The 282,139-nt window shown below is 51.2% G+C and overlaps 5 protein-coding genes and 2 long non-coding RNA genes across 17 annotated transcripts in view; 3 read left to right on the top strand and 4 right to left on the bottom strand.

Annotated features, from left to right (window-relative positions):
* LOC306664815 overlaps positions 1-2,498 on the bottom strand; it is a 4,482-nt gene extending 1,984 nt beyond the window's left edge. Inside the window, exons 1-2 of the long non-coding RNA XR_013764806.1 lie at positions 1,768-2,498; positions 1-1,697 (exon numbers count right to left, since the gene is read on the bottom strand). The exon at positions 1-1,697 is cut by the window's left edge and continues 1,984 nt beyond it. This is a non-coding gene — a long non-coding RNA (uncharacterized lncRNA). The remainder of the gene's footprint in view (positions 1,698-1,767) is intronic.
* Positions 2,499-7,263: 4,765 nt separating this feature from the next.
* CREBRF (CREB3 regulatory factor) lies at positions 7,264-57,910 on the top strand. 5 transcript variants are annotated; one of them, XM_079145602.1, is made up of 10 exons: positions 7,296-7,415; positions 18,357-18,460; positions 28,317-28,505; positions 30,324-30,449; positions 31,945-33,031; positions 46,148-46,342; positions 48,153-48,342; positions 49,503-49,576; positions 50,679-50,801; positions 56,027-57,910. In XM_079145602.1, the coding sequence occupies exons 3-10, from the start codon at positions 28,497-28,499 to the stop codon at positions 56,140-56,142; spliced, it is 1,920 nt and encodes a 639-aa protein (XP_079001728.1). In that variant the 5' UTR covers positions 7,296-7,415; positions 18,357-18,460; positions 28,317-28,496; the 3' UTR covers positions 56,143-57,910. The 5 variants fall into 5 exon arrangements, with proteins under 5 accessions (XP_079001726.1, XP_079001728.1, XP_079001727.1 ...); XM_079145601.1 differs by lacking the exon at positions 7,296-7,415 and adding an exon at positions 8,265-8,599; XM_079145600.1 differs by lacking the exon at positions 18,357-18,460 and having other exon boundaries at positions 7,264-7,415.
* Positions 40,520-41,882, bottom strand: LOC306663950 (nuclear cap-binding protein subunit 2-like). Its single transcript, XM_079144597.1, has one exon. It carries the CDS (start codon positions 41,780-41,782, stop codon positions 41,522-41,524), a length of 261 nt encoding a protein of 86 aa, XP_079000723.1. The 5' UTR covers positions 41,783-41,882; the 3' UTR covers positions 40,520-41,521.
* A 7,713-nt stretch (positions 57,911-65,623) lies between the features above and the next one.
* BNIP1 (BCL2 interacting protein 1) lies at positions 65,624-76,645 on the top strand. Of its 5 annotated transcripts, XR_013764720.1 has the most exons (7): positions 65,624-65,756; positions 67,336-67,428; positions 70,506-70,597; positions 72,871-72,972; positions 73,670-73,788; positions 75,887-76,230; positions 76,535-76,645. XR_013764720.1 is itself a non-coding variant. In XM_079145426.1 (6 exons), exons 1-6 carry the CDS (start codon positions 65,673-65,675, stop codon positions 76,081-76,083), a joined length of 687 nt encoding a protein of 228 aa, XP_079001552.1. In that variant the 5' UTR covers positions 65,624-65,672; the 3' UTR covers positions 76,084-76,480. The 5 variants fall into 5 exon arrangements, 4 of the variants coding, with proteins under 4 accessions (XP_079001552.1, XP_079001555.1, XP_079001553.1 ...); XM_079145426.1 differs by lacking the exon at positions 76,535-76,645 and having other exon boundaries at positions 75,887-76,480; XM_079145429.1 differs by lacking the exons at positions 75,887-76,230; positions 76,535-76,645 and adding an exon at positions 74,189-74,328.
* Positions 76,646-103,977: 27,332 nt separating this feature from the next.
* Positions 103,978-106,989, bottom strand: NKX2-5 (NK2 homeobox 5). The gene is given in 8 exon segments (XM_079146053.1): positions 103,978-104,568; positions 104,570-104,653; positions 104,656-105,050; positions 106,435-106,467; positions 106,470-106,515; positions 106,517-106,546; positions 106,548-106,730; positions 106,732-106,989. Coding segments are annotated over 8 exon segments (963 nt in total). The 5' UTR covers positions 106,765-106,989; the 3' UTR covers positions 103,978-104,409.
* A 5,867-nt stretch (positions 106,990-112,856) lies between these two features.
* On the top strand, positions 112,857-263,155 carry LOC306664497. Of its 3 annotated transcripts, none has more exons than XR_013764723.1 (4): positions 112,857-116,781; positions 249,135-249,491; positions 249,636-249,807; positions 260,608-263,155. It is a non-coding gene; the product is annotated as an uncharacterized lncRNA (long non-coding RNA). The 3 variants fall into 3 exon arrangements; XR_013764724.1 differs by lacking the exons at positions 249,135-249,491; positions 249,636-249,807; positions 260,608-263,155 and adding exons at positions 121,144-121,370; positions 122,510-122,621; positions 131,670-133,413 and having other exon boundaries at positions 112,859-116,781; XR_013764725.1 differs by lacking the exons at positions 249,135-249,491; positions 249,636-249,807; positions 260,608-263,155 and adding exons at positions 121,144-121,427; positions 121,531-121,667 and having other exon boundaries at positions 112,859-116,781.
* Positions 177,622-189,533, bottom strand: STC2 (stanniocalcin 2). The gene is made up of 4 exons (XM_079145415.1): positions 187,939-189,533; positions 185,794-185,936; positions 183,337-183,548; positions 177,622-178,722 (listed from the first exon to the last, which is right to left on the bottom strand). The coding sequence occupies exons 1-4, from the start codon at positions 188,087-188,089 to the stop codon at positions 178,320-178,322; spliced, it is 909 nt and encodes a 302-aa protein (XP_079001541.1). The 5' UTR covers positions 188,090-189,533; the 3' UTR covers positions 177,622-178,319.
* Positions 263,156-282,139: the final 18,984 nt, after the last annotated feature.

The following is a 282,139-nucleotide window of genomic DNA, read 5'->3' as shown; positions in this document are numbered from 1 at the left end:
AGAGGACGTGTTTAAGTGGAGATGGGGCCGGAGCAGAAGCTGTCCATCGCCTCCCTGTCCCTTTAGCTGAGCTCGCTAGTCAAGTGGCTGCAGTTGTAGAAAATTCATAATTTTCAAAGGAAGTACAAGGTGAAATGCCACTGTGAAGGCTTTGTCACAGTAGTCAAGGCAGCATGAGATGTTTCCCAGTCCTGTTGCTGCATCCAAATGAAAGAATCTCAAAGAATATGCCCAGAAAAGAAATCAAAAAGACAGAGACAACAAATCTCGCCTCTGGACAATAATCATAAATGATCTTAATTTCCCTTTTCCTCTTCAGCATATTCTCCAATGAAAATGTAATAAGTAAAAAGAAACAATGAAAGTTACTTTAATAACAAAAGATAATAGAATATTACATTAAGATGTTGGATGTAATTATTTCTTTAATAATTTTGTGTTTTCCACAAAAAGCATGTGTGACTTTGTTTCACAGGAGGAGAAGGTGTGTGTTCTTGGGACCACGGGGAGAATGCTGTTGGTTTCTCCTCCAAACATCTGATTCACAGCCGTCCCCCACCCGAGTGGAGTCGTTGAGGGTAGGGAGCGAAGTTGGATTTCTAAACACTGGAGCGATGCTGAACCGTGCAAAGCAGCGTCTGCAGAGGCCAGGAAGTGCCGGCGCTTCTGCTGTGCGGAGAGGGCGGCTGCCCGCTGTGTGGGAGCCTGCAGCCACAGCCTGGGGCCCTGAAAGGACCACTGATGGGAGCCAGTGCCCTGGGAGAGGGCCGCCTGGGTCTGAGCGTGCTGGGTCCCTCCTGGGTTGGAGAAAGCCCCACTGTTCCCCCGCCAACTGCTCAGAGTAAGTCCTTCATTCAGCGATGTTGCTGCTTCAGTTGCAGCCTGGCCCTTGTTAGGCGTGGCCCTGGGCCCCAGCTCCCACCCGGCCCCTGGTGCCTCCCGCATGGAGTCTTCCAGTAGCTCAGCGCTGACACCCCCGGTGAGGCCAATGGGAGTCTGTCTAGGGAGTCTGTCCAGAGCGCCACCGGGGTTTTGTGCTGTCCGCAGTCTGGACTGTCCAGCATGGCGTGCTGCCCTGTGGGCTGCCACCCTGAAACAGAAACAATGTGCAGAGCAGGCGTCCTCAAAGCAGGGCTGCCTTAGAGGAAGCCTTTGAGGACTGAAGCCACTGAGCCTTGCTAGTTCTGGTGGTGAGGCCCGTCAGCGACACTCAGCAGGGGGCGCAGCCTCTGTTTGTGTGGGTCACCTGCTTGAACAAGGGGGACCGGTGGAGCCTGGCCCGGACCAGGCAGAGCAGGAAACAGTAATGACCAAGGGCTGCTGTGGGGCCAGGTGTGGCACAGGGCAGCTCACTGGCCACCTGGAGGTGGGGCTGGTGCTGACCAGCAGGGGGCCAGGAGGTGGGGTGTGTGATACCAGAGATTCTGATGGACTTGAGGAGCAGTGATTTGCATTCCAGGGACCTGACTGGGCCCCATCGTTGGGCTCTGCATCTTAAATACAGGTTGCTAGGTGGGAGCACCAAGTTCACTGGGAGGAACGGCTTTGAAGGCATGGCCTTTAAAAGGAAACCTGCTGCACCAGGAAGCTGGGCGGAGGGCGTGGCTGAGGTACTGGAGGCAGACCAGGAGGAAGTTTCAGAGTCCGGGAGAGGCAAGTGTCCTCGACTGTGTCCTGAACCGGGGCAACAGAAGTAGCTACCTTGTGGCCATCTTTATTAGCTCACACAAACTTTCATGACCTTGATGCCGGTGAGGGGCAAGGGACAGGGAGGCACAAAAAAATTACAGCCAGTTTCCCTGCAGGGTAGACATGGGGAAGTTTTGGGTTGTGGACAGCGCCCACAGGGGAATAGCAGTGGGCAGCTGTTCTGAGGGTCTGGAGGTTAGGAAGGACCTGGCTGGAGAGGGGAGTGGGGGACACTAACACAGCTGAAGCTGTGTGTGGCTAAGGGGGCCAGGAAGAGAGGGAGCAGAGAGAGAAGAGGGACCAGCCTGGCCAGAGACCTGAGGAGCACCCACTCAGGAAGAGGAGGAGCCCGAGAGACAGTGACCCCAATAACCATGGCTTGGGTGGCTGTGGGCACCACCCTCACCTTGCGCTTACCAAGTGTCTTTACTTACATTTCCTAGGAAGTAAGTAGGACACGCTCCATTTTATAGTTAGAAAAGTGGGTCAACAATACATCAATTTCCCTCTTATTCCAAAGGTTTTACTGCCCTTTCACTAGGTATAATAGTCCATTTTTCATGACTGCAACAACATACCAGAAGCAGTCTACTTTATAAAGAAAAGACATCCATTTTGGCTCACAGTTGTGGAAGTACAAGAGGTCGGGCACGCATCTGATGCCTAAACACCAGAGAGCAAGTCTCCCCATTTCGTACTGCTTTTGTTTCTGTGGTACTGGTATTGAACCCAGGGATACTCTACCGCTGAACTGCGTCCTCAGCCCTTCTTATTGTTTTGAGACAGGGTCTAACTCAATTGCTGAGGTCAGCCTCACACTTCAGATCCTCCTGCCTCAGCCTCCTGAGTGACTGGGATCACAGGCTTGTGCCACTGTACCCAGCTTCTATCCACTTACAATGGATCAGTCCACAGATGAGATCAAAATCCTCATGACCCCATCACTTCCCAAAAGCCCCACCTCTGAACCTGCCGCAGCGAGGACCAAGCCTTCGCCAGCCCTTGGAGGATGTTCCAGATCCAAATACATCAGGGCTGCATATTTGTGTTCTGTCTGGGGGGCAAGCCTATGGCTTTCCTCCTCCACAGAAAAGTTCAGAGCCTCTTAAGAATAACAGCAGCTAGCTACCCAGCCCTTACCTGGGCCCGGCCCGTGGCATGTGCTGCCACTGGTGCTGCCGGACGTCAGCTGGGTTGAGGCAGGAGAAAGAGTGGCCCTGTGCACCACCGCCTGCTGCTGGTTCCAACTCCCCTGTCCTCCACCAGGAAGGGAAGAGCATGCACTGGTGCCACCCCATGGCCTTCACAGGAGCCTGACCCTGTGGTCACCTCCTTGGTCAGGAGGAAGAAATCGGGCTTACTTTTCCTGATCCCCACCGCAGTCCCCTTCACTGCCTCCCAGTTTTCCAGTCTCTTTTGGGACGAGGTTATTAGGCAGGTGGGCAAGAGTCCCCTCGCGCAGGGCTGACTGGCGGCTGTAGCCAGCTCCCCAGGCTCCTGTGGAGTGGTCTGAGTGACAGGAGCCCAGGACATGGCACAGTGATAAGGGGCCCGGCCCCCAGGTACTGCTGCTCAGCGCAGGACGAATCTGCGCCGGCACTCACGGCTTCTGGGGGCCCTCGGCTCGCTGCTGCGACTCCGGAGTGTTCCACCGTCCATGTCACACGTCTCACCCTGAAGCCTGGGCTTTGTGAAAACAAGATGAAAACTACAACGTAAAGAAATAAGCCGCTAGCAATGGGAGTCTTCCTGTACCATGAGGGCAATCTGTGACCTTGTGTTTGTGAATCGCAGGTTAGAAAACAGCTTTGCCTCCACAGGCCCCTCTCTCCCCCTCCTTCAGCAGCCCCTCTGTGACTTGCTTCCGCCCCCAGGATGGGCCCCAACTCAACACGCTGGCCCGTATGGGGGCTGCAGGTCTTGGTCCCGCTTGTCACTCCCTCCACTTTCTCTGTTTATCCCCTACCTCTGGCCCCACCATGCGTCTGACTACCTGCCCTCCAGGACCCTTCCCTACAACAAAGCTGGACTGTGCCAGCTTCCTGGTCGGAGCAGTTCTAGCCACAGACACACACAGCCTAGGTTCAGCCAGGCTGGCAGAAACAGACCACTGGTCACCCTGCAGAGAACAAGCGACTTGGAGGGAATCGCCAGCGGCCTTCTGATGCCTGGCATGCTCAGTCCCTTCTCTGCTGTGTCTCTTTTAAGAAGCTTCCAGTCACATTCCTCCCTGGAAGGCAGAGCTGGGGGCACCTGCGCCTTGCATTAATCTTGAAAAGCAACCTGCGAGGCACGCTAGATCCGAAGTTAAGGCTATGGCAGACTCCATGTGCTCAGGCTAGCGTGGAAGTGGCGCTGGCACCAGGGGCCCTTCCCACTAACTCCGAGTGTGGCTGGCTTCTTGGCTCCTCCAGGATGAGGACAGTCCTAACTGTACACTTTAGGAACTGCACCCCACTGACCCCAGCAACACTGGAGGCTGAGGCAGGAGGACTGCAAGTTTGAGGCTAGCCTGGCAATTCAGTGAGACCCCATCTGGAAAAAAAAAAAATAAAAAAGGGCTGGAGATGTGGCTATAGAGTACCACCGGGTCCACTCCCCAGTACCCCCACCCAGCACCCCACCAAAGAAGCAAGCAACAGACGCGGTGGAAATAGATTCTAGGAAACAGAGGGATCTCCTTACCGCTGCACCACCAGCCTGCTCCTATCCCTTGGCAGGCTTGATGCTGGGGGTTGGGGTGGAGTGTTGACAGATTTTTAATAAGTGATACACTATGGAAGGGTCCTTGGGCCTGAACCTGGTGCTTTCTGGAAGAAGAAAGAAACTGAAGCTTGCCAGGCATGGTGGCACATGCCTGTTATCCCGGCAACTTGGAAGCCTGAGGCAGGAGGGTCACAATGTAGTAAGACCCTAGCTCAAAAAATAAAAAGGGCTGGGATGTAGCTCAGTGATAAAAGTGCCCCAGTACTCAATCCCCGGTACAAAAAATAAAAACCCCAGAATCTGAGGCTCAGAGCTGTCACACAGAGAAGCCTGTTCTACCGAGCAGTGATCAGGCAGTGAGAAGAACTTCTTCTTCTTCCCCCAGAGAACGCTTTTTAGGCAAGATGAATGAGGGCTGGGTGCCAGTGGGCGATGGTCAATGAGTCCCTCTTTCATATCCACCCTCGGCAATGGGCCCTTCTCAGGAAGAAGCACGCTTAGTGTCAGAGGGACACGGCTCTTCCTGGAGAGCTTCCAGCTTCCAGTTCATCGATCTCACTTCTGAAGCTGTGAACTCTCAACATATCACACAGGTCCAGAGGGTCTGAAAGAAAACAGCCTCAGAGGGTCGCCGCTCACTCAGGAGGCAGGCTCCAGGGTGGGAGCTGGGCTTGCACACGTGGGACTTAAGTCACGGGCTGAGCACCTGCAGCTTTTTTTTTTTTTTAAGATTTAATTTTTTGCAATGCCCGAGTTCTGGACTCATCTTGACTGCACGCCTAGCAACTGTTTCAGTTCTGTGAAGATGTGGGCTCACTGATAAAGCTAGAAGGATCCTCAAGAACATCGAGTTCTAGTCCAGATTGCTCCTGGGGAGGAGGGCATCTTACAGTGGCAGAGCTCAAACCAGGTCGTGGCTCCAAGATTAGCCTTAAAACTCATCACGGTTTACTTTATTTCATTTTGTCTTTGAGAGGAGGTCTTGCTATGTTGCCCAGGCTGGCCTTGAACCCCAGGGCACAAGTGATCCTCACACCTCCATCTCTGGCACATCAAAGTTTAAAGTGGATGGAATTTTCCACATTCAGAGAATACCTGGAAAGATTCCCAGGGGGTGAGTAACTGGCCTCTGAGAAGGGAAAGTGAGTGGCAAGGAAGCATGGGTAGGAGGGAGACTTAAGAGTCACTTAATACATTTTGGACCATAAATGTGTTACCTGATCAAAAATAAATGTATTTTTTAAAGAATTCAGTGGAATCCTAAGTCTCTATTGCTTTGTTTTCCCCATCATCTCATATTGGTCTAAAGCATGTTTTTCTGACTTAGGTTATTCCAGTGTGCAGATTAATCCCCAGGAGCAAGGTTAAGCACCCTGTAAGTGGCCATGCCAGTTGGTTACAACTTTGTGGCTAAAACAAGACGAGCCTCAAGCCAATACCATTCCAGTCCGAACGTCCTGCCAACTTCAACTGTGACAGAATCTGGCTGGATAACACGCGGTGATGGTCGTTAGCAAACCTTGATGGAAAGGTCCCCACTAGCCAGAGCTGTCCTTCCCAAGGCAACACAAAGGCGGGAATCCAGCGTCATAGCCTTGTGCTGGGAGGTGAACCTGCCTCATTGCTCCCTGACCCAAGGAACAGTTGGCAGATGAGAAGATGAAAATACCGGTGTCTAGAGGGCAGTGTAGCAGAAGAGTGAGCCATCTGCTGAAGCCTTTCCAGCTATAGTAAGAGAGAAGACAGTCAGTGATGTGGTCCATAGAGAGAAAGATTTTTTTTTTTTTTTCAGAATTGAGTATTTAACCTAGGGCTTCACACTTAATAAGAAAGTGCTTTTAGATGAGATGAATCTCCAGCCCTCCATGGAAGTTTAATGCAAGAATTATGTGAACAAGTCAGAGAACCTAGCTCAACCTTCCCAAGCTAGTTCTTCAATTCGGGTTTTGATTTTAAATTCCAGTTGCTGTTGAAAATTAGAATGTGGTATGTGTTAGACTTAACAATTAAACTAATTATAATTCTGCCAACTCGGTCGTTGTGTTTCTAGCATGGTTGAGGCCCTGGTTCAATCCCCAGTACAGGGGTGGCGAGGGCGGTTATAAAGTGCACTCTGGAAGCGTAAGCCGTCCTAACAGACCTGGGTTCTGGTCCTAGCTAGGTCACTGACCAGCTATCTGACCTTGGGTAAATAATCCCTCTGAGTCCTACTTTCCTGTCTGAGAAACGGGTTACTACTATTGCATGTGCTCATTGAGATGAGTCTGATTAAAAGCACCAAAAATTAAAAAACCAAAAAAGCCCCCAGGAACACATGTTATGCAGGCCCATTTAGCTAGCATTGTTTGTACAGGTGTGTATGGTTCTCTCATTAAAGTGCACTCAGCACGACTGATCCCTGTGTCTGGGATTCGTGCTCAATAACTGAGGCCAATCATTGAATCAATGAACGAACGAAGGCCAGCTCAGTATTTGGGTGAATGCAGAGACCACTCATAAAACAACATCGATGTTCCCTTAACCCCTTCAAGTTTCCGGCAACTTAAACCGTAAAATGGGCTGACGGACACTTCAGGCCCCGCTGCGTAGTTCTGCAATTAGATAAAACGCTGGATACGAAAGCTTCTGAAAAAGGCACATCCTCTACGAAAGAGAGAACGTGACTCACACCGGCTACGACCCACGCCCACGCTGCAGCTACAGCATCAGCCCCCGCTACGCCCGCTCTTCCTGGTTTTCCCCAGCAACCCGCCCCTCCGGCGTCACGTGACAGGGGTGCTTGGCCGGGCTGCGCCCCTGATTGGCCGAGCTTCAGAGCGCCTCGCGATTGGCCCGAGGCCGGCGGGCCCCCGCCTCCCTCCTCCTCCTCGCCGCGGCCCACGTGAGGGGGGCGAGTCACGCGATTTCCGGGAACCCGTCAGGAAGGACATAAACAAAACAAACCCGGGGCAGCATGGAGAGGGGCCGCGGCCCCTGCAGCGGAACCGGACCCAGCCCCTGAGCCGCCCCCTCACCCACAGGTAAGCGCCGCTGCCCGCCGCCCGGGGCTCGCAGGGGTCTGGGCTGGGGGACCGACCGGGGGGCGGAGGAAGGCTGCTGGCCTAAGAGGCAGTAGCGCCGGGGCTCTGGGCCGGGCCGGCGCGGGGCGGGGACCCTGGCCGGGGCCGGGGCCGGGGCCGAGGGCGCGCGGAGCGCGGGCGGCCGCCTGCTGGTCACGGGGGCTCCCTCCCCTCCCCCACTCCGGCCCGGGACGGTTACATAAAAGCGCGGGGCGGCGGTAGATAGGACCCGCGGGCGGGCGCCAGGCTAGGCCGGGGGTGGGCAACGCCGGGGGTTTCGCCGGGCCCTTCTCCGCTGTTTCGGAGCCCCGGGCCGCGGCTGCCGGCAACCGGCCTGTCAGAGCAACGAGCGGGTGGGAGGGGCCGGCAGGGGAGGGAGGCGACGCTGGCGGGGGAGGAGGAGAGGGGCGTGTGGGGAAGGGCCGAGCCGCGGAGGTTGGACCCCGGCTGCCAGGAGACGGAGAGGCGCGGGCTGGGGTGGGGGGTCCTGGCAGGGGTGTCTCGGGGGTGGCCGCTCCCCCTTCCGTCCCCGCCCCAGAGGCGATGGGCGAGCAGGGCCTCCCTCTCGGGATTTGTTTATATGTCCTCTCAAAGCAGCTTGAAGCGGCTCGGAGGCGGAGCCCGCAGAGCTGAATGGCAAACGATGTCGCCCAATGGGGAAGGCGGGAGGAGGCGGCTGTACCAATGAGAACAGGGGAGGCGGTGCCACGGACTTCCCAATTGGTTAGGCTGTGCTGGGGGTGGGCCGGGTGTGGCGGCCATGTTAGATGGGAGGGGACCCGTGGTGGTGGGTCACTGGGAGGGGAGGAGACAGGGCAAAGGGCGAGCGAGCCGGGCCGGGGGCGTCTCGGGTGTCCCGAGGCGAGTCCGCTCGGTCCAGGAAGTAGCTCAGGGGAGCCTGACCCCGACCTACCGCTCTCCTCCCGCGAGCGGAGGAGGCAGGGAAGTACCGAGGGCAGTCAAGCCTCCCCTGGGGGTGGATCCTGGGACTCGATGGAGCTCAGCCTCTGGGTGCTCACTCTCGCTCGGCCCTGCGCTTCCTGACAAACCCGGCCGCCAAACCCTGTAGTCGCCCGCCTTTAACCCAGGAAAGCAAACCGTCCTGCTGTGTGAGCGGGCGTGAGCCTTAAGACTACCTTAAGGAGGTACTCGGATAGCTAGCGGTCTGAATTTCTGCACAGGCCTCGGATGGAGGCAGGCAGCGAGGGGGAAGTCCTGCTGCTCGGGTTTTACCGAGAGAAAACCGGGACTGGAAGAGCCGAGAAAGTTGAGGACTGGGCGGGGTTTTTGTTTTCTTCGGGATGCCTTCTGAAGATCAGGCCCAGTGCTGTCCTGGTCCTGGTACTGTTTTGCCCCTCTTGCTCACGTGAATTGGTAGTTCACGTAAATGAACTTCATGAGAAAACTGAGCCTTGAGAATATGATTTAGGTTCAGTAGTTCTTTAGGACTTTCTTTTGCTAATATTCTGCAGTTGAGGAAGAGGATCAAAGTCTGACAGTTTTTTTTTTAAAAGCAGAAGACAACTTTTATGTAAATCTGGTGATCTGTGGTAAACTGGATGTCACTTTATCGTACTCTAAAATATTTTTCCCGTTTTCTTTTAATTCAGAATAGCTAAGAGATCACAAGGGGGAAATGGTTTGAGTACGCAGTTAGAAAATCACTTATTTAATTGCACCGTGATTATTTCAGCATCCTGTTGGCCTTGCTAAATGCTTAATTTAAATTTAACATGGTAGTTTACAACCTGTAACTACATCGGTATTGTCAAGGGTACCAGGCTGTTGCTACATCTTTGGTTAAGCACTTAGGGGTGGGAGCATGCTTTAGATATATCATGCTGGGACTTTCCGATTGTATTTATTTAGGAATTTGCATTATCTCCTTTATCGACTGAAGAAAAGTAATTGGTAAATAAATGATTTAAAGGCTTTTTTTGTATTAGTTTTGTATGATTAACTCACAGCTCGGTTAAAAATGATACGGGAAGGACTAGGGATATAGCTCTGGTAGAGTGCTTGCCTAGCATGCACGAGGCCCTGGGTTTCATCCTCCGCACCACACACACACACGAAAAATTAATAAAAATAAAAATATAATCCCGGATAATTTGGTATACTTTTTACTTAAGTGTAACTTACAGTTAATAAAAATATTAGGGTATGTTAAATATGGGCATGGTGGCACGTACTTGTAATCCCACCTATTTGGAGGCTGAGGCAGGAGAATTCCCAGTTCTAGGCCAGCTTGGGCAAATTGACTAGTTGTCTCAAAATAAAAGGGACTGGGAATGTAGCTCAGTGATAGAGTTCTTGCCTAGCATGCCCAAGAGCCCAGCCCATACCACTACCAAAAAAATTAATGCATATTAGTTCTTATCAGTAATGTTTTGCTTTCTAAACCCTAGTCCGTTACAGTGTCACCATCAATTACAAGAGTATAGCTAAAATTAAAACCAAACAGATGCCTAGGAGACTTGCTCAAGGCAGTTTCCATCGTTGCATTGGTTGATAAAGTCGTGTTGCTTATTTAATATTCTCATTCTAAGAATGGCAAATACATCCAATAACTTACTTGGGTAGAATTCTTTTATATGATTCATATAAAAGCAGCTTTGGAATTTTTATTTTTTATTTTAATGTATTTATTCATTTAGAGAGGATTTCTCTGTGTTGTCCAAGCTACATTGCCAACATTTGGACTCAGGCAGTCTCTGGGACTATAGGTGTACTCCACCCATCTGAGCTCTGGAATTTTTCTGTGCTCTTCTAGTAATCTCAGAAAAGGCTAAATACATACATCAAGAAGAGAGTTTGAATACTCCACTTACTACCATTCAGTCATGGCAGGTGCATGTAAATTTTTATGAAGATGCTGGCTGGGTGTGTGTGCTTCTAGGGTGGCAGTGTGAGGAGTAAAGGAGTAACTAGCATGGTTCACGGTGATGGTTAACTAAATTAAATTGGCGACAGTGGAAGCACAGGGAATTTGCACGTTGACTGTCAGTGTACTAACAGTTTTTGAGAGATTAAGAGAACTAAGTTCACTATTTGCTTTTAAAGTTTAATTTTTATTCAAGATTGGCAGTAATGTGATTTTGAAATGAATTAGCAGAGGCTTACTTCTGTTTGGTCTTGTACTTGGATATTTGGGGAAAGAATTCATTGACTTTTGCACTATATTCAGCATCTCATTCCAGGCTAGATACATTTGTCAGATTGTTGTGATTGTTTTAAGATGGGGATTGACAAGATGTTTTTCTGTACAGAACCAAATAGTAAGCATGTCGGCTTTGTGGGTCATATAATCTCTGTTCACAACTACTCAACTCTGTAATTTTCAGCATGATAACTGGTTAAAAAGAGCCATAGAAAATATGTTGGGCCTGTATTGCAATAAAACTTCATTTCTAAGAACAGGCTGTGATTTGACTCACAGCCATTGTTTGTCAACCCCTTTTGTCAACTCCTGTTGGAAGACACTATTTACCGATTTTTAAGTACTCAGAAGTTGAGGTGTTGCAAAGTGTGTAAATATACACTTCAGGTAATATTTGATTATTAGCTGACTGTATATACCTCCTGCCTTGAAAAATATTTAGTCCAAGAACGTTATGGCAACATTATATTCTATATTTTTATTTCATTTCGATACAGATGTTTTCCTGAGAAGTTGTTTAAATATTGGTATAAGTCCTGTTTATTTTAGAGATGCATTCTAATTGGGAAAATTTTGACTCTCAAGATAGGGTATCTAAGAATCATATGTTCTGGATATGGTCCTTATAAAGTTGAAAAGTGCAATTAATGCTACATGTGGTGGTGCATGCCTGTAATACCAGCAGCTCAGGAGGAGCACAAATTCAGGGTTAGCCTCAGTAACTTAGTGAGAACCTGTCTCAAAATAAAAAAATAAAAAGGGCTGGGATGCAGATCGGTGGTAAGGCACCCCTGTGTTAATCCGCAATTTTTTTTTTTAAGAAATTGGTATATTATTCCTAACAAAACTGTGTGCAGCTATTTCAAGAAATGTTAATCACGTGACTAGGTAACACCCATAGTTCTTATATTCAGATATACATTAATTTAGAAGCCACATTTATTGTGCCATTGACTATTTGTAGAATTATTATTTTTAAAACATCAAAAGATGCAGGTTGCCTTCTCTCCTCCTTCAAAAAATGTCAAGTGGTGCTAAGTGTCCAGCGAAGCAGAGACATCATAATCTAAAAGTATTATGCAGGCAAATACCTAATTTTTTCATCTGCAGTTTTTGCTTTGTTTTAATGTAATTCTTCATTTTTGTTGACTTAAATTGGATTTTAGATGAAAGCGTAAAAGTTTTGAAAGGAGAATATATTTGTCTTGATGCTATGGGAAACTTCAGCTAATTGGAAATGGTGGGAATTAATGATGTTTCCATCTCAGGGAGGGATTTTGGGTAATTTTTAGTTATTGTGTTCTCAACCTCTTGTGCTTTAAACATGCTAGAGGCTGCTTAGAACCACCTCTCAAATCTGGGCTTGAGTTTAATTGACCTTTCACTTATCTTTATTAGCACTTATTAGTACAGTATTTATCTTCTGATTAAACTGTGAGCTCCTTCAGGTCAGAGACTGCCTTTTATTTCTGTATACTCACTGCTTCACATTGTACCTAACACCTTTTAGTGCTCTTGAACTGTTTAAATAAATGCATGCATTGCTAAGAATTGCTTGCCTGGAAGATAATAAAATCTATTAGAGATGTTGGGCTTTTCTTAGTTGGAAGGGAAGAATTAACCACTATTGGTTCAAACAGAAGCCTTTATTCTAAAATTGAACCCTAAAAGAAATTAAGAAAGCTATTTTGATGATACTAAAAGTCCATTTAATTCTTTTGTTGAAATTTGTTTTCAGATAAACTCCATTAGTTAAACTTACCTCCCAGGTATGTGTGTGTGTGTGTGTGTGTGTGTGTGCGCGCGTGTGTGTGCGCGCGCACGCGCGTGTGTAAAGTTGTGCTTTGTTCTTTGGATTTGTCATTAGCTTCCTTGGTTCTGAGTGTTTGAGAAGTATGATGGAACCTCTTCTTATAGGTCTGGGATAATTATTCACCTATATAGTAGAGTCTCTTTTGGGAGAGGGAACACGGTTTAATCACTCTTGTGTGTGTATGGCGCTGGGGATGGAACCCAGGGCCTCAGTCATGCTGGTCATAGCACTCTACCACTGAGCCACATCCCCAGCTCCGTAAAACCATTCTGGTTAAGCAACTTTCTAAACTGCTGCTGATCTCCCTGCTAATTCCCAGCAGTTCTGGTCTTCCCATCATTCCATCTCAACACCAGAACCACTTTTCACTTGTGTATCAGTGGGTGTTTCTATCTCCTGTGAAAATGAAAGCCTCATGAGCTTGTTCATTTCTTTTTCTTCACGTTCTTCTTGTACGCTTTCTTCAGTATAATGCTTTGTCTTCGAGGTTTAAAGTTCCTTCTTTAGCTGCTACACACCTGATAGAATTGCCACCTTTTCTATTAAAGGATTGCCATTCACCAAGAAATTTAAGACATTAACAAAAATAGAACTTAAAAAGGTCCTTGATTGTGGGGAGGAGTTCAGGTAGAATAGATATTCTTCTGTTCAAAAGGTCCATTTTAAAATTCTTTAAAATAGCAAGGCTCTTAGCATCCTACTTGTGTCATGTACAGTGAAATGGACACTTGGAATTCCAGTGACTGGATAGACTGAGGCAGGAGGATTGCAAGTTCAAAGCCAGTCTGTGCAATTTAGGAAGATCCAGTCTTAAATAAAAAAGGATAAAGCCTGGGGTTATATAGCTCAGTGGTAGGGCACCCCTGGGTTCAATTCCCAGTGCCACAAATAAAGAATAAAGTAAGGGAGTTGTACAGGTTTTTTTCCAACTGCTTTTGGGGAACATTTTCATCTTTGCTGTTGAATCCTCTACTAGAGTTGCCCAAAGACCAGGAGGGAAGCCTGCCTTTGCGGTCCATTGTTATGATAGTATTTTGGGAAAAAAATGTTCTGAGCATGTAAAATGGGGACTTCTGCCTTTGCCTTGAAAAGTTGGAGAAGCCACACTGAAAAGTGGCATTCAAACTGAGTTTTGAAGAATAGTGAAGGACGCCTTCTGGAACAGTTGAGGAGTAAGGCTACAACACGTATAGGGTGGGGCTGGTTATAGGGAGGCTTGAGCTCAGGCAGAGGCGGGGAAGGATGGAGGAGGAAACTGATGCTGGGATGTAGGAGGAAAACTTTTACTTTGCCCTCTCATTCTCTTGGGCCTGCTCGACACTGTCAGGTTGCTGGGTCTTTTATTTATTTATTTTTTCTCTTTTCTGTAGCCCTGACGTTGGTTGGTTTCTCCTAGTTTTTAGATTTTCCTTTTCATCTCTAGTCAGGGTCTAACCCACCTCCTTTCTCTCTTCTAATCTGCAGGTACTAAGTACCATTCGCTTTGATCCTGTGTGTCTCTTGTCTTTGACTCTGGCCTCGTTCTCATCCTTTGTTTCCTTAGATTTTCATTTCGACCTGTATGTACCTTTCCTTCCCTTTGCTTTATTTAAAATCAAAACAGATAAACAGATGTTTTCACAGTCCTTTTTCTGTGATTTCCTCCTGGAAAATCTTATAAAATGAACTAGTCTTTTTAAAAAATTTTAAATTTATGTGCTGGGGTTTGAACCCAGAGGTGCTGCACCACTGATCCATATCCCCAGTCTCCCCCCCTTTTTTATTTGAGATAGGGTTTGGCTGCGTTGCAGAGGCTGGCCTCCAATTTGAGATCTTCCTGCCTCAGTTACCCTAGTAGCTGGGATTACAGGTATGCATCAGCATATCAACTGTGTTTGATACCCATTGAAGTACTACTTATCTATCTCTGAATTTCCTTTTACAAAACATTTTTCTGTGTATTCAAAGATGTCACTTCTCATAGGCTACAGTGCAGAATGTGACTACTTTCTCCTTCCTATTCACTTTAAAATTGTTTTATAGTGAGATGTAGTTGGGTACAGTGACTCCACCTTTAATTCTAGTGACCTTGGAGACAAGCAGGAGAACCGCAATTTTGAGGCCAGCCTCAGCAATTTAGACCCTGTCTTAAAAAAACAAAAACAAAAACAAAAACAAAAAAAACCCTGTGGTGTAGCGTAGCTTATTCATAAAGTACCCTGGATTCAGTCCCCAGCACCCAAAAAGTTGTTTGTTATGAGAATTCAATTCAAATTACTTCTCCCCCGTTAAGCTTTCCACACGGTCCCAGGTAGAATTGTAGAATTGGTAGTATTCTTCTCTGGTTTTCTTTTTCTTTTCTTTTCTTTTTTTTTTCACTCCTGGTGAGTTGAGTGCAGAGCCCTGTGCATGATAGACGTGCTCTATGACTGAGCTATATCCCCAATAATTTTTTTTTTTTTTTTTTTTAGCCTGGTCTCACTAACTTGCCCAGGCTGGCCTTGAACTTGCCATCCTCCTGCCTCAGCCTCTGAGTGGCTGGGATTACAGGTGTGCACCACCACACCCAGCAGTTTTCTGTTTTCTAAGCACCTCTTTTTAAAAATCAGCTTTATTAAAGTATAACTTACATGGAAATTTCTTTTGATTCCCAGCACTCCTCCCAAAGAATTTATGTTTGAGAGTCTACAAGTACCCGCTGTCATCTGACCACTACTAGCTGTGTCTGAACCATCTCCCTCACTGCGGAAAGGTCCATCCTGACCCCTTTACAGTTAGTTCTCCTCCCCCACCCCTAGCCCCAATCACTGACTCACTTTGTATCACTGTGGTTTTGTGTTTTTGGAACTTCATATAAATGCAATCATAGAATGTGTTGTCTTTTGAGTCTGACTTGACTTAACAATGATTTTGAGATACTCATGTTTTGCTTTTCAGTTGCACTCTTGTTATTAATGTATTGGATATACCACAGTTTGATGATCCTGTCCTTTACCAGTCGCATATTTGGGTTGCTTCCAGATTTCAGGCTATTGAGAATAAAGCTGTTGCAAACACTCATGTACTGGTCTCTTAGATACCTGTCCTAACATTAACTACCTTTTATTTTGAGGTCAAGTTGCAGCACTGTCTAGAGTGAACATCCTGGAGTTGGCTGCCTTCACAGACAGACCTTGTACTAGCTCTGTGGCTCTGAGCATTTCTCAGCTTAGATTCCACATCTGAAAACAGGGCAAAGTGGACCCTAATGCAAGCTGGGGAGCACACTTTGATTTAAGTCATCATCTTACCAGGAGTCTGTACCCAGTGTTGTCAGATCTCATTTTTTAACTCTCACCAGAGAGTGATATTTGATATCAGGAGTCAGAAATTTTCCTCGAAATTTTCCAGTTAAGCATTAGCAGTTAAAATTAAAAAGTTTAAAAACCTGTGTGTGGGCTGAACAAAACCAATCTGTGGGCTTTGATTTCGGGCTGCAGTCCAGTTTGAGACCGCTGCTGTAAATCTTCAGTTAACTTTGTCTTCTGTTTCTAAATATACTGCTACCAGTAGGGTGCATTTATTAGGTCTCTGTTATTTTGTTTTATAGTTTAACGTAATAGTTTGCTGGTTGTCCCTCCTCCTAAATTAAGGCAAATGAATTGCTGAGGATGATGTTATTCCTTCCTCTGATTGGAGGGATGTTAGGAATACTGAGAGGTGGGGCACGGTGGCACATGCCTGTAATCCCAGTAGCTCAGGGGGCTGAGGCAGGAGGATCACGAGTTCAAAGCCAGCCTCAGCAACTTAGCAAGGCCCTAAGCAGGGTCAGTGAGACCCTGTCTCTAAATTTAAAAAAGGAAAAAAAAAAAAAGGTGGGGTGCCTCAGGCTGTGGCTCAGTGGTTGAGAGGTGCGGGGTTCAATCCTGATGCTAGAAATGAAGGAAAAGAAAAGAAAACGCTGAGAGTCGGACGGAGGCCGCGACTGGGTTCTGGTCACTCCTCACACTTCTTCTCAGAGAGCTGCTGATTCAGTGCTGCTTTCTCAGAAATTGAGATACTCTGCCTGCCTTGTTTGGCTAAAAGGATTTGTTTAGAATCCTTTTGAGACAAGTGTGGTGCAGATCAAACACTATTAGAAACTGAAGTATTATGGGTATACACAGATTTTTATTTACGTTCTTTCAAGTTTCCCAGAATCTATGGAGAAGCCACTGAAACTATAAAGTGATGAATCGTGTGTGATTTTAACAGTAAGAGCAGTAATCTCTGAAGAGGCTCTTTTCTCTTGTGATTTTTCAAGTAATTCTTTATATAAAGATGACTAGTTTGCAAGTTTATGAATTGCTTTGTGACTACAAAGATTATTTTGCTGATTAAACCAGCATAATTGACAATTACCCTCATAAACTGGGGACAAGGGTGTTAAATGACCTGTGTTGCCTGGGCATCCCTTTCACCCTAATTTCAGGCAGCTGGGTTTTTGCAGTAATTAAGTGGGGAATTTAGACAGTCAGATTCTGAGTTGAATTGGGTTTATAACTTCATAACCACATTATCTCAGGAACTTCATTGTATACCAAGGAAGGAATCTGAGAGTAAAACTAACCACCATTTACTGAGTGTTTCGTGCTCCAGCTGTGTGTCACAATATCCCTGCAAAGTAAGACCTGGAATTCTTAAGAGAAGGCATCTGGAATGAAATTCCAAATGTTGGCTTGTAAGGAAGAAAGAACCTTAGGAGTTTGCCTCCTGTAGAAGAGGATGTTAGAGTCGAGGCACACAGCCTCCTGCTTGTTGAGGCTCGACTGTGGAGCTCCATGCAGAATGCCTGTAACCCCATGTCCCCTGGGTCCACAACTGTCGTGCAGTCTCGTGTGGTGGGTAGCCCATTCCACACAGCAGGAAGGAGTTTGAAGATCGCCTCCAGTATGTGTACATGCCTCTTTTGAAAGTGTTGGATCTGAGAAAGAAGGGAGCAGTCAGCCTGATGGTGGGGCCTGGACCCCAGTGGGAGGAGCCCTGTGAGGGCTGTTTGGTTCTCGCTGTGTGCTCCAGCTTGTTCTCAACACTGTGTTTGTGCTGCTGCCTTTTGTTATACTCTTCCTTTTTTGCATTGTGTAGATTTCTGCAGAACAACCCAGAAAACCAGTTGATTCTTTAAAACTAAAAAAATTTTTTTTTTCAGTACTGTGCATTGAACCCAGGGCCTCGTGCACACTACTCAAGTGTTCTACCACTGAGCTACATCCCCAGTCCTTTTTTATTTTGAAACAGGTTCTGCTTGAATTGCCTTGGTTGGTTTCGAATTTGGGATCCTCCTGCCTCAGCCTCCTGAGTCACTGGGATTACAGCCATGCACCACTGTTAAAAATTCAAATCTTTAAATCTGGGCATGGTGGCATATGCCTGTGATCCCAGCAACTCAGGAGGCTGAGGCAGGAGGATCGCAAGTTTGAGGCTAGCCTTAGTGAGGCCTTATCTCAAAAAAAAAAAAAAAAAAAGGACTGGGGATGTGGCTCAGTGGCTAAGTACCTCTGAGTTCAAGCCCCAATACCAAAAAGCAAAAAACAAACAAGATTAAATCTTTTAACATAAAATGGTGTGTATGGGGGAGGGGGGATGAGAATATGAGAATGCTGTAACATGTATCAGTTCAGTGCCTGGATTTAATTTCTTTAAATAATTTTTAATCCTACTCCTTCCTCTATCCTCTCCTCACTAGACAAGAATTATCTCAAATCTTTAAAATCAATGCCAAACAGAACACTTAACTAGGAATTTTGAAAATTCAGGAGTTCAGTTTTGAATATTTTTATTGTATGATGCCACAGCGGTTCAAGGCTCATTTGTAAGCTACTAAGATACTTTGGGGCATGTCAAAGATGCTCAATAAATAGATATTGAATGACCACCTTTTCATAATGTCCTCATTTTGTATGCAGAGTGTCTTACCTGCTTCCTTTTCCAGAAGGACCTGTGGTCTGAGGGCCTTTGCGTTCATTCCCAGCCAACTTGTCTGAGTCCTGTTTGGGAAAGGCTCTGCTTTGGACACTGTGGTGAAATAGACAAGAGGTAATGATCAGCCTGGAAGATTTTACAGTCTGATAGTGGAAGCAATGAGTTGGTAAGGCCGAAGGGGAAAAATGTGAGCAAAGATCATGAAAGCCAGAATCTCACTGTTTGGGGATCCTTTATGAAGAGAAATGGGTTTGTTTAGTACCTCAAGAATTTGGGGCAATGGGAAGATCAATCTAATATTACTGTTTATTTATGGTAAAGTAGTGGAGGATGGAGTTGAGAAGAATCTTCATTTGTATCTGAGTATCTTGGACATCCAAGAGATGATTGGGAGTTGCTGAAGGCAGAAGGGAGGTGCTAATGATTTGAAGTGGCTGAGAACTGGAGGGAGGGAAAGGCTGGAGGCAGCAAGACTGCATGTGGTCAGTTTAAGTTGATGAGAACCACATAGAGGTTGAGAAAGTGGGAAGGGTGGAGTTGGATGGATACGTTTGTGCTCAGCGCAAGGTAAACAACTAGTGCATCCTTATTAAAGAGAATCTATGATTTAATAATTTAATCTATGATTTGGGGATGGAGAGTCAAAGCTGAGATCAGCCCTCCGTCTGTCAGGACAGCAGACTGTTGGGGTTGGGGCATGTTGTGTGTGAGCGAACACAGGCGTCCTGATCTCACGACCTTGTGCATTGAGGTTGAATGCGGATGATCGGGAGACCAGTAGACATCATCTTGGAGGGATGAGAATAGAGAGAGTTTCTGTGCCTATAGGTTTGCTCAGAGGCATCTGTTTATGCATCTCTCTTCCTTGCTGAACTTTTTTTTTATTAGTCTAAAAAAGGGTTGGGAAGAGGGAACAGTACTTATCCTGACTACTTCACTGAGATACTTTATCAAAATGCTGGATCTTGTTACTTCACCAAGTTTTAGCAGTGTGCTTTGTAATCTGTAAATGGCTACACAGATATGAACTCTGAATATGTTGTCCTTAGGGATAACCAGCAGTAGCTGAGGTTAGAATGCATTCTCTGCTACTGCCTAGAACCGTCCATGCTCTGGTGCTCTGAACAGCTTAATTACCAGAGGCCTAGGCTGCAGAAGGTCTCCAGTATCTTCTAATTGATCATTTTCAAAATAAAAAGTAGGTCTTCCATAAAACTTGAATTGATCCGGAGTGTTGCCTTAATGGTCTTTCTTATTGGTTCCCAAAGAGCTTTTAAGTTGCCATGTTATCTGGCAGAAGCTTTTGGAAAAGAATTGAGTAAAATTCTGAGGCCTTATGTCTTAAGACCAAGTTCCAAGTAGAGAGCACTTTTGAGATTTGATTATCTTCTTAGTTTCTTAGGATTTTTAGTAAAATGTGACTTTAATTATTTAATTAAATTTTTATGGCAAATTTAATAAGCTCTGCATTTTTGAATTCTGGGTATGAGGATAAAAGGAGTCCTTTGAATTGACCCTGGTTTCATGGTGATGTGGCAGAGGATCACAACTTCTCTGTTTTGGCTGGGAAAATCACCTTTTTTACTTAACCTGAGGGGAAGGATATGTCTTTTCTCTCCTTATTCTGATCTTTACTCTTAGATCTTTAAAAAATAGCAATAGCAGGATTTGGAAAATAACGAGGGTCTTTGGCTGATAATTCCTGATCTAAGTTATAACCATTTAGTTTGGAATTTATTTGCATGTGTCCAGATTTTGAAGCCTATAGAGAACTGCTGTCTAGCAGTTTTCTGGGGGAGCTTTTTGGATCCTCTAAATGTAGAATCATGTCATCAGCAAATAGTGACAGCTTAAGTTCCTCTTTTCCTATTTGTGTCCCTTTAATTTCTTTAGTCTGTCTAATTGCTCTGGCTAGAGTTTTGAGGACAATGTTGAATAGAAGTGGTGAAAGAGGACATTTCCCCGTCTTGTTCCCATTTTTAAGGGGAATGCTTTCAGTTTTTCTCCATTATGAATGATGTTGGCCATGGGCTTAGCATAAATAGCCTTTACAATGTTCAGGTATGTTCTTGCTATCCCTATTTTTTCTAGTGTTTTGAGCATGAAGGGGTGTTGTATTTTGTCAAACGCTTTTTCTGCGTCAATTGAAATAACCATATGATTCTTATCCTTAAGTCTGTTGACATGATGAATTTCGTTTATTGATTTACAGATGTTAAACCATCCTTGCATTCCAGGGATGAACCCCTCTTGATTGTGGTGCACGATTTTCTTAATCTGTTTTTGGATACGGTTTGCCAATATTTTCTTAAGGATCTTTGCATCTATATTCATCAAGGATATTGGTCTAAAGTTTTCTTTCCTTGATGTGTCTTTTCCTGGTTTGGGTATGAGGGTGATATTAGCTTCATAGAATGAGTTTGGTAGGGTACCCTCCTTTCTATTTCCTGGAATACTTTGAGAAGTACTGGAATGAGTTCTTCTTTGAAGGTCTTGTAGAACTCGGCTGAGAATCCATCTGGTCCTGGGCTTTTCTTGGATGCTAGGTTTTTAATGGATTCTTCTATTTCATTGCTTGATATTGATCTGTTTAAATTGAGTATGTCCTGGTTCAGTTTGGGAGGAGCATATGTCTCTAGAAGTTTGTCAATGTCTTTGGTAGTTTCTATTTTGTTGGAATACAGATTTTCAAAGTAGCTTTTCATTATGTTATGTATCTCAGTGGTGTCTGTCGTGATATTTCCTTTTTCATCACGAATTTTAGTAATTTGAGTTTTCTCTCTCTTTGTTAGTGTGGCTAAGGGTTTATCTGTTTTGTTTACTTTTTGTTTTGTCAACTTTTTGAATTTTCTTTTGTTTCAATTTCATTGATTTCAGCTCTGATTTTAATTATATCCTATCTTCTACTACTTTTGCTGTTATTCTGTTCTTTTTCTAGGGCTTTGAGCTGTAATGTTAGGTCATTTAGTTGACTTTTAATTCTTTTCTGGAATGCACTCCATGCAATGAATTTTCCTCTTAGTACCACTTTCATAGTGTCCCAGAGATTTTGATATATCGTCATTCTCATGGACCTCTAAGAATTTTTTTATCTCCTCCCTGATGTTTTCTGTTATCCATGTTTCATTCAATAGCATATTATTTAGTCTCTAGGTGTTGGAGTAATTTCTGTTTTTTATTTTGTCATTGATTTCTACTCTCAGTCCATTATGATCTGATAGAACACAAGGCAGTATCTCTATTTTTTTGCATTTCCTAAGGGCTGCTTTGTGGCACAACGTATGGTCTATTTTTGAGAAGGTTCCATGTGCTGCTGAGAAGAAAGTGAATTCGCTCATTGATGGATGGAATATTCTATATATGTCTATTAAGTCTAGGTTATTGATTGTGTTACTGAGTTCTATGGTTTCTTTGGTTGGTTTTTGTTTGAAAGATCTATCTAGTGTTGACAACGGTGTGTTAAAGTCACCCAGAATTATTGTGTTGTGGTCTATGTGATTCCTGAAATTGAGAAGTATTTGTTTGATGTACAGGGATGCACCATTGTTTGGGGCATAAATATTTACTATCATTATGTCTTCCTGATTTATGGTTCCCTTAAACAGTATGAAATGTCCTTTTTTATCCCTTCTGACTAACTTTGGCTGGAAGTCCACTTTATCTGAAATAAGGATGGAAACCCCCGCTTTTTTACGGAGTCTGTGTGCGTGGTAGGTTTTTCCCCTTCCTTTCACCTTTAGTCTGTGGATGTCTTTTTCCATGAGATGAGTCTCTTGCAGGCAGCATATTGTTGGGTCTTTCTTTTTAATCCATTCTGCCAGTCTATGTCTTTTGATTGATGAGTTTAGGCCATTAACTTTCAGGGTTATTATTGAGATATGATTTGTATTCCCAGTCATTTGGCTTATTTTTGGTTTTTTAACTTGGCTTGGTTTCTCCTTTGAGTGGTTTTTCTCTAAGGTAGTTCCTCCCTTTGCTGACCTCCATTGTTGTTTTTCATTTTCTCCTCATGGAATATTTTGTCGAGAACATTCTGTAGCACAGGCTATTTGTAAATTCTTTTAACTTTTGTTTATCATGGAAGGATTTTAATTTATCTTCAAATCTGAAGTTTAGTTTTGCTGGGTATAGGATTCTTGGTTGGCAACCATGTTCTTTCAGAGCTTGAAATATGTTGTTCCAGGCCCTTCTAGCTTTTAGAGTCTGGGTTGAGAAGTCGGCTGCTATCTGAATTGGTCTCCCCCTATATGTAATCTGATGCTTCTCTCTTGCAGCCCCTATTTTATTTTTTGAGACAAGGTCTCACTGCATTGCTAAAGCTGTCCTTGAACTTAGGTGCTCTCACCTCAGCCTCTCAACTCTGTGGGATTACAGGCATACCACTGCGTTGCCTCTAGAGTAGTTTTCAAAAGGAAAAGAATTGTTATGTGGGACCTGTAAAGCACAGCAGGTGGATTGATGATGGGGCAGATGGGTCCTGGTTTGCTCAAGTGCTTGGACAAAGTCAAATGCTTTCTTTCTTACCATGGGGAAGTTCCATACGGGTATACCTTTCAATTAGCAGATCAGTGAGCGACTTGGTCTTCTGCCTCTGTCCTCTTCCTCTCTTCCCCTTTCTGTCTCCCTTCCCTTCCCTTTATTCCTTCAATCTCTTCCTTTCCTTCTTTAAGCCTCAAGAGAAATGGTTTAAATTAGGGCTTGGGACAGTTCCCCACCTCTTAGAATTGTGGATCTGGTACAGTTTATAAGCAGTGAAGAGAAGACCAGGATCTCTGACAACACAAAAAAAATGTTGAGCATGTCTAGCAAAGCTTAGGAAAGATCAAAATGAACCATGGTATATGAATTATATAACAGTGTATATATAATGGTAGTTCTTAACCTTAAAAAATTGGAAAAACATTTCATTGTGATAAAATATAAATTTATAATTTTAACCATTTCAGTGATATTTAACTACATTGACAATAGCATGTCACTATCCTCATACCTGTTTCCAGAACATTTTTATCATCCCAAACAGAAGCTCTGGACCCATTAAATAACAACTCTTTTAGCCCTTGGTAATCTACTTTCTATCTTTATGAATTTGCCTTTTCTAGATACTTCCTGGAAATGGAATCATTCAGTATTTGTCCTTTTGTGTCACTTAACATAATGTTTTCAAGGTTCATTCCTGTTGTAGGATGTATCAGAAGTTCATTCCTGGGGCTGGGGATATAGCTCAGTGGTAGAGTGCTTCCCCAGTGTGCATAAGGTTCTGGGTTTGATCCCCAGTGCCACACAAAAATAAAGTTACATATGATTTCAGTGTGTTTAGTGAGGTTGAACTAGCTCAGCCCTAATACATTCATCTAAAAAAAGAATTTTATTCCTTTTTATGGCTGAGTAATTCATTGTTTCTATATACTATGGTTGGTTTGTCCCTCATCTGTTGGGCCCTTGAGTTTGTCCATATCTTTTACTTGTGAATGGTGTTGCTGTGACCTCGAGTTGTGCACATATCTGCCGGGTGCCTGCTTTCACTTCTAGGCATGTACAATTCTGTGTTTGACTTTTTGAGGAACTACTGAACTATTTCCCACCAAGCTGCACCACTTTCATTCCCACTGGCCATTCTGATTTCTCTAGATCCTTAACAACATGCGTTACTTTCATGGTTAATAGCCATCCTAATGGGTGTGTCAAAAAATTTTTAACATCTACTCTGATCAGTTTTGGATGACTCAGTAGGGCAACTTTCCATCATGATGGGCCATTTCCTTCAAGGTATTAAAAGGTGTCAGTGGCCTAAGCTAGTGCCATATAAAAGGGGAGGTGTGGGATTCTGGCCATTTATACAGTATCTGCTTATTCAAAAGATGTTTCATTAATAAAGAGGTTTGTGTTTCTTGATGTTACCTTTTTAAAAATATATGGGTTCAGGGATCAGCTGAGACCCTCACATTGAGAAGGGGCACAGTTTAGGAGTTGCCGGATACATATCACCTTTTGTATTTGGCTTTTAGAATTGCAAGTCCTTAGGGATAAGTCCTTTGACTACCTGTTGTTTTACTCTACTGTTGCCTCACCTGACAGACACTAAGCCTCAGGAACCAAAAAACCCAGTGCAAAACCTGGTAGAAAGGGCTGTGGAAGAAATTGAGATGATCGTTGTCTTTAAGTGGTACCATTGCTGCTCAAGATTTAATCATTTTCTTCTCCTCATTGGTTCAAAGAGGTAGTTCTCTGTTTCAGAATTGTTTTCCTGTGCTTAGAAGATAGCGTTGAATATTTTTGAATGGTAAATATTATTTCTGATGAACCACAGTTCTCTCTTCCTTGAGAAACCCACAAAACTGGTGAGCCAGTGCTGTGATAAAAGGAAGTGGCACCTGGGAGAATTAAGCTCCTCCCTTGTTTGCTAGTTTGTGTTTCTGCAAGAAGCACTCCTCTTCAGGGAGGGCGGGAATCACGGTCAAGTCTGCTCTCGCCCCCTGTTGTGATGTGCCATTCCTGTCCAAGAAGTCCTGCAGGAGAGGTAGCCAGTCATTTAACCTTCCTTGGGACAGATAGTCCTTAGTCACACTTTGGGAAATTAGACCATTGCTTTCAGTGTATTTTAATATCAAAGCTCTGAGTGAAATATGGATATCCTTGAGAGTAACAGAGTGTGACGCCATCCTGAAAAGCAAGTGTCCACCTTCCTCCTCAGTGTTACTCTGCCATCTGAGCATTACTGCCCCCTGTGCGTGTCTCCCTGGTATAGGATACAGTTTTGGAGCAACGTTTCATTATGGAGGATGGTATGTAATGGTAGTTGCTGTAGAATCCTTTCTTTATTTTTGCTTCCACTTCCAGGTGGGGAATTTTGTTCTTCACAGTCGTTTCACAGTTCACGTTTAGAACAGTACTCGGAATTTCTGGGAAACACGTCCAAAAGGTTGAACGTAGGATAGTTTGTTGTGAACAACCACCCAGAGCTGGACTTACTATCCACAAGGGGCTGCACTGCTTGGAGTAGAGCTGGCACTTCCCCCATCCTGTTTCCTGCTGTTTGATATTTATTTATTTACTTTTGGGGGAGTACTGGGGGCTAAATCCAGGGGCACTTAACCACTGGGCCACATCCCCAGCCCTTTTTATTTTGAGACAGGTTCTCTCTAAGTTACTTAGGGCCTTGGTAAGTTGTTGATGCTGGCTTTGAATTTGGGATCCTCCTGACCTCAGCTTCCTGAGCTGCGGGATTACAGGTGGGATTCACAGGTGTGCCCCACCTGCTCTGTTTCCTGCTATTTGAGAGACTGGGAGAAGCAACTATCAGGACCTTCAACAACCAGCTGAATGAGCTTAACCCTTCACTTGATGGATACCTGCTCTTTGGAAACCATGCCTTTAAAGCACTCACTGTTGTTGCCAACATTTGTCACAAATATTGAGTTTCTGAGCTGGACTTCACAGGACAAAGAAAGCATTGACAAAATATACCTATTGGTGATAATCATCTTTCCAAATTTATATTATTGTTACTTCCTAATCTAATAATCTCATTAATTATTACATCCCTGTTAATAATTATAGCATCCCTGTTACATAAAGGAGAATAACTTAGATTTGTGAGCTAAGGCATAAATAACACATTTTAATTCATATGACTGGTTTTAATCATGAGATCACAAGTGGAACCAGGAGCCTGACGTGGCAATGCATGCCTGTAATTCCCATGAGGTGAGAGACTGAAGTAGGAGAATCGTAAGTTTGACACCAGCCTCAGTGATTTAGGAAAGCCCTGTCTAAAAATAAAAATATAAAAAAGGCTGCGGAGTAAGAGTGGTTGCCTAGCGAGTGCAAATTCCTGGTTTCAATCACTAGTATTGGGGGGGGGAATAAAGAAAGAAAGAAAAAAAGAAAAACTATTTGGAGGTGGGGACAGGATGAGCACAAGTTCAAGGTCAGCCTCAGCAACTCAGTGAGACCTTGTCTCAAAATAACAAAACAATGCTGGGGGTGTAGCTCAGTGGTAGAGTCCCCTGGATTCAGTCTCTGGTACTGGAGAGTTGGGGATGAACCAGATTTCTTATTGGCCAAACACATGCTCCTTTTTTGCTAACTACATTAAGCAAAATTTGGTTTTGATGTTTTAAAGTAAAATTTCAAAGAAATTCTTGCATTTGCATGGAAGTTTCATGGCTTAGAAAACCTAGTAGCCAGGAGAGGATTGTAGTGTGTTGTTTTGTTTTGTTTATTTATTTATGTCTAGAAATGAGAAAATTAAGCCTTAAAAAACTTCTCACCTGGTGTTGTGTAGCTCGTAAGTGGGACCTGTGACTGACACTTAGCTCTCTTCTATCCAGTGCTTCTGATACACCAGGCTCTTGGCAAGTGGATCTTTAGTAGAAGCCAGTAAGTATGGGTTGACTAGGCCTCAACCGCTGCCTGAGTCTGTTACTAGTAAGGGTGAGTTTTCAGGTTTCAGAGGATACCAGACTTTTCTTCCAGATCCAGACTTGAGACCAGGATTATACTAGCTCATTTTGATGAATGCATGACTTGAATTCACTGCCTTCCTGGGTCCTTCGTAATAGGTCTAGAACAGATGACTAACCTTGTTTCTCACAGGAATCAGGGGAAGAGTTTTGACTATGACTACATACTAGTAATAAGACCAAGGCATGAAGTCATTTGACCAAGAACTTGTCCTTGGCAGGAGCAGGGTTCATTCTGTGGACTATTTCACTGAACTGGAAAGCACAGCTTAACTCTATAGTTCCAGGCTGAGTATTTGACAGTGCTTCCTAGGTTAGACCAGTGAACTGGAATGACATCCATGAGAGGAGAGCCCAACAGAGATACAAGGAATTGTAGCCAATTTATTAACCTGATTAAATAGACTAGTTATTTAGTCCTTTCTCAACTTATTTGTTCAGTAAGAGGCCTTTGAAATTGAAATAATGTACCACCTTAGCTCAGAGAATGTATGAATTATAGAGGGCATATCAGTTTAAATTGGCTCTTTATGTCAATTTAAGAAATGACACTGCATCTAGAGTGAGTGAGAGCAAGGGTAAGCAGCAGTTCTCCAATCTTGGGGGGTCTGAGTCTTCTGGGAGACTTATTGATAAAGTGCTCCTAAGCCCCACTCCAAGGCTTCTGTTTTAGTGGTGGGGCTTGGGTCCAAGATTTTGCATTTCTGACAAATTTACAGGTAGATTATGGTATTCCTGTGATTGCACTTATGAGAACCATTGATTTAGGACAAGAAGATGAAGTATAGGTATAGTTGTTTTACTTTTTCCTGATTGAGGTCTTCACAAGTAGGCACAGGGAACTGACCTATTAGTCTCCACCTTTAAGACCCTGTGCCAGATGATTTGCAATCATTGTTTAACTTAACTCTTGGAACCACTGGGCAGAGTCCCCATTCCCATCCTGCCTCAACTTAACCGTTTTAAAAAAACCTGCCAGAGTAGTTCTTTTTCTCAAGCCCATTTTTACTTGTGACTCAAAGAATAATGTTGGTGTATACCATCACACATGTGATTTTATTTATTTAATGTAGCACATATGTTAAATTTCATTGCTATTGTGGACTCATTACTCTCCTTGTAGATTTATGAGAGATACAAGACAGAATTTAGTAGTGATGATTATACAATAGATGAAATTAAATGAGGTATGTTTCCTCTCAAGTGAATGAGAGCTTGATATACCTTTAAGCATATTTCTTCTAATCGCAGGAAAGATGAGGATACATTCATTTTTATCACAGTGGGTTATTTTTAAATGTTACCAGTAGGTTATTGATCAACCCTATTTTTACAAACAAGGGAAGGAATGGTGAATTTCAGGATAGTTGGTACAAAGACATGACTGAATTTTTGATGATAAGGAGAAGACTTCCTCATTTAAAGTATTCTTTGTTAATATTGTTTTTGAAAGGTCAACTTGTTTTCAATGGAGCTCAGTGAAGTTACTTTGTGTTGTTTGACAGAATCGCACAGAATTATTAAAACAGTGATCCAAGCAATTGAGTTGAAGGCATTCTGAGAAAACCCGCTATTTATTGTGAAAATCATCTTTGATTTTGGAATAAAAAGTAAAGCTGGAAAGGAATTTACAGACGAGAAAAAAAAGAAGTTTGGAATTGGACTCTCAGGATCTGGGCTTGGAAATGCCTCAGGTAAATCACATGGAATAGGTGCCACGTTCTATGTTTCCTTCCTGTAGAAAGTCAGTACCTGGATTTTGTAAGTTGAGTCTTAACACAGTTTGACCTGTTGCTGTTAGTGCTGATTTCCGCTTGTCGGGAACCCTGTCCTCTTTCTGTTGCCTTTTGTTTTCTCCCAGCCATAGCTTTGAACTTCAGAGGGCTTGTCACAGGAAGCATGGAGAATACGTAGGTGGGAAGTGGGATCTGAAAATTTTATGGGGGGGCTAAACCATGTCCCTGAGAACGAATCTGCTACAGCAGTCCCTTTGCTATCTCCTTGGTTTCTTCTGATTCCCAACTCCTATATTCATTTATGACGGTTGAGAAGCAGTTAAGAGCAAAGAGTGAGTGATCTCAACCTTTTCCCACCCCTTCTGTGTCTCACATGTGTGCATGCACACACACACCTCTTGAAAAATGTGCCTAAGAATGATTTAGATTATGGCAACTACTTTATATTTGTCAGTTCAGATTTAAGGCAATCGCTGAAAAAATAAGTGGAGTCCTGTTAGTCTCAATTCTTTTCCAAAATCCTTCCCTTTTAGTAGTTTGCTCCTGCACTCCCTGTTTGTTTTAGTGCTGGGGAGAAACCAAGGACTAATGAGTGGGCAGAGAGTCTTAGGTAGCTTTCTGTAGGTCTGTACAGAAGTATTCCGTAAACAAAGGGAATCAGTGACTTCCAGCCAGGGCAAAGGAGAGAACTTGCTAGATGATATTAAAAAGGCCGGAGGGCCACCTCCCCACCAGCCCTGTGCCATACAGACTGCATGTTGGTTTTAGGATTTTTGCCCAGACAAGATTTAGTTTGCTGTTATTGACTTCTTGAATTTAGGACTATACAACTTTTACCCAAGGTAGATTTTTTGAGGAAGTAAGTTCCTACAGGTCTGGAAGGGCTCGGGAAAGTGAGGGAAAGAAAGAATGGGATGGGGAGCATCAAGGAAGAAAAACGGAGAGAGTATGTGAATGGCCAGTTGTGGTAGGCAGAGGGTATTGGATGGAAGCCTAAGCCAGTAGACTAAAAGCATTTTAAAAACTTTTGCAGAAATTTGCAGAAGAAAAACAAAAAAGGTAAAGAGAAACATTTTCATTTTCTTCTTCATCAGAATTAGATTTCAGAATGAGTCCTTTTTGTTATTTGAGCTGCTTTACAAGTGTGAGCTTTGGCTTTGAAGTAATTTTGGATAGATGTTGAAAGGTAAAAAGGTAATAGAGAGAAAACCAGAAGGGGTATTAACTTTGAGTGCTGAGTCTTTTTTTCCCTTGTTTATTATAGAATGAAGTGTACTTTTCAGGGATCAAGATGAAAGCTACAGAGGTCATGCCCAAGTTTCTGGTCACAGCCAGGAGATTTGGGGGCTATTTTATTGTTCCTGTTTGTTGGACTAAAGATGTCCAATTGTCTTTCAGTTCGTTCTGGGAAATAAGACACTAAACTCACTCAGGAGTGTAGAGTAGGGCTGCTAGGAGTCTCTAGTTTAGAGAAGGATTTGAAGAAATGTTATATAGCTAAATAAAAGTGTTCATTAAGTGCTGTGCACTGACTCTGGTGGCTAAATAAACTTTAATTTTTATGGGTTAGATATTAGCAATTGCTACTCTTTTTTAAGTATTTTCCTCACGTAATGCCACAGTTAAATGCTAGTTAAAGTTCTTAAATGTTTCTACATAGTAGAAAAAAATACAGAATTATTTTCTGAAAATAAATTACTTGGAGTGGGGCTCATGTGTAATAAATTGGTCTTGAAGTACTGTTTAGCTTTCTAAAACTAAATCACTGTGTTGTAGCCTAGTGTCAGCGGAATGGACCCACCTTTTGGGGATGCCTTTCGAAGCCACGCCTTTTCAGAGCAGACTCTGATGAGCACAGATCTCTTAGCAAACAGTTCTGATCCAGATTTCATGTATGAACTGGTAAGCAATATTTTCTTGATTTCAGCTTTGGTATTTGTGGTAAAAGTCGTAGTAGAGTTTTCTTAATCTATAAATGCCTGAGAAGAAAAAAAGATTGTGATGTTTGACTCTTATGATATTTGATTCAATGGGTTATAGGAACCCATTGAAAATAGTAAAAGAAAAGGTTATCTAAGTATCTTCAAGTTCAGTTTTTCATAAGGAGAATAAGAATCTGGCTTGTTCATTGTCTGTTTCGAGGTGCTGGGGATCAACCCCGGGCCCCGTGTATGCAGACAAGCGCTACCACCGAGCTACATCCCTCGTCTAGAAGCTGTCTTCATTTTTGTCTTTATTTTTAGAAATATACCTATTTAGGGTTTTTTGTTTTGTTTTTTTTAGAAAATTAAAGGATGACGCATTGAGCAAGTTGTGTAGTAAAAGAGAGAAAGTGAGGCAGAAGTGGCAATTCTAAGTAAGACCTGAATATTCCTTTATGAGGTAGTTAGAATTCTTAAGAACATCTTTTAAAAAATAATTTTAATACATATGATATAAGTAACCATGAAAGTATATAAAACTGGAAAACTGAGTGCACAAAATGTAAATTTACTGAAAAATCATTGAATCATACAACTTAATAAAGTTGAGTTTTATGGTGTCTAAACTATACTTCTATGAAGCTGTTAAAACACAGATACACAGGCTAAAACAGAACAACCCAGATGACCAAATAAATTAAAAACTTAGAACACAGTAGAAACTGAAAACTTCCTCATTTCTTTACTGAGCCTCTAACTCCAGACCTTTTCTCAAAACATAACTACTGCTAACCGAGTTTTTCCTGTGCACATATAAATATACAGGTGTGTTTCTTAACTGGATGACATATTTATAGATGCAGCGTTCTCTTACTTGCTTTTTTAATAGAAATATATGGTGGAATGTCTTCTGTAGGGCTAACCTTCATTCTTTTCAATGGCTACAAAGTGTTACTTTTAAAATCACATCTCTAAAATGCTTTAGGAATATTTTACTTCCCTATCCAGAAATTGTTACACTGTCTTGCAAAAGATTTTACATTCTGTGTCTGAGTTCCGGCTTTCTCTGGCGTGCTGTTTGCCTCTATATTTAAATTCCTACTTAGGAACACATATTCTTCTGTAATGAAGGTAAGGTCTTCATTATTTGCTTTTTAATTGAAGCTAAAGAGACCCTCCAAATCCCAAGATCAGGAAATGTAAACTCATTTCAGGAAGAGTTCATAGTAAAGCTCCAGAGCCCTTGGTGTTTGGACCATGCCTAAATCTCCTGAGGAACATGTTTTCCCTCTTTTTTTTCCTTGCCCAGTGAAATGATGATGTATGTGGAGTGGTTCAGTGTCCTGTTAATAGCCATCTTAAAACAGACCAGAGGTAGAGTGGTCATCCATTAATGAGATATGCAAGTGGGAGTGGAAGTGATTATTTTCTTCTGAAAATATGGTGTGTGACTTCTTTTTTTAAACCTTTCTTAGGATAGAGAGATGAATTATCAACAGAATCCTAGAGACAACTTACTTTCTTTGGAGGACTGCAAGGACATTGAAAATCTGGAGTCCTTCACAGATGTTCTGGATAATGAGGGTGCTTTAACCTCGAACTGGGAGCAGTGGGATACATACTGTGAAGACTTAACCAAGTACACCAAACTAACCAGCTGCGACATCTGGGGAACAAAAGAAGTGGATTACTTGGGTCTTGATGACTTCTCTAGCCCATACCAAGATGAAGAGGTCATAAGTAAAACTCCAACTCTGGCCCAGCTTAATAGTGAGGACTCTCAGTCTGTTTCTGATTCCCTTTATTATCCTGATTCACTTTTCAGTGTCAAACAAAATCCCTTACCCTCTTCATTCCCTGGTAAAAAGATCACAAGCAGAGCAGCTGCCCCTGTGTGTTCTTCAAAGACTCTTCAGGCTGAGGTTCCTTTGTCAGACTGTGTCCAAAAAGCAAGTAAACCCACTTCAAGCACACAAATCATGGTGAAGACCAACATGTGTCATAACGAAAAGGTGAACTTTCATGTTGAATGCAAAGACTATGTAAAAAAGGCCAAGGTAAAGATCAGTCCTGTGCAACAGGGCCGGCCCTTGCTCAGCCAGGCGCACACGGATGCCGCCAAAGAGAACACGTGCTACTGTGGGGCCGTGGCAAAGAGACCGGAGAAGAAGGGGGTGGAACCTCTCCAGGGCCATGCCACTCCCACCTTGCCCTTCAGAGAGACCCAGGAACTACTACTCAGTCCCCTGCCCCAGGAAGGTCCTGGGTCAGTTGCCACAGGAGAGAGTAGTAGCCTTTCTGCCAGCACGTCGGTCTCAGATTCATCCCAGAAAAAAGAGGAGCACAATTACTCTCTTTTTGTCTCTGACAACTTGGGAGAACAGCCCACCAAATGCAGTCCTGAAGAAGAGGAGGATGATGAGGAGGACGTCGACGATGAGGACCATGACGAAGGGTTCGGCAGTGAGCACGAACTCTCTGAAAATGAGGAGGAGGAAGAGGAGGAAGAGGACTACGAAGATGACAAAGATGATGATATTAGTGACACTTTCTCTGAACCAGGTATTAAATGTTTGGAGGCGTCCGAAACTGACCCTCCTACCTCTGTTTTGAAGTGGGAAGATTTTGTTTGGATGGTTTATTTAGTTTGGGGATTAAGTGACTATACTGACCTGGATATATAATTGCTTTTATCTTAATCTTTTTTTTGGTACTGAGGATTGAGGGATTGAACCCAGGCAGGCTTACCACTGACCTGTATCCTCAGCCCTTTTCAGTTTTTCATTTTGAAACAAGAGCCTCACTAAGTTGCCCAGGCTGGTCTTGAACTTGTGATCTTCCTGCCTTAGGCTTCCAAGTAGCTGGGATCACGCGTGCACTGCCATGTCCAGCTTGTAATTCCTTTTTTCTATTCAAACAGCTCTAAAATGATTCCTTTTGCTCTATAGTAGTTCATATACTGATTACTTTCTTATGTATGGTATGTTAAGTGACCTAATTTATCGCTCTCTTGAGCAGTTGTACAAAGATGCCAAGAATCTTTTGGTCTAAAATATATTACTATCCCTCTAATAGTTGGGGTAAATTAGAAGATATTGAACCAGGGATGATAGTTCGTGTGACTCAGGCGTATAACCCAGCACATCTATTTAAGAATGTAGCGGTGGGCTTTTTCTGTCTGTTGTGTTTTCATTTCCACAGTGTTTTCTTATTTAAGAAAAATAATGTTATAATTTGATGAGCACTGGGGAGACCCTACTTCATTTTGTACAGTGCATGTGAATAAATGGGAGAAAGAAATTGAAACCTGCAGGGAACTGGTTGACTTCAGCATTTCCAGTTTGGGCCATTATCTTTGTTGGCTAGTGCAGTTTGTTTACTGCCAGGTGTCACACAGTTAAAAATGCACAAGGAGGTGAAGATCTTTGAGCGGGGGCACAGTGGCACAACCTGTAATCCCAGTGACTTGGGAGGCTGAGGCAGGAGAATCACTGAGTTTTAGGCAGCCTTAGCAAATTAGTGAGGCCCTCAGCAACTTTATTTTTGAGAACCTGTCTCAAAAATAAATAAATAAATAAAAAGACTAGGAATTTAGATGTTAAATCCCTAGTCCAAGGGGTGGGGGGGAAGAATGAAGATTTTCAAACTTAAACAAAAATTATTTGCTTCAAAAATAGTATTGAACATTTAAGATCCGCCCATAATAAATCTTGAGTCCGCATTACAGTGTTACTAACTATAGTCACCAAACTGTACATCACATCTCTAGAACTCATTCATCCTGTGAAACTAAAATTATCTTTAATCAACTCTCCCCAACCCCCTGCCAGCCTGTGGAAACCATTCTGCATTCTAGATTCCATGAGTGCTGTAGGAGTCGTCTTTCGATGCCTGGTGTATTCACTAAGCTTACTATCCTCCAGGATCAGCCTTTTTAAAAACTTGAGTAATATTCTTCTCTGAGTATGTGTACACGTTTTCTTTCTGTATGCGTCCACTGATGTCCCTAAAGGTAATTCTGTATTTGGATATTGTGAATAGTATTACAGTAAACATAGTAGTGCAGATATTTTCTAGAGACTGATTTCTATTCCTCTGGCTGTGTTCCTGGAAGTAGGATTGTTGAAGCACATAGTAGGTCTGTTTTAATTTTTTCTTTTTTAGTACTAGAGATTGAACCTAGGGGTGCTTTACCACAGTGTGTGATCCCAATCCTTGTTATTCTGTTTTACTTATTTTGTTGTGGTGCTGGGGATTGAACCCAGGGCCTCACACATGGTAGGTAAGTGCTCTGCCACTGAGTCACATTCCCAGCCTGTTTTATTTTTTGGGACAGTCTTGTTGAGTTGCTCAGTGCCTTACTAAGTTGCTAAGGCTGATCTTTGAACTTGAGATCCTCCTGCCTCAACCTCCCATGTCACTGGGATTATAGGCATGCAGTATACCAGTGTATGCAGTGTTTTAGGATTGGGATTTTTTTCAGATTTTGAAATATTTGCATAGACTTAATTGGTTTAGTATCCTTAAACCATAACTCCTATATCAAAAATGCTCCAAAATATAGAACTTTTTGGTCACTTAGCACTCAACAAATTTTGGATTTTGGAACATGTCAGATTTTTGATTAGGGATGCTTACCCAGCATTTTGTTGAGAACTTTTTGTGTCTGTATTTATCAGAAATATTGACTTGTAATATTTCTTCTTGTCCTCTAGCCTGGCCTTGATATCATTGTAATGCAAGTCTTGGAAAATGAGGTTGGATGTGTTCCCTCCTCTTCTGTGTTTTGAAGGAATTTGAGGATCTGTGTTAATTTGTCCTTAAATATTTAGTAGAATTCACCACTGAAGCCCATCATGCCCTGGGATTTTCTGTTTTGAGAAATTTTGATTACTGATTCATTCTTCTTACTTGGTACTGGTCTTTTAGAGTTTCCATTTCTTCCTTCCTTCTTTTTGAGATACAGTCTTGCTCTTTTGCCCAGGCTGGCCTTGAACTCTGAATCTTCCTGCCTCAGCCTCCTAAATAGCTGGGATGGCAGGCATGCACCATTGTGCCTGGCAGAGTTTGTTTCTTTGTGATTCAGTCTTGGTAGGTTGTGTGTTCCGGAATTCATGCATTCCAGGTTATCTAATTTGTTGGAGAATAAAATTATTCATAGTGGTCTCTTTTGATCCTTTGTATTTCTGTGTTATTTTGTTTTCTCTTTCATTTATAACTTTTGAGTCTTCTCTTTTTTTTCTTTAATCTATAATGGTTTGTTAATTTTACTTCTTAAAAAAAAAAAAACAAAAAACAAAAAACCCAAGTCTTCACTGATCTATTGTATCGTTTTCTAGCCCGTATTTCATTTACTTATCTGATCATTATTTCCTTCCTTGGGCTAACTTTTGGTTGATTTCTTCTTTTTTCTGGTTCTTGAGGTGTAAAGTTTACGTGTTCACTTGAGATCTTTCTTTTTTCTTAGTAGACATTTATCACTGTAAAATTCCTTCTTGAAACTGTTTTTGCTACATCTCTTAAGTAAAATGGATATGTTGTTTCCATTTTCTCTCAAGATTTCTTTTGTTTCTTTTGTTTTTTGACTCATTGGTTTTTCAGGAGTTTAATTTGTGGATATTTGTGAATTTTCCAATTTTCTTCTTGTTATTGCTTTCTAGTTTCACACCATCATGGTCAGAAGTAAATTTTTAAAATAATTGGTATGAATTTCAGCCTTTTAAACTTATTAAGACTAGTTTTGTAACTAATTTATGATCTATTCTGGAGAATATTCTCTTTATGCTTGACAAGAATGTGTATTCTATTGCTGTAGATTGGATTTTCTATGTGTGTTTTTTAGGACCATTTAGTTTTTAGTGTTACTCAAGTCTGTGGTTTCCTTATTGATACTCCATCTGGACCATCTAGCCATTTTTGCAAGTGGGTGTTTAAGTCTTCTACTGTTGTATTACATCTGTTTCTCCTTTCAGTTTGCTTTATTTTAGGTGCTTTGATGTGGGTGCTATATATTTACAATTGTTATATCCTTTAGCATTTGACTCAAAGCCTATGTTGTCCAAGTGTAATTCCCCTACTCCTGTTCTTTTTGGTTACAGTTTGTATGAACTATCTTTTTCCATGTCTTTTAATTTAGTTAGTTTGTCATTTATTTATTTATAAAGGTATTTAGGTACTTATTTAGGTATTGGGAATTGAACCTAGAGCCCTGTACATGCTAGGCAAATGCTGTATCACTGAGCTACAATTCCAGTCTTTGACTTATGTGACTCAGTGGAATGTAGGGGTGCCAGGCTAGCTCAGGCGCACGTAAAAGCCCGTGGACTCAGGACCTAGACTCTGGGAGCTGGGTAGGAGCAGGCTTGTGGTGAGCAGCCTGCAAACCTGTTTATTGCAGGAAAAACCATACATTTTATAAACTTTTAGCCCAATCACAATGTGCCACGGGGGATCAGACCACTAGGCCCCTGTACAGGTTCTCTTGGTAACACAGGTCCATTTGGGGCAGTTGTTTACTTTCTTAAGCGTTCAGAGCAGAATGCTCCTCTCTGCAAGTCTACGCACTTGAGACTTAACTGCTGCGAGCCAAGAACTGGGATTTCTCCCAACAGTGGTGCCCCTCGGAACAATTCCAAGTACTCCCATAAAACAAACTAAAGTCAGTCTGTTATAGGCAGCATATAGTTTGTGTTTGGTTTTATTCATTTATCTACTCTATATCTTTTTGTTGTTGTTCTTTTTTTATTTAAAAAATTTTTTTTCATGCATGTATGTAGGGTGATAATGTCTGTCTCATTCTAATGTCCTTCCCGTTCCCACCCGCTACCCTTCCCCTCACTCCCCTCTGCTTACTCCAAAGTTCCTCATTCTTCCTTACTTACCCCTTACTATGGATCTGCATCTGCGTATCAGAGAAAACATTTGGGATTGGCTTATTTCACTTAGGATGATGTTCTCTAGTTCTATCCATTTACTTGCAAATGTCATGATTTCATTCTTCTTTCAGGCTGAGTAATAGTCCATTGTATATATGTACCACATTTTCCTTATCTATTTGGTTGAAGGGCATCTAGATTGGTTCCCTAGTTTTAGCTACTCTATCATTTGATTGATGTTGATAGGTAAGATAAAGACTTACTATTGCCATTTTACTAATTGTTCTTATTTTGTTACATTCTTCTAGCCCTCTTCCTTTGTGATTTGTTGATTTTTTTTTCTAGTATACTTTGATTCCTGTATCTTCTACAAATCCACTACAGGTTTTTTCCTTTGTGGTTATTATGGGGTTTACATAAAACAGACTTAGCTTTGTTTTAAGCTGATAAAAATTTAACTTCAACTGTACACAATAACTCCATTTTAACCTTTTTCCTGATATTTTGATGTCATAGTTTACATCTTTTATGTTGTGAATTCATTGACATATAGTTGTTTTTTGGAGTGCTGGGGATTTAACCCAGGGCCTTGTGCTTGCAAGGCAAGCACTCTACCAGCCGTGCTATATCCCCAGCCCTTCATTGTCATATAGTTGCTTTATAAGCTTTGCTTGTTGACTTTCATGCTAGAGATAAAAGTGTGATTTACACTCTGCTATTTTAGTAGTAGAGCATTCCACATTTGACTATATTCCTACTTTTACACAGTGAGTTTTATACTCTCATACACCTGTTACTTAGCATCCTTTCAATTCAAAGAACTCATGTTATTGTTTCTCGGAACATGTTTAGTAGTGGTGAATTCCCTCTGCTTTTGTTTGGGAAAGTCTAGTCTTCATTTCTGCAGGACAACTTTTCTGGGCATAGTGTTCTTGGTTGGCAGGGATTTTTCTTTTAGCACTTTAAGTATACCATCTTCCTCTCTTTTGCAAGGTCACTGCTGAGAAAACCATTGGTAGTTTTTCATAGTTCCCTTGTATATACTATGCAGCTACTTGTCCCTTTCCACTTTCAAAATTCTTCACTTTCACTTTTTAGAATTTGATCGAAATGTATCTTTATTTATTTATTTTGAGTGTGTGTTTCTTTGATTGCAGTTTATCTCCATGGGAATCTTTTATTTTTAGTCTATTAAGGTTCTTTAAGCTTTACTGATCTAGATGTTCATTTTCCTTTCTAGTATGTTTCTTTTTCTTTTTTTCTTTTTGATACCAGAGGTTGAACTTAGGGGCACTTAACCACTGAGCTACATCCCCAGCCCTTTTTGTTTTATTTTGAGACAGGGTCTTGCTTAAGTTGCTTAGGGCCTGACCAAGTTGGACCAAACTTGAGTTCCTCCTGCCTCAGCCTCCTGAGTCACTAGGATCACAGTTGTGTGCTACTGTGCCTGGCTAAGTCAGTCGTCATTCCTTTAAATGAGCTTGGCTGCCCTGCCCTTTTCTCTCTTATCCTTATCCTTTCTGTAATATGCATATTGTTTCACTTGATGGTATTACATAAGTCCTGTTATGCTTTCTTATACTCTTTTTCATTCTTACTCCTCCTTATTCCTCCAACAGGGTAATTTCAAATCACCTTTGAGTTCACTGATTTCTTTCTTCTGCTTGATCAAGTCTGCTATAGAAGCTCACTGTGAAATTTTTTAAATTTAATTCTTGAAGTCCAGAATCTCTGCTTATTTTTTATAGTCTCTCTAGAATCTCTCATTCTGCTGGTTTATTTTCTTGATTCATTTAGTTGTCTGTCCATGCTCTCTTTTATCTTGCCAGGTTTCTTTAAGGTGATATTCTGAGTGCCTCACCAGGCAGTTCTTAGATTCCCATTTATTTTGGGGCAGTTACTGTGCTCTCTTTTTGTTCCTTTGGTGGTGTCATGTTTTTCTGATAGTGATCCTTGTGGCCTTGCACCGTGTACGTGCAGTTAAAGATGCAAATACCACCTCAGGCTTTGCAGACTGGCTTTGTCATGAAAGCCCTTCACTGGTCAGTCGATCCAAAGATTGAGGCTAGCTGGAGAGTCCACACGTGCCTTGCTGCTGGAGTCACAGTGGGCAGATACGCATGATGGCAGGGTCCACGGGGATCAGCCTAAAACCTGGCTGACCTGGAACAGGGATAGGCTTGGACCCTGGGTCGCCAGAGGCCATCCCAGCACCTGGAGCCTAGGGCTGTGGGGACTACCTTCCTCAGTCTCCCAAGTAGCTGGGATGACAGGCATGTGCTACCACATCTACCTCCTTTCTTTGTTTTTTCACTTTTACTTGTGTTTATTTTATTTTTGAAACACGTCTTCACTAAATTGCCCAGGCTGGTCATGCTCTTGTGACCCTCCCCTTAGCCTCCTGAGTGGCTGGGATTACAGGTGTGTGCCATCATGCCTGGCTCTCCTTTCATTGACTTTTAACTCCACTGTCAATCTTTTCCCTTGGTTCCATCTGGAAAAATGTGTTGAGAGTTGAGGTCCATGTAAAGAGGTCACATTGCAAATTGATCCCCATTTCCATTTTGTCAGCCTTTTTGACTCACATAGAGGGAGCCCGCTTTTTTTTTTTTTTTTTTCTTTTTGGTAAGTTGGTCCAGCTTTATTGAAATCTGTTATAGAAGACACAATTCAAATAAGAATCACAGTCTTTGGTTTTAAGGCCTGTAGAATCTGAGTTTTTTCACCACACAAGAATACAAAATATATTAGTTCAAACTACATTGTAAAAACAAATTCTAAAAATGAATAATGTGTCCTGATTGTTTGCAAATGGTTTCTTCCTAAGCACTTAACAACTGTTATAGCTCTTTAAAAAATTAAAACAGTTTAGAATTTAATGAGAAAACCCACGTTTATTGTAACGTGAAAGCTGTTCACATTCAGCCCCAACTTTCACAAACTACTGGAAGATACTCTGAAAAAAAATTTACATTTTTTACATACCATGGAAAATTGTACTCACATATAATATTAGAAATCACCTCTTGCCTTACAAATGCAAAACAAATTCTCTAGACTCCCCTGGCTTGAACCGTAGTAAGCACAATTTGGGAAAAATAAAAAAGACTTCAGTTTGAGAAGTAGCTGAAATAGACACTTTCTTTAGGAAACCTTTCTCTGTTTTTGTGAAGCATTCTCTGTCATCAAGCTCTTTTAAAAAAGAACCCATTCTATTCCCGGGACTACATTTAAAACGGAAAGAATAAATCTGATGGCCTTTACAGCAAACTTCATCATGTCAAGGCAATCCTTTAACACATGTCTCCTGATATTTCATTCCATTTCCTACTAATAGTGTCTTCCCCCACCCACTAGAATATGTGAGGTTTTCTGTATTGCAAACCCTTGCTTTGTTGTTGTTGTTGGCTTCAGGTAAAACATCTTTTGAAAAATGTATATAATTCTTCAAACCCTGCACCTACTTTTGTGCTGTGTAAGGAATGAAAGTGGGACATGTCCCTGGGACCATCTCAGGTTTACTTACTTCTATATCAACTAGTTAGGAAGCTCCCTTGACCCTTTAAAGATTAGAATTCAACATAAAAAACATATTCAGTTGTCAAACACCTGTTCTAATTTAAAACAAAGCTATACCACATAGCAGAATTCCATTTATTAAACTTTATCTTGTGCAAACTTAAATTTTAAAAAATATTCATTCCAGGCCCCAGTGTAGATCATGAACCTACTTAAGATACAAACATGGTAAAACAAATTATTACATTTTTCCATTTCCTTTAAAAAGTGTGGCATTTTTGGCTGACGGAATAATCAACATTATAGATCAAACCTGTTGCTAAGGAACACTTTGTGTTGTTTGGGAGGGTTCTGGGGATCTAACCAGGGCTTTGAACATGTGAAGCAGGCGCTGTACCACTGAGCCACATCCCCAGCCCCAGAGAACACAATTTTAGACCTGGTAACTGAAAATCATCTGGTAACTTGACACATGGCCAGTATTCTAAGATTAGAATTAAAGGCATTCTTTTGTATTCTGTCTGTCCTTTAATAATTGTCAGGAGAAACCATGTAAAGGCTTGCAGCTCAGTAGACACTGATCAGACTGTGGGTAATGTTCTTCAGCAAACTCAACAGGCCAGTGGAGGGAGTTTTGCACTGATGGGTCTCTCTCCTCTCACTGCTTTTGTGCCAGTTTTCCATAGCCACCTCTCCCAGCATCATAGTCTTGTCGATACTCATCTTGAACCTGGCCCCCTGATCGCCCACGTCCATACTGCTTGCCCTCCTTAAAGCCTGCATCCCAGTCTGTGCAAATGATCCGGTCATCCAGATGTGTTCCATTTATATACTGCATGGCATTTTCTGCATCTGCTCTAGAATAATATTCCTCAAAACAGAATCCACATGCTGTTTTTTTTACTTTATCCAGACCCATAATGATCTTCTTTATGTCACCACTTTTGCTGAAAAGTTCATAAATTTGTTCTTCAGTTGTGTAAAAGGAAAGATTTCCAACATGTACAGCTTTTCTTCAGTAATTTTTCTTATTCTTCATTATCACCCATTCCTCAGCATTCTGGCCCAGAGCCTGCCCGCCTCATGGCCCGGTTTTCCTCACCTGGAAGTGCTGGTCCTGGTACTGGCTCAGCTCCACCAGGAGCCCACTTTTGTAGTTGGTGTCCTATCATGTCATATTCTTTTCCCTGTCCCTCATAGAATAACCCTTGATTTTGAGCTTGTTGTTCTTTAGAAACCAGGCAGTGACTGCATTAGCTGGCACTTAGCAGGGTCAAGTTCTTTCCTTGGACCTACTTAATCATGCTTCTGAGTGTGTGGAAGGTGTTGAAATTCATTCACTTCCAGCTGACTTGAAGTAAAATCCTTTTGGTTAGTATTACTTGGTCAGCTCTCACAAATGTTAATGAATGACATGCTTTAATCATAAAATTAACACAATTTTGTGATTTTATTTGGGTATTATTCACATTTGCTAATGAAAATTTCCCCTTTTCTTGAAATAAAGAGCTAAACAAGCAACTTTAGGGATATGAAAGTGAATTATTGGTGAGGAGGAGAAATAAATTCTTTGAATCTGAAAAGTAAGGATAAAGTTCCTTCCCAGTGCTAGTATTAGGGTGGGCTGATGGTTGAATGTGCAGCAGATGGTTCACAAAGGCCCTTTTGTGGTGACCTGCTCTCTGGATGCTGTTTCTTGGCAAATGGTTGCATCAGCTCATGAGCCTGCACAGTTCCAGGAAAGGTGCAAAATGGAGTTTCAGTGCCTATTCTGGACTGACTGCCAAGTTTTAATAGAGCCTATTCTGTGGACAGGCTACAACTGTTAGGAGTCATGAAATTACATGGTTTTAAGACTAAGAGTTGGGGCCCTAGAAGCAGAGCTTGTTTTGTGATCCCCACTAAGCATTTTCACAGTTGACTTTACCAGCTTAATGGCAGTAGTCTGTGCTAACCACAGATGTGTGATTAGAATTTAAATGGTCTTCTTCCTTTTGATAATCATATCAAGAAGGAATGAGGTCTTTACAGTGATATAGCAAATGGAAATAAAAGGAAAAGGGCTTCACAAGAGATTTTGCATTAAAAAATTTTTTATTAAATAAAGTTTTTTTTTTTTTTTTTTTTTTTTTTTTTTTTTTAGCTGGGATTATAGGCCACGCCTCTAAACCCCAAGTGCTAGGGAGGCTGAGGCAGGAAGATCACAAGTTTGAGCCAGGCTGGGCAATTTAGCAAAACCCTGTCTTAAAATGAAATTTAAAAAGGGACTGGGGATGTAGTTCTGTGCTAGAGCTCTTTCTAGCATGGGTGAGGTTCTGGGTTCAACCCCCAGTACTGGAAAAAAAATGTTTTCTTTTTGAGTATATACTTTGGGTCAGGTACTGTGTGTATTAGGGATTGGCTGTACAGTGATGAACGAAATGGACATGACCATTGTCTTCATGAAACTTCAGGTTGATCTGGGGAAAGGTAATTTTTCTATTTTCTACTTGGTCACTATAGTTTCTGTATTGAAAAATGTATGGTTTGAAGGCAACAAATTCAGTGTATGTTGGGGGAGCAAGGAGATAGAGAGGGAGGAAGAGAGAATAGGAGAGAGAGAGAAATGGTGAATTTTTGGTGTATGCTACTAGATATACTAACATACAGGGCTGGAGAAAACTGATGACTCTTAACTGCCTTTTGGAAAAAAGCTGGATGTGTGTGAGTGAATAAAACTAATAACTAATTTGGGTGAGACAGAAGAAATGAAAAATCTTTCTGACTCTGACCTTGACATGGAAAGTGAATAAATCCATTCAGATTATTCAATAACTAGACACAGGGCAAGTAAGAAGTCCACTTGGAGGTAGACTCCTTCAGTCATCGCCCAATTTGGTCCTAGCTCTGCTGGATCATGTTACTCCTCTGTGAGTGTGTTAGTTTGTTCAAACAGGGTCAATGACCTCTTCCTCACCGCATTCTTAGAAGCTTCAAATGAAATACATGGGTGCATTAAATGAGGAAGACATTCTTTTGCCATCTGAGGACAGGCAAAGGCAGATGGTAGCTAAGGAACATCTAGAATCTATAGGAACCAGGCCTGGTGGCCACACCTATAGTCCCAGTGACTCAGGAGGCAGAGGCAAGAGGATCAACAATTTCAGAATTAAATGAAAAAGCTCTGGAGATGCAGCTCAGTGGTAGAGTGCCCCTGAGCACTCAATCTCCAGTGCCAAAAAGTAACGTCTCCAGCATAATGGACTGTCTGAGGGAGCTGTATGAGAAGTGCCATGCTTTGGGTGCGTGGATCTGTGGGTTAGCGGTTGTGGCATCGGTAGGAGGGTGGAACTCTTGGATTTGTGTCTGTCTGCGCTGAGGGGTTCCTAGTGCAGCAAGTTTTGTTTAACTTAGGTCTGGTAATACATTGTGCCCCTTGTGCCTTTTCTAAAGCTGGGTTGGTATCTGAAACAAGATAAAATCCTTTAATTTGAAATGAAACATAAGCATAAGTAAATAGTTCAGAGGCATTGATTTATGTATCTAACACACATTTTTAAAAACCAACTTCTGGACTGGGAATGTAGCTCAGGTAGAGGGGCCTGCCTTGCATGCATGAGGCCCTGGGTTTTTGGTCTCCAGTCCTGGGAAAACAAATCAGACTTCTGAAAATGGTTACTTCACACAACTTGTGCATCATTTTTAAAGAAGAACCTAGGTTCACTGTCACACTGCTTACCATGTTGCTTTAAAGTACCAAGTGTGCACCAACCTAATGCAGTCATGTGTGCACCAGTATGTCATATTCCCAGGTTGGTGTCAGAATCTCTGAGGTGTTCAAACACCAACAAGCCACTTAATGACATATTTCTCAGACATTTCTTCCTGTTGTTAAGTAATACATAATTGTACTGTAAATGCCAGGATTGCTACAAAAATCTTGTCTTGACCATTATTCAGGAAAATCACTCTGTTCTCTAAATTTATCCCTTTTTTAAAGGCATGGTGACTGAGGTATGATTTTCAGTCAGATTCACTCCTCCCAGTGTACCCTTCTGTGAATGTTGGTTTTCTGCAGTGCTGGGTGTAGGTTTTGACAAATGCACGTCATTGCATAGCCACCTCCACAGTCATAATACAGGATGGTTCTGCTATCCCCCATATTCCCTCACGTTCCTTTATGGTTGTCCCCTCTGCCACACCTAGCTCCTGGCAGCCACTGTGTCTCTGGTTTTGCCTTTTCCAGGATGTCATATAAATGGACTCATACTCCTGATTGATTCTTACTCTAAAAAAAACTTGATAAAATTCTGAAATTTAGACTTTTCCCCCCAAACAGACAAATGCTATCAATTTCTTAGTGATGGTCCAGAGAAATCTTGCTTTTAGCAGGAAAATGGTCATTTTGCTTGGCTAGGAAAAGAGTTAATGGTAGGAATCAGAGACATTTTCATTGGCTGCTTTGGATTTGAACTGTGTGCATCCTGTGCATAGTCCCCCCTCGGGCACCATGTACTTAGCACCTCCTTCTCTGGGGAATTTTAGGTTTTAGGTCATCCTTTATTGGTCTGATCAACAGAGATAGTAGCTTACAATTCAATCTTTGCTGAAGTTTCTCATTAATAAACAAAGTAGCCCCTTAAAAAATGAAGTATCTGGGTGATGGTGGCACGCACAGGTGGTCCCAGCTACTTGTGAGGCCTGAGCAGCAGAAGCACTAAGCTTGGAGGAGAAGACCAGCCTGGCCAACAGCAAGGTCCCCATCTCAAAAAGAGGAAAAAAAAAAAAAAAAAAAAGTGAAGGAGATATATATTGCTTCATCAGAAATTTTAGCTGGAAATTTTTATTTGATAGTCTGGGTGAGAAAAACAGAAGTACACACAGCTTTCTGTTGAAGGTGTTTCAGATACGTAAATGCTAAAATGAGAACATTGAAAAAAATCACACTATAATAAGTACATGATCCATTTGGTGCTTTTGACATTCCTGTAGCTGTTTGTTCTCTCAATCCCTTGTGAAAATGCTAAAAGAAGTGTCATACACTAACTTAAAAAAACCAAAGAGAAACCCAAGGGAGATAAACAGTGTAGCTGTCTGTGTGTCTTAATCTTTGAGCATTTTATAAATTAGAGATTTACCTGTTGAGTCACTTTGTAAACCTGGTGTATAATCTTGGCATGCCAGTGGTGTTTTCAGATGAAAGGAAATGTCTCACGTTACAAGTAGAAGGGTCCTTCTGTTTGTTCTGGTTAGGTTATTGAAATTTAAGGATCTTAACAAGTTGGGGGGGCTTTTTTTTTTTAAGGCTATGAAAATGATTCCGTAGAAGACTTGAAGGAGATGACTTCAATATCTTCTCGGAAGAGAGGCAAAAGGAGGTACTTCTGGGAGTATAGTGAACAGCTCACACCATCACAGCAAGAGAGGATTCTGAGGCCATCGGAATGGAGCCGAGATACCTTGCCAAGTAATATGTATCAGAAAAATGGCTTACATCATGGTAAGAGGGGATCGCAGTGAAATATTTAGTGTTGCTAAAAATGAAGGTACTGAACCACGAGGCTGGTGTACTCTGGTGTTCAGCAACCGAGCCACTAGAGAGGGGGATGGTGGAGTTGTTGGTGCCAGTTCTGTGTGCGCACAGATAGCTTTCACTAGTGTCTGGAGCCATCGCCAGGCTGACGTGTGTCTCAGTAGTAGAACATGCCTGGCATGTGTGAGGCCTCAGGTTCCGTGGGTTCCCAGCACTGAAACAAAGGAAGAGGAAGAGGAACCATCACCCAAAGAGAGGGGACAGTGGTGTGAACAGTTGTTTCTAGTCCCACCTTTTTCTACTTAGGCATCCAGGAGGCTGCTGACTTCTGGCCTGTCACAGTTACTATAACCAGAAGCATGGGTGAGAAACAAATGGGCTTTAGCATCTCCCTCTTCTGTTCTTGTCCAGTCCCCAGACTTGAATGTAATCTGAGAGACTGAAATATCAAGGTGGTGGGGAGAAGAGAAGGAAAGAAGAGAAAGTGTGGCAAAGGGTGGCAGGGAAGAGCTGAATGGTAGGAATCAAAGACAGTTATAGTCTTAGGTCAGATTTTGAACTGTGAACTAAAAAAGCTGTGATTAAGTAGAATTGCTTCTGCAGAAATATTTTTACATTAATTCAAAGGTTTTTTTTGTTTTTTGTTTTTTGTTTTAATTGGGGATTGAACTCAGGGGCACTTAACCACTGAAACACATCCCTAGCCCTTTTTTGTATTTTATTTAGAGATAGGGTCTCTGCTGAGTTGCTTAGGGCCTTGCTAAATTGCTGAGGCTGGCTTTGAACTCAAAATACTCCTGCCTCATCCTCCCGAGCCACTGGGATTATAGACACGTGCCACCATGCCCAGCTTAATTCAAAGTTTTTACCCAAAAAAGGCAGAGAGGGAAATACTAGGAAGCTTGGGGTTCAACAGTTTAGTGTTTACTCAGGCTGCAGATTTTGAGGACAGGAATTTTATCTTAAATGTATTTGTGCCTCATTTCCCCTACCATTGGCACCTGAATATTCTTCTCTCAGTGAATAATTGTGAAATTTTTATGTTCAGATTGATTTTCTTTAAGAAATGAAAAGGTAAGTCCAATAGATAACTCTAGGTCTCCTGTGATGAGCTCTAGAAAAGTCGTTGAGAATATCATAGGAGTTTAGAGGACAGAGCCGTCCTTTCTGCCTCGAGCGATGGGGCTAGACCCCTGGAGTCTCCTGTATGGCTGTGTTCCAAAGCAGCTGAAGAGCTTCCAGACATACTCTTTATTTCCTGTTGGATTTTTAGTCTGTAACACAAAATGTACATGTCTGACAAAAATTTCAGTACTAGCCTCAAAATGTCTTGGTTTGGATAAACTCTTCAAATTCTCCTCTGACCATATCCTAGCCTTGATTTTTGTCAGTAATTGAACTTGAACTTCAGTCCTGAGATTTGAGATATTTAGTACTGCCATCAAAGAATTATGAATCTGTTTATCCTGAGGCTAAAAACCCATTTCTGTGTGCACGCACGTGTGTGTGTTTGTGTGTGTGTGTGTGTGTGTGTGTGTTTTGCTGGAGATGGAACCCGGGTCCTGGTGGATGCCAGGTCAGTACACTGCCACTGAGCCATGCCCGCAGCTCCCCACTCATTTCTTACAGCCACTGGTGGGAAGGAGCTGAGGCTCACCCTCTCCTGGTTAGGTTTTAGATAAACCAGGACTTCCAAGATGAAAAGGTGATGGTGGTAGAACTGTGGAAAGTATGCACTAAAATAATCTAACTTAAATTTCTTTTACACTGTCTATAGGGAAATACGCAGTAAAGAAGTCAAGGAGAACTGATGTAGAAGACCTAACTCCAAATCCTAAAAAACTACTCCAGATAGGCAATGAGCTCCGGAAACTGAATAAGGTGATTAGTGACCTGACTCCAGTCAGTGAGCTGCCCTTAACAGCCCGGCCAAGGTCAAGGAAAGAAAAAAATAAGCTGGCTTCCAGGTACATGCTAACAGTGTTCATTCATGTGAAAAGTCTAGGAGCGAGACTAGACCCTGAGCTTAGGAGGGGTGACCTTCAAACTCTATTCTGAAATGTTTTTCTTCTATAAATATTATAGTAAGAGTATTATAGTTTTTCCTGTGAAAGTAAAAGACGACATTTATGCTTTCTGGAAAAGATTTTAAGGTGGAGAGGTGAATGGACTCAAGTGCATTATAATATAATAATGGGAGATTTTTGTAACTATTTTTTGTTTGCCTTTTTTTCTTTAAGTAAATCAGGTTTATTGAGACATAATGTACTTACAGTAAAATTCACACATTTTAATGTATAATAGTACAGGTTTTGACAAACATATCCAGTCATATCACTACCACCACAATCATGATGTCGAACATTTCATCACCTTAAAAATTACAAAATTCTCTCACCCTTAGCCTCTCATCACCACTGCTCTGTTTTCTGTCCTAACAGTGTTGCTTTTTCTGGAATACCTTAAAAATGGAAGGTTCTGTATGTAGCTTAGAGTGTGGCTTCTTTCACTTAGCACGATGCATTTGAGGTCCGTCTGTGTGGTCTCATGGAGTAATTGTTCTTTTTTATTACTGAGTAGTATTCCTTTGCAGGGTTATACTACAGCTTCCTCTGTTTACCAGTTGAAGGATCTTTGGGTTGCTTCCAGTTTTCAGCAAGTGTGAATAAAGCCACCACAAACATTGACTTACTGGTAGTTTGAGTGAACATGAGTTTTCATTTCTTTTGGATAGATGCCCAGGTGTACATGTTTAATTTTTTAAGAAACTACTGAACTGTTTTTCAGAGGAACTTTTATGTTCTGTTTCACGTTCCCACCAGAGCACATGGGGGACTGCTTGCTTCATGTGCTGTACAATACTTTGTATTATTAGGTTTTGTTTTGTTTTGGCAACACTTAATAGTTGTGTATTGGTCATAGCTTTATTTTTGAATGAGTGCTAAATTTTTTTAAAAAGTCAGTTTGGATAAATGATTATAAATGTGTGTGTTTTATAATTCAGGTCCTTGATAGACAATTATAGCAGTAATTTTTGGTTGCTATTAGAAAATGTCTGACAACAGCAAAAAAAGTATATCCCAAATATTCTCTTAAAAACTGAACTAATAGTTCCTTCCTTTTGCAGAGCTTGTCGGTTAAAGAAAAAAGCCCAGTATGAAGCTAATAAAGTGAAATTATGGGGCCTCAACACTGAATATGGTAAACCTGAACATTGAAGAATTTGCTTAACCTTCTGTGAACTTTGCCGAACACCTTTTCCCTTTGGTTTTCTTGTTGACTTTCCCTATGTTCTGCCTAGTGTTTGGCTGGCTGTCTTGGTGTTCATCCAGTTAGTGAGCTACATGCATGCTTCATTCATTCTTCCTCCTAGCAGGAGGTCTGTATCGTGGCTCTGAGCCAGATCTCATTTCTGGGCTGGTAGCTGATCCACTTGGGACCACAATCCTTTCTGCTATTATAATGATGCTGGGTTAGCCAGTTTTGTTGTCTGGTGTTAACACTTTCCTTTAATTGATTAATTATATTTTAACCTTTATGTGGATAGTTTAGATCTGTGTTTCCAAATTATATTGCTCATTGGAATGTCTGTGTACTTGTTAAAATTCAGATTTCTAGGCTTCTCCCCAGATCTTCTCAATTGAAGTAGAACCCAGGAATCTATATATATGTATATGTATATATGTATATATGTATGTATATTATTTTGTATCAGGGATTGAACCCAGGAGTGCTTTACCACTGAGCCACATCCCCAGCGTGTTTTATTTTTTAATTTGAGCAGTGTCTTAGGGCCTTGCTAAGTTGCTGAGGCTGACTTTGAACTTGTGATCCTCCTGCCTCAGCCTATAATTAATTCTTTTTGGTACTGGGGATTGAACTCAGGGGCACTTGACTACTGAGCCACATCCCCAGCCCTATTTTATTTTATTTAAAGACAGGGTATCAGTGAGTTGCTTAGTACCTAGCCATTGCTGAGGCTGGCTTTGAACTCAAGGTCCTCCTGTCTCAGCCTCCCAAGCCGCTGGGATTACAGGTGTGCACCACCGCTCCTGGTGAAATCTGTATTTTTGACACTCCCCAGAGGACTCCTCCTCCTCCTACTCCTCCTCCTCCTCTTTTTTTTTTTTTTTTTTTTTTTTTTTTTTTTTTTTTTTTTTTTTTGCAGTGCTGGGGTTCAAACCCAGGGCTAGGCAAATGTTCTACCACTGAACTATGCCCCTACATCTGTTTTTATTACATCATTAAAAGCAGTTTCTTCCATGTCAGTGACATATTTAAAGTATTTTGTTCTGTCTTACAGACAATTTATTGTTTGTAATCAACTCCATCAAGCAAGAGATTGTAAACCGGGTACAGAATCCAAGAGAGGAGAGAGGACCCAACATGGGGCAGAAGCTTGAAATCCTCATTAAAGAAACTCTTGGTAAGAATAATATTAGATAAATTCACAACCAGTAATAACATGTAGATAACAGGATTCAAGGAGCTATTAAAAGTTCTTTAAGAACAACTCAAGTGCTGTCACCGTGTTCACTCTTCTCTTTTCTCTCCTTTCCGTGCCGGAGCTCGCACTTGAGCCTCACACTTGCTTGCAAGGCACGTGTTCCACCATGAGCAGCACCCCATCCGTCATCACTCTCCTTTATGAGTGATTGTGTCTTTCAAGAATTAGTATTCATAAGCATGTACTGCTGTCTGCCACAATTTGTAATCTAAACACTAAACTGTTTTAATGCCTAAGAAAGACAAACTGTAGCAACTTGAACCTTCCTGGGGAGAAGGACGCCCTCAACTGCAGGCCTGAAGTTCACGGTAGTGGACATTCTTCCTCACTTTTTACACTCGGTAATAGATGTCACAGGCTTCTAATCAACTTGGTTATCTGGTTCCTTTCCCTGAACTGCTGTGCAGTGTGAGGAGGAGCAGAGAGGCAGACACCCAGAAGTCAGGCTGGTGGGTAGCCAGTAGAGAGGAGAGCAAGCCAGCGTAGACAGAGGAAAACCAGAGGCTCAGGAGCTCAGCTGCCGTAGGAGCAAATCTCCCATGGATCAAGACATCCTAAGGTCTCACAATATAATACAGTCCATGAAAATCCAAACAATGAAACTCATTCAACAAAAGGTCAAATATTTATCCCTTCCTTCCCTTCTCTTTCTTTTGTTTTCTCAGTACTGGAGATTGAACCTAGTGGCTCTTTTCTCAGCTCTATTTATTTTGAGGTAAAGTCTCACTAAGCTGCCCAGGATGGCCTTGTGCTACGATCCTCCTGCCTCAGCCTCCCAAGTAGTTGGGGATACAGGCTATGCTTTGTTCCCTCCTGCCTTGTGTTTCTCTTAAAGCATTATGTTTTGTTGTTCTTGTGTCCTGCTGGGGATGGAACCTGGGGACTTCACATACTCAGCAAGTACTTTTCTGCTGAGCTTTTCCTAACCCATTGTGTTCCTTTTAATTTGGTTTTAATTCTAGGAATTAGTTTTTCCTTTCATTTTAAATTTATTTTATTTGTTCTGTTATCTTCTGAATTTTTTTGTTTCTGGTTTGTGTTCTTTCCTGTCTTGTGATATTTTCTTTACTGTCTTTTAATTCATTTTGAAATACTAATAGATTGTGTATTATTTTCATCCATTTTGAGGTCTTATGTAGAGGCATACATTCATTGTTTGTAGAAATATTCTTAGACTCTTTTTCTTAGAATACCTTCATGGGATCCTAACCTTGATTATTTTTCCATTGCTCATTTATATGCAAGATTAGCTTTCCTGAACTTTTAAAAAGAAGACTTGGTTCAGAATACTTTTTCTAGCTTCAAAGAATCACCTCCTTATTTTGGTCAAATGTTTAAAACCAGGGCAACTTGCTTTCTGAGATTTCTTATTCTGTGCCTGCCACCCCCATTTTATTGGGACCATCTCTTTCATATCTTTTCTTCCACCTTCAGAGATTTCTTATCAGTGCAGGCTTTTGTCCTGAAAAAGTCCTGGAGGATAGACTGAGGCCCCCCACATCTTGCCCTGGGCCCCAGTCACTTACCTTGGACTCACTGTTGGCTTGGCCAGAATCTCTCACAGCTCTATTTAGCTGCAGTTTTCAAGCTGGCCTTCTGTGCTGTCCAGTGAGTTAGATTGGCTACTCTAGACTTTGCTCTCAGGGACATGGCTTCCTTTTGACTCAGCCCACACAGAGGTCTTACAGCTTTTGGTAGTTTTTTCCCACCCTCTTGGATGTTGGGGCGTATGGGGTACCTTGAAATTTGTCAGTGTTTTCCATGGATTTATTTAGGAAACAGGGTTTCAGTGCCCAAGCTGGCTTCGATCTTTTGGACTCGAGTGATCCTTCTGCCTCGCCCTGCCGAGTAACTGACAGGCACCCACCAGCTTGGCCAACTTTTCATGGGGTTGGTGGTTCTGTTCCTAAATGAGTAGATGGAGATTAAAAATCTCTGCTGCCATGCAGCTACCTTCCTACCAGAAATTTTCTCTGCACTAACTTTAAATACATTGCAGTTTTTGAAAAATTTTCGGTGCTGGGAAGGGGCCTTGTGCTTGTGAGGTTAATTTTTTAAAAAAGATTTGGTAGAATGTTTTTTGAAATGACCTGGCCTAATGGGTTTTGTGATTAACTCTGAAAACTTTTCTCTATCTTTTATGATTGTTTGTCAGATCATAGCCTCTTTTGGAGTTGAGTTTTGATCACGAGTTATATAGTCCTACAAAATTATTCACTTTCTCTAGGCCCTCAAGTATTTTAAAATTGAGCCAGGTAGATCTCAACTTTTGATTTCCTCCATATTCACAGTTAGTGCTTCATTTTCATTCCTTATTTTGTATGTTGTGTCCTTCCATATTTCTTGAATGAATTAGTTAAGTTACTCTACTTTTCCCTCCAAAGAACCAACTCTTGAATTTACCAATTCCTAAAATTTTTTGTTATTACATTCTTAATTCATTATCAGAAATTCTTATTTGTTCATTAATATAAATAAAGCCCCTGAAAATTTCTTTTGATACCTGCTTTAGCTCTTCCTCCTAAATTTGTTTAATATTTTTTAGTTGTTGATAGACCTTTATTTTATTTATTTATAAGCAGTGCTGAGACTTGAACCCAGTGCCTCACACGTGCTAGACAAGTGCTGCACCACAAGTGCTCCACCACTGAGTCACAACCCCAGCCCGTCCTCCTAAATTTGATATGGCATATTTGCATCATTTTTTGAGTATTTTGAAATTTTAGGTTTGATTTACTTTTTTACCAAGAATTTTTAAAGAGATTTAAAATTTCCCAGAAGGTCGGGATTATTACTTTCTTAGTTTTATTGCTATCTTTCATTTTTTATTTATGGAGTTTTTCTGATCTAATATGATTGTTCTAAATGTTCTGTGGGCATTTGAAAAAGAAGATAATATTCTCTGTTTTATAATGAGTCTTGTGCTTCTCCCTTTTTTCTTGTGGGGAGTCCATTCTACATGGAACCGAAGAGCTGAGTAGAGGCTCTCACAAATGGTTCAGTTTGATCTCACATTTTCTGTGTTTTGATTTTGAATGCTGAGATGCTTGGATAGGATTTATTACTAGTAGATCTTCATTATGGATTATAATCTTTATCATTTTAAAGTATACTTCTGCATAGTTCTGTCATCAAAAGATCTGTTAGGATTTGTTTATATGTCCTTTTTGCCTTTTAAAAACATACTTCTTTTATTTGTTTGTTTGTTTATTTATTTATTTTTATGTGGTGCTGAGGATCAAACCCAGTGCCTCCGTGCTAGGCAATTGCTGTACCACTGAGATACAACCCCTGTCCCCTTTTTTAAAATTGTTCAGTATATAACCCATTATTATGGTTTCACTTTTGTTTGTGCATACTGATAATTTATGAACTTTATTTTTTGTCCTGTGGGTTGCTTTTTAAATAGAACATAAAATGTATGCTCATTTTCTCTACTTTCCATTTAAGATTTCAGCCCTACAGAAAAATAGAATAGTACAGTTAACATCTTTATTTCATTCAACTCAGTCCATCAGTTATTAATATTTTTACTATTTTTTTCTGCTCCTGCCTCTCTATATTTTGGGGAGAAGGTATTTGAAGGTACCTTGTAAATAAGATTTTTTATTCCTGTTGCTGCATGTATCTTTTGAAAACAAGAGTACTCTTCTACTCACCCCCAATACCAATATTATATCCAAGTACTTGAACATTAATAAGGAGTCCATATTTGCATTCCCCAGTTGTGTCAATAATATCCTTTGAGTCAGTCACAGTGGTACATGCCTGTAATCCCAGCAATTTAGGAGGTAAGGAAGGAGGATTGCAAATATGAGGTCAACCTGGCAACTGGGCAAGACCCTGTCTCAAAATCAAAAGAACTGGGGATGTAGCTCAGTGGGAAAGCATCCCAGGGTTTAATCCCAAGTACCCCCCACAATAAAAATAATGTCCTTTGTAGTCTTTGTGTTTGTGAGTCATTCAAGGATCATGCATTGCATTTAGTTATCTTTTGTCTCCTTTAACCTACTTTAGTCTTCTAGTCTTTTTTTGTTTTGTTTTGTTTTTAAATGAAAAATTCAGGTGGTTGTTTTTTTTAAAAAAATACAGCATTTGAGTTTATCTGCTTCCTCATGGAAAGATACAGGTTTTTTTTTTTTTTTTTTTTTAAGGATCCATCACTTGTTGTTCTGACTTTTTATCAAGAAGCACATGCTATCAGTTAAAACCTGTTACTGGTCATGCTAAGTGGGGTCACAGGGTTAGAAGACATAGTCTTGATACTTTTTACCATATCTTTTGACTTCTGCCTATGAGCTGTGACTAAATATATTATCCTCCTACTCTTTCATTTTTCTTAATACTCTTAATGACTCTTTTACTCTTTTTAAAAAATACTTTTTAGTTGTAGATGGATACAGTACCTTTTATTTCTTTGTTTATTTATGTGTGGTGCTGAGGATTGAACCCAGTGCCTCACACATGCCAGGCAAGCACTCCACCACTGAGCCACAACCCCAGCCCCAACCCTCTTATTGACTCAATACTCTTATTGACTTTAAATATTTTATAGCTTTGCTGTAGAAGATGCAGAAGATAAAAGTCACCTTCTTACGCTGCTCTCATCTTTTCTCCCTCATCTCTTCCACTTTTTCTTATTCACTTTTGTAAAATAAAGAAAAAAGAGGTTATAAATTGTAATCTAATTTTTAAATGAGTAAGCATATCCTTCAGTTTTGTCACGTCAGTTGCATGGGTGAAACCCACCTGAGGAGTAGGGTGAGGCTAGAGCAGATGGGGTGGGGTGGGGTAGGGGGTGGCTAGGAGAACAGCGAAAGCAAGGGCAGTGGGCATAGGAGGCATTGTTCCCTGACAGGCTTTGAGTCTGGCTGTGTACCCTTACAACTTGTTATCTGCCCCACCTTGAGATGTTGATTAATCATTCTTCCTGGCTGTTCTGGTTTGACTCTTCTAGTCTTAAAATTGTAGACTCAAATCTGAGGGTACTCGCTTTCTGGGCTGGAGTAGAAGCAGCAGAGCACCTACTGGGGGATCAGTGTCAAGCCTAGGGCCACACCAACTCAGGTGTCCCATTCCTTCCCTTCCCTTTCCTTTACATTCTCCCCATTTCTGGCTCTAAGCGTGCCTTGTCTCTTCTTCAGGTCTCCCTGTCGCTGGGCAAACCTCAGAATTTGTTAACCAAGTGTTAGAGAAGACTGCAGAAGGCAATCCCACCGGAGGCCTTGTAGGACTAAGGATACCAGCATCAAAAGTGTAATCGGCTTCATTGGACCACTGGTCAGAAATGTCTGTGTGTGTCACATTATCCATTGTAAATTTTCATTCTGTTTTGCATGTCAGTTAGCATTATGTAAACATTTATAATTAGGTTACATTGTTTTAAGAACTTGTAGCATAAGTGAAGCATGATCCAAAATACTTGATTATTGCATTTTCAGAGCGTAAACCATGGTTAATCTGCTACTGGCATTAGAATTGAAACACACGTACAGAACGAAAACATCCGTCAGAGCAGATTGTTTGGAGGCATGAGCGTGTTCCTCTGATGCCAAGCGTGGTGGCAGGCTGTGCTCTGAACCACATAAAAATATCGAGGAAGCATTTTTTTTTTTTAAGCAGTCAGATTGTTTTTAGAATTCTGCTTTTTGTTCTAATTTTCCACAACCATAAATCTCACGTGTACGTGGTACACCCAGCACTCACACCTGTGTGCCGTGTTAGATGTTCATTTCCAGAGCTCAACATGATATACATAGATATATATATATATATACGTAAATATATACGTGTCTGTGCAAGTAAGAAAAAAAGCATATTCTTTGTGCCTTGTATTTTGGGGAAACTATAAAACTGGTAATATTTTGTATGATGAAAACCCTAATGAGGAAAAATAAGATATATAGATGGAAAAATTATGGGGTTTAAATGTTTTTTTGTTCCAACTCTTTTTCAGATTTTTTGAATGTATATAGGACTATGTTGAAATGTAGATATATGCCACAGAGTCTGTGTATTGTATAAAAAACAAAACAAAAAATAACAAAAAAAAGATGGCTCTAGAAAACTCATATTTCGGTACTTGACCGGAAGAAGACAAATACTTGCACATTATTGCGATTGTTTTATTTTTTGTACCAAAGACAAATGCAACTGATATGGCAAACTGCCAGTCTAAGTAAAGTTTTGCACAGCTTACATGATACTGTATGAATGTATGAAAAAAAGGAGAAAAAAAAAGAAAAAATTAAAAGGTCAGGGTTAGGGATCTTATTGAACTGTGAATTTTATTTCTGTTTGGGTCCAATTATCTACAGAAGGAGCATCCATACATACAAATGTTATTTTGCTGTTCCTCTAGTTCGCTTCCATAGTAGATAAGTTGGTGGCCATTTAGGTGTCTGTAAGTCTTTTATTTCTGCACTTAATGTAGGAAATTTTAATATATTTCATTTTAGTAAGCTATTGATAAAATAGTTTTTGACTTTGAGAATTAAAGTTTATTTAGCTTATTGTAGTATACTTCCACCAAGAACCAAAATACAGATTATTTTTATTGTATTATGTATATATATATGTAAAGAAAGAAAAAAGCTAAAAATATCTAATTCTTTAGTTGCCACTTTTCCAATTGATGTATTATTGTGCATGTAATATTTTCAAAGATCAACACAAGCTTAAAACAAAAAATTTATAGATTTTTATATTTTTGTACAGGTATTTTCAAACTAGCTTCTTCAGACTTACATGTGACTTATTCTTCTATCGTTTCTAGAATTGAGAAACATTAACACATTTAGTTTTTAGGTGCTCTTTTTTGCTCACATAAAATGGCTTCACTAGTCAGTGTTTTAACTGTTCAAGCTTTACCTCTTGAAAAATCTCTTATATCAAGGCAGCATTACACCCTTCCCCACAGATCTTTCCCTCCTGTCTCTCAGACTGTTCTTTTTTCAAATCTTGTATTTGGAATATTTGGAACTCTGAAAACTGGTGGGTTAAACATTATATTTAAAAGAAAAAACAAATATTTAGCAAAAAAAAACAAAAACAAAAAAAAAAAAACAAAAAAACCCAAAATTTTAAAAACGTGAGAATTTCAGATCTACCTACTGAGAAAGTATCTTTTTCTCTGTTCCCCGTTACAGAATATGTTCCTTAATTATAGTCGTCTCCCTGGTCCATTCCCTTTCTTTCACTTTCCTGCCCTCCTCGTTTGTAAGCCATGGCACATGAGGGTTCCATCTGCAACACACAGGAACAGCCAGCTCTGTTGCTTGCTCGCTCCTCTGACACTGCGAAACGTGTGGGGCTGAGAAGGACTGCTAACACACACCTTAGCTGCACTGGTGACAAGATCTACCATGCTGGTGAAAATGTACCTGTAGTGCATTCAGGAGAAGCGGATGATGAGCTCAGGTCTGATAGAAGGCGAGTTCATCATGTTGGGTTTTCCTTTATAGGTGAGAGAAGGCAAAGCACAGGTTTGCACCTGGGAGGTATATGAAGTCCTGACAGGGTGTCTGGTAAATGGACCAGATATATTTTGTTCCAGAACACGGCAGTTTTGCAGTCAGGTGAAAATCGCTTCATGATGCGATTCAGCTGACGAGGTTGATAAAATCACCCCTTTCTAGCTGCTGTCTTAGGAATTCTGGTTTTTGATACTTTTTTCCTGTCTACAAACCAGAATTTGATTTTTAGGTCTTGCATTTCAAAAAAAAAAAAAAAAAAAAAAAAAAAAAAAAAACTTTGAATCTGTTTAGTAGATTCCATACCCTTGCATTTCAGTGTTTTATATGTACTACTTAAGTTAAATAGTTAAAAGCTTTTAAATAGTTGAGCTTTTTAATGTTGACACTTTATTTTGTATCTATTTATATTTGTATGTATATCTTAGAAAAGCACTTTGTTAAAAAAAAAAAATTGCATTTTATATGATTCCTGCCATTTGCTGCTAAATCTGGGCTGGTCAGAATGCTGCAGCGATACTTGATCTAAATAAAAACCTGGCAGTAAAATGTAGAGTGAAAGTTAAATCTTCTTGCTGTTTTAACTTTATCATAAAGATGACATAGGCAAGCTGTGCAGCTTTACATTTTAACCAGGGGACTCTGTGGCATTTAAACCGTCTAGAAATGGTTGTACTTTAATGCCAGTAATAATCTGCTTCCTCTATTGTCATTAAAATATGTATGTTTAGTGTATCACACAAACCAATCTTATAAGGTAATGTAAAAACCCCAACAGTTGTACATGTTCTGTTTTTGAAAATTGTGGCGTGTATTTTTGGGTGAAGATCATTAGAGAAGATCTCTCTAAAGGTTTTCTGTGTTCATACATGGTATACAGATTGCTCATAATGAAGTCCAGAATCTTACTTTAAGTGAAGGCATTGTGAATTCACCTCAAATAAACCCATTGTTCCAAAAGCAATGATAAACTTTGACTCTAGTACTATTATGACTTTCAGAAGACAACAGCAACTTTCTTCCTAGTTTCAGACACACTGGATTCTTCGCCGTTTGTCTCCCTGTGAAAGCATGCTGTCGCGTTGCTCTCCTTACGATCTTGTCAGAGTGTCGAGTTGGGTGCCACACCTCCTCAGTCAGTACGATTGCTTGTGTTACTGTACCATGTATGATTCTTGTCCTTTCCTCTACCCTCCATGACAGATTATGATGTGGCTTTATATTGTGCCTTACTTGTACATTTACAACTCAATGTCTCCATTCCCTTCCACTTTCTAGACCTTTGACCTTTTTTGGTAAGAGAATCCGAGCTATTACAAAAGCATCATGAAGGATTTTCAGATGGGTATGGTTTCATATTCCCGCTCTTTATAGTTATTTTATATTTGTATGAAAGACCAATTTTAAATGGTCTTTGCATATGAGGGGGAAAGAGTAGCGTAACTTCACTCATCCCTTTTCTCTGACTTTCATGGATTTGTCATACATCTTCCTTCTGATGCTTGACTAGATTTGCGTCTCAGCAATAGTCTGCATTTAGAGAAAGGTGTGTTCACTTCATCCACTTTCATTTTCCAGAACTTTTTAGGAGAAGAGTTCCCATTTTGTTTGTTTTATACAACAGATGACAAGTCTCTTTAAAAGAAACAGAAGAACAGTACTTTTGAAATACAATGCTGTTAGTTTGGATTTCTTTTTTTATATATATATAATATTCATACAGTTATATGATGTTTGCCTTCATTAATAAAGCTGTTAGTTTATTCACCAAAATGTCAAGAATGGATGTGCTTTTCTTTATTCCATACATTTAAAATATTTTAGCTGCTAAGATTTAGTTAACTTTGTAAGAAATGAATTCAAGTTGCCTTCAGCAGGAATTAACAAAAACTTATGTTCCCTGTCTTTATATAGTCTTCCTAAAATTCTGTTCAAGTATTTTCTAGTTAATTATGTAACAGAATGTTAGCATCTCTCCAAATCTTGAAACTTGAATTTTTGAGAATGCATTGAATTATGCTTTCAGTGTTACAGTGAAAGGTTTCAGTTATCCTTCTAGTGAAGTCTATTGTGGAATACCATTTCCCATGGAACTGAGGCCATTTCCACAACTTTGCACAGAACTGCAGTCTTGTTCTTCCCTTGGATCATGAGAAATAAGTCTCACACAGTGCCGTAATACTTGTGGATTCTTTTGTAACCTTTGTAATCTTAATAAGGGCATTATGAGAAGATGACTCCATGTTTTTTAATATTTCAAACACATTGGGATGTAACTGAATGTCAACTGTAGGAGTGGCTGTTTCGTTTTACGGAATAAGCGCGCTGGGGAAAGACGAAGATGTACTACTGAGAGAAGCACTTCCACGGCAGGCGGCGCTATGTGTTGAAGCATAGTCCCCGTGCTGATCAGTACGCCGACGGAAATTGTAGAAAATACACCTAGGGACTGAACTATGCCAAATTGCCATTTTTGTTTAGAAAAGAGATTTGAAGTGGTCATGAGGGAACAGAGCCTCATGATGTCCTCCAAATAGTGTTTTGGAGTTGAAGACTTGGTGACAAACGAGCCCCGGAGTTGGGTATCTCAGTGCCAAGTTCGGGTGGACCAGGCTGCCTGTTTCCTAGCGATGTGAACAGTGGTGTCGTGAGCTGTTCGGTGACGGGAGCGAGGCTGGTTCCTGTGTCTCGCCCTCCACCCTTTGTTTTTTTCTTTCAGAACCAAATAACCAAAATGTGTACGTGTGCACTGCATCTGCCTCTCCACCCACTGTTACGACACTGTAACCCGCCGCCTGCTTCTGACCTTCTCTCCCCAGGGTTTGTCCTGTAGCCTAGCGTTTGTGGTCGACAGTGACTCTAGGGCTGCCAGCACAGAAGTCACAGGAGAAGAGCCAGCGGAAGGGCAAGAATGCAAAGCATTCATGTCTACACTGTGGCAGCCTCTTGCATAGCTGCTTAGGATCCTGTTTGTAACCTATCATGAATATTCTGTAGTTTTGTTTATTTTTCTGTCCCCTCCACCCCACCGCCAACCGGAGCTGTGACACCTTTTATTGGGTTTAGTCTTGTCTCTTGTCTAGAAAGAATTTTGTCTCACGCATGAGCTGTTTAAAAATTATTCTCTTCAATGTTGGTTAATAGTTGTGCAGTCTTTCATTTCAGAAGAGAAGGCCCTGCCACGGCTGCCTTTGCTTTCTGTCCCCTTCCCATCCCTGGCACTTCAGTCAGACACAGATTCATCAGTGTATGCAACACCCTTTGTAATTTAAAATAAAAAAAGATGAAAAGGTTTTGCATTGTTTGCCTTGTGTTTTTGCCCTTCCTCTCTCCTGCCTTTCCATTGCCTCCCAAGAGGACCATCCGCTCCTCCAGACAGCCTGTCCCCAAATGGTTCCCAAATGCAGAGAGCAGTGAGCTGCTGGCTACCTCTCCAGGTGGTGTACAAGGAGCTAGGTGTTTTGTTGACACTTTAAGCTGAGTTTTCAACATTTCAGTGATATTCAGCTATGACATAGATTTATTGATATAAACTTCTGTGTTCTTATATTTTAGGGCATAGTTTATACTTCATTCTCTTCAATTTTGGGGGGGCAAGTGATTTCTCCAAATTATCCTAGGTCTCTCCTGGTTTAAACGTTGGTGTTGGAGTATTTAATCGTTGAGTCTTTAGGCTAGGCCAGGCATGTGCAGAGAGCCTGAAGCCACCAGCCAGCGTGTTACCACTGTGGGAGCATGAAGTCCTGCGGCTGACAGACCCTGGTGGCACTTAGCTCTGCTGGGACTTGAGCAAGGTATCAGGCTGTAGAGGGACTGAAGGTACCTTCCAGAACGCAGCCAGCCGAGGGGGAGGGCACGAGCACAGGCCACAGGGCTTTACAAGAGACTTCACCCCAGACGACTTGACAGGCTGGTATATTTGACAGCCCAGACCCTTCTTGCTTATTTGAGTGACTTTGGCATCATCAGGAAGTCAAGTAGGCATGGCCTCCCATGAACTTCTGCAGGACTTTTCTCTCAAGACCACTAAGCACAGGAACCTCCTCATGGTCCTGGGAACATGAACAGAGTGAGCAGGTCAGTGCAGGCCTTAGAAAACTAAATTTTCTGTGGGTCAAATCCACTTAGATAAGTCCTTTGGTTGTCCCTCCTCACTGAAGGTGAATTTGGAAGGAGGTGAATTCTTCAGCAGTGAATAATTTGAAAGAACAGGAGTTCGCTCACATCCCACCCGGAAAGTGGAACATAGGAAGGTACTACGTGTCCTGAGGGGTGGGCTGGAATCCCAACCTCTGGTAGGGAGCTCTGCTACTGCTCTCAGGGCCGGTGGGGCTGGGGCTCATGCCCACTTACAGAGGAACGAGCCCCGGCCCACCAGTCCTGCTCACTCCAGGCACGATTCATACGGCTCTCCGTTGGGCCAGGCCAAGTCACAGGCAATATTTGGAAAGATGTCTGTGTAGGAAGGAAGTAATGGGCTTAGCATCTGAAAGCCAAAAGGAACTAAAGCGCCAACCTAGCAGATGTAGTCACCAAAAACCAGTCTTGGGATCAGGGTGTAAAGGTAAGAGGCAGAGCAAAGAGAGTTGCAATAATCAGTGACAGTGTTTGCAGGTCGCCAGATCATGCACCCGTCCCTCAGCGATGACCTCCAGCTCAAGGGCATAGAATTGGGTCCCTGGGCAAGGAGGAAGTGTGCTGGAGTGGAGGAAAGGGGCACTGTTCTGGCCAGCTGCTGCGGGGAGGGGCAGCGTGGCTGCTGGCTGCAGGATGTTCTAGTAGGGAGCGCCATGGAAGAGACTGCGCTCCCAGCCCAGCCGCCGGGGCTGGCTTGGCTTCTATGTTCTCAAAGGGGAGCTGACTTTTTTTTTTTTTCTTTTAGTTAAAAAATTTTATTAAGGCATTATAATTATATAAACTTGTGGGATTCACCGTCACATTCATGCGTGCACACAATGCAGAAACAGCTGGGTCTGTGTCCTTCCCCAACACCTCCCTTCCCTCCTCCTCCACTCTGTTGGTCTTCCTTCTATTGTCATGAGATTGCTCCCCCCCCCCCCCTTTTTTTTTGCCTAAACAGGGAGCTTCTGTTCAAGGATCCAAAACACTAGGGTGACTCAAAGAATCTCAAAGTGTTCCTTGAGAAGTTTTTAATCATAAAATATTACGAGGAATAAACAGAAAACATACAAAGTCTAAATAAAAAAACATTACTAAGGATACAGAAGAAAATTTGAACAAATGGAAAGGTATACCAAATTCTTGAACAGGAGCAGGCAGAGCTACCAGTCTAAATTACATTAAAAATGTAATGCCTCCCTAGTAAAACATACAGAGGGTTAAAAACCCATGGAAGTTCATGTGAGGGGAAAATAAGAACTGGAAGGCACTGGAGGAAAGGGATAAATGGGTTGTTTTATGCTAGTCAGATACTAAAACTCATGAATGGACAGGCCAGTAAAGCAGAAAGGCAAGTCTGGAAATAAACACAACTATATACAACAATTTAGTATGGTCAGTGCAGCAGGCAGAACTGCTGAGAAGAAAGAGGGGCTCGGCTCTAAGTGGCTGGACCACCGAGGGCTCGACACCTGGGTCCACGGGTTGAGTTGCATCTTCTGATGCATGTTTCAAAATGGGTAAAGAGCTAAATGTAAAATAATGCAACCATAAAAGCACTGGAGGGAAATGTGGGGAAGGCCTTTCTAACCTGGACCCCAAATCCAGGAGTATAAATGAAGACCAATCAAATTCTATGTAAAACAACCTTCTTTAAGAACAGTGGTGACAAGCCAATTTGAAATTCTAGAGACCACCCCCCCTAAATAAAAGATTTCCAACTTATTTCTAAAGACTAATATATAAAAAGCTGCCAGATTCTAACATGAAAGACCCAGGATCCAATATAAAACTGAGCACAGTAAATACAGATAGCTTTGAAACAGGAAAAGTTTTTCTACTTTGTTCATGGTAAGAGAAATGCAAAATAAATGAAGGCTCTTTTTTGGGGGGGGAAGGGGAATGCCTAATCTGATGGGTAAAAAATTTGTGTTTGTTAACAGCTTGTTGGCAAGACCATGGGAGACAGGCATTTGTGCCACTTCTCGGGTGGGAGTGTAAGTCAACATAACCCTAGTGAAGAGCAATTTGACAGGATGTCAGAATTTTGGAATGCACATGTACTTGCACCTAGCAACTCATGTACTCTGGACAAGTCCCTGTTCCTCTCTGTCCTGTTTTTCTAACCTTGTAGAGTTATGGAAGTTAAGAGATGATGGGAATGAAGCCCTTAGGATAAGGGCCCAGCACAAAGGACAGGGTTCCAAAGTGTTGGTTAGTGAAAGGGCAGCTGCAACTAGCTGGTATTGAGTTCCTAGCACTGCCACGTTAGCCTGTGTATGCTTTCTGTGGATTCTCACTTAATGAAACATGTCTACTGCTTCTCTTTGAGGTGGGATGAAGTAAACACTTTAAAGGGAGGGTACGCTGAGTCCCCTAGGAACGCGGGTGGGTCAGCACATAGCCCTGCTTGTACCATACTACCTAAGGGGTGATTTCTTTTTTTGGTCGTGCTGTGGAAGGAACCCAGAGCCCAGGGCCTTGCACAAATGTGCTGCACCAAAGAGCAACTCCTACCCCAGCCCTCACAGGGCCATATTGGTTTTTGAAGGGACAAGTGGCTGTCAGTCAAGGATCTGCCATTTTCAAGCTGGGTGATCTTAGGGTGGGATTGTATGTTTTGTTTTAATCCACTTTTGAGTCCATCTCCTGATGCATACAACGGGGGTAGTACCAATTTCAAGGGTGGCTGGGAGGATTAAGAGAGATGAACACAACTAGACCCTCAGGTCCTCAGGATCTGTGGTTGCTGAGGGGACGTGAAGAGCAAATGGGACAGGGTATGTGGCTCAGCTGGCCCCAGCTAGCCGGGTAAGCATTCCAAGGCCTGGGAATCAAAAAGGGCCTGAGGAATCCAGGAATGGGGTGGGGCGAGTGGGTGGCTGAGGGACTTGAGGCCAGCTAAGAAGCATGGATTATTTAAGGATCAAATGCAAGAGCGACTACTTGTTCAAGCTTTGCTCTGACATTATTTCCATCCAAACTGTCAAGCGTTCTTGAAATTCTCTCTCTTCCCCTCCGTTTTTTTAGGGCCAAACGGAGAGGACAGGCGACCGCCCCCGACGGGCCAGCCCGTCGTTCGCCGCTCGCGGCGCTCTCTAGGGAGCGCTGCCCCGAGCCGGGCAGGAAGGAAAAGAAGGCGGCGCGAAAACGCGTTGGAACTTGGGCCCCGCCGCGGCCCGTAGCCGGCGTCTCCAACATGGCGGCCCCCCAAGATGTCCACGTCCGGATCTGCAACCAGGAGATCGTCAAGTTCGACCTGGAGGTGAAAGCGCTTATCCAGGTACCGGCCTCGGGCGCTGCGGCCTCGCCCTCCCGCGGTGCCGGGCGCGGCTCCTCGGGACTCCCTCGCGCCCTCCCCAGCGCGCCCGGCGCCTGCTCGCCACCCCCGCGCCGGTGGCGTCCCCGCGGGCGGCCGCCCCTCGTTGTTTTGTGAATGGAGAAATCGAGTAGCGAGCCCGAGGGGGACCGTGGCAAGCCCACGGAAGGGCCGGGGGGAGGGCCGGCAGGGGCACCCGGGGCTTCGCCGAGCCGTTCGAGGGTCCCGGGCTGGGGAGCGCGAGCAGCCGACGTCTGGCGAGAGTGGAGCAGGAAGAAACCAAGAGCCCAGGCTGTCTCCCTTTGCGACAGGTGCCAGCAGACATCGGAGGTAGACTCAGGGGCCGGCGGCCCGCGGTGGCCGAGAGGGGAGGGGTCTGCCCACCACCGCACGCAGCGTGGTGCGGGGACGCGCGATTGAGTGAACCCCAGAACCAGAGGCGTGAGCAAGCGTTGAGGTGTCTCGAACTTCTGTTCTCCACGTGTGATCCACAGAAGGCCGGGCCAATTTAGAGGAAGAAATTTAGGGTTGGATTAACACAAGTGAATCACCAGGGACTAGGCTCAGTGGTGGAGTGTGTGCTCAGCATGTGCAAGGCCCTCCGTTTGATCTGCAGCACCAAAAAAGAAAGAAAGAAAAAGTGACCTTTTCACGCTATCTGAATTGTGTGCACCCCTCTTAGACCCCTTCTAGCATTTGGGTTCTTGTGGGTGCCAAGGAGAAAGAGTGGTTATAACTAGGTGCATTGCCCTCTTACCATGTTCCAGCTGCTCCATGAAGTGCTTTACACTGATATATGACCTCAAGGTGGGCACTGCGATGATACTGAGGCACAGAGAACTTAAGCAACTTCCTAAGATTGCACGACCAATAAGTTCCCACAGCCAGAATTTGCACGTAATCTGGATCTAGAGCCTTCTCTAAAACCTGGCCCCAGTGATTCTGAATTTATTTTCAGAAACGAATTCTAAATCTACCCTTAAACATGTCTGTAAACACTGTGTCTTATAACAGATGGTTTGTAAAATCAGATCAAGTTAATCTTGTTGTACTTTGCAGGAATTTAAGCATTCTGGTTTTCAAATTGGAAGGATCTCAAGTTACAGTATCACTTTCAGATGTCCATTCTTATTGGGCATGCAAGCTGCTTTAAGTGTTCATACTGATTGGGCAATGCTTTGTTTTAAACTTAAGGGACTAATAATTAGGTCAGGGCATAGTTACGATTCTCTCTTCTTGATTTTTTTTTTTTTTTTTTTGGTGCTGGGGATCAAATTCGGGGCATTTGCTAGGCAAATGCTTCACTACTGAGCTATACACCTAACCTGCTCTCACATTATTTGTTCAACATTAATCTAAAGAGAGATGAGGAAAATGTGAGAGAGAATGGTTTTGTGTTTGTCACAGAGGGGAACAGCAGAGATGAGGATGAATTATAGTCAGGCCAATCTTAGTGGTCTGAGTCAGCTTTCTCACTGTACAGATGGTATGATTTCATTTCATTGCCACAGGAAAGGCCCCTCATCTCTTCCATGTCTCCTAGGATATCCGAGACTGTTCTGGACCCTTAAGTGCACTCACCAAACTGAACACTGAAGTGAAAGAGAAGTTTCAGCAGCTGCGCCACAGAATACAGGTGAGGGCGGCTGCAGAACTGGGACGTGGAGAATGGGTCACAACAAGGGAGCTGTGTTCCCTGTAGCCTCTGCTTGAAAGCCATCCAGGCCTTCAGACACCAGCTGGAGGGAGTGGTAAACATCTGGCCAGCTAGGTGACTGCTAAGCTGCTCCCCAGCGAGGGAGCAGTGAGTAACTTGAATGCAAATTGGAATTTTTCAACTTGAAAACCCTGAAGTCACTTCAACTATCTTCTCTTGTTTACTGCTCTCTCCATCCCACTTGTTCTCCACCTCAGTCTGTCACCAGCATCTCTTGCATGTGTCTTCCTGTTCCTGGAGTCCTGGGTCACATGTGCACATTAGGATGCCTGCATTCAGGGCGTAAGAAGGAGCAGTTGGAGTAGCGTAGGCTTTCCACTGCCTGCCCCAGTGAGTGCCAGGGGAGTGGCAGGGTCTGCCCATCCCTGGTGACTCTATAGGACATGGTCTCGATGCCAGTGGTGAAGACTTGTGCTTTGTGTATGACGTCACCCAGAAGCCAGCCAGCAGCTTTGTTGATGCTCAGCAGATGAAGACAGTCTGTTCCGAAGCTGGTTCGCAGAGCAACAGGGTGTTGTGTCCAATGTAGCCTTCCTGTGGGGTCTCAAGAAGTTCAGTCCGAAATGCGTTGTTTTCTCCATAGAGTTACCTTTAGAATTTTAGCAGTCACCTAGCTCATCTCTCTGTCTCCATCTCCAGCACTCATAATAACCATCTTAATTTTTGAAATATTGTTACTTTCACATGTTTTACATATGTGTGCATATGTGCATATGAGCTTACATAAAAAGTTTCTCAGTTACGGCCCACAGGTTACTATTTCCATTTGTCACTTATATATCTTTCCAGAATTTCTCTACTCAGATATTTAAAAAGACAAATGTATTTTCTTATTTCTTTTCCATTTCTCATTTAAAAGTTGGACTAACTATAACACCACTTTTCTAAATTTACAATGTATATCTGAAGCCTTTCCACATCAGGAACTAGAGAGCTTCCTCAGTCTTTGTATAGCTGTGATTTTTTTTTTTAGCCTTTTCTCTATCAAGGAGGATTGATTTGGATTGCTTCTACTTTTTTTTTTCTTTCTAAGCTAATTTTTTCTTAAAAGGCCTTTCTTCAGCTCATCCACTATACCCACTACCTTCAACATGAGTATTTCCTTGTCTACATAAGTATTTGCAGGCTTACCTAGTGTTTATTTCCTTCACTAATTTATATAGATTACCTGACTAATATATTTACGTATTTACTATGCTCCCTGCCCCCATTAGCTCCTCAGCACAGGTGTGTCTGCATCTGTCGAAGTGTTAGGCACATAGCCAGTGAATGAATAACCCCACCCCAGTTCTGATCTGCATTCCTAAGCATGTACATGTTCTCTTCTTCATACCTGGAATTATACAAGAGATTTCTGTTTGTTTGATGTTTTTAGCTCTTGTGTCAATGTCTTTTTTGTGCATTTGCAACAAAATTGTGATACTAGAAGAGAAATGGTCATATATTCTCAAAATACACTGTTCTACACATAGTCGGTGTTGACTATGTGTCAATAAATGTCTGTGTGTTTGTCTTCAGATATATGGTTCTCAACCTGGAATTTGAGAATTACTCTACCCTCTTACTTTTCTCCAGAACTGATGCTGGTTCTCTATGACCAACTTCATGAGGAAATCATACTTTGCTCCCTCCCGTCCTCTCTGTCTCTCCTCTCTTCCTGTGCCTGCATTCTTCCATTCAGTAATTGAGTGCCTACTATATGCCAGGCTTAAGGGATAAAGGTAATGAACAGTACCAGACACAGTTTTGCTTTCAGTTTACATTCTACTAGGGAAATTTAAACAAATAATCATGCAAATAACTGATAACACTTACAAAAGTTTTCGAATTCATAATTGATTATTTCTCCTTTTCTCTGCTTTAGCAGTATATGGGGAAATCAATTGGAAGGAATTTCTGAGCTACTGAAATCGTGAATACATACTTGTTCCAAATTAGCATGTGCAAATAAGTATGTAAATAAATTAGTATACAAAGGAGCTTACAAAGAGGTTTTAGATCGATAGCTTGATTGAAACTGGAACTAGTTTCAATTTGTAAAGAAAACAGTGTGACTTGACATTTGAGGTATTGGGACATCTTTAATTACTGCGTTCTGCTCTCTGAAGTTGGGGGGTCTGATACCGCTGGTTATGCCTGCTGCTCCCACTCAGGCTGCAGTGTGTGCTGGTGGTGGTGCTTTGGGCTGTGAGCCTCGCCTTCTGCGGAGCTTACCTGGGAGGCTGCAGCCTGGTCCAGGGCAAGTCCCTCCAGGGGCTTTCTGCTTCTGCCCGTCTCTGGGGATTAGCAAACCTGGGGGTGCTTTCTTTATTAAGTTCTCTAAATTTGAACCCCAGATCAATGTGAGAGCAGCTCTCTGATTGTAAATGCTCAGGGGAGTCTTGTTTTTGGCTTTTACATCTCTATATAGAACCCCTAGTGCCCCCACCAAAAAGAAAAAAAGCAAGCGCCGTGATTTCATCTGATAGGCAGACGTTTTCCTAGACATTCTGCCAGGGGTGTAGCCTTTCACGGCTCCTGGATCTGTGACGTTTCCAGTTCCACGTCTCAGTCTCAGATGGCCTGAATCTTCATTTTTCTGTCCAACTCTTTGTAACTCGTCTCTCGTGAACTAGGGCCAGCAGTTGAGACAGCATTTGGAAATGTGGCCATTTGAATTTCCCGTGCTGTGTGTGGGTCCGTGGCTCATCTTCTGTGCATTCTCCCTTCCATCCCGGCCTGCCCTGGCTCCTAGGAGCGGGGCTCTCTCGGGCAGCGAGCCCTCTGGCTTGAGTTCACTACTCACTTTGGCCCTAGGGATTTTCCTTATTTCTTGCAGCTTGGCTGTAAACTTAAAAAGATATGTTATTATATGTTCCCCATCCTCTCTAGGTATTCTGTTTTGAAGGGGGGCTTCCAGTGCCCTTTCGTGCCCTGCTAGGAAGAGAAGTCAGTGCTCTTCTGTTTTCATGTTGACGTTGAAAATCATTTAACACAGAGCTGTTTTCTCCTTGAAGGAACTTGAGCAGTCGGCTAAGGAGCAAGACAAGGAGTCGGAGAAGCAGCTTCTACTGCAGGAAGTGGAGAATCACAAAAAGCAGATGCTGAGGTAGCAGGACCTGGCCTCACACCAGCTGCCTCTGGGTCTCTTGCTCTCATGAAGCTTATGCGAGTATTTGCCTCGTAAACCCAGGCCACAGTGACTCAGCTGTGTGGTCTACACGGGGCCAAGTGTGCTCCTGGACCGGGACTCTCCAGAGGGAAGGGGAGAGAACAGTGAGCGGAGCTGTGCATGGTTCACAGAAGCACATTTAATGTCATGCTGTTTTTTATGTTTTTGAAACAAAATAAAACCCACGATTAATTGTGTAATATAGGGTCAATTTTATCCAAGAGGAATTGGTACTAGAAAAACCCCACTGGAAGTGAACCTACTTAAGGGAACAAAATGTGGAAGGTTTGAAGGGGATGCTATCTGAAAACACTGACATGCAAAGATGTAAATGAGCTTGTTATGTTCAACAGAACTGAATCTCAGTCCGGTTCTGTGCCAATCCTTGATTACAGAACCGCAACTGTGTGCTATTTTTTAAAATCATAACCTTTGTTCCTGTGTTTATTTATTTACGAGGTGCTGGGGTGACCCAGGGCCTCGTGTGCTAGGCAAGCGCTCTGCCCCTGACTACACCCCAGCCCTGAGCTATGTCTTGAGGTGAATGGAGGAGGAATAACTTCTGACCAGATGGTCTGAAGCAGCACCTCTCTGTTCACATTTGACTTCTGTGCAGTAATCACAGGGTCTGTTCCTGCAGAGACCTGAGGGCTCCTCAGCTTTCCCAGGCCACTGGTCTTCGGGGCCTTCTCCCTGGAAGCCCTGCTGTGTCAGCGTTCCCGCAGGTTTCTCTGGGGCCCTGCTCCTTGGTATTGCTTCTGAGTATTACCCAGCAGCATCCAGCTACGTGCCCACGGGAAGGCGCTGGCTGGTGGGCATGGGCCCGGGGAGGCTGACGTGAGCGCACAGTGTTCTGGTGCTTGGCGCGTAGTGACTGCTTTGTGTCCCATTACTTTTGCTTTCCTGTTCCACCAAGTAAACACAGCTCGTGAGCCCGGAATAGAGAGGCGCCTGTGTGAAGTTCAGCAAGCTACGCCAAACACTGTCAGCTTAGGACAGGCCCAGGCAGCGAGTGGCCACGCAGACTCGGAGGCCAGAAGGCTGCACCTGAGTGCGTGCTGTTGGCCGCTGTGGTTGGACAGTGCCTGGGCTGGCTTGTCACCCTGTGCAGTGAGTGTCTGCTCGCGTGTCTTCACCTGGAAGGGCAGGCACACCAGGGCCCTGCAGAACTCCTGCAAATGCTTTGAAGACACAGTTGATGCAGGCGTGAAATGGCATGGCAGGTGCTGTATGGGCATCCGAGAGCCCTCAGCAGATCTTGGGCACGGAGGTGTTACTGGAAGCCACCCTGAGTTCACGTGCTCTGCTGCGGTTTTGGATATTTCCAGGGGTTAGTACAGTTGACTTGAGCTGGTGTGTGAGTCCAGAGCACGGGTGTCATTCCCACAGGGGTACAGTTGAGATGCTAGGCAGGCGCTCTACCGTTGAGCTGTGTGCCCACCTGGCCCCACAGCTGGCTTTCCTGTGGTCTGTCAGTGAAGGCTGTCTTTCTGACCTCAGGGAGCTGTTCACTGGGTGTGAGTTGTAGCTCACACAGTAGGTTAGGTGAGATGTAACTAAATCATGTCACTGAGGCCCCTGTGGATACAGTACGTCTGTATTGTTCTTGACGGGTCTGTCGTCATGAAGAAGCACAGTCTTGGAGACACACGGATGAAGCTGGGTCCTTGGACTCTGCCTCCTGTGACAACATGCATTCACTGAGAGCCGAGGGGCAGAGACGGTCCTTCTAGGCTGGGCTGGGAAGATGTGTAGTAGGGGGCTGGGGCTGGGGCTCTGTGGCAGAGTTTGATGCTCAGCATCACATAAAAAAATAAAATAAAGGTATTGTGTTCATCTACAACTAAAAATATTTAAAAAAACAAACAAACAAAAACGAAGTGTCGTAGGTTGGGGTTCTCAAGGAATGGCCGCACCAGGAACAGCAGAGCAGTAGTGCCTTAGGTCACTTGATGGAGCGGGGCCTTGCGTGCCCAGCTGTCTGAGGCGTCGTGGGGCTGTAGACAGTGCCTGCAGAGAGAGACGATGACACCGTCCTGGGGATGGCCTCTGGGTCCAGAGGCCCTGAGCTACATCAGTTCCCAGGGCAGCTGAGAGGCCGCAGTGGCAGGAGGTAGGGACAGACACCACGCACCGCGCTTGGAAGGATGGACCGCCGTCCTAACAGCCTGTGGGGTCCAGAGCATCTCACACAGGCCCTTCTCTTCCAGCAATCAGGCCTCATGGAGGAAAGCCAATCTCACTTGCAAAATCGCCATCGACAACCTAGAGAAGGCAGAGCTTCTCCAGGGGGGAGACCCCCTGAGGCAAAGGTAACCCGCCTCTTGTCTTTCTGGGCTGGGGTAACAGTTGGCATGCTGTCTGACCCTTTGTGGGACAATGTTTGCGCTTAATGTATTATTAATATAAGTAATTTTTAAAGTATGAAAGAAGTATATGGTTATTTGCCATAAAGAAGTAAAATAAAGGAAACTCACTTGCTGACGAGCATAGCTGTGGTCTTGCGGCTCATAAACACTTGGTATACTGCCTCCCCTGTTATTTTTTCTTTCATATTTTTTACAAAGTCAGAATTGTACTATGGATAAAATTTAGCATCCTACACATCTTCCTTTTGTATTATAGCACAAAGACTTGGTTCTTTTTTAAAAATAATGCCTAAACAGTGCCCGGTGTTCCATCGTTCACCAACCCGCTGTGTCTGAGCGTCTGGATTTTGAGTGTTGTATGCACTGCAACGTGGCATCCTGGAGTGAGAGGCTTTGTCCACATTTGGGTGGTTCTTTGGAGGGGCTCCCAGGGATGAGATGACCGTCCAGGCCCCTGTATGAACTGCAGGCTTCCTGCAGACGGCAGCGCCGACTGTTGCTGTCAGCATGAGCTGTCTGCACACGCTGCCGGCACCCAGGGATCATCTGCGACACCAGCTGATGTGATAGGCCAAGAACTGGGAGCTCCCTCTTGAGGGTGGCTCAGTTGACATTCCTCCTCCCTCCTCTGGGCTTTTAGGAAAACCACCAAAGAGAGCCTGGCCCAGACAGCGAGTGCCATCACGGAGAGCCTCATGGGGATCAGCAGGATGATGTCGCAGCAGGTGCAGCAGAGTGAGGAGGCCATGCAGACTCTAGGTAAGCCCAGCCCGGAGTGGGAGCTTCTCCAGGCTGCCTGCCCCACCGCGTGTCCAGGGCTCCTCCACCTCAGCCCCCTGAAGCTTCCTGGCTTATGTGGCACCTTGCTCGTGAGGGGAGGTGACGTCTCGGCCCTGCCCCGGGGGGGGGGGGGAGTGCGCTGCCCTGGGCCCTCCAGGTTGCAGGTGCTGGGGACTGGCCCCAGGCACCGGCGCCTCCAGTGGAGGCATTCCCAGGGGCGTGGCACCCAGGCAGCACTGGGCAAGAGGCCTGGCATCGGCTTTTAGTGAGGGCTCCGTCCCGTGTGACCGGGCAGGCTTGGGAGTCATGACTGCTGTCAGGACGCTCAGCCCCGTCTACAGCTGCGCTCCTCAGAGTTTCTGACTGAGTTCCTTTGCAGAGGTGCCAGTCAGAGGCTGCGGAACTCGGAAGGGGCACAGTAGACAAGGACAGCTAGCATGGTGGTGTGGAGCCCTGGCCCCTCGCCTCGCTGCAGCCTGCCTTGTCACGTCCTGCTTGCTTTGAAGCAACCCAGGTGTCATCCGCAAGTCTCTCAGCTCTCCTCTCCAAAAATAATACACAACAGTCCCTGGGGAAAACAAACCCAGAGCCACCGTGCCATCACTACCCAATATCATCTGTAAATCCCAGCCATTTTATGTTTCCTGTCCACCTTCCAAACAGGAGCAAAGAGAAAGCAAGCCAGTGTCCCAGAGCTCGCCTGGGGTGCTGGGCGCTGCCTGAGCACTGAGACCCAGGATCAGCCAGGCCCTTGCCCTGTGGCACACCATGGCATGGGAGGGCTGGGAGCAAAGAACAGGGCGCAGGGGAGCCGGGCCCAGCAGTGCTTCTACGCCTGGGCGTTGCTGCTCTGATGTGGACGGGGCAGGCGCCGCTGAGGGCCTCTGGTGTACAGAGGGGTACCCTCGTGTGCAAGTGGTTCTTGGGCACATTTTATAGGAGAAATATCTAGTGAAGATGCTTCCTGCCCCTTCTCATGACCTGAAGGCCTGTTAGGACCAGAGGTCTAAAACAGAAGGCACACTGGAGTTGGGGTCTGCAGCGGGATCGCAGCAGCGGGGAGCTGAGTTGGGGGCAGGTGGGTCCTAGGTGAAGGCAGGACAGCACTCCAGGATGCTATTCATCTGCTTCGGTGATACGTCAAAATCTCAGTTGGGATCAGCCACATTTGCCTGGTCGGGCACCTGAGGGTGCTGCAGCTGCTGTGTGGTAGGAGCAGAAGGTGCCATCTGAGTAGACAGACAGAAACTGCAGCGCGTTCTCCTGAGGGGCCGGAGACCCCTGGCCTTCCTCCTCCGGGCCCTCCCCAGAGCCCACCTGGCTTCTGGTTTCTTGTGTCCCTGGCGCTGGCTCTTGCCCAGGCGCAGCGGCTCACGGCCCTGTGTGCCCTTGTGGCACTCATCAGTGGATGTTCCAAGGATGCCTTGCCAGGCTTTGCAGGAGAGACTGGCCAGGCAGACCTTCTCCCCAGGTGTGGGGCCCAGAGCCTGCACTCGGGACTCCTGGCTCAGTGAGCCCTGGTTATCCCCCAGGCTGGGGCACAAGTACAAGTGTTCGTTCCGTCTTGAGAGCTGTGGCCAGTGGCCAGCACTGAAGGGCTGGTACAGGGGGTGCTCTCGCCAGCACCCAGGCCATCCTTGCCTTTGTGTGACCTGCAAAGAGCGGGTCTGACCTCAGGTGTCCTGGGGGCCACAGCTCACCGGTGGAAGGTACCGATGCCCCCGCCCACCGGCTGAGCAGCCTCACAGCACCTGTCCGTGATCACCTGGTTGGTTTGGTGGCTGGTGGGTCTTGGCAGAGCCTGTCTGCTTTAGAGAGCTGAGTTTGGTGCTTAGCCAGCCCCTTGTTGCCCTTCTCCCTGCCTGTGTCCACCTTCTAGACCCCCGAGCAAACGCCATCAGCTGACTGGGGCCTGGGAGGAGCCTTCCCTGCCAGGGCCTTGTTCCCTGCTCGCTGAGGGCCCGTGGTGGCCTGCTCTGGCTCAGCGCAGTATGTCATATTGGTAGACAGCCAGCAGCAAGCCCCTGGTCACTTGCGCTGTACAGTCTGAGTCAGGTCCCTGCCTCTTGTGTTTCAGTCAACTCCTCCCGAACCATCCTGGACGCAAATGAAGAGTTTAAGTCCATGTCGGGCACCATCCAGCTGGGCCGGAAACTCATCACGAAGTACAACCGCCGGGAACTGACCGACAAGCTCCTCATCTTCCTCGCGCTGGCCCTCTTTCTTGCAACGGTCCTGTACATCGTGAAAAAGCGCCTCTTTCCATTTTTGTAATGTCTGAGGGGCCGGTTTAGGCTCCTGTTTCAGAACCTTCCAGGCCAGGCTGCCCGACTGAGCCAATCCCACCTGCTTCCGTGCTCAGTGGGTCAAGGAGACTCGGCTCCAGCTGCCTGCGAGACACAGGGACTCAGGGCACTGCGGGTGGTCACCCTGGGAGCACTTGGGCCACTCCAATGCCCCTCACTCATTGAGGCTTGATGCGCAGTCTGGTGGGGGACGAGCGAAGAGATGGGAAGAAGGTGACGAAAACTCCTGTCATTCCTTGAATAAACCTGACTTCTCAGCAGAATGCAGTGTCTGGTTTCAAGGGTCCCCTGGGAGGTTTATGCGCCTCCTCTGTGTCCTGCTTCTCAGACATGGAGTCACATCATCTGGTCATCTGCTCAGCAGACGTGGGTGGGCAGCTGCAGCACGCGGTGACCCGACACTGCTGGTCCTTACACAGGTTGGTGAGAGGCGTGGCTGCCCCCTGGAAGGGCACGAGCGTCTGTCGGAGGGATGCCAGCCTCCAGCGAGGCGGCTCCTGCAGACACCTGAAGAGGTGGAGGTGAGGCTGGGCTGGGCAGTGACTGCGACCGGCTGGCCCCTTTCTCTGAGATCCAGACCAGTGTGAGCAAGGAGAGAAGCCACTTGGACCTGCGTTCTGCCGTGGCCGGGGGCAGAGCCCGGGCCTGGCCAGCCCTGGAGGGCCAGGTCTTCTCGTGCGGGCAGCCTGGTCGGGCAGCCTGGTGGGCCTCACTCTCGAAGTCGCCCTCCCCACACGCACAGCCCAGAGGGCCTGGAAGCGGCGCGGAGGAAGGAGGGTCAGGGAAGAGGACGTGGATTTTGGACCTTGGTTGAAGCTCTTCTGTTGAGTTTGGGGCTCTATTATTGATGTCAATACAGGACCATGAGCGAGTGGCCTTATGTAACAGCCTCAGTTTCCCCATTTTAAAGTGGGGGGTGATCGTTCATATAAACCTTCGTAGAGTCAATTGAGAATCAACAGATAACGTCAGGAAGCGGGTGTAGACCCCTTTATGACTGGGCTTCCTGAATGCTGCCGCCCAGGGCTCTGGGCCCTCAGTGTCCTACAGCACACAGCCCATGGGCTTCAGAAAAGCTGGCCAGGCAGAGGCGGTTCAGATCTGTCGGGCAGCGGGTGTTGAGTTAAGGCCTGTGCTACCGAGGGCGAGGCGGATTGCCTGCAGGCCTTGTCCTGGCCTCACGAGTAGGTTCCGAGTTAGTGTGTTGCGTGTTTCCGAGTTGCAGTTACCTGTGGTCAACCATGATCTGGAAATACTCAATGGAAAGTTCTGGAAATGAATTCGTAAGCTTTAAATTGCAGCTGCTCTGAGTGACACGATGGACTCTGCCATTCTGCTCAGTCCTTCCCAGGATATGAGTGTCCCTTTGTCCAGCAGGTCCACCCCCTGCATGTTGCCCTCCCACTGTCCCTTAACAACCTTCTCAGTTGGCAGATGACTGCTGGGGAGTCACAGTGCTGGCACATGGGGCCTGTGCTGCTCAGCATCTCAGTGTCCACTAGGGCAAGAGCTCTCCGAGGAGGGGCTCCTGTGTTGACCACTGGGATGGAAATGCACACTTTACATAGATCATCCTTAACTCCTGGCCCCAAAAGACATCCAGCACAAACCATAGACATGTGTCCCTGTGGGCCCTGTCTCCTGGAAGGAGGCCTATGTGGCCAAACAGGCCACTTGGGGACTAGGGCCCTGCCCTGTCCCCTGGAGGAGGCCAAGATGGCGCGTGGGGCCTGGGCCCCTCGTCCTCTCCTGTTCTGTGAGCAGGATGCTCTGGGGTAAGACGGTTCTCCTGTGTCTCGAAACTCACCTTGTGTGTCGCAGGGCCGTTCTCACCGTTGCCAGCTTGTAGTCTGCCAATCAGGCTAGTAACTGCCCACGCTAGGCTCCACCTTTAAGGTGCCCGGCCGCGCCACCTGCCAGCACATGAAGGACAGCGTTACACGCAGTGGGGACGGAGCAGCTTCCCCGTGACAGGTGCTCTATCTCCTGAGTGAAGCTCTTCTCCTCGGACCTCGGTGCACAGAGTCCAGCCCTTTCCCACCGCTCGCCGATGCTGACCTCCAGTCGGCACTGGGTTCGGGAGCGCAGCGCGTCTTATTTTTGGTCAAATCAAAGCAGAGGATAAAGCGCAGTGGGAAGTGCCCGCTCATTCCCGCCGGAGTGCAGCGACGGGCGGCGGGTGGGGACCCCTGGTCCAGCGCCTCTCTTCCCGGCTTCCGCTAGTCATCAGGGTCCTCCCGACATCGCTCCCTGTGACCTGTTACTCCTCCTTTACTTGTGGCCTGAAAGTAGAGTCAGACTTGACCCTTTTGAAACGTCCTGTCCCCGCAGCTGGGCCAGGCTGGCTGTGCAGGAAGCCGCCCTCCCGCCACCAACCGTGAGGGGGCAGTGTCCGCATTCGCACTGTCCCGGAGCAGGTGCTCGGCTCTCCCTCGGCCTTTTGAAACGCGCTTGGGGTTTTCTCTCTCCAGGTCTGGAGCTTACCCAGGGGGTTCTGGAGCAGCTTTCCCCAGAGGCTCCCGGCCTCCCGGTTGAGCAGGAAGGTGAGCTCGTCAAGGAATCAAAACAGCCCTCCGGGCAGCGGCCATTCGGGAGGTGTTTTCTGAGCGCCTGCTGTTCGCCAGGCACCTGTCAGGGATCCCGTGAACACAGCAGAGTCCCTCTGTCTTCCCTTTTGTCTTACGAGATGTCGGGAGGGTAAGCGGATAATGCACACAGGAAGCCATGCATTGGGTTGGGAAATGCAGTTGGTGCTCGGCATCCCTTGGGTTCAGCCAGTCCTGGAGTGAAGACGTGTCTGACTTCATTCCTGCCACCATCCCCCAGACGATACGGCCTCACCATTTACACGTCCACGCTGCCTTCGGTGCTGCAGGTCCTCTAGAGACCATTGGACGTGTACAGGAGGGCCTGGGCTCTACGCAGACACCATACCGCTGTCTCAGGAACCTGAGCATCACGGGGTTGGTGTCCTCAGGGGTCCAGGAACTGACCCCTTTGAACACAGCGGACAACTAGTGCCTTCAGGGCAGGGGGAAGGCTAATGGGATATTTGGGACATGGGAATGGGGGTGGGTATGCAGTAAATAGGAAGAAGAGCAGTCAGGGATGGCTTTTTTTTTTTTAAACAAGAAAAGATTATTTAATTAAATTTCAGGTCTATGATCTCAATAATTATAAATGTGATAAATAAAAACTTGAATACACACATTGATAGCAACACCCTTCCCAATCTCCAGAGGCCCACCAACTGCCAAGTGGAAGAACAAAATGGTGTATCTGCACCCAGTGGACGCCTCCCAGCTCCAGGGACTCACGCCCAGTCCCTCGAAAACACTAGGTGCACAGAAGCCAGCTATCAAAGGCCGCCTGTCCCGTGGTGCCATTTATGTGGAATATCCATAGAGACAGCTGGTTGTTGGTGGCCAGGGCCAGGCTGAGGGAGGAAACTGGAGTGACTTGAAGTGTGGGATTTTCTTTGGGGCTCATGAAAATGTTCTGGAAGCAGTGACGGCTGCGTGGTGTTGTGAATGCACGAAGCATCGCTAATGGCAAATTTTATGTGTATTTTGCCACAAAAGTCATCGTAACTGTCTTGTTTACGGGAGGGCCTTTAAGAGGATTTGAATGGGATCTGAGTGAAGCTTGGGGCAACATGCTCCGCTCAACGCCAGCCACAAAGGGCTGGATGGTTCCTCTGCTGTGTCTGCAGCAGCCGAATTCACAGAGCCAGGCAGAAAGTGGGGGCTTCCAGGGGTCGGGAGGAGGGAGATCGGGGTTGCTGGCCGCTCGGCATCGGGCGACGCTCACGTTGCTGGAGGTCTGTTGAATAACATACTTAGAACCACTGAACTATAAGCTTAAAAATGGTTTAGATGGCCAGTTTTATGTGACTGACCACAATTAAAACGTCACCGCCACCGTCCATACACCAGGGTGGCTCCATCAGGTGAGGTGGAGTGAGCACTGAAGGCAGGGGAGGTGGGCCGCGAGAGGGTCCTGCCGAGGCGGGCAGGGCCAGCAGAGGCCGAGGAGGTGTCACGGGCACCCCTGGGAACGGCAGGGAGGCCAGCGTGGCCAGAGCAGAGTGCAAGGGCTCTGTGACCCCAGGCTGCCATCCTGAGGACACCGCCCCCCCCCAGAAGTGCTGACCCTGTGGACACTGGGTCTTCCAAAAGCCGCCCGCCCTGAGGCTCCAGGTCTCCGGGTTTCCTCCTGCTTCCAGGGACACTCCACTTGCGTTCATCTTTTCAGCCTCAAATGCCGACTCAGCTCTGGTCCCCTCCCAAAAGCAAGGCGGTGAGCCCCCCTGCAGGGGAACTACGAGGGTTCCCAAGCGGAGGCTCCTCAGACCTCCTGGCATCCCTGAGGCCTGCCCTGGGGGTCCCGTGGGGCTCAGCATACACCATCCCAAAACCCGACTGGCAGCCAGAACACGTGGCCCCACAGCACGCTGCTGGGGTATTGGGCTGTTACGCCGAGGAACCTGGGGCCCAGGAGCAGCCCTGCAGAGCACAGGGCCATCCACGCAGGACGTGTCGGCACAGAAGAGGCCCTCCTGACAGCGCAACCACCTGCGACCTCACCCCCAGGGCTGTCACTCGCCCGTGCCCCTCCCCTCCCATGGCCCGCCCACCCCAGAGCCCAGGCCCCAACTCTCTGGAGCTCAGGATGCTGAACAGGGTCAGTCACCTTCTCCAGTCTCATAATCAAACATGGTTTCTCTCCTGGTCGTCTGTTTTATGTGTGTTTAAATCACAGCCCAAAGAACCTAGAGGGGGAGGGCAGCCATGCTTCCCCCCCCACCACCTCTTCCCTTCCCCAGGCCCGTCTCCTCGAAGCCTCATCCCCACCGAACGGGACCCAAGACTGCGCTGTGAGGCCCCGCGGCCTTGCCCTCGTCAAAGGCAGGCCAGGAACCCCCGGGGGAGGCGCTTCCGCAGGGGCTGGCCGAGGAGATGGGTCTAAGGAAAAACGGTAGCTTTTTAAAACGAGAATTTTCAAAAAAGAGAGACGAACAAGCCCTGTTTCTCGCTGGCTGGCGGTGGTCTTCCCAGGCTGCCGGTTGCCCAGGCCGCTTGTCTTCCCTAAGCAAGGGCAGAATAAAAATAGCCGCGGGCTAATCTAAGAGATAGCGCGGGAGTCGCGGTCGCGTTGTCAGGAATGAAGGCTGCAGCCGGGTTGCGGGGACGTTATCACCCCGGTGTCCCAGCAGCAGGCCCGGCTCCACGCCGGAGGCCCCAGAGCCCACGGCATCCGGCATGGTATCGGTCAACGGCATCTTGATGGGTCTTTTAAAAGCGTGCCCTTCGGTGGCAGAGGGATCTGGGTTCCAATCACACTCTTCCTGGCCACAGGTCCCTGGGCAAGGGGTCACCCTCTCTGTGTGGGTTCCTCATCTGCAACACAGGGACGGGGGACAGCTCTGACCGCAGAAGTGCTGGGGGATTCTGGCTTGAACCTCCTCCCCAAGAGCTCACATGGGGCCTCTCAGTGTCCCCCACAGGTGACACATTCGTCATCAAACAGAAGCCAAGCAACCTGATTTTGGACTTGATTTTGGGAGCGTCAGGGCAGGGCTGGCAACAGCTCCTGAGAAATGGTCTTCCTTTAAAAACTCTTGTACATCTTTGTTTTCCTTTCTGTTGTGTGGATGGAGGGCTGGCAGGCACCCCACAGCCCTCCACAAGCTGGGTTCCAGCCCAGGTGTTCCTGGTTGGCAGGAAATGGCTCTCCTGGGGTCCTCCACCTCCATGTGGACAGGCTGCCCCCAGGACCTCCCCTCCCCATTCCACTAAGGTGCTGGTGTGCAACTGGGCCACACTGCGGATTCCTGAGGACTGCATAGACGAGTCCACTGCTCCGCAGAGCCAGCCGCCTGCGGAGGCTGACCTGAGGCCAGATGGGTGCTCTGGAGAGTGTAAGTACCAAGAAGAGGCCCCAGGGGTCCCAGGGGAGCCCAAAGTGACATTCCTTTGAACCACTTAGAAACAGAAAACGGTGGTCAAAATAAAATTAGTGATCACCTGTTATACATGGCACCAGGGGCAATATTTGACGAGGCATTTCAATTCAATATGTGACGCTGTTACCTTTCCTATTTGTATTTTTTTGAGATGAGGTTTTGCTGTGTTGCCCAGGCTGGTCCTGAACTGCTGGGTTCAAGGGCTGCTTCTGCCTCCCCTCCCCAGGGCTGGGACTAAAGGTCCAGGCCACTGCGCCCGCTCCACAGTAACAGACTTGCCGAGAGCTTACTGTGTGCGAACCTGTGCGGCATGTCGCCTAATCCAGGAACTCTACGGGGGAGGCAGGCTTGGGGCAGCTGGGACAGCTGGGCCAGGAAAGTCAAGGAAGCCACCGAGGCAACGGCCAGGAGCTGGTGGATCTGGGCTTCCATTCAAGTCCAGGCAGGTGGGCCCGGGGTCCCGAACGCTCTCACAGCGGACGAGCACCACCGGACGAGCACCACCGAGGGCGCTGCGGTCCAGCGGGGCCGGCCTTCCCGAGGCCCTGCCCACGGCCCCAGTGCACTGGGCGGTGGGAGCGGGCGGATGTCCCGGGCCAGAGGGAACTCGCTGGCTCCCGTGATGCACTCCAGGGGCAGCCGCGCGGCCGCCCAGTGCCCGGGCCGGGAGCGTCATCTCTGCCCCGCTCCGCTCCACGCTGGCGCCACGCGCTCTCCGGGGCGGGTCTCCGCGTCCTCGGCGCGCCAGCCCAACGCCCACGCACTCGGTTCGAGGCCCCACCAGAGGAAGCGTGCCTTCCCCGTGGGCTGCCCGAAAGGCCTCCCGCTCCCGGCCAGACCGGTTGGCCAGGCCTGTGTCACGTGGCCAGCAAAGGGGTGGAGCTGTCCCCGTACGCCCAGCGCAGGGCGGGAGCCGCGTGCTGCGAGCGAGGGCGCCCCGCGCGTCCGGCAGTCCTCCTCGGGGTCCGCGGGCGGGCAGCGGGCGCCGCCCGGTCCTAGGGCGCTGGGGGCGGGGCGTCCGCTGTCTGGGGTCCCTTTCCACCGACCCCGTCTGCGGGACTGACCGCCGAGGCCCAGGGCGGCCTTGGGTCAGGGCGGGGAGAGCCGGGGAGCCGCGGCAGGACCCCGGCGCATGTCCTCAGGCCAAGCAGGGAGCGCCTGCCTGCGGAGCCCCGTTTCATGTTTCTCTGGAAAACCCAGATAATTGAATTTGAGGGGGTAACTTGATTTTTAAGCGTTTGGTCCTAATTAACAAAAGACAAGGAAAAAAAAGGACCCGCACAACTGCAGGCACCGCCACCTCCGGCAGGAGGCCCGCGGAGGCCGGTTTGGCGGGGTTCAGGGACAGCAGGGTGCCCGGCCTTTTCGGTCTTGGGGTCGTTTATTTTCTTAAGAATTATTGAGAATTTCAAGGCATGTTTGATGATAGACTATTAACATTTACTCTTTTAAAGTTAAAACAAAAAAATTTCAGATTTATTAACATTGATAATGAACCAATTGCAATTTAACATAGATACCATGTTTTTAGTGAAATATGATCATTTTTTCAAAAGAAAAAAATAATGAAAACAAGGCATTGTTTTATGTTTTTTAACCATTTCTTTAATGTCTGAGTGAATAGAAGCATCTTGGATTCCCCATCTGCTCATGCGTTTGACCTGTTACTATGGAAACCCAGGGTTTCTCTGGCCACACTTTGAGAACTGCTGTCTAGTATCTCCTGGACAGGTTCCTCGGTGTGTGTGCAGATGTCCGTGTAGACAGATAAACATACACGAGTTGCTAAATGGTGACTGAAATAGCAATACTGGAAACAGTCCATCTATGGGGCGAATTCACTGGGGTGTACTTTCTCAATGGACTATTACGTGGAGGAACTGCAGGTGCCCACAGGTCCCAGTCCTGATCCAACGTAGTCTACTGTGTTCTATTTTAAACTCAGGATGATCTAATCTGAAGACGTGAAATTCTCACTGAGCCCAGTGGGGCATTCCTGGGATCCTCCGTTTGCAGCCGTCTTCCAGGCGTATGTCGCCGTTTCCTTCCCTTTTTCCTGCCTTCCTTCCTCTGTCCTTCCTGCCTCCCTTTGTGGTGTGGGACCAGGTGCTGCACCAGGGGGCTGCTCCCGCCCCTGGCCCCTGTGTTATGGTTTCAGTGGTAAAACTGCTCCACACCCCGTGGTGCATCCGCAGTGCTCATTACGAAGTGTGAAGATGGGGAACCCAGGCAGGCTGGCTTCTGGACCTTGTCATGGTGCCCGATCATCTGATCCAAGGCCACTGTGCCAGGTGCCTGCTGTCTGGGGTCCCTCTTGGTGTCCTGCTGGGAGCCCACGGTTGCGCAGGCGTGGCAGAATCAAAAACAACACAATAGCCACTGATCCCAGCGTCACCGGACTGAAGTGGCATTGTGTCCTCTGCTTTTCAAATTGGTTATGAGAGTAACTAGACTGTCCCTTCCATAAAATCGACACAAATATTCTGCCACATACAAAGGAAGAGGAAGTCCCATTTATAAAACCGTATTAGACCAGATGATCACTCATTGGAAGAGCGCCCGAGTAGCTGGTGCCTAAAATCACAGAATGGACCGTCTTCGCAAATAGTAACTTCTTGGCAGGGGAGTGTCGGGTAACAAAGACGCTCACAATTCAACACTGACCTGGGCATTTATCCCAGGGAAATGAACCTTCATGTCCCCACAAATACCTGCACACAAACGTTCACGGTAGCTATAGCAGCCAAAACCCAGAAACAGCTCACGTCCTTCAAGGCTGAACAGGGGAACGCGCTCTGGGCATCCAGGGATACGACTCGGCCGCACAAAGCACCAAGCTCTTGATCTGGGCAGCACCTCGGGTGGGTCTCGAGCAGACAGTGCTGAGCAAAGGCCTTCTCAAGAGGTCGAGGACCACGAGAGTCCATTTTCAGAGCATTCTCGAGAGGATGAAACTTCTGACACAGGGAAGAGATGAGTGCTGGCCAGGGCCGGGGTGGGGACGTGAATGGAAAGGGGCGCAGGAGGGAGCTCGCTTGCGAATGGGGCAGCGTCCTGGTTCCGGTGGCCACACAGACTTGTCCACAGGAAGAACTTACAGACGGACCCCCTCAGGACTCAGTGTGTGAGGGAGGAAGTGGGGGAGGTTGCTGGCGTGCACAGGGTCACACCCACGTCGAGTTCCGTGGCCCGTGCCAGTCAGCAAGGATCCATCCTGAAGGCCGGTCGGGTGTGAAGGCCATGGAGCCCCTACACAACCAAGCTGGCCACAGACTCATTCGGAGAGGTGGTCTCCTGGGACCACCACTGTGTGGCCCATCGTTGACAGACACGTGTGGGGTGTGCCACTACGTGTAAGAGCACTGGGGGAAGGGAGGGAGGGTACATGGATGGCCATGTGCTAACTTTGCAACTTCCTGCGAGACTATAATTATTTCCAGAAAAAACCTATTTTTTTAAAAATCCCTACACATTAGGAGTTACTGCAGTGACTAGCAATTTAAAAAGAAGGTTTCTCGCCAGGATACTGGCTCTGCAGCACCCGAGCTCGATCCACTGGGTACGGCCAGGGGACACACAGAGTGCAGACCAGGGCTACTTACCTGGTGCTCATGAGCCAGGTTTGTCTGATCCCCACAGATTACATTCTCCCCCTTTCAGATTTTTGTTCCTTCTAGACATGCGTGACAGTAGAGTGTGCTTTGGCGTCTTACACATACATGGAGTATAGCGTTTTCTAATTAGAATGCCATCCTTGTGGTTGAACATGATGTGGAGTTTCACTGGTGTGTATTCGAATCTGAGCGTAGGAGTGACGTCCGACGCATCCTACGGTCTTTCCTCTTCCCATCTCCTCGCTTCCCTTCATTCCTCTGTTGAATCCAGTGAACTTCTATTCTCCCCTCCCCCTTATCGTGTTAGCATCTGCATATCAGAGAGAATATTTCGCCTTTGGATTTTTGGGATTGGCTTATTCCACTTAGCATGGTAGTCTCCAGCTCCATCCATTTACCAGCAAATGCTATAACCTCATTCTTCTTTACGACTGAGTAACATTCCATTGTGTATATATGCATTGAATCCATTCCTGTTCCACAACCCAGAAACATTCCAAAAATACCCACGGGTTGCAGGTGAGTAAAGGGTGGTGGGCATCATGAAGAGCCCCCTTCAAAATCTCTCGCCAGCAGCAGTATCTGATCTGTGTCTTCCCATTTCAGAACCCCACTTAGACATTTGCTGGAGAGCAACAGCCCCTTCGGATCAAAAGCATGGCCAGCGTTTCCTGAGCCCCTGCTACACCCTGGGTCAGGCCCAGGGAGCCTCCTCACACTCTGGCTTCGTCCCCCCAACAGCTCTGTGGAGTGGGCTGTCTGCACTTCACACCATGGGAAGGTGAGGATGCTGGTCCAGGGTCTTAGTCTGCTGTGACCAATGACCACAAAGTGGATAGCTTAAAGGACACCCAGGTGTGTCCCCCCACGGCCCTGGAGACCAGGAGTCGGAGTGGAGGTGAGGGCAGGGCTGTGCGCCCCAGACACACAGGAAGGCCGAGAATCCTTCCTGCCTCATCCGGCTTTCCTGGTGGTTCCAGGAGGCCGTGGCCGAGGCTGCACCACGCAAAGTTCACGTGTCTCCACGTGTCTCAGGTCTCCCTCTGTGCATCCCTTGTAAGGACACCTGAGCTGGACTTAGGGTCCATCTGGATCATCCAGGGTGAGCCCATCTCAGAACCTTTAACTTAATTATGTCTGCAAGGACCCTCTTTCCAAATAAGGTCACACTCAGGTTCTGGGGAGCTGCTGTGAACAGCAGAGTGGCTAATCAGCGGCAGGGCCAGGACGTGAGGTCAGCAGACCCGGTGTCTGGAGGATGGGGTGGGCACTGGGGGGTGTGGTCCTGGCTAGCTGGCCACCTCCAGAGCCCCATCCAGCAACGCACTGTGGGCTCTGGGACAGTTTCCGCCGGTGGAAGCACAGTGCAGAGGGAGGGAGCTGCAGGAGCTCAGACCTGAACAGAGAAGGGACTGTGTTCCTGGACCCCAGGTCCCTCTGCACCCATCGCCATCCAAGTCGGGGATCAGAGTTTCCTGCCAGCAGAAGCGTGGCCTCTGCCTGCTCCTGCTTTCCGGGTGGTGGCCGTGGATCCTCTTGGCAGAGTGGCCCTTGCAGGCTCCCCTTCCCCAGAGCCCCCCACATCTGGCCTCAAAGGTGACCTTTCAAGGTGGACAGTGCCGGCTGTCTGTGCTCCAGGTGGTCACAAATCCGAGCAGGAGCCCAGATCTCAGCAGCCAGATTCCTGTGCTTAGGGCTGCTCAGTCCACCCTACGAAGCCCCGGCTGAGGTGTGCGCAGCAGAGCGCGGGGAAGGGAGACAGGAGGCAGGGTGGCTGGCGGGGACAGGGGAGGCGTCCTCCAGCTGTAAGTCCAGAGCTCCAGATGGTGTTCAGCATCGCCCTGGGGAACCTGGAGCTTCCAGAAGGAGCTCGCTGCCAGCCTCAGCGGTACCTTTGGTGGGTAGGAAAGGCTGTCCCTCGGAGGGCGTTTTAGTCGCTTTTTTTGCTGCTGTGACTCAAAGGCCCGAGCAGCACCGCTGGAGAGGAGGAAAGGTTTCTGTGGGGCTCAGAGTTTCAGAGGTCTAAGTCCAGACAGCTGGCTCCACTCCTCGAGGCTCGAAGTGAGGCAGGACATCGTGGCGGGAGAGTGTGGCAGAGGGAAGCCGCTCACAGGGTGATCGGGAAGCAGAGAGACCCCACTCTCCAGATGCAAAATACGTACCCCAAAGCCATGCCCAGTGCCCAGCTCCCCGCCACAGTCGGCGGTCAGGAACCACTTCACTGACGGGTCGAGGCCCTCACGACCCCGTCATTTCTCCTCTGAACCTTCTGGCACTGTCGCGCCTGTGAGCTCTTGGGGGACACCTCACATCCACACCATAACAGAGGGCCATTCGTCCTCAGGCTCATGACATGACCAGTGACCAGTGTGGCACCTTGGGTGACAGGATTTGGCCAGTTTGGGAGGAAAGTACAGATGGCCTTTGGCGAAGGCCGGAGCAGGCTGGGACCAGGCCACGTCAGTCAGGTACCTGTGAACCAGCCCGGAGGCCGCTGCTCCCTGCTGCTGCAGGTACTTAGCTGTGCTGGCTTCAGACACGGCTGCTGTTCTCTGCGTCCTTCCCCTGGAGCCTTGGAGGGCTCGGACTGTTTCAGCCAAAGGGTCCCACAGAGGTGGCGCTGGCTGACTTCCGAGGTCAGGTCACGTCAGGCCGCACAGCCGCGCGGCTTGGCTGGAGCGCCTGCTGCTTGAGGAGGCCGGCTCCCCGAGGCCGCCATGCTGGGAGGAAGCCCAAGCCACGGGCGCGGCCACAGGACGGCGCCGGCTCACGCTCCAAGAGTCCCGCCTCCAGTCGTCCCAGCCCTGACGCCAGGCCGTGGACAGGCCTCTGGATAATCCCACCCTGGGCACTCGGGTCTCCGGGAGGCTGCAGCAGACTGTGGAGGGGGAAGGAGCACCGCGCTGCCCCGTCTGAGTCGCCGACCTAGGGCAGGTGGAACAGCTGGCCGTCTCTGCGGCCCAGTTTGGGCGGCTGGCGTAAGTGGAGAAGGGGAGCGGCTCCTGAGAGCCCGGCCTGGGTGCCTTCTCCTGGCCCAGGTGCACAAACGCCGAGGGGGAAGGGGCCTGAAGAAGGAGAGGAGGCCGGCGCCAGGCTCGGCACCAGCCTGGACCAAACGGCAACGTTGGCCAAGGCGAGGGAAGAGTTTGGGGCCGCCCTGCGGTCAGGCCGCTGCCATCGGGCGATAGGAGGCACGGCTGTCGGGTGGGACTGGAGGGTCTGAAGCCGAAGCCTCCTTCCCTGTGTCGTGCCAACTGGGAACCGGCTGTGGCTGGGTTCCGCTGGGACGCAGGGAAGGATGCCCCAGAGGCCCCTGATGGTGCCCCGCCTCGGGCCCCCAGGGAGGACTTCCTCGTGCCCACACGAGCTGCTCCAGGACCACACGGGGCTCTGGTCCTCCCCCTCTGGCTGGCGCCTCCTGCCAGCCTAGCTCCTGGGCTCCAGGTGTGCCCCAGCGCCAGCACCAGCACCCAGCTGGCACGTAGGAGCTGCTCGCTCAGCGCTCGGCCCCCGAATGAGCTGTGTGAATCGGTTTCCCACGGGGCTTGTGTTCCGGAGAACTGATCCGGTGCCAAGGGATTTTGCTCAGTTTGCTGCGTTTCTTTCTTTTACGGCTACACACTTAACTGACATCAGCCTTTGAGCACGATCGTCAGCTGCTGGGGTTCGTGCAACCAAGTAGCACAGGCGAGGTGTTTTAAGCAGGAACCTGCGCCTGCTGCTGCTGAGGCCTGAGGGCTGCAGTCATGGTGCCCAGGCCCCTGCCCCCGGGCTCCAAGGAGAAGCCCCCAGCCTCCTCCAGCCTCCTCCAGCCTCCCGGATGTTGGCCATCCCTGCTGCTCCGGGGCTGGCGGCTGCCCCCAGCCCATGCCCCACACTCAGGTGGTCATCTTCTCCCTGTGACCTCACACAAACCCCCCTCTGTGCTGCAGTCTGTGACCAACTTACCTTTCTATCAGGACACTGGTCATTTTGGATCAGGGCTCACCCAGTGACCTCATCCTAACTTAAGGTCACTTTCCGAGGACTTCACTGTATCATCATGGGGTCTCAGTCCAACCCAGAAGAGCCGCCGTCACCTAGGTTCACCTGGAGACAAGGGTCTTTCCCTGCTGCTGCCCAAGGTCTTCTGAGTCAGGGAGGGGGTGCTAGGCGTGCCCTGCACCAGGCTGGGGGCCTCTGAGGGGCCCTGTGTGCCCCCTGCCCTGGGGCCACTGCCACCTCTAAAGGCGTCCTTGCTTTCCAGGTCCTGCTGCACCTCCCACGGGGCACACCCACCTTGACCAGGTGTCTGGCCCACCCGAGGCAGGAAGGGCAGCTTCCTGGGTGCAGCACCTGCACCCCCAGCCGGCCGCGCTGCTGTCCTAGGGGCCACACCCTGGGACGCAACGGGATGGCTGGGGGGGCGCCCGGAGGGAGCGAGGTTCTGAGAAAGCGTCGGAGGGCAGGGACGGCAGCCAGGGCGGTGACGTGGAAAGTACTGGAAGGCCCACTTCCCAGAGACTTAACCGCCAGCGAGATGCTGCCTGAGCTGGCGGGAGACAGGCGCTGGGCGGCCGCAGAGCCGGGGAACAGAAGGCCCGACAGGCCTCTGCTGCCCAGGTGCCCCTTTCCTTTCCGGGGCTCAAGGTGCCTAGGGACAGTGACAGGGGCAAGGCCGCGTGCACCGGCAAGCCTGCAAGACGCGGAGCGGCTCCAAGTCCCACGGCAGCTGCCCTGTGGGCACCTCGGCCTCGGCGGTCACAGTGGCCTTCAGGTGTGGCTGCGGCCTTCAGGTGTGGCTCTGGCCGTCCCAGAGTTTCGGGAGGGTGCAGTGGCTTCCCTCAGGGTCACGGCTGGTCAGTCCCCAGCCTGCGCCTGCCTATGGCACGGCACCACCCGCCCTCTGCCTGCCAGGGAGTGTCCCTGGGAGGCCAGGGAGGAATTGGCCTTTGTCCGCGCCTCCCTGATCCTGCTCTGTGTGTCCCAGAGGGCCTGGTGGGGGCCAGTGGCCAGGGAAGCAGCGGGCAGAGGACGTGAGGGCGGAGCTGGGAGCGGCCGAGGCCAGCGAGGCCGGAGGCAGGGCCCTTTCCTGCACCCCGTGGTCTCTTCTGGGGAAGGCGCCTGCTCCCGGGCTCCCAAGACACAGGTCCCTCCTTACACCAGGGTCTCCTGTCAGCCCCAGGCTGCCTGCTCACCGCTGCAGGTGTGACTGGCCATCCCCATCCCTTTGGAGACAGGAGGGTGGGCACTGCTGGGCCAGACTGGGTGCCATTTAGGGGCGGGAGTACCCTCAGGTGGGCCAGGCTCTGGCTGGAGAGAGACCCAGGTGACCCTGGCCCTTGCGGGTCAGCTGGGATCTGAGAAAACTCTGTGGAAAACCAACGAAGGGCCCAAGGATAAAACACCCTAGAAGATGAGCTCGGCCTCTCGTGGGAAAATAGTGGGCACGGATCCTGAAGTGAGGCTGCTTGGTTCACGTTCTGGCTCCTACGATGGCCATCACGGCCAGGGAAGCATGGCCGTGTCACCCCACTCACCCATTTATAAGCCTTTCCACATCAGTCCGCAGTGGCCACGACAATGCGCGTAACAAAGCGCACCACAGACCCTCAGCGGCACACCCAGTTAACATGGGGCCAGCTGGGGATCGGTAGGGACGGGCTGATCTGGGCTGGTGGGCCTCGCTCCCGGCCGGTGCCCACCTCCTGAGCCGGTAGGCCAGACGTGCAGGAGCACAGGCCACTGCGAATGCCACTCCAGCCTCTACCGCCACCTTATTTGCTCTTTTCCGCCCGTGAGATTGGAGAAAAGAGAATCTGTAATAATAAATATGCTGTAATAAAACGTGAGTCTACCACGTACCACACCACAGGCTCCCTGGGCCCCTGCTGACGCTGGACTCCTGCCACTTGGCAGGGGGCTGCCCTGACCAGGTCCCCACAGACGCCGCATCCGTAGTATCTCCTGAGCACCTGTCACGTGCAGGTGCTGGGCAGAGCCCGAGCTCGGCCTTCTCACGTGTCTTAGCCCCGTGGTGTCCGTCCTAACGTTCCCACTTTGCAGATGAGAAGGCCGAGGTGCACAGAAGTTAAGTCACGTGTCCCAGGGACTCGGCTGCAGAGGGAGTCAGAACGCAGCCTGGGTGGTCTGCAGTCTGAGCCCCAGGTGTCACGTGAGTCACGGAGAAAGCCTGGCGCAGCGGGGATGGGGGCAGGAGACCCGGGTGGAGGAAGCTCCCCTGAGCCCTGAGACTGGAGGCTGAGGCGGGTCCTGCCGGCGTCCACCTGGGGAGCGTGCGACGCGGAGGGGGCGGCGTGTGCAAGGCCCCGGGGACGTGGCTGCTGGGGAGGCGAGGAACCGAGCACTACTGGAGAGCTGCTTCCAAGGCCGATGGCTGAGGGTGAGCAGGGCCGTCCCCGGCCAAGGTGGCCACCCTCCTCCTCTGGACCTCACGTCAGGGGCATCGCCCTGGCGGGAGTGTGACCCGGTCGCGTGTGGGAGCTTGGTCCTTATTGTGGCCACGGTGGCAGCTGGCGGACCTTGGAGAGGCGGGTCGGGGGAGAGGTGCCTGCTGACCCTCCTGTCCCTGGCTGTCCTAACCCCTCGGTCCACAGAGTCCTTTCCACATAACCAGCACCATGGCCAACTGAGAGCACAGGACTCGGGGGTGGAGGTGGATGAACGGCAGGGGTATCGGAGGTCTCTGGCCTCGGCTGTCCTCGGGTCCCCATGTCACTGCTGCGGTGTCTCCAGCCCCGTGAGCGCCGTGGAACTCATGGGGGCAGTGGCCAGCGGCGCCAGCCCTGAGCCCAACGCAGGCCTCCTCCGCCGGTGCCCCCAAGGTCCACACTGTGTCCTGGCCTGTCCCCCCAGCCACGCAAGACCTGCAGATGCAGGGTAATGACGCCCTCTGGGCAGCCCCCCAAAGGGCCGCCGGCACCTCAGCTCCGCTGCCCACAAGCCAGACCCGGCGGCACTGGGGAAGGGCAAACAATGGTGTGGAGTTGCTGCCTCAAGATCAGAGCAGGGACTTCCCCAGCGAGGCCCCTGTTCTCCACAGGGGAGGCAAGTCACCGAGGGGCGAGGCAGGCTTGTGAGCAGACGCTACTGTTCCAAACCCAGCTTAGAAACCCCTTCCTGTGCACCCACGGGATGTGGCTGAACCTCTCTGTGCCCTGACTTCCCCACGCAGAAAATGGGATGTTAGAAATGAGTTGAAGAGTTTAGAGGATTGCCTGGTATGACCAAGGGGGTATTAATAAGCACCGTACAGGATGACAGAAACAATCTTATGTCAAAGAACAAACCCTTAAGCATGATTCGGAAATCCTTAGAAATACTAAAAGCGTTTGACAAATTTTAGTAGGCTTCAGTAAAATCTAGCAAGGGACTGGAGTTGGGGCTCAGCGGTAGAGCACTTGCCTAGCATGTGTGAGGCACTGGGTTCAATCCTCAGCACCGCATAAAAATAAATAAATAAAATGAAGGTATTGTAGCCATCTGTAACTAAAACTTTTTAAAAATCTAGCAGAGTTTTATCTAACAAAGTAGGCAAAATACACAACAGTGGAGTCATATAATTAACAAGCTAAAATCAACATTCCATGCTTCTAATCGAGGTGATAAAAAATAAACTGAAGGCACAAAAGAAGAAGTGGTTTATACAGAAAAACGTCTAAGTTAACCAAGGCCAGAGTAGGTCACTGACAGTGTTAAAGAGGGAACTGATAGGAAAACATGCTGTGCCGGTTAGCGATTGCTGCGTAACAAATAATGCCAAGCATGGCTTAAACAACAGGCACTTGCTGCTGCTTTTGAGTTCCAGGTACCTGGGCCTTTTTCTGGTGGGGCAGGGTCTGCGTGCCTGTGAGCTTCCCGCCAGCTCTGCTGATCTTGGCTGGTGTCTGCCGTGTCGAGGGATGAGCTTGCTGGGGACTGGACTGAATGTCTCCCTTCCCCTCTGTCAGGGCACCTCTGTCATGTCCTTAATGACAGTGACAGGTTCCAAGACAGAGAGCAGAATCACCGAGGCCTCTTGAATGCTAGGCTCAAAACCGACACACTCATCCCAGGATCCTGTGCCAGAGGGAGAAAGTCACAAGGCCAGCCCAGACTCCAGGGGAAGAAAGGCTATCCCCACAGCTCTCCTCCTTGCTCGGTCACATCGTAAAGGGTGTGGGTCCAGGAGCAGGGGTCAGGGAGGCCATTACGTCATCGATCAAGCACAGATAGCAGGAGTTGGACTTTGCAGAGTGTCGTGAACTTCAGTGTGTCGATTCCTTACCAAATGCATGAGCTTATCAGATGAAGAGAAGCAGGAAGTCAGGGTGAGCCTGTGGTTGGGTTGCTGGGTGGACAGTTCTATTTTTTTTAAATTGTTGTGAAATACACAAACCATGGAGTTTTCCATTTCAGCCACTTTTAGGCACACAGCTCAGTGGCAGTGAGTACATTCACTTCCCACAGTCATCACCTCCACCCCCCTTTTCATTTTCTCAGCCTGAAACTCTGTACCCAGTAAACAGTAACTGCCCCCCTCCAACCCTGGGAACCACCACCCTACAGGAACTTTACTGCTGTAGGCACCCCACATAAATGGAACCATGTAATATTCGTCCTTTGGCATTTCACTTACTACACTTAGCATAGTGTCTCTAAGATTTGGCCATGTTGCAGCATGGTCAAAGGTTCCTTCCTTTTTTGTGGCTGAATAATATTCCATTGTTTGCACACACTGTTTTTGTTTATTCTCTCTTCTATTAATGGACACTGAGTTGCTCCTGCCATTCGGCTATTGTAAGTAATGCTGCTATGGTTCTGGGTGTACAGTAGCTATACTTTTGCTTCTTTTAGTTATGTACCCAGAAATGGGATTGCCAGGTCATATAGTTATTCTTTTTCTTTTTTGAACATTGCCATCCTGGTTACCACAGCAAATGCACCATTTCACATTCCCCGCTCCATGGCTTTGATTTGCATGTCCATGACTAGTGACATGAAGCATAGTTGCTACTGGCCACCTGTAAATCCTCCCTGGAGAAATGTCTATTCAAGTCCTTTGCCCAGTTTGAAATCAGGTTGTTGGGTTTGGTGGTTGTTGTTGACTTGTGGGAGTTCTTTACATATTCTGGACACCAATTTGTTCTCAGATATATGAGCTGCAAATGTTTCCTGCCTTCTGTGTACTGCCTTTCATTCTGCTGACATGTTCTTTATGAGTCTGATTTCGATGAAGTCCATCTTTTCCTTGGTTGCAACAGTTCCTTCTTAACTTGTCCCCTTTGTGTGCCCTGCTGTCATTTTCTCTGCTAGCCTCAATGTTTTTCTGGAATGGTTTCTGCAGAGTGGGGCCACTGTCCCGAGGGACCTAGCTGTTGAAAACACCTGGCTTCCAATGGCCCCTGCGAGGGCGCTGCTGTCCCTAGCTCAGCTCAGGACCAGTCTGTGATGTTTCTGGTTAAAACATCAGCGTGTCTGGGCACGGGGTCTAATTGCTGGAGAGGCCTCACCTGCCGCCGCCCGGGGGGCTCGACCGGCACTTGACTCTGGACCACAGGCCCCAGAGGCTGCCAGATGAAAGAGCAGAGAGGATCAATTCCAGAATCTTGACCTCGGCCTGTGTGGGGACAGCTGGAGGACAGCCCCTGTGCCACCAGAGAAAGGCGGCCAGCCATCTGGTGGGGGCGCCGGGGGCACGGTTAGCTTCTCTTCTAAATGCGGTGCTTAAGCCAGACCCGCGGGCTTTGAAGATGATTCTGCAGGAGTGACGTGCCGGGCAGCACTGTCAGGTTTGAAAGCACGCTTGCTCCAGGTGGCCTGGCCTCCTCTGTGAACACCACCGAGGAGGGGCCTGCGTCCACCCTGCAAAGTAACCCCTCCGGTGAGCTCTGCGCTTACTGAGAACAGGGCGGCACAGGGAGCAGATGGGCGGTTGGGCCTTCAAAGGTATCGTTATCTTTTGATTTTCACGAGTGCGTCTTGTTTAATCTGAGGTCCTTCTTCCTGTCAGAGGACACGTAGTTCTCCGCCCTGCCGCGGCATTACCTGCTAGTCCATTTTCCATTACTGTAACTAAGTGCTGGAGGCTGGGTAACTTGTAAAGAAAAGAGGTTTATTTAGCTCATAGTTTTGGAGGCCGAAAGTCCACACAGCATGGTGCAGGTTCTGGTGAGGTGCCCCCTGGCCCCGTCACTTCAGGACAGACGGCACTGCAATGGCAAGAATGCAAACGAGAGTGACCACATGGTGAGACCAGAGGCCAGTGGGCAACAGGAGTACCAGGAGAACGGTGTTCATTCCCTTCAGGGATCAGCCTCAAAGACCGAGGTCCACCCTTACGCATTACCACCTGGGACCAAGCATGCAGCACTCTATCCAAATCGTAGCCTGCTTCTAGCTTACATCCATCCGTTCGCTACACATTTATTGAGCAACTACTGTGTGCCAGGCGATGGTGAACCAGAGTCAGCAGAGCCCTGTGGATGCAGGTGCGGGCTCTGGGGGCAGCTTTGCTGGGTGGTCCTGGCTCTGCTCCTTGCCCTCTGGGTCCTGTCCGTGGCAGTGTCCTGTGGTGGCAGCGTCTTAGGCTCCTTGCGAGGGCTGTGTATCCCGTGGTGTGGTGAGTGCCGCTGCTGAGCAAGACGAGCGGAGGGGACACGTTCCTGCCGTCGTGTGCGTGACCTCTAGGAGGGAGGACAGAGTCACTGTGGCACACGCCTGTGATCCCATCTCCCCCGGAGTCTGAAGCAGGAGGGTCACAAGTTCAAGGCCAGCCTCAGCAACTTAGTGAAACCCCACCTAGAAAGGGAGAGGGCTGGGGGCACGGCTCAGGGGTGGAGTGCCCTGGTTTAACCAGCGCCACGAAAACATGAATCAATCCCAAAGAGCGAGCAACACGCAAACGTGCAGCCATGGCCTATCACAGGGTGCGGGAGGCTTGGCTGGAACAGGCCTTGCGAGGTCCTCTCTCAGAAAGGGGCATTTAGGCCGAGTCCGGAGGGCAGCAGGGACAGGCCGAGGGAGAGACGGCACCCTGTGGCGGAAGGGAGATCTGCAGTGTGTCTGGGGAGGGTGACCAGTGGGCACCATGGCCAGTGCCCCTGCCCCCGAAGAACGTCCACACCTGAGCCCAGGGGCCACTTCGCAGGGTCTTCCCGCTCCGCTGCTAGACAGGAACCTGCAGACGGGATGGCGTCGGGGCTGTGTCCTGCCCTGGGCACTAGTGCGGCAGTGGAGGTTGGCTCTGGTCGGGTGCTGCCTGTGACCCGGCCGTGGGCTGTGTGTGTGGCTGCGGCCTTGCTGTACGAGACAAGTTGGTGACCAGAGCACGCAGGACCCACTTCACAGTGGAGAAAAGAGGCCAGGCCACGTGCCACCAGGAGGACTTGTGGGTGCTCGTGGCTGATCCCCTGCCTGCCATGTGGCCATGGAGACAGGTGGCCAGGGCCACGAAGGCGGACCCCACAGCAGGCTTCCTCCTGGCTCTTACCAGGGCCTCCCTTCGCACAGAGAGCAGCGCTGGCCAAACCCAGGGTCAGCGGCCTGCCCTGGAAGACCCGCTGTGCGGGAGCCCCCGGGGAGCCCAGGAATCGGGTCGGTGGGAACCTGGGTGGTGGCCAAGGTCAGGGGACGAAGAGCAAATACAGAGCCCTGAGCAGCCAGTGCTGAGTCCACGTTTTGCCAGGAACTGTTCCAGGCGCTGCGAGTCCAAGCCTCATCCTCCCAGAGCTTCCTCGGCAGCTTAGGGACAAGGACCAGGAGCACCGTGATTCCTGGGGGGGACTGGTGACTTCCCGCCCCATCGCCCTGACCTCCTCCTGCTCACAGTTCTGGACACCCCCACCCACCCACCACCCACCGCCCACTGTTGTGTTTAGCTATTTGCCTTTTTAAACTCTGGTCTCGTTGGTCACTAGAGAAGCCAGGCTGGAGAAGTCCGGGTTTGCACTTCACGTCGTCTAAAATCTGATCGCTCGAGGACTCAGAAGCAGGTCCCATGCGAACCTTTCCAGCCAGGGGACTCTTATCAAAAACTGCACTGGAGGAAGGACGGCCTGTGCAGCACGCGGGGCTGGGAAGGGGACATCCCGTGCAAGGCTGAGACTCGCCCTCTCTCTCTCCACGCACACGGATCACATAGAGATGGATCGAAGACCCAGCGAGAAACCGGGAACCATGGAAGTATCTGTAGAAAATGGGAAACATTCGGGCATGGTAGAGACAGCGACTTCCTGCCTGGGGCGCCCAAAGCCAGAACCCATAAAGGGGATCAGAGCCAACTCCAAGGCTGCATGGCAGAGGAGGCCGCCAGCAGTGTGAGGACAGCAGAACGGGGAGAAACGTGTGGCCGTTCACCCAGCGGAGGACTCACCCAGAACACGTGAAGAGCTCAAAACCCAAACGCAAAAGGCAGTCCAATCAAAAGTGAGCAAGGTGTCTGATAGACACACCTTGAAAGAAGTGCAAGTGACCAGCAGATACAGGGCAGGCGCTCCAACTCTGCAGCCAGCAGGGAGACGCATCAGACCTCCGTGAGAGTCCATTCACCTGGCGTGGATGGCCCTCATCTAAAAAGGAGGAACTGGGTGTGACGGCTGGTGCCTGTAATCCCAGCCACTTGGGAGGCTGAGGCAGGAGGATTGCTTGAGGCTACAAGGCTGAGACCAGCCTGGGCAACATAGAGACCCCATCTCAAAAACAGACCCAAACTAGCAGATACTAGCAAGGAGGAGGAGGAGGGAACCCTCACCCACTGCTGTGGGGATGTAATAGAGCAGCCACTGTGGAAAGCGGTATGGAGCTTCCTACTATGTGGAAAGTGATTCCTTCCCTGGGTATAAACCTGAAGGAAATGAAGTCAGCATACAAAAAGGATATCGGAACGCCTATGCTCATTAAAGCACAATTCACAAGGGCCGAGGTATGGAAACAGCCCAGTGCCCGTCGGCAGATGAGGGGATAAAGAAAATCTGGTACATACACACAATGGAGTATTATACACCTATAAAGAAAAATGAAATCCTGTCATTTGCTGGAAAATAGGAGGAACTGGAGGACTTCACGTTTAGTGAAATCAGCCAGACCCAAAGACAAGTGTTTGTAAGTTTGGCCTCATGTGGAAACCGGCAAACAAACAGAAAACCATCTGAGAGCAGAGGAGAAACTCCAAGGGTCAGGAAAGGGGGAGGTGGGGAGAGGGTAGGAGTGGGTAGTGGCACAACCCATGGCACCGGTGCCCACGTGGAAACCACCCGGGAATCTCGCCGGTGTGCACAATCAACAGGTGCTGAGGATTAGTAAGGATAAGGACCGGAAGCCTGCGCTTCTGCAGGGGCGCGCTACCAACACCCACCTTTTCCCTCCTGGCAAGTCTGACATCCGGGAACCTCTCTCTCCCTGCGAAGCCAGGCAAGCTGGGCCTGAACGAGCGGCGGTCCCAGCAGAGTCTCCGGTGGGTGTAAAGTTTGAGTCGCGTCGCCAGACCCTCGGGATGGGTTTCTCGCCGCCTGCTCCCTGCCAGCCCCTGCCACGGCCGCGTGACCCCCACACAGGGAGGCAGAGGTGCCGTCCTGTTTTTGAGGCGGCCCCTGCTCAGTCCCCCAGCTTCAGCGGCGCCTGTGCCCATTGGGGGGCGCTGGGGATCTCCAAGGGGCACGGCCTCTAAGGACCCAGATGCAGTGGGCTGAGTGATTCCTGGAAGCCAGGACACGCAGCCCGGAGTGAATACTCGCCTCGTGCGTAGAGGGGGTGCCCGCGGCCTGGCTGGTTGCGTCCTGGAGGTCCTCTCGACACGAACTTGCATGTTACTGCCTTTCCTGTTAAAATTTGCCTTGTGTGGGGACCTCCTGATGCTAGACTAAAATCACAAAGCTCACAGGACCCTGCGTTCAGCCCTCCGTGCACACACACAACACACACACACACACACACACACACACAAAGTGGTAACAGCCAAAGAAAAAAAGAGTCAAGTAGAAACAACTGGGGGCCGAGGGGGTGCTTTCTAAACAGGGCGCCAGGGTGGGCCTTGGGTTGAGGTGGCCTTTGAGTGAGATACTTGCCAGCAGGGAAGTGTTCCAAGTAGGCCTGGGGGGGTGGCTTCACCTTCCAGGCCACTTGCTGCGGCTTCCAGAGGCCTTGCTTCTCCAGCCCGTCCCTCCCAGGGTCCAGGGGCCCTGAGAATTGGAGGCCCGTGCCTAGAAACCTGACCCAGGTCTCCCCCCAGCCCCTCAGGAGCGGTGCCTGTGAGGTCTGGGGCCCCGCAAGCTGTGGTCCTCCGGCTTGCTAAGGTGACGAGCGTCACCTGCTCCCGCGCGGTTTTGCAGGCCTGGGCCTGGGAGATCCCAACTGTGGGCGCCGTGGAAGCCGGGGCTGGGGTCTGTCCCAGCCTCAGCTGCAGCAGCTTGTGCCTTCGGGAGGCTTGGCGACTGTTGGTGGAACCAGCTGGGCTCCAGCTCGGACCCCCCACTCCACACGATGGGAGGAGCCTTGGGAGGTGACGTCCTTGACTTGTCTGGGTTTCACTTTCCTCTTGGAAAATGGCAGAAGGGGATTCGTTTAGCCCTGGCCGTGGCACAAAGGAAGTGTCAACAGATGTTGGGCAATAATCCCTGCTGGTGCCCATGCAGCTGCGGGTCGGGTGCAGGTGGGAGCCCACGGTGGCTCTGGGTGACCCGCCTGTCAGGCCTTTCCACTGCCCACTGAACTCTGGAATCAACTGTCCTCTGAGAAGCAGCGGAATGGGCCCAGAGGAACAGACCACCAGCCAGGGCCCCAGCTGCCTGTGCCTTCCTGCTCCAGGGGATTGATATCCGGCTGATCTCATCAGTGCAGATGTGCCCAGCACATAGGGATCTTCCAGAGTTTGGAGCTAAATGCCACCACTGTACTTTAACCCATTGATCAACAGGTCCTGGTGACCGTTCCTTGCCAGTCCTGAGCTGGACATGGAATGGCCCGGGTGCTCTCAGGCTCTGCAGCTGGGGTACCTAGATTTGAAACCAAGTCTGGTACTGACTGACTGTGTGACCTTGACAGGTTACTCCCCCTCTCTGGGTTTAAGGTGAATTCTTCAGTTGTTTCCTCAGCTGAACTCAGAGGTGTAGAGGATTAACCGAGTTCATTTGTCAAGTGCTCAGGCCAGCACTTGGCAGGAGGCACATTTTGTGAGTAATCTGTAGATGAAATCCAGGGCACAGGCCCCTTTCCTTGGGACACCAGTCGAGTAGGGTGATCAGCAAGAAGTGGGGGCCTTGAGTTGTGGTCTCCAGCACAGGTGGCAGAGCCTGAATGTCCCAAGGTGGAGGTAAGGAGACAGGTAAGGAGACGGAGGTTGGCACCAGGAGGCAGAGCCCAGCGGGGTGGGCTGCTTCTCAGGTTCCTGGAAGGTTCCTGCAGGTTTCAAGCCTCAGGTTCAAATACAAGCATTTAGATACAGTGGCACTTCAGAAGAAATCTAACCAGAGGAACAGGCGCTGGCTCTTCTGATTTGGCAAAACCTGCGCGGCGGATAGGGAATGATGGGGAGCTGGCGCAGAGGCGGGGAGGGGCAGTGGTGGCCGGTCTCCCCATTTGGGATCGTCGCCAGGCCATTTGCACACAGGGTGCGAGGGGCGGGCGGAGGGAACCACTTCAACCAGGCCAGGGGCCTTTAAAAAAACATCGCTCTTCATTTCTGCTTATTCCAAAACTTATTTTGAGCTTTTTTGATTTTTTCAAAAATCAGCAAAAACCGACCCGTGTGGTCCCTGGCGCTCCCGAGCTACCGAGCCAGCACACCACCCGACCCGAATGCTTCCCACCTCCGCTCGCTGCTCCTCTTTTTCCATTTTTCCCGTCCTGCTTCAGTCTCCTCCTCGCCCCGATTGCGCCGTTCATATAATAAACTGGTAAACAGCACCGCTCCAATCGGCGGCCGGCAGGGAGCAGCGCTGCATGGTCCAGGTTGCCGCTGGCCCTTCCCCCGCCGCGCGCTTTGGCTCCCGCTTTGGCTCCTCCAGGCCTTGGAGGAGAGCCTGGGCCGGGACTCGGGGCTCCGGAGCTGAGCCGGCCAAGGCAGCCGGCGCCGCCCCAGCGCAGCTCAGCTGCAGAGTGCGGCGGGCGAGGCCGAGGTTCTCAGCCCGCCGGCGAGAGCCCGGGCCGCTCGGTGCTGCGGCTGGGGCCGGGTCCCCGGCATCCCGATGGACACTCGCCCCTCCTCTGCCCGCTCCGCTCTCCAGGCGGGGCTCCGCGTCCCCGGGCCTCGCACAGGGACTCTCCGGCTTCTGCCATGGGCGCGACCTCTGCGGTCTGCGAACGAGAATGGGTTCTAAGGGGTTCTAAAAGCAGAAAGCCTTTGTAAAGCGATGTGGACCGCGGCGGACTTTGGCTGCCCTTCCGCAAACGCCAGCCAATCACTGCGATCCCCTTTTGAGCGCAGGAGACCCTGGAGTCACTCACCTGGTCCCTGAGAACAGGGTGACAAAGAGAAGGTTATCCTGGAAAAAATCCTCTGGGGGCTGGGGATGGAGCTCAGCGGTAGAGCGCCTGCGCGGGGGCCAGGGTTCCATCCCAGCAGCACAAAAGGTGCGGGTGATGGAGTATGGCCGTTAAGTGGAAGAAATTTGCTTCTAATGTCATTGCAAGACAAAAGTCACCTGAAGTAGGTGAAAGCAGCTCACGGGTATGCGGGACCCAGAGGGTCTGATTAGGAGTGCGCCTGTGTATGACGGAGGTAGGCTGTCTGCAATGGGCTGCTCCGGTGCTGACTGGTAGTAGAGCCCCCACCAGCCTAAGCGCCGGTCTGGTGACCTGGCAGGGGCCTGTGTCCCCCTCCATGAGACTGAACGGCCATGCTCATCAAAGCACAGAGGAGCAGAGAGCTCTGTGCTCACCACCTTGAGGGACTAGGATCATTGGTCCAGCAGGCTGAATGTCTGTCTTGGGCTGAACATCCCCGGCTACCTGTGGACATGCCAGCCCTGGCCTGGGCCTTGTAACAGCAGATGCAGGGCTGGTGACTCCTAGCTAAGCCTTGGGCACAGCCCTTCCCTTTGCTTCCCACAGCCCAGTCCATCTCAATTGCCCTTTATCCAATCTGGCATCCCATTTAAGCACAGTTGGGGGCCGGGCTCCTAGTAAGTGGCAGCAGTTGCTCAGATCTTACCCTCTTTCTGCAGGGGGGCTGCACTTACCCAAAGACGTGACCCTACAGGCCTGGCAGAGCTCTTGGTCCTCCAGAGCTGGCCAGGGGCTCTTCCTGGTGTCAGGGACACAGGAGCAGTGCCGTCCCTGGACTCCACTGGCAGTCCTTTGCTGCTTCTGAAAGCTCTTGGCCTCACGCCGTGATACCCCACACAGCCAGCCCAGCGCTTTCCAAACGAAATATCAAAAACAAGCAAACCCCCTTATCCAGTGGGTACAACACAAAACACCAGCTCCCTCTTTCCTTTTTATGAAGCTGGAATTAGTTCCTGGAATTAGCTGGGGATAGAGAATCTGGAGGTCAGGTCCTGAGTCCTCAGGGACTGGAGAGGCCAGGGCGAGGAGCTAGGGTGTTCTCTTTATCCTCACGTACACACCACAACCACTAATGGGCAGTAGGCGAATCCTCCCACCAGCAAGTTTTTATCTCGATTTCCCTCAAGCCTCAGTTTTCTCAGCAGTAAAACTGGTACAATGATAGCATTGTTATGGAAATTGTACTAACTGGTGGTGAAATTAGTTAAATGTCCTAGGGAAACACAGGGGCCAGGTTCGGGCACAGGGTCTTCCCGGATCATGTGAATTCTTGTGATCTGGCCACAGCTGGAGGTGAGCACTGTTTGGATCCAGGGTCTGTGCTCAGCCTAGCTGGGCAGCTGTTGAGGTACAATTCCATTAGGAGTATCTTCCAGAAGGAACGGGGCCAGGGCCTTGGCTCTTGGTTGTCGAATCCTGAAACAGGCCAAGGCATTCTTTAAGTAGGACCAGGCATGGTGCTGTTCCATAGCATTTAATGGCGAGTACCTGTAACAGTGCCTCACATATACTAGGATTCAAGGCCATGTGGTTCTGGGCCAGCCTAGCCCCATCAGTCACTAAGGGAAAGAATCTAAGGCTAGCTCCATTGATTCTGGCTAATTATTGGAGGCAAGTCATTAAACCTCTGCAGGTCACAGCCGCTAAGCTTTAAACACAGGATTTCTCTTGGATTATATGAGACAATCCTAGAAAGTCTTGAAAAGGGACCCAGCAAGCCTGACCCTGGGATCCTCTGGCTGTCTCAACCTTCAGAAAGTCCGTGCTGAACGGGCGCAAGCTGGAAAGAAGCACACGGGCCGGGTCAGCGCACTCACTTTAATGGGAAGGGGATTCTCATTTCTTACAGCGAGAGGTAAAAACATAAATACGGGTGGGTGGGCAGCGGCAAGGCAGCAAGGTCCCAGGCGCCCGGCCCAGGCTCGGGGAAAAGCCGCGGGATCTTAGGCCTGCGCGCCCGGGCTCTCGGTCCCAAATCGCTGGTTTTCGGTCAGTCAGAGGGGCCCGTGGGTGCTCAGAGGGCACAGCCCGGCCAGTAACCTACACACCAGACTGCGCGATCGCTCACCGCAGGCTGCGCAAACGCGCTTCGGGACAAGGTATATAAGGCGGAAAAAGTTCAAGGCCCCCAGCAGGAGTAAATGTGAAATCCACGGACGCAGGGTTTTGGCGGGAGCCCGTCCTCCCCCCAGAGTCGATGCCTTTCTCCTGAGGTGGGATCGGCAGGGTCCCTTCCCTACCAGGCTCGAATACCGTGCAGGGTGGACACTCCCGAGTTACCCTGCGGCACCCCGGAGCTCTGCACAGCGTTCAAGTCCCCGACGCCGAAGCTCACGAAGTTGCCATTGGCTGCAGCCGAGGCGGGCTTGCGCCGCGGGGACGCAGCGGGGTAGGCGGGCGGCGCAGCTGTAGCCGGGGCTGCAGGCCGCGCCGCCGTAGCTGGGGTAGGCGGGGTAGGCGTTATAGCCGTAGTGCGTTGAGGGCCCACGCCGTAGGCAGGCGCGTAGGGCGCCGAGTCCCCCAGGCATGGCTTGCCGTCGCGCACCAGCACGGGCACCGCGATCCTGCGGGCAGGCGGCGGCGGCGGGGGCAGCCCCACCAGCTCCAGAGTCTGGTCCTGTCGTTGCCGCTTGCACTTGTAGCGCCGGTTCTGGAACCAGATTTTGACCTGCGTGGACGTGAGCTTCAGCACGCTGGCCAGCTGGTCGCGCTCCGGAGCGGACAGGTACCGCTGCTGCTTGAAGCGCCGCTCCAACTCATAGACCTGCGCTTGCGAGAAGAGCACGCGCGGCTTCCTCCGCCGCCGCGCCCGGGGACGCTCCGCGCTGTCTGCCTCCGGCTTCTCCAGCTCCACCACTTTCTGCAGCGCGCACAGCTCTGAGCGGGAACAGAGAGCAGAAAGATCAGGGCGGCCTGAACCCGGGAGAACCAGCAGGCAACGGGTTCTCGCGGGTACCACCCTGTCCTGCCAGGAGCGACAACTTGGCACTGGGCTCCAGGGACACCGAGCGATTTTCCCTCGACAGTAGTTAAGCATTTGTCGAAAGCCTAAGTGCCAGGGACAGCCCTAGGCCCTGGAGAACAGAAGAGTCTGCCCTGGGCAGTTCACAGACAGGGAGGGGGTTAAGATTTCAGACTGCCAAGAAAAAAATAAAAATAAAAGCGGGTCGTGCTCTGGGGTGACTTGTGTTATTCTGGTTGGAGGCCAGAAGGTTCACCCTCGTCACTTCATCTCAAAATTAAGGAACCAAAGAAACAAGGCCAAGAAGTGCAGGTTCGGTAATCGAAGGCTCCTGGTGGCCTCCTCAGCGTTTGCGCAATGCCCAAGCTGGGGCGGGTTGGCAGGGGGACCTTGCAACCAGCTCTGCCTGCTTTCTCAAGCCGGATTCAGTTGGCAATCAATTCTAGTCACCCACAGAGGTCCCTTGGCCTTCTGTCTGCTCCCGGACAGTGCTTTCCTGGCTCACGGTCCCCGCCTCCCATCCCCTCGCGGGCGGCTCCCTCTGGGCGCTGACCCGAAGTTGGGCCGGGGTCTCCCTTGCTCGTGCCTTTCTGTGATCAGACCCCGATTCCATGGGATGTTCCTGCGAGCGAATCAGTCACTTTCCACAGCCGCCTCCTCCCGTGCCATCAGTGGCGCGGCATTTTCTAACATTGCCCAGGAGACAATCTCTCTGCCCTGGCCCAGTCCGGAAACCGTGCTGGAAAAATAAAACTGAAGCAGATTCCCGAGGGTCCGCAGCACCCCATTTTGAAAACCAAGGCCCTTGCTCCCAAAGACTGTGGCCCTTGGCACAAAGGAGGAGAGGCCACAGACACTCGGGGCTCCGTGGGCTGCAGTGGCCAGGACCCTCTCCAACTGTGGGAGCTTCAATTTCTGTTTAGCACTCCCCCAGAGTCTGAAAAGACCCGGATACCCAAAGCGACATTACAACCCCTGCCACAGAGATCCTGCTTCTCACTTTGTTCTAACCACAAACTGATGCGCTTAACTTCCTAACCCATCCAAGAGCAGGGCCGCGGCCGCCTGGGGCTTTGTTAGGGCCGAAAACCCCCACGTTTTTTGGTCTCTTGTTTCTGATCCTCTCAATCCGGCATTTCCTCCAAACTTAGCATTGGTCGCAGGGACCCTCGCTACAACCTAGCATCTCACACCCGGACCTCCCTGCGTGCAGCCCTCCGCCCAGCGCGCGCTCCTCCTCGGGCCTGGGTCGGGATGAACGCGACCTGAGAGGGGAACGGGGCTGCTGTTTTCTCCTACCTTTCTTATCCGCTCGAGGGTCCTTGGCCGGTCGGGGTCGCTGTAGGCACTCGGATAGAAGGTGGGGGCGGCGGGGAAAGCAGGCGGGGCACTTGGGGGGCGAAGACGCGGGGGCCCAGCTCGGCGCGCAGCTCGGGGAGGCCGGGCGCCGCCTCGGGCCGGGAGTAGGCCTCGGGCTTGAAGGCGGCCAGCATGCAGGAGGCGGGCGCCAGGGTGGCCTCCAGGCGCGCCGAGAGCTCCCCGGCAGCCAGCTGCGCTGCTGCTTGCTCCAGGTTCAGGATGTCTTTGACCGAGAAACGGCGTGGGCGTGAGCGCGGGGCTGGGGAACATGGTGGCCGGTGCCGTCTCACCAACAGCGCCAGGTGGGCGGCAGAGAGTGGCGCTGCCCGCGGCCCCAGGCAGCCTCCCTGCATGGTGCCCGCCGCCCACCGCCTGCGCACCGCCTTCCTGCTCTGGCTGGTGGCCGGGCAGCAGGTAGGCGATGAAGCACAAGGGGTAGGAGAGGCGGGACCAGGCCGGAGGGAGGGGGATTCAGCTTGCCATTGGGCCAGGGGCCTCGATGACAGGAGCGACGGGCAGTTTCGTGTCACCTAATATAGTCATACGGCTAGGGGGAAAAAAAAAATCCTGCTCGGTTTTTTTAAAGGGGCCACGACGCATTTGGAACGCTTTCCTTTTGCTCCTGCAGCCTGAGATTGTTCTACATTAGCCTGAAAAAACCAGACGTGGGCAAGGACCTCATTCTCCTCCGAGTTGGGCTTCTGGGCCAGCGGGGGTAGATCTGGAATTTGGGGGAAAATGGCACCCTCCACGGAAGGGCAGAGGGAAGGGTGGGGTGAGAAGTTAGGGGAGACGGGTTATTCCAGGGCTTTGGGCACTTCCACTGCAGAAGGTGCGCCTGATTGGGAAGAGTCTGAATAAGGAGACAGGGTTGTTCTGGGGGTGATGGCGGGGAGGGGGAGATTCTGGAAATGTGGAGGTTTGCTCAGTTCCACACACACTCGTGTCACGGTGGTCCCCCTTCCCCAGAATCCCAGGTCCTCTCAACTCCTGGGTGAGTCACACCTTAAGAAAATTCAAGGTGGGTGATTTGGATAGAAGTGGCCACACAATAGAGCACAACTCCAGGGGACGCCATTGAGGCCAGTACCCTCCCAGGGCAATGACTTGCCCCTGGATAGTGAAACAAATCCTCACTCCCAGCCGGAAGGGGCTCTCTGGGGCCACAGCAAGACCACCAGTCTTGCTTCCCTTTTTCCTCTGCCCTCCCTGCCCAGCACAAGACCCTCCAGCCTCTGCCATTGCGAGTCCCCCTGGGCCCCAGAGAGGCCAGGGTTTCTTTTTTTTCTTTCTTTTTTAAAGCTATTGTATTATTTATTTAACGTGATGCTGAAGATGGAACCTGGGGCCTCACACATGGTAGGCAAGTGCTCCACCACTGAGCCCCAGCCCGGCCAGGGGGCCAGGATTTCTCTCGCAATCATCTGGGCTGTGCTCTGAGTGGGGCTCCCTGACTTCAGGGGCCAGGCAGCGTGGGGGACCAGGACAAGTGAGATGGTCATTTTTAGTCCAGGGTGAGTAAAGCAGGTTGCTTCTGTCCAACAAATCTGCTGGGGTTTCAGGAGAACAATTAAGTTGTCAGATCCTGGGCCCTGGGCCTCCTCCCCATGAGCCCGCCCGCACTCCTCAGGAGAGCTGGGAAGACTCTGGGCCTTCATCCCCAGCCCCCAGTCTAGAATGCTGACAGGGCGCTTTATTTTTCCTTGCTTCGGAGAGGGTCAGAGCAGACGGAGGGGCCAGGTTAAGGACAGTGCCTTCCCTCCCTGGTGGAGGTGGTGAGGCTTGTCAGGGGAAAGGCCTTGGTTTCCCACCACCCAGGCTAGTGTAGGGGAGGGTGGGGACACGCGGACCTGCAGAGGAAGGAGACGCGAGGCCTCAGCTCCTGGCCATGCGGCGCCCAAGATGAGCTAAAGACTCTGCTTTCAACTCCGCCAGAATGCTCAGCAGAATCGCAGAGGAAACCGGGCAAAGTGCAGGGGCAACAGGGCGTCCTGTCCCGCACATGAATGTTGGGTGCTCAAGCGGGGCGTGGGAATGGTGAGCCGTCGGACAGCACCGCCGAGGGCCAGGTGACGTCTAGCGCTGGCCTGGTCATGTTCTTCTTCCCGCCTCTCATCAAATCCAAACTCCCAAGGCCTGCAGCCTTGGAGCCACGGCGAAGGAAGGCGCAGCCCCGTGCCTCAGGCTTCTCGGCGCCAGTCCCAGGCCGGGCTGCAGCCAGGGAAGTCGCAGGCTCCGGGATGGGGAGCGGGGCCTGCGCAGAATGCCTTTCCCCAGCGCCGGCTCTCCGGCCCCAGGAACACGTCTTGTCCCCCCACCGCACACCCCTGCTTCTCCCTCCACGGACCTGCCGACCATCCTTTATTCCTCTTTCCTTGTCCGAAACCTCACCTAGCTTGGGGGGCCCGCCCGCCGGTCGCCTTTGAAGACAGTTTTTGGGGAGAGGGAGAGGATGCCTATCGCTAAGGCGGGTGACGTCTGGCAAACGAGCCACATCCGATTCAATTAAACGTCTCGCTGAAAAGAAGCTGGGAGCGAGGGTCTGGGAGCGCTGTTAAGTGAATCCGCAGCCCGGCGGCTCGCGATGACAGTTTGACAAGATTAGCGTGGGCCGACGCCTGAAACATTACCGTTTAATGGGGGACATAGAGGCTTCATCCGGGATCCCTGTTTTGAGCATTTTTTTAAAAATAGGAGCTAGTCCTGGAGAATGAAAAAATTAGCATTTCCTTTGCCAATCAAGGCAGAGAAGATTTATCACCTATTTTCAGATACGGGGGTCCCCAGAGTAGACAGATAGATCTGTGGGGTTAGTGTCATGAAAAGGAAGGAAAGAAGACCTGCCCTATTTGGAGAAAAATCTGACTCTTCCACCCTTACATCCTCTGCAAATCTGGAAGTAGGTTCTCTTGGCTGCAGAAAGGCCCTGAAGTTCAGGGAGGGAGGAAACCGGGCAAAAGAGGATAAAAGCTGTGCAAAAGCAAAATCGGGCGACCTTGCTTTGCAGTCTTGACGGTTTCTAAGCGAGTACAAAACCCAATTTTTTTTTTTTTTTCTTTAAAGAGAAGTCTCCATGGCTGGGGGGGGGGGGGGACGAAATTTGATTCTCCAACCCCCACCCGGACGCTTCTTTCTTCCCAAGAGCGGCTGGCCCAACCTGGCCGTGTCTCTAGCCGCCCTCTAACCAGCCTAGCAGGACAAACAAACAGCCCTCAGCTGAGAGAAAGACAGAGACGAGGGACCGAAAAGCTGTGCATCCATTTCGTTGCCTTTTAGAGACTCGGTGCTTTAAGATGAGTGACGTTCCAGGGTGACTCGAGCGCATTCTGCGCAAATAAATTATTATTAATTGAAAAGCGAACGGGACGGCTCGAGTCGGTCCCCCTTTCCTGCAATCAGCGGGGCCGGCCGCAAAAGGTATATATGATTAATTGAAAGATAAGCTGGAACTATCGCCGGGAATGTCATTAATGCGCCGGGGGAGACGTCCACTGGAGACAGGCGGGCTGTTATCCGCGGCTTATCTTCAACAACGCCTCGCTCTCGGCGCGCGCCGGGGAAACAGATGGGGGTTCTGTCTGGGACGCTCGCCCCGTGTTTACATTTTGGGAAGAATCGCAACTCGTGGGAGCCCCGGCGGCCCCCTGATAAATGAACATTAGCACTTTTTCGGACTACTGTATCAACAAAGGGGCTGCGGCGCGGCAATAATTGGCGAGAAAGCAAACAGAGGGCGGAGAGCGCCACTCTGCTCTTCGTCCGGCTGATGGATGAGCCGGGCGGCCGCGGCCGGCTCCCGGCCTCCGCCTGGGCTCCCGCCCGGCCACCGCGCCCCTCCGCGCCCTGGCTTCCTTCCCCGCCCCGGGTTGCGGGGGCGGGGTTGGTGCCCAGCGGCTTCCAGGACGCCAGATCTTCGCTGCCCAGGGATGCACCGCCCGCGGGGGTACAGCCGGGACCAAGTCCTCCTTCCGCAGTTTCTTGAGAGCCCACTGGGTTCCGCACGCGCCCTCACACGTGCCGTGGACCCTCTTCTTCCGATTGCTTGGCGGAAGGGAATGAGGCTCAGAGAGGTGGAGTGACTTGCTGGAGGCCACACAGCCCTCCCATCAGTGTCGGGATGTCAGGATTCCAACGTAGACCGGACTCCAGAAGTGGACCCGGTTTCCTTCTTTGCACGTCGCTGCTCCTATTGATTGAAGGGGAAGCAGGACGACCCCTGTCCAGGCAGCCAGAGAAGAGGACCAGGGCTCCCCGTCACAGTCCGGGGAGACTTCCTGGACAGAGGGAGGTAGGGAGGGAGAGGAATTTAACATGCCCCCAGCTCACTTTCCCCTCCTCACCCTCCTCTTTTGGGATCAGCTCTACTGAAATATAACTCACACACCTTACTATCCGCCCACTTACAGTGTACAATTCAGTGATTTTCAGTATATTCACAGAGTTGTGCAAACATCCCCACAGTCGATTTTAGAATATTATCACAGTCTTCCAAAGAAATCTGGGACCATACTCATCACCCCTGCCCTCCCCACCTTTGTAAGGCACCACTAGTCTACCTCCTGCCTATATGGAGTTGCCTATTCTGGATATTTCATATAAACAGAATCATTTGCTCTGTGACCTTTTGTATCTGACATCTTTCACTTAGCCTACTGTTTTCAAGGGTTATCCATGTACCAGCATGTATCAGCACTCTTCCTCTTAATGGCTGAATAATATTCCACTGTGTAGATATGCCACATTTTAATTATCCATTCATCATTTAATGGACATTGGGTTGTTTCCACTTTTGCTATTGTGAACATTCTCCCATCTCACTTCTGCTCTACAATCTAAACCCGCAGAGGCCCTGGGCTGGCCCTTCTCCCCCCTTCACATAACTAGCTTCCTCAAGGCTGGCTTCGTGGGCATGAAATCTGTGCACTTGCACAGGGTCTGAGCTTGCTTTAGGGTTCTGTTTCTTGTTGCCTTGAAATTTGTAATATTTTTTGGAACAAGAGACTTCTCATTTTCATTTTGCACTGAGTCCACAATTGAGACATCCTGCTTTCTAGGTCCCTCTGGGAAGAGTCCTGGAAACACCAACTCCAGGTCCTCAAGTCCGTAGGGTCTGGCTTTTGGCTTCCTTTTCCCCAGGATAAAGCTCCTGCTGGTCAACTGGGGTCAACGGCAGGAAGTCCCAGAAGCTGATTTAAAGGCTATCTGTGCAAAGTGGCTTAGCCAGAGGAAGGACTTAGAGCCACCAGAGGGAAGAGCCAGGTCCACCTGGCGAGTGTGTGTGTGTATGTCTAAGAGGAGGTCAGAACTTCTGTCCACCATTGGTGCTTGGCCATTTCCTCCATTCCGTCACCCACATGACTGAGTGCCCAGCAAGCACCTGGTGCAGGGATGCACAGCCCCAAACACTGGGGCCAGAGGGAGGCTGAGCTGGACTGTGAGCCAGTACTGCACACAGTCCCACCTTGCTCATCAAGCAGCTAACTTCCCCCTTTTCCTCTCAGGCCCACCATTTTGTGCTTGATCTTTGAGCGCGTTAGGTGTACCTTGGTCTCTTTCCAGCTGTGCTCTTCTGGGACACATTGCAGGTTGTTACCTGGACTCACTCGAACAGCTAGGAGGCATAGAGAGGAATGTTGGTGGTCATCGGATCTATAAAATAAAGCAAGCAATAGGTCCCTGCCAACTGTAGTATTAGGTTATTTAGCAGAGGGTGGGGGACGGGGCCCACAGGGCAATGCACCTCCAAACTAGGGTGAAAACAAGGACGTCAGCAAAAGGGAAAGGTCACGGATTATTCTTGTGATAAATGCACTTACAAATTTAAATCTAAAAATGAAGGATAAAATTTCCATACATGATTAAGATAATCATTTTGGAGGATTTGTATATTTTGGATAAAGAAAAAAAAAAAAAGATTTATAGACCACACAAGAATGTAAAAACTTTCACACAGAAAAAAAAAAAGAAAGAATCATAGAGAACATAACACAAAGATAAAATGCTAGAAATACATGACAAGAGAGAATGTTCATCATATGGAAAGAGTTCCTATAAATCAATAAAAACATGACTCACAAAATTGAAAAAAAAATGGTAAAGAGCAGCTGGGCCTTGCTGAAAAAATGAAAGAAAAAAGAAATAAAAATAAAGAACTTGCAAATTAAAACATGAGAGGCAAATCCTTTCATTGATCAGATTGTCCAAGATCGAAAAGTTTGATATTCCCAGCAGCACAAAAAGAAAGAAGTAAAAAGAAAAGAAGAGGAAAAAGGAAAAAGAAAAAATCAAAATGAATGAAATGAGAAAAAAAAATTCCTTTGGGGTTGGGCATGTAGCTCAGTGGTAGACTTGCCTCGCGTGTAAGGCCTGCGGTTCCATCCCCAGGAACTAGTCTGCCTGCTCACCTTGCCTATTGTTGATTGGATGGGTAAGTTGGTAAACCTCTTTGGAGCAATTTGGTACTGTCAAAATTTAAAATGCAAAAGTCCTTCCAACAAATATTTTCACTTCTAGGACTAGTCAGTTCTAGGTATATTCTGTAGGTATACACACATGTACACACAAAAAGTTTTCAGTACTGTTTCCCATATTTTTTAACAATGAAAATATTTTAAAAACAATGCAATACACCCACCATAGGGAACTGGTTAAAAAATCGTGTTGCACCAATACCAGCAGCCATAGGCGCTAATTAGATTCACTTATGCATGTTCTTATGGATACACTTTGGGTTATGTCAAAGAGCAAACCAAGATTCGGAAATTTAAAACCCGTATTTTGAATATGGGCACACGCACATATGATCTATGGAGTTGTTTGTTTGTTGTTGTTTTTCCTTTGTGGTGCTGGGGAGTCTGTGGGGGATTGTGCCGCAGCTCTTCGGGAGCTGCATTTCCAGCTGGAATTTCTTTTTAAAGGGTTCTCAAGCTGGTGCGGGAAGCGTCTGGGGAGGAAAGTCCTCAGGAATAAAACATGGCATTTTACAGAATACTTTTTAAGGGAACTTTCCTTTTCACTTTTAGGGCAGTGGAAATATCTAGGCCAGAATCCCGTGAGGCATTTGTTAAAAATGCAAATTTCCCTCATCCTGGAAGTTCAAAATCAAAGGTGCTGTTGTTGGTGACCCGCAACCCAATCCGCCATCCAATCAAATCTCCACAAAGGGACGGAAACCGCAGCCGGCGGTGGTAAGAAGCCTGGGCAGGGTGGTCAGCAGAGCCCCAGACATGGGCGGGAGGTGGCCCGTCCAGCGTTTTCTGGGACGAGGCCTCAGTGGTCCCGGCTGCGTAGGGCGAAGTTGCCCGCAAGACTTTGCTCCGTTCTTAGCGGCCTCGCCCCAAGTCTTGGGGTCACGGGGGATGCAGCCCCCCAATGCACTCGGCGCACTGACTTGCCGGTCCCTGGGAGCCGCACCATGAGGCTGGCCCTGCCCGCGGCCCACGGCGGAGTCTGGCGGCTCCCGGTTGCCCTGGCGCCGGCCTCGGGCCTACTGTCCAGCCTTCTCCTGAGAGGAGCCTCCAAATGCACCCCGGAATCCAAACCAGACCTGGGACGGCCTAAAAAGATGGAAGTGACGACTCCCAATCTTGGGTGACAGGGCCGGCACCCAGAAGTGTTTCGTACTTTGCCCCCACCCCACGGGGAGAACCTTTACAGCCCGGACCCAGGCTGCGGCCACGCAGGGAGGTGGCCCCGCGGTCCCTGAAGCTCCGATGGACGCAGGCTTCAGGCCTCTCTGGCTACCAGGGCCCCTTCCGTTCGGGCGACCCCCTTCCATCGCCGGGAGAGAGCGCAAGGTCACAGCAGCGCGCAGGCCACCACGTCTTTGCTCCAAGCGGGATTGTGCCGCTGGCGGAGCCGCGGAGCGGCGACCCGGAGCGCTCTTGCTCACGCCCCTGAGATCTTGCATCGCTCTCCCCTGTGCCCCACTTCCCGCGGCCCTCGGGGAGACAGAGCCACGCACACCACATGTAACCACCAGGAAAGCTCTGGGTCCTCTTTTTTTTTTGGTGGTGTTCAACATATGGGCAAAATCCGAATAAAACAAAGCGGGATGTCGCAGCATCTCCCTTCCCCAAGTGTCGTATGGGCTCGGAGGACGCGGGAGAAGCCAGCGCAAGCCTCTCCTGGTCCCGCTTATTTGGGTTTCCTTAACAATTGATTTACAGATACGTCAATGACCATTCAAATGATTGCTTTAAAAATAAGCGATACATCGTAAAAGCAACACAAAACAACAACACAAAACAGGCGTGTAACAAGGGGGACCCAGGGGACCAGGCCTTTCCCCCAGTCACCCAATTGCCTCCCCTAAATCTTATTTAGTTTTTCTCTTCCCTCTTCTGGGCGCTGGGGACCCAAATCAGGGCTTTGCATGTGCTAGGAAGCTAGTTTTTAAACCCACTTAATCAAGGCACCGTAGCCAGAACAAACTGAACAGTCGGAGTGAACAGTTCCGTGGCTCTGGGACACGTGGATAAGTCTGTGGAAAGACCTCCATAATCAAGAGGGAAAACATTGACATCATCTCCAAAGATTTCCCCCCACCCCTTCCCAGTTAATTGCCGCATAGACTGTCACTGGTTTTTAAAAGTATGTCTTTAAAAAGATCTTAAAATATTTCCTGTGAATCTTATTCATTTGCTGCTAATGAAGTTACAAGGTGGGATGCATTTTTTGTTCCCGGAGAGCGACTGAGTTCTGCGGATTCCTTTGCATTTTTGCTGTTGGCGTTTTGTTAGTATCTTGGTGTAAGTCACTTTCCTAATGCTTTTGGGAGTAAGTTTCTAAAACCGAATTTACCCTGGGTCAGTGGGCACGATCGACTTTGGAGCTCGTTTAAGGGTTTGCCCGATCGGAGGGAGTCACTTCTCGACTTCCGTTGGTTCGCGCTCTTTCCCGCTCCCGGCTCGGGTAGCGGCTGCCGACAGTCCACCCCGCTCCCCCGACGGCGGCAGACCTCTGCGGCCAAACAGCGCGGAGAGGCAAAGCGCCGGCACTCTGCCATCAGTCCTTTAGGATCCTGTCGCAGGAGGAAAATCAGGTGACATTCGAGTCAGATAACGATTCAGAAAATGATGAAGGGGAACATGTTTTGGGGGCTAGTCCACGCCTGCCCGGCGGGCGCGAATCTCTGGGAGCCACGGTTGTGGAGGAGCCTGGGCGTGGGCGCTCGGGCTGACTGCCGCCTGCTTTTACCCACAGCGCCAGGGGGATGCCGGGGGCTGGGCCTGGACGATCCGCCGCGGCTCCCGGAGAGGTGAAGTGTCGCTCGTAGATCTGGGCGGCCTCTGGCTCTGGCCGTAACCCCCGCCGCGGTCCCCGGAGCGTCCCCCTCCTGGGTTGCTGAGGCCTGGTCAGTGTCGAATTCTGGCTGGAAATCGCCTGGTGGGCGGGCGATCCAACCCTCCTGGGGTCGCCGCCCTGATTTGCTCCTCATCCTCCTTTCTCCTTTCAGCCTGCTCTGCGCAAAGGCTAGGAAGCTTCCACTGGAACGGAGCCTGCGGTGAACCAATAGATGGCAAATTGCTGCACAGGAAAAACCCCATTCAACTTCGTACAACTGGGTTCAATCAGTAGCTCTTGAGAGTATCCCTGGGCAGGACGCGGGGACCTGGAGGCCAAGGAGCTCCGGGATTCCGGAGCAAATTAAGGATCAGCAGCAGGATGTCGCAGATAGCCTTCTGACAAATTGGCAAAATGCGGGGTTTCGGTCGCCAAAAGCGCGCCATGGACACATCCCCTACCTTGAGGGTGCACGTGACAGTGGTAGACACTCAAGCCCTTAAAAGGAGCGCCACGGAGGTTTATGATTTACACGAGTATGGATGGGCACGTTCACAGCGACCAGCACGGCTGCGATGTGCATGTTGATGTGCTTTAGCATAGAGACCACGCGGGGACACACATGTCCTTGAGTGCAGTCACTTTTTGTCTCTCTCTGCGTGTGGTTTGTGAGGGCACGGTCGAAACATTTCCCAAGGGTACAGAGGTGACACGGGAAAGTGCCCGGGCTGCCCCTCCGCTCCTGCGGCCTCCAGACCGCTCCTGGCGCGCACAGATTCGTGCAGTCCTCGGTGGAACGAGTCTGCTCTCCCTGCGCCCTAGCTGGGCGTCGCCTGTGCAGCCTTCTGTTGTGTGGCCCTGTATCTTTAGGTAGGGAACATCTTTTGTCTCTCGGCAAGAAGCTTTCCTCCGGGAGAGATAAAGTAATCGATAGGGTCTTTTAAATAGCTCCGCGTTTCCTGTCCGGCGAGGAGTATCAGCGTGTGCACCAAATCTGCTCTGGTATGTCACCTTATCTCCCGTCCCCGCTGTTGTCCCAAAACGCCGCCTGTCAAGGGAGACGCCACCCGCATTAGGACCCAGACTGGGGCCCTTCCGCTCGGGGTCAGGCGCTGCGCCCTAGCTCTGGCCCTGCGGCCTTTTTGGGGTCCTGGGGGGTGGGAAGAAGAGGCAGGGGACGGGATGAAGGTGCTGGGGGCGCCCTCCCGGGGAAGCGCGTGGGCTCATACCACTCAGGGATGGGCTTCTGACTACAGAAATAGCGAGGCCGGGCTATCGCTGGCTGACAGCGCAGAGTTGACGGCTTTGCGCACAAGCTGGCTTGCGGGGCCTGCGGAACCAGGCTTGCCCTTGGCGAGGGCTCTCGGATTTTAGAAAGCGCTGCCTGGCGGGCGGCCACCTTCCGCACAGCGGTACGGTGCGGTTCCGCTAACAGCCAGGCGACTTGTGCTGGGGAGACCAGCTCCCGAGCCCTGAGGGTCGAGGGGACCCCGGAATCCAGCCATGGTTTCCGCAGTTCTACTTTCCTAGCCTGCAGCAAATTGGAGCTGGAGCGGACTCTGGCGGGTCCAGAGGGCAGGGCGAAGGGGAAACTAGGGCAAAACCCAGGCTGGTCTTATAGCTTTAGCAAAGGTCCTGTGGTCGGCCTCGATTTTCCTTCCTGTGACAAACCCTGGAACAATCCACGAAGATCTTCTGCGGGCCAAGTCTTTCTAGGGGCAGGAAGAAGCTCCAAGACTCTGTAGACCCCGGGCCTCTTCCGATGTCTAAGCACTGTGACAGGAATCTCCTTGTCCTCATCCCCCATTCAGAGTCTGCTTTACCTATTTTTTTAAAGAAAAATAAACCAAATTACAATAATAAAAACTCGCTGTCCCTCCTCCCTCTCATCCCCAAACCACGCATGAAGCCACTGGCTGTCTAGGCAACAGGGGATAAGCTCAGCCCGTCCCCAGTATTTCCAGACTCAGAATTACCCACAGGGCTCCTCCTGGTCAGTCAGAGGAGTGACTTCTTGGCTTCAAATCAGACTCGCTTCCTTCCGGATTGCCCAGGATCATTCTGGATTACTCCAACTGCTGAGGGAGGACCACCCACCAAAACAGCCAGGGGAAAACCCAGACCTTGGGAAAAATTGGTTTCCCCTTCATCAGGATTTATTTCTCTAAAATAGAAATTTCTGTATGGAAATAAAGTAGAGGCAAACATCACTTTTCTCCCTCCTGGTGAAGGAGAGCATTCCGGAATCTCCTTTAGGTCTTCCTGATCCTGGTGGATCTTTCCTTATTGTCTCAGCCCTCATTTTAAGAAAGGAAAGGAAGAAAAATAATTTGATTATCAGCGGTTGCCAGAGGTTGGATGTGCAGAGGGGAGTCTGGCTGTGTTTTCTGGAAGGGTGGATCGTGCATACCCTGGGCGGTGCCTGGGTGCCACCATCGCACTCTGGGCCTGGTGGTTTCCTGCACTTCCTCTGCTGTTCCCTGGAGTAACTCTGGTGACCTGGCTGTTCGGGCCTGGGTAGGCTGGAGAAGGCCTTCCTGGAGGGAGAGGGCACCTCCTCCTGGGCCAGGACAGGGTCCTGGAAGGCCTGCCTTTGAGGGAGCACCTGTTAGGAGAGGCTTGAATTCTCTTCTTATAACAGAAGGTGAGGGGTGAGATGGGGAGATGGAGAGTGGGAAGAACAGCCGGGCTTCTGGCAGAGAATCTCCCGCCTCTCCCTAGATGTGGCTGCCTTGTGCGACCCTCCGTCCTTGTCTTTAGGGGAAGCTGTACTGCCTGTTCAGTGGAAAGGCGACAAGGACAGGGAAGGTTGGGAAGGGCTCTCAGCCTCATCCTGGATCCTGGGCTCTGGGAGATGCTTCCTAGATAGGAGGAAGCTTTCCTACTTGGGGTATGTAGGAAAGAGAGCTTCCCACTTCCTGCTTAGGAGAGGAAAGCGAGCTTTCCGGGCTGCGACCAACCTTGGGACGCCTCAGAGCCCTCCCGGCCCAGCAGGACAGGAGTGTGCAGCTTTGCAGCCTAGCTTTTCACTCCAGCGTCACACGGCAGCAGCCCTGTGAATTTGCACAAGCCCAACGCGGCCGCGGAGCAGCACAGCTCAAGAAATGGAGCATGCTGGTTCTGGGAGTGTCCCTTTCCCTCAGGGTGATCACCGGCTGACCCCCAGCGTGGATTGCGTTGCTGGTTTTGAACTTCCCAGTGTGTCTGCTCGTGCAGGAGGTGGACCCCGTGTCTGGCAATTTTTATGCAACCTCTGTTGGTGAGATTCATCTACATTGTTTGTAGCCCTGGTCAGCCCCTTTCACTGCCGGGTGACATTTTATTAATGTACTGTAGGTTGAGCAGCCCTAACTGAAATGCTCCAGGATCCAAAGATTTTTGAGCCTCAACAGGATGCCCCAAGTGGGAAATTCCACACCTGACCTCCTGGGATGGGTTGCAGACCAAATTCAAGTGCACTGAAAATGAAAATATTGTGTAAAATTACTCTCACGCCGTGTAGACATGAAACACAATGAGTTTTGTTTTTAGACTTGAGTCCTATCCCTAAGACATTTAACTTTATGTGCATGCAAATACTACCAAAGCTGAAAAGATGTGAAATCTGAACTATTGCTGACCCCAAGCATTTCCATAAGGGACACCTAGCTTGCACCTCTGTTCTACGCTGCAGGGTCTGGACTCTGGGAGCTGTGCATGCTGTATCCAGTTTTTGACTATTTGAGGAGCACCATCGTGAACACTCTAGGACCTGTTTTTTTTTTTTTTTTGCAGTGCTGGGGATCGAACCCAGGACTCTACTGACTGAGCTGTATCCCCAGCCCCTAGGACCTGTTTTTTGATGAACATGTGTACGTATGCTTCTGGGTGATAGATGTCTTGGAGCGGAATGCAGGGACACAGGCTCTTCCTAGACGTGGCTTTACAAGATTCTGTTCCACAGTTTTTGAAATTGTTCCTTAAACTACAGTTTCTCCATGTCCTCGCCAGTACTTGGTATTGTGTTTTTAAATTTGAGCCATTCTGGTGGGGGTGTGGGGATATCTTGTTGTGGTTTTATTTTGCCTTTCTCTAATGATTAATGAATCAAATACCTTTTCAAATGTTCATTGATGTTTTTCAAAGATGATTGATCTTTATTTTATTTATCTATTTATATGCCGTGCTAAGGATCGAACCCAGTGCCTCACACATGCTAGGCAAGCGCTCTACCACTGAGCCCCAGCCCCAGGCCCATCATTGGCTTTTAAAATAGTCCCTTTTGTGAAATGTTGATTTAAATCTTTGGTTTTTTCATCTTGGTTAGTGGAGTCTGTTATTTGTTTGTTTACTCTCATTGTACCAGGAATTGAATTCAGGGGCGCTTAATCACTGAGCCACATTCCCAGCCCTTTTTAAAATATTTTATTTTGAGAAAGGGTATTGGCAAGTTGCTTAGGGCCTCACTAAGTTGTTGAGGCTGGCTTTGAACTCAAGATACTCCTGCCTCAGCCTCCCAAGCCGCTGAGACTTCAAGTGTGCACCACCACACCAGGCTGTTATTTGTATTTTTTAAATTTCATTCTTTCCAAAATTAGTTTTTATTTTAAAATTTATTTTATCTGAGCCTAGCATGCATGAGTCCCTGGGTTCAATTTCATCCCTGCAAAAGACAAAAAACAAAAAACCTGATACATACAATATAACAATTGTGCATTTTAATGGAGTACCATGTAATGCTCTGATACATGTATACATTGTGCATTGTTCAAATCAGGTTAGACCTTTCTATCTCCTCAAACGTTTATCATTTCTTTGTGGGAAAAGTTTTCGAAATCTTTTCTTGTAGCTCTTTGAAATGTGCAGTATATTATTGTTATCTAGAGTCACCCAGAGTCACCTCACAGTGCAATAGCTCACCAGAGCTGCCTGCAGCTTCCTAACTGCAATTTAGAACCCACTGATGGAGTCTCGCTCCCATCCCACCTGGTCTGCCTTCTGACTCTCCCAACGACCTTGCACCTATTTTAACTCCCATCCAGTAACATACTTGACCTCGAGGTTGTGACACTGCTGGTCTGTATCTGGGGTACTTGTGGCTGAGATATCCGGGGCTCTGCTGTCCCTGTGAACGCCTTGAAGACAGAATCCAGGACTGCTTCTGTTTGTTTTTCTCCTGGTTACCAAAGTATTGTCTTTTGCAAGAATATTTTAATAGCCCATTAAAGAGGGGAAACGCCAACAGAACCGTCTGGATATGAAGAAGACGGCTGAACTGATTGTCATGGATCCTTTTTCAAAAGAAATAAAGTGGTGGTTAACATTTACAAACATTTACAAAGCAAATTAAGTAGAACAATTAAAATTTTATGAATTTTTTTTCAGGTTTGGTGCTAGGGATGGATCCCAGGGCCCCCTGGGTACCAAGCACATCTCTGCCCTGAGCCTACTCCTCCCTGAATTCCGTGAGTGTAAGAGCCACACACAGAGCGGACCTGGAAGGGCTGAGACCTAGCCCTTTTACAGCCCCGGCCCGAGCACTGTCTTCCAGGGAGTCTTTCCTGACTGCTGCAGTTTAGAGAGAGCCACTTGCCTCTTGGCACATAAGCAGAGTAAGGAATATAATTTTATCCAATCCTTCTATACTTTGGGAACTCTCATTTTAAAAAGTCTTTGCGGGCTGGGGAGATAGCTCAGTGGGTAGAGTGCTTGCCTTGCAACCACGAGGCCCTGGGTTCGATCCCCAGTAGTACCGCAAAAAAAAAAAAAAAGGTCTTTGCAAAATATGGGGTGAGAATATCAAAAGATTATTTCAAATTATTTGACTAATTTCAAGCATCTGCCATCCATTCGTATTCGCGTCTTCTGGTGAGACCTTTTATTGATGTCTTGGTCTCTTAGCTAGGGACCCTTTGCCATTTTATTTTATGCCGCAGACATTTTCACCAGCTTCCCATTGGTCTTCCTCGAAGCTTCGTTCCACTCTAAGGCGCTTGGTGATGTATATGGGGGTGCTCATCGCTGCTGGGGTTCGAGTCTAGCCGGGACTAGCCATGGTCAGTGGCAGAGCAAGGCGGGAAGCCTCAGGGCTCTGACCACCCTGGCGCTGCCTGCGGGCGGGCATGGGTCCCCAGGAGGAAGCCTGCTCCTACTCTGACCACAGAGCCCAGGAGCCCATCAATAGCTGGCCTTAGAGACTGGCCTATCAGGGGCTCTGCCTTCCTCGACATTTCCATCCCAGGCTCCGGGAGGGCGAAGATGGAAGGAGGAGGGAGAGTCCGTGACTCCTCCCCTGACAGAAGGAGATTCAGAGCAGGCGACCCACTGAGCCAACGCAGAGGGAAGGGGACTCCACAGTTTAGGCTGGTGGCATCTGAGGAACATGCAGAGGGAAGGAGAACAAGGAGAACTGGCAGATGTGTTGTCTGAGGGGCAGGCCCCACCCCTGGTTGAGCTCAGGCTCTGTAGAGCTGCATCTGCCTCCAGAAACTTGCTTAACCTCCCCAGACCTCAGTGTTCCTGTCTGTAAAATGGGATAATACTCATAATTTCTCAAAAAATCATTTATGAGACTTAAGGAGGACAATGTGAAATACAGCCTTGAATTCTCTGATGCTTTTCCCATTGAGAAACAGGGTCCATGACCCTTTGGTAACTTTGCTACTGCTTCAGTCAACAGAGCACAGTGATTTCTAGGGCTAGGGAGGCCAGAGAAAGGCACTTAGCTCCTTTCTTTTATCCTTCCCCGGAGCCCTGTGCTTCCAGGCAAGAAGCCAGTCACTGGAGGAGGCCACAGGTGGGACTCTGGTGAACAGGTCTAGCCCAGCGGGCCTTCCAGTCATTCCTGCTGAGGTGCCAGACAGGTGAGTGACAGGCCCGCTCGCTGGTCCGGTTTTCACAGCTGAAGTTCCCAGACTTCAGGGAGCAGAGAACAGCCATCCCTCTGGGTCCCTTCCAGGGTTCTGGCCAACAGAATCATTGTGTAGTGAGATGTGGTCTCCACACCACTAATTCTGGGGCGGTTTGTTACTCAGCCGTTACTAACCAGAACGCAGTCTGAGCAGAGTGGCGTCCTCCATTTTGCACTCAGTAGTAGGTGCTCAGCAAACACAGCTCTTGGCGTTACAGTGACAGAGCTGTCCCAGTGTGGAGATCAGAGGCTGTTAACAGAGAAAGAGCAGAGGGCTTGCCATAGGCAAGTCGAGCCTGGTGATCCGAGGTTTTCCATTGTGGCTCCAATTTCACCTCCCCTTTCCCTACCCCCAGAGTCCCAAACCGCAAATGGTCACACAAGGAGAAAGTCAGAGGACCTAGACTTTTCTCATCTTCTAAAAGAATTCTCTAGTGGTGTTGGGAGGGATTGCAGGCTGGGTGGAGCTGGGGGCGGTGGGTGGGGAGCAGAGGAGATGCCAGCCACCACTTTCTTGCTGCAACTAGCAAACCTTAATAAGCCAGCAGCCAGGATGATTGCGAGGCAGAGTCACATAGTCCCTGGCCCCTGTGTGCTGCTTTTCAGCTGATTGTGTGCTTCAAAGGCTGCCTGCCTTTCAGGCCGCAGTGACTCTGCAGCAAGTCCTGGGCATGGGCACTGCCACCTGCACGGGGACAGATCTGGAAATGTTTAAGAAAGGGAGTTTTGCTATGTTGCCCAGACTGACCCTGAACCCCTAGGCTCAAGGGATCTTGCTGCCTCAGCCTTCCCTGGAACTGGGATTGGAAGGGAAATTTTGGGGGATGGGGGGGGTTGGTGATTCAGGCTTCCACTCTCCCTCTTCAAGTTCACTGGCTTGTCCCTCCTTCCCAGGGGCTCAGGGAAGAGACAAAGCCGGGAGACAGCTAAGGGACAGTGCATAGGGCCCAGGCCCACAGAGGGGAGTTTGGATTTTTCTGACATTTTTAATTGGTGCGCTGTCGCACGGGATGTGTTGTTACGTGTGTGTACAGGCACACGATGTGACAGTGCCATTTCCCTCCTGTCCCCGCCCCTTGGGCCTTTTCCTGCTCTCCCTTTGACTTCTAGGAGATCCACCCCCATCTTTCTTTTCCCTTTTCCTCTCTAGCTTCTGCATGTGAGAGAAAGGGGATCCTTCACCTTCTGAGTCTGACTTATTTAATTTAACATGATGGTCTCTAGTTCCATCCATTATCCTGCAAAATTATAGAATTGTATTTTTCTTTATGACTGAATAAAACTCCATTGTGTGTATGTGCCACATTTTCTTTATCCACCCTTACGCTGATGGACACCTGGCTGGGTCCACAGTTTGGCTATTGTGAATTGTGCTGCTGTAAACGTGGGTATGCATGTGTCACTATGGTCTGGTGGTTTCAGTTCTTTAGGATAAAACTGGCCATGTGGTGGTCCATGCCTAGTCTTTTGAGGGGCCTCCAGACAGGCCCACACAGTGTGAAGGTGTCTTTGGCTCTACTTCCTCTCCAGCATCTATCCTCACTGGTGTTCTCCGTGGGGTCTGAGTGGCCCTAGGTGAGATCTCAGTGCAGTTTTGATTTGCATTTCCCTAATGACGTCCACCACTTTTCATGTATTTGTTGGCCATTTGTATTTCTTCTTTCGAGAAGTGTCCGTTTAATTCATTTGCCCATCTATTAATTGGGTTATTTGAATTTTTGGTGCAAAAATCTCGATTTCTAGGTATTAACCCTCACTCAGAAGAGTTGCTGGCAGAGATCTTGCATTCTGTGGGTTCTCTCCTCACACTCCTAATGGTTTCCTTTGCTGAGCAGAAGCTTTCTAAGGCTTTGGATTTGCCTAGCCAAAAGTTCAGCCGGCAGGGCTGTCCTCCTCCTTTTCCTGAGCTGGTGGCCGGCGGCGGCAGGAGGGCGGACTGGGCTGGACTGCGCGCATCTTCTCGGGTTTCCTGGTGAGCTCCGCTGGCCAGGCCATCCCTCCTGGGCTGGGAAGGCTGCTCGTCCCTCCAAAGAGCGGCAGGCAGAGCGGCACCAGCAGATTTTCCACAACCTGGGGAACATCTGGGTGGATCGTTAAGGCGGCTGCGGGCCGCCCTGCAGCGGGGCTTCTCCAGCCCTGGTCGGTTGGCGTCTCTGGGCACCTGACCTTGACCTTCCCCTTGGGGAGGCGGACCCTAGGAGGAGAGAGGGAGAGGAGATTGGAGGATGGAGAAAGGGAGCAGGGAGATGGAGAGAGAAGCGGATTGAGAGAGATGGAGAGAGGGAGCCCGCCTCTCTCTCCTCCTCCGGTAGATGGACAGCAGCCAGGTGCCAGGAAGGACAGCGGGCATCGGATTATTGGAGAACATGTCGCTTTGATGAAAACCTTCATCTTCTCGTTTAACGGCCTAAGAGTGCTTTTCTTTTAATCAGCAAAGTGCGCTGAGCCGCAGAGTGGGCAGAGTCGCCGGGTCAAGGGAGGGTCCTGGAAGGGGTGGGCGGCAGGAGCCGGGACTGCCGCTCAGGCCTCCGCGCTGCCAGCCGCCCGCCCCTTGCTTCAGAGTAAAAGGGGCCTGCGCAGCCCCCGAGCAAGGGGCCCACGGTGACCGGGGATGTGGCTCTGGGGGCACTGGCTTAGCAGAGAGGCTCTGTGTCCGCCTCTTCTCCCCCGTACAAAGTTTCAGAGAGGAGAGGTGAGCTTTGATATGTTACACAGCAGGTGACGTTGGCCAATAATACTGAATGATGTCAGAGGAAGTTTCAAATGTATCACCAGAAAATATAGGTGAGCAAGGTGACAGGTGTGTTAATCATCTCAGGTAACCACTTCACATTGTGCATGCATGTCAAAACATCTCAAGGTGCCATCCGTACGTGTGCAGTTCTGGCTGCCAACCAGTAATACTACTAAAAATGAGAAGAGCAACGATACCAACTTCCCAAGGGTCGCCATCACCTATGCGGACTACCTAGCTCCAGCTCCAGGGCAAGCTTCACCCTCTCTTTTTCTCAATCCTCCCTGCCTTATTTATTTTTTTGTAAAATGGGGCTAATGTTACTTGCAGTCTTCCTTGGGCTATTAAGAGGAATCACTGCATACAAAGGATGTTATGTACATGTAAATGATATTTTTTCACTGTTGAGATTATGCCTTTGAAGAAATTGTCCCCCACCCCTTTATTACTTATTTATTTAGTGTTTGGGGTTGAGCCCAGGGCAATGTGATCCACCACTGAGCTACCCCTCCTTACCCCTTTAAAGAGTGAATTTAACCTTTGGTTTATTTGGTTTATTCCAAAAGAAGGAAGAAAACCAAATAGATATAATGCTCTCTCACCTAAGGGAAACCTCTGCAGATGTCCCAAGGTCATCTATGGGATGTGGAAACTGAAACACCTCTTTGGGGCTGAGTGTGGACTTGACTGCACCGGCTTGGACCTTCTCTGACGTGGGGGGTCAGTGATGGGCTCGACTGGACTGGACAGTGTGGAGGGATGGCCTGCTTTTTTGTCACGGGATGTTTAAACATCCTTCAGGAAGAGTTCAAAAAGAAGAAGATGTGGTCCTCTTCCAGGTCAACGGTGGGAGGCAGGGTGTTTGCATATCCTGTCTTCTACCAGCTTCCGTTGTCAGGGTTGGAACTGGGCCAGGCTAGGCAGGAATCCTTAGCACGGCGGAGCAGGCTAGAAGCCAGTGATGCCCCTTTGTATCTCAGTGGCACTTAAGAATCACCTGGAGTTCTCGTTCGAAGCGGATTCTTGCCCTTCAGAAACTAATCCAGCCGAGCTCAGGAGTCTGCACCCTAAAACTCACGCTTCAGGCTATTTCGATGGCACTAGCTTTGACAAAGCTTTAGTCTGAATATTCCAGAGCATGACTTGAGATCATTGTAAGGCTCACTTTGAGGATTTAGAGCATGTGTGTGGAAAAAGAATGTAAAACAGCTCATGACTTTCTTTGTATTGATTAACATGATCTTTTGGATACATTGGGTTATATAAAATAAATTCCCGTGTAAAACTATGACTACTATGAAAATTTTAAATTACATGTGTGGCTCACATCACTATTAATGCTGTTCTAGAATTTTCTCTCTCTCTCTCTTGATACAGATGCAGCTATGGATACTGTTGCATGCAGATGACAAAAAAGAGATAACTGGGATCATCCATTTCGCACTGACCTGAAGCTCCCTCTTACCTAATCCGTCCTGGAGATTTCTGTCATTAAGTATGGCTCCACTTTTTTCTTTTAACTGGATTTGTAGTATTCCATATAGATAAACCACAACTTATTAAACCACTTCCCATTGATAGACATTGGACTTTTTCCACATTTTTGCTGCTACAGGTCAATGACCATTATTGCACTTTTTTTTTTTTTTAAGACCTACATCTCTTGAAAGGGAAAACTATAGAGTGACTGCATTGCTCAGTGTCCACAAGGCAACATTTGGGAGTGAAAGACACTGGTATCATAACAATTATGGGACAGTATTTGGTACAGCGGGGGCTGCCTGTGCTGACGGGGACATGTGGTCACTGAAGTCATGGAAAGAGTCCTAGCTTGTGTCTTGCTAGGGGCGATTCACAGGATGAGAGCCGGAAGCCAGCTCAAGCCCTCCCCTCCAGGCTCCAGGTCCACCCCTGCCATCTGTCTGGTAAGTGGCGGGCATTGGGACAGTCTTCTGAGGCTGGGGATGGGACAGGACAGCAGGGGACCCAAATCTCCACAGAGTGCTCAGCGAATAGGAGGCTCCCTTGCTGGAGGCTGGGCTCCCAGGAGCTCTGTGTGGTGTGGGTGGTGGGCAGAGGGCTTGCGAGCTGGCTTCACTCTTGACCACGACTCAGGGACAGTCTGAGCTGCTGTGACCTCGAGGTGAAAGGCCCTGGATCTTGTTACCGGTCCCTCCAGGGAACCTCCTCTCTTCCCGCCTCCTTTCTGTGACTAATTTCTGAAATCTCTGTAACTGAGAAGGCATTGGATGAGATTTCCTACCCTGGGAGGGCCACGGGTGCCCGCCGGGGGCCGGGGGGCGGGGTGGGGAAGGCTGAGCCTCCTGGGCGGCCTCCTGCCAGCCCTGCAGAGTGGAGCCAAGCCGAGGCCCAGGCGGGGGGCAGCAGCTGGCGGGGTGTTGGGGTGGCCTCACTGATGACGGCAGATACGGCGCCCCGCGTCAGTGGATTCCAGAGGCAGTGTGCTCCTGACGGAAAGGCCATGGTCATTGTCTTGTGGGCTCTGCCTGGCCTGGCTCAGACAGTTCTCAGCTGCTCCATAAATCTTCCATCAGTTCCATCTGGCCAAAAAGATGTCATCACCATCTTCTCATAGCGAGAGGCGGGAAGGTCGCTGTGACACAGCTCCCTGTCCCCCTCAGCCCGGGAAGAGGAGGGTCCATCCCTGGGAAGGGAGTCAGCTCGGCAGGGCTGCTTAGCTGGAGCTGGGTCACAGTCACACGTGGCGGATGCTGGGCTCCAGGAACCCCGAACCTGGGCCCTGGAAGGCGTGCTAGCAGTCATTCCGTTCACTTGCTTTCAATTTTTTTTTTTTTAAAGCAATGGAACCCTTACTGAAAACGATATTTTGATGCAGAATCTCAATTTGTAAAACAGAGGGACTGAGAGGGTTCTGTGCCCTTCGGCCCTGACTCCTGCTGTCCTCGGGGGCTGCTGCTGGAAGCTGCTGTTTCAGGGCTCTGGCCAGCCCGCGAGTCCCCACTGGGGCGTCCCTCGAGCTGGTTGTGGTGTCTGGCTCCTGCTTTAGCATCCCAGCGCTTGGGACACCATCTTCCCCACACCAAGACAGAGCCACGGCCAGGGAGGCTGGCTTCATGGCAGAACGGTTCTCTCCAGTGTGTGGGCCTGGAGGCTCTGGCAGTGTCCCTTCAGGTCCCTGCTGGAGGCGGTGACTATGCCAGGCTGCCCAGCCACGCTTGGGCTGAGCAGTGATGGAGTCCTGGTGTCGCACATGGGGTTCATCAGGAAGCCATCCCAACCTGCACTGCACGGACCCTCGGGCTGGGGTGGTCGCATGCACAGTGTCCGCCCGGTGCCCGCCCAGGTGGCTCTGCTTGGGAGGTTCCTGGCGGAGATGCAGGGGCATCCTGGGGTGCCACCCCCTTGCACAGCTCCTCTGTCTGCTGCCCCCCTGGGCACAGGGGTGGCCTTGGATTTTCATGACCCCACACTGAGCAGCAGTGCTGGGAAGGGGTGTCAGCAGGTGGCATGCAGGTTGGAAGTGGTCTCAGTAATTTCCAGAAAACACCAAAACAAAAAAAACAGAAACACCAGAGGCATAGTCATCAGAGGGGACCTGGAAGGGGCGTGGGAACTGGACGTGTCCTACCTCTGACTCGGCCTGAAGGCCGCAGGGCTCGGTGATGTTGGAGACAGGGATTTGATTTCTTTCTTTGTGTTCTCCGGTGGAGCTAAGTCAGCATTTCCTTTTCCTTTTGTTTTTTTTCTAGGTGCTGGGGATGACCCCAGGGTGCTCTGCCTGTGCGCTGTACCCCACCCCTTTATTTTTCTTTTTGAGACAGGGTCTTGCTGAGCGGCCCGGCCTGGCCATCCTCCTGCCTCTGCTTCAGTGCACACCATGCTGCGCCTAGATTCTTCTTCCTGATCATGGTGTAGACTTAAGTTCTAGGATGAGGACAAAGAGTCCCAAATGGCTTTGTCAGTATGGTTGGCCCTCTGCATTGTGGGCTCAGCCCCTGGGGATTAAACCAACTGCAGATTTAAACCCTTGGGGGAAACATTGCTTCTGTTCCAAACTGTGTCTTAGGGATCGTGAGCCATCTAGAGGGACAGAGTGTAGGGGGACGTGGAGGGTTCTACGCAAACACCGTGCCATTTTACAAAAGGGACTTGAGATCCCTAGAGTTTGGTATGGGGGGATGTCCTGGAACCAATCAGTTCAGATTCCGAGAGACAACTGTATACACAGTCATACTTAAAAAAAATTAAAAAAATGTAATCTTAATGTCTCCCTCATTTTTTTCTGATAATGTTTTTATGTTTTCCTCATTATTTTTTGGCATATGGTACATATCCTTAGACCATAACTGCTGACATTTTTAGTAACAAGACCAAAACAGTCTGACCTCCTGGGAGAGGAGAGATCGTGCAGAGGAGAACCAAGGTCTCCTGCCAACCAGCAGCACCGCTCGCCGTTGACCCTGCAGCTCAGGGTTTCTGATCTGGGATGTCCCCTTGGGGCCCGTGTTGAATGTGGCAATGTTCAGAGGTGGGGCTTTGGGTAGTTTGGACTGAGAGGGCTCTCGCCTCATCAGTGGATCAAGTTCACAGCCGGTGGTCCTCTCAGGAGGTGGTGGAGACCATAGGCAGCGGGGCTTGGGTGGGGAAGTCAGTCTCTGCCACACCAAGGGGCATTTCTTTGCTGGCCCCGCCCTCCCTCTTCCTGGGCTTCCCAGTGACCCGAGGCGAGGAGCTCTGTTCCACCACGCCCTTCTACCTGGATGCTTCTGTCTTGGAGCCAGACGCCTGTGGGCTGAAACCTCTGAAACTGAGCCAAAAAGAATCTTTCCTCCTTTAAGTCGTTGCTTTTGGGTATTTTGGTCACGGGGATGGAAAGCTCACTAACACTCAGCTGTCTGAAGCTCAGCCTCATCAACCTTTGGGGCTGGGTCATTCTTGGCCATCAAGGTCTCTCCTGGGGCTGGTAGGATACTGCCACATCCTTGGGTTCTCCCCGATAGACACTAGCAGTGCCCCCCAGCAATGTCTCTGGGTGTGCTCACATGTGCTGGCACTGGGGTGAGCATTACCCCTGGTGCAGAACCATGCTCCAGGTGAGTACAGTGGAACAGGCGACTTCAGAACAGCCGGGGAACCACCGTTCACCCATGAAATCACAGACTGCAATCAAGGGTTGTCGTGTTAAACCACGAGCTTTATGTTGGTGCTTAAAAAGTTCTAGATTTTGGAGCATTTCAGACTTTGGGTTTTTGGAATGGGGATGCTCAAGTAGTAAAGTCTATGCAAATATTCCCAAATCCCCAGAACACCCCAAGCCGAAACACTGGAACACCTCTGGTCCCAAGGATTTCTGATGCAGGATACTTGAACTGTAATTCCTTTTATTGAAGCATTTGTGACTTTTCCATTTCATTTTTAAATTTATCATCCAATCTTCCTGTAGGGTAGTTGGCAGACACTTAAAAATCTATCCCTGGGGGCTGGGGTTGTAGCTCAGTGGCAGAGCACTTGCCTAGCATGCATGAGGCACTGGTTTCGATTCTCAGCACCACATGTAAATAAATAAATAAGTAAATAAATAAAAAAGGTCCATTGACAACTAAAAAAAAAAAAAAACAAAAAAAACAAAAAACTATCCCTTGAACAGAGAAAATGAGGAGCAAAACCTCAAGTTATTGCCTGTGGGTCACATAACTACTAGGAAGAGCCACTCTTTGTGATTCTTGGCCTGGCATAACTGGAATCCTGAAGTCAGGCTGCCTGGTTATGAGTCCTATTCTGCTACTTATGACAAATGTGACTCTGGGAAAGAAAGAACTTACCGGACCCCCAGTTTTTTCATCTACAAAAGGGAGACTTGACTTATTGGACTTGATAAGATTTTAATGAGATAGAGCATGGATCAACACTTTTTTTTTTTTTTTTTTTTTTTACTGTGAAGGGTCAGATGTCAATCGTCTAGGCTTTGAAGATCACATAGCTTCTGTTACCATTATTCAGCCCCGCTGCCTTAGGTGGAAAGAGCCGTAGACAATATGTATTTGAAGGGGTGTGGCTGAGCTCCAGTAAGACTTGATTCACAAAATCAGGCAGTGGGACCAGTCTGGTTCTGAACTATATTTTCTTGACCCCAGAGTTGGAGCATAGCAAGATTTTGGCTAGTGCCAAGTACAAAGGAAATGTTTGATAATTGATAGCCTATTATTGCTATTATCATACTATTATTATAATTAATCTTTTCATCAGTCCTATTCTTCTGCTTTCTGTTTTTGTCCTTTTTTTCAGCATCGTTGTATGGTTCCATCTATTTGCCTATATGGAGAAATTCAGTTCCACCCTGACTGTGGCAGCCATTTTCCAAGATGGTGCCTGAGTGTTCTGGTATTCTGGAAGGATAAGAGGCCACTGGTGAGAGATGAGGCTTACAATCCCCTCCCACAATGAGTGGGGTTGACCTTGTAATCAGTAGAGCATAGTAGACATGACTGTGTATGACCTCAGATATTAGGTCATAAGGGACGTTGTGACTTCCTTTTTGCCTGCTTTAGATCACTCACTCTTGGTGAAGCTGGGTGCCATGTTGTAAGGACACTCAAGGAGTCCTGTGGGGATGGGTATATCGCAAGTAACTAGGGCCTCTTGACAAGAGCCAGCATGGACTTTTAAACTGTGTGAATGCTCTTGAAAGAGCACCTTCAAGTCCCAGTTAAATCATCAGATGACTAAAACTGGCTGATATCCTACTTTAATCTCATAAGATACCCCAAGCTAAGTTGTTTCTATTTCCTGACCACAGAAACTGTATGAGATAACACATTGTTTTTTGTAAGAAGCCAAGTTTATAGTAATTTGTTATGCAGTGATAGCTAACAAATACACCAACTCTCATAACTGCTCTATCTTGACTGACTGCTGCTTAGCTTCCATTAGAGCAGAAGATGGCTTTAAGTTGAGAGTTTTCTGATCCCTTAACACATTGAGTAACAGAATATTTGTCAGAGCCATGATCACTTGGACATTGCTATAAAATGTTTTTTAGGATTCATGGCTTCAAGTGATCTGACTCCATTTTGTCCATCTACTCCCATCTCCTGAAACCCTGATGCAACCTATATTCAAGTTATACTGAATTTTTCATACTCTGTGAACATATGAATAACATAATCATTTATTGCATATTCTCAGGACATTGGGTCCATGCCCATGGTTTTCAGAACCTCTCTATGAGAAAGGCACTAGTATTAGCACCACTGTACGTGGATCAGGAAGCTACTTCCTGTGGTTTGGGTGGCCCCTCCAAAATGCTTGTTGGAATTTCATATCCACTGTGAGGTTTTAGAAGTGGGGCTTTTCAGAGGTGAGTAGGTCATGAGGACTCTGCCTCCACGAATGGACTCATTCACTGATGGATTGATGGGTTCATGGGTTATCTTCAAAGTGGGTCAGTTAGGCCCTGTTGCCATATGATCCCCTGGGGTGCCCCAGGACTCTGAGACCCCACCAGCAAGAAGGACCTCACCATATGTGGCCCCTCAAACTTGGACCTCCCAGCTTCCAGAAACATGAAACGAATAAAGCTTAATTCTTTACAATTCCCCAGTCTCAGCTGTTATGTTATAGCAACAGAAGACAGACCGAGATAGCACTTTAGAAAGATCGCGGAGCGAGAGGATCAGCTAGCATGTGAAGTGACACGCCTGACCGTGTGGTCTGAGCTGCTCTGACGCGCTGCCACTTATGGCCCTCCCTCTCCTTGCCGACAGGATGCCCTCTTTGGTTGCTCTTCCCCTTCTCCAGCAGGTGAGCACCTACTTCTATTTAAAGGCTCAGCTATCACCTCCCCGTGCCACCTTCCCCTGACATTCTTACCCAGTAAACAAATATTTATGGAGGGACTAGCAATGGACAGGCATAGTTCCACAGGCTGGGCATGCAGCAGGGAAAACAAAGCAACAAACAAAAATAGAAAGAAAAACAAAGTCCCTGCATTTAAGGAGATAGCATTCTGATGGAAGAACATAAACAAACAGATACATGAGATCATTTTGAAAGTGGAGCTCTCGGCCATGCAGATGGATTGGTTCAGGGGATAAAGGAAGATAATACCTCAGTATCCAAGTGCCTGTCTTAGACACCTAGTGTCATTTCTTGTGAGTGGGGAAGACATGAAGAAAATCAGTGTGCGTGTGTGTAGACACTCAGCAGTAATTCAATGACTCCCTCTTAGATGAGTTACATTTTAGAATCTGTGGACATTCTATTTCTTAGTGGGCCTGAGTCTGCACTTCAGTGCCTATGCCTGGGATGGAGAAATGAATCTGAAAACCATCAGTGTACAGATGGTGTGTGAATCCATGGAAACGGATGAACTGAAGCAGGAAGAGTATTATAGAGAAAAGAGGGCCCAGGTACGGTCCTGCTTTTGATCAACTTAGTGCCCAACCTGCCCACAGCTCTGTCACACTTGTTGAAATTGTATGTTCCTTGGTGCGCATACGTTGAGGTAGGATACATGGGAAGATACCATGTTTTATGTCTGCGGCCACCAGGCAAATGGAAAACATGATCCACAGTAGGTGGTCACCAGAGGTCAACATAACCACGTGATTGAATAGAGAATGGCTCTAGCTGGCCCTGGTCAAGTTCTCGCTTTTGCCCTTCCAGCATGTAGCTCACACCCTAACCTGAGGCGGTCAGGTATCTGATGCTCCCCTGGGGAATTGCCCTCCTGTGAGTGGCTGTCAGGAGATGAGGTGGTCAAAGCCAAGCTGTGACTTAGGGGTGTTGCAGCTGAATGGTCCAGAGCAGGACAGATGGGAGTCCAGGAAGAAAGAGACTTCTAGGAAAGTGAGGAGGAAAAAATCGAGCCATTCTCCCAGGAAATGCCAGCATGCATAATATAACAGTGATTCAGCAAATCATTAGAACTTGAGTTGTTAAAAAAAATCCGGGAGGGACAAAACTAATTAATGATGATTGCTAGAGGGGGTCTCAGAGTCTCAGGGAGAAGGAGGAGGAGTAGGGGAACAGGGATTCAGCTTCATCAAGTCGTGCTAAGTACTAGATGTTTTATATAAGTCATCTCCTATTTTTTTCTTGGCAACAGAGGTGGAGCCTGGAGGCACTTGACCACTGAACTACATTCCTACCTTTTTTTGAGACAGGGTCTTGCTAATTTGCCCAGGCTGGCCTCAAACTTGTGATCCTCCTGACTCAACCTCCTGGGTATCTGGAATTACAGTTGTGCACCACCACACCTGACTATTTTGTCATATTTATTTCTGTGTTTGCTTATTTGTGGTGCTGGGGATAGAACCCAGGGCCTCCTGCATGCTAGACAAGTACTGTACCATGGAGCTATATCCCCAGTCCTGTGTTTTGAGAATAAGCAGAGGCTTAACATCAAATGCTGGGGAGGAGATTGTTGAGATGGATCTTGGAATAGAAGAAGGTGTTTGACTGCTAGAGAAGGGGAGAGAGTGCCACAGAGAGGGGACAGTGCGAGCAAACAGTGGGCACTACAAAGCAGAGAGTATCTGAGAAGCCAGACTTTGAACTCTGATGTTGGAACCCGTGTTTGTTCAGTTCTCTACTGTCAAGAAACGAAAGCTTGGTTGGCAGAGAGTGTATTAAAAAGCGACTCAGCCCTGAGGTCAGAGTTAAGAGTTCTGTCGCCAACAGGAAGGCGCCCTCTCATTGTCTTCTGGCTTCCATTGTTGTAGATGGAGTGTCGGCTGTGTGTCTAATTCCCATTCTCTTATAAGGTTATTTATTTCTTCTGCTCAGTTCCTTTACCTGTTTTTAAGGTTTTCTCTACAGCTTTGGCTTTTGGTAGCCTTTTAAAATGATGTGCCTAGATGTGAATTTCCTTTATTTATCCTGCTTGGGATTATCATAGGGCTTAAACATATGGTTATGTTGATGTCTTTTTGTTTTGGCAAATTCTAAGGTGATGCCTTTTCAAATTTTTTTTTTTTGGGCTATATTTTTTTCTGTTTACCCTGAGCACCTAATAACATTAAAAAGAAAATCCATGGGCTGGGGCTCAGTGGAATAGTGCTTGCCCAGCATGTGTGAGGCACTGGATTTGATCCTCAGCACCACATATAAATACATTAAATAAAGATCCATTGATCTTTATTATAAATAAATAAAAAATACAAAGAAAATCACTAAAACTATCTTTTAAGTTCCTAATTTTGATTATTATATCTTTCAGTCCTAAAATTTCCATTTGGCTTTTTAAACGTAGTTTTTAGTACTCTGCAAATATTCTGTCATTTCCTTGAACTTGGTAAGCATAGTTACTTTCAAGTCTTAATCACTCTAATAGTTAGAGCCACTGTAGGTCTGTTTTTGTGGTTTGTTGATTTTTCTGTTTTTTTTTTTTTTTTTTTCTCTTGCTCTCAAACACTACTTGGAATGCTTTGTGCTTCATTCCCTTTTTTGGGGGGTGGAATGAACCCAGCACTACTTAATCACTGAGCAACATCCCCAGCCTTTTAAAATACTTTTTAATTTTTATTTTTTATTGTGAGAGAGTGTCTCACTAAGTTACTTAGGGCCTCACTAAGTTGTCGAGCCTGGCTTTGAACAGGTGATCCTCTTGGCTTAGCCTCCTGAATTGCAGGGATTACTGTCCCTGGCTGCCTCATTACTTTTTAATTGTGTTTTGGGCATTGTATTTGCAAACTTGTAGAATTAATTTGAGGCTTCAGATGATGCAATGTTCTTCCTAAAAAGATCTATGTTTGCTTCTGCTAGGCTTTTGGGGCTTAGCAATATAGAGTTGCTTAAATCTAATTTCAGGGCTTTAGAAAGCAGGGCCGGTCTCCTGCTGGTTCATACTTACTTGTAAAGCGCTTCCCACTGGAGGCCCAATCCAAAGCAAGCCCCAATCATACTCTTGTTTTGTTTGGTGCTAGGGATTGAACCCAGGGTGCTCAACCACTGAGCCACATATCCCCAGCCATATTTTGTATTTTATTTAGAGACAGGGCCTCACTGAGTTGCTTAGCACCTCCATGTTCCTGAAGCTGCCTTTGAACTTGCAATCCTCCTGCCTCAGCCTCCCGAGTCACTGGGATCACAGGCACGCACCACTGCGTCTGGCCCAGACATACTCTTGGTGGGCCTTCGATTCAGCTCCTCTTCCGTTAGCTCCGTGAGACCCTCAAAAATGGCACTCACCTTCTCTGTCACCCCTTGCAGATTTAGCCAACCCTCCCAGATCTGACACAGCTCAAAGAATGGTCTCATCTCTCTGGGCCTCCTTCTTCCTTGGGATCCTGGCTGGTAATTCTTCACTATTTTGTTAGCTTTCTCAGTTCTTTAAGAAGGCTTTAAATTTTTCTTTTTTTTTTTTTCTTTGAAAATCATCAGTTTTATTAAAAGCATAACAAAGCATTTATAAACAACAACAAAGTAAACTGACAACAGATGTCACTGGATTTATTCCTTCCTCAGAAGGACATTCTGGCAGACAAACTCTCACCCAGGAACCACTTCTAACGAAAGCATGTATGACTTTTCTTCCAGCGTGTCTTGCCTTCGCACGCCCTGGTCTCGGATCCACACGCTTGAGGCAGGGTGCCCATCATTTAGGACCACCGCCATCGTCATCATCGTCATGACCCATTTGTAGTTTACATTTATTGAGAAGAGAGGTATGATGATTTACTGCTGTCTTTGAATCTGTTAATGTTTCCCTGATTTTATTTTCGGTGCTGAGGCTTGAACCCAGCGCCTTGCAGCGACCCCCGTTTTCAGTATCAGGCGGAGGCCCGGGGGTCTCCTTCCAAGTGCCTCTTTACTTTCTTCCACTTGTCCGGCTGCAGGTCTGCTTCTCTAGCTGTGCTCGGCAGCAATGCAGGTCGCTCTGAATTACTTAGTTTGCTCTCACTGGCAGTGGGCGCTCCCCCTTCCTGAGATCAGTCCTCAGATCTGTCACTAATGGCAGGTGGGACCTGGCGTCGGGGGCTCTTGTTTCCTGGTCAGTCAGACGGGGAGGAAGACCCTGGGTTTGCTGCCGCAGAGGTTCCTGCAGGAGCAGAAGGGACAAGTGGCCTGGAAACGTGGACCCAATACCAGGGCAGCGCTGAAGCCCACTGCTCCTGATCCCATTGCAGGGCCTGCATCGGGCCCCTGTCACTTCCTCGTCACCAGGTTGGTCAATGGTGCCCTGCTCACAGCGGCAGTCTGATCTTTTTACATCTTATTTAAAAATCTGATTTTAGTCTTCTCTCCCTATGTGCGCTGGGGACAAAACCCAGGCCCACCGCCTACGCGTCCTACCACTGAGCTCTTGGTTCCTCATTATTTTAATTTTATAATTCATTCGTTTATTTTCGTGGTGCTGGGATGGAACCCGGCCAAGTGCTCTGCACTGAACGAGAGGTGAATTTTTTTCCTTTTTTCTCCCTTCTTTTCCCACGTCGTTGCATTTCTGGGAGTGTCCCTGGAGTTCCTGCGTCTGGTGATTTCCGAGAGCAGACCCGTCGTGCAGCCGCTGGGAGCCAGCCTCTGAGCCGGGACCTCCCTCGGCAGCGTCCCTCCCTCCGCCGGGCCCCTCTGCTCAGTTTGCTTACTTCGGCCTCTGTGAACCGCCAGAGCCAGGGCTGACCCCGCTGATCTGTGGATGTGTGGCCGAGACAGGTCCCAGTGTCCTGCCTGGGCTGCGTGTGAGGGGAGTCCGGGCTGCGACGTGATGGCATTTGTGACAGGGTGAGGGAAAGAGCTGGCTGGCTGGGGCTTCAAGGTGTGATTAGATTACAGCGGCTGCCTGTCTGGTGAGGTGGAGACTCAGTCCTGCTGCTCTCAGGCACAGTGGGACCCACAGTCACGCCCTGGCCCAGCCAGCGGCCTGCCCATCCCACAGTGCCACACGGCCCTGGGCCTGGGCTTTTTATTTTTTTACTTCTTGTCCTCTGGCTTTATGCTTTTCTTTCTTTCCAAACGTGTGTGTTTCCACATTGACAAAACATCTGTTGAAAAGTTGCTGGCCACCTGGAATCCTCTCACCGTCTGCCTTGTCCCCTCTCTTACTCCCCTGGCCTTCCGTGTGCAGATCAGTCCCCTTGGAGGGGTTTGGGGAGGGGACCCTGGGCTTGGGTGCAGACTCACCAGTTTGAACCTTTGCTTGACCATTTACAACTGAGTGACCCTGAGCAAGTGATTCGGTTTTCTCAGCTGTGAAATGAAGAGGGTGATGTCCGTCTCCTGGATCCCACCAGGGTTTCCTGATAAACGTGGTGTTTCTGTGTGACTTTGGCTCCTCGGATGCATTCAGTGAGCAGTATTTCCTTTCTCCTTTTAGTTTCCTGGTGTGATTTTGGTCATTTTCTGTTAACTGGTCTGAGTAGAGCGTTCCCACGAGGAGTAAGTGACTTGGTTGGGGTCAGGGTGTGATCTTGGTGTCAGGTCCTGTTACCCAGGAGCTGCGGTAGGTGTGCAGTACCCAAACCAAGGTGGGAGAAGGCAGGACCAGGAAGAGGGTCCAGACAGGTCCTCGTGGAGGTCACCTGGGGGTAGGAGGCTGCTGTGGCCTTCTTCTCAGGGCCCTGCTGTCCTCCCATCAAAGTGCCATCAAGGTGCTCCGCCCTCTGATTTTCTGCCCACGTGTCCTTTTTCTGGAACATCAATTTTAGGAGTAGAAATTCATGATCTTGCACCATCAGACATTTCTATATATTTTTAAAGTCTTTTTTAAACAAATACTCTAATGTAGTTTCCCAGCCCTCTCTAGTTTGCCACAGTCAGGTCCTGACATATTTTTTATTTAATATGCTTAATTGAAATGGACTCACTTTTGTTTAAAAACTTGAAGTGTTATTTCAGCCTTGATTTATACAATAGTATCGAATAAATCAGGGTGAAAGCATAAGAGGCTTTGGGCCCGACTGGGAGAAACTTACAATGATGAGTTCATGCCCAAGAAGAACGTGGCGTGGTCTCGGTAACTGGCCAGAGCAGGGCAGGGCTGCAGGGTGCTGCTTTCTGCTGTCTTTCTGTATGTCTGTCTCATAAGTCAGGGTCATGCTTGCAATTTCTTCCCGTTTTTTCTACTAATATAAAATTATAAGCATTTACCCTATGTCATGAAATACTCCTTTCAAATTCCATTTTGGGGACTGAGTTCTCTGTGGTGATTCTGGGTGGCTTCACAACTTCACGGGAACTTCCTGGGACAGGGTCTCCATCTCTTGGTTTATGGGACTCCGAAGAGGGCAAGATGCCCCCACTGCATTCACAACTTGAAGCTTGAGGCTGAAGGACTCAGGTTTTGCTTTGCACTGATGTTCCTGTGGCTGATCCTTCTGTTACAGTTAGGGGTAGTGAATGTAGTGACTTTCATCTGTAGTTTGAGGTAGGAAATTCTTGTTTGATAAAGTGATATGAAAAGCCAAATAAAATATTATCTCTCATAATAAGCTGGGTTGTCCAGCCCAGAGATTCTAAATAACCTGCTAGAAACGAGAAGGGTCTTGCTGGAGGCCACACCCAGATCACATGTAGGTGACAAATGTTTCTGGTTCATGTTCATTCTAGTTTGTTCTGGGCTGTTCGTCTCTCCCTCCCCGGACATCCAGAGGGTGGTATAGGATTCCATAAGGAATCAAGCATCTTGGGTGCTCACAGGAGAGCTGTTTGCAAAGCCCAGCTTCCAGCCTGCTTCTGAGACCTGAGTGGCCTTGCCTGCGGGCATCCTTCCACATGTGGTGGCTCTGCCCAAGCTGGCTGCTGCGTGGCCGGCCTGCGGGCTCTCCGCCTGAGCACCTGCACCCCAAGGCGCATCAGAAGGATTTGAGTGCCCAGAGCCCTCTGCAGAAGCACAAGTGGGAAACCAGCATAGACCCCAGAGCACGTGAGGAAAAACATGAGTGGCGGCTGGGGATGCTGTCCATCAGCTGGCAGCTGGAGAGTTGAGTAGCAGGCTCGGCAGGAGAGAAGGGTGCGCCTGAGTGGTTTGCACGTCTCAATGGTCCCTAATTAAATATCTCGTTTGAACAAAATGGCTGAAGACAGCAGAGCTGGCTGGCTTCTCCCAGAGGGCTGCAGGAGCCGTGACTCTGGCTGTCTTTTGGGACTTCAGTGGTCACCACCCTGAATGGCCACGTGTCAAAACTGAGTTCCGAAGGCTGGGATGGGTGGCCACAGACTGACTATCAGCACTGGAATGTGGGACTGTATGGGAGAGCCCTGGCCCTCCCAAACTGGGGGACGGTACCACACCAACAGTGAGAGCGACTTCCAGAAGTAAACGACAAGCGAGCCCGAGCTGAGCTGGTTGTGCGCACGTCACTTGTGGTTGCTGAGAACAGGGAGGCCGGGTTCACGTTGCTGAAGTTCAGGATTTTCATGGTTCTTCTAGAAAATTCATCTCTTCGCAAGGAGAACTGTGACTGGAGGTGTTTTCATCAAGTCTCTTTCTTCCAGTTGCTCTCCGCCCCCAGCTTTATTCTGGCTTAGACTCTCAGCCCAGGCCACCCAGGGGCAGTGGGCCACGGACGGGAGCAGCCCCAGCAGCTGCTCCCTCCAAATTCCCTGGGATTCGAGGCGGGCGCTGGGTGATTGCCCCGCTGTTATCTGGGATTAGCTATTTTCGCTCCCTGTATTTATATCATGGAAGCAGCAGCGCGAAGCTGCCAGATGCCAGTGTGGGCAAGCTGCTCCTTCCTCTGCACGCACCTGCTGTTCTGTAACACCCGGCAAGGTGGCAGTTGGTGGGACCAGACCTGCCAACCCGCCACCCCTTCCCAAATGGCCAGGGTGGCGATGGGAGACAGGAGAGACAGCTCAGCAGGGCCTGGAAGCGGCCCAGGAGGAGGTGGGGGAGGAGGGCTGGCAGAAGTCCCTGCAGAGGACGCCTGTCACCTCCCTAATCCCCTGAAGTCTCCAAGTCTAGGAGCCCTCCCCGGCCTCCCAGCCCCGCAGCACGGACACACCCCACGCTTCCCCAGGATTTAGGCAGCCCAGAAGGGTGGCAAGTGCCCAGAGTCCCAACCGTGAGTGCAGGGAATTCGAAGACCCTGCCCCTCCTGTGCGTCTGCCTTGGAGGACAAGGGAGGCTTGTCAGCTCATCTTTAGGAAGTGGCCACGTTTTCTGGAAGGTGTGCTGTCCCACGAGGGCTGGGCAAGAGGACCTCAGCAAGGGTCCTAAAAAGGCAGTCTGAGCGCCAGTCTCTGGCGCCTCCAGCGGGGCTTCCTCCATGCTGACTTGATCCCTCTCCTGGGCAAAGGTGGACAATGCCAGGCCGAGGCTGAGCCCCCTCAGGAGCCTGGAGGCCACCAGATCAGGAACAGGCCTCCGGCAGAGCCTGGGTTCGACCCTCATGAATCCACCTGGGAGAATGGACCTTCCAGCACCAGTGCCTCCAGGTGCCCGCTTAGCTGGGGCCTGGACGCGCTCCACGGGCGGGCGACAAATGAGCCCCTCCAGGTGCTTATTAAAAACCGGAACGTGCCCTAATGTAGAGGCTCCCAAAGCTCAGTTGTTTGCCAGGCAAGATAAACACGAGTGTGTGTCCTTCATCCCAAGTAAGCGGGCCAGAGTCTCCTGTGTTGGAAGTTCTCAGATTTTGGAATATTTGCATAGCCTTCCCTGGCCGAGTGTTCCCAACTTGAAAATCTGAAATCAAATTGCTCTGACATCGGAAACTTGTAAGTTTCAGAGTTTGGGGCCTTTTGGATTTTGGGATTAGGGAGGTTCAACCTTTAATGAATTAAATATGTAAATAAAGGTAGGAGCTTTTTTCCTTTTTTTTTTTTTTTTGTGGTGCTGGGGATTGAACCCAGGGCCTTGTGCATGTGAGGCAGGCACTCTACCAACTCAGCTATGTCCCCAGCCCCAATAAAGGTAGTAAAAATAAGTGTGTTAAACCAATGTATTTATTGAAATATTTTTATTGCAATTTATCCACTTAATATAGCCTTGTTCCAGTTGAGTATCAAGAAATTGTGAGTTTAAGGATCAGTTTTTTTTTGTCTTAATAGACTTCAAAGTAAATACCTAATATGTATATATATATATTTAATTTTTAAAAAATATTTTTAATTGTTGATAGACCTTTATTTTATTCATTTATTTATATGCAGCGCTGAGAATTGAACCCTGTGCCTCACACATGCTAGGCAAGTGCTCTACTACTGAGCCACAACCCCAGTCAATATATATTTTTAATCTAGAAACTATCATGTATTGGGAAATTCTGTCCCAAGTAAGAGAAAGTCAGGAAACCGTGGGGAATCGAGGTGGTCCTGGTGGGCTGGCACGGGGTGGGAGGAGATGCATTTGGATGGGGTTTTTTGGTGGGAGTGGGCTGGAGGGCAACTCGATTGACAGAAGGCAGAACAGTATCACACGTCTGGGAGTATTCAATCCCTGAGCGAAAAGGAGAGATATCACTAAAATTCTCTGTCTTGGTGTGTTTTCTGTTGCTGTAACACAGTACCAGAGATTGGGTAAGTTCTAATGAAAAGAGGTTTGCTTTGACTTGATGTTCTGTAGTCCAAGGTGGAGGACCTGAACCTGGTGACAGAAGACTTTCCTGCAGATGGTAAAAGGCAGGAAGTGAGCATGGGTGCGTGTCCTCTGATCTCCTCTCCTTATGAAGCCACCAGGACTCAACCATGGGGCTCTGGTCCTGACCACCTCCAGCTGCATGTCAGATGCAGTGTCCGCCTCCTCTGTACCTCACGCTGGGGACTGAGATCCAGCATGGTGTGGAGACCAGCCTCCTCTGAGCGACAGCACCCTCTAGTGCACGGACACGAAGCTCCCTCTTAACCCAGAGTGACGTTTCCTGGCCGTCTAGGCCAGGACTGCAGATCACCCTGCAGGCTGAGCAGTGGCCACCCATGCTGAACGGGCTCCTTTCCTGCTGGAAGGAGGTGGCATTCTTCTGTGCTTCCCTGCCGGTCACCTCCTCTGCTATGCAGGCGTCACAGGTCACTCTGGCCACTTTGGAAATAGGTGACAAAGCCATTACTTCGCTGATGAAAGGCACCAAGATGATGTTTAGTCACGGCGGGCGCGTGGCCTCCTCTTTCTCAGTGTGTTTGTCCCGGAGCTGAGAACGCCAGGCAGGCGGAGTCAGGCTGCTTCTTCACTGTCAGCGTTCCCAGCACGAAGGACGCTTTTTAAATTTGATGTTGACAGCTGTTTCCTGTTTCGGGCACTGTAACTCTCATAAAGAATATTGCACTTCATATCTTTGGTCACACGGCAATATTCCCAGTTATTTTCTAGGACTCGGTTCCCAGAAGCAGGGCAGGTGCGGGGTGCTGGGCGTGGGACGTCGCCCTGTGTTCTGTGGAGCGCGTGAGCCTCGGCTCCGTGTGCAGCCAGGACCCACGGGGGTCTGAGCCACGTGACTGGGACCGGAAGCCTGTGGATCTCAGATTTTTCCCCGTATCTTGGAAGAGCGGCGTATCAGTTAGAAGGAACCCGGGGGATGGAACCAAGTCTGAACGCGGCGTTCACTTCTGCTTCACCCACGCCGCACACAGAGCCCGAAAGACGGTCTCCCTGCGCTGGCTGGATGGCCTTGCGCTCCTGGGCCCCAGCGGTCCTCCTGCGGCAGCCTCCTGATCGCCTGCGAGCACAGCACCTGCGACGAGGTGCTTTTAATGACTTTAGTAGGAGGCAGGGTTTCACGGCGTGGTCTCTTCCACTGTGACGTCACGTCACGTTTCAGCCTTGGAGGACTTGACTTCAGAATTTGGGATTCAGGAGGCTCAGCCGTAACAGCACCTGAGGGCCGAGGCGGGTGGATCTGGCCAGGCAGCCTGAGAGCCCAGGGGGCTGGCAGGTACCCTTTGTGCTGGCTTAGAGTTTGGGAGCTTGAGCATCAGTTAACCAGCGCACGTTTAAAGACAGTGAGCCCCAGCTGCGGCTGGTCGGGAGCAGAGGTGGACTCTCCTGAGGACAGGCTCCCGTCCTTGCCCTGCTATTCCAGTGCTGTGGCCCATGGGGAAGGGTCCGTTCTGCAGGCTGCAGGCGCTCAGTGAGAGCAGCTCTGCTGCATTAAGACCTCGGGACCCCAGGGTCCTCTGGCTCGTGGCCACCAGCCTTCCAGAGGGGAGAGGAAGGAGGCGCAGGAGGCCAGCCCTGGGGGCTTCTCCTGCCACTGGGGGCGCGTGGCAAGGGACCACTCCCGACTGCCAAGGGGTCTGGGGAGAAGCACCTGCTTGATCCCAGGGGAGGCTGCGGAGCGAGGGTGCCACGTGACTGGTGGCTTCCTGCTGGGACAGTTCTCTCGCTCTGGGGATGGGGATGCGAGCAGGGCCAGGCGTGCTAGGCGAGTGCTCTTCCAGGGAGCTGCGTCCCGGCCCCGGGGGCTCTATGGAAGAATGGTAGGTGTTGTTCCTGTACAGACTGTTTTGCGGTCTTTCCTTTTAACCGAGCCCATGAAGCTGAGGCTAACGTGAGGGCGTGCGTTGGGAGTTGTATAATAGGATCCCTCTGTTTTCCTGGGATCACCCCTCGATGGATCTCCAGCGGTCCCACAGGTCGGCTGTGTCGAAGGGTGTCTTTCTCGCATCCTCGGGCAGAGTGGCGGCTCTGCCCTGGAGAAACGAGCAGCCTCCCGAGGAATGTGCAGGGATGAGAAGGCACCTGCCACCCGGCCACCTACCCAGACACTGGGCAGGGAAGAGTAAGAGAAGAAACCCAGACCAGAGAGGGGAGAGAACGCACCTCTGGGTCGCCCGCCCGGATGTGGCAGGACCAGGTCACACTATGTCCTCACTTCAAAGCTGGTGCGCTTGGAACCATTTACAAATCTCGGTAGAATTATCGTGCCCTGTCTGCATCCAGCCAAGCAATTAATCCTGTCAACCTCCCCCAGAAACAATCTTCCAACCCATGTGATTCTGAATCCGTTGATTCTGGCTTTTTCTTCCTTATTTCCAAATAATGTGTTTATTAAGTTATCCTTTTAAAAAAAAATAGCCATTCCCATTAAATTAAATATTATTGTCGCAGTGCTGGGGATGGAACCCAGGATCTCAGGCGTGCTAGCGAGTGTTCTGCCACGAGCTACAGTCCCACCCTCAGGTAATCTCCTGATTCATCGGTTGTGATACTTACTGCTTGACTTTCAGTTTGCAGGCGAAGGTTTTAGCTCACCTATGTCTTCCACTTCCCTTTTCCCGTAGTGGGATTTTTCTGAACATTTTGCAAACTACTTATCATTGACACGATGACTGAAAACATAGTCTGATGATCCACTGCGATGAAGTTTACTTCCTTGTACGACATTTTTGCTTAGTTCTCTTTGGCTGTCCATCAGTGGTGCTCCACTTTCCAACAGCTCTGTAAACTGACCTGACTTCCTGAGGGGTCGCCCCTATCAGATGACACATCAGGTTAATATTTTTCATGAAGGGCTTGCTCCTGCTCCTGAAGCTTTCTGAAAAGCTGCTGGTCCTGATGTCCATTCATCTTTTTCTCGGGGATTTCATTTGCCTTGTGTTGATTCCTTTTTATTTCAATCCTCTGTCTTCTTTGATTTCTTGGAGACTATCCTTCACTAGTTTTCTCAGAAATGGTGTAGAAGTGCTGAGATTTTGAGATCTTGCATGCTCAAAGTGTCTTATTTTAATCTTTTCATTTAATCTACAGTACAGTTGGTTATAGACTGAAATGACAAATTTTCAAGATTTTGAAATCGTTTCTTCATTTTTCTCTACCTGCTAAGAAGTCTGTTACCATTTTATTTTTTGATCCTTTTGCATGTGATTCCCCCACCCCCATGAAAGCCACTATCTTTTCTTTGCTCTTCTGAAATTTCAGAATCATGTTCTTTAGTAAAGTTATTTTATCACTAGTCATCTAGGAGCTTTGAGGACTTTAAAAATCTGGAGACTCATTTCTGTAATTTTGAGAAATTTTATTGTATTATTATTATTAATTGTGGTACCAGGGATGGAACCCAGGACCTCAAGCATGGTAGGCAAATGATCCACTACGGAGCTATATCCACAGCCCTTTTTAAATTTCATTTTGAAAGAGAGTCTCCTTAGGTTGCCCAAGCTGGCCTTGAACTTGCCATCCTCCTACCTCAGCCTCCTGGATTGCTGGGATTACAGTGGTGAGCCACTGAGTTCAGCTTTCTTGTATTATTTTTGTGATAATTTTCATTTTACCATTTTATCTGTTCTCAGATAATGTTTTCTGGAACACGCTGTGTAATTCCTTGACGTTTTCCTCTGAGCACCCTGCATCATCTTTGTGTGCTCTGAATCTCTTAATTTTCTGCTTTGTCTCTGTCCTTCTTGGTGAAGTTCTTCTTCAGGATCTGGGGCTCCTTGCCTCTCAGTTCATATTTAAATCAGAGGAAGTGGATTGGAAGCCCTATCTACTCTTAAAAAGTTTAGATCTAATTCATATACCATTAGATCCACCCCTTTAGTGTGTACAATTCAGTGGCTTTTAGTATACTTACAATGTTGTACAGGTAGCACTACTATTTAATTCCAGAACATTCCCTGTCCCCATTGGTCACTCCTCACTCCCCCCTCCCAGTCTCTAGTAATTACTAACCCACTTTCTGCCTATGTAGGCTGTGCATTCTGGCATTCATAAAAACAGCACCACACAGCATGTGGCCTTTTGTGTTTGACTTCTTTCAACTGGCATGTTTTCAAGGTTCATCTATGTTGTAGCACCTATGTCTTCATTTCTTTAACTTGCTGAATAATATTCCACTGCATGGATATACCACATTCTGTTTATCCATTCACCAATTGATGGACTGTATATCCTTTATGGAGGATTTTCAAATGACTCTTGCTTTCACTTTGTTCACCCTTTATCTCATGTGAGGATTTGATGCCTTGTCTTCCTGAACTTGTCTGGGCTTCTGTGGGTCCCTCTACCCGACCCTACAGGCCCTTCAGTTCAACCTGCTTCCTCCATGCTGGTCGTTTACATTTCTGTATGTACGCTCGGGTTTACCTACTGGGATTAAGGTGTACATGTGTCCTGGCTTTGTGGGAGATGCAGTTTGTGCATCTCTCTTTTCTTGTCCTTCTGTGATTTTTCAGTGATTTCTGTTTGCCATTTTGAATCTGGAAGTCCTCACTAGGCCATGCGGCGTCTCGTAAAGCACAGTAGGTGGAAGAGATGGTAAGTGCTGGAGCGAGTCATTCATCTGATCGACTCATGCAACCAACATTTCTTGATCACTCATTATGTCCAGGCCCTGTCGTAAGTACTGGGATTCAGGTGGCGATGAGAGAGACACATTCAAGGACCTCACACTCCCCCGAGGTCCAGCGAGCAAGCCCACAGTTACTGATGTGCAGTGGTCCCCCAGACCCGTGGGGGCCCTGGATCCCTTGGGGTGCTCGGGCCCTTCTGTGGGGAAAAGCTGGGTATGCGTGAGCCCACACACTGCTCCAGACTCCACGTCACCTCGGGACGACTTCTGACCCGTGTTCAGGCCGTGCAGACGTGGCTACACTGCAGGCCTTACGGTATAATGAGGTGAGCCGTCTGCACGTGCTCAGTTCATGTGCAACTTCCCTCCACGGTCAGCTGAGTGGGCAGATGTGAGCCCCGACCTGAGCGCTGTGGGGACCCAGGCGGGTTCAGAGGCCGGGCCGTGACTGGGAGCAGCACCCGGGCGTGGCGTACCTCCCGGGTCAGGCTCACGTCTTCCCGAGACCCCGAAGTGCAGGGGTGTCCTTGCTGCAGGGAGGCCTCCCTGGGGCCCGAGGGAGGCAGAGCCTGGCTGTGGTGCGGCCCCTGCGGTCCCCGTGACGAGGGCCAGTGTGGGAGGTGGCCTCGCAGGCTCTGCCTCCAGAGACCCCAGGCGAGCGGCCTGGGCCGGGAGCGCCTTTGAACCCAGCCCCGCGCTGGGTTTTCCTCAGTGCCTGACTGTGCAGGAAGCAGCCAGTGAGGCCCAGGGGCCCCAGGACGGAGAGCAGGCCGAGCCGTCACCCGGGAAGCCTGAGCTGCCAGCGAGGGTGAGCGAGGGGACAGAGCTAAGGAAGCTCCTGGACTGCGATCCGTCCAGCGCTGTCACAGGGCCCGCGGCTGCCCCGGCTATTTTTCAACATTACGCTCCCCTGCCTTTCCTCCTCTCCCGCTTCCTGTCAGCGCCAGATGAAAGGGGCTGACTTTGCACTAATGTCATCCCAGGTCAGGCAGGAGGCAGGCCCAGCTGGACGCCGGGAGGCGGAGGGGCCAGGGGCCCGGAGGGGATGGGACGGCTGGGGCGGCGGGCAGTGGGGCCGGGCAGTGGGGCCGTGGGCTGGCTTCATCCGCGTCCCCTCCAGGGCAGAAGCAGGCCGGGGAGGGGGAGCTGTGCCGTCGGACATGGCCGCACGTGGGGAAGCCGCTTGGACCGCGCGTGGCTTGCTCCTCGAGCAGACGCCCTCCTGGGGCCGGGATGCTCCCTGCCGGCGTCACAGAGCCTGGACGCCCTTCTGGGGTGCTGCCCGAGTCCTCGGGGCTCCAGAATCTCAACCATCAGAGACACCCGACACCTGTGTAGACCACGGTCACGCCACACGGGTCCTTACCCGCCACCCGTTTCACGAGGCGCCTGCGGCTGCTCTGAAGGACTTGTGCCTTCCTCCATCTAAGCGGCCTGGCAGGGCCAGAGGCGCCTGTGGAGTGGCCGAGGACTTGGGCCCAGCAAGCTTGGACCCTGGGTTTCTGTTCCCCTGAGCCTTCCCAGCGGGGAGCCGGCGAGGACAGCGGCCCTGGGGCTCCAACAGGTGCGGCCAGCCGGCGCGGCCCAGAGCAGGCTGAGTGGCATGTCACGAAGAATCCTGCTTCAAAGAGAGGCTCCGCGCCTGGTTCTGGGGACTCAATGATTCGGCCCTGGAGCTCCACAGGCGGGCAGGACTCTGTCGCCGAGTGTCCACAGCCTGCGTTCGCTCACCTGTCCAGCTAAGAGGCAGGGGAGCCAGGAGAAGGGCAGGCGGGAAGCCTGGGATGGAGCCAGGACCCCCCTGCCCTCCGCCAGACAGATGCTTTGCTTTAGCCCCAGCAGCAAGCGTCCAGAACTTGGTGACACACACATGGAGGTGTCACCACTGTGACACGGACACAGGTCCCCAGGGATGCCTTCTGCTCCCTGCCTGGGGTTTCGGGCCAAGCCCAGGTCCTGTCCCCAGGGGGCCCTGCAGGGCTCCTCTGCCTGCCTCTCCAGGGACTGCGGGCTCCTGCGTGGCAGAGGGCGCACCCGCCTCGGGAAGGGACGCTTTCAGGTCCTGATCCTGGCCTGGCACTAACGAGCTGTGTGACTTCAGGCCAGTGACCTCTTGCGGCCTCCGTTTTTAACCTAGGACAGGTGGGAAAAGAAGGAAAGTAGCTGCCGCCGTCCGGGGCTGTGGGTCCCCAAGTGGGACGAGGCACATGGGGTGCGTGGTGTGGGGCGCTCGCCACCCATGACCGCGACCCCAGGGTGGACAAGCCAGGTCCACTCGAGCAGAGGTCATTTTCTCGGGCCCACCTTGCTCCCGCTGGAGTCCTGCCAAGCCGGCCCAGGGCCGCATCCGTACTTTTCTAACGCGCCCTAGAAAGGCCGGTTTTCTTAGGAGCTCTGAAGACCGTCTGGCTCTTGGCCCGCAGGAGCGTCTCTGCTCCGGGCTCGGAGACGCCAGCAGCCCAGAGCGTCAGGACCGTGTGACCGTGGACTCTGTCTTCTACCACGCCACACCCAGGGACAGTCCTGCTGCCACGGCGTGAGGACTCCATGCGGCCTGGGACGCAGGGAGAACGCCTGGTGCTGTTCCCTGAGCAGTCCAGCCCGCGTTTTCTTTACGTCAGTCCCCGTAAGTGTGAGTTCGAGATGTCTGCGGTAAAACTTGAGGATGGGTCTCCGCATTCCTCCTTCCAGGCCTATGAATTTCTTCATCGTCGGAATGAGTGCACATTCAGCAGGAAGGCTGTGACTTACTTAGCTGTCGCTGTCACTTGCCGCTTGTGACTTTAGTGTCCAGAGGTCAGCGTGGAGGTGCCAGGGGTCACCGCCACCTTGCCGTTTCATCTGCTCTTCTGCTGAACCCCGTCTGTACTTTCAGCCGGTCACTTTTGGGGTCAGTGCGGTTCCTGCCTCTGCCCGGTACTGTGGGGGGTGGCTTGTCCTTTTGTAGCCTCTGTAATGGCTCCTTGAGCACCAGGGCTGCCTGGGGCAGTGAGTCTGCAGCTTGGCGGTCAGGCTGGAAGGACTGAGGACAGTGCGCCTGTGCGGGTGGGAATTCCAAGCTCAGTGTCCCTTCAAGGGAGAACAGCAGGGGCGGCAGGGCGGGGGCCGGCTCCTCCCTGTGGGCTGCTCTGGTTTCAGAGGGAAGCCTGGGGAGATGCCCACCTGGGTCACAGATGGACTTGGGACCTGAGATGACAGTCGCCAGGCGGCCCATTGCCTCTCTTCAGTTTCTGTCCCACAGAAGAGGGCAGGGCTGGGAAGGAAAGGGGAGATGGGAGGGGGCGAACGTGTGCGTAGCCAGCATTAATTAATCGCCTGATGCATGCCAAGCTTGCTGAGTGGTTTGTACCCATAAGTGCTAAATTTCATAGCAAGGCAAGCCTTACAACTGCTGTTTTATAAAAGAAAAATCAGACTCAGAGAGGCCAAGTCATTTGCCCAGGGCCAGTCAGCTGCCAGATGCAAGAGACGGGTTCGAACGGAGCCGGAAGGGGCCTCAAGTTGTGCACATTTCACCTGAAACTGCAGGGAGCCTGTGGACAGGAGCCCAGGCTGATGGCAAGTCCCGCACCCGCCACCCCACGGCCGGGTTACTCTGTTCTCTGACCCCCCTGGGAAGCTCTGGCCTCTGTGTCCCTGCAGGTCTTACTGGCCGGGATGTGGCACCAAGCACCAAGCCCTCTGTCCCCCATGCACCCATCCTGGGTCCTCGAAGGCGCTGGAAGGTCAAGTGGCCTGCCTCCCTAAGGCCCGGATGTCCCGGGCCTCCTGCCACTGAGCCACACCCGCCCTACCTTCTCTCCCCAGCTTTCTTTAAAAACAATACTCTTTAGGTTAAAACGCCAAGACAGTGTTAGAAAAATAAAGGCAAACAAAAATGCCACCATCCCAATGTCCTAGCCACTGTTGATTAAAAAAAAAAAAAGCCTTCCAACGGAGAAGAGTGCAAGCAGCACAGAGGCAGAAAACCAGGAGTGACCGCCTGGGATTCCTTCCAGAATTTTCTTTTGCACAGATGACAACCAGTCCTCTAGTTGTTCAGGGATATTTACAGTGTCCACCCAGGGCCGCCCTGTGCACGTCCTGCCTTGTGCGTCTCCCATCACCGTGGCCGGCTCCCCGGCCCAGCCCGTCCTCTCCCGAGCGGGGCGGTGCGCTGTGTGCCCCGGGTGTTCCACGAGGCCTCCCGGGAGCGGGCGCGGGTGTCTGGCGTTTCCAGTGTTTTCTTCGGCGTCACAGCGTCACAGCCACCGTGCTCCGTGCTCCCTGCAGCCTGGGGACCAGCCCGGCGCACCTGCGGAGGGCCAAGCCTGCGGACGCCCACCTGCTGCCCTCTGGTGGCCAGGCCAGGGAGCCGCAGGCCGCCCCGAGCGCCTGACTCCGCTGTGTCCATCAGCCTGTTGGTGTTACAAAGGGAGAAACGTCTTGGGCCCTCAACCCCCAGGGCTGCCCAGTGGCTGGGCCCAGCTCCACCTGACTCTGGGAGGCAGCTGTGCAGATGGGTCAAACGGGGCTGGCTGGATGCTGCTGTGTTTGGGGGACTCGTTGACAGTAATGGGGTGCCCGCTGGGTGCCCCTCTGGGTGCTAAAAGCAGGGCAGCCCTTAGGCTAAAGTTTCCACTTTGCAGACCTTTTGGAGTCAGCTAAGTTCGGCTTCACCACTTACTTGCTAAGTCCTTTCATCAGTTTACCCACCACTCACCCACCCACCCAACCACCCCACCCATCCACTCACCCACCCGCATCGTATCCGTCCACCCCACCCACCCATCTCTCCCTCCATTCATCTGTCCATCTCACTACCCACTCGTCCTTCCTCACCTCTCTCCCTCTTCCCTTCCTCCTCCTCCTCTCCCTACTTCCCCCCTTCCTTGCAGTCATTCATAACTAACCTGTTCAGTGCCCACATGTGCACCTTGTGCTAAGTAAGCTCTGAGACCTTGGACGAGTTACTTTACCTCCTTGAACTTGGGCTTCCGCATATGTAAATTGAGCACAATGATATCTGAACTTGGCAGAGTCGTTGGGAAGATTAAATGAAATAACCCGCAGGTGAAGCACCCTCCCCAGATGCTGGATGCCAGTGCCCGGCCCTTGGACTTCCAGCCTCTAGAACCACAAGCTAAATAAACCTGTGTGCTTTACAAGTCACTCGGTCCGTGCCATCCAGGTACAGCAGCAGGGAACAGACAAATCACGAGCTGGTCCAACTTCCAGCTTCTCCTCCCTGTCAGGCAGCCCCCTGGTGGGCAGCTGGAGTACTTTCCTGGAGCTGCAGTCCCTGCCCCTCCCTGGGCCCTGCCTCTGGGCAGCTCCACTGCCAAGTGAACCATAAGCCCCAGAGGGGTTTAGAGTGTGGAGTGTCGAGCCAGAGTGTCTGGGCTTGAGCTGTGCCTGTTGGCTGTGACCTTGCACAAGTAGTTGGCTGACTTGTCTTAGTTTACAAATCTGTGAAATGGGAACCGCACTTGTACCTCTCTCGTAAGGCTGTTTCGAGCAGCTTAGATGAACTAATATTTTAAAAGTTCCTGGTGCTCTGGAAACCTTATGCACCTGTTAGCTGTTACTGTCATTGTTTTCTGCTTGTAGGTACAGTCACGTGCTACGTCATGATGTCTCGGTCAGTGCCAGGCTGCCTCTGATGCTGGCTCCGTGAGATCAGGATGGAGCCAGAACAGGAGTTTGTGCTTGAAGGGGTGAGAGAACAGGGCCCTGCAGGAGATGGAGGGTTCCAGGAACATGCCCCCTGAGGGGTCCAGTGGAAACTTCTGCAGACCCCAACCGGCTCCTTAAAACGTGGAAGCCTGGACCCAAGACCAGAAGGTTCACTGACAGGGCCATGGCCACGAGCACCATCTTTCCACAGGCAAATCTGTGGTAAAAAGAGAAGCACACGGAGCAAGCCACAAAGGACTCTCTGAAAGGAGAGTCACCCTGAGACGCGCCTCGGGCAGGCCCTTCAGGAGGCATCCCGAGGAGGGCGTTGCCGTCAGAGACCGTGGCGCTGTGTGTGTGAGGCCTGGCTGTGGTGTGAATGCACTCTTAGTTTTTAACAAAAAAGTTCGACAAATAAAGAAAACATGTTTTTTGAAAGTTAAAAGCTTATTGACAGGAGGCATCACAATATCAGAACTTAAATTAGACTACAGAGCTACAGTAAAAAAAATGGCATGGCATTGGCACCAAACAGATAGTAGGCCAATGGTAGGGAACAGAAGACACACAGGCAAACCCACATAAATGTGGTTATCTCATACTAGAGAAAGGTGCATGAATATACACTGGAGAAAAGATAGCCTCTTCAACAAATGGTGCTGGGAAAACTGGAAATCTGTATGTAGCAAAATGAAATCTAACCCCTCTCTCTCACACTGATGAAACTCAACTCAGATGGATCAACGACCTAGGCATTAGACCAGAGACCCTGTATCTACTAGAAGAAAAAGTAGGCCCAAATCTCCACCATGGCTCAGGACCTGACTTCCTCAACAAGACTCCTAAAGCGCAAGGAGTAAAATCGAGATTCAATAAATGGGATGGAATCAAACTAAAGAGCTTCTTCACAGCAAAGGAAACAATCAACGTGAAGAGAGAGCCCACAGAATGGGAGAAAATCCTTACCGCCTGGCTCCTTAGAATGAGCATTAATCGCTAGGATATATAAAGAATTAAAAAAACTTAACACCAAAAAACCAAATAATCTAATCAATAAATGTGCTAAGGAACTGAACGGACACTTCACAGAAGAAGAAATATGATTGGTCAACAAATATATGAACAAATGTTCAACATCTCTAGCAATTAGAAAAAAGCAAATTTAAACTACACTGAGATTCCATCTCCTTCCAGTCAGCATGGCAATTATCAAGAATACAGGTCACAATAAATGTTGGTGAGGATGCGGGGGAAAAAGATTCACTCACACATTGCTGGTGGGGTTGCAAATTGGTGTGGCCACTCTGGAAAGCAGCAAGGAGATTCCTCAGGAAACCTGAATGGACTCACCATTTGACCCAATTATCCCACTCCTTGGCCTATACCCAAAGGACTTAAAATCAGCATACTACAGAGATACAGCCACATCAATGTTTATAGCAGCTCAACTCACAATAGCTAAACTGTGGAGCCAGCCTAGGTGCCCTTCAACAGATGAGTGGATAAAGAAAATGTGGCATATATACACAATGGAATACTACTCAGCCATAAGGAGTAAATTATGACTTTTGCTGGTAGATGGATGGAACTAGAGACTATCATGCTAAGTGAAATAAGCCAATTCCAAAACACCAAAGGCTGAACGTTCTCTCTGATATGCAGATGCGACTCACAACAAAGGGGAAGGGAGGGAAGAACAGAAGTTCATTGGATTAGACAAAGGGAAGTGAAGGGAAGGGGGATGGGAATAGGAAAGACTGGAATGAGCGGACTCACTTTCCTGTGTCCGCGTGAACACACGACCAGCGTGACTCCAGGTCTGTCCAACCACAAGAATGGGCTTATGCTCCACGTGTGTATATGTCAAAATACACTCTGCTGCTGTGTGTAGCTAAAAAGAACAACCAAAAAAGGAACAAAAAATGGCTTATCATCCCTACTTATGACCAGCTTTTATAAAAGGCTTATGGAATGTGGATATTAGGGAAGAAAATGTGCACAGCTGGGCAGTTTCTGTTGTTACAAAGTAGTCAAAAATTTTAAAAGAATTTAAAAGTTTATAAAGAAAAATGGTTACAAGCAGCTCATTTGGAGGGCAGTTGACAGTCTGCCCTGTCCCGCGCCTTCATGTCCCTGGTGCTGTCACTCGCCCAGAGTGACTGCCAGGCCTGCAGGCTCCATTCCCGGCCAGGGCCCTAGACAGGGGCACCATTTAAAAGCCCTTTGTGCTGTATTTTTGCTGTACCATTTCTGTGTTCAGAGACAGATCCTCCTGGGGTGTCCCAGTTGCCTCTGGATTCTGCATCGCCGTGCCCTCTGCCTGGCGTGGACGGGGCCACTCGCTCTGGTTGGTGCAAGGAAGCCGTCACTGAGGAGGGAATCTGCTCACCATCTGCTTTTTGGCACGTATGCCCACGTTTAGCGACCCGAGCGGTATTGCATCTTCCGACTGTTGTTTGTCCCTTAGGGGAACAGAGACTTTTCTTTCTGGAACTGCCAGACTGTTTCCTCCTGGCCTGGTGGGCAGAGGAGTCTGAGAGGGGGTGCGCACGTGGACCGAGAAGCACAGGGAGCAGAGGAATCTCCTGGAGAGCAGGCTGTCTCCTCCCACTGTGGCAGTGCCTTCCGAGCCTGCTGGGCAGGCTGTGTCTCAGTGTCCCCAACACCCTGGCCTGCCATGCCAGGCTAGCCAGCTCCCTCTGCTGAGCAGGAGACACCTTCAGACTGCCACAGGGGTGACCCTAACAAAGGCGTTATCTTGTCCCAGCTCCCCGGCTGGGCTGCCTGACCCTGCTCTGGACAGCGTAAAAAGTCAGGCCCAGATGACAGAGGCAGAATTTAAAGCCCTTTCTGAATGGCAGCTGGGCTTTGAGCTGTCAACCAGAGGCCAGTCGACACGCTCGGGCTGCGGGGCTCTGCCCAGAGAGGGCAGGGCGGTGATGCTGTGCAGAGCTGGCCCTTTCTCCATTTAGAATTCCCTTGATAATAGGCCCATTCATTTCTCTGCCCGCCCCTAATTGCTCTGCCGTGGAGGGATGACAGCCTAATTATTAACTTCACAGAATTTGAACTTGGGCTGTGTCAACAAAGTCCATCTGCTGTCAGCAGGGCCAATTTTGCCCTTCATGTGGCAAAGGGCAGGTAGGGGAAAAAAAAAAAACCCAAAACTTGGCTTGGTTCCAGTTCAAGTAGATTTTTAATATTTTCTGGCCTCAAACTATATGCAGAGGGGCAAAATGTTCTTCCCTCTGTGCTGGAAGCTGGGGTCAGCTGGTCACTGCTCCCCTGGTTGAAGGGGCCATTTTGGTCCCCAGAGATGTGGGATGTGAGAACTAACAGGGGCCTTAGCAGCTCTGGTGGGGATTAATAACTGGCCCACTTCAGCCCACAGATATGTTATTTGGTAGCAGAATATTTAAAAAAAATTTCAAAAAATTGAGGTAACATTCACATTACAGCCGGGCATGTGGGCATGGGATTACACCTGTAATCCCAGCAGCTCGGGAGGCTGAGGCAGGGGGATTGCGAGTTCAAAGCCAGCCTCAGCAAAAGTGAAGTGCTAAGCAACTCAGTGAGACCCTCTAAATAAAATACAAAATAGGGCTGGGGAGGTGGCTCAGTGGTCGATGTCCCTGAGTTCAATCCCTGGTACCACCACCCCCACCCCCCCAAAAAAAATTCACATTACACAAAATAAACCATTTGAAAACAATTAGTGACCTTTTAGTGTATTGACAATGTGGCACAACCGTCACCACCGTTAGCTCCCAACGTTTTAACCACCCCGTGGGTAGCTCTGTGCCCATCAAGCCCCTGCCCCAGACCTACCACCCCCCATCTGCTTCTGTCTCTTCTGAGAATTTCCGCCGGGTGGAGTCTCGCAGCACCTGTCCTTCTGTGTCTGCCTTCTTTCACTTGGCAGAGCGTCTCAGGTTGAAGTGGGAGTCAGTACTTCGTTCCTTTCTGAAGCTGAATCCGTCTTTGACAGCCAGGTGGAGAGACGGCTCATGACGGTCAGCTATGGAAGTCCTGCGGTTCCATGAAGATGGGCCTTGGAGAGGTGCCCCATGATCACGATTAAACTAGTTTTTGAGATTGAAAAATCAATTCAGGGAATCCAGTTCACTTCCTGGGGTTGAGCTGGCGGCAGAAGAGGGAGCCTAGTCCTGTTGCAGCGGGTGCCTGACAGAAGAGGGAACTGGGTGGCATAGGGACAGGCTGCGCCGAGGACCCAGGTCCTCGCTCCCACCAGCTGCCAGAGTTCCTGTCCTAAGGGGGTGTGACCCTATGCACACGACACGTTGAAACAGAGACGTGGATATTAAAAACACCACCATTCAGCATCTGAGTGTCCTGCCAGTTTTGTTGACACAATTTTGCAAGGTAATGAGAGTGTACTTGAATAAAAGATTGTCATTGTGAACAATTCCATGTTCTGCATTTCTCGTGGTCAGTGACCGAGTGAGGCTTGTCCGCCATGGACTCCCCTGAGTTGGGCGGAAAGGCAGGCTGGACCTTGGCTCTTCTGCTGCAGGTCCCCCCCGCCCCCTCCCGGGACGGCACACCCCCCAGCCTGCGTCGGACCGGACGGTACCCGGCGGCCACCAGGCCCACTGGGGAGGCAGGGAGGCCCCCGAGTAAGTGCCTGCGGCCCAGGGCGGGCTGTCGTGGGGTTAGGGCACGTGTGCTCTCACGGGGTGAGGAAGCTGGGCTCTGGGTGGGTGCGAGGCTTGGCTCTGCTCAGATCCTGGGCCGCGAGGCTGCCCGTGCGCCCGCGCCGTCTGAGCCGCGCTGCGCTCGCCGTGGCCGCCAGATGGCGCCATGCACCAGGAAACGAGCTGGCCGGTCCGCGTTTCTGGAAGGGGAAATAAAGGCAGGGCCGCGACGGCTCTGCAGAGGAGAGGGAAGCGAGCTGGAACGCATAGCCACGGAGCGTACGTGCACCACGCAGGGCAGAAGCCAGGCTGAGAGCGGGCGGAAGCAGAGCCGGCCGGGGCGGAGCCAGGGAGCATGCGGATGTTGTCATGGAAACCGTGAGCAGCGGAGGTGGGGAGGTGGGATTCCTGCGGGTTCTCGGGTTGCACAGGCCAGGTTGGCCCCAGGCTCAGGCACTCACGGTTTGATACCCTCAACCCGCCTTGTTTCTGAGCCTCAGTCTGTTGATGGACCGTCTCTCTGGATTGTAGGACAGACGGAGAAATCTGGAACCCCGCGGCCCGCACCCCTGTGGGAGGCTCACACGCCTTGCTGGGAAAGTACAAGACCCTTCGAAGGGTTAGGGCTCTCTGCGTCCATCAGGCCCCGGACTGTCATCTTTCACGGGTCTCTCTGGGTGCCTGTGCATAAGAACATAAAAAGCGCCCTAAATTGATTTGGTTGTGTTGGATCAGTGAGGGAATGTGCATTGTAGAACATCATCCAGAGTCCACGCTGTGAGGTGGACAGTAAAGACTACCGGTCATCAGCTTTGGAACAGGGTCAGGAAGGCTTCTTGGAGCGGATGGGCTAGAGGCAGCTCTTAGAATACAGGTGGGGTGTAAGAGGAGGTTAGAACCCTAGCATCCTGGGCTCAGGGCCCAGTTTGAACAAAGCCTGATGCAAGGGTCTGGGGTGGTGATGAGTGAGGTGCACAGAGGAACTGCCTGCCGCTGTTGGGAGGCGAGGAGAGCTCGCAGAAGGGTAGAGTGCAGGGCACCCATGGGAAGCCCTGGGCGCCCAGCTGCAGGACTTGCGCTGGCCTCGGCAGTCGCTTCCAGATGCCTGTCTCCAGGCAGCAACCAAATCAAGGCCATCGTGGCTCCAGGGCCTCCTACCTTGGCCAGCTCACTGTTGGTACGTACACCTGCCAGGTGTGCAGGAGGGCCGTGTGGGAGTGGGCTTGGGGGCCTGGGGCTGAAGCCCGTCAGCAAGGACATGGAGACCTAGAGCCCCAGGGTGTCCGCAGCTCACAGCCTCCTGGCTGCAGAGGCCTTGTCTGTGAGGGTGGGGCGTAGAGGCTAGGAGGGGGCAGGGCGAGATGGTCCGGAACGCTCAGAGGTTCTGCTGCAGACAAGCACTCGAAGTCTCACTCCCAGCTCAGCAGCCTCACTGAAGCGGGAGTGACCACCACCGTCCACCTTCTTGCAGACGGAGGGTCTGCAAGGGTCTGAGGAGCCCAGAAGGCTGCTGGGGCACTTTACAGGTGAGCACCAGCCCTGCGTGCACTACTCTGGAACTAGGATGGGTTCTGGGACAGCCTGTGCTTCTTCATCGACAGCCCGCAGGCCCCTGGAGAGGCTGACTCAGGAGTTTGTCATGGACCTCAGTGTTTCTGGTAAGTGTTCCCTAAATTGTCCCTGGAGAAGACCCTGGACTTTTTTGATGCCATTGGCACAGGGACCCCACTGTCTGACTTGTTGCTCATTTTCTGAGAAGAGGGACTGATGTTTTCGGGCACATGCGTGCTCTCATTCCATTCCTTGCAAGCCGCATCAAGTTGGTGGGACCCTTCCCATGGTATAACTGAAGGGGGCTCGAGAGGCCGGAGGTGCACAGCTGGTAAGTGGCAGGCATAGCTGTGAGCCAGGCCTGTCTCAGGGCGCCAGGGATGTCCATTCACTCTAGTCAGATGCAACGCCTGCAGCCAGTCTGTGTCCCAGCTGCTGCCTGTTGTTGATTCTCATTTCCTTGTCTGAATTTGCACGTCCACCTCTGTGCTGCTGACCCACAGACAGCAGGCATGGGGGAAATCTTGCAGAGGTGCCCAGGAGACAGGTGGGTGAAGGAGTGATGGAGCGGAGCTTAAGGCTGTGAGCCACTTCACTTGAATCCAGGGGTTTTGAAATGTTTGGCTGAAGAGTTCTTTCAATTTGCTAAGTCTGATCATCATCCGTCATCGTCACCATTACTGACATTGTCATTGTCACAACCCCAACCATCACTACTGTCACCTCCACCACCACCACCACCATCACCACCGCCACCAGCACCACCATCACCACCACCATCACCACCACCATCACCACCGCCATCACCACCACCATCACCACCGCCACCAGCACCACCATCACCACCACCATCACCACCACCATCACCACCACCACCACCACCACCACCACCACCATCACCACCGCCACCAGCACCACCATCACCACCACCATCACCACCACCATCACCACCATCACCACCGCCACCAGCACCACCATCACCACCACCATCACCACCACCACTGCCATCACCACCGCCACCAGCACCACCATCACCACCACCATCACCACCACCATCACCACCGCCACCAGCACCACCATCACCACCACCACCATCACCACCACCATCGCCACCACCACCACCACCATCGCCACCACCACCATCACCACCGCCATCACCACCACCACCACCACCGCCACCACCACCACCATCACCACCGCCACCAGCACCGCCATCACCACCGCCATCACCACCACCACCACCATCACCACCGCCACCAGCACCACCATCACCACCACCATCACCACCACCATCACCACCACCACCACCACCACCACCACCTCCACCACCACCACCACCATCACCACCGCCACCAGCACCGCCATCACCACCGCCATCACCACCACCATCACCACCACCACCACCACCACCACCATCACCACCACCATCACCACCACCACCACCACCACCACCACCACCACCACCACCATCACCACCGCCACCAGCACCACCATCACCACCACCATCACCACCACCATCACCACCGCCACCAGCACCACCATCACCACCGCCACCAGCACCACCATCACCACCACCATCACCACCGCCACCAGCACCACCATCACCACCGCCATCACCACCACCATCACCACCACCACCACCACCACCACCACATCCACCACCACCACCACCATCACCACCGCCACCAGCACCACCACCATCACCACCACCACCATCACCACCACCATCACCACCACCACCACCACCACCACCACCACCACCATCACCACCACCACCACCACCATCACCACCACCACCACCACCACCATCACCACCGCCAGCATCACAGTGGTAGCAATAGTGTTGGTAACAGTGCCTAGCAGTTTTCATGCGCTGGTGGCTGGGTCCGTGTGACCCTCTCAACAGCGCTGAGATGAGCTGCCACCTGCATTTCACACGTGGCATGACTGAGGCCTGGAAGAGGGAGAGGACTCACCCGAGCTGCACGGTGAGAAAGAGCCAGCTGGCACGAGAGAACCAGCCCGCCGTCCCCGCGGGTTCCCTGCAGACCAGCCGACTGGACTGAGAGTGCTTAAAAGCGGCCGCCTCCACGCTGAACAGGCCTTCTCCTTGTCGTGATTCCCAAACGATACAAGACGACAACTCTGTGTCTAGCACACGCACCATGTGAGGTGATGTGGGCAGGCTCCGTGCGAGTCCATGCCCCCTCGCCCGGGCTTGAGCCCCTGTGGGTCTGCTCACCTCGGGAGGTGTGATCCCTGTGGACGCTGAGGGCCCACCGTGTTTGAACCCAGTCAGCATGGCCCCCAGACATGTGCTGCCACATGGCCGCCTCCCAGCAACGGCCCTGCGGCTAAGGGCCAGCCATGGCCTGAGGTCCACTGCGGGTGGATCTGAGGGCCAAGGGAGGAGCATCCTTTAAGAGCTGCCCGGGGCCCCAGTCTTGCTATGGGCGTCCCCAAGTCAGCAGGCGGAGTAAGGGGAGCCCTGAAGCTTCTCCAGGTTCACGGCCCCCAGCCTTCTCTGCCGCCTCCTGCTTGTGTCCGGCCTGAATGGCTTGGTCAGGGCTGCGTCCAGGGGGAGCTTGCCAAGGAGGCAAGGCGCCTTGTCCATTCTGTGCTGCCTGCTTCTGTCCCCTAGGCAGCACTGGACGTGTGCGCGAGGACGTGACCAGATGAAGACCGTCCCCAGGGTGTGGTGAGCGTGGATGGCCCAGGGCCTGGCTCTCTCTGGACTCTGCTCTGTCCTTTGCAGTGGTTTGAATGGCGCCTCCAGAACTCGTGACGAGATGTCACTGTCCTTGGGCAGCATGAGGTTGGGGCCTCCCAGGGACAGGCTGGAGCGGGTGCTGGGGTGGGTGTGTTGGGACGTGGCCCCTCGTGCCCCCCGTCTTCCGTCCTGCGAGAGGCCCTCGGCTGTGCCGTGACGCAGCGAGAACGTCTTGGACATCCAGCCTCTGCAGCTGTGAGAAGTGGACCTCTGTTCCCTATAAATGACCCGCCTCAGGCGTTCTGTTATTGGTGCAGCAAGGGGACTGAGGTGCCCTGGTTCCCCCGGGAGGCGTCTGGACAGAAGCGATCCTTTAGCAAACGATCGAAGCTGGACAGGGACGGTTTGCGTCCTGGTGACGGAAACCTACCTCAGGCAGCCCCTCCCCAGCTCCCAAGGCCTGCAGGGCTGGCTCCGTCGCCCTCCTGCCGGCTCTCCCTGCTCTCTCGCTGCTGCTTGCCTCTGAGCTGGCTTCCTGGTGACTGCTGCAGGCGCAGTCTGCCCTCGTCAGTGCTGGGCCTGTCCCCAGATGCCTCCTGTTCTCACCTTGCTGGGACCTGCCCTTGGAGTCCAGGAGGGTGGGTGCTCCGTGGCCATTGGCTCCTGATGCCCTTGGGACAGCTGGAAGGGCCTGCCCTTGTTCTCCTTGTGGGTGACCTTGTGACGGCGGCACTGTCGCCTGCCCTGCCCAGGCCTGCCAGGCCCCTTCCTCACAGTGTCTTAGGAGCACTGTCCCCAACAAACCTCGCAGCCTCTGTCTCGGCTCTGCTTCCAGGAAAGTCACCCTTCTCAGGTAGGCCAGCTCCCGCCACCACCCCACCTGGGTCCCCTGGCCTGACTCTTGGGCCCCTCTCCGTGTAGCCCCATGTTGATTGGCCGACCTGGGATTGCAGGGAGGGACTGACCCCCCTGGGTCACATAGACAGAGGGGCAGCCCGCTCAGGGGTGGCGCAGTTCCCAGCTGAGATCACGGGCTGGGCAGGTCTGTCAGCCAGCTCCCCATCTCCAGCCTCCCCTCTGGCCTTTGTTTCTTCCTTCTGTGCTGTCTCCCACATTTCAGATGCTCAGGGCCTTCAACTTGGAGTACGGCAGGAAAGAATCTGTCCCGAGTCATTCACACTTCAGTAAGAATTAAATGGATGCTTTTAATACTTTCCCAGTGCATTCCTAAAAGGAGGAAGCAGGAATGGCGCTAGAAGCTTGCCACTCGGTGTGGAAGCGTCCTCTAAGACTCAGAGCTGCAACAGAGGGCACAGGGCGCCCAGCTGGGCAAGCCCCCGTAGGTGGGGTGCTGTGGAGGGAATTCAGGTGAGAACAGGGGCAGCTGAGCATGGGCATCTGGGGCACAGCAGAGCAGACGCCTTGGAGTTGACCACTGAGGAGCGGAGGCCACTGGCCCAGGGCCGCCCCACGGTCAAGCCCGACACCTCAGCCTGCTCCATGCAGGAGCTCTCGGCCTGCTGCACGGTGGTGCGGGTGTGGAGGGGCGGGCGCTGGCCCAGCGAGCCCCTGGCAATCCTGTCACAAGCCGGCATTGGAATTGCTTTCTAGAACTTACAAAACCCTTTCACATACATTGTGTTTGTTTCTTTTGGAAACTCTGCAAACGGTGCTTGTTCCAACTCTCCGAACAAGATGAGACTGGCCCGGCCCACGAGCCCAGAGCGACAGAGACGGGTCACCGCTCTCAGCTGCACCCAGCTCGGCCCCCGGCACTGCCCTCGTGAGGTCTGCGGAGGGGCTCTGGGCAGGAGATGGAGCAGGCAGTGGCCGGGCAGCGTGGGCGGGCTTTGGGACAGCCTCTGGAGCGCGCCTGCTCCTGCTTCCCTCTCCTTCCCCGGTGCACAGGGCATTCCCACCCAGCATCCGGGCCATGGCTGCTGGTGGCACTCTGGCCCTTTCCAGGAACAGTGGGTGGGGCCATCCTGGTGTTTTTCTGATTTCAAAGAATTCCGTCGGCCTCTCAGAACTCGGGTGGCCAGGCTCAGGGCTGTGCTCCCCGCCCCGCCCCTGGCAGGCCACCGGGTCTGCAGGCCGCTTCCCTGCCCCCACCCAGCTTTGCTTCTCCTTCCTGTTCCCACCACCTGGCAGTCCCACCTCCATTCCCTCTCTGTGCTTCCAAACCTGCAGACTTGCAGCCTCTGCCTGCGGCTTCCTGGTGGGAGACACTACCTCAGAAAGGACCCCGGTTCCAGCCCCAGTCCCCGGGAATCCAGCCCAGCCTGTCGGCACACCATACCTGCTTCCTAGCCTGTAGTTGAGGAACACAGGAGTGCACGGTGGGACGGGGTCGGGCCCGGGCTCAGGCCCTCTCCCAGCCGGTTAGCCTTGGTGGCACCTCCCGGGGTTCTAAGTACAGTAGCCTCCTCATCCTCAGAGGACGTGTTCCAAGACCCCTGGTGGGTATCTGAAACTGCAGATGGCACCAAACCCTGTACGTCCACGTTCCTTCCCATACGTGCATGGCTGTGATAAAGTTTGGCTTACTCTAGGAAGGACTTTATGGCTCCTCTGGCATATCTGAATCACCAACGCCACGACTCTAACTCTGGGCCATTGTTAAGTTGAACAAGGGTTGCTGAACGCTAGCACCGCAACACCACGGCAGCCTATCTGATGACACAGACACCTGCTGAGCGATTAACGGGAGGGTAGCATATACAGCTCAGATACACTGCACCCAAGGGCGATCTGTGTCCTGGTGGGAGGACACGAGAGTTCACCATGCTACTCAGAATGGCATTTAATTGAAACTCACGACTTGTTTATTTCTGAATTTTCCACTTAGTATTTTCAGACCATGGTTGACAGCAAATAACTAACTGAAAGAAACAAAACCACAGCAAAGGGAGGGCTATTGTGATGTTGAGGGGTGAGCCTACAGCAGCCTACAGGTGGAACAGGGTAGGGGAAAGCTCAGGTAGAACAAGGGGCAGCTACTGCTCGTTGCATGCTCTGGCCTAGGTGCTTAAGTGCATGCGTTGTCTTGCTTCATTGCCATGGCGATCTGAAGTAGGTATCGTTACCTCTATTTCCTCCAGATGAGGAATCTGGGGTTCACGGAGGGGTAATGACTTTCCCAAAGACCTATAGCAGGTCAGTGGCAAAACTGGATTCCCCTGGCTCCACCTTTACCTGAATAGAACCCCTTTTTATTTCTAACCCAGGCTTCCTGGAGTTGCAGGCCCTTTTATCAGACTCCCTGCAGGGCCCAGGTCTGCCCAATCCGTGCATTCCTTCACAGTGACCATGATGTAAAGAGATCAGTGAGAACCTTTGGGAGGGGAATCCTTCTCCTGTGATTGTAGCAGGAAAGAGGCTATCAGGCTGCAGCCTCTGGGGGATGCTAAGTGGTAGCCTAAGATGGAACCACACAGAGGGAGGCAGAGCCAAGATACAGAAAAGAGGTTACTGAGTTCCCATGGTGCTGTCTGAGCCTGGATCCAACTATACCTGAAGCTGCAATACCTGACACTTTTAGTCGAGTGAGCCAATAATTTCCCCTTATTGGTTTAAGCTACTTAATATAGGCAGCTGCTACCAGCAACCAAAATCATCTAATACACCTGCCAGGACCTGCTCTAATCCCATGTGGATGATTTGGTTCAATCTGCCTTTTGAAGCTCCTTCTGCAGGAAGTCTTCATGGTCAGAATTGCTCCCAGGTGGGTCTGATGCTTCTGTTACCTGTATTCTCTCCAGGCTGGTGCAGGAGGTATTTTGGCCAGTGAAGGATGTTTTCTGCTGCTCCTGTTTTCACACATCACATCACTCTTGAGTTCTGGACCGCGGCCGGGAGTCACCTCTCCTGAGCCTCTGACCTCATCGCACATGTGGGGTGTGCAAGCCCTCCCAGGCTTGCCGCTCCCCCTCCGCGGTTTCCATGGTCTTTGTAAGTGCACGTGAAGCTCCATGTGGCAGGCTCTGGTCTTTGGGGCCTCTTGAGTTGGGGCTCCAGCGTTGTGGGATCTGTCCTGTCTGGCTCCTGGCTGCCGCGGAGGTGCCCAGGGCGGCTGCTAACCCTGAGGCCACAGCTTGGCGCTCCGGCCTCTTGCTCCCTCCAGGGTCCACTTTAGGTGGAGGACTGAAGACGCAGGCTTGGCTAGACAGTCCTTCTCTTTCCTCAGGCAGGTTTGGAGTCTAGGAAGTTCTGCCCCACAGTCTAGAAAGTTCTGGCTTGATCTTGGACAGTACTGGGATGCAGAAGCTTGCCGGGTCTAGACTCGCTCGCTCGCCTAAACTGTCTCTTTCGTTCTTCATTTTGCCAAGAGGAAAACTGAAGCAGAAACCGAAGAAGATCCACTGGTAGCTGAAAACCTGGCCTTCGCAAGCTCTGGATCCCAGGCGGAGTCTCTCTGCCACGTCGGTCCTCCTGCTGCTTTCGTGGCTCCTTCCCTGGGTGGAGGGACAGCTGTTGGGGCTTTGGAGGATGTGATGCCTCTCAACGGGTGAACTCCCGGCCCTCGGGCCTGATGCAGGAAGCATGGTGTGTCCACAGTGGCTGGACTCAGGGTCCGTGGGAGAGGCAGACAACTGGATTGAATTCTTTAGCCCAGGAGTTATAAATATGTCCAGGAAGGGAGGAAGGCCAGAGCCGCGTCGCTGACAGCCCTGCTGGGCTCCGGGGGAGGGGGCTTCGTTGGAATTGTTGGGCATGCGTGGCAGGGGCGGGGTAGGGGTTTCATGGCCCCCAGAGGCTGCAGGTGTGGCCTCCAGGTCACCCTGGACACCTGCAGGCTTCCCCTGGAGGCCTGACTGTAGCAGGCGAGTGGCAAGGGGGGAGGCCAGGGCCTCTCCCTGCTCCCAGGCGCCGGGAGGAGTCCTGTGGGAGGCAGGAAGCCCGTGCCTTTACACACGTGCCTTGGAGGGAAGGGTCATTAGAAGAACAAGGAGCCCCAGGTGTGGGAACTGCCGCCCTCCCTCCACCCGGTGCTCCCTTCCCTTTACTGTACAACCACATCTTGTCCTTCCTTTGGGGAGATCTCAGACCCCATGATTTGGGTGGGAGTGACCTCAGCTCTTTGCCCCGGGGTTAACCTGTGACTCAGCCTGGCTGATGGAACATCATATCCCACTGGCTGCAGCAGTGAACATGTGTCCCAGGCTGGAGCAGCGAGGCATTGGTAGTCAGGATCGGCTGGGTTGAGCTGCAGTAACAAATCAACATCTTAGTACACCTTTACAACAAACGTGGCTTTTGGTTTTCAGATCCCCCTCTGCTGGTAAAGACAAGTTCTGTCTTGCTGCTGGGATTGCAAAGCTATGGGATCTAAGTCTGGGGAACCACGCTGCAGGTGGTCTGCCTGGGAAGGAAGGACGCTGTCATGGAGGAAAGTGGAATGGAGAAAGGCGGATTCCTGATGATACCCTATGAGCACGAGGATCCAACCAGGCCTCGTTCCCATTACCTGAGCCAATATACTTCTGCCTACCTTTCTTCCTTCACTTATTTCTTCTCTCCCTCCTTAATCCTTCTTCATTTTCTCCCTTTTCTGTTTCTTTGGCTTAAGAAACTTTGAATCAGATTTCTGCTGCTTACAACCAAAATCATTCTATCATATAAATCCAAACTCTGTTTTCTCCCGATGGCTTGTTCAAAACTCACCTCCCCCAAGCAGCCTCCCCAGATTAATGCCCCTTTTCTCCGATTCATTTGCTGTGGTCAAGGACGCCTCAGGATCTATACCTTTGATTTGCGCAGTATCATTTTGTACTTGTTCATGTACCTTTTTCTCCTGTTGGTCTTTGTAGATGCTCTCCTGTAGTTATTTGCAAGTCAAGGGTATTTACTGAGCTTTCTGCTTCCAGGTGTTGTGCGGAGCTGGGGAGGAGGGGGAGTAACAATAGGAGGTTCCAACTGCATGGAGGTAAAAGCCCCGCATCAGAAGCTTCTTTCAAGCTGGGGGAGCCTGGGAAGAGGTCATGGAGGAGGAGGCTTGGTCCTGGGTGCTGTCATCGGCTGCCAGGGCCGGTTGCAGGCCTCCTGCTTGTCCGATGAGATGGCCAGGCACACGCTGTTTCTGGAATTGTCTCCAAGGCACCCGTCCCCCCAGTCCTCTCCCTCTTGAAGCCGCATCGCCGGCAGACTCTGGCATTCATTCTGCAACCAGTCAGGAAGTATGACAAGCTCCTCTGACACCTTTTTGGTCACGTTGGCGTTACGTCGCCTCATGTCACCCAATGCCCAGCATCTGTCTACCGCCTGATTTCCCCACGACCAAGCCTACCCGACTGAGCCCTTCCTGGATTCTTCACCCGCGAGCTGGTTCCCCTGGGGGTGGGGTCCTGCCTTGATGGCGTCTTCACAGCCCTGTCCATCTGGGAACTCCACGGGTCCCTGCTGTGTCCTTTGCTGCTTCTCTCTGCCCAGCTCTCCCTAGGCCCCCTGCCCCTTTCCCACCGGGCTCCTTGGGCTCCAGGATCTGGCTGGTGCCCACCAGTGCATTGCAAGCAGACTCTGCTGGCTAGGACAGGTGCTGGGGACAGTAAGCTCCTTCTGCCTGCTGCCAAATTGCTTCCTCCTCCCCAGGAACCATGGTGTCCGTCCACGTCTCCCGGAGACGTGGGTGCAGGAGGAAATGGCTCGACAGCACGGCACTCAGGAAGGCTGGGGCAGCAGGTCGCGCTCTTTGGCTGAGAGGCCCGGTGCAGGGCGGTGACGGAAGCACAATGGCGGTCTCTGTGGGTCTGGAGGGCCTGGAAGGGAGCCGCTTGGAATTCCACGTGCTCCGTCCTGTGGCTTTCTTGACGAGAGCCCAAGAGCCAGTTGAGGACAGAAGGGCGCGGCTGCACACGTCCAGGGCCAGCAGCACTGTGTCTGCAAGCTGCTGAGCTGGTGTTGGCCGCAGGGTTCCCTCCCTGCTGGCCGAAGGCCCACTTCCCAGGGGACTGGGACTCTCGGCCCACTGCCTCCTGTTGCTTACCCTGTCTTCAAATGAGTCACTGCTGCTTGCGACTTATTGACAGGCCCGGATTCGACCGGGCAGAGAACCTACAGCCGTGGGTGGCCACCAGGCCCTCAGCAAAGAGCAACCTGGTGCTCCTAGGCCTTGGGACTCCCGGGTCAGTCTAGACTCCTTCAGGTACAACCTGGGGAGGTCACTCATCCCTGGAGAGGGTTTACTTGGCTGACAGTCAGTGATAACAATTTCCGCCTTGCTGGGAGGGAGGGACTGTCAGACGTTATCTTTTTTCCAACACTGATCTCAGTGTGGTCTTGATCTGAATTTTCCTGCTGGCTGATGGCTGGGGCCTCATCTGCTCATTAGCTGTTGGGGTATCTCCTTCTGTGGTGCCTGTTCAAGTCTTTTGCTCAGTTTGGTTTCTTTAGTTTCCTATAACTATTTTAATCATGATGGACTGATCCCCAGACCTCTAACGGAACCATGAAGTGACATCTGTGATCCTTCTGTCTCCCAGAGGGCTGCCTGGGACCCTCCCCGCTCTCCTGGTGCTGGGCCACATCTCTGTCCCTCTGTTCCCGGACCTGATTACGATTCCCCCCTCAGCTTACACCCTCATTTTGGCGGAGGTTCCTGAGAAAGGATGCTTGGAAAGGAAATTCTGTGAGAGCTTGCGTGCTTGAAAAATACTTGGATGGAGCCCCCTGACTGGTGATCTGACTGGGTGTAGATTTCCTTTCCCCTAGAATGCCGAGGCAGTGATCTTTTGTCTTCCAGCTTTCTAAATTACAATTGAAAAAGCTGATGTCATACTGATCTTCGATCCTCTTTATGTGACTTTTTTTTCCCCCTTCTCTGGAAGCTTTTAGCATTTTCCCCTTTATCTGTAGGAGTTTCAAAATTTCACAAGAATTTGTCTTGTTGGGGAATTTTTCATTGACTGTCTTGGGACCTCTGGAGGCCTTTTCAATCTGGAAACCTCTGTTTTCAGTTCTGAACTATTTTGTAGAAAATTTTCTCCCTCTTTGCATTAGTTTCAATGCTGAATGTCCCCCAGAGGTCAAAACATACTAAGGCTTGGTCCTCACTGTGGTGCTATTGGGAGGTGGAGGAACCTTTAAGAGGTGGGGCCTGGTGGGAGGAAGTTAGGTCATTGGGGGCGTGTCCCTGGAGGGGATTGTGGGACCCTGGTCTCTTCCTCTTCCTCTTTTGCTCTTGAGCCTCTGAGATGATGTACTGCCCTTGCCACTTGGTGCCCCCATTAGTTGCTTACCAAAAGCAGTGGGTTCCCCACCCAAAGCAGTGCGTCTATCCCATTATGGTCTGGACCCTCCAAAACTACCAGCCCAAGGGGCGACCCTGTGCTCTTTAGGAGGTAATTGGCTCAGGTGTTTTCTTACAGCAAGGGAAACCTGACTCACATCAGCGCCTCCTTTTGCCTCTCCTTCTGGAACTGGCTGCTTGGGTGTCAAGTCTCCTAGGTGAATCCTCTAGACTTCCTCGTTGCTTCCCTTCCAGAATCCATCTCTTTCTGAGAGATTTTCTCAAGTTGATATTTTTCACGTTATTCCTCTTATATTTTAGTCCCCAGAAGCTCTTGTTTGGTTTTCCAATCGTTCCCCTTCGTCTCTCCTGCAGAATGACTGTGGATACCTTGGAGGCATCTGTGGGTGTGGCAGGAGGCCCGCGGGGCCAGAAGGTCGGGGACGTGAAGGAAGCCGAAGCTTTCCCACAAGGCACCTCGTGGAGTTTTACTCCCCTCTCTGCTTCCTAGAGGACCCCAACCAACATCACTTTGGAGGCCCCAGGCCTAGAAATACGGTTTGGAGATGGCGTCCATGTCTGCCTCAGGCTGTCTGCAAACAGGCCGGCAAAGGAAACTCGGCGCATTCAAGGCCGAGGGACAGAGGCCTCCTCGCAGGGCAGCCAGCCCCATTCCTCTGCACAGCTGCAGCCAGGAGGAGCCCGAGTCCTCTCTGCCAGGTGCTGGCCGTCATTTGAAGGGTCACAGCAATGGTTTCTCTGTTCAGAGGCACTGGGATGACTCAGGGCCTGGGGGCTAGGGAGTTCTCTGCTGGTCTCCATTTTCTGTTGGAATGTAGGGAATGCGGTCAGTCTTTGTCACTAGGGCATGAGGAAGAATCCTAGCCTGGCCCTCCTTCTGGACACTCAGGGCATGGGGCTTTGGCTGACCCCCTTCCCCATGTCCTCCTCTGCATAGGTCATGGTGTTCCCAGCCATGCTGTCCTCCTTGGAAGTGGGAGTTTCCTTGGAGTTCCATGCTGGAGAGGAGATGGGACCCGGCAGGCACCCTGACCCGATGCTTCCTGAGGGACCCTGGAGAAGGGGACACCCAGTGCTGCGGGCGTGGCTTCTCTGCCCCTCTTTACCGTCGTCTTCCCGGGGCTGTCGGGAGATAATGGAGCTGTGTCCACTTCTGGGGAGGGGACTCCCTCTGTCTCCCTGACCCCCGCACCCAGGACAGTTCTGTAGTTAGGTGCAGCGGAGGGAGACTGGCCCCTGCCCGTGGGCCACTGGGTGGACGTGGGTTACCGTCTACCTGACACACTGGTTGCAGAATTCATCTGTCACAGGGTCTGAGTGTGGATCTGCTGCGGCGCTGGGCACAGCCCTGGGGCCGTGGACCTGGGGGCCCTGGGGTGTGTGGGTCTGGCACGTCCCAAAGGCGGTCTTCATTGTCCTGGTGTTGTTCTTGGTTCAGAAATGCTAGCGGCTCTCTGGCCTTTGAAAATCCACCCACTTACTCTGAGAGGGCCTCTGGACCCCGGCCTGGGCTCCACTCTGGGCCTTTGTCCCTCACACTGTTTCGCTTTTTAAAAACACATTTCTCTCCATTCCAGCTGAGTCACCTTCCTCCTCCTCCTCCCCGTCCGCTTCTTGACACTCCCGGGAGCCGGAAGGAGCCCTGTCCCCATCCTTGGCTTCTGCAGGCCAGATCTTTTCCAACTGTGGCGCTCTTAGGAGCTTTGGCACAGAGCGCAGTGGGCGCTGGCCCCAAATCTCTCTCCTCCCCGTCTCTGTCGATTCCTGCTTTCCTTTCTCATTAAAGACATTTACTAATTGGCTTTTCTGTGAGTACCTTGCTGAGATTTTCAGAGAGAGCCTGGCAGGAAGGGCCCTCTGCTCCCTAGCGTGGGTCTCGTCCCTGCCTGGCTGAATTTGCCACAGACTCTTCCGTGGAAGCCACAGCATCTCGGGGCTGGTCTGGTCTGCTCGCCGCCGTGAGGGAGGCTGCGCCCCACGGGGCGAGCCTCTGCCCCACACGCCTGCGTCAGGCAGGTTCCCTCTGAGCAGGCCTGGCTCCTCTGGCCTGTTCCTTTAATACTTGAAACTCTCCTTAGTGTCAACAGGACAGAAGGGTGGGGAGGAGGTGGCTCGTCCTTTCTGTGATCTTGGCTGTAGTTCAAAGCCACCCAAAATGATCAGGAGGAAGAACAACCCACTTTGCGTGGAATTTCGCTGCTTCGTTTCCTATGTATTGTGACTTTTCATGCAGCTTAGTGGTTTTATCCTCGAGATTCCCCTTTGAGGGAAGCAGGGTGGCTGCTGGTTTCCTTATTTCATAGCTGAGGAAGCAGGCTTAGAAAGTCTGAGAGGTTGGTCAAGGTCTCAGAGACAGTCGTCATCTATTTTTTCAGTTTTTATTATATTTCTTTCTTATGCCCAGAGACATTTACCTGGTAGAGGTGCCCAGATCCATCCACTTGTCTTTGTCTGCTGACTCCAAAATAATAGCTTCCCAGTGACTTTTAGTCTTGATACCCTCTCACTGCTTCTGGGCCTTGTTGACGAGGCCAAGGATATATTTGCTTAGAAGTTAAAGTGCTTGGAAACGTCTCCGATGTGACCTTTTGGTTGGTGTTCTTTTGGACAAGAGTTTTCCTTCGTTCGTTCACACCGTGCACTGGCTGAGTTGCAGAAGGTGCCGCTGTCCCTGCCCTCAGGGAGCTTGGGTCCTGCGCCTGTCCCAGTACAAAGGGTGAAATCAAGGTCCCAGCTTGGCTTGCAAGAGTATGCTACAAGATCTACCAGGCACCCTGGAAGAAGAGCGAGCACCCAGAGCGCTGGGGGATGAGGCACCTCGTGGAGATGGCGGGTGGGCAGCCCCAAGTGCTGAGGCGCCATCTTGAAGAGTCCATCTGGGACATGCTCTCCGGAGCCCGTTGCTCCATCCAATGCCACGGAAGAGTCACATCGCCCAACTGAGCCCTTTCTGAATTCCTGACCCGCAAAATCATGAACAACAGAAACTAGTTTCACATCTACAAAGCTTTTGGGGGGGCAGTTTTGTTACAGAGCCACAGGCAACGGGGATGGAACTCCAGAGACGGATCATTCTTCCTCAACAAGGACCTCTTTGGGGTCTTGGTCCTTCACAGAGTCACTCATGCCTTTGAGGGCAAGCAGGCAGTCCCCGAGTCCTCTAGCGCACCGCTACTGTTGATGTGGGCGCTCTAACTTAAGGACCACAGGAAATTCCAGAAGCTGCGTAACGGAGACTGGGGCCAGTTTTGGTCCCGTTGCACCTGTGAACCACAGCCCTGCCTCTGAGGGCTCCTCAGTGGGGCTGTCCTTGCCTCCTCCAGGTCACCCAGGCCAACCAGGAGGCAGGTGGTGGCCAGCGACTGCAGGTCCCCAGGTGCCACATGGCTTCTGTTCTGTCAGGGGGCGGGGTCACTGCCGCGGGCGGCCCCACTTCGGCCGAGTTTAAGTTGGCTTGTGACTTCCTCGGTCCCCTTGGGGAGTGGGCTTTTTCCTTTCGGGGAGTGACAAAAGCCGAATTGCTCATGTAAGCGGCAACGCGAGGCCACCGGACCAAGGCTTCTTTCTTCTCTTCTCTGCCCGCAAAATATAATTCACATAAAACCTGTTTTCCAGCCAGGTCTGTCCCCTCCTCAGCGGGGGGCTCTCTTTTCTGTTGACTTTAGGACAGATTCAGATCTCTGTCTCCAGGTTTGGGGCGCGATGCTCCCGCTCCCTTGGGAAGCTGCTTGAATGCACAGTTGGAAACCGTCTCGCCTAGGGATTCCGAGCCACTGGACTGGAGCAGACCAAGGGCTTCATCTGGTGGTTCCGCCGGTGTCTCCGCACCTGGGAGGGAGCTGGCCCGTCAGACGGAGCGGACAGGGGTGGACGTGCAGAGCGGACAGGGGTGGACGTGCAGGCCACCGCTAGAGCATGCTAGCCTCGTGACTGGTGCAAGGCAGATTGAAGTGTCTTTGAGCCTTAGTTTCTGCATCTGTAAAATGGGGCTCAGAAATAACATCATTAAGCACCTGACAGAACAGGGGCTCTTAATGGAGCCCCAAGGATCCGCAGCTGTCAGACCAGGGTGCCGTGGAGAGGAGCTGGGGGAGAGCTGCTCCTCAGACAGGCTGGCGACAGAAGAACCTTTTAAAACATTACCCTCGAGCAAAGACAAGCCACAGGGCGCTCGGCTCTCCCGCCCGCCTTTATGTTAGCTGGAATCTCACTGCGCAGAGGAGAGGTGAGGCCGGGAGTTTTCCTTCGAGCTCCTGGGGACTTGGGGCTACAGATCCGAGTGCGATTGTTCTTGCCCTAAACCGGGTGTAAAACAGGAATGTTACTGATAGGTTTAAATTAGAGAACGGAGTAGGTGGGCCTCCAGGCCTGGAGCGGCAGACCCACAGCCGGGGAGTCGCCACCAGTTTGAGTGCAGACTCTCTACCAGTCAGCCACGCGGGGAGGGGCCCGTCTCTGCCCGGTTCCTTCACCAGAGAAATGAGGACTTCCCTATTATTTGTGGGGCAGGGTCGGGATGAGAGAATGCATGCGAAATGCCTCCTGGCGCGCCCGGCCCAACGCGGGTGCCCCCATGTGGTGTCCACGTCGTGGCCTGCACTCCAGCTCGGTCCTGCGGGCGTGGGGAGGTTGGGGAGAAGGCGGTCGCTCCCAGCACGTGCCGGCTCCCGCGGAGCCGTGCAGCTGGTGGCTCCCGCTGCAGGCTGGGTCTGAAGGAAGGGTGGCATTCTCCTTGGGTGGCTCAGGCTGGGCTTGGACAAGGCCAGGGGCTCATCTACACCTGGTGTTCCTCACATCCCAGAGTGTGACCCTCCGGCTGTCCCGAGCCAGTGGCCCACGGCTCTCCCCCTTCGCCCTGGACACCCAAAGCCCTCAGTCAACCACACCTGCTCGAGTGGAAGCCACTTACTTGAAACCTTTATTGGAGGAAAATAATGCAATGTGACAAGGTACAGAGCCTGCTGCCTGTGAGTCCACAACAGAACCAGGTGCTGTGGCGTGGTGAGCCCACGTGGGGCCGCTGCTGGGCTCAGACGGCTGCTGTTCCTTAGGAAGTGACCCCTGCAGCATTGTTTCCCATGTTGGGTGAGTGACGTCTTTCACTCGGTCCGAGGTCAAGCTCTGCCTCTGTGTGCGGAGGCGACCGCGGGACTGGGCTGGTGATATCTGTTTCTTTAGCTCTGGTGTCAGCACGTCACCCTCCTGGCTCCCCGTTTCGGAATAACAGGGCTATTTATCGATACAAAGGAGAGGTGTTTGGATCATCTTGTTAAGATGCGAAGCTCAAAATAAACACTGCGTCTTTATTTGGAGATCCACATCCTTCCTCAAGGAAGGCTCGAGAGCGAATCTGTACGCAGCACGGGGAGAGGAGGGGCTGCCCTTAGTGACGGCTGTGCCCACACTCTAGAGGGTGCGCAGGCCGCACGGACGAACACGTGCCTCGGGACAGTCTGGAGCAAAAGCAGCCCAGCGACCCGCGCGATTGCCTGCTTGCGCTCACACCACGGTGGGGGAAGGGCAGCCTCCAACTTCTGAGAAGAAACAAACCACAACCGTGGCATGAAAACTTCACCGCAGCCACCCGTCCTGGGTGCGAATGAGCGTGGCGAGCTATGCCAGGCCTTCGGGATGCACAGAGGTAACACATACAAGTGACAAATATTTGCAATAGAAGCAACAAAGGGGACAGCAGTAGGCGAACACAAAGACGTCTGCACACTCAGTCCACGCTGGCCAGCGGAGCTGCCCACCCAGCGCGGCGGCAGAGGGCATCGCGTGAGCTTCTGAGCAGTGGAAGGAAACGCCTGCCTGCTGCCAGGGCCGAGGACCAGTTACCGCGGGCTCTGCCCGTTCCCATGGCAGAGCCCAACACTCAGCGCCTCCTCCCTCCCGTCCAGGGCGGAGCTGGGTTACATGCACAGACGCCTGCTCTCTGCGGTGCCAGGCCTTTCTGGGTGCTTCTCCCAGCATGGCATCCCACCCCCACCCGCAAATGATTTCTGTACAACGTGGACCTTGAGAGATTGGGATTAGGTTTGGGGCCTGTAACGCCAGCTGTGTCTGGAGCAAAGGTGTGCTCTAGAATAAATCACTGACGCGCAGGTAAGCTGAGCTCAGCTCTGGCCTCCAGTCGCTGCGAGGGAGACCTAGTGAATAGAGAGATAAGGCAGGGTGCAGACCCTTGGCCCCCTCCCTAGCTCAGGGATGACAAACTGAGCCAAGTCCAGCTGGGGGCCTGTTGAACTCCAACTGGAACAGGGCCAGACACACTGGTTTCTATCTGGGCTGCTTCCAGCTCTCATGGCAGAGTGGACTAGCTGCAGCAGAGAAAGCTCTGCCTGACAAGCTGAAATACTGCATTTCCTCTCTGACCCTTTACAGAAAAGGCCTGCCCACCCCGCTCTGGAAAGGCCCAGGAAGCCTGTCCAAGCCTTACCATGCTGGATGCTACTGAGTACCGGCTGCAAGAGGGCTGAGCTTTAACGTGACAGCCTGTTGGGAAGAAAACGCCTATCAATGAGATGAGCTCAAAACTGCAAGAAGTCCCCTCCGCGCCTGCCTTCCTGACTTCCCCTTCCCTTCCTCGCGGCAGTCCGTTTCTCCTCTCTGCCCTTCTTCTGTCCACCAGACTTCCCTCCTCATTGCTCAGTTTCCAGTCAGGATCTGGAGAGTCCTGCCCTGTGGAGATGTCCAGCCTCACCTCTACTCATGCTAAAGGTTAACTCTCTCTCTCTCTCTCTTTGTACTCAGGATTGAACCCAGGGGCACTTAACCACTGAGCCACATCCCCAGAAATTTTTATTCAGGGTCTCACTCGGTTGCTTACAGCCTTGCTAAGTGGCTGGGGCTGGCTTCAAACATTCGAGCCTCCTGTCTCAGCCTCCCGAGCCACTGGGACTACAGGCTTGCGCCACTGTGCCTGGCCAAGGTCAGCCCTCCGGATGGGTGGCGCTCAGTAGTCGCCTCCTCTTCTCCCTTTCTCTCCTCCAGATGGAGAAGCCAGGTGTCCTGCTTGGCCTTGCAGGGTTGTGGGTACAGAGCTTGGTGGGACCTGGCTGTGGTCAAGGGAAAGATGTCCTATGGCCTCCCCATGTGTTTCCCTCCAGGTACGAGGTCCGTCCCAGGTGAGTGTGAGCCAGGCCAGGCGCAGTGCTGTCTGATTCTTTTTAAAAATGCACTTAAAAATTTAGCCCCAAAGGGTGGGCTGGGGCTGCTTTTCCCCCCTGCTTCGAGTTGGTTTTAATGACCCAGTTGCTTTGTTGGAAAGCCATTTATTTAGACAACAGATATGTAGATGTAACTGGATAAATAAAAAAGTGTGCTCGAGATTGGAAGCAGTGGTTAAGTATGACACACAGGGGCCTCGCCCTCAGACTGTGTCCCCCGGCGGACAATGGCTCAGAAATCACACATGGAAATGACACTACCCCTCAGCCTCCGAGCGGCTCGGAACCACCAGGTCCCACACAGGACACTGGAGGGGGTCGGCAGAGCGCTGTGTGGCTGCTGTCCACCCGTCCCTGCACCTCCAGGGACGTCCTCTCTCCACTCCAGCCCTGGAACCCTGCGGCCCTGCCCTGCCCTACCCCAGGACAGCACCAGAGGCTGCGGGGTGAAGCCCCAGCGTGTGGCCCAGCCCAGGTGGGCGCTCGCCGCTCCCCAAGCAGGTACACCACAGCCCGCCACCCACTGGCCCATGATGGAAAGAAGACAAAGATACAAGGAGGTTGCGGGACTCCCCTGAGCGCAAGCAGGTGCCCAGCTCACCAGGCCTGCTGAGGGCCCGCTGCCCCAGGAGTCTCCATCTCACCTGTTCAGACACCGTCATGAAGTCCACAATCCCACAAAGTCCTGCATGTGACATCCCCCCTCTTTAATGGCAAATGTTTTGGAATGTCCATAGATAAGAAAATGGACGGCGTGGAGGAAAGATTTCATGGCTGGTCTTTGATTTCACCTCCGGATATCAGAGTACTCAGACTGTTCGTCCTCCCACTCGCTGCTTCCAGAAGGTCCCTGGGCCCCTTGGCCCCCAACTCTGCCCCGGGCCTGGGCATTTGGGTGGCTCCTGCTGCCTCGCTCAGCCTTGGGGCCTCTGCTGGCCTCCCTGCTGCTGGGCTCCGAGAGGTGCTGGCTGGCCTCCCCGCGGTGGGTCCTGGAGAGCCTGGCTCTGTCCCCTTGGAGCTGGCGATCGGGGGGCGCCGTGGGGGGCCTCTGGATGGCTGAGGTGCAGAAGCTCAGAATGGAGCACAGGCCTCCCCAGTTCTGCTCGCACTGGGCCTGGACGCTGCGGGCGACAGCCTCCCTCACCTCCTCCCCGCAGGTGAGCAGCAGGTGCACGAGGTCCACGTAGGGCCTGGGGGGAGCAGAGAGACAGTGAGGATGGAGTGCGTCCCGGTGAGGCTCTGGGGCCATGCTGGAGGTCTTCCTGGAACCCCTTCAGGCCTCTATCACGCTCTAGGGAGCACAGGTCTCTGCGGACATTTCCTGGGCCGTTGTGGACCAGGCTGCATGCAGGCGTGGTGGAGCTACAGCCCCGGCACTGTCACCCCGGAGTAGCAGTAAGAGGGAGCCCGACCAAGGGCCAGACCAAGGGCAGCAGCAATGTCAGGCGCATGGGGTACAAGCCCAGGGTCTGGGCGCTGGAAGAGGCGAGATTGCAGGAGGGCTGGTGATTGACCTGGGTAGGAGCCCTAGCGGCTGCCAGAGCTTGGGCCAGTGCAGTAGCCCTAGGCAAGGGGTGGAGGGCCTCAGCCGTCGAGGAGAAGCCACGAAGGGGCAGGGCTCTTGGAGGGGCTCCAGATGGCGTCCTCCAGTCCCCACATTGCTGCGACAGTGAGGCCGACTGCTTGTACCAGATACCTTCTTCTAGGGCCACCTCCCTCCCCAAGGCTCCTCAGAGGCTCTCTCCCCACATCTGTCCACCCCTGGCTTAAGCTCATGAGGAAGGGTATTTTGGGGGAGTTACGGGATGCACAGGAGGACTACGGACTGGGTGGAAGGCTTGGGGATGTCATTTCCCACGCAGCTGTCCCCTCTGGGTGGCCTGTGTGTGTGAGATCTGACCACGCTCATTCTTTCTGTCTGGGCTTCGCCAGGACTAGGGCTGAGGGCCGGTGGTCAGGGATCCTGGTTGGAATGACAGCCAGAGCCAATGGCTGGGCTCACTCAGGCTGCCCTTCAGGAAAACCGTTCATCCCGGGGCTGGAGGATGTGTGCGGAAGGCGGGGGCAGCGTGGGCATGGACCCACCTGGGGAGAGGTGTTCCCAGCAATGGCTGTAGGGCCACCTGCTCAGCCTTTCCTACTCTCCCTGGCCTTTTGGAACCCCCAGGTGGGGTGGCTGTGGAATGCTCCATGGAGGTGAACAGCTTCCTCCCTTCCTCCCTTCCTCTCAGGTGCTCGGGACTGAGCCCACTGATGCCATGAGAAAGCAGTCCTTAGCTGGCGAAGGTCCTGGACACTTCTGACCACGGCTTCGCAGACCTGGACCTCGCTGTGAGCAGGGCAGTCACTATGGGACGTGACACGGTCATAGCAAGCCTGGCCGGGCCTGGAGGGTGGCCACAGAGCCCGTGTGGTCTTCCTTTGCCATGCACCACGCCCCTGCAGCAAGAGCAGTCTGCTCTAGGACGCGAGGGGTTCACCGCTGGTTTGTTAATTAGTCCTCAAGCTGTCACTGGGTGCACTGTCCTCGCTCGGGGATGTAAAGATCGATAAGAGGGAGAAGGCGGCTGAGAGGGCAGGAGGGCCTGGGGCCCAGCTGGGCGCAGAGAGGAGCGTTCCTGCCGGTGGAGCTCAAGCAGCCTCCGAAGCACCCTGGATGCTGGCATCTCTGTGCCTGGCTGACGGGCAGAGTGCATCCGTCTCAGAGGTGGCCTGCCAGTGCCAGTGCCAGCATGGCACGGTCTCCTTGGGCTACTCAAGGATGGCCTGCATGTGGCAACGCAGGGAGGAGACGCTCAAGGCTTATATGACTCCTTCTGCCTTGAAAGGTAGCCACTGGCCCTGTTTCTCAAGTTCACCAAGTACATCTGCTGAGGCAGCAACGGGGTCCTAGCGCCCAATTGCACTGCCACCCCGGTGCACGAGGCAGGGGCTGGGCCTGTCTCTTTGGGGTTTTAATGGATCCTCCTCCTCAGGCTTCCTTCCTCTGAGCAGGAGGAGGTCTTGGGATGGTGCAGCCTGCCCCGGGCCTCCCTCACCAGGCTGCTCTGTCTGCCAGAGCCCTGAGCCCCTTAGAACCCAAGGAGGACTTGGACCCCAGTAGGCAGGACTAGCCCACGCTCTCCTCAGCCCTTGGCTCTCTCTCCCAGGAAGCTGTGCCTGTGGGGAGCGGGTGTGTGTTGAAGTGAGTTGATCTGAGCCTGTTTCGAGCTGGCCTGCTGCCTGCTCAGGCTGCAGGCTGAGCCCGTGTCTAATGACAAAGCCCAGCGAGCTTGACTGAGTGTCAGTGAGGCTAACGGATCTAAAAAAGTATTTGGAGGGGGATGTGCTGGGAGGCTCCCAGCCGCCAGCACCCAGCGATGGGTGTGTGCAGGCCACAGCAGGCTGCCCGCAGCTAGGGGGAGGCAGATGACAGGGAGAACGTGGGGCCGGCAGGAAGAGGTCATGAGCAGAGGCCGAGGGTCGGGAACAGCTGCTTTACTGACGGTGCTTGTTTTGGGGTTGATGGGGCTGGGGTGGGGCTGGCGTGAGGAGGGGTGCTGTGGATTCTGGGGTGACTGTATGTCCTTTCTAAAGTGAACAGGAAATTCAGTTCTCATTCTCATTGGTGACCAATGCCACACAATCTGTAAGGGCCTTGGGGATTGATAGGTCCTTGAATCAGTTAAGAAGAAGAAAAATATAAAAAGTTAGAGATCTCAGGCAGTTGAGCTTGACGTACAAGCGGATGCACTGCATAGCCAGGGCTTCGTGAGGGCAGGCGATGGGGGTCCTGGGGGAGCTGGCAGTTGGTGGGACACACTGCCCAGAGGGGCTGGCTTAGCCAGAGCAAGAGGACCTGTGTGTGGCCACACGGCGTGTTCTTAAAAGAGGCCGCACTCCTGATCCGGTGGGCCCCCTGCATTTCCAGAGCAGGCCAGGTGGGGAAGCTTTTGCAGCAAAGCCTTGTGGCACAATGTGCCACGTGGCCCTGAGGAGACCCTTGAAAGCCACTTAACCTCCTTCTTCAATTTCAGGGGACAGGACACAAAACCCTCAAAACCTTCCATTTCCTAAAAAAGATACTCAACAACATATCAGAGGCTTACAAACTGCACCCCACGCCCATGGTCAATCTCTCAAGGTGACAGTGGGGATGGGCTGGGGTGAATGACTTAGGGAGTTTCTCAGCCATGGGACCTGGGTCTTTTCTGGGGTACTTGGAAGGGAGGGGGTTTCACAGAGCTCTCTGTGCAAGATGGGTGGATATGTTCGAGAAAAGGAAAGAACCGTTCTACACTTTGGGACCCATGAGGTGTCGGCAGGTCTGGTGAGGGGGGGATAGGCCAGGCACAAGGAGGCTGAGTTTGGACAGCCGGCTTGTGCCTGACAACTGGCTCCAGGTATAGATGCCCTCCGCAAAAGGGGTGCCACCAACCGCAAAGCAAAAATAAGTGGAAAACCAATTGCATCTGTACTGAACTTGTCCAGGATCTTTTTCCTACACATTATTTCCTAAACGATACAGTGTAACAATAAGACGAATATGTTCATTCATTTAAAGACCCCGGCCAACGACCTGGCACATTAGGAAAAAACAGATGGGTATCATTACTGTTGATGCTGTTGTTACTATCGAGCTTTTATAGCTGTTTGGAAGAATGAAATGTTGCATAAGGCGTTAGTATGATTCAAGGACAAGGCAATATTCTTTTGCCTTTGTCAGGAGCTGAACCTTATGTTCCTGAGGCCATACTGGGTGTTGCAAGATACCTGCAGCCTTATAACCAAGAGGGTAGTGAGCAGATGGTTGTTGTCCTCCATGATCGAGGCGATATTGGGGGTGAAGGTGGGGTAGCCTGTTTAGTGACATAGCTGGGAGCAGGTCATGGCATGAACTGAGGAGCAAGAGTTCAGGTACTAACTTGGCTCCAAGCCGCCCTGTGCAGAGAACAAGGCTGCCCTCAAACTGGCAGTGACATGTGCTGGACTGTTAGCTGGTGGCTTGCAGCTCCCAGGAAGGAACCATTGGCCCATCCCTCAGGTCAGGAACGACTGTGTACCAACTTGCTTTACCGTTCTACAAAATTTGGGATCTGATAGCTGGGATAATTTTTAAAGAATGAGGCGTCCTGGGCTTATCCAGGAATTGCAAGTCTTCAAATAAGCAAGGCTCACACTTTCCTGGTTTGGCAGGCTAATGCTCAGCAGGTTAGCTTTTGCTGTTTGTTTGGCACTTTCTCTGATAAGGCATTTTAAAGAAAGGAGGGCCCTAGAGGCGGGGAAAGCACTGCTCTCCATTTGGGGCACTTAAGAGCAGCACTGCTTGGCTTGCAGTCCTGATTTTGCTGTCCACCAGCCATCCTTGTCACCTCAGGGGTCTCAGTTTTCTCATCTGTCAAATGGAGCCAGTCAAAGCATCCAAGTCACAGGAAAGCTGAGAGGGTCAGGCAAGATGTTCCTGCAAAGCGCTCAGCACAATGCCGGGCACTTGGCCTACATTCAGCAAAAGTCTCAGCACTCAGCCGCCCACAAGGGCAACCCGGCAGCTACCTGGGATGTTCAGAGACCTGCTTGGCTATGGGGACGATGAGTATTTCTGAATCTATACCTTTTAGTAAAGATAATGGCCAGTGTCCAACACCCAGGTTTTGGAAAGTGGTAATGGAAATCTCATTTTTCTCCAAAGCCAGCAGGACAGGGGCTCCTAGGGACTCTGTGTAGCTTCTGGGAACGCGGCCTGGGATAGCAGGCCCGGCAAGCTGAGCAATGCCCTCTGGACCCCGTCACCCGTGGCGGCCCCTCCCGGCTGGGGCAGCACTCACTCGAGCAGCAGCAAGTCCTTGAAGTGAATCATCTCCACCATCACCCGGATGTTCTCCTGCGCCGCCGCGCACAGACCGTGTTTGAGGTAGCATTCCCGCTGCAACTGGAACACCATTTCCTTAATGGCCGGGCACTTCCGGCTTATGCAGCCGAACCTGTGCCGCAGAGCGTGGGCCTTACACTTCAAGGCATCTTTGATGAACGACTTGCCCTGGGAGCAGCGAGGACGGGGAGAGGAGGGGGCAGAGGACAGGAGGCCATTACACAGGGCATTTCGGACGACGCGATCCCAAGGCCCTGCCTCAGACCCACGTTCTTCCCAGGTGACAGGGCACCTCGGAGGTACGTCCAGATGACATGACACCTCCGGCCCTGGGCCAAAGAGGATGTTAGTTTTGTACACTAACAAATCTGCCTCCTTCCTCCCCAGCTGCGCCTTTAGTTCCCCTTGAACTGGGGCTTCCGCGGCTGTCTGTCAAGGCAGCTCGGGCTGGCTGCTGGGTGGCAACTTTTCTGGAGCACCCGGGGAACTGGGCCACAACGCCTTTGTGGCTCTCAGCAAGGGCTCTTCCCGAGTGGAAGGTGCCCACTGGCCGCGCTGCACGCTCCATTCCAGGAGCCTCACCAAGATGGGGGCCCACGGGCCTCCCTTCCTGCCTCAGTGCCTCCGGTTCGCAATCTGGTCTCCTCTCATTTTTCAAGAGCATTCTCTGCCCTTCTGAAAATGACTCTACTCCTTTAAACTGTTAGGGTTTTTGCCACTAAAAGGCCGCCTGGCACCCGGCCTGGCAGTGTCTGAGCTGGAGCGGCCCTCCCCCACGCTCCTGCCTCTGAGAGGCCAGCATACATCTGGCCCACAGCTCTTTCCTGGCAACCCCATTAGGCTGCTTATCCTAGAAAGGAGACAGCTGTTGGGGTTGTGGAGGCGAGCTCGGCCCTGGCTTCCTTATCAGCCTCCCGGGCAGGGGGCACTCGGTGTCTACCCAGGAATCCGCACGGCCTCCATTACTATAGAAACAAGCTGTGGTCGGAGAGGCCACCCCTCTGTTTTTAGATGGCCTGGAAGTCACTGAGTTGAGAAAGTAAATGGGTTTATGTTGGACCTGGGAAGCCAGCCAGCGCACTTATTTTGGTTCTCCCTTTAGAAGCAACTGAAATGTGCACAGATATCGTCTGATGGCTGAAAACCCGTCCTGTGGCCCCTGCTCCCTTAGCTCTCTGGGGGGAGCCCCATGGGACAGAGGGCTGGGTTATGTGCTGAGAATTGACTTGTTAGAGAGGCCTCTAACTAGAGGACATATTCCTGCTGGTTGAGGAGAAAATGAAGATTATGCAGGGCCGCGGCGACCTGTTCTTGCTATGCTTCTCTGACATCCTGTGGGATTGCCCTTCAACACACCCCTTTCCTCCGGATTTCCTATTACGCTTCCTAATTCCAGTTAATCCAGAAGGGATGCGTTATGAGGGAGCCTGGAGTTCAAAGTTCTGCTCTTTCCTCCCCTGGTCTGTTTCCCCTCTTGCCACCTCACATCCTCTGTGGTTTAGGCTGCTGGCCCTGTTGCCTCCCCTGCTGGCTCCCAGGCCCTACAGGATGTCAGGGGATGCTGACTGGTGATGTGCATGAATCACACCTCAACGTGGCCTCCCAGACGCTGTCATTGTGCTCTAATGAAACGGGAGAGGAAGTTTATGATATCTAGAAACAGGGTGTTTCAACAGGGCACATGGGGCCAGGGAGAAAACCAAGGTGGGCCTCATGCCACCTGCCATATAGTACGTATTTATTTGTTGGCATTGTAGCCACAGATGCTTGTTAGGTCCCTGACCTGAGTGGCAACCCAGCCTTACCTTGGGACCCCATAATATCTGAAGTGGGTCAGGCCCTGGCCATATTTATTGTATAGAACAAAAGAAAAGCACAGAGTTCCAAAACTTATGCATGGTTTTGACTTCTCAGGTTGGGAGGAAAGACTGCTACTTAGAAGGAATAAATGTCTGTTCTTTTGGAGGCTCTGCAGAGTCCAGGTTGCCTGCCCCCCCCCCCCGCCCCTATTAGGTGGAGAAAGCTTTCGGAATGTATTACTGGGGGTCCCTGCCCCTGTCCCTTTAGCCTACTGTCCCTCATGAATGCTCTGGGGACTGGATTCTGGGTGGCGAGACACAATGTGTCCATCATTTCCTATGATTCTGGTGTACAGTTCACTTTGCCTGTGTAGACACAGCTTAAGGGTGTAGAAGGATTCAGCTTACAGAAAGACAGCAGGACACCAGTGCCATGGGGAGACCCTGGCATCTGCTCAGCACCTGGAATGCCTCTGGAAAGTCTGAAATTAACACAAGAACAGCTAAGGAAATCTGTTAAGGGGTTAAGGAGGCTGTTAAGGAGTCTTTCCAGCAAATGCTTCTATCACACTATGCTAACCCGAAACAGTCTTCGTGATCTATGTGGTTTTTACCTGGGCGTCAAATTTTCCAGCGTTGTGCAGAAAAGTCATGCAAATCCCATGTAAGCCCCGAATCTCACAAGAGTTGTTCTCGAAACATTCAAACACGCCACACCCCACATCACCAGCGTTGACCAAACAGTGTTGGATCTCCGCTAAAATGAAAATGACAAATACATAAAACTCAGCCGTGCTGGGGAATGCAGAGAGGGCAGCTGAAGGAAAAGTTAGTAAGGACTAGAGGAAAATCTAAGGGGGAAAAAAGTTAGTAATAACTATTTCAGAACCGAAGAACAGGGAAACCGAATTTCATCACTAATACCACTCACAGGAAATGTGATATTTGTAAATATTTGTAAAATTTAGCCCAAAATTATAAAAATCAAAATCAGAAGTTAAGTCTGAGTATTCTCTCCCCTCCTTTCCATTTTATTAAAGCATTTATGGGAACTTATTTTGAGAGCAGAAAAATATTAATATTAGCTTTTTAAACCCACAGACAAAAATAAGATTTTTAGATGAAGGTATTTCATCCATGAAATACCCGTCTCTACTTGGATCTGTAGAATCTGCTGCTATGAAATCAGTCATTTCCTTCCTGACCCCCAAATGAGAGCGTCCTAAAAGTAGTTTCAATTCAGCTTTATGATTCAACACCTAAAAATCAAAACAAAATTCCTATTAAGGCAGCGCCTCCAAACCATCCGCATTAAAAATACCAAGCTAGGGAAGCCTTGGCTTGCGAGCAGGTTTGGGAATGGAGTCTGACCCGGGTAGCCTAGCAAATACGCCACCACGGGCCGTTAGAGGTTCCTTTTAATTAGGGATCCGGTGTGAGATATCACTTAATCCCCTGGAATTCGCATGGCCCCAGAGCGTGCTCCTTCCTTCGCAGAATGTGCTCCTGACTCGGCTCTGAAAGGACAGGCTGAGGGCGTTAACTGTCAGGCTGCAGCACGCGGAGCCTCTTCCCTTCCTCCCCCTACCCAATTTTCTGATTTAAACCGACCACAAAATTACATCAGAAAAGTATCTTTTGGAAGAAGGGCAGAGTCGGAGGAGAAAATCGCACTCGGATTCATCTAGCGAAGGAGGGGTGTATTTGTGGAGGGTCACCAACTACCTAGGGTCAGGTCCAGATCCCAGAGAAAACGCCGGAGAAGGGGAAGGGTTCTGCGGGTCCCAGGTTGTGCAGGGCGCCCGCCAGGGAGGTGAGGGCGAGAGGCTCCCGGAGGACCCCGGCGCAGGCCCCGCGCACCGGAAGGAGGGCGCCCGGCGCGACTCACTCACTCGGGGCGTCCCCTGTGGGCATTCGTGCTTTCCTGCCCTGGCGGTGAGCGCACGCCGCCGCCTCTGCAGCGCTCGCCCGGCCCCCAGAGTACGGCGGGCCTGGGTGCAGAGAGAAGGGGCTGGGCTTTAGGCGGATTTTCTTTCTCTCCCCGGAGCTGGGGAGGGCCGGCCCGGGGTCCCGCACGCCTGGCTCTGCCCTGCAGCTTGCGGGTGAGCACAGAGCCGGTCGAGCAGAGGCGGCGCACGGTTCGCGTCGTGTCACCGTTTCTTCGCTTGCTGACCTGCTCAGGAACAGGGACTGCGGCAGGACGACAGAGGTACGCTTTGCGCGACCCCTGCCCCTATTGAAAGCAGTGCCTCCGGGGGGAAGTTCTCGATGCAATTGGTCTAGCCAGCAAAGTTCTGGGATATCGGGCATCTTTGGAGGAGGGAGAGCAGTCCTGCCGAGGCTGGCCGGCTTTAAAGAGCGGTTCCCGATGCAGGGCTTAGCCGGGCTCTGGGGACCCTCGGAGCCTCCCTCCGGCCCGTCGGGATGGAGAAGTGCGCTTTGCACTGGACCCGAGACTCGAAGGCTGGCGCTGGCAGCGTCAGGCGCTGCCTCATTTCCCCTCAACCCCGGGGGAGGACAGCAACAAGTCCTGCCCCAGCCATTTCATCACCCTGCTAGCACGTGCGGATTCCGGGCGCTCCGAGCCCGGCGCAGACCTCGCTTCGCCTTGCGCTTCCCTTGACACGTCCCGCGCCACCCCAGGAGTTTGCGCTGCCGGGGGTGGGCGTCTGGATCTGGGCGAAACGCCCAGGGCGCGCTGCGTGGGTGCACGGTGCTCTCTCCCGGCAGCTCCTGGTCGCAAGGGCGCACGCATTTACCTGTGTTCTGCAGAGACAGGCGGCCTTTCTGCTGGGAACCCCTGTCTTGAGGACCTTCGGGCGGGTTGGTGGCGTCGGTCCCCCGCGCCAGGTCGAAGGTGGCCAACACCAAAGCCAGGGTCACGAACTGACCCAGACGCTCGGCACACATGGTTCTTGGTATAAACCTCCCGCCTGGAGACCTGGATTCTTTGTGCTTCTCTCCTCCTCCTCTTCCTCCTCCTGCTCCGCAGCTTCCCCTCCTCCTCCCACTCTTCCTCTTCGCTCGCCTTTTCCCTCCTCCTCGCGGCCGCGGCTCGGATAGAGGTTACCCAGCGCCCTCCCGTAGCTCTCCGGAGAGCATGTGACCAGGCCGTTAGCAGAGCCGCGAGTGCCCGGCAATGGCAGGGATGGTGCCTCAAATATCCCTGGAAGCTCTGGTGTCACTTGAATGAAGGAGTCGAGCAGGTGTTGTCCCGGCGGTTGGACCAATCCGAGACCCTGGCCCGTTTGACAACACAGCCTGGAGGCGGGGCCTGCGCCCCACTACTACAGGAGGAAGCCGAGCGCCGCTGGGAGCGCCCGACAAAGTTGTCGACCTGGCGGCCGCCACGCGTTTGCGTGCGTGTGTGTGAGTGTGTGTGAACGCGGCCAGAGATGCGTGCGCGTGTGCGGGTGCTCCGAGGCAATGGCCGAACAGACTTAAAAAAATCCAAGTGGAACTCAGCTCGGGTTGCAGTTAAAGGGCGAGAGGGGACGGTTTGCGCTGGGACAGTCACCCGGGTCCCTGGCTCGCGTCACAACCTCATCGGGCTGCGAGTTTCCTCTTTCCAGTTTGGAATTCAGGAAGGTCCGCGGCCCGGAGGTCTTGATAGGTTGGAAACCTGTGCGTAGTGATCGTGAGGGCAAACTGAACGCACGTGGGAATTCTTAGCGGGTGACGCTTTGCGTTAAAACAAAGTAAAACAAAACCCGACCGAAGACGGGGACAGAAAGAAGTACTCCAGTATTCGGCCTGAGCAACTGCCGCCTCTTCCCGGTTTCTTTTTGGTGGGTCGTGCGACCCTGGGATGTCCTGTCTCGCTCCTCCCCCAATCCGGACGGAGTCCAGTCTGGGCTGCAGGGATCCAGGTGACAATCCAGACTTGCATCATTTCCAGGCCGGTGGCAGGGAGGCCCCGGCAGCCTGAGTCAGCCGGCCGCGGAGCATCGCGTGCCCCGGGGCCGAGCTTGAAAGACAACTTTAGGCGTCTCCACGCACACGCTTCCATTTCCCCAAAGCGCTCCCGCCGCCCGCTCGGGGTCCCTCCACGCTTCGGTCACCGGAGGGAAGCGGTAGAAACAGACAGAAAAGCGCCATCTGGGGAAGGGCTCTCCCTCTCTCCCCCTTTCCTCCCCGAGCCCCTCCCGGAGCACCGCGGGGACGAGCTGCCCCAGCAGCTTTCTCCTGGCCCGGAGGAAGCCGGGGGAAAGTTGGGCGCCGCTTGGAGCGCCTCTTACCCCCGCTGTGTGTGTACGTGTGCACGCTCACGTCTCCCTCGCGCCGGGCCGGGGACAGGAACTGCTCACGGCCTCGTCAACCCGACGGCGCAGCTCGGGGGTCTACGGCGGTGGGGGAGGGTGGGAGGCGAGTGCTGCCACCTAGCGCCGCCCGACGCGCTCCGGGTGTGGGCCCGCCCGCCCCTCCCCCGCACCCCACGCTCTCCTTGGAGGACAGGTGAGCCGGGTGCCCGCTCTAACCCCCCGCCCCGGGCCTCCCCGCCCGCGCCCTCTGCAGTAATGCGCCCGGGAGGTTTCATCACCCACTGCCCGGGGCCACACAGTCCTTGTCTCCGCGGCGGGGCGCACTGCCCGCCTTTTTGGGGCCCCCATGTGGCAAGCCTGGGGGAGGGGGTACAGAGGCACTCTGGCAGATCATCCTTGGGCTGCTGCTGGGTTTCTGAAGCTTCCCTTCCTGGCTCCCAGCTGCCCTGGGGCGTAGAGAAGGTGGAGGCTGGGGGCCTGGGTGAGCACTGCTGGCCGCAGCTGACCACCAGTCCACCCATCCCGATGAAGGACAGGAGGTGGGGAGGGCACCTTTGCTGTGGGCTTTCCCCAGGGTGAGTACTCAGAACTGCTCATCTTTCAGAGTCCCGGGAAATGGTCGCTTTGAAGGTCTGCAGTGTTGGTGAGAAACTGACCGCCCATGTCCCCAGTTCCAATGGCAGCTACTTTCTGCAGCCTGAGATCTTGAGTGCTGAGCGTTGGGGACCTTGCCTGAAGATGGGCCACCTTCACTGTCATCTTGCCATGTTTGAGATGTCAATTTAGCTTCGTTTATTAGTTTATGAAAACCCCTCCTTAGGAACAAAACGGAAAGCAGAAGCCTCGTGCCATTCGCCCCCTCGAGGCCCTATATTTCCAGAGTCAAGCTGCCATTTGCTCCCAGCCTTGCTTAAAGGTGCAACTGAGTAGAGATTTTCTTTCCATGTGGCCTCTTTTGAGCAGTAATGGCATTTAAAATGCATCTGGTCACCTGTTTTTTTGGACAGCATAAAGAGGAGATGCTGGCCACAGGAGTGAGTCACCTTTGCCAGATGCAGACACCTGGGCACTGGGAGCGCCAGCCAGGCCACCCCTCTGCCTTTCTTAGGCACCGCCTTTTGTCACTATAAGGCCCTGGCCTGCCCTGGAAGGACCCTACATAATTTAAAAATTCATCATGAGGCTATTTGCTCCAGACAGACAAAGGGATATCGTGGTCCCCCAGCTGCCCTTTTAGAACAGAAAGAATATGTAGTGGCTAGAATTTGAGATATTGTAAGCGCAGCTCCCAGTCTTAGAGCTTTGTCTCTGCACAGTGTAGCCGAGGTCGAGGCAGTCAGACCCGAGTGTCCGTCGGTCCCACCAGGGCTGTATGGATTTTGCAGAATCACTAGGCAGTTTGCCGGGCTACCAGACTGGGCTGCAGGCTAGGGTAGAAGTGGGGCTGGGGGCGCACAGACTGATGACTTTATTGTGACCCCCCCCCCCCCCCCACTCCCCGGTGAATGCCTTTAGCTCCACCAGTCACTCAGGCCTCCTGGTTTGGGGGATGGTGGCTGATGGAAATGGGGAGTGGGGAGACAATAATCAGGAAGGTAAAATGAGTGAACAGGCCCTGCAGCGCGTTCCAAGCTTGAGACTTTCGTGTCCCTGCAGACCCCAAGTCCACCCTGAAGGGGAACCAAGATGTGGGAGGGGTGAGGACAGATCGGCTGTGCTGCCCTGCCATTCAGGAGAATGTGGATGGGCTCTCCTCCTCCATTTGGGGCCCCGCGACTGTGGTGAGTCAGACCTGGCCTGCCTCCTGAATCCAGGGACTTCTGTGGCTGAGGCAGGAGACCCGCCTTTCTCTGTGTGTCCTCCTCACCAGCCCCCTTCAGTCCATTCCACGAAGGGAGGTTTTGGGCGTGGGTTAGAACCGGAAAGACCGAGGAGGATACGGACAAGTCAAGGCAAGAGACAGAGAGGACATTGCAGGTGGGAGGGCCAGCGGAATTGAGTGCACAGGGACGCAGTAGGACTTGCCCAGGTTGTTATTAAAGAGGGAGATGGAGCTGGTGAGATTGGCCGAGACGTGTTGGAAGCTGGGGTCATTGTGACAAATGGGGGAGCATGTCATGGGAGGCCTTCTTTTCTGGTCCTCGTGGGTATTAGGATGAGACTGTAGGGGTGCTTCGACTTAACTCGTAGGAAGCAGTGGGACAGAGTGAGAGGAATGGAAAGGAACGAGTTGGAATCTTGAGGTGGGTTGAGAGCCCGGCTGGTCGGAGGTGTTGCTTGGTGGGAGCAGGCTGGGCCTTAAAGGATGGCCGCCGTTCTTGCCAGCAGAGGCCAGGACGTGTGGGTGGACACGGGCCCTCTCCCCCAGGCTGTCTTGTGACTCCCAGAACCTGAGCGGAGAACATGGCTTACAGTGGGGAGCTCCGCCCACCGCTCGCCCCGCCCCCTTGGGGCAGACTGTCTGAGCTGATGGCACCACCTTATGGTCAGAGGGGGAACTGCCTGGCCAAAGAGTGGACTCCTACTTGGCTCTAAGGCCTGGGGCACCACCAGTGCTGTGCCCCTAAATTTCATTACCATTTCTGTACCAAATTGGTTCATACTGAATTGGACAATCTTCTCACAATGGCCTACTCTAAACCCCCCTTCAAGGAAATGTCTTCCAAGCTTTTTAATTTCCCTCTTCCTTCTCCTTTCTTTGTGGTCTTCCACCCCCAGTCTAACCACGGCTCCAATACATCAAGTCTGTAGGAAACGAAAAAGTTCTAGAAGTGAAACTGGACGGTCAGAATTGCAGTCCAGCCTCTGAAATATCTCCCAAGCCGAGTTTCCCCCCGAAAGTCTCCTCGTTTCTCTTCTTTCACTGGCTGACTATTTCATTCAGCAGGATTCAGGATGAAGGAGGCCATGCCCTTCCTGTTTGGGTTTGCTTATTAGTACTACTGTAAAAGTGTCTTCTACTAATTTTCCCTGCAGAAATGCAGGACATCACCACCATGAGTTTAGAAGCCCATCTGGGGGCTGCCCTGGGAACCTGTCGTTTGTAACATGGTCTTTTTGGCCAGGCCTGTTGGCACGTACCTGTAATTCCACCCAGGCTGAGGCTGCAGGATGACTTGAGCCCAGGAGTACAAGGCCGGCCTGAACAACAAAGTGAGATGCAGTCTCGAAACAAAACCAAACCACAGCAAAATAAGAGTTTTGGAGGAAACAATATTCTGAGTTCCCAAAACAATCAACTCAAAGTGTCAGAGCGCTCCATGCTGTGAAATGGGTTTTTCCTACAGGTCATTAACCTACAGTCAAACTGGTGATGGACCAACTGGACATACGAATGATAAAAAGGAATTTTTAAAAATCCCCACAGAATAGGAACACAGTATCCCTCACGATATATCCATTAACTGGAAAGAACATAAGGCAGTAAGCCCGGGTGTCAGCTTGTGGTCTGAGTTTTGTTAGTGCCTTGCTCTGCAGCTGAGTAGCACCCCAGAAGCCTCTCTGTTTCCCTTGGGTCGACATTTTTCCCTCTTCATTGCATGCTGAGAGAACCCCAGGACAAAGGTGGGGCAGGGGCTGCCTGGCTCCCAAGGAGGGAGCTGCTGCGCCCGGGTGACTTCGTGGGGCTGGGGCATGCTGTGGTTCTCCCCACTGGGTCCAACTTGGAGAACGGTGGTGGGAGAAGTCTGTCCGTGGGAGTTTCTAGTGCACCAGACTTTGAACACCTTCAGTAAATGGTCCAATGTGTGAACGTGATTACCCCTTACCCTACCCTCAGAGCTCACTGGACCCAATTTTAGATTGGAGTTTTTTCCTGAGCAGTTCTGTTTGTAAGGACTGCTATGGCATGACTTCTGTTTACTCCTTTAGGAGTCTTCCAGAGGGGCCAGAAGACATCTTGAACGTAATAAAACTCATTCTATCTTGAAGTTACCATGTAGGACCATTGAGACTCTTTCTAAATATAGGGCTGTATGGATAGGTCATACAGTTGTAGTGATTTTAATTTTCTGACGTATTAAAAAATTTTCACTTTATTATTCTTGGAACTCTTTCATTATTCCCCATCACTATTGCCAATTATGGTAAAAATCACTGAAATAAGAAGCAAGTGGTGGACAGTGGATTTGCCTGGAAAGACGATGTAATGGGGACACATCTTGTGTTATATGATGTTGCCCCAAGTATTGCAGCATCTTCTAGGAAGGTGTGGAAGGATCTGAGGATGCCATCTTTGTAGTCTTCTGATTTTTTTTGTGTGTGGGCATGTATTTCATGATGATGATGATGATTTCATTATTATCTTTTTACTATGCATTTTATTACATTATTATTTAGTTGATAGATAATTGGACATGTTCATGGGGTGTATGAGTTTTGCTTTGGATGAACACTGTTTTGAAGAGAGCATCTTTCATTTTCTGCTGAAGAGAAGAAAACTGACAGGGAAATGTGCGATGGTCAGGCAGACTCGAAGGTGCCTGCAAGCTGGCGCTCTGTGGCTCTGGCGATGGCGGGAAAGCGAAGACTCAGGCTGTGAGTCTCAAGTGACAGCGGCCTAGATGGACACTCCCAATGGAAGAGGCGATGGCGTATGTCTCAGGACAAAAAGGAGCAGATACTCTCCCCTGGAGCCCACGCGACAGGCGCGGGTTTCACCAGCTGTGCTGTAACTGGCGCCTGGACCATCCGGTCCTGTCGTTTTTTTTTTTTTTTTTTTCTTTTTTGGTGTTGTTTTACCCAAATTTGCTTGATATGGTTTGAAATGGACAAATGGAGGAGTCAGATCAAGAACAAAGGTGCAAAGAATGGGTAATACAGAAATGTGAGGAAGGCACAACGTCCGATCATTCCAGCGGGTGTCGGGATGAGAGCACTTTGCCGTTACCGAGCAGAAGGGGACCATCTCTCTGGAAAAAAGGGACGAGCTTGTAGAGGTTTCAGGAAGATCCGGTGCAGGAAGATCCGGAAGTAGCTGAACTCGGACTTACGAGGGATTTGCTGGGAATCTGAGATCAGCGTTTATAAGCCGGCTCCGTCTCAGGTTCACACACAACCCCCGGGCAGCGGTTAGCACTGAGACAAGGTTGCTCCCTTTGGGTTCATGTGGCTTCAAAACCAGGACAAATATGCCAGGAAGTCTGTTATGTTAAATTATTAAATTTTCTAACAAAGTTAAAAGGCAATCCCTTTGGTCACACCTCCATAGATTATTTATGAAAATAAAAAGGATCCGTGGGACCCTGGTGGCAAAGGCTGGTAACAACTTTTTCCTGGTATGTTGGGGTTAAGGTTATAGAGGCAAAAAATTAAAACAAAATGAACTAAACTCCTCTAGGTGTTGGGGGTCTCACCGCCCACCGCTAGCCTTCTCCCACAGCGGCCTATCTGACGCTGGCTTGTCCACCGGCGGATGTGAGCAAGAGACATCGGTGTCTTTCTGCCCACGGGCTCCTCCTGCTGCAGTAGAGATGGGAATTGCCCCGCGGGCTACGTGTGCATAACATCGGTATATCTTAAAGGGCAGTTTGCAGGATTTTGAAAAAGAATTTATTTTATTATTTACCACCCTGGGAATGGAACCCACGTCCAGGCAAGTGCTCTACTGGAGAGCCACTTCCCCAGCCCCTACAGGGTTTCTAAGAATAAATTTTAATTTTAATTTTTTTAATTTTTATATTTTATTTGTTCTGATTAGTTGTACATGACAGTAGAATGCATTTATACATTTTGATAGATCATATGTAAATGGAGTATACTCTCATTTTTCTGATTATCCACGTTATAGGATCACATTGATCATGCAGTCATATATGTACCTGAAGTCATAATGTCTGCTTCACTCTGCTATCATTCCTACCCCATACCTCTTCCCCTCCTTTCGCTCCCCTCTACCTAATCTAAAGTAACTCTATTCTTCCCTATCTCCCCTTTATTGTGAATTAGTTTCTGCATATCAGAAAATATTTGGCCTTTTGTTTTTTGGGTTTGGCTTATTTCACTTAGCATGATGTTCTCTAACTCCATCCATTTACCAGCAAATGCCAGAATTTAAATCTTCTTTAAAACTGAGTAACATTCCATCATATATGTGTGTGTGTGTGTGTGTGTGAGATGTGGTGTGTATATATATGTGTGTATGTATATGTGTGTATATATATATGTACATACTTACCACATTTTCTTTATCTGAAGGGCATATCTAGGCTGGTTCCATAGTTTAGCTATTGTGAATTGAGGATTTCTAAGATTAATTTGGCCACTCAAGATCTTCATCCTGAGGATTTTAGAACCTTGCCCGTTCTGACTTCATTCATTTAACAAACTCGTGCGAGGCCAGGTATGAGATGAGCAGCTGCGTCCTGGCAACAGGAAGAGACAGGCGCAGTCAGCTGCCCCTATTGAGGTAGGAATCAGGAATCCAGATGGGAGGGAGCGGTGATTTCTTCTAGCACCATCTGGCAGGATTTATGATAGAGAGGACCCGGGAGGATGGTGGAGGGATGCACGATGGTGTCAGAGATGAAGAATTACGGTTTTTACACTCACTTTAAGAAAATATAAATCGAATCTTGAAGGATGGTCGGGAGGTATTTAGCAGATGGAGAAAAGAGAAAAATTCAGCAGTTGGATGAACTTACACTTGGAACAGGGAAGCCCCAGAGCAGGCAGGCTGAAGAGCCGGGTGGCTTCCCGCAGGGGAGGGACGGTGTTTGAGAAGGAGAGGACTCGCTGGTTCCACGGTGTGTGTCTGCACGCGTGGTCACATGGTGCTTAGCAAAGGGACGTGAACAGAGGGATGTGCAGACATCACAGACACAGATTGAGCCGACAACTTGGCACGAGGTCCTGGAATTCCACTGATGTGGCCTGCATGGCCTGTCTGTCTGAGGTGTTGATACGAAGTGTGTGACTTTGACAGAAGGTGCATGCAGGACTTCCCAGGAAGTCCTGACGACACGGTGCCGGCTCTGTCCTGCAGGTGGATGGGAGGGGAGACCCTGAGGCAGGGATCACCTGAGGAGTCAGGTGGGCAGGAAGAGGTGGTCACTTGTGGTGACTAACCAGCAAAATTGCAGACTTTTGCACTAAAGGGGAAACCGGGGTCACGGCAGAAGCTTAAATGCGTCCTTGGCCACTTTCCTCCTGCGCTGGTGGCCGGGTCCTCCTCTCCACCCTCCACCTCTGGTTGCTCCAGCAGAAACCCAGGGTCGTGCTGGCTTTCCTTTGCGCCTCTGCACCAAACTCTGTGCAGGTGCCTGTTTCTGACTCCAGAGGAGGGTGGGTCTGTTCCTTCCTCACTGTTTGTCTTTACGACTCCAGAGCTGACTGAGGGTCTCCTGCTTCACTCTGGTCCCCCAGTGCCAGCCTCAGACGAGTTGTCCACAATGGCAAGGTGAATAAACAAACAAACCACCTCTGCAGACAGACAGAGACCAGGAACCAGCTCAGCCAGTCCTAGCTCCCTGCTCATCTGGCTCATCTGGCCCAATCGAGGTTGAGATCTCGAGGGAACAACTTTCTCCCTCAGGCATTCCCTTCTAGAACTTTCTTTCTATACTGTGAATAGGCCAAGCCTCTTCTGTCTTGGGGCCTCGATGCTGGCTGTTCCTACAAGTCAGGGGCCTTTATCACTTTATTTGCTTTGTTTGCTGCCTAATTCCTTCTCCTACCCCAAATGAATGGCAAGTTCCCTAGTGGCCAGGTCACTGCCAGCCCGTTCCGGGTCCAGACCCCAGCTCCCTATGCAGCCCGACACACAGCCGGTTCGGTGTGTGTGTGAGTGTGCTTGTGTGTGCGTTCTGGGTGACACACGCCTGCCAGTTCCACTAGCAGAGCTGGGACTTCCGAGGGAGCTCTGTTTGTGAGACAGGGTGGAGAATGTAGGGGGTCAGGGGGCGTCCAGCTGGGCTATCCAGAGGGCATCCACGGGCGTCTCCCAGCTCCTGTGGCCCTTCCTGATCCCACGCTGCTTTGCACAGAAGGAAGTTACCTACAGATTAAAAGTGCTTCCGGTGCGTTGCCTCTCTCTACAACGCTGGGGATCATTATTCCCATTTTACAGACGAGAGCCTTAAGCTCAGAGGTTCTTGTCTGAAGCCCCTACAGAGTCCAAGTCTAGATTTGAAGCAGGATATCCCAATGCCATGGTCCTGGGCGTCATAATGCCTTTCTCTGTCCTCACCAGTGAACAATCAGGGTTATGGATCATCGTGAGAAGCACTTTCATCCTGAGGCTGATTAAAGTGAGTTTAATGACATACATATGTGATATATTTTTAAAAAAAATGTTATTTTTCTTTTTTGCACTTAAAACCCTGAGAAAGGCAGGAAAAACTTGCAGAGAGAGAAAAATATAATTAGAAGAAAAGCCTCAGAGGAAAGAAATGGAAAGGAACAAAGGTAAGATCTGATCTGAAAGAGCCAAAGAGTATTTTTAGATTCTTCTTGTTTTGGGGGCAAGACTACCAACAAAAAGATGTGGGTAACAAGTTAAATCAGACCCACAAAACCAAGGCAAAAAGGCTGATTATTGTTGAGGGAGAAAGAAGGAAAAGACAAAAAGAGAAACCATTTCCAGGGGAAGGCAGAGAGGCGGCCAGGGGTGTCTGGGGGCAGGTGGTTTCCTGGCCAGCATCACCCGAGCAACACGGTAGTCCCTTGGGCCCAGTGTGATCTCCCTTTGTTGGTGACAGCAGGGTGGGAGAATGTCCCAGGGCAAGGGGACAATCAGTGGTGTGGAGGGGAGGGCTTTGGATCTCCATACCTCAGGATTTAAGTCCCAGGCTGCACTGATGAGCTGTGTGAATACGGCCAGGTTACTTAGCTTCTCTGAGCTTTAGTCTGCTCGACATAAGCACAAAATAACAGTATGTACTTTTTAAGGGTCATCATAGGATTAAATGGGAGAGTGTGTTGGAAAATCTTGCTCAGTGCGTGGCCCCTGGCAGGAATCCAAGAGCCTTTGTTTCCTACAAGACTGACCCAAACAGGGATAGTGTTGTGACCATTCTCTGGTAGACATCTGCATCCAAGTAAGAACCAGGAGCCTCTGTGGCTTTGGGCGCTGTGGTCAATCCTGGGAAGTCAGGAAGCAGAGGTACCAGCTGCACCCGCTCCCCGCTGGCGCCCCCTGCAGGGGAACTGGGGCGGTGCCTCTGGGAACAGCAGGTTACTCTGAGCAGTTGCTCGCGCATTTGCTGGGAACGAACGCCTTAATGGGCTGCCGTAGTGGAAAGACGGGATCTTTCATTTGTATGTGTGTGTTGCGTCCAAATGGTATTTTTAAAGGTTTATTTCTGTGTGTTCACAATGTTCTTGAATAATGTTTCCATAAGTATGGTCAAAGATAAAACTTGCGCGGTGCACAAAATCTGGTCTTGCATATTTTAGAGCGCGACTGTCTTGACCAGCCTGGGGTCCATCTCCAAGTTCCTCACCGCCTGGTGCTCCCTTTGGGGGACCCACCTGCACTGGCTCACTGACCAGGACACTTCTAAACACAGGCAAGCTGAGGGTGGCGTCCCTCCCAGGGTCACTGCTGTCCCTTTACCTGCTGTTTAAATGGCCTAGTAGAGGCCAGGTCCTTGGGCTTCAACCACTGGCCAGGTGCTGTGCTGGGCTGGGGGACCCGTGAGGAAGAACAGGGGCAGAGAACTGGTCTCATGTGGCAGATCAAGTAACAACAAGAAGAGGGACAGGGCAGGGGGCCTCGGGTAGCCAGGTGGTCAGAGAAGACCTCCCTGGACAGAGGTCAGTTACCAAGCCTGGTGACACCGAAGAACCAAGCAGACAGAAGCTGGGCAAGGGCCACGGCCCAGAGGGGGCATGAGCCAGCTTGTAGCGAGCCCTGCAGGTCAGCCGTGTGGCCGGGACCCATGAGTGGCGCGGTGGGTGGTGGTGCCAGGTCAGGGGCTCTTCCTGCGGAGGTGCGGGTGCCCCCGAGTCCGGGAATGCCCTGGGAGGGGGGGACGGCGTGCGGGGCCCGAGCGTGTGTCGGGCTGCCCGGCTCCCTCCGTCCCTCTGTCCCTCCTCCCACGTCTCTGCTTCTCTGTGTCTCTGGGCCACATGGTAGGAAACTGCCTGCCTTGATATGGCACCTCTGCTTCAGAGACCAGCCCAGCATGAGCTGGCCTCTCGTTCCAATTCCAAGTTCCAAGTCCCTGGCTACAGGGGGAGAGTCTGAGGGGCTTGGATCCCTCCTCTGATGCTCCGTGGCGGGGAGGGTGGTGTGTGCTGGGAACTCGTCAGCTGGCGTCCACCCTGTGGCCCTGTGGGTAGGACAGGGACAACCATCTCCTAAGTTGGAACTACCAAAAGCCTCCCCAAGTGCCAACCCTCGAGATTTGGAGGAAGACGCTGCCCTTGTGTGTGGCTGGCTGTCCCCGCTCAGCCCCTGTCTAGGATTCCTGGGTCCGCTGGCCCTGAGGGCGAGGGGCTGGCCACGCGGAGCGGACAGCACCAGGAGTTTTCCAGCGAGAGGGGGAGGCGAGGCTGGGCGGGGCCTGGCCAGCGGCCCTGCCTGGCCTGGCTGAACAGGAGCCTCTCAGCCACACACACCCAAGGGCACCGTCTGGGACCCAGGGATCACAGGAAAGGGCTCAGGAAGGCTCTTGCACCTTTGAAAGTGCAGTCCTCCGTGACTTTCACTGCCCCTGGAAGGCCCTAGGGGCCTGACCGGCTTCTCTGGATCTAGGGCCTGCGGGCAGAGCCCAGGAGCGGCCCCGGGCTTAGCCCTTCCTCAGCCGCGCGCTGTGCTCGTGTCTGCGCCTGATCTTGCAGCCCTGCCGGTCTCCACACGTGTGGACGGCCCCTCTGGCTAGTGTGCCCGGGCCTCCTGTGTCCGGGTTGCTTTGCCAGCTCCCCTTCTGTGGGACTGCCACAGACCTGGTGCAGCAGGGTCTCTCGGCCCGTGTTTGTCCATCGGGCCAAACCGGCTCTGCGTCTGATATGCCGTCGGTGGACGGAGGACCAGGGGGTCTGCGGGACAGGTCTGCGTCCACATGGTCCATGGGAAACAGCCATGGTCAGTCATTCGTCTACCACCCTGTGGCCTGGACCAGGCCTGCATTCCACTGGGGCAGTGACTTACTTTCTGCTTTCCCTTAAATTGGCTCCTTTTTTTTTTTTTACTTAGAAAATTTATTCTTGCAGGAAACTTTATACCGTGACCACGCATGAAATCCAGTATCCCTTCCCATAAATAGAAGGTGATCGTGAAATTAAATCCCAAACTCTTAAATAGAAAGCATATGTCCATTGCCCCCTGAATCATCCTCAGGGCTCCAATAAAATGCGAGTCACACTCCGGGGACTCTGTTCTGTATGGCGGGCGAGGACAAGCTTAGGGAAACCAGGGGTCTCTGGCAAAGCCTGATCTTGGGCAATTTTCCACCCGGTGACCGGTGGAGGTGGGAGCCGGGGGCTGCCCCTTGCCATGGGCTGCAGGGAGGGCATGTGGGCCAGCAGCCAGAGGGCCAGCGGAAGCTGGGCCTGGTCTGCAGCCCCCTCCTGCCCCGCCCCCCTTGCTGCTCATCTGAGAACAGCTGCAGAGCCTGGAGGAGCAGGGGGCTGGGCTGTGGGACAAAGGCCAGCCAGTTGCTAAGAAGGAGAGGTTGGGCAGGACAGGGGAGAGGGGCTGAGGTGCTGAGGCTGAGCGACGTGGGTCTGTCTGGGATGGAAGGCCTTGAGGTGCTGGCTGGGTGGCTGAGCACCGAAGCCGTGCTCTGCTCTCAGATTGCCATGGTGGCTGTCCTGCATGAGGAAGGATTTTAGGAACAGGAGGCAAGGTGCAAATGTAAAAGCCACACGGTTGATATTAAAGTAAAGATTCCTTCCCTTTCTTCCTTTTCTTCTCCCACCCGCCCTCCCTCCCTCTGTGGGCTGTTTGGACTTGGCTTAATTACCAGTTTGGATTTTAGCAAGTTAGGAGATAAAATGACACAGCAGATCATCAATAAACCTTCAGATTCCAAATCTGTTGTGTCTCAGTTCAGTGTCGACAGTGTCTCAGGGCCAGCAAAAGCCTTGCTGTGAACCACTGCTGTAGTCTATTTTCTGTCCCTATAACAAAATACCCGAGGCTGGGTACTTTATAAAGAAAGAAGGTTTATTGAGGTCCCAGGTCTGGTGATGCAAGAGCATGTTGTGGTATCTGCTTGGTTCTAGTGACGTCGCCATGCATGGTAGTAGTGTGGAGGGAGTGTGGAGTGGGAAGGAGGGAGAGAGGTTGAGATCGCATGGTGAGTCAGGAAGCCAGGAGATGCAGGGGCCAGCACTGCCCTTTCTGTGACACTCACTCCACGGGAACTCACTGGACGCCCTTGAGAGGGACATCAGCTGCTTTGAGGGTAGCACCCAGTGCCTAATGCCTTTCACTTGGATCCACCTCTTAAAGGTCCCACTGTCCCACCACCACCCTGAGGACACCTCTGGAGGTCCCACTGTCCCACTACCCCGAGGACACCTCTGGAGGTCCCACTGTTCCACCACCACCCCGAGGACACCTCTGGAGGTCCCACTGTTCCACCACCACCCCAAGGACACTTCTGGAGGTCCCTCTCCCACCACCCTGAGGACACCTCTGGAGGTCCCACTGTCCCACTACCCTGAGGACACCTCTGGAGGTCCCACTGTCCCACTACCCTGAGGACACCTCTGGAGGTCCCACTGTCCCACCACCACCCTGAGGACACCTCTGGAGGTCCCCCTCTCCCACCACCACCCTGAGGACACCTCTGGAGGTCCCACTGTCCCACCACCACCCTGAGGACACCTCTGGAGGTCCCTCTCCCACCACCCTGAGGACACCTCTGGAGGTCCCTCTCCCACCACCCTGAGGACACCTCTGGAGGTCCCACTGTCCCACCACCACCCTGAGGACACCTCTGGAGGTCCCTCTCCCACCACCCTGAGGACACCTCTGGAGGTCCCTCTCCCACCACCCTGAGGACACCTCTGGAGGTCCCTCTCCCACCACCCTGAGGACACCTCTGGAGGTCCCACTGTCCCACCACCCTGAGGACACCTCTGGAGGTCCCACTGTCCCACCACCCTGAGGACACCTCTGGAGGTCCCACTGTCCCACCACCCTGAGGACACCTCTGGAGGTCCCACTGTCCCACCACCCTGAGGACACCTCTGGAGGTCCCACTGTCCCACCACCCTGAGGACACCTCTGGAGGTCCCACTGTCCCATCACCCTGAGGACACCTCTGGAGGTCCCACTGTCCCACCACCCCGAGGACACCTCTGGAGGTCCCCCTCTCCCACCACCCCGAGGACACCTCTGGAGGTCCCACTGTCCCACCACCCTGAGGACACCTCTGGAGGTCCCCCTCTCCCACCACCCTGAGGACAGCTCTGGAGGTCCCACTGTCCCATCACCTGAGGACACCTCTGGAGGTCCCCCTCTCCCACCACCTGAGGACACCTCTGGAGGTCCCCCTCTCCCACCACCACCCTGAGGACACCTCTGGAGGTCCCCCTCTCCCACCACCCTGAGGACCGGCCCCAGCAGGTGGACCCTCAGGAACACGCTCAGACCAGTCCGAGCCCTGGCCTCTTCACACCTCTTCACGGCCTGCTGCTGGCTGGCTGCATGCAGTGTATCTGCATCTCCAGAACCTGGACACAGACCTGCTGGAGGACTTGCTGGCAGCTGCTCCTCAGAGTCCTGGGGCATCCTCCGGCCACTGTCCCTTCCATCACAACCCTTGCCCTCTGGACTCCAGACTCCTGCTGGTCCATCGTCCTGATTTGGACAGGTGGGCTGGGCAGGCCAGCTGCCATAGGAATGCTCGGGCCTACACAGTCCGAATTCCTACCCTTGCCTTTTGATGCTGGACGAGTCATTCGCCTCTCGTGCCTGCCTTGACTCTGCAGTTTGAATTCCGGCTCTTCCACTTGGTAGCTCTGTAACTTTGGGCAAGTTAGTAGCCCGTTCCTCAGTTTCTCTGTCTGTAAAATGGCCATGATTCTGGTACCTCTCTTAGGATGGTTGTGTAGGTAGAGGCTGAACGTGTGTTAGTGTGTGGAGTCCCTGCAGCTGGTGCTGTGTGCATTCCTGGCGTCCCGGGCTGCTGTCCCCTCTGTCCCTTTTGCACGGGGGGGTGGGGGTGTCTGAGGTGGAGAACACTGCCAGCCGTGCTTGCCCCTCCTGACACCACGCCATGCTGGCCTTTGGTGCTCGGAGGGAGCCCGGGTTTCCTGCACCTGGTCCTCTGTGGACCATCTAATGTGCATATGCCTCTTCCATCCCTTTCAAAGTTTAGTTTAAAACTTTAGAAGTTTTAATTGACGTGATGATTGTACTCATTCGTGGGCTCAGAGTGGCATCTCAGCGCACGTTGCTGCAGGTAAGGAGCAGCAGGTTGCCGGCAGGTCCTCGCCTGGACATTCGTGGGCTCTGTGGAGGGAGCACCGACCCTCGAGCCGGCTGCCTCAAGCTGCCTTGCCGCCTGCTGGGGTGCTGGGCTGTGCCCTTCCCGGGCACCACCCTTCCAGGCTGTGCCCACAGTCTGCCCTCGGCGTCCGTGAGATTGGCGAGGCCAGCGTCCGCGTGTGAGGACACGGTGTCCATCGCTGGGCCTGGCTTATTGCACTTGCCCTGCGTCCTCTGGTCCCACCACGGCGTCTCCGACCGCCACTGCTCCTTTGGGTGCTGGACCTGTTCACGGTGTGTCCGCCCGGTCTTCCTTGTCCACGCCTCCGGTGACGGCCCTGGGCGGACACCGCGGGAGAGCTGGGAGGAGCGCGGCGCAGGGGTCCCTCTGGCCATGGCTTCAGTCCCCGGGCGCCTGCGTCAGGCAGCATCCTTCCTCTCTCCGCCCCCGGCAACGAGGCTCTGCCCACTGTCCTCGCCACCCTCTGGCCAGGTCGGTGCCCGTCTCCCGACATCCTGCGGTCTTCCTGCAGGCCTCTTGTCAACCCCCTGTGCCCAGTGACCCCCACATGCCTTCCCCACCGCCTTGGTGTCCAGGGACGGCCCTCAAGTCTGGGTCTCCACCCATCCTCCCTGGGCCCCTGTGAGCAGCCTCCGGGTGCCAGGGGAGGACTCCGCCTCTCCGGCCTCACCGCCCCTAGGCGTGGCTCCTCTCCGGCCCCCTGCAGAGGCCGCAGCCCAGGGCTGGCTCGCTGCTCTTGGTGGGCTCACCTCCCGCCCTCTTGTGGCCTTTCCTCCTCGTCTCTCTTTGGAGCCTCAGTCAGTGACCAGGGCCCCTGTGGTGTCCTCTGCACTGATCCTCCATGTCTGCCTGGTCTCCGCCCCAGTTCTGAGTCTGTCAGCGACCCCGGGTGTAAGACCCGCGGAGCCCGAGGACCGATTCCTCATCTCTGGCTGCTCCTCGACCGCATACATCTGTCCCCAGCATGCTCCTCCAGGCCTCTCCTCCTGGCCTCTATCCTCCTGGCCTCTGTCCTCCTGGTCTCTCTCCTCCAGGCCTGTCTTTCCAGCCTCTCCCACCACCCTGAGGACACCTCTGGGTCCTCCAGGTCCTCCAGGTCTCTCTCCTCCAGGCCTCTCTCCTCTAGGCCTGTCTTCCCAGCCTCTGTCCTCCAGGCCTCTCTTCCCAGTCTGTCCTCCAGGCCTGTCTTTCCAGCCTCTGTCCTCCAGGCCTCTCCTCCAGGCCTCTGTCCTCCAGGTCTCTCTCCTCCGGGCCTGTCTTTCCAGCCTCTGTTCTCCAGGCCTCTCTTCCCAGTCTCTCTCCTCCAGGCCTCCCTTCCCAGCCTCTGTCCTCCAGGCCTCTTCTCCAGGCCTCTTCTCTCCTCCGGGCCCCTCGCAGCCGTTTGCGCTCCTGCTTCAGTCCACGCTCCCCTCCCCTGCCTGGCTCTGTCCTTCCCTCAGGCTCCTACAGCTGCTTTCTCACTGCTCTGTTCTTTCCAGTCGCTCTGAGGCTCCTGCCAGATTGCGGTCTTGCCTGTCCCGTGGGAACCCTTTAACAACTCCTGGAGACCAGCTCGGCCGCAAAGCTCTTCCCTGGGAGGCCAGAGTCCTCCTGCGCTGACTCCTGCATAGTGGGCCCTGCCTGTGGCCCTGTCCCCTGCGCGCCTCCCGCTGTGGCCCCGTCCTACCCTGGGGCCCAGCCAGCGCCCCTCTGCCTTCCCTGCTCTGCCCTGCTCAGCCCTGGGTCAGGCAGCTAGCTGTTTACCTGCCAGTCACCCACTGACCCAGGGTCCCCGTGAAGGCGCCTCATGGAGGTGGTCGCTGTCTATAGTTAGTCAGCTCTGAGTGAGGCTGAGGCCCTGGTGGCGTTGGGTCCTGTCCACTGAACTGGAGGCCTCTGGAGCGAAGGGGAGAAGAGAGTCCACCTGTGTCCAGCCTGCTGTCCAGTCCTATGCACCACAGACTCCCTAGCCCCACGATGGTGCCAGTGGACCTTACAAGAAGTCTGTCCGTCGGTCTGTACCTGTGGCTTCTGATTCCACAGATTCGAGCAGGTTGAAAAAATTCTACCTGTGCTGAACACATACAGGACCCACGGTTAGTCCCTCAAAAACACAGTAGAGCATCCACTTCTGTCTGCAGCACGGACGTTGACCCGCATTCACGTGGCCTGGCGCGGAGCAGAGTCCCAGGAGACTGGGCGGTCTCTCTACCAGCGCTACCCATTTCACAGGAGGGACATGAACACCCGCAGATGTCGACGTCCAGAGGTTCCTGGACCCCATCCCCCGGGTACCGAGGGACAGCTGTGCGCACGCACACCCACACGCACACACGGGCCTGTCCCAGCGTCACCCGGGGGGAAGCGCCTCTGCACGGCCAGCCCCTTGCTTCACCCTGTCCCCGGCCAGCGCGGGTGGTCGGGTGCCTTCAGATCCCAGGAGAACGGAGCCTGTGTGGGGGATGCTCCAGGTTCTGGCTGAATGGATGCTGTGTCTGCGGGTGGACCAAGGGGGTGGTGCTCTGAGCTGGTCAGAGTTCGGGGCATGTGACCCGGGGCCAGAAGTCAAAGTCCACCTGTTCAGAGGTTCATCCTCTGGGCACCTGGCGCCTCCCTTGCCATCTCTCCCCGTCTCCAGGCTCAGGGTCGTTTCCAGGCGTAAGATGGAAGTTCAGCCATCTCTGGGTACGGCTGTGGCCCCTCGAGGTTAGCAGGGGGGCTGGGGAGGCAGCTCAGTGGGACCAATGCTGGCCTCGCATGTGTGACGCCCTGGGTTCAATGCCAGCACCCCCCACACCCACACACGATTTGTAGGCTGGAACTGAACACCAAGGTGGTGCTATTAAGCAGAACGTCCCTTGCGAGGACTCAGCCCTTGTGGATGCCATCCGTGCCCTTACAGAAGGGCTCTGGGGAGCAAGTTCAGCCTTCTGCCCTTCCGTCTTTCTGCTCATGGGCAGTGCTGTTCTCTTTGCCCTTTTGCCTTCTGCCATGTGAGGAGAGGGCCACAGGCGCCATCTTGAAAGTAGAGAGCAGCCCTCAACAGATACTGAATCCACTGGCCCCTTGGTCTTCCTGGCCTCTGGAACTGTAAGAAATGAATTTTCTTAACTGAAGGTATTTTGTCATAGCAGCAGGAATGGACTCAGGCAGAGTGCTCCTGCACTTTCTGGCGTTCTTGGATGGGTAGCTACTGCCAGACTGTCGCCATGCTAAGGGCCTCATCTTGGTGGTGGTAGTGTGTCATCTGGCTTCCCAGGGGGCTGGCCCTTGGGGATCTCCAGGTAGAAAACCAGACAGGCCTGTACAAGTCCACTCAGCTGAGCAGACAGTGCAGGGTGTGGAGGCCACCCCCACGGTGCAGGCTGACCCCTTCAGAGTCCCTGGTGACATTTCATGACAGCCTGGTGACCACAGTGAAAATTCACTTCAGAAGTCTCTGCCTTGAGCGAGCTAGGGGACTTTTCAGTTTTAACAGAAGCCAAGGCCTTCCTGGAATTTTCTCTTGAAGACCCAGCACAGAGCCCTGCTTTACCTCTGCCGGAGGTTTTGGGATGGACGAGCCTCGTGCTTTCTCTTGTAACCAAAAACACCGCCCTTGCTGGTGGGCGAGGCGGAATTAATGAGCCCAGGAGGGCATTGCAAAGGGCTTTTGAAATGGCAAGAAGATTCCTTTTATTTTGTTGTTTTTTATGGAAAGGTCAAATAATTGAAAAAACATCTTCGATGGGGAGTTATACTTAGAGTTTACAAAAAAGCACACTTTGTTGATAAAATATGAACTGTTTGAAAGATTTATAAGCCTAAAATCCTGCAGGGCCCTTCAGAATTTGAAGCAGCAGGAAGCCACTGTGATATTTTTAAAACAAGTATTTATAAAAGTAATTGGGTACTCTTGATGTGGAATAAGGAGGGGAGAGAAATTGCTCAGGAAGCTATATTGGACCCGACATAAAAGCGAGGTATGTAATTTGGGAGCAGAAGGAAGGCCAGGCGCGTCCAGTACCTGCGGGCCGTCTGCCGAGGGCTGGAGCTGCGGAGGCCGGGCGCAGGCAGGGCCCAGGTGCCGCGGCTCATGCCCGAGCCCGTTCAAAGCCGAGGCCCTCTCTCGCTGATTACACGCAAGCGGACAGAAAACACATGTTTCTGAGAACATTTTGGTTAAAATTAAAAATGTGGCAGTGACCGTGCCAATAATTTACTCGAGAATATCCGAACCAGATGCTGCTAGCCCATAATTCCGAGTAATTTGCCAAAATTATGTATTTACTTTAATCCCAGAGATGAAGTTAAAATATGCATGGTTTTTGTTATTTGTGATTGAAAAAAAAAAAAGAACGAAAGAAGGAAAGGAAGAAAAAACCCGTGTGACTTGAAGTAGGGGTGGAAGGAGAGAGAAATGGTCAGGAGTCTGTTAAGTCGCTGTTAACTAGTACTGGAGCGTGCCCGGAGGTAACCAGAGACCAGCTTCCGCTCCGTAAAAAGTAAAATAGCCCCGGCGCTGAGCCAGGGGTGAGCTTGCAGAATGACAGCCCAGTGCCCGAGGGCTCCCTCTCACAGGCACAGCGTGCCTCTTGTGTACGTGAGGTCACACGTCTGGGGCAGAGGGGGACACGCTCTGTCCAGCCACGGGCTCACTGGCCAGTGGACAGCAGCTCGGCGTCCTCTGGATGGAGGCCGCAGACGGGCAGGCTGCCAGGTCAGGTCCCAGCTCTGCCAGGTGCTCCGGTGACGGGGCACTTTGGTAGCAGCCCCCGGTGCTGGGCTTCTGGCACGTGTCCACCTGGGGCGTGTGAGCAGCTGCGTGGATGACGTCCTCAGGACCACGCTGAACCCCGGGTGCCTCACCTTCCCCAGCGGACGTCCGTCCTTGTGACTGCCCTCTGCCCTCTTGGCAGACAAGCATGTTCCTTGGGAGGAAGCATCTTGTTTTTTCTTTGTCGTGGTAAACTATGCGTAACTTAAAATGTGACCTCTGGGCCGCTTTGGTAGGATTCAGGGACATTAAACACATTGACATTGTTATCACTGTTTTAAAATAAAAACTTCTCTGGAATCTGGGGCTGGCTCTCCCTGCTCCAGCCTGGCCCTTTTCCGTCTCACCTGGATGGTCACTGAGGCCTGTGGCTGGGCCATCAGCCGCCTGGTCCTGCTGTTGCTCTGGATCAGACCTTTAAAACGCAGGCCGGGCCTCCAGGCCTGCAGTCTCCTCTGGCCCCGGGGCCTCCCTCAGGCTGAAGCCTCATTAGCAGGGCACTGAGGGGGTTTCGCACCTCCCTGTCATGGGCACAGGCCCTGAGGAGTGTGCGAGGTCCCTGAGTATGCGCTGCAGGGGGCAGGGAGCAGTGCCCACTTCATAGACACGGGGCAGAGTCCACTCCAGCCTGGGATGCCTCCCCACGTCAATTGGCTGCTTCAGGGTTGCTCTTACTGTGCAGTTGCAGGAGTTGCCAGGCTCTGGGCCATGTTCCCCCTTCCCAGCCCCCTTCTTGGGATGGGGCCCCGCATGGGAGGTGTGTCCCCGGTGAGGGGGCCTGTCAGGGTGCGGGCCATCCTGCCTCTGCCCTGCTCTGTGGCGGACTGACCTCCTGGCTTCTCCCCTCATCCGGGAGTATGAGGCTGGCCCTGGAGGCTGAGGGTGCTGGCCCCTCAGAAGGGAGCAGGGTGCTGGCCAGAGGAGAGGATGCTTGGTCACTGCTTCGACTGATGAGCTAACTGGCTCTTGTCACCTGCTCTGCTTTAGAAACTGTGCAGCCCAGGGCCTGGTCCAAAGCAGACCCCAGGAGGAGTCCATCGGGAAGGGGTGGGCGGGTCCTCAGAGACTCCACTTGAGCCAGGAGCCCTCGTTGCTTGGGCTCTGGTAACTGGCACCCATGCATGTCCCTGCCACCTCCTGGCGGTCACTACCACAGCCGGTCTGTTCTCAGAGGACTTTCTGGAGAACGGACATCTTCCTGGGGATGAGCGCCCCTGTGATTTGCTGCCTGTTTCCCACACCGGGCTGCATTGCTTTTAACACACGTGGACTCTGCCTGGAGGGACGGCCAGGGCTCTCCTGCTGTGCCCTCCCCACCTGTGGGGAGCTGCTTCCTGGGACTCCTCCCTCCCGACCTGTCTTCTGGGTGATTCCCCCTCGCGTGGAGGGGCAGCCTCCAAAGTGCCCTCGGAGAGCTTTGCTGGTGGCCTTGAGAACAAGGGCCACCTGAAGGTCTCTCTGAGACTCTAGACGATGTTAGGTCAACCAAGGAGAAGCCCTGCTTCTGAAGTTTGCCTCGTCCCAAGAAAACCTCAAAAAGAGGGATGGGGTCGTGAACAATGCCATCCGAGGGCAGACTTGAGCACGTGGCATCATTGTGGTGGGGAGAAGCCAGCCCAGGGATGTGTGGGTCGCGTTTCTGTGCCAGGCTTGTTTCCTGAACATAGATTCTCCAGGCTCAGCCAACTGCCACCAATGACAGGATGACTTCGTTCTTTTTTATGGGTTGGTAATATTCCATCATGGATGCATACCACATTATCTTTGTCCATTCATCATTGGATGGACAGTTGGGGTGGTCCACGTCTTGGCCATGGTGGGCAGTGCTCTAGTAAACACAGCAGTGCAGATGCCTGCTCACTCACGTGGAAGCTAAACAGGTGGTCTCCGAAGGGGAGGGTGGAGCTGAGGTTACTAGAGGCTGGGAGAGGAAAAGGGGAGGGGAGGCAGGGGGAAGTTGGTCCACAGGGACACAATGACACCGTGAGAGCAGAAGTGAGTTCCAGTTCCCGCCTGCACAGCCAGAGGCTGGAGTGAATAGGGATTTAGGACATATTTCAGATAGCAACAGATGGCCCCGTGTGGTGGTGCACGCCTGTCATCCCAGCAGCTGGGGAGGCTGAGCCAGGAGGATGGTGAGTTCAAAGCCAGCCTCGGCAACAGCGAGGCTCTAAGCGATTCGGTGAGACCCTGTCTCTAAATAAAAGAGGCTGGTGATGTGCTCAGTGGTGAAGCACCTCTGGGCTCAATCCTCAGAACCAAAAAAAAAAAAAAAAAAAAAATAACAACAGGGACAGGTATTCCTGAAACAAAGACTGAGCGTTTGAGACGACAGGTGTGCTGACGATCCTGAGTTGATCACCGCACATTGTCCACAGGCACCGGCGTTGCACCCTGGGCTTCACAGACGTGTGGTCATGTCGCAGCTCCCTGCTCCCTGCTTCTGCAGGGGCAGGGTCGAGCCCAGGGCCTCGCACGAGCTGGCAAATGCTCTACTGCTCACCCGTCCCAGCCCCGGGGACCAGTTTTTAAACAAAGGGAGCCCGGGAGTTTCGAGGGGACTGGATGGTGAGGCGCTGGAGACGCGCCTGCCTCTGGGTGTGGCTGGGCCGGGCTGCTGGGTGGCCTTGCTGTCTGCCGGCCTGGGGACAGTGCCGTTGGCACAGGAGAGAAGGAACAAGCCGGCTTTCTTCTTTGAAATCTCTGAGGAACACGTGAAAGGTGAGCTCTGACCAGCAAAGATGGCCACTAACTGCTTCTTGGGCAAACGGCATCAGCCGCCAGTCGGCAGGGGACTGAGCCCTCTGTCCCAGGCCCCGAGGACAGAGGGGAGATGGTCTTCCTGCGTGGGTGAGGCCAGCTCCTGGGGCAGTTGGGGACGGCCGGCTTCGGAGGGGCATGGCCACACATCCTGCTCATGCCCAGGTACACGCCGCACCTGCCCAGTCCACGCACATGCAGACGTCCGCGCTGGCCACGGGGCTCCTCCCGTGAGCCCGGGAACAGGACGTGGACCACACCCTACCTGAGCCCTCCACTCGCTCCCCTCCTTGGCTACCCGTCCTGTCCCCTCCTGACACGCTGCTTGAAGAAGAGGGGCCCCTGCGAACCCCTCTCCTCTCTGAGGTTGGAAACGGCCCTGGGTCTTGTTCCCACTGGGACCTGAATGAGCCGTCGGTCGCCTGGTCCTTGACCGGCCAAGGAAAGGCGAGGCTCGGAACCAGGCTGAGTTCAAGGTCACCCTCACCTGCTAGGACTGTGAGCTGGGCAAGCCCCTGACTCCGAGCCTCACTTTCCTCGTCTGTAGAATGGGGTGATCGGGAGTCGAGAGGATTAAGTGAACACTGACCCCGTGCCTGGACGAAGTGTCAGGTAAACACCCGTGTGACCAGTTTCTCTCTGGCCCGCCGCGCCCAGGAGAGACTCTCCCGTCTTCTGCAATCGCTTCCTCCCTCCCCAGAGTTTGTGCTGGGAAGGGCCATCTTTCTTTTCCCTGTGAGTTGGGACTGTAGGAAGTTCACAGTTCAGACTGTCACACGCAAAGAGATGACCACGGACAGGCAAAGACATAGCCAGCGATTTCAGAAAACTAGCCCACGTGCCAGTTCAGCAGAAGCGCAGTAAAGCTTGGGATCCAGCCTCACTCTCTGGAGGACGTTTTCAGCTCTTGGTGGATCTGAGAGCTTCACTGGCCGGCTAGGTGTTCTGCGTCAGCCTGTTCATCGCCCCCGTTTGGCTCCCTTTGACTTTGTCACAACTGCTGGGTCCACTCTGTAAAAGAAACAGCTGGAAAAGAAAGACAGTGGCATCAGACACAGCTTTAAGCCAAAGGAGGAGGCGATCTTGGACTTAAATAGTTAGATACTGACCACCAAAGGGGCGACGAGACCACGGGCGCCCCTGCCCGGGAGCCCTGGCTGTGATTGAGCTGCTCCTCGCGCTGCTCGGCGGGGTCTGCAGAGGTGGCTGGGGCTGGTAGTTTCCTCTTTCTTATAAATGCCAGGTTCGCACACAAGAGGTGAGACAGAGTCTGTAAGCTTGTTGTACAAAAGATATCATCTCTGTTTTCTTGATAAAGACTTATAAGACCCTTGTCTGGCCTGAAAAAGCACCTTCTGAGAACTCGAAGAAAGAAAAAATTATTTTCATGTAAACCCCGAAGCCCCCCTCCCACTGGGTAGAAAGTTCAAGGAATTTCCAAAGTCCTGGTGCAGAGGGAGAATTCTCAGGTGAGAGCCACCTTTGACCCTGCGGTGTGACCTGCTTGGTGGGAGTTGCTCAGGTGTCCAGCCTCTTCTGTCCTACCTTGGGACGGGAGCCGGCAGGACGGCCAGGGCGCGCGGCCCTGCCTCCCAGCCATAGGCTTCTGTCTACCTGGCTGCGGTTCCCTGGGGGCTTGGGCAGGGATCATGCCTAATGTGCAACGCATGGCTCCTTAGCAACCCTTGCGATTGTAGGCTTAGGCATAAAAATACTTCTGGTGAGAATTTCAGACATCTTCATTTATTATATAAATCAGTGCTTTTTAAAAAGTTACCCTTCTTATTTGAAAAGTAATGCAAATTCCTTGTAAAATGTTGAGAACACTCGGATAATCAGGAGGAATGGAAGCAGACTTCCATCCGCATCTCCGTGTCTGTTCCTGCAGCTCTGAGCAGGATCCACATGTGTCCTGGACAAGGTGGACACTGTCCTCCACGTCCCTCTTGTGAATGGCTCTTTCCCCTTCCTGATATCCATCTGTCCGGGATGTTTGAAAAGGACTTTTGAAAGGACACAGTGCTTCAAATCTGACAAAATGTGACTTCTCCAGGAGGATCAGGATGCCTGGCTCAAAGCATGTGTGTCTCAGAGGTGGCCGCGTGGAGGGGTGAGGACCAAGAGGTGGCTCGCTGGGCACCAATACAGGGGGGACCCCAGTCATGTGCTCTGGTGGCCCCAGAGTCCCTGCCTGGGCTGCAGTGTGAACTAGGGAGGACGAAGTTAGCATGTGAGTGGAAAAGCCTCTCCTCAGGTCCACCTAGAACCAGAGATGGCTTTAAGCTCAGGTGCAAGGGTGTGGATGGACAGCCTGCTGCCATGGTATTTATTGTTACTAGGACAGTTACAGTGAAATGTGAACCCCAGAAGCCTGGCATGCAGTAGGGGACGGAAGGCTCATGTCCCAGGGAGGCGGGCAGGTTGGACACACAGTTGCTAGATCCACACCATCTGGTTTTCATTTCCACTGTGTAGGCATGTAGCTTTGTGACTGCTCTGGTGGGTCTCCCTGTGGTAGTCAGCTTTACATTACTGTGACACAATACCTGAGACAATAAAATTGTAAAGAGACAAGGTTTATTTTGGGTTCATGGTCTCCGAGGCCTCAGTTTGTGGTTGGTTGGCCCAGTTGCTTTGGGCCTGTGGTGAGGCAGCTCATCACGGTCAGGAATACGTGGTGGAGCCAAGCTGCTCGCCTCATGGACGGACAGTGAACGAGAGGAAGAGGAAGAGGCTGAGTCCCAATATTTCCTCACAGACACATCCTCCAAGGATTGTAAGACCTCCATTAGGTCCCCGCCTCCACTAGTGCCAAGCTGGGAGCCATCCTGTAATGCATAGGCCTTTGGGGACATTCCAGATCCAAAACATAGCACACCCCCCAAAGTTTACATATTGAAAATCTAATCCTCAAATTCTCATGTTGGAAGTATTTGGAGGAGGGGGCCTTTGGGAGGGAATCAGGGTTACGTGAGATCATGTGCACGGGTCCACCACGGTAGCCTTAGTGGCTTTATAAGAAGGGGCAGAGTGAGTCTGCTTTCTCTGTCTCAGCATGTGATGCCCTCCAAGGTGTCAGGATGCAGCAAGAAGGCCCCCCAGATGCCCACCCTTGATGCTGGATTTAGCCTCCAGGACTGTGGGGCGTGGATCCCTCTTTACGAATCGCCGGTCTCGGGGACTCTGTCTTAGCACACTTCAGAGTCAGTGATGTTGGCCACGGCTTCCACTTTCCCTCTGCCTCCAGTTCCTTACTGCAAAATAGGGGTTATGACCATGTCTCTCTCATAGTGTAGTCGTGTGGGTTGAATCAATACCCACCTGAGAACCTTCAGAATCTGACTATGGAAAGTACAGTGCAGGCTTCCGTTGTAGTTACCGCTGTTTGAGGTCAGCGATTCTTAACCTTGGTCACACATCAACGTCCCTGTAGGAGGCTCCGAATTCTGCTGGTGCCTGGGCCCCACCCAGACCCACCGGATCAGAGCCCCTGCCCTCCGTGGAACAGGATGAAGGCCTTTTCATTTTTTTAAAAGCTCCTGCAGGCGATTCTAATGTGTGGCCAAGTCTGAGAGCCACGTATTTGAACCTAACAGACCAGGAGCCCCTCTCCCCAGCACAGGCTTTGACTGGCAAGGGTACTTCACTGTGAGTGGGCAGGGGACAGTCACCTGGGAGCCACCCATGGAGAAGTCAGGATTTACCCTGGCAGTTCAAAGCGATGCTGCGCATGACCACGAGCCCACCTGGCTGCTGGGGTTACCTGGGGAGCTCAGAAAAGTGACAGGTTCTTGTATTTGATGTCTGGAGATTTTATTCAGTGAGTCTGCTGCGATGGAATTTAGGAATCAAGATTTTTATTTTTGAAATTTTGGAAAAAAAATTAATTGAAACCTAGTAACTGTGCTATTTATGGGGAACCGGTGTGGTATTTCAGTAAGTGTCTACAATGTGCAAGGATCACAGAAGGGTAACTGGCGTGCCCATCACTCTGAACATGTCTCTTTTCTTTGTTGAGAATGTTCCAGATCCTCTCCACTACCTATTTTGAAATATTCGATTAATTTTTGTTAATCAACTGGCCATCTCTGCGGCAGAGCGTCAGGAGTTACTCCCGGCCAGCTGCACCCTGTGCCCGGCAGCCACCCTCCCCGCCACCCCACCCACCAGGCCCTGGTAACCACAGTCTATTCTCCTACTATGAGATCAGCTTTTTTTAGCTTCCACAGAGAAGTGAGATCATGCGGTATTTCCCTTTCTGGGTCCGACTTACCTCACTCAGCATCATGTCCTCTAGTTCCATGGACGTTGCCGCAGATGGCAGGATTTCAGGAACCTGGAGTTTTGAAAAGTTCCCAGCTCAGTGGAGAGAAGCTCTCACGCTGCTCTGAGCCTCGGCTTCCTCCGCTGTCTCGTGGGGCCAGTGAAGACTGTGCCTGGGGGTGGAGGGTGGACTCTGGGTTTGGCCTGGACGCAGGCCTGCAGGGCTGCAGGGCAGACGTGGTGGGCGTGGGAACAGAAGTGGCAGGTAGCGGGTGAGCCTCACACCTGTGTCCTCAAGCAGGCAGGAGGCCTCGGCTGAACTGGAAGGGACAGAGTCTTGCCCCCGCTGGCGGCCAGGTGGCCAGGGCCTGACCACGTGCCTGCCGTCCAGCAGGAGAGGCCCCTCTGGCCGAGCTCCCAGGCGCTTGTCCCGTGTGGGGGACGTTTCTGTAGTGTGTTAGTTTCCTTTGCCGCTATAACTAATTTCTAAGGATGGGGTGGCTCAGAACAATGAAAACTCACTGTCCTGCAGAATCCAACATGGGTCTCACCTTTCCGGCTTCTGGAAGCACCTGCACCTCTTGGCCTTCCTCCGTCTCCACGGCCAGCCTGGGTGGACTGAGTCCTCACGTGCGATCACTCTGGACTCCTAAGGCGCCCCAGGCTCCACGGGGCCTGCCCGTGTGACCAGGACGCGCTCCCGGTTTTAGGCTCTGCTGCTTAGTGACCTTACCTCCGTCACAGCCTTGATTCTCCTTTGCCAGGTGCGATGACAGTGCCTGGGCTCTGAGCACCAGAAGGTGGGTGTCTTTGGGGACCGTTGTTCTGCTCGTCAAATCCACCGTCTTGAACAACTCTTTAGATACTTCTTGGTCACCAATCTCGGTGAAGCGCCGGCAGCCCACGCTCCCGGCAGATGTAAACTCCTACAAGACGGAAGCCGTATCTTATTCCAACCTGAATAGCCCGTGACTTGACCTTCAAATCTGGGCTACTAGTACCTTTGGACACCCAAGAGAGCCCTCCGAGGGTGATGTGGGCAAAGGCAATTTCCGAGGAATCCACTTGTCTTCTTTCTTTTACTTTTTGGCCATGCCAGGAAGCAAGCCCAGGTCCTTGTGCACGCCAGGCTAGGGCTCTGCCACCGGGCTGCAGCCCAGCCCCCACGTGTCTTTTGCTAACGAACAGAGTCTGGCTGAGAAAGTGCCCACACGGAGTCGGGTCCTCTTTCTCCTCTTCCCTTGGATAGAGACATTCGAATACTCCAGGCCTTCCTTATCCTGATCGAAACATACATTCTCAACAAATTGTGCAAACATGTTTAATATTTAGGCATCAAAATTTGTAATAAATTTTGTTGCCTTGGAGCCCTAACCAACTGAGCAAGACCCTGTCTCAAAATAAAAACCAAAAGGGGCTGGGGATGTGGCTCAGTAGCTAACCCCTGGGTTCAATTCCTGGTACAACCCCCCAAAATTCAATTTTTCAATTTTTATACATTTTTCTTGAGTGGAATTATGATATTAAGATTTAGGCATAAAATCATTATTATAGAAAGATTTCTAGGGGCTGGGGTTGTGTCTCAGTGGTAGAGTGCTTGCCTAGCACTTGTGAGGCACTGGGTTTGATCCTCAGCACCACATATAAATAAATGAATAGAAAAAAGCTATTGTGTCCATCTACAACTAGAAATATTTTTAAAAAGATTTCTAGCATAAAATTATACCATGATAAATAAATTTGATTTCAATGAGGGAAAAGGAAAAATGTAAAAATTTCTGACTCATAGTTGTTCATGCACTCTTTTTTAAATAGCTGATGGTAGGTATCAAATTGCTATGGTATTTAGATTCCATAGGAAACATTGAAAAGAGTGATGTAACTGTTTTATTTATAAAATGTCAATATTTACAATACAGTGGGAATGACATCCTTTGTACACTTTAAATTTATGATCAAAAATTTAGATGTCAACCAAAAATGTGTGAGGGCTGCACATGCAAGGTTAAAAGTTCATAGTCCCTGCCCTGGGGTGCCCGTGCACAGTGGGTGCTGAAACATGGGTGAAGAGGAAAGTTGTGTATTAGAAAGGCTCAAATTAAAGTGGTCACGCAGAAGTGTAAAGTAAGAAGGTTTTAATATGTGGGACTCATGGGATTCTCTAATGGTGCCTTACAGGTATTCCTCCCCCCAGCTCTTGAGCCTCTTTGGGGACTCTGGAATTCTAAGAAATCATTACCCTCCTTTTTCAGAGTAGGAAGTTGGGGGTTGGCTTACGGCAGCAGAGACCATGTGACATTATGGGCTTTGCCAAGTCTCTGAAGAATAGCACTTAGGAAGGGAATAGAGATTTTGGTTGTTCATTCCTCCTACCGAGCAAGCAAGCAGCCAGTCAGCCAACCAGTGAAATATCCAACCACCGAGCCAACCATTCAGCTAATTATTCATCCGAACATCCATCCACCTACCCACTAACCAGTGAAACATTCAACCATCCATCCACCCATCCAGCCACCCACCCAACCACCCATCTATCCACCCACCCATCCACCCACTCATCCACCCATTCAATCATCCAGCCACCCATCTAACCACCCATCTAGTCACCCATCCAACCACCCCACTAACCAGTGAAACATTCAACCATCCATCTATCCATTCATCCACCCATCCATCCACCCACCCACCCATTCAATCATTCATCCAACCATCTAACCACCCATCCAGCCACCCATCCAGCCACCCACCCAACCACCCATCTAGTCACCCACCCATCCACCCACTCATCCACCCATTCAATCATCCAGCCACCCATCCATCCACCCATCTAGTCACCCATCCAACTACTCATCTAACCATCCATCCAAACAAACATCTAACCACCCATGCAACCAACCAACCAACCAACCAACCAACCAACCAACCAACCAACCAAGTAAGCAACCAGCCAGCCGGCTTCAAGGAGCCCTCGGTCCCAGGCAGGAGCCTGGAGGCAAGGTCAGAAGGATAAAGTTGAGTTAAGCATGGCTCCTTCCCTGAAAGGAAGCAGTGGTACCCTGGGTAGCAGCTTGGCGCCTCCTGGCTTCTCCTGAAGACCCTCAACTCTGCTTCTGCGGTCATGTCCACCTGCTGGAACACGTTCCTGGTGGAGGGATCGTGCTGTCGTGCGGGCTGCAGCTGGAAGCGGGGTCCCCGCTGCTCCTCTCCCTCTGCAGGCCCTGCCCCCGCCCCTCACCTGTGGTGCTGGCTGCCTTGGGCTGTGGATTCTTCGTTAGCAGGAGGGAGTCCATTTTTAGGAGTGATGAGTAGATGGAAAAATGTCACTGATCACTCATGGCAGATGCCGCTGGAGCTTAATTAAGGCCAGATGGCTTCAGCTCATACTTTGTAGACGGTGCAGGAAGGAGGAAAGCTGGATCACAGAGCGGGGATTCAGGACGGTGGGCAAACTTTTAAAAATTAAAAAAAAAATTTTTTTTGGTACTGGGGATTGAACCCAGAGGTACTTTACCACTGAGCTACATCCCTAGGCCTTTTAAAATTTTTAAATTTTGAGACAGGGTCTCACTAAGTCACCCAGGCTGGCTTCAAACTTGCCATCCTCCTGCCTCAGCCGCCAGAGTTGTTGGGATTATAGGTGTGCGCCTCTGCTCCTCACTTTGGGAAACTTTTCTTTTCAGTTGGTAATACCTTTGTGCAGAGTGGTCTGTTCTCTGGTGCAGAGGATCTAACAATGGACAAGACGTAGTTTCTGCTCTTAGAAATAACAACAAATTTTTTTTTTAAATTTGCATGTGAAAAGAAATAACGAGGCATAAAATTGTGTTTATGGTCCTGCCTGCCCCGTACCTCTTGGTGGATGGATAGAGCTGGGGAGACAGAGGGAGGAGGGTTCCTTGTCCTTGGCCTCTGCTGAGGGACCAGTGAGGCTCCCAGGCCCCAGGTGCTGATGGGATAATCACTGGGGGAAGGGTGGTGAGAGGTCATGGAGGTAAGTCACCACTGCAGAGAAAAGCAGAATGGTTTTGAAAAGCCTTCAGGACAACATGAAAGTTGAATCAACTATATTTTTGGGGTGGGGGTGGCAACCAGGGATTGAACTCAGGGGCACTCAACCACTGAACCACATCCCCAGCCCCTTTTTGTATTTTATTTAGAGGCAGGGTCTCACTGAGGCGCTTGGCACCTTGCTTTTGCTGAGGCTGACTTTGAACTTGAGATCCTCCTGCCTCAGCCTTCCGAGCTGCTGGGATTACCGGTGGGTGCCACCATGCCCAGCTGAATCAACTGTTTTTATGCTTAAAGCCCTTGGTCAGTTTCCCCTGCCCTGAAGTTAAGTCCTAACTCCTTATCGTGGTTTCCAAGTGGTTGTGGAGGTGAAGGAGTCAGGAACCTCACTCTACAGTTTTGGGAGAGGTGACCGGCTATTAGTCAGACTGGGCAGGAGGAAGGAGGCTGCAGAGTGTCCTGTGGGTTAAAAGGCAGGTGCAGGACAGCCGTGGGAGACGGTCAAATAGGTGTTGGTGTGGGGCATGAGTCAGGCCCTTCTCGGTGCTCTGGGAGACACGCTGGTAAGGCCTGTAATTGCCTTTACTCCTTGGTTTCTAGACCCCCACTTCCTAGAATGTGATACCAGACTGTATTAATTTGCCTGGGCTGCCATAAGAAAGTGAGTCATGGACTGACACTCCCAAAACTGTGAGCTGAGATAAACCTTTCTGCTTTATAAGTTGATGATCTCAGGTATTCTGCCACAGCAAGGGAAAGCAAACACAGGGTGCTTATGTCCAAAATTTCCTCCTTTACAGTCTTGTTGGATTAGGGACTTACCTTACTCTGATATGACTTATCTGAAATAATGACGCCTGCAAGAGCTCTATTTCCATATAAGATCGCCTCTCGGGTAATGGGGGTTGAAACTTCAACATATGGAGTTTTAAGGGAAAACAATGAAACCCGTAACACAGATAGACAGTGGATTACTGTGCTGTGACTTGTAATTGAGTTAAATGCATTTTTTATTCAATGAGTTAATGCACATAATAGTGTAAATAATAAAATACTATGCATTTACTATTGCTGAAGCTAGGATAAAAACTATAACTCCAACGTAAGCCAAGGCCGCTACACTCTTTGAAAAATCCTCAGGATCAAATGCAAATTGAATCAACTATTCTTATGCCTGAAACCCTTGGTCATTTCCTGTGCACTAGAAGTGAAATCCTAGCCCCTCTGAGGCTTCCCAGGCCTTCGGGACAGCGGCTGCCCCACCCCCAGCACCTCTCTGGCCACTTTCCTCCTGTGCTCTGGCCACCTCTGCTCCGGCCACCTGGCTGGCTTGCAGGCTTTGAGTGCCGTCAGCTACGCCGCTCTCAGGACCTCTGCAGACTGTGGCCTTGGTCTTCTCTCTACTGCAAGGCCCGTCTCTTCGTCCTTCAATTGTGGCTTAAATCTTCCCTCCTCAGGGCCCTTTGTGACCAACCCCTGTCCCAGCTGAAGCGAGTTACCCCCGGTGATCTCTTATGGTGCAGGGGTGAGTGGCAGTCCCCAGGAAGGTGCTCCTGGAAGCTGCGGATGGTCCTCGGTCAGAGACAGTCTTTGTAGCTTTATCAGGTAGGGATCCCAGGATGGGATTGTCCTGGATTATCTGGGTGGTCCTCCAATCCAAGGACATATGTTCCTGACAGACGCATGCGTCCGTGGGGAGAGGAGAACAGAAGCCGAGGCAGTGCAGCCTCAGGCCAGGTCACCTGCAGCCAGGGGCTGGAAGAGCAGGAGGGACCCTCCCCGGGAAACCCTGCCCATGCCTTCTGCTGCTCTCTGGTCTCCGGAACCTGAGGCAATAATCAATCTCTGCCGTGAGAAGCCATCAGATTAGTGAGGTTTGTCACTTCAGCCAACACAGATTAATAGGCACGGCACCCTGTTCTGTCCCTCCCTGTCACCTGTGGCCACTTGTGGGTGTGGTGGCCTGCGTGTGCCCGCCCCAGTGCCCTCTGCACTGGCACACACCCTCAGCTCCCGGTGTCTCCATGCCCTGCTGTGCGTCCAGCTCAGGGTTGGAGGCAGCAGCCACCCAGGGTCCACTGGCTGAGTGAACAAAGGTCGCACGCGTCTGCTTTCGAGCTGTCCAGGAAAGCACCGCTTTCAGGAGGCCTGGGCCCGGTGGGCTGCAGTGGAGCGTGGCCGCCCCGGGCTGCTGCTCTTCCTAGGCACATCCCTCTGAGGCTGAGCCCATGCTTTCTGTTTCCGGGGACAGGCCCAGCGTCCTGCGTGGTCTGGGCTGGCCACCACTGAGCCCCGCCGCCTGCTCAGCCTCTCTTTATGGAGAGGGGGTTGTCGGTTCTTGTCCACGCAACCCCAGGCCCTGGTTGGCGGCAGCTGGGCAGGAAGGACGGGGGAGTGGAGCAGGAGGCCAGGCACGTTGTGCAGCAAGACTCGGTGCCCGAGACACGTCTGGGGAGAGAGGGCCCCTGCCAAAGGCTTTGTCTAACACCCAGGCAGAGGCGCTGGGCTGTTTGAACCAGTTCAGGACTCATGACAGGACATGGCTCAGGCCTCAATGAGAGGGTACCATTCTGCTGCGGGATTCCACTGAGCTCATAGACCAGAGTGTGGCTCGTCAGCAGACCGCAGGGTTGTGTCACCCGCAGCGCGTCAGCCAGGCCCACTGTGGCTCTCTGCCAGGGAGGGAGGAGCACGGGCTCCGAGGAAAGAGGCTTAAACATGCAGCTCGGTTCAGTCAGTGTGCGTGTGGGCACACGCGCCCGTGTTCGCCTGCCTCCTGGAGCGTGGCAGGGAGCCCAGTGGGACAGGGTTACAATGGCATATCTGCTAACAAAACTTCTGCACAAAATATTCCCTCTTGACTTGCCATACCTCAGTGGATGTTCCTAGAACTCTGTGAAGTGGCGTCTACTTGGGCCCTGGAACAAGGACAGCAGACATGAAGAGTGCCATGGCATGAGACACTAGGGCGCAGTGGGGCCTGCGGTTGTTTGGGAAGTAGGTAACACCATCAGACCCTGAGTCTGCCAACAGGAAGTCGTCACTACAAACAGGTTTGCAGTTGTGTGAAATTTTGGTACGCATGCTTATCTTTCTACCAGACTGTGGATTTGCAAACTACAGTCTTTGGGTCAGAATCCGGCCAGCCACCTGCTTTTGTAAAGTTTTATTGGAGCACTGCTATAGGCCCATTCTTTAAGTACTGTCTGTGGCTGCTTTTGAGCTACGATGGCAGTTGTATTAGTCCGCTTTTTATTCCTATTACAAAACACCCGAGGCTAATCAACTTATAAGGAAAAAAGGTTTATTTTGGATAACAGTTTTGGAGGTTCCAGTTATTTATCCATCACTCACTTTGCTTTTGGGCCTGTGGTGAGACAGCATATCATGGTGGGAGCCCATGGTGGAAAAGTCTGCTCACCTCATGGCCAGGTAGCAAAAGCGAGGAAGAGGCTGGCTTCCCACAATCCCGGTGACCTAATGGCTTCCCAGCAGCCCACCGCTTCCTGTTTCCACAAACTTTTGATGGCATCAAGCTGGGACCAGGCCTTTAACATGAGGACCTTTGGGGACATTTAACATCTAAGCCATAGCAGAAGAGAGGACTAGATGTTGGAGTGAACACATGGCCTTCAAAGCCTGAAATACTTATCCTCTGGTCTTGTTCAGAAAAATGTTTGCTATTTACCCTAGACATGAGCTTCCAGAGAGCAGCTGGTGCAGACTCCACACTCAGCATTATTTATTATTTTTATTTTTTTTAAAGTTTAAAAACTTCATTTATTTTTACATATGCATATTTATATATAAATATATGTACATATGTATGTATGCATATGTGTGTTTAGTTGTTGATGGGCCTTTATTTTATTTATTTATTTGTACGCAGTGCTGAGGATCAAACCCAGGGCTTTGACATGCCAGGCAACTGCTCTACCCCTGAGCCACAACCCCAGCCCTCGGGCATTATTTATGCTGAGCAGGGACTCTGCCATCCAGGGGAGATGCTGGGGGTCACTGCCCACCGCCACTCTTCCTTCGTCCTTGCTAACAGGGTCCAGAGGATGGGTCTTCATTCGTTCTAGCCAGTCCTGATCATCCTGGGGCTTCCACTAGTTCTGTGGTTCAGGTGTAGGCTTGTGACAGACTTGTGGCCCTCGAGAGGGGAAGGGACGTCTCCTGGAGGTTCCCGAGACGGGAGCTCCATGCGATGACTTCACGCGTCAGGAGGAACTCCAAGAGGGCCGCCTTTCCTTCTTTTGCCTCTGGACATTGTGGAGCAAGTTCGTGGTGCCTGCAGCAGTGGTAGCATCTTGGGACAAGTCCAAGGCCAACAGCCAAGAGCCGAGGGTGGCAGAGGGATGGCTGACCAGCGAACACCAAGTTAACCATGCAGATGGATCCTTTTATTATTTTTTTTGATGATTGTTCTTATTATTTCCTCTTAACTGACCTGGACGGTAAGCATGCTGTGTCGTGTTCACTTGCTCTTTCCTTGGGGTTTCTGATTTCGTGTTTGTTTACCACAGGGTTTTCCCACAGAGCTTATGAGATCGTTCTGTATGTACTTGTTATATTATTGCTTTTTTTCCATTTAGAATTTTACTCCATCAGAAATTTATTTTTTTGTATGGTGTCAGGAAGGGCCATAACTTGGTATTGTTTTTCTCTTTTCCAGATGCAGAAATAATTTTTCGAGAGCATGAAGGTGAACAAAATCCATTGTACATATAGATTTTTCATGAAGATATTCTGTTCTTTTCTATGTTGGACACTAATAGGGTAAGATTGTTTCTTGCACATATCCTCTTAAAAAATGGCCAAACTAGATGATGACTTTGAGGTGCCATAGCTATGCCACCGGAGTGTCTGTCTTCTAATCCCTGCAAGGAACTTAATGGGATTTGAATGTTTTTGATGGAGGTCTCAGATTTCGGGCACATTATGTAATGGGAGAAAACACTGTCCTTGTCACGCATGGTTGAAACCAGAGTTTTGAGATGAAACTAGATTCTCCACTTTGCCAATTTCCTTCAGGGTTCTTGTCTCACAAATTTGAAGAACAAAACCCACAGATAATGATGGAAGGGAAGAGTGAACGGCGAACGGCAAGTGTTTGTGTAGGTGAGAAGGGAGAGAACCCCCGAGGTGCAGGAGGGGCCCTACAGCAGGAGGACCCGCTTGGGCGCACTGGCTCAGGGGCTGGTATGGTTTGGGGTATGAGCTTGACTCGGAATCTCTGCTAAGCCAGCACTGAAAACGCCTCAGGCTGTTGGCGTGTCCTTCAGCCTGAGTGTTGATCCTTCCTGTAACTCCCTTCTGGGTTCGCCTCCACCTTCCGTTTTCTGACTCTGGGACAAAGGAGTTTTCTGGAGTGTTCCCCCAGGTGAGCCTCGTGGTCTTTTCCACGTGAAAAGTGTTGATGGTGTCCATTGATATTTCTTTGGTTTGGCCTTCTGGCGTGGTCTCGGCCTGTGAACAAGACCTTCACTGGGGCCCATTGCAGGACCATTATCTAGTCCTATTCACAATCTGGCATCGCTGAGAAATGTGTCCTTGGTGGTTTCATCACTGTCCGGACATCGTACATCTTACACATAACCTGGTGGTGCAGCCTACCACAGACCGAGGCTCCACCGCACAGCCGTTGCTCCCAGTCTGCAAACCTGTGTAGCAGGTTACGGTACTCAGTGCTGCAGGCCGTTGTAACACAGTGGGAAATATATGTGTATCTAACTTTATTTAAATGTAGAAAATGTACAGCAAGCATACTAGGCGACAGGGATTTTCCATCTTTGTTACAAACTTATGGTGCCAATTTTATGTATGTTGTCCCTTGCTAACCAAATGTTGCTGTGCAGTGCGTGACAGTATCATCTGATTTGGCCACCTCAAGTAAAGATACTGCATTATTTCCTGGTGGTGGTTAGGAATGTTGATGGAAAAAGCCAGAGTAAAAATTTATCTGTATCTTGCACTGTGTTGATTTTGAACTCCAAAAGTTCCTAGCTGTCTGAACATAATTGACACAAGGAACATTTAAGTAAATTCTTAAAATTAGGGACTAACATTCCTAAACAACCATGCAAATGAGCAGAAAAAAGCCCTGGCTGGACCTTTGGTAATTAAAATCTACCTTTAATAAATTGAAATAGCATTCTTAGAAAATATTTGTAATACATACTTACAACAAAAGGGAGTATCAGGAATATGAAAAGAACACCTACAAATCAATAAGAAAAGAAGATAGGAAAATGTAATAAAAGCAAAAGGAAAAATGGTCTAAAGACACGAGCAGGTGTTTCTCAGAAGAGGAAGCATGAAAAGCCAGTCAACTTATGAATTCTTGTTCAGGATCATTAAGGTCTGGGAAAGTCAGATCAAGACTTTAATGAGTTTGTCTTTCACATCTATTTAATCGGAAAAAAATCTACCTTACATGTAACCAAATTTACTTTATAGTTGTAACTGTGTCTAATTTTTGGTACATATAAAGTCTGAATCAAATGTTGATTTTTGTGTGTGTGTGATTTTCCCACTGCCTCCTCTCTTTTCCTTCTTTCTTTTACGCAATCATAAGATAACACTACCCACTGTCATAAAAACCATTAATGTTGACCAAAAGAAACTCAGTGTTTGAGGACGTTGAATTCTGATGCTTAAGTAATTCCGTTTGGAAACTCTTGTCAGCCTCTCCCCAGACTTCCGCTTCGCATGGTGCGCTGATTGAGCAGATCCTCTGCTGAGCTGTCCCAGTCACCCTGTGGAACTCCTGTGGCCTTGGGGAGATCCTCGGTCTCCTTCGGTGGATTGCAGTTGTGGTTTCCCGGTGAGTTTGCTTTTGTCTCCTTAGCAAGTAGCTTCTCCTTTTGGTGACAGCACTCTAATTTTCATGGAGAGAGCCACTAGTCCCCAACTCTCAGTCACGTGGTTTGAAACTACTCCCACCTCCAACTCAAGGCGGGGTGGTTCCCTGGCCTGCCAATCACAGCAGTGGCCACAGTGACAAAATAAATCCTTGGGTACCAAAGACCCTTGATTTTTAAAAAATTGGATGCATCCCTAACTGGAAATGGACAACTGCTCTAACAAACTGCCTTAAGCAATGGCTAACAGCAGAAAGTTCCTTGCATGTCTGAAGGTTGGAAATTCCGCCAAGTCTCACTGACTGAATTCAGGTGTTGGCAAGACTGTGCTCCTGCTTGAGGCTCTGGGAAGAATTCGTCTCCTTGCACTTTCCAGCTTCTAGAGGGAAGGGACCGGCATTCCTTGGCTCCTGGCCCCTTCTCCATCGTCAAAACCAGCATGGGCCGGTCAAGTCCTCACGTTCCAGCACTCTGGCCCCCTCTTCTGTCCACCTCTTCCACTTTTGGGGAGTTTTGTGGTGACAGAGGACCTACCCAGGTAATCCAGGGCAAGGTTTCTCTTTTAAGATCGGGGATTATCAATGCTAATTCTATTTTCCCTGTAAAGTCACACAGTCACAGGTTTTGGGGATTAAGGGAGCGAGGTTTTTAGGGGAGATGGTCATTTTCTGCTTACCACAGCAGTTTTCAGTTATCCCAACTTGATGTAAGTAGTACTTTAAAGCTGTTTTAAAGCCATAAGTACGTTTTCCTTTGCATTAATATTGTGCTAATTGAGAACCATCTTCTTAGGAGGAGGTGATGTTTATCATGCCTTGGAATTTGTTCATCTGTGATGGGTGGGCCCTCCTTGTTATTCTTTGAGCTTCCATAATGTGGTTTACTCAGTGGATGTCCTTACCTGTGTAGACAACTGATCCTGGTCTGTAGACTTCTCATGTCATTTATGATAAATCCGTCAACTAGAATTAAGGCTTGTACTAAAACCTCCATCCAATTTGGTTGATCCAATTGGTTCTCTTGAGTCTGTTAATTCCTCTTTTTGGTAACAGCGCCCTGGTTTTCTTGGGGAACCACCTTTTCTCCAACTCCCAATTCATGCTGTTCAGCTGAGCCTGCTCCCATCTCAGTGCCAAGGTAGGCGTGGGTCCCAGGCCTGGACAATCAGAGCACTTGCCTTTCCTGGGCCACAGTGATTGGTTCAGGCGTAGGCACATGACTGAAACCAGGCCAATGAAATTGTGTCCCGTGACTTTTGATGGAGCTGTTGGAGGAGAGGTCTGCTTTTCTCCTGGGCTTGTTGAGTGGCTGAATGTACATCTGGACTTTCAGATGGTCACGTTTGCTGTCACTTGGTGAAAAGCAGATCTGAGCAGAGCCAACACGAGAACATTGTGATGTCATAGAAGGAGATATTTTTTCTTGATAATTTTCAAGATTTTTTTTTAAAGAAAAAATTTGAGAGGTTCTTATTTTCCGTGTCTTGTGGAAGTCATGTGTTGAATTTCTTTCACTTGCACTCAGAGGAGGCCGGTGAGCTAATCTGAGGACAGAGTTGAGATCAGAGCCTGTACTTCTTAGCCTGAGTTCATCTCCTTCTTCACTACACATGGGCCCTTCCCCAATTTAATGTTGGTCTGCTTCCAGTTTTGTGAGAGGTGCCGTTATCACTTGCATCAGAAATCACCACCTACCCTGAGAGACCTCTGTCCACATTAGTCAAGAAGGTTATTTGGGAAAGCATTCATTTCATGAATCCAATCTCACTCACCTTTGGCAGACTTGTACAATATCTTCAAAATGAAATTTCACAGCACAAGGTGACGGGCACTAGAGTTGGCATGGAAAGTGTGGGCCTTTAAAGGGGATGAGAAGCATTCACTCTGTGGGTCCCACTTAGTAACTGAGAAGCAGTAGTAAGAAGCCAGGAGACATGGCCATGGGGTCTTTCTCTTCTTTCTTTTTTACCATATTCTGTGTCACTGACTATGGCCAAAAATGGTACAATAATGCTAGTATGGTAGTTGTAGATTTGGGCAGGAAAATAAGAACTCTTGTTTTCTTAGGAAAGTCTGTGTTCTTAAGTGGCAAACAATTATGGGCTTCTAATATGCAAAGCACTGCAGAGAAAGTGGGTGAAATTAGAACATAGGTATCAGTCAGGTTAGGCTAAATTTCACTGCTGTAACAAGTAATCCCTAAATCTTGGAGGCTTTGATCACAAAGATTTGTTTCCCACTCATTCCCCATGTTTACTGCAGGTGAGCAATGGACTGGTACCCAGGCTGATAGTGTACCCACTATCTTCAGTGTGGTCAGTCAGCATCCCATGCAGGATAGGAGCAACTGAATGACAGATATCACTTTTATTCATAGCTCATGGGCCAGAGCCAGGCCTCACCCAACCATGGCTGGGGGGACCAGAAGGTACAAAGCTACCATGTGTTGAAAGAATGAGTCAAGGGTTGGAAATATTTGGTGAGCAGGATTCAGGAGATCAATGGCAGGTAAATTATGACTTTGTCTTTGACAGAGGGTGGAAAAAATGATAATGGGGAATCAAAAGGGCACCAATCAAATGGAGGTGGGAAGAGAGGTGGGGGTAGAAAGAACAGGCCAGGGTCCTTCGGATGGGTGGCTCTGTCTGCTGTAATAGAGCTGCCATTTGTTGGCACGTGTATTACGTACCAGGTGAGCTCTTGTGCTAAGCTCTTTGATCAGTTATTTAGGAGGTCAATGACAGAAATGCATTCTGGTCAACAAACAGAGATGGGTGATGGCAGAAGTCTACAGAGGGACTCACAGAAGTGGAAGGAAAGCAGAGGAACCAGCCCCCCCCCCCCCCCCCCCCCCAGTGAAAATCAGATCAGCTAAGGCTCTCAACAGCAGGACCCAACCACACCTCTGGAGCTGCTCATGCCACACAGTTTCAGATTTGCTGCAAAGAGGCTACAGCAAGGCTTGGATTTGGGGCTACCATTGGCCAGTGTAGGCCAGGGTTCCTCACTAAGACTCAATGCCATGGAAATGGTGGTGAATGATGATTGATCAGGCAATGTTATGGTTGGATGTGAGGTGTCCCCCAAAACTCACATGCGAGACAATGTAAGAAGGTTCGGAGGAGAAATGACTGGATTTTGAGAGTCTTAACCTAATCAGCGAATTAATCCCTGATGGAATTAACTGAGTGGTACCTGGAGGCAGGTAAGGTGCGGCTGGAGGAGGTGGGAATTGGGACGTGGTTTTGGGGTATATGTTTGTATCTGGCGAGTAGAGTCTCTCTGCTTCCTGATGATGTGAGCTGCTTCCTTCTGCCACCCTCTCCCACCATGATGTTCACCTTGAGCCCCAAGGATTGGAACCAGCCTTCTGTGGACTAAGACCTCTGAAACCGTGAACCCTCAAATATACCTTTCCTCCTTTAGAGTTGTGCTGGTTGGGTCATTTAGTCACAGTAGTGAAAAAGCTGACCAAGACAGGCAAAGATGTTTATAACGACACTTTCATCCGGATGGATTCTCACAACAGCACGTGAAACCCAAAGCCTTTCTCACACAGAGGGATTCTCACGTGGGTATCACTGTCTCCATGTTTTCCAACAAAGAAGCTGGTTCTCAGAATCTAATAACACCCACCATCACCCTGCTGGTGTTTTAGTCTGTGCAGGCTGCTATAACAAGGCACCATGAACGAGGTGTCTTATGAGCAACAGACATTCATTGTTCATGGTTCTGGAGTCTGGTAAGTCCAAGATCAAGATGCTGGCAGATTCAGGTGGAGAGCGAGGGCCCACTTTCTGGTTTGTCCTCACCTGTGGAAGGGGCAAGCCAGCTCTGTGGAGTGTGTCAGGGCTCTCATCCTTGACCTGAGGGCCCTTGCCCCATGACCTTGTCACCTCCCAGGGGCCCACTTCCTAATGCCCCCACCTTGAGGATTAGGATTCTCACATATGGATTTTGGGAAACTCAGTCAGCCCAAAGCAGTTGGTAAGAGTTAGAAGCTGACTCTGGAACTGGAGAAACTACTTTGGTCATTTTTATCTGCTGTCTCATGCAAATATGGCGGCCTTTTTATTGCCAGTTTTCACTGGCATTAAAATGAGAAGGAATTTGAAGTTGCTGCTCATCTCTAATCACATGACCACTGTGTTGGGAGAGGGCTTTTTAGTGACCTTGGTCCTCCTAAAGCTGTGTGAGGGGGCAGACTCCCTCCCTCACCCCTTTTGCCAGATGGTTGGGAGCTGGTGGAGGTGGGCCCAGCATATCTGCAGTCCTGTTTTCTAGCTGGAGGTGATGACCTGGCTGGGGTCAGGTGTGGGTCTCAGTCTGCTGCTCTGAAGTGTGGGGTTGGCAGACTGTGGTCAGCTTGAACCTGGAAGGAGGAAGTGACCAGGTACATGGGATGTATGGGAACTCTGTGTGGTAGAGAGGGCTTGTGCTTCAGCCTCGCCTGGTGGTTCTTGAGAGAGCTCGCTCTTCTTTCCCGAGCTGCAGGTAAGGCAGGTGTGCCCAGGGCTCGTGGTGTTCATAGACCTGGAGAAGCGCAGCTGCAAGACAGCGAGCCCAGCGTCCTGCCGGTCCTGACTGAGGAGGCCCTACCAAAAGTCCATTTGTAAAATGGAAAGCTGGAAGCACATTTTCACAGCTTTGGGTGTGTATGTGGAGGTGATGAAAAATACAGGATTGGAGGGGCCGTGGGTACCGAAGCTTCCTGCGCTCACCCTCTGCTTCTGCCTGGATGTGGCCAGCTGCCCCTACTTCTCCAGAGTCTGGAGGTACGTGTGGCCTGGGGTTGGGGTTGACCAGATGTCTCTGGCGTCCCGTGGGGCTCACACCCCAGCTCACTGCTTGCTGCTCTCTGACTCTGGGTGAGTTATTTACTTTTCTGAGGTTGATTCCCCACCAGTTAAACAAAGTGAGCACCAACACTGTGCTTGGCACATAGGAGACATTGAGAGAAGACACTGAGTAGGCACATGACCAGGGAGCGGAGGAGCCAGCAGCAGACCCAGATCGGAGTCCGGGTTCTGAAGGAAACTCCCTGCCAGGTGTGCCGCTTCTCAGAGGCGCCAAGGCTGTGGCAGGAAGCAGCACCTCAGTGGTTCACCCCAACTCCCACAGAAGCCTCCCCGGCTCCATCACTCCGCCTTCCGTGGACTGCTACCTTCAACCAGCGGAGAGCAGAGGCCACGGACCAGCTCTTTTCCTGAAACTCACCTGGCCTTGCAGTTGTCCCCTCTGCCCCACCCTCAACGGTGCTTCAGACCACACGAGGAGCAGTGTTCTCACGTCACACGTGCATACTCACCCGAGGAAGGTCTCCAAGGACAGCCCTCTAGCTGGATCCTGGTGCAAACCAACTGGAATCGGAAGACGCACCACCTCACGTAGCAGGAGTCCAGACGAGGTGTGGCCTTGCATGTGTGGTGCCACCAGGTGTCTGACCTCCCGTGGGTCTCTGGGTTGGGCCCCGCCCCATGCGTTGACTCCATGGCAGGCTGCCTCCCTTCATGGTGACATATGGTGGCCCGCAGCAAATAGGCTTGTCTGTGTGTGACCAGTGAAAAAGGAGGCACCACACGCTCCATATCCTCATCCCAGTTGGGCCAGTTCGGGCCTCTCATCCACCAGGGACCCGTAACCGTGGCTGAGCTACGCTCTGTGCTGCTTGGCTCGAGCCCACATCCTGGGCCAATCCCTGAGTGTCTCTCAGGCCCATCAGACCTGTGCTGGGGTGGGGACAGGTGCAGCTTCTGAGGGACCTGGGCTTCTCAGGTGGGATGGAGGAGGACGCGTGGGTGCCGGGCACTTAGACAACTGTGCCCGTGGTGGTGCATGTGGGTTGGGAAGGGCAGGATGGCTCAGTAGGAAGATGCTGTATCAACCTCCAGGAGTCTAAGAAAAAAGATATTAAAATGCCCTCTCTTAAAGCAAAACTCTAATAACCATTCTGAGCTCATCACAAGTTAAGAACAAGTGTCACGCAGGTGCCACAAATCGGTGTTTCCCTTCATCATGTGATTTAGCTACATCGTCCTCCAGTGCCCTGCCGAGGCCGGGGTCATGTCCCCTGCTAGTGGATAAGGAAGCCAGGCTCGGGCTGGTGGTGTGACTGGCTCGTGTGGCACAATGGGAGGCACAGAGCACAGATCACGCTTGCGTTTCAGGGGGCAAAAGCCCCAGGGTCCCCACCCTGGGATCTTGGAAAGCCACTGTCTGTTGTGGACCAGCCCCCGGTGGAACTCGCTAAGGAGGGTTCTGCTCGTCCCTGTTCACAGCGGGATTCAGTCTTGGTGTGAGGACCTTGCCAGAGAATTCTGCAGCTGGACACACCCACGCGCGTAGCACCGGAGAAGTGAGGGAATGAGTTGGATGTCAGAGGTTCCTCATGCTCATTAGGCCTGATATTTCCAAATGCGGTCATGTGTCAATTAAACCCGGTGTGTTCTGAGAAACGGGCTGGAGGCGGTTTCCTGGAGGGGATTTACACAAGCCCAGTGGCACAGGGTGGTGGCCTGACGGCCACACGGCCATCAAGGGCTCGATCAACAGACGTGCGCTGCCAGAGGCGGCTGCTGGCCCCACATAGCACACTGTTTTATGACTTTTTTTTTTCTCTTTTATAAGTAGAACTACACTCTAAAATAATGACGCAAAGTGCAATATAGTAATCGCACTGTTTATTGTGATCGAGTTTTATGTGCTGTACCTGATTGTATGTGCTGAACGTTCCTGCTCTGGCAGAGGAGCAGGTGTGTGTCCACCAGCACCTCCCGAGGACGGGCTGTGTGATGATGTCACAGGGCCGTGATGTCACCAGGCTGCAGGAGTCTTTGGCTCCATCATGCTGAATGGGACCACCCTCCTTCTGGTGTGGCATTACGGACACGTCCCTCAGCATGGAGGGGCTGTCAAAGCCCCTGCTCCTTCCCAGGGTTTGAATCAGGCCGCCCCCTGATCCCTGCTCAGGCTCCAGGTGTGACCGCATCGTCCCCCTACCTGATACTGCAGGAGGCTGCTGACGGGTGACTCTGCAGGCTGACAGGGAGTTGGGTGAGGGCTGAGCGTCTGGGAGGAGTGATGGCCAGAGTCTTGGTTGGGGCGACTGGAAGATGGAGCTTTCCCAGGAAGCAGAATTCCCAAGTTGCAGGCATTCATATAAAATTGCCTACAGTCCGTGTCATATGGATGTCTTCCTCCTACAATTAATATTTTCCTTTAAATTTACTATCAGGGAAATAAATGATTGCATCTCCTATCACTTCCAGAAGAGAAAAAATTAGCATCACTACTGTAGAAAGAATACCACAAAACAAACGAACATTAAAATAAGTCCTTAGACCACATCTCAGAACTTCTTTCAAACTTTCATGTACGTGCAAATTGCCTGAGAATCTTGTTAAAATGCAGATTCTAACTCAGTTCTCTTTGGAATGGAGTATAAAAATTTCCACTTTCGAGCAACAAATGGGCTCTTGAGATTCAGCAGACAGAATCCTGTGCTCATGGGACCCTGAGACCTGCTCATTCCACCCTGTGTCCCTGCCCCACCTCTGTTCCCACCTGCATGTGAATGGCATCCTTCCATCAAAGACAAGGCCGGAACTTGCCTACCACAGATCTCATGAGTGCTCGTCACCAAGTGCTTCCAGTCCCCTGCCCGCTTCCTCTAACACATGTAGCATTATACTTTCTGATCCCTTTAGAGTCATGAAGGTGACAAGTGTCATTTAATTGCTCTGGTCCTGTCTGGAATGCTGTCTGACCACCTTGGAATGGAGGCTGCTCCATCAGTCTGGGTACCAGTCCCTTGCCACCAACTATGGGGATGTGACGTGAGCGAGAAACAAAACTTGATTGTTAAAAGCCACGTGGATTTGTGGATTGTTTGTTACTGCAGCAAAACCTAGTCGGAGCTGACTGATACACCTTGCTTTTGCCCACTTTTCCCTGCAGCACTTTGTGTGTTGAAAGCCTATAAAAAGTGTTTGTCAAATTGCTCATCTGTCCCCCCCGTCTTCCGTCACCATGCTAGCATTCTTGTACCATATTTGGTCGTGTTCCATGCCACAGAGTGGGAGAGCAAGACAGCCCAGCGTAGCTCCTTGCTTCTCACTGAGCCGCACTCTGACCCGGAGGATGTGCAGCGTGCTGTGGGTGCACGGCAGGGGCGTTGTGGAGGATGGGCGCCTGTCACTCTGGTGGGGACTCGTTTGGCCAACCTCTGTTGAGCTCACCTCCTGTGCTGGGTGCTGGGCTGGGTGTAGGAGCTGGATGCTCCACCAGGAGCCCCTTCTAGTGGGGAGAGCGTGGAGGGGAACGTGAGCAGCCTCAGCTCAGCACCGCTGAGAGTGCCCAGGAGTGGGGTCGGCTGACCGCCGTTTGGAGGTCGCTATGGTTTTTGTGTTCCCTCCAAACTCATGGAGAGATCTAATCGGGCCGTGATGGTTTTGGGAGGTGACGGGTGTCCTTGTCGCGGGAGTGGTTAGTCGTTGCAGGCGCGATACTGATACGACGGTGCCTGGCCCCCACCCAGCTCTTTGCCTCCACGCTGGCCTGCCCTTCTGCCTTCCCGTGAGGGACCACCTGGCACGGAAGCTCCCGCCAGAGGCCAACGCCACACCCCAGACTCCCCGACCTCCACCATACTGAGAAACCAGACTTTTTGTAAGCGATTCCCAGGCTGTGGCAGCTGGGATCGCAGCAGAAAGTGGGCCCAGTTAGGTGACACTGGGTCAAGTCCCAGAGAGGCCTTGTCTGGGCACGCTGTGGGCACCGGGCTTCCAGCTCCTCAGCTGCAATGGACGGCAAGACCCGCATCCAGGGCTGGCAGCAAACTTGTGAGTGCTGGGCCCTTCTCAGAGAGGGGGCTTGGGGGCTGAGAAGCATGCTTCCTTCAGTCATGTAGAAAGGATCAGGCACTCGACCTCATGTGAGGCCAGAAGCGAGGGCAGGAACAGTAGCCAGGCGCTCCCCAGGGGGAGCTCCCCACAAGCTCAGTGGCTACCGGGCAGGGCCTGCCGTGGGAGGACCCGAGAGAGGTGGAGGCCGGCACAGCCTTGGTTTCAGGAGGACGGGTATGGCCCCGGGTCACTGCAGAGGGGCAGGCCCCAGGAGGGAAGGCCTTGCGCCCTAAGGGGAGGCGTGTCTAATCTGACAGACCAGGAACACCCCTCCGTCACACCCGCCTGGCGCTGTGCACGATGAACCAGACGTCTTTTGAATCAGATGAAGGTCACGCCCTAATGCTAGAAATGCCAATAAGTAAGTATGTGAAAGGAAAGCATGCTCCATAGTGACAGAAATGACAGGCGGCGCATCCTGGGGTGCTAGACTGAACTCTTTAATTCATTCAGGACCAGCTGAGAACTGTACTGTGTTCTTTACTACTGGACGAACCTGGCTGACCTTATCACAGCCATCTTGCCACCATGAGGGGTGACTTGCCTGAGAAGGGAATCATGCCGGAGTGAAGAGAGAGAGAGAGAGAGAGACACCTGAAAACAACCCTGGAGCCCCTGGATCAAGCTGTACCTGCAGCTGGTGCTCCCTGGGCTTTCCAGTTACAGGAGCCAAGTTTGAGTCCGCTTTCCTATCATTGATGAGCATTCTAGCCAACATGCCATGGGATGGAGAAGGAAAGGCTCACAAGAGCTGCTGCACACGGAGGGGTTGGCACACACTGTACTCAACTCTCATGGCAAAACTTCACTGAATCCTCCTGAAGCCTGTGAGGCAGGCTTCTTCTTGTTTGCAGACAAGGGAACTGGGGTATATACAGTTCACAAAACTCGCTCAGGATTCTGCAGCCAGCGGTGGCCCAGGCAGCCTGGCTTCAGAACCTGTGGTTAGCCACCGCCTCCATAGCACCTTTAGGCACAGGACATGCTGTGTTGGTACTTCCCCTGCAGCGGATCAGGTCTGGCTCTGCACAGCAAGTGGGATCTTGGATGTCCCCTCTGTGAGGAAAACCCACAGGACGTTCTCGAATGTGTTGTCTCCTACAGTCAGAAGGTGATTTCCTGCCCTGCAGCACAATGAGCTGGGATTAACCTAATTACCAAAGTGAAATGTCTGTTTCTGGGGAGGAGTCAATGCTTCTCCATCGCGAGGGGATTCGCCAGCTCACCCTGCAGCCGGAGGAGCAAGGTGCCTGCTTGTTCCTGCGGCAGGTGCGTCCAATGTGCAGCTTCCTGTGGCAGTGCGGACTGCGTCTCCCCACGCGCGACGTCTGGGAAGATGTCATCTGTTGCTCCTCATGCTGGAGGAAAAGAGCAGGCCGCTGCCCCGCGTCTCCTGAGACCGTCCACGTGCAGTGTGGGCTTCCTGACGCAGAGGCGATTTTCTGCAGAGGATGTAACTGAGGCTAACTCCCTTTTTCCCATGGAGCCCACTCTTCTCCAAGACGGCCATTTGGCAGTGTGTGCTGGTTGCTTTCTGAGCGAAGTCCATCGTGTTTCTTATTTGTTTATGAGATGCTTGACCTGGAGCCCTCTGTGGACTGTGACATCATCACAGTTTAGAATGTTCTGGAGCCTTGTGGCCCCTGAAGCGCTGGCTGTGCTCCCTCCCTCTTGCCATTGGGGGTGTCTCCACGGAGCCCAGTGCGGGCGGCCAGGCCCGTGCCTGTGGGCTCCTCTGCACGGCAGTCTCGGATGCTGCGTGCGTGGGCGACGCTTCCTAAGAGGGCTACCTTCCTGCACGTTGGCCAGTGTGGGGCTCCACTTTTCACGTGCTGATTTTTTGTTGGGGGGAAGCCGTCATCCTTTGGAAATAATTTGCTGCATTACTTTATAATTTGCTATGTACTTTAAGTTCACAGAATATTGGGATGTATTTTTTTGGCTCTTCTTGTGTTGAAAAATAATGTAGAATTTTTATTCCTTTTGAAATAAGAAAATATCGCATTACATGAAGATCAACCATGGAAGTCATTTGGAGCCACATGAAACATTTATTCTGAAAATATTTTACTGGCGTGTGTGTGTCTGTGTGCAGGCTGAGACCGCATCACTGGGCTTTGACAGACTGGAGTCAGGACCAAGAGCTTGTCAATCACCCCCCTTGTCTGTGGGGGGTCAGGGTCAAGTCTCCCAGTGATGCCTCAAACTTACTGAACTCTGGGTATGCTGTGTTTCTTCTAATACATACAAGTCTGTGATAAAGTTCAATTTATAAATCAGGCACAGTGAGAGATTAATAATAATGACTACTGATAAAAACGGAATAATCGTAGTAAAAGTTGCGCGGCTGTGGTCTTCCTTTCTCTCGAGATGTCTTACTGACTTGTACTCACTTGTCTTCTTCCTGTGACGACTGGGATGATACAAAGTCAAGGCGACGAGATGAATTGAGGTGAATGAGGCAGGCTTTATGATGGAGGGCTAGGCCACTTGCCAAGGGTTTCTGAACACAACTCTGCCAAACCACCGCAGCGATCCGAGACCACTACCGACTAACTGATGGGTGGCATGTACCGTGTGATACGCCGGACACGGGAAGATTCACCACCTGTGGGACAGAGGAAGAAGTTCCAGATTCCATCATACTACTCAGAATAGCATGCCATTTAAAACTTGTGAATTCTTTCTTTCTTTCTGGAATTTTCCATTTAACATTTTCGGAGTATGGTTGACCATGGTAACTGAGAATGAGTCTGAAGACAAGGCCCTACTGTACATAGTGCCTGTGGGACTTTGGGTAATGTTCCACATCGCTGAGCCTCTGTTTCCTTTCTGTAAAATGGGGAGAGCCCTGTGTTTGAAGGGATGAAGACTAGTGTGGGCAGCGGACTCACAGTGACCACTCTTGGGCGTCTGCTTCCAGCTGGAAGTGGGGAAGCAGGACAGAGAGGTCACCCCAGGCCCAGCTGTACTTTCTGTTGGGCAGAGCTGTTTGTGAGAATCAGGATTCAGGATCAAATGAGAACCTGAGCAGACGGTTGCTTTCTCTTTAGGCAGTAAACTCTGCCCTGGCTGGTTTAGAAAGTGGCTTCATTTCCTGGCCCCCAGAAAACACGGAGCGACTCCCCAGGACGTTGCCTTGACCCGGAAGCAACCGGGCTTCTCTTAGGAAGCGAAGTTGTAAGGTAGCCGGAGCGCTGCCCCTGAGAGGAGGCAGGGGCGGGAGCGGGACAGGGGCAGGCCAGGGGAGGTGGCCAGGAAGGAGAAGGGCCTCGCACAAATGCTTAAACTCTCGCTCGCTTCTATTATAGTGTGCAAGACGGCAGTGACCAGGAAAAAAGGGTGTAATTCCATCTCGGGGCTTCTGGCGAGCCGAGCTGTGGTTCTGTGGTTTATGTTGTCACCAGAACCCCCGGGGGAATCACAGCTTCATGGCAAGTGGGGAGGCCAGGGCCCTTCATGCCCCCTCTCCAGCCGTGGCAGGGGCCCCAGGGTCGAGGCTGGGCTGAGAGGTCACGTTCTGGAGGCTGACCCCTGAGCCCTCTGCGAGTCGTGAACCTTGGGGACCCTTTCCCCCGGCCTGCTTCCTCTTCCCGTCTCCCCGCCCTCCCTCCTCATTTCCCACGGTTTATTTTATAAAAATCCCAAGTTGACCAGATTCCGCTGGCCTGCATGCTCATTGAGCTCATAGCTCAAGCCTTTCCACCCCAAACCCACCCAGGAGATGCTGGGATGTGGGAGGGGTGACTTTGGACGGCAGACCTACGGTGGGCGGGCAGGCTCGCTGTCTTTTGTTCTGTCCTCACCGTCCCCTCACTTGCCTGCCGAGGCCAGGAAGCGAGGAGCCTGTGGTGTGGCCGCTGCAGGAGCTGCCCAGGCTGGCCTCTGCTCCGGGCCTCCTCGGACATGGTGGCACACCCACGCCCTGTGCTTTGGGCCACGTGGGTTCCCCAGCCTCTGTCTGTGCACCACCGACATCTAAGGATGTTTTCTGAACATTTAGTGTGAGCTGGGAGGCCTGGAGCTGGGATCTGGGGACCTAATGGACAGCAAGGGGGGGCGCCCTCTGGCTACTTGCCTTGGCCGCTGGGTGTGGCAGAGATCTTGGAGTCACAGGTGGGTGCCCTCCTCTCGCCCTGCCGCCCAGGGGCCTCCCGCCTCAGTGGAGGCTGCGGTCACTGCCTTGTTGCTCAAGGCAGAAGCCTGGGATGTCGGGCTGATGTCTCCCGCTCCCTGGAGCCACATCCCGCCAGCAGCCAGTTCTCTGTTCTACCTCCTGGACAGATTTCGCCTTACGGGGTTTTAGGCACCTCTGGTCACCCAGGGTCTGAGACTATTAAATGGAAAATTCCGGACATCAACGGTTCCTGCGTTTCAAATGACTTTCGCAATGCTGCACTGTTGTGATGGCTCTGTTTCATCATCACTTATCCTTGCTCATCTCCTGCTGTGTCTGACTTATAAATCAAACCTTGCCGTAGGTATGTCTGTGCAGGAAAAACCAGTGAGTGGAGGGTTCAGTACCCACTGAGGCTCCAGGCGAAGGCCATCCTCCTGACTGGCAGCTGCCTCCTCCTGCCAAGTGCTGGGGTGGCAGAGGGACAGATGGCTCTTGGGGTCCCTTTGCAAAGGAACCAATTCCATTACTGAGGGCTCGTCTCTGGAGACCGGAGCACCACTCAAGGGTCCTGCTCCTGACATGGTCGCACAGGGGTTAGGACCCCGCACAGACTGGACGCCGTCCTGGTCCCACACAGACTGGACGCTGTCATGGTCTCACAACTGGACGACACCATGGCCCCACACAGGCTGGACGCTCTCATAGTCCCACACAGGCTGGACGCCATCATCATCCCACACAGACTGGACGCTCTCATGGTCCCACACAGGCTGGACACTCTCATAGTCCCACACAGGCTGGACGCTGTCATCGTCCCACACCGACTGGACGCCATCATCATCCCACACAGGCTGGACGCCGTCATCGTCCCACACAGGCTGGACGCTCTCATGGTCCCACACAGGCTGGACGCCGTCATGGTCCCACACAGGCTGGACGCCGTCATCGTCCCACACAGGCTGGACGCCGTCATGGTCCCACACAGGCTGGACGCCGTCATCGTCCCACACAGGCTGGACGCCCTCATGGTCCCACACAGGCTGGACGCCGTCATGGTCCCACACAGGCTGGACGCCCTCATGGTCCCACACAGGCTGGACGCCGTCATCGTCCCACACAGGCTGGATGCCGTCATCGTCCCACACAGGCTGGACGCTCTCATGGTCCCACACAGGCTGGACGCTCTCATGGTCCCACACAGGCTGGACGCTGTCATGGTCCCACACAGGCTGGACGCCGTCATCGTCCCACACAGGCTGGACGCTGTCATGGTCCCACACAGGCTGGACACTGTCACGGTCCCACACAGACTGGATGCCATCATCATCCCACACAGACTGGACGCTCTCATGGTCCCACACAGACTGGACACTGTCACGGTCCCACAGCATCCGGTCCTCAGGACTCTGTTGCCCAGGATGCTGGGAGCTGCTGGGGGTGGGTGCTGTCCTGCCGTCTGTGCTGGGCAGGTGGAGACAGAGAGGGCTCTCTGAACGCGCCTCCCCAGTGTGCCAGGGCCTGGCACTGGTGGCTGGCCGGGGGTCAGTGAGGGGGCCGTCGTGAGCTGTGCCCCTGAGCTGCAGGGAATAGGACGCCACTCATTTGAAAAGCAAGCTGTTTATGGATGTCCCCTCTAATGAGCCTCATGAGTGGATGAAGCCAAAAGATGGAAGGAGCGCAGGATCGTGGCTGGAGCCACGTCACCCTCGCCTGGGGGACAATTGGTCTGCAACGCTCCTGGGGTGCTGGCCTCTTTCCCACCAGTCCTCAGTGAAAGGACACCCAGGAGACACGGGTTTCCTGCGACCTGCACGTGGCGCTGCCCACCCTCTGCCTGGTGATGGGCGGGGCCTTTCCTCCCGCTGGGGCTGGGCAGTGCCTGGAGCTGACGCCCCATGTCCAGAGCCACACTGCCCAGCTCTCTCAGTGCCTCCACCCCGGGCCACCTCCTCCCAACCTGAGAATCCCACGTCTTGGGACAGCCATGTCTGCCGGCGTGGACTGCGCTCTGGTTGGACTTCAGGTCCCGGGACCCCTCTGGTAGGAAATCTGCAGATGCTCGAGGCACCCACGCGATGGCCATGCGCTGCTCTCCGGGTGCTCCGGTGGCCTCTGGGTTCCTTGCGCGTCTACTACACGGCGCCTGGAGTGAGTGGTTGTCACGCTGCAGGGACAACGACGAGAGGAAAGTCTACCGTGTTTAGTGAATCTACCGTTAGAAAAGACCTGCGATCCACAGTTGGGGAACCCCTCGAATGCAGAGCCCACGAGCGTGGGCAGCTGTGGTCTGTAGATCATTGTTCCGTATTTTTCTTTGAATTTATTCACTCTTCAATATCAATAAACTTTAAGTGGAAAGTTTGTGTCGTGATCTCAAATAGAAAATGGTGCCGATTTCCACGCCCCCGTGATGATAACGTAACACAGCAAAGTCACGCTGTGCCTGCTGCCAGGTTGAGACCCAGCCCTTCCTCTGTGTTCCTGAGTTGCCAGTCATGTTAACCTTCGGCTGTGATTCTTCCCAGAAAAGTAGTTTGAAAGAGAATTAAGAACAAATTAATTTAATTTAATATTGTTTAGGACTCCTTCTGACCACATCCTAAACCAGCACTCACGTCAGGCGCTAGGGGTTGTAGCCAGCTCTCTCGCCTCTCCCCGCAGCCCTGTGCTGCTGTGTTATCATTATCCCCATTTCGCAGGTTAGGACAGTGAGGCACGGAGAGGCCAACCTGCCGGTGCCCACGTAGCTTGTGCGCAGGCTGCAGTATTGTACACCGCTATCTCTGGATGACTTGATCTTGATCTTGGTCTCAAATGCTACTCTCTACAGACTTTTTTGTTTGTTTAATTTAAAAAAGTTTGACTGGCACAATAAGTGTGGCTATTTTGGGGGCACAACATGATGTTCTGACACACAGACCTTGCATAGTGAGCGAATCCAGGAAACAACCCACCTGCCTTACACATCTACAATTTCTTTGTGATTAGAATGCTAAAAATCTCTCTTCTAGCGACTTGGAAACATACAAGTGCATTGACTCTAGTCACCCAGCCACGTAAGAGAGGACAGAAGTGACCAGCTACCTAACAGAACCGAATCTCCCGTAGCCCGCGCCTCCGCCCTCTGCCCTCCCCTGCTCCCTGGCCTGTGGGATCCGCTGCTGTGGTTCTGACCGGAGGAGACGGTGCCTGGCTTAGTTCACTCACGGCTGAGCTGTGCTCCATGGAGCATGGATGCCCTCGCTGGACACCTAGGCGACTTGGTGTCTTGGCTCTTGTGGACCCTGCTGCAGTGAACCTGGGCTTGCAGAGGTCCTGACTCTGTGTCCTTCGGGTGGACGCCCTGTGGCATGTTCTGTTTCCATTTCCATAGTCTCCTGAGAGGACTGCTTCTCTCACCCTGTGGGAATTCCAGCCCCCTAAAAGGTGGTAGAGAGCTGGGTCAGGCCGTCTCTTCCCTGGGCACAGCGAGCATGGCAGGGGCCAGCAGGGTGGCCTGTGGCGGTGCTGCCACAGTGCTGTGTCTCCTGTGGTCATGGCGCTGCTGGGCACTAGGACCTAGTGATAAACGCACCCCGGTGGACCAGGCTCTGGGGAGCTCACAGTCCTCGGGGCCGGGCGGGACTTGTGAGTGGCATCGATATGCCCCATGGAGAGACTATTGGGAGGGGAGCAGAGCAGGATGGGAGCGGGCGGGTTGGAGACATCTGTGGGCACACGCAGGGTCCAGGGAGGTGGGTGGAGGACGCACCTGGAGGGGAAGAGGGAACCCACCAGGCCAGAGCAGGCAGGGCGCAGGCGAGCGCGGGACCCGTGGGTGGGGGTGGGCCGGCAGCCACTCAGCGCCCCGGGAGGGTGGCCTGGCTTTCTCTCCTGCCCCTGCAGCCCCAGGGAGGCCAGAGCCCACTCACCTTCACTCATTCTCTGCAGGTCATGGATGCAGGATGTGTGCTCAGTGACCACAGAGAGATGGGCCCTCCGGTCCCAGCCCTACCCTGAAGAACCAAGAATGGCCTGGGTCTGACCTGTACCACCTCCTGTCCCACAGCGGCTGGGGCTCAGGGGTGCCAGGGCGGCCAGCTCATAGTCACGTCAGGGAGAGCATCTTAAGGCCACGCTGGCGGTTGGCAGGTGTTCTGGTCGTAAGGAAGCACTGCTTGCTGGCTGTGCTGCACATGCTCAGTCACCTCCCTCCAGAACAAGCTCACTGCACACACTGAAAGTCGCCAGGGGCTCACTCCTATAGAGCATCCTTGGCGGGGTGCGGGGACCCCAGTGAGCTGCTGATGAGGCCCCTGCAGTGGGGACAGCCGCTCTCCATACGAGGAGCTCCTGACATTCGGAGCAGAGGTGGGGGGTGGGTTGCAATGAGGCTCAGGGTGTGAGCGAATATCCATTGAAACATCCAAAGGACGCGTGCATCTTTGGGCAGCTTTGGGTAGTGGTAGTCCCACCGGGGCCTGAGAGGGAAGAGGAAACAGTCCCCATGTCCCCTGGGCAGTGCAGGCTCTGTCTATGTGGAAAACGGATGTTTGGGAATCTGCTGGGTGAGCACAGGCGGGTGGGAAATCTGACCGTCTCTGGTAAACTGGGGGCATTGGCTTGCAGCCTGACCTTGCCAGGTGTCAGGTGCCTTTCCTGCCCCCTGACCCAAATGAGGAGGTGAGGTCACTGGAGTTGCTCTAAAGTCACTTTCAGATTTTTTTCTATCTTATTTTAACAGATACATAAAAATAGTGTAGATTTATGGGTGCCTTGTGATGTTTTTATACACGTGTACATTGTATAATGGGCAAACCAGGGAAAATCCGTAACCTCAAACACTTGTCATTTCTTTATGGTTCAGACATTCAATATTATGCCATCTGACCTTAGACAAAGTCAGCGGCACATCGTCGTTCTCTGGAGCATTGCACCAGCCGATCCCAAAACATACTACAAAGTCATAGTGATTAAAACGGCATGGTCTTGGCATAGAAACAGGCACGTAGACCAGTGAACCGAGTGGACAGCCTAGAAATAAACCCACACGTCTGCAGCAACCTGATCCTCAACAAACCTTCAAGAGTGTGCGGCAGAAAAGGCAGCTTCTTGAATAACTGGCGCCAGGAAAACTGGGGATTCCTGTGCAGATGGATGAAGCTAGACCCCCGTCCTTCACCACACAGAAAAGTCACCCCAAATGATTGAAGACCTGAAGGTAAGACCTGACACTACGACACTCCCGGAAGGAAACGGGGAATCTTCAGCGCGCTGGAACCAGCAAGGTTTTTTGGACCAGGAGCCCCAAAGCGCAGGGAACAAAGGTAGAGACAGATGAATTGGATTGCATCAAAACACTGTTCTTCTTTACTTTTGGATTTTAAGTTCCATGATTCTCTTGGAAAATGAAGTAGAAATCTGCTGAAGTTGCTTTGCTCCGTGTCCTGGGCAGGTGCCTAGGTTGTAAGCAACAGAAACTCTGTGGGAATATTTTGGCAGGATGTTGGGCCACCCTCATGGGAGCCCAACAGAGCTCCTGAGAGACAGAGTCCTGAGACCCGAAGACAGGCTGGGACCCTGCTGGAGCGCTGGCCGCAGGGCTGAGGCACAGTCTCCCAGGGCCCCACTGCCAGGGCATCAGCGCCATCCTGTCTAGGATTGGACTCTCCACCGGCAAAGCTCCTGGGTGGAGAGGGTCTGCCTGGCCTAACCTGGGTGCAGGGAGCCAGGGTGCCTGGACAGACAGGCTGCTGAGGGAGAGGACAGTTGGGGAGGACAGGAGCAAGGCCCAACGACAAGCGTTGTGTTGTTAAAAGAAAAAGAAAAAGAAAAAGAAAATGTTGAGCTAAATATCAGACTTGTGACTCGAGGTGGCAGGTGCAGAGGGAGCAAGTTGGACCAGCTGTCAGTTTCTCAGCCGGATCCCCGAGACTGGCTCAGCACTGGCTCGGGATTCCGGTTGTCTGTCTTCCCTCATGTCCGAGCTGGGGGCTGGGCCTCAGGTGAGGCTGGAATGGGACACTGGAGCTCATCACTTTGGTTTCAATGTCATGATTTTGGACATGATTTTTTGGTCGGTTTTTTTGCACGTGTTCCTTGGACCAGGCAGCCAAGGAAGACTTGGAGGGGACTTGGGCAGGGTCGAGGGGGACCCTTAGCCTCTCATTTGCTTCATTCTCTTGCCCTCTGGGGTGAAGTGAGAAGTTTCATTGGTAGATTCCCCGTAAGTCTATTCTCTATGCCCTGACGGTGGAGAAATAGCTTCCAGTGACATTTAAATAAGCAATTTTCTGTAGGCCTAGCACTTCACTCAAAGGTGCATGTGTGTGGGGTGGGGGGAGTTACAGTCAAATAGACTTAGAATCTATTGCAAATTGCAGCCCACTGGTTATTCATCATGTCCGTTAATTGAAGGCCCTGGTGACTCCTGCGGTAAAGAGTCGGCCTTCTCTCATCTCACTTGGTATTTCCCAAACATTTTTGACCACCAAACAGTTTCAGGTAACACCTGTGCTGGCACGCAGTTACCGTCCACCCTCCTTGGGCATGTGGATCATGGTCACCTTGTCATGTCCTGGGCATCTGCAGGTTTCCACACAGTGACTTCAAAGCCACGTCTATCATGTTTGATGATTGAAAGGCAAGCTGGGGCCTCAGGGCATGCCACCCTGTGCTCTGGGTTTCCTGTGACTAGATCCACTCTGCCAGCAAATATGTGAGGCAGAAACGTACCAGGTGTTCTGGGGGCACGGTTGGAGGCAGCGAGATGACTAGGGAAGGTCACTTCCTTAGAAAGCCGGGGGCTCGCAGCATGTCACTAGGGAGGGAGAGCACAGCCAGGAGCAGCGCTGCCTGTCAGCCCAGGGCAAGCGGGCGACTCGCCGCCTACTGCCCAAGGCGCACACCCGCCAGCTCGTCCTGCCCGATGCTCCTGCACTTGCCCTCGAGGGCCCGAGACGGTTCCAGAGGCTCTGCTGCACTGGAGGCCCAGGGCCTTCCCTTCCCACACACCCGGGACTGCTGCCGCCTCATAACTGCGGCTCCAGATCCCAGGTCGACGGTTTCTGAGATGTCAGATGTTGGAGTGGGCTTTAACGGTACGTGCGTGCTGCGTTAGGAGACCTGAGCCGCAACCTTTGGCACCGGTGGCAGGAAGGCAGCCCGACCTTCGGACGCGGTTACTTCTAACTGGGGAGCAAGTCACACACACTGTTCTAGATAAACTAAGAGACTTCGTAACTGCCGTTCTGATTTCCCCTTCTCTGCACCAAAGACGAACCCCATAATCAACTTCATGTTTGTTCCTCGGTCCGTTATGTGTTAACTTAGGCACCAATACCTGTGGTATCGGAAGCGCCATGTGGAGCGCGTTCCTTCCGAGTTCCTTTTCTCCCTCAACACTGTATTTTGGAGCTCTTTCAATGCCAGCGCGGATGGTGACATCATTCTTCTGTATTTCCAACTTTGTGTTTTGAAAAGTATCTTTAAGTCCTCCTTCCCTCGAATGGATATTCTGCCCTACTTGCTGTGTGTGTGTATATGTAGGTACACATTTGTGCACATGTACATACACTTTATATGTCATTTCTATGTGAACGTACACGATTTACTTTTATGTTTTGAATGATTTGGGAGTGTGGCACACGCTATGTCCCTTTACCCCATCGGTCCTACGAGTAAGCATGTGCTCTCACATGGCCGCAAGAGCTGCCAACTCCTCTCAGTTCCACAGGGATGGGCTCCTTCTACTCAACCTGCCACCAAGTGGCCTGTTGTCAGTTGGTCCAGTGAAGTCACTCATGGCATCTGTCCCTCAAACCTGGGACCCCGTCTAGGATCAGATGTCGTGTTTAGCCATCGTGCTTCTTTGATCTCCCAACGTGGACGTCTTGCAGGCTCTGGTGTTATGCTCTTGGCACGTTTGAACGATGCAGTAACTTTTGGTGGGACTGGCCTTCGCCTCTCAGGGCTTCCCAGGCGCTTGTGATTAGACTGATGATCAGAGGCAAGGGGCACATTTCAGTTGGAGCATCGTCTAGTGAGGAGTCTCACCCCGCAGCTGCACCCTTGGCCGGTCCATCTGCCCCTCGCTGGCGATGCTAACTTCTGTCACCTGGTCTGTCTCCTGTGTAGTCACTACGTTCAGTTCTTGCAGCTATTGTGTAGTCTGCCGGGAGACACGGGAGACGTGGAGGCCTGCTCCTCACCACCTCTCCCCACGGACGCAGCGCCCATGGATGACTCGGCCTGAATCGGCCCTCACGCTGGTTATAAGGTGTGGCCCTACAGCTGTGAGATTCCTCCCGTTCGCCGGCTGGCCTGGTGTTCTGCCATAGCGAATGTTCTGCCACATCTCCCCTACATGTGTGTCTGTCTACCTAGGATGATCAATGATCTAATTTTTCAATGGTCTATAGCTTATTCGGGTCATTCCTTGGTATCTGTGGGGGTGGGCTTCAGGACCCCTGCAGACACCAAACTGCAGATGCTCAAGAGCCCCCTGTAAAGTGGCCTAGCATTTGCACATAACCTGTGTGTACAATTTAAATGCTCTCCGGTTCCTTGTAGGACCTCATACAGTGTAAATGGTCCTTCGAATTATCCTTAATTATTTTGGGACTCAGGTCACTCTGTTTTGGCCAGGGGGCCCCCTCCTGTGTCCTTGGGACATGCTGCCACTTTTCTCGAGTACTTCTCCACTGTGGGCATTACGGAGTGCTCTAGGCTCCTCTTGTCCCTCCTGCCTCAGCCCCGAACCAGCTGCTTCTCCCAGGAGCCTGGGTTCCTTGCAGTAGGGATCAGCATGCGCCCTGCTTGGGGCTGGTGGCTCTGCCACTCTATCCCTCCTGCCTACCCCCTGACAGCTTGTCTGTTGCTGTGCTGATGCTGAGGTACTGGGGAGATGTCCCTGTCTGGCTCACCGAGTGACCACTCCCATACTGGGTATGGCGCCCAGGGAGTGTCTCCTTGGGGTCTGGTGAGGAGCGAAATCTCGGTGTGTGTGTTGAAGGTGATACTTGATGATGCCAGCTGGTTCTCCACAGCAGCCCGGCCGTGTCCACACCACAGAGGGGGCCGGGGTCCCGGCTCTCAGACCCTGTCTGAGGCTTGGGGCTCTCTCTGCCTCCCACAGCCCGCGTGGGGGCCTGTTGCCGCAGCTCCGTGCTCCTCCTCCTGATGGTCGGAGAGGGTAGCGGGGTGGCCGTCCTTTCTGGTGCTCATGGGCTGCTCGCCCTCTCTCTGGGGGAAGCTGAGGAACCTGTGTGAGGGGCGTGACCAGGGGACCAGACGTCCCTGGAGAAGGCTTCAGAGGCAGTGAGACTGGAGGAACCTGTGTGAGGGGCGTGACCAGGGGACCAGACATCACTGGAGAAGGCTTCAGGAGGCAGTGAGACTGGAGGACATTTCAGAGGTGGGCAGCAGCAGAACAAAGCACAGAGCTGTGGCCTCCAGGTGGCTGTGGCGGGGACTCCCTGCCGGGTGGGGCTTAACACTTTGCCTTGGTGCTGCTTCTTTCATGGTCCTCTAGCCTGGCTTTGCATGAGGCTCTGAGGACAGAGGGTGACACCTGGGCCTAAGAGTTTAGGTCCTACCTCTTTGTCTGAGTGACATTTAACTAGGGACCCAGGTAGCTCATTTGTTTTTTTTTAAGGCAGTGAAACCAACTCTGCTTACCAAAAATATGATCCCGCAGGGGTGCAGGAGATGAGGGATCACAGTGGGAGTGACCCGAGGCTGGACATGGGCTGATCGGCTTCTGGTGGGCTGTTTGGAGAGGCTGGAGCTCTGCCCACAGCCACAGGAGGAGACCTGCCACTCCTGGGCGCTGCCATCAGGATCGGCAGAGGCCAGCCCCTTGCCTTGGCCCAGGGGTCAGCAACTCGGAGGGAAAGCAGATGGCCATCAAGGAGCAACAATGGAGGTGGCAGTGACTCTGCAAGGGGTCCTGCCAAGAGCCCTGAGCAGGGTGTCTGCTTGGGGCAGGTGGGGCTTTCCTGGAAGCCCACTGGTGGGTCTTCCTCGGAGAAAGGTGGGAAGGGGCCTCATCCCGAGCACCTGGGATTTAGGCCAGAGGCTCGGAGGGGCTGGGACCATTCTGCTTGATTTACTGGGAGTCTGTGGAGCATCGTCTCTTCTTATTTGATAAACGCAGATTCTTTTTGTACGGTGATTTGGAGGCTGCAGTGTGGCGGCCCCTCTTGGGGCGACTCTGCCTGCCAGGGTCTCTGTGTGGCTGTCCTCACAGATGCAGAGTCACCGCTCACATCCTCACCTGTCCAGGAGGGGACAGGGCATCAGGCCAGCAGGACCCCCGCCTTCCTCGGGTAAGTGACCTCTGGGGTTGTGTATGAACTTGGGAAATGGCAAAGGTATTTTTTCCTACTGGGCGTCTTCACTTCATTTTACTGCAGTAATGCCGGATAATGAGTCAGGTGTCATCCTACGGATTTTTCTCCTATTCAGTACTGCAGGATGAGGAACGTGCAGCTCACAGAAACGTGGAAAGTGCAGTGGGGTGGAAACTGCACTGCCTGCCCCGGATCGGCATTCCCTGCCTTGCCCTGGTCCCCGTGTGCACTGCCTGCCCTGGATCGGCGTTCTCTGCCTTGCCCTGGTCCCTGCACTGCCTGGCCTGGATTGGTGTTCCCTGCCTTGCCCTGGTCCCCGTGCGCACTGCCTGGCCTGGATGGGCGTTCCCTGCATTGCCCTGGTCCCTGCACTGCCTGCCCGGATCGGCGTTCCCTGCCTTGCCCTGGTCCCCGTGTGCACTGCCTGCCCTGGATCGGCGTTCCCTGCCTTGCCCTGGTCCCTGTGTGCACTGCCTGCCCGGATCGGCGTTCCCTGCATTGCCCTGGTCCCTGCACTGCCTGCCCTGGATCGGCGTTCCCTGCCTTGCCCTGGTCCCTGCACTGCCTGCCCTGGATCGGCGTTCCCTGCCTTGCCCTGGTCCCTGCACTGCCTGCCCGGATCGGTGTTCCCTGCCTTGCCCTGGTCCCCGTGTGCACTGCCTGCCCTGTATCGGCGTTCCCTGCCTTGCCCTGGTCCCCGTGTGCACTGCCTGCCCTGGATTGGCGTTCCCTGCCTTGCCCTGGTCCCTGTGTGCACTGCCTGCCCTGGATCGGCGTTCCCTGCATTGCCCTGGTCCCTGCACTGCCTGCCCTGGATGGGCGTTCCCTGTCTTGCCCTGGTCCCCGTGCGCACTGCCTGGCCTGGATGGGCATTCCCTGCCTTGCCCTGGTCCCTGCACTGCCTGCCCGGATCGGCGTTCCCTGCCTTGCCCTGGTCCCCATGTGCACGGGTGCTGTGTGTGCAGGCGTGGGTGTCCACCCACAGTCTCCTTTTGGCTGGAACTTTAAAAGCACCTTGACCTAGGGGTCAGTGGCTCGAATGGCGAGCATTTACCGTACAGTGGTGTCCCCTTTTCTTCGAGGGATGTTCCAAGACCCTGAGCAGATGCCTGAGACGGTGACTGGGACGGAGCCCCATGCAGGCCACGTGTTTTCCTGGGTCTGCACACCTGTGCTGAGGCTTCACTTGTAAGTCAGCCCCAGTTAGAGGTCAGCCCCAGCAGCCCACGTGAAAAGGACCCACCGGAGCAACACACTGTGACAGAAGCCACGTGGCCGGTCAGTTTCTCCTGAAAGAGTCTTGATGAACATCGCTATTTCAGACCCCCACTGTCCTCGGGGAAAGTGGGACCACAGTCAGCACAACCAGTATGACCGTCAACCAGGGGTGAGGTTATTGACTAGGTAACTCAGAGAGGAGCAGGGGAGACAGCTTTGCCAAGTGACAGACAGGAAGAGGTGACAGGAGGAGTGTGTCACCTTCCCTCAGCCCCCAGCCGCCCTCCAGCACCATCTTTTGGCAGAACCTGTCACCTGGTATGCAGAGTCCCAGACCAGCTCTCTAGGGCCAAGTCACTGTCCCTCTGTGACCTTGGGAGACTGGTTCCTGGAGCCCCTGAGGATGCCAAGTCTGCAGATGTGCAAATCCCTCACATAAAGTGATGTGGCATTTGTGCATAACTGACCACATCCTCCTGAGTACCTGAAATCATCTTAGATGACTTATAATGCCTCCTACAATATAAATACTACATAAATAGTTGCCAAACTATATTGTTTAGGGACTAATTATCAGGAAAAAGTCTGCACTTGGTCAACAGATGCAATTAAAAATACTATTTTCAATCTGTGGTTGGTTGAGTCCACAGGTATGAAACCCACAGATGCTAAGAGCTGAGTGTTCAGGGGTGAGTTTGGAGAGAAGCCACCGGAATAAGTGGTGCTAACTATCAATGCTTTGGCACGTGACTCCTAGGATGCCCTGGAGGCCCCCAGGGCACCGTCGAGCCTGAGGAACAGTGAGTTCCCAACATCGCCTCGTAGTGCCTGCTGTGATTTCCTCAGCCGTCCCTGGATATTCCCGTGACAGGCTGGGTGGATCGAGTTGCACAAAGGTCCCCGTTCTGGACCCCTGGGCATCATTCCTGGCCTTGTTCTCGCTATCCCCAGTCATTCCTGTAACCTAGAACTTCAGCTGGACTCAGGTCGATCCGCTTCATTTTTGTTAAGATTGGAAGACGCTCCTTGACTCACAAAGGGCTACGTCTCAGCGAACCATCCTAAGTTGAAAATGCACAGGTGGAGCACGCGCTGAGCCCCCCATGCCGGCCAACACCCCACTCCGCTGCACGGTGCGCCATGGGCTCTCCGTACTCCCCCTGGGGCTGCGAGGCTGACCCTGACCCCCCAGCAAGCATCCGGAGAGAGGATGGCACACATAGTCCAGCCCAGGGAAGATGGAAGCTCAGGATCCACACAGGCTCTCACTGGATGCCTGCTGCTCCCGGGACATCAAGAGACGGCCTGTTCAAGTCAACACAGCCTCAGCTGAGACGTCCTTGGCTGAACCCCTGTGGGCCGGGCATTGTCGGTAGTCCGGGGCGGCGAGCTCGCTGCGTGTGATCTAGGATGTGGTTCGGGGACGCCTTTGAAGTGACTTGGGGACGTCGGCCATACTGTGGCAGCCCGAGGCAGGAAAGCCAGGCAGTCCTCCTGGACAGGAGGGGAGGATCTGATTTTCATCAAAAGGGTGCCGCGGTCAGTTCTGGACTGGCCCCCGCCCCGCGCTGTGTGCCCATGGGCCCCCGGCGACGCTCTGTGCTGGGCTCTGGAGCCTCTGCTGTGGAGCTGCCTGCCTTGCCATCCTCTGGGCCCACAGGTCCAGCATGTGCAGCGTGGGCACTGCCGCTCCCTCAGGGGCTGCGTTTTACACCTGGGTGCCCCCAAAGGCTCGAGTGGAAGACTTGGTCCCCAGCGCCCCAGTGTCCAGGGGTGGGGCTTTGGGGAAGTGGCTGGACGGGGGCTGTGACTTTGTCCGTGGATTAATCCACTGAGGGATTTGTAGCTGAGTGGACTCCTGGGAGGGGTGGGGACAGCAGGCGGTGGAGCCTGCTGGAGAGAGTGGGTCCTCGGGGACAGACCCTGGGACTCCACGCCCCCTGCCCCTGCCTCCCTCTCCTTGCTTACCACCGTGAGGTGAACTGCTTTGTTGGACCGCACCCTTCTGCTGTGCTGTCCTCCCTCACGATGCAGCTGGCCGACAGTGGACTGAATCCTCTGAACCCATGAGCCAAAACGAACCTTTCTTCCCCTAATGGACTCTCTCAGGCGTTTCGTCATAGCGACAGGAAGCCGACTAACACGTGGGGCATGCTGGGTGTGGCCGCCCACCACTCTCCCTCTCCCGACAGCTTTGTGGAGAGCCAGTGAGGACAGTGACCGTGAGGGGGTCACGCTTCTCACGTGCTGTTGTCCTCTCTGCGAGCTCCGCCTGGAACCACCTTGCAGACCTGGCCCTGTGTCATCTCCTCACCCGAGATGCTGCTCTGGCTCCTCGTCGCTGCTGGGCTCTCTGGCATCTGGTCATCTGTTATGCTGATGGCCATTTGGATCTTGGCCATCTTGGGCACCTCTGCCATCCTGAGCAGAGCCTTTACCTACTGCTAGTTTGGGGTCCCCCTCTGGGCTTTATTTCATTGAATCTCGCTTTGCCTTCTGATGTCCATGGCGGAAGGGCCAGGCGAGCTCGGTTGTGAACATGGAGCTGGAGAAGAGCTCTGGGTTTATTCCTCGGCTTGCTGTCCCCAGGGCTCCAACAGGCCCAGTGAAGAGGACGAGGGCCAGCTGGGAGAAAACCGAGGCTCAAGTTCACACCACAGTGGCAACTGACAGCTCCTGTGTGGTGGGACCATAGTGACCTGTACTTTTTTTGGTAATAAAAATGATGAATTCTTTGTAGCTCCTCCTATCAAGAGGTGATGTTGCTTTCCTGACTTTGGAATTGAACTGACACTGTGCTTTGCTTTAACGAAGGGGACGTTGGTAAAAGTGGTACAGGCAGAGGCTGGGGACGTGCTTGTGGTTGGGGCTCACCCTCCCCTGCCGGGGGACAGCACTGGGCGGTGAAGGCCGAGCTGGAGGACTGGGGCATCCCGTGCAGCCCCCAGCCTCCAGGGCCCCTGAGCGCAAGCCACGCGAGACCACTGGAGACACGTTCCTGAGCCCGGCCCAAACGCCAGCACGGCGCGCAGCTCATTCCGGTGGTGGATAAAGCCACCAGGACCGGGGCTGCCGCTCATCTACGCAGCCCAGTTCAGAGCGGACATGCCAGATATGGGCCCAGGTCACCGTATCTTCCAAGTGTTCAAGAGAAGAGAAGAAATTCAAGACAATTCCTGGGTGAATTATTCCAGTTTTTAAGCGATGGCTCGCATTAAAAATGCTAAAAACATGCCCGAGGCTCCAAGAACCATCCGGGGACTGGCCTGGTCTCCCTCAGGCCCCCGTTTTTGGTAACGGCACCAGTGTTGCTCCTTCTCGCTCCTGGGTCGGGGAGAGAGGACTTGGAGGAGGCGTCCAACAGCAGTGGGCTCTGGAGGTCTCTGGTGAAAGGCTGTGTCCTGGCCTGCCCAGGGCACTGAGTCCCTGATGGACATCTGTGGCCAGGAGAGAGGCCTCCACGGACAGCTCCAAGGAGGGCATTCCTTCCACTTGTTCTTCAAACTCAGACAAACAGCCGCCGGCCGGCTGTTCCTCTGCAGGGTCCATCCTTCCCCTGGGTTCGTCCTTCCACCCACTGGATACTGGCGAGCGTCTTCTCTGAAATGCTCAGAGTCGGAATCGCTGCGGCTTCCCAAGCACGTGTCTCCGGGCGAAGCCCGAAGGTGCTGTGCCAGGATTTCAGTGCAGTGTTGGACGATGACCCTTCGCACGAGGTCCGTGGGACATTTTCCACGTGTGCTGTCCTGTCGGTGCTCGAATGCTTTTGGATTGCGCAGTATTTGGGTCTTGGTTTTGGGTGAGGGATGTCCAGGCTGCACTGTGCTGTTTTCTGGGGGGTCTCCACATCTGTTTCCCTGATTACACTTGGGGGAACTCCCAGAAGGCAAGGCCTGTGCTATAGTTTGTAACCGGAATGTCCCCCGGATTCATGTGTTAAATACTTGGTCCCCAGTCTGTGACACTATTGGGAGGTAGCCAGACCTTTCAGAGGTGGAGCCCAGGGGGAGAAAGTGAGGCTCTTGAAGGTGAAATTCAGAGCCCCTAGCCCTTCCTGTCTTTCTCCGCTTCTCGGCTGCCATGAGATGAGCAGCTTGTCCCACCACATTCTCCCGCCAGAATGTGCTGCCTCGCTGCAGGCCCACAAGCACTGGTGCCAACCAACCATGGACTGAAACCACGACTAGACCTTTCTTCTTTATAAGTTGATTATTCTGTATATTTTGTTACAGTAATAGAAAGCTGACTAATAGTTGACTAATGGAGGAACCTATTTATCTTTTTATCCTTACGCTTAGACTGCGTGTTAGAGGAACAGGTGACCCAGTGAAGGCCTGGAATGTTCTTTTTGTCCTTATTTTCTGGTGGTTTTCTATCAACTTGAGCTGAGGTAGGCTGTATCTTGTTGCATTCCTTCCCAGGCACTTCTTGAAACCCTACATCAGTGAGTCACTGAGCCCAGAACTCATCCAGCTAAGGAATTCAAGAAAATGGAAATTTCTCACATTTTTTGAATTTACGGAAAAGCAACTTACAAACCCAAAACAAACCCTGAAACCAAACACATAGGTCCTCCTCATGTTCACTGGGTCAGACTAAGTCTAGAGACAGGGCGTGTGGTTCTGGTTGGTGTTGGAACAGCGATGCTTGCCTCCCCGGGCTGCTGAACTGTCACAGCCATGGGGCAGTGTGACGGGGCTCTGGACCGGGTGACCTACCTCGGAGGGGAGGGGATTTTATTGCCTCTGCAATCTGGGGCAGGTCAAACCTCTGGATGATCATGAAGAATAATCCATGAACTGGCGTCTGGTCTCGAAGCTCCTGGCGTCCCAGCTGAGGGTGAGACGCATGGACAGGCCTCTCCTGGTTTTGCTTGTGTTCTTCATCCCTCATAGCGTGGGACGCGGCGTGGATGGGTGAGCAGCCCTCGGACACCCTCAGAGAGGCCTGGGGAGGACATGTGTGCCTGGGGGCCCTCTCCTTTCTGTCTGAGGTTCCTTCCCACTATGGCCAGCTGTCCCTAGCCGGTGGGCATGGCCACGCTTGGCAGGAGGCAGGCCTGGAGCCAGGCTGGACCGGGCGGAGGAGCAGGCTTTCCCTTCTCCACTAGGGGGTGGGAGCAGGAGGTCCAGCTGGAGGTGGCGGCCTGACTGGGACTCTCCCCTCCCCTGCCAGGGCCTCTGGACAGGCCGATCTGGATGGGCAGTTGGGTCCAGGCCAGTGTGGCTCAAGGTGGCCCAGTGAGGTGGCACTCCTGGCAGTCCTGACCTCCAGACCCACCTGTAGGCCCTCCTTTGTCAGTGATGGCTCTGTCCCTTGTGATGTGCTAGCCACTCAGGGCGGCTGGGGACAGAGCGGAGGACACAGGATGGGCTTCCTCCTGTGCCCAATTCAGCACAGGCTCGAGGCCCTGCAGGCAGCCCTGCCGGCCGCTCCCCTCCCCCTGCTGGAACTCGCATCAGGAATTCTGTTCCTCTGGGTCCAGGTGGGGTGCCCCCTGGGATCTTTCTGAGAGAAGGAAGCCATTAAGAAAGTGCTGTCCAGGTTCCTCCAGGGGGTTCAGCAGTTCACCCTCCCTCCCTCCAGGGTCCTTGGGCTCCAGGTTGGGACCAGAGGACAGAGGCTGTGATAATGGACCAGGGTGGGGAAGAGGGAGGCTGCAGGGCAAGGTGGACATGGGGTGGGGGCGGCAGTAGAGGCCTCTTGCAGCTTCCTGGGAAGGAAAGAGGTCAGAGCGCATGGCGTCTTTCCAGAATGGAAGAAGAGTGCAGAGGCAGCAGGATGTCCAGAGAAGCCTCCCACTGCTCTCCTGCCCGGCCTCCTCGAGGCTGGCCTGAGTCCTCGCCTCTCACTCTGCCAGCCTGCCGGTCACGTTGGAGGTGCCGGGGGAGAGGAGAATCTGTGCCAACTTGAGTTCCTTCACTCCCAGAGTCTTGAGGGTCTCACTGGTAAAACGGAGAGAACTCAACTCCCGTGAGGCCACGTGTGGAAGGAGCCCTTTCTCGTGGTGGAGAATTGCCCCTCAGTGTCTGCAAGGGACTGGGCCAGGACCCCCTGCAGATACCCAGACCTGCAGATGCTCAAGTTCCTATACAGAATGGCATAGGATTTGCACAGATTTTAGTTTCTGAAGTCTCACATCCTCCCGGGTACGCTGAGTCACTGTTAGGCTACTGATAACATCTAACTCAACACGAAAGCTGTATTGTTTAGAGAATAACGATGAGAAGAAAGTCTGTTTATATTCCATACAGATGCAATTTCCCCCCCAATATTTTTGATCGGTAATTGGCCGAATCCATATATGTGAGATCCACAGACACAGAGGGCTGACTGTTCTAGTTTCTCAGTGCTGTCAAAGAAAACCTGGTAAACTCCTTTTACCCTCGTGTGGGATAAATCTGAAATGAGCTGCTGCGGTCCTGGGAGGTGCAGGAGGGGCTCTCGTGAGAGCTGGAGGCCAGCGGCTGGTGGCTTCAGTCCGTGAATTGCTGTGGGGTTGGGCCAGAGGTGGGCAGCCACCGAGCGTCACGGGGAGGGGCCGGCTGGTCTCTGAACTTTTCAGGTAGGTGGGTGTGATTTGGAGGGCAGATGGGATCTGCATATCCTCAAGATACAATCACACAAGAGTATTTTTTTTCAATTTACCCATATTCGGTTTTATTCAGAATTAACCATCTATTATGAGCGCACATCCAAAGAGTAGAAAAAATTAAAGGTTTCTGTCAAAAAAGTTCCCTGGCAAGTGGGAAAGGGGTATGGGGTCAGGAGTCATGCTCAGGGAGGGAGGTGGTGTCAGGTCTGGGAGGCCATTTCTGTCAACGGTCCCAGCCTGCAGGTCGGCAGATGCAGGATGAAGTGTTTCTGCAGCTCCTCCGGATGTTTCTAAGAAGCTGCCCTGCCCTCTCACGTCAGGTAGCTGGCGAACAGTGTGGGTCCAGCACGCTGAGTCAGGAAGGCACCGTGACCTCGGGCTGCAGAGGGGGCCTTGGCCAGGCAGCCGGTAGTCCCTGCAGTGGAGGCTGGCCCTGTGTCCACCACGGCCAGCAGGGGGAGGCTCAGGTGTTGTGGGGCCCGATTCCGAAGACAGCCTGGTTTCGGTGTGTGAAATCAGTGGCTGCTGTTGGGGACAACGCAGATCCATTTCACATCTTAGTAAGTCGTACATTTTTCTGAATATATTCTGCAAACTGTGCAGCGTCTCCAGCCTGTCCAACACACAGGAGAGAGATTTTTTCACTCATCTTAAACATCTTGTCATGCTCGTCCTTCATCTGGACACTACTGCTGGCGGCCACCCAGTCAGAGGTGACAGAACACAGTCGGGGCCCTGGATGCCGGTGAGGAGCTCCAAGGTGGTGGGAGCCCGGGGTCTGGAGGTCGGACAGGATGCGGGACTTGCTGATTCTCCGCCTCACTGGTGAGACAGCACCGCCCAGTGAAACTCTGCGCCACCAAGGGTGTTTCTAGAACACTCAAACAGGCAGGCAATAAATAAGAATTGTTTTTTGGTGATTTTTACCCAAATAATTTCAGAACAACACAATCTAAGAAAAGTATAAAACAAAAACCGCATAAAAAGGCAAACCATCTGATACAATAGGGTGTGCGCCATCTCAGGAGCGCAGGCCGTTCCCAGGCGGTGGTCCAGCGCTCTTCCAGGCTCCGCTGTGTTCGTGGAGTTAAAAGAAGGGCAGGGGTGACGAGTCCAAGCTCACACCACTGAGGCCTCTGCTAGGGAGCAACGGGTGACACGCGTGGATCAGGATGTCGGGGTGCAGGGACAAAGAGGAGAGGGGGAAGATCCGGGGTAGACGTGTGCGCAGGTGTTCTGGCCTTCGAGTCCTGCCGGATTGCTGGCGGTGAATAACAGGTGTGACTGTGAGATTCGTGGCCACCAAAGCCAGGAGGCACCCACAAGAGGCCTGGCTTGTGCTGTCCCTTGAGGAACCCAAGCCCGCTCACAGGAGCTGGAATCTGGACAGTGTCTGCACAGAGCCTTCGTGATGGTAGTCCTGTGGGAGGAGGCCAAGGACCTCCACGCCATCACTCAGCCTCACACACCTGCCAAAATAAAAGTTCAGCAGAAGCTGGTGCCACGTAAGCAAGTCCACACCAATAAAAACAGTTGTGCAGAACCCCGACACTCTGTGCCTAGCATGCAGCTCTCTCATAACTGGGTTTTACCCACACGGAAAGTGAGGTGCGATGACTTGCTAGGTGCATCCTGTGGGATCAGAATGTGCGTCAACACAGAGCAGTTAAAAAATATTATTTTAAATTGAAAAAAGATTTGCTCACTTCTTCTCAGAACTGTCCTTGTGCTAATGCACTTGTGTCTCAGTGGCCTGCACTCTTTGCAAAGCCTGTTTGAATGACTCCGTGTGCCCTTATGGGTGGCATTGCATCCTGGGACTCCACTGGAGAGTGGGGACTGGAAAAGAAGCCCCCACACCCTTCCCTGGACCTATGCCTGGTCTACCACCAGAGCCACCCCATCTTGCTCCCTAACCCTCAAACTCTTGGAAACAATCTTTAAAAATGGACACACAAAAATCGCCTATATTTATGGGGCACCATGTGATATTTCAGTGCATGTATATGTGGTGCAGTGAATCAGGCTAAGCACATCTGTCTCCTTAAAAATTGATCACTTCTTTGTGGTGACAACATTCAAAACTCCTCTAGTGTTTTTGAAATGCACACTCTGTTAACCTTGTCTGTAACCACCACGCTGTGGAACAGGACACCAGAACTGATTTCTCCCGCCTACTCTTAAGGGTAGCAGATCCTCCCTCCCTTCCCCTGGCTCCCCAGCCTCTGGTAACCACGAGTCTATTCTCAACTCCTATGAGATCAACTTTTTTTTTTAGATCTCATATCTGAGTGAGATCATGCGGTCTTTGTCTCCCTATGCCTGGCTTATTTCACTTGACACAAGGTCCTTCAGTTCCACCCATGTTGTTGCAAATGACAGGATTTTGTCATTTTTATTTTTTCATAGATCAAACTCATAATTTGAAAAGGATCTTTGGGGGCGGGTGGCACCTTGGAAAGCACCCATCTAAAGCAATCTTTGTGTATTGGTTATGATTTTCCCAGGACCTATCAATGAGATAAACTTTTAATGCTTTAACACAAGTGTTCATGTTAAAATCACCTTGCATATGTCTGGTGCTCAACCTGCTGGCCACCCCTGGGAGTCCAGCTGTAGCCAGAGGTGGGAACAGCTCATGTTCTTCCATCGATCCTCCGTGAATCTGGGTCTCACCTCTGAGACGTGCTGAGAATTAGGCAGAGAAGCGTCCGTGGTAGCATCCTGTTGCCCAGACCCTGTACCACTGCTGTCCTTGGCTTGATGTGCCTGGTTCTGGTCTGGTCCCTCTGAGCTGGCCTCAGTGGAGGAAGAGTGGAGGAGGTTCAGGGAGAGAACTTATTCCTGGTTGGCCCCATTGGACAGCGCTAAGGGAGGGCCAACACCACCCCGGTGTCTCAGACTCCCCAGTGGGTCCGCTTACTTTTCTCCTTTGTTTACATATATTTTTTGTCTTCTTGCAGGGAGATTTCCAGATGGGATCCTTCAGGTCGAATGAGGAACAATCAGGTTCATAGACTATCCTATCTTCAGCATTTTCCCCCGTTTTGTGGCCAAAAGTTTGGAAATGTTTGCTTCCCGAAGGCAGAAGTTCATTTATCTTTTCCTCAGCAAACATATAGTCTGTGCTGACCATATGCACACAAGGAGCGAGCCAGTGCACACAGATATACACAAAAGTCAGTTAGGAGTTTCATAAATCTCTGTATGAATAGTATAAACTAGATTTCCAGCCCAAAATGGCAAGCATCATGTGTTTGACAAAGAACACTTATACAAAAAAATGTTATTCTTCTAGTAAAGTGATTTTTGGGCAATTTACACTGGATGATTGTTGCTTATCAAGCCAGTCAGTTAAACATGGGCGTCCTAATTTGGGACAAAGAGATGGAGATGCGCTTGCGCTTACCGCTCTCTGTTCCAGGACCTCCCCTTCTCTGGCTGTGTGACCACGTCTTTCCTTTGTACCGTCTGCAGGACTCAAACCCCTGCACCCCCACAGCCACCCAGCAACATTTATGATCTGCAGTGCCTTATCCTTGGCATTGGATACGTCTTCATCTGATTCCCTCCAGAGGCTGTTTGGAACCACCTCGTATGTTCCCAAGTTCCTCTGGAAACATTTCTGATTAGCTTTTGGCCCAGAGGTCACTAAGAGGAGACAGCACAGCCCGTTTCTGGAGAAGTATGGTTAAGATAGGTTTTCAGCAGGTCATTCACAAGTGAGACGACCTACTGTGCTCACCAGCACCTGAGTAATCTGCAAGGTGGCCGGTGGGAAATGCCAGCAGGGAACAGATCTGCAGGTGGTCACAAGCCAGCAAAGACGAACTCCTCTTAAAATCTCATCACAGAGCTTACAAATCCAGTGAGAAGTGAAATTCTACATATCTGGTCAAAGGTCCGGAGACTGTGCTGTCTGCTCCCTGGAGAGGATCAATGCCACTCCTCCCTGCTTATCACAGATTTGCCTTCAGGAGTTTCAGTTACCCACAATCAATGGGATTTTGAAAATATTACATAGAAAATTCCAGAAATAAAGAATTCTCAAATTTTAAATTATATATGCTTTATGTGTGTATGAAATAGTGTGACAAAATCTTGAGCGATCCCACTCTGTACTGCCTGGGATGCAAATCATCCCATTGTTCAGAATATCCACACTCTATATGCTACCTGCCTGCTAGTCTCTTAGTCTTGGTTATCAGATTCACTGTTAGGGTACCAAGTTCAAATCATCTGTATTTACTTCACAATGGCTCCAAAGTGCAAGAGTAATGGTGCTAGTGATTTACATCACTAGCCTTGGGGTGACAGTTCTTGACTTAATGGAGAAAGAAAAAAAATGTATGCTGAGGTTGCGAAGATTGATGGCAAGTTATTGTTTCAATCTCTGACTGCACCTAATTTATTAATTGAACTTGATCGTAGGTAGTTAGGTATAAGAAAGTGTGGTCTATGTGGAGTTCCGTACTACTGCAGTTTCTGGCTGTCACTGGGGTCTTGGAAGGTGCCCCTGAGGAAAGGGGTCTGCATTAATAGGAGACCTGTTTGTAATTCTGTCGCTTGGATGATGATTCGTTAGAAATTACAATAGAAGTTCACATACAGGTGCGAACACAGGGCTTCAGACCTTCCCGCAGGACTTGGAGGGACCAAGGGGTAATGTCTGGGTCTGACAAGGAAGATCAGTGAGTCAGCTCCGTGTGCTTCACTGGTTTGGGGAGAGGAGCGCTGGCTTGAAGATCTCTCTGGAGACGGAGGAGGACGGTACCAGGGGAGCAATCTGTTGAGCCCCGTTGTTGCTTTTCTCGTGCGTCTAACTTTCCTCTTCACTGAGACTTACTGCCTACGAGTTTCAGTCTCGTGGCCTGCATGTTTTGTGCTGGCCTCCACTGAGAAGGAGGCATTCTGGTGAAGGGAGGTGGTCCAACGGGCCGAGAGGGGCCTGGTGCCCTTCCCCGGGGAGTGCTGAGCCTGCACGCGTGCGCACTTCCGCCCCCTCAGGGGTACGTCCGCTACTCAGGATCTGACGCTCTCCCTCGTTGCTATTTTCTCTTTTTTCTTAGCATTGCACATCAGCGTTTTGCAGCTTGCAAATCGTACTTGCTCTTCAAGTGTATCCCCATTTCCTTGTCTGAAAAATCTGAATTTCACACCGGCACAAAACAAAGTCACGGGACAATAAAACCATCCCAGGCCCAGAATCCTAGCCCCGGGGAATCTGGCTACAGCCTTTCTACCTTGAGCTTTGAAGCCGCCTGGTTTTCTCCTAGGAAAATAAGAGAGCAAGTTTATTTTCCTCCTCCTGGGGTAAGAGTAGGTTATGATTTTGGAGTGTGGTGCTGGTCCAACAAGTTTTGCAACGCGATGACCTCATCTGTATGAACTCAGATTCTGTGGTCTTACAAGAAGGCATAGAAGATTAATTAGAGGGCTTATTTGGAACAATCGATACTACTTTATCTCATTTGATGTGTCTTTGGTTCTTAACTCGTTGATTTAAAGATGTTTGTTTCCTTGATTGATTTCTTGAAAATGATTCTCGGATGCTTCAGCACTGAGTACTTGTTATTGAAAAATATTTCAATTACAAAAAAGGCAAAATACCATAAAGGGAAAGAATACAAATGGCCTAAAATCAACTATTTAAAAGTTAGATGCAGGTTATTTACCTTTTGGCTAAGATCAAGGGTAAAATTAAAATGCAGACATACACATAGGTTTATTTATTTTTTATTTTTATTTTTTTGTGGTGCTGGGGGTTGAACCCAGGGACTTGTGCATGCAAGGCAAGCACTCTACCGACTGAGCTATCTCCCCAGCCCTTAGGTTTATTTTTTTTTTAAAGTCAGTTGTATGATACGGACCTCCAGTAAAACTGTGTTTTTGGTTCATGTATCATGAAAATTTCCATGTTTCATATTTTTCTCTATCACTGCTTCAATAGCTGCGAGCTATTCCCTGTGCATCCTGTCATAATACATTAAACCGTCCTTCACTGTTTAGACAGCAAGCCTCTTTCCAACTTTTTGCTTTTATAAACAAGGCTTCGATGAGCATCCAAATGCATGTATCTTTAGCCATGATGATTTCAGGGACAAATGCTTAGAAGTGGAACCGCTGTCAGAGTTTGTGCATATTTTAAAGGTTATTAATAGTTTTTACAATCTTTCCCTCCACAAACGCTTTCCCCCACAGCCAGTACGTCAGTTTGTTTACCTGTCTTTCCTCTGATCAATAGACTAAAACATGCAAGTCGTACCTGCCAGCTTGATGGGCAAAGTGTTCCCAGTTGGTTGTATTCCTCCATCATCCCTGAAGGACTATTTCTGGTTCATTGATATTTGTATGTATTCTTGCAGGAGTTGCTTATTTGCATTTTTGGCTCGTTTTTCTATTAGGGTATAGCTTTTCCCTAAGTGTGTTTTACATGTAAATATTTACTATCATGCATCTTGTAAATAATTTCCCCTCCTGGTACTGTTTGAAGCAGTTCCTTTCCTTAGTGAGTAGAAGTTTTTCATTGTATGCAGTTAAATCTGAGTTTCATTTGCTCCATGGTTTCTGCCTTCACCGTGTGACATACTCTTAGATTTGAAATATGCTCACATTTGAGCCTGTTTTTTTTTTTTTTTTTTTTGTGCCAAGGATTGAACCCAGGAGTGCTTAACTACTAAGCCACATTCCCAGTCCTTTTTATTTTTATTCTTTTAAAGACAGGGTCTTGCTGAGTTGCTTAGGGCCTTGCTAAGTTGCAGAGACTGGCCTCGAACTTGTGATCCTCCGGCCTCAGCCTCCTGAACCGCTGAGAGGACAGGCGTGGGCCACTGCACCCGTCTGGAGCCTGTGTTTTGAACATTACAATGCAGCACACATGTGTGCTTCCGAAGGATCCAAGTGATAGCGACATTATGAAGTGCAGAGCGGACGTCCTCTGTCCCTTCTTCTCCATCCCCTCTCCCCCGGGTACTGCTGTTGTCACTTGCTCATGCTCAGGACTGGTGCACGCTGGTGGGTGTGGCTCACCCCACTCCACCCTCAATCAGCTCCCATACCCACGTTCTCCCTCTTAGCCCAGCGTTGGTGTGGCCAGCACCTGTCCGTAGTGGGCCCTGGAGGGCAGCTGGTGCAGAGCTGGGGTGGAATATGGACAGGAGGGTCCTCTGGTCCAGCCCTCTCTCCCTGGGGGCACCAAGTTGGTCCTCACTAGTTTTTGCGTGGGTCCGACTTTCTAAGAGGGAGCAAGGCCGCGTGAAGCCCCTGTGCCCAGCGTGGGGTGGGCTGTCGGGCTGCTCAGGTCACACCCGCCCTCGGCTTGGTGCGCACAGCCCAGGGTAACATGCCCGAGGCCACCGGGCAGTGGGGGCCATGTCCCAGGCTCTGTCCTCCCGACAGATGCTTTCAGGCTGTTCAGGGGCACAGGATGCTCTGACTCATCTTTACACAGAGAAAAAATAAAGTAACACACCGAATCAAACCAGTCGGGTGGGTCACCAGCGTCCCCGGGAACGACCCCGCACCCACTGAGTCCCCCAAGGGAGGTGGCCTGCTCTCTTCTCCTGCACCTTCGCGATTGTTTTTCAAATCAAGAAATTGCGTTGAACAAAATATCAGTTTTGTTCGCAGAACGTGTTGCTGTCTGATTTTTGTTACTGTTCAGGAGTTTTAGAAAATAAAACAGGTTCAGCTCAGGTTCAAGCTGGTCTGCTGTTTTTTTTTTTTTTTTTCTTTTTTTTTCTTTTCTGGAAAAAACCACTTTGGTTTGTCCCACTGATCAGTGACAGAATTCATGTTGGGCCCAGCCCAGGGTTCAGCTAGCGGGCGTGGGTGTTTTGGTCGCCGACGGACAGTGCGGGCCCTTGATGGGGACTGACTTCTGTTCCAGGGCAGAATGGCTCGTCTGTCCGCGAGCTGCCTTCTCGGTTCCTGAGGGCTGCCTCGGAATTCCCTGGGAGTGACACCTCCCCTGCTGGCCTCCTGGCCCTGTGGTGAATGGTCCTCTGTGTGGAGGGACAGAGCCGGGCAGAAGCGACAGGACCAGGAGGCAAGGGGAGTGGTCGGTGCCCAGGCGGGGCGGCCTCAAGAGGTGGCCCCACGAGCCGTTTGTCTTTCTTTCCTTCCTGGACTGTGTCTTCCTGAAATCTGCTCAGGACAGATGAACCCCAACCTGTCAGCAGGGCTCCGGGAGGAAGGGACACAGGACAGCCACTGGGCGGGGTCCAGGGTGGGTCTGTGAAGCGGAGCAGAACGATCCAGAAGCCTGTTCCTTGAAGACTTCCTGTCCTGGCTCACCTCGCTGGGCCACCTCTGGCGAGGGGCTTGTTTCCTCCGAGCTTCTCATTCCTCGTCTGTAAAGCGGGGACACTGAGGTGGTGCTGTCCTCCACCTGCAGGGTGGACATGAGACCGCGGAGGAGCCTCAGGGCTGCAGATGGAGCACGGAGCCGGGGTGAGGGTGAAGCACCCTGAGCTCCCGGGCTCCACCACCCTGGGGGACTCGCCACGTGTGCGTGGACAGTGGCTGGGGACAGCCAGTGGTCAAGACCCTGCAAGTGGCGGAGATGGGTCCCCAGAGGAAGGGCGAAGGCCGGGCCGTGCAGAGGCTTGAGCCGGGCCTGCAGGAGAACCCTGCAGAGGGGCAGGAGCTTGGGAAGAGATCCGTCGCGGTCCACCCAGCATCAGAAACACCACCGCCATCCACCCAGGTGTCGCGTGGTGTGTCCTGCATTGTCCTCTGATCAGCCAGTTCAGGCCACCCACTGGCCATGGAGACTTCAAAATAACCTGGTCTAAGGGTTTCTTTCTGGTGGCTCCCAGGCAACAGAAGTAGCCATGTCCTCTCAGCGGGGACGAGGTCACATGCCCCTTGTGTTGTTTTGGGCCTGCAGACCTGGAGAGGCTTCTGCAGAGTGACCACCTCGAATCCAGCGCCTCCTTTCCTCTGGCACTAAGTAGATGCTCAGCTCGTGGTGGTGAAGGGGCGATGCTGCCCTGGCCGCCCACCCCGAGGAGCAGAGGGACCCAGGTGCACCGTGTGATCCTGGCACAGGCCTTCCGGCCACTCCCAGGAGGGGTCTGGAGAGCTGCCTGCTCGGGTTCCAGGTCGCTGGACCATGGCGTTGAGCTGTGACCACGGAGCTTCGAGAGCTGGTGGGTGGGGAGGAACTGAGGGCTGGTGCAGGCGGCCCAGACTGCAGGTCTTGAGCCGCCAGCCACTCGGCACGTCCGCTCTGTCTCCACAGACAGGGCCAGTTGACGTCCCCTCCCCGGGACACCTCTGGGTGTGGGGAGCCCTGGCGACAGCCCACCCCTGCTTTCTGGCCTCCAGGAGGAGGGCCGGGGCAGAGGCCAAGCGAAACTCTGTTAGCCAGTCCCAGGAGGGTCGGTCCTGCAGGGGGCTCGGCGTGCCAGTTACTTCTCTGAGCTGGTAGCGAGCGGGGCCTCAGACCCCATGGCCTTCGGGCATCACCTAACGGCAAGCCAAGGAGGGCAGACTACCCAACGCTTCTCCCAGGTTCGAATTTTCCAAAACAAACAAATAAGCAAACACTTGGAAGGTGCGCAGGGCCACCAGACATAGCAACAGGCACTGCGTGGAGGGCGTGGACGGGCAGGGGCATGGTCACCTCCTCCCCAACATCCGGACCCTGCTCCACCACATCCCAGGGCCAGCGACCAGGTTCCTCATCTGCAGTAGCAGCACCTGGTCCCAGAGCAGGTGTGAGGACTGAAGAGGCGACCCTGGTGCTTGCAGAAGCCGTCCACATGACGAAGACTTGGAGGAGGTGGAAGGGAAGACGATGCCAGTCCTCAGCCTGGTCCTGGCCCCAGTCTGCCCCCCATCGCCTCTGGCCTGCCCTGCCAGGGTCTCCTGGAGGCTGGAAGATCTTACTGGTCCCCAGGGAGGCGAGACCCAGCAGGACTCCAGCTCTGGAGCTCCTTGCTCCTGGGTGACAGACGCACCTGCTGCTTAGGACCGTCATCTGGCAGAGGATGCGGGGGTGGGGGGCGCGGAGGAAGGGAGCCACACAGAGGAGACTCTGCTCAACCCGGTGCCTGAGGCTGGCGGCTTCGCCATGTCCGCTGTCCCTTTTCCTGTAACACGCCCCAGCCTCCTTTACCGCTAGCTGAGGTCATCTGACTAGATTCTGTCAGATGAGTATAAGGAAGGTCACATGGAAATTCCAGGAGTCCACCCTGAATGGGAGTGATCGCTCCATCCCCTCTTTTTCCTGCTGTCTGCTTGGAACGCGGACATGCTATCTGGACTTGAGCAGCTGTCTTGGACCATGAGGTGACATGCCAAGGAGGTTGAATCATAAAAACAGAAGGTGACATAGTGCAGCCACCATATTGTCCTTGGGCTGCCTGTCTCTGGACTTCTTTTATGTAAAACAGAACTACATTTCTGACTTGCCCAAACCTATTGCTTGTGAGAGGGCTGGCAGGAGAGAATCTTCTTGTGTAAGTTAAACTGACACAGCCATAATTTCAACTCTCTGACTTAGAGGGCCGGCAGCCTGAAGAGTGGGATTCTGGGTATCTAAGGTCAGAGTGGACACACCAGAGGCCTCAGGGTGGTGACGTTCTCCCGACTGGCTCAGCTGCCACAGCTCAGCCTGGCTGAGCGCCTGCTTTTTCGCCAGAGCAGTGAGAGAGACGGACAGGGCTTGGTGGGGAGAGGAGCCTCTGACTGGTGCTAGCCGGGCAGGCTGCCAAATAGCTTGCTCTGAAAAGGGAACAGGTTTCACATGGACAAGATGGAAGGACTGTCTGTTCCCTCTGGAAAGTTCTATTAAAACGACCAACCCAGACACACTTTAATATTAATGGGAAATTCCTCCCGTTGTTTATGAAATCATTTTAGAGTTGATTTTAAAAAGAGAGGAGAGAGAGGAGAGGAGGGAGAGAGAGAAAGCCGTTTGTTGGCTAAACGAAGCCCAGACGATTATTTATAGCTGCCTGCGAGCGGCTTGGTTTAATATGGAGCAGTGTCTGACACCGGTAAGCACCCCTGGCACTGAGAACCAACCCATGAGTGTCTTTTATGAGAGTCAACAAGCTAGACAAACAACCCCACAGACCGTCTTTCACGCCGAGAACCAGAACAAAGCGGCCGTATTCGTCATTCATCCCGGGCAGGAGCGGCCGGATGTTGGGCCCGGCTAATGTGATTTCTCTGGGCACAGCCAGGGTGGCAGGCAGGGCCCTGGTTTATTTCCACTCCTCCACGTCTCTGATTTGTTTGAGTAGCTAAATATCTCCTTCCCAGGAGGACATCTGCTCTTTTAAGAGTGGAAAAATCAGGAAGGCCTCCAAGCCCACCCTCTCGAGAGACACCCAGAGCCTCGTGGGCTGTGGCTGCGGGGCCCGGGCCTCGTGGCGCAGGGGACTGTGCCTCCGCAGCCCCTCCAGGCCCTGGAGCGTACCTGGTCGGCGACATGCGCGGTCCGAAGTCTGTGCCATGTGCCCGAGGCTGACATGCTTCCATCCCCTTGAGGTCTTCCTTTGGTCCTCGTTCCCAGTGGCCTCTGGCTGTCAGGAAGACGCCGTGGTAGGACCGGAAATAAGTGCACAAAGACGCAGAGGGACTAGAACCAAATATGATGGGAAGTCTTCCGAGACCTCACGGAGAGGAACTGTCGGTGCGCGGGAAGGAGAAGCGTCTCCCTGTAGCGAACGCCGTCCTTCAGAGCTGCGTCCCGCGTCCTCTTCCCTCTCCCCAGGGGGCCTCAGGGAGCCCCGGATGCTCCTGTGGGGCTGCAGCCTTGCCGTGGCTTCCTGTCCCGGGCGCCCTGTGTGTGTCCTGAAGGGGGACTGCTCGTCCTTCCTGATCTGTGCAATGTCACGTGAGGACCCTCTACTGACACTGGTCATCTGTCCATTTCCTTTGGTGGAGGTTCCGATGTCTGGATGCTGCCTGGTCTCTCTCGTGGGCCTCTTGGGGTCCTCTGGTCCCCACAGCTCCTCCTGACTCCCTGCCAGCACTCCTGGGAGCCTCCTCCGGTCTCCTGCTCTTCGCCTTGGTCTCAGCCTTGGTCTTGGCCTCTTGGCCATGCCAGAAGGCCATTTCCACTGAGCTTGGCCCGGGTGTTGCTGCTCTCCCTCCTCCTCCTCCCTCCTTCCCTCTTCCTCCTCCCCCTCTTCCTCCTCCCCTTCCTTCTCCTCCCCACTCCTCCTCTCCCCCTCTTCCCCTTGCCCCTCCTCACTCCTTCCCCTCCTCCTCCTCCTCCTCCTCCCCCTCCTCCCCTTCCTACTCCTCCTCTTCTGGTGCTAAGGATCAGTAGGAGCCTGTGCACAGGGCCTCATTTTAACCTAGTCATTTCTTTTAAAGATCTCATCTCCAAATATAGTTTCATTCTGGGGTCCTGGGGGTTGGGATTGAAGACATGAATCTGGGGGGACAGGTTTCAGCCCACAACAGTCTCCTCCCCTCTTTATATCTGGGGTTTCCTCTGCTTGCTGGACTGTTCCCTGACCCACCCAAGGCCCAGGAAGGTGTGGAGTGCTGGGGCCCTGGGGACGGGCCCCGGCCTCATGGCCTCCTCAGTCTCTGCCTCCTCAGCACCGCAGGGGGGCTTCCTGTGGTGGGGAGAAGCCCCGTCCTGCCCAGTCTGCCTTTCCTGGGGCTGCTAAGGTGTTCGGCGCACAGTGCCCTTCACAAGGGACGCCGCTCAGGATCCAGGCCTCCCTTTCCTCAGCCCAGCCTCATTTCCAGAACTGCTTTCTTGCTGCGGCAGGAGACATCTCACGTGGAACGCAAAGCTCAGCACTTGCCCGGCCTCGGAGGCCGAGGATGGATGGGGAGCTACAGGTCCATACCGTTGATGTGATGTTTTCAGAATGATGACGGTTTCTGCTTCCTAAGTCATTTGACCGATGCATCTACACGGGACAAATAAAAACTCTGGAAATACTCCATCTAATTCAGATTTTTAAAAATTTTCAGTTTCTTTTAGGAGAAAAGAATGTGTACGAGGAGACTGTGAGGTAGGAGAAAAGAAGGCATGTGCTCTAGGGTTAGCAGGCTGTGTTGTTTCTGCAGAATCAGAATAGGACCAAAGAAAAAATCATGCTTCAACTTAATGTCCAAGGACAGGCACCATTATTGTTTTAGCCATTTTCTTCCAATATTTTTTCTATGAATAATTTTGGGGGTTATTTTAGGTTTATTACTAGTTTTTTGAAGTTGGTAATCTTTTCAAGGTTAAAATATAAGAACAACCCACAGAAATGCACAGGGAGAGGCTCACCACCCTCCCTCACCAGGCTTCTTATGCACCTGTTCTTTCAGTTTCTTGAATATAGACTCTTATTTTGAGCCCTTTTTAAACAAAAATTATTAGAAGTTTCCTGCACATGGGGAACTTTCCAGAACATGGAGCACTTTCCCCTCAGAGCTTCCTCCGTAGCTCCCTGGAGCCTGGAGCCTGGGGTCTCTTCCTCCGTACCTGTGACCCTCGGGGCCTGCACTGCTGAGGTCCAGCGGCAGCTGTGACGGGTCTTGGAATTTACAGCAGCTAACCTGGTAAGGAGCCCTGCTGGTGACGAACCTCTACTTCAGCCTGGATGTAGGTGCCTGTGGGACCCAAGCCTGGCCGGCTGGACGAGTTCCCTGGTGACAATCATCTGTCTGAGGAGCAAGTTCACTATGTTCTATTTCCCACCTTATCTGAGTTAAAAAGCACAGAACGTGGTCCACATAGCAAGTGGCATTAGACAGATTAATTACCTGTGAGGCAGCCAGGGACAAGGAAACTTCAGGTCCACTGTCTTCCAAGGGTCAGAAAGATGCCCAGGTCAGAGAGTGTGTGTCCGTCTGGCATCGCAGGTGAGGGACTCTGAGGCAGGCTTGGGGCCGGGCACAGGTGTTGGCAGATTGCCTGTTTCCTCAGAAGCAGAGTCAGGCTGTCTCTCTGAGTCTCAGGATGCCAGTCTCTCTGAGTCTCAGGATGTTGCATTTCCAGCACATTCTACACACGTTCTTGATAATTACAAACGAGAAAGGAGGGAGACTGGGTGGTTCCAGGATTGGCGTGTGGTCACGTGAGTCCAACTGGCCAGGACTTTCCTCCCTGTGCTGGCCTATCTTTACCTCTGGGCTCGCCCTGTTGTCCTGACGTGAGCTCCATCGTCTTTCCCGCCACGTGGAGGGGCCAGCTGGTAAGAGAGAGGCAGCCAATACTCAGAGAGAAGCAGGGAGAGTTGAAAAGATGGTGACTCTGTGGAGTCTGGGACTCAGTCCTGCCCCGAGGGCCCCCTTTTCTGAGTTGTGAGAGGGTGAGCTGCCTTTCTGCTCAGCTGCCAGTCCTAACTTTGCCAAATCAGTGACCCCCGAGTCCCCTGGTGAAGGATGGAGTTCGCCGGCCTGTGGGGATTTACAAGTTTGGGCTCTGGAAGCAGACGGCTGGGTCCTGATTCCTCCACTGTGCCTGTGGCTGGGGGCAAGCCTGTGACCTAGCCTGGTCCACGTCTGCACCTGATGCTCGACGGCCTCATGCACGTCCGGTACGTGGTAAGCGGCTCCCATGGGCTGCTGTTGGCCTGGACCTTGCGTGCATTCCACGGAGGGGCGGCCACCCGAGGCAGCCCCATTGCCAACCTACTGGTCCCCTCCTCTGTCACAGCTGCCCTGCTGAGCACTCATGGAGGGGCAGTGTTGGGATTGAGATGGCGGGGAATGGCTGTCCATGGCTTTTCAATCAGCAGACTGAAAGGTCCAAGGCCGGGCAAGCAAGCGAACACAAGGTGGCTTCCATTTTCGGTGGTCCTACAGAGCAGGCTCCACGGGGGACGGAGAGTGCAGGTCCCGCAGGCGGAGGCCATCTTTCCTTCTTCCCGGGTCTCTCCCCTCAGGACACCTCCCTAGGAGCCAGGGTCTGCTGCATTGTTCCTGCCCCGTCAGTCTGCTAGGGCTGCTGCGATATAGCGGGTGGTTTAAACAGGAGCCAGGTTGTCTTCGAGTTCTGCTAGCTAGAAGGCCAAGGTCAAGGTGCCGCGGGTCGGTTTCTGGTGAGGGCTGTCTTGTCTGCCTGGCACCTTCTCCCTGTGTCCTGCCCTGGTCTTCCTCTGTGTCTGTGGCAGAGTCTCCTCTTATCAGGACTCCAGTCAGGTTGGATTGGGTTGACCTTAATGACCTCGGTGTATCTCAACTGTCCTTAAAGTCTCCACTTCCAAGCCTTCGGTGTGTGACTTTTAAGAAGACACGTAACACCACCTGAGAGTGGCTTTTCCTGCTGCTCCAGACCTCCCAGGCTCTCTCCTGCTTGGAAACTCCTCTCCGGTTCCAGGACCCCAGGGAGACACCACGCAGCGCAGCATTTTGGCAGCAGCAAGTAGAAGGTTTCATCAGAGTCCTGGGACCCTGGAAAACGGGAACAGCATGGAAACTGAAGTGTGGGTGTGGAGGAGCGGAGGCCTGGGTGGCAGGAGTATTTTGGGACTGTTTGTCCTTTGCACCTATTAAAGTCTGGCCCAGTTTAAAATGAAGCCATTCCTATTTTTTTTTAATTGGAGTTTTGAGGAAAGTAGATGATTAGTGTGTGTGCATAGGAGCCTGTCTTGGGGTAAAAAATAAGCCAGTGTTGAGCTCCGTGACTGGGTACAGACAGTCTCAGGTGCTGAAGAGAGGAACAGCGCAAGACTCTTGGCCGCCTTCTTTTCTAATTTCCTAAGAATAACTTCAGTGTCATCTTTAGCTTGGAGTCACAGGAGAGTCTGTTTCATTTGCCTTCAGCCCCAGCAGGACACCGACAGTTGACGGTGATGGTGACATTTGGGGATACTGCGCAGATACCCTTCCCCTGGGTGGCCGGGCTGTGCCTGGGCTTTCCCTATCGGGGTTTTCGTTCTCTTTGGTTATATTGTGTTTATTCTTGTAAGCTCCCCTTGAATCCATCCATCCACCCCGCTATCCATACCCCATGTGTAAATCACTTGGGAATATTCTCCTGGACCCCAAGGTGATGTTGGAGGCAATCCAGGTTTACTTGAGAGTTTGAGGCTGGGCCTCATTAATGAGGGTCATACTCTACATCTGGAATGTCCCCCGATCTCCCACCTCGAGGGCCCTGCCTCCAGCACACAGCCACGTTTAAAGGTGAGGATTTGGGGCAGCGATGGATCCCGAGGCCCCTGCCCTGAGGGTGGATTGGTCCACGGATGGCTTAATGGGCTACTGGGCAGTGGTGAGACTGTAGGCAGGTGGACGTGGTCTGTGAAACAGGTCCTTGGGGGCACGCCCCTGGGGACCATGACTTGTCCCTACCCCTTCCGGCTGCACGGCTGAGCAGCTCTGCTCTGCCTCGCCCTTCCACCATGAAGTTCTGCCACACTCACGCCCAGAGCAGCGGAGCCGGCCAGCCGTGGGCCGAAACCTCCAAAACTGTGAGCCAAAACAAACCTTTCCTCCTCCAGGTTGTTTGTGCCAGACACTTTGGTCCCAGCTATTAAAAGCTGACTAATACAATATGCCACCCAGACTCGTCCCCGTTGCTAATGGCAGTGTCACATTCTCTTTTTAATGCAGAGTAAGGTTTCACTGCGTCTGTCCGGAGGAGCACTGAGGAGCACCGAGTGACTAAGCCGGACACAGAAAGAAAAACCCTGCACTGTCCCCCTTATGTGATCTTAATAAAAGGTGAAGTAAATAGGAGCCCAGGGGACAGTAGCCAGTGGTTCCCAGGGGCAGGCGGGACGGGAGCGGGGAGGAGTAGGGCAGAGGGCACCAAGTTGTCATTAGGCAGGACGAATGATGTGGAGACCCGGAGACTCGCGGGAGGCTGGAGACCCGCCAGGATGTCAGGTGTGTTACTACCGCCCCCCCTCAGAAGAGGGACAGCAGAGCCGACACTTGCATGTGTGTATCAAAGCATCATCTTTAAAAATGCAAGCTAACTGGTCATATCTTTCAAATGGATTAAAAATAAAAAGCAGGGTTTATTTTTTTGAGGATTAATGTGCTTTCGTGGCTTTGAAACACCCCCTTTGTTTTTGCAGTGCTGGGGGTTGAACCCAGGGCCATGCTCTTCCCCTGAGCCGCACACCCAGCCCGTGCATAGGTATTTTTAAGGAGGTACCTGCGTCTCTCCGTACAGGCACACAGCTATTCACAGGGACACAGAATGCACACACATATTTAGAGGTTTTTGGCAATTATCAGGATGTTCTAGTTAGTTACATATTCTGGTTAATGAACTGCTTTTTATGTCATCGGCTGAGACCAGAATGCCATAAAACGTCTAACTCTGTAGTTAATGTATGATTGGAGCTTTCTTTTTAATTCGGGAATTACTCAGTCTTGGAAATGATGATCCGAAGCTTCGCCAGCGGACGAGAGATAAAGTAGCGAGTGTGACCTTTCTCCTAAGTTGGGGGAATACCGACCAGCAATGGCGGATATTTCACTTCGGAGCTGTGCTTTAGACCCCTGGCACAGTGTTTTAAATTAGAGGCCAACTTTTAAAAATTGAGAGAATTCAGGTAAAAATCTAGATTTCAGGTTTCTATGGAGGAATCACTGGATCGGGTTTCCAGATCCCTGCTCGTCTCTGACCCTCCCGGTCCTTAACTGTCATTTAGAATCGTGACCCCGAGAGCACACCTTAGTAGTTCATTGAAAATTCTTAAAAAGCAAAGATTAAATTATTAAGACAATCCCTGCTTTGCATATATTTGGTGCCTGTATTTGAAAACAGCTTCAAGTCCTCCGGTTGCTTTCCGTGGGCCTTCGCAGCGCTGCACCCGCGTCCCGGATGGAGCAGCTAGAATTCCTGGACAGGACGCAGCACCTTCTTCACCCCTGCAGGAAGCATTTGGAGCCTCGTCACCTGTGACTGTGTAAAACTTCTTCTGCAGTTACCTACGTTACTTCCAAAACGAGAATATATTCATCATTTTTCTAATTACATAAGCAATATGTTTTGAAAACAAAAAGCTTAATGAGCCCAGACACATATAAATGGAAAGTAAGAGTTGCCCAAAGGTCTTCCACAAGGTGATCACTGCTGATCCCTGAGCGCTCATGAAGATGTGTGCAGTTTTATCAATGTACCTAGATGATATAGTACTGATGATGCACTTATGTGGCCTGCTTAAAAAAAAAGCTCAGGAATACATCATAGAAGGCTTCTTTATCTGTCCAGAGATGTACCCCATCAATTTTAAGGGGTGCAGCTTTTCATGCTGTGCACATGAGGAGATGTCCTTTTAAAATTTTATGTTAGTGTGTTGCATTATCCGGAACAGTGGGGCCCAGACACAAGAGGAGTATAATTTGCTCATTCTAATCCCCAGTGAAATGTCTTCCCTCCCTTCCTTCCTCCCTTCTCGTTTCCCTTCCTCTACCTCTTCCTTCCCTTTGTTGTTTGGGTTTTAACTGGTGCTGTCCAGGTACACACGTAGGTGGGGTTCTCCGGTGTACTCACGTATGTACATGGTGCGATTCCGGCCCATTTAATTCCTCAGTTCCTCTTTTTCCTCTCCCTCTTCCCTCTCGCTCGATCCCCTTCAACTTCTCTGGTCTCTTCTATTTTCGTGGGACACCCCCCTCTCATTTGCTTATGTTGCTCTAGCTTCCACACGTAGAAGAAAACACTCGACCCCCGGCTTTCCGAGCTCGGCTTGTTTCACGTGGCATGACGTTCTCCAGTCCCAGACTGTCCTGGCAAATGCCATCTTCTCATTCTCTATGACTGTGTAAAATTTCACTGTGTATACGCACCCCATTTTCCCCATCCATTTGTTTATTTCTGGGCACCTGGGCTGGTTCCATCACTTGGCTATCTCGGATTGTGCTGCTGTGAACACTGGTATGCATGTGACACTGTAGTGTGCTGATTTCTGTTCTTTTGGATAAATACCAAGCAGCGGGGAGCTGGGTCAGTGGTGGTTCCTCTCCTAGGCCTTTGAGGAATCCCCATTCTGCTTTCCAAAGCGATTGCCATTCTGACTCGAGAGAGATGAAATCTTAGTGTGCTTCGATTTGCATTTTCTGATTGCTAGAGACATTGAACTCTTTGTCATATTTGTTGGCCATTTGCATGTCGTCTTTTGAGGAATGCTTGTTTAGTTATTTTTTACGGAGTGGGTTATTTGTTTTTCTTTTGTGTTAGGTTTTGTGAGTTCTTAATGTGCTTTGGACATTAACTCTGTGTTGGAGGAGTAAGTGGTCAAGGTTTTCTCCCGTTCTGTAGGCTCCTTCTTCATGCTCTTAATTGTTTCCTTTGTTGTGCCGAAGTTTTTAATTTGATGTGGTCCCACGTGCTGATTTTTGGTTTTATGTTTTGAGCTTCAGGGGTCTTGTTAAGGCAGTCAGTACCTGCGCCAATGTGTTGAGTTGTCAACCTTATGTGTTCTTCTAGCATTTGCAAAGTTTCTAGTCTAATTTCTAAGCCTTTGATCCACTTTGAGTTGACTTCTGAGACATCTTTAATCAGTCATTCATGGTTGACGATTTGAGTTGCTTCCATTTTTTCCATTGTAAACGAAACCATAACGATCCTTGTATATGTAGCTTTGCCCACTTGTTCAGTGGGCTCGTAATTGTCATTACTAGTTTGAGATTGTGCCTATTCTAACCTTTGATGACTTCAGAGGTAATATACTTTAAAAGATCATTTGAGTTTTTGGAATTGAGGGACAAGTCCATATAGATACTGTCCTAGTTTTTCTAAGTACTGTCTCTGTGACTATAGGTATTAAAAAAAAAAAAAAAAAAAAAAAAAAAAAAAAATTCTGACAAACCAGGTTGGCTGTCTTTTCACGTACGCCAGTGTATGGATTCACCTTGACGTGACTGCAGCCATCTTGAGTTGTGACTGCCATGATTGTCCCAGAGTATGCTCTTCGGCTCTTCCTGCATAGTTTCCCAGCAAACCATAAATAGACAAACCTTGGAGTCATATGTGTAGTTCACAGTCGGACCCTGGCTCGGGGGATACACCGACTCTTCAGTATTACCTTAAGGTAAACCAGGTTCACTCCAGCCAGGCAGAAGCCACTTTTGTCCCAACTCACAACGTGTCCCTCTCTGACCCAAATTTCAAGGATCCAACCGGTCTTGCTGCTGCCCAGGACCCTGCTTCTGTCAGTAGACGCCCCAGTAACTTGCCTCTGTGCAGTCCTGGGTTCTCTGCCTCCTTCAGTCTCTGTGCCTTGGGGTCTATCTTCAGGTGCTAGGACTGAGTTGTTCTGGAACAACCAACAGTTCTGTGCTGGAGATGTCAAGGCAGATGAAGCAATTTCAGCCCTCCCTGAGCTTCCCTGTTAGTGCAGTGGCACACTTGTGCCCCCACGGAGCCCCAACAACACACACACACACACACACACACACACACACACACACACACACACACACACTACAGGAAGCACAGGATCCACTTCCGGGCACCGGGGATCTCTCTGCCCGGGAAGTGAGGGACACCACTCTCACTGTGCCTTGAAGGATGTGCAGGTCACGTCAAGGGGAGAGGGTGGTTTCAGATGTGGAGGTGACCTGGGAGAGCCAGAGGTGTGGGCAGGGGACTTGGGTGTCCTTCCCTGGCTGGATCTGCAGGGAGAGGTTGGAAACTCTTCATGGGGGTGCTTGTGAAGCTTCCTTTGCTGGGTCTTCTTTTCTGACCGGCCATCATTCCGCCCTTTTCACAGGTTGGCCGTTGAAAGTCAGCTCGGGCTGAGGGTGCGCACACTAAGCCTGCCGTGAGGTTCTTGCTGCTCTCTGGTCCTGATTTCTTCTCGACTCTGCTCTCAGCCTCTAGCTTGAACAGAGGCTCAGTGACCTTCCTGGGCAGCTCTCGTGTGTCCCTCCTGTGGGCGAGCTGTCCAGACCTTCCTAGCTCCCTTGAGAGTCCCAGGTCGGGATGGAGAGGGAGTGGGCGGAGAGACACACGTCCTCTGGTTTCAATATCTTCATTCTGAAACATTTGCTTCTGTGCCGAAGACTCTTGGCCATCAAGCTGGGCTTCTAATTTGGAAATGTGGAAAAGCCATATAATTTCAAATATTTTCCATGAAGTGCTGTAAATTTGTAGGCCCTGGCATTAGGGCCGCCCCGGGTGATGAAATGGAAAAACCCACTGGTGTGGGAGATTTCTGCCACAAGCCGCAGCTGGACCGTTCTGGACACACTCTGCCTCTCCCTGGGCCTGGGTGTCCGGGTGGTGTGGAGGCTGGTGGGGACGGTGGGGCCAGGAGTGTGGAGAGGGAGACGGGCAGGTGCCGCCCTCTGACGCCCACCGTTCAACCTCAGTCCATTCCCACAAGTCCTGGGCCGATGTCCTTGTTGATGAGACGAGTGGAGTATGGTCGTGGGCAGTGGCTCCCGTCGCTCAGGATCATCCTGCTGGTCCCAAGTGTCAGAGCCAAGGTCCCCCTGGGCTAGCAAGCTCTCCTGATCCTCACTATTCCCACCCTGTTTTTTTCCTTCTGGGAAAACAAAGAGATTTGGCGGGTTGACCTCGAAGGATGCCTTACTCTCCAGAGCCCATGGCTACGAATCGCCTCTCCCTCCCCTCCAAGGGTTGGGGCTGTTCTCGAACATAACGCCAGGCCGTTGTCACAAACATGTTGTTCTGACCTCCGATGCAGCAGGAGAGGCCAGCGCGGGAGGCTGGAAAGCGCGTGTCACGAGCACCTCTGTTTACTCTGCCTCGGAGGCTCCTCCGTGCCAGGTGGGGTTAGATTCATTTGATTTGGGAGGTTTTGTCATTTCTGGTTTCGGCCACACCTTCTGAGCTGGTCTCTTTTTATAGACAAGGGAACTGGAGTGTTTCCTGCAGGAGAGTGGCCTTGGCGACACCCTGGGACCAGCTCAGACACGGGGAGGACAGGGCTCCAAGTTACCCAGGCTGTTGCTCAAGTCACAGAGCCAGCTGGGTCCAGAGAGGACAGCAGCCGTGCCCCCGCCCCGGCTGGCTGCAGATGGTCCTCCGCTGAGCTTATCGGAAAGGGATGGCTTAGTGGCAGGACATGGTCCTGCAGAACTCAGACCTGGGAGATATAATAGTCCATTTTCTGTTACTATAATGACTTATCTGAGGCTGGGCCACTTATAAAGAAAAGAGGTTTATTTTGGCTCATGGTTCTGGAAGTTCAAGTTCTAAGGGGTAACATCTGGTGACGGTCTTCTTGCTCTCAGAGTCCTGAAGTGCAGTAGGTCTTCACGTATCAGGGGACAGGGAGTGTGTGTCTTTTGATCTTTTTCCCTCTAGTACTCAATCATGGGACCCCACCCAAATGACTATCTAATCCTGGCCACCTCCCAAGGCCCCTCTAAACTCCTCTGTTGGTTGAGTTTGCACCCTCCTAACACCTTTACCTTTGACACAGAAACCCTTGGGGCACACTCATGCGGTACCCAGAGCGGGGCAGGGGCTCCGGCTGGAAACCTCTGCCCCATCGGGAGGTCACGTTGTTGCCCATGGCAGGTTTTCCTTTTTGAAGGTTGAATGCTATTCCATCATGTACAGCAGTTTGTTTATTCACTTATTCATCCATCGATGGCACTGGGGTGGACTCCCGTCTTGGCTGTTGAGGAGAGTGCCACAGCAGCGTGGGCGCAGGCGTGTTGGCACGGCGACTTCCCCTCCTCTGGATGAGCGTCCGTGTGGGGACGGCTGCGCCCTGAGGTGGTTCTCTCCTTTGTCTCCCGGAGCCTCACCTGCTTCCCACGATGGCGCTGCTCATACACCCCACCAGCAGTGCGCCAGCTTCCTTCTCCTCCGTTTTCCCGGGAGCAGACACGCTTCCGCATTGTGTGGTCCAAAGGAGATGGCGCACGACCCCGTCCTCCTGCAATCAGCCTGTCTTGCCACACCAGAGGAAAGGGGCAGCCTCCTGTCACCAGCTGGCCAGCCCCGCTCTGCAGGAGGTGGTCCCCTGGCGGGCGTTCGCCTTCTCCTGGGTCTTTTCATCATGGAGAAGCCCCCACCCATTAGTCAGGATGCGTCCAGTAGTTTCTCCGCCATGCTTACAGGTCTGCTGTGAGGCTCCCTGTGACTCCGTTAGCTCCCAGATACATCTCCCTGCCTTTACGTCCTCAGCCACTGTGTCTCTGAGTGGCCAGCTCCTCTCTGGCCCAGCTGGCCTCCAGCTGGGTGATCTGCAAAGGCTTCTGCCCTGGGAATGGAATCCGGCCTTCCTGCCTCCATCTGGGAGGCTGTCCTCCTAGGCCCGCCCCTCCCACCCTCTCTCAGCTCCCTCCCACTTCTCTCACTTTGCACCTGTGGTTTGGCCCCTGGATGAAGGTCCCCAGCTCCTTGCAGGCCCACTGGCTTCCCTCTTCCTCCTCCTCCGTTTGGATATCCCTTCAGAGAGCTTTTCCTGGGCCTCTAAAGTGGCCTCCACGGTTACTCGAGGATTCGGCACCCCGTTCGTGGCCCCCCATGGTGGACTGCTTGCTTGCTCGTGACCTGTTCAGCTTGGTCTGTCCCTGCTGGGCGAAGCCCCCGCCTTGCCTGCCTGGGGCGTGTCCTCTCACCCTGCAGGCACTGAGGGCTCCCAGGACACAGTGCTCAACTGGCGGGTGGATGGGACGGGATGGGGAGGCCGCGGGGGGCGGGGAAGGGGGGAATGTTCCTATGCTTGACAGCAATGATCTCTACCATGAGAGGAGAAAACCTTGAGGAATCGCCCACTAAGGGAAGAAAATCGAGAGGACCCTCCCAACTTAAGACAGACAAAAATAAATTCAAGGAGGCTTTTGGAGGATCCAAATAAATATTGAGATGTTTCAAAACCTATGCCAGGTATTTGACTTCACCTGGAAAATTATGCTATTAACCATTTAGACCACAGGTAGTTCCCAGAAACCATCCTAACTGGGATTTGAGTAATGAGTAGGATGCCTACAAAAACTATCATGAGGCCTTCAGGAAAGTCTTGCTATTTTCATGGAGAGACCCAGGAAGGCAATAAGAAAACTCACCACCCTGAATCCTGAATCCATAGAGGGCCACCTACTTTTAAGGTACAAATTTATCATTTAGCTAGCCCCAAATATTTAGAGGAAATTACAAAAATTGGCACGTGGCTCTGATCAATCCTTAGATGATCTTCTCCAGCTTGCACCTTCCATTTTAAATAGAGATCAAATAGAAAGAAAAGGGAACATATAGGCAAGAAAAAGGACTTACTAAAGATCATTCAAACTGATAGAAAGTTTTAATGCCTTCAATAGCCCATGCAATTCACCCATTTTAGGAGTTAAAAAGCCAACTGCCTAGTCCAAAACCTTAGAATAATGAAATAGTAATTTTCCCCACCCTGTAGTTCTTAATCCATACACTTTTATCTTGGAGTCCAACTGCTGCTTGGTTTACTAAGTTAGATTTAAAAGATGGCTTTTCCTGTTTATTCTAGACCTGAATAGAAATTTCTGTTTGCCACCAGATACTGTATCTCAACTAACCTAGATAGTGTTGCCTCAGGATTTAGATGGCCCTCACCTGTTCCGGACAAACCTTAGCTAAGGACTTAACAAAATTCAGAGATAAAA

The sequence above is a fragment of the Sciurus vulgaris genome, assembly GCF_902686455.1.
Source record: "Sciurus vulgaris genome assembly, chromosome: 6".
NCBI lineage: Eukaryota > Metazoa > Chordata > Mammalia > Rodentia > Sciuridae > Sciurus > Sciurus vulgaris.
The sequence above is the reverse complement of the archived record's forward strand: the minus strand, read 5'-3'. Positions and strand labels throughout refer to the sequence as shown.

What these genes read in the sequence shown, in the direction of transcription:
- LOC306663950 (XM_079144597.1), bottom strand. Translation starts at nt 41,782, where the DNA reads ATGGGTCTGGATAAAGTAAAAAAAACAGCATGTGGATTCTGTTTTGAG.
- STC2 (XM_079145415.1), bottom strand. Translation starts at nt 188,089, where the DNA reads ATGTGTGCCGAGCGTCTGGGTCAGTTCGTGACCCTGGCTTTGGTGTTG. An exon ending in CCTGTCTCTGCAGAACACAG is followed by an intron (nt 185,937 to 187,938) that starts GTAAATGCGTGC and finishes TTTTCATTTTAG; the next exon opens with CGGAGATCCAACACTGTTTG. An exon ending in CTGGAAAATTTGACGCCCAG is followed by an intron (nt 183,549 to 185,793) that starts GTAAAAACCACA and finishes CGCTGCTCCCAG; the next exon opens with GGCAAGTCGTTCATCAAAGA.
- BNIP1 (XM_079145426.1), top strand. Translation starts at nt 65,673, where the DNA reads ATGGCGGCCCCCCAAGATGTCCACGTCCGGATCTGCAACCAGGAGATC. An exon ending in AGGTGAAAGCGCTTATCCAG is followed by an intron (nt 65,757 to 67,335) that starts GTACCGGCCTCG and finishes CATGTCTCCTAG; the next exon opens with GATATCCGAGACTGTTCTGG. An exon ending in AGCTGCGCCACAGAATACAG is followed by an intron (nt 67,429 to 70,505) that starts GTGAGGGCGGCT and finishes TTCTCCTTGAAG; the next exon opens with GAACTTGAGCAGTCGGCTAA.
- CREBRF (XM_079145600.1), top strand. An exon ending in CAGATTTCATGTATGAACTG is followed by an intron (nt 30,450 to 31,944) that starts GTAAGCAATATT and finishes AACCTTTCTTAG; the next exon opens with GATAGAGAGATGAATTATCA. An exon ending in AAAAATAAGCTGGCTTCCAG is followed by an intron (nt 48,343 to 49,502) that starts GTACATGCTAAC and finishes TTCCTTTTGCAG; the next exon opens with AGCTTGTCGGTTAAAGAAAA.